Genomic DNA, 288358 nt, shown 5'->3' with positions numbered 1-288358 from the left:
CTTAATGGTAAACAAGTTTGAGAAAGACTGCCCTAGAGAGCCGCTGACAATGTAAGTTGACAATACTGACCTCGAGGTACCGTTGATCTGATTTAGTCTATGGCACCATGAGCTTATATACAATCTAATCCACAGTGTTTACCTATAGGCACAAGTGGGATGTGGACATTCAGGGGAAAAGCATTTGTGGAGGCCCTGGATTTGGTCTGGAACTATTGCAACACTTCCTTTGTACTGTTTTCCTATCTTTCAGTTAGCCCCTCCAGAGCTAGATTTTATCCCACTGGGGGAAAGCCTACAGGCTATCTCTGGGTTGCCTGTATATTTCCCCACTGGGATAACATCAACTCTGTGTGGCTGTTTGGAGTGGAGAAAATAGATAGCTCTGGATGTGTGTGTGTGTGTGGGTGTGTGTTTGTGTGCTTCTGAGTGTATGTCCAAGTAGTCTAAAATGACCAGATTTGGGGGGAGGGAAGGCGGGATGTGCCGCCATCACTGTGGCTCCCCCCTGCCCCCTCCATCCTCTGCTCTCCATTGCCTCCCGACACCTCCTCCTGTGCTGGAGACGAGGCGTTGCGGAGCAGGAACTCGCGGTGCTGGGGCTCTTTGGAGGCAGTGGGTGGTTTTGCCAGCACTTGGGTTTGCAGTCCACTGGAGGGGCGGGCGGCTGAGGAAGCTGCCAAAAGGGCTGCCGGGCTATGGGCAGGCTGGGACACGGACCTAAGATGGCAGCAGTGCTGGTGGGGGGGAGGAGGTGGCAGAGGCGCTGGGGTGGGTAGTGGCTCCTGTGGCTCGAGCTGTGGAGGTGGTGGGCAGCTGTGCCAGAGCTCAGGCTTGCAGGCAGGGTATAGCGAGTGGGGCAGGGAGCAATGGACTGCGGATGACCTGGCTTGGGCCAGGCCGTCATGGGACGCTGTGGGACATTCTACCAATGTTGCGGGACATGGGACCTTGGGAGAAGACCCGGGACCGTCCTGCTGTTTTCAGGACGTATGGTCACATTAGAATAGTCTTACATGCCCGTGATTGTTGGTCTTGCTGCAATTTGCATAGGATAGCAGCCCAATCAGGATCCATTACCCTGCTGTGTAGTTGTTCTCATGGATTCCAAAATGAACTTGGTCTCCGTTCCTGGTGGGCAGAATCAGGTTATAGCACTGTGGTGAGAAGGGGAAAAAAACACCCAAAGAGTTAGCCCAGATGGGATAGACAAGCAAAAAAAAAAAAAAAGAGTAGTTTAAGATGTACTTTCATGTAACACTTTGACAATTAACCCACATTTTCTTGTTTGATCAAAGCCATGCAAATGAGTTGCCTTCTGAAATCTGAGACATAGTCATTTGCCCTGTGGGTGATTTTCTGCAGGGATAAAAGCATCAAAGGAGAGGAAGAAACCAAGTCTTTGCAAAAGGGTTGGTCTCATGTTGGAATCAAAGTTAATCCCGAGGAACAACATTTGTAAAATCACACTGTCAGGTTACTTGTACACTTCAACCCATGGAATACCAAGATGGCAAAGTGGGGAAGACTGAAAAAATGATTTGTGGCAGAAACAAGCATGTTTGCTGTTTGTCAAAATTCTGGAGCCTCCGAATGAGGAAATTATGTTCCAATCTGAAAACTAAGTAGGGTTGCCAGTCCCTCTGGGAGAGGTGATGGTGGGTCTCCTGTTGCCAGTCCCCCCCCCTGCCACCAATCAGCTGACTGGCAGAGTGACTTACTAGGGGAGAGAGGAAGGCTCAGGCAACATAGCTCACAATATGCCAACATCACTTCCAGTGCACAGAGGAAGTGATGTAATCACACTAGTGAAACTCTGTGGGCAAAAACTCTATGGGAGAAGCCATTTTTACTATAGAATTTTTGCCCAAATTCCAGAGTGTCACTATGACACTGCAGCACAATGATGTTACTTCCTGTGCACTCGGGAAATGACCTTGCCACATCATCTGGGCCTTGCTCTCCTTTCTGGTAAGTCCTTCCCAATCTAACTGGTTGAAATTTAAGCCAACTGAAACAACAATAAGAAACACAAGTCAATTAAGGTTGCCAGTTTAGGGGTTGGAAATATGTAGAAATCTGAGAGGGCAACCTGGCAGGGTGAGCTTTAGCGAGGAAAGGGACTTCAGTAGGGTATAATTCTATTCAGTCCACTTTGTAGAGCAGCCATTTCCCTAGGAGAACTGAGATAACTGTATGGCAGGGGAAGTGGGATTTATTTTATGGACAACAGTACCAAGAGAAAGGTTAAACTCTTCTTCCTCATCAGTTCCTGCCTACTTATGGTTCTGCCTACCAGAAATACGGCCTGGGCCTTGCTCTTTCTCCTGGTAACCCTATTGCTACAGAACTTTTTGAATGGCTCAGTCTGCCCCTCCTTGGTTCTGACAAGACTCATCCTTTGACATTCATGCTCAAAAAGTATCCAAGATCTGCTGAGATCAGACTAACCTGGGCTATCCAGGGCAAGGCAGCAGTTGTGCTAAGAGGTCCTCCTGAATTAGAGCGATGAATATATTTAGTCGGTTCCTTCCACATCTCAAGAATTCTGTCTGTAAACGTCTCTGATTGATCACTTCTCCCAGCCACCGTTCTGTCTGCTTTTGTCTTTCTCAGGCCACCTTCCTGTTTTCGCTCATAAGATACACCCCACTCAAGTACAATAACGTCTATGAGTACCCTACGTGGGGCATCGCTGTGGGATGGCTGATGGCGCTTTCCTCTATGATCTGCATCCCTCTTTACATTGTGTACATCTTGCTGAAGACCAAGGGACCGCTAAAGCAGGTAAAACAAAAGAAAACAACCAAGAAGCGGAGAATCCGCAGGTCACTGCATAAGTGTCCATTGGTTCACTGAAGGTTAAATTGGTGGGTTTGGTCGTTTCTGGGCTACGGGAGCATCGATGCAGGGCCCAGGCTCGGTGTGTCTTGAGCTACTGCTGTGCAATATCTTTGGTGTCTTATTTCCTAGCCCTGAGTTGGAATAATTCCAGTGAGTGAGCTGTGACAGTCTGCTGCAACCAGGATAACAGGCAGTCTTCTGGCACCCTGCGGACTAATTTCTTGTGGCATCAGCTTTGATGCAGAAGCTGGTCAATTAATCCTTTATCAAGGAAGAAAGTGACACGGATTTCTATGACATTTTATTTGGTTTAAAATATTTCTAGGCCACCTTCCCACCCAAGGAGGCTCCCCCCGTTTTGAGATACATGGAACACTGCTTGGAGGGAGGAAAAATCTGGCAGATCTTTGGCCTAGTTGCAGGAGCTTTGAATGTTTGCCCTTTAAAACAGATGGCTTGGCTCTTTGACACAAAAGCATCAGGAGAAACCTGCTGAATCAGACCAGCCGGCCATCGAGCCCAGCGTTCTGCTTCACACAGGAGCCTACCGGTTCCCTGGGGGCCAAGAAACAGGGATTAGAGGGGAAGATTTGCTTCTGATACTGCCTCTTAGCGCTAGCATTCAGAAATATGGTGCGCTAAAGGGCAGAGATTCACTTTGGTCACTGGGGCTAATAGTCACGGTTGGACCTCTGCTCCTAGCTAATCCCTGTTAGAAGAAGAAGAAGAGTTGGTTCTTATATGCCCCTTTTCTCTACCCAAAGGAGTCTCAAAGCAGCTTATGTTCGTCTTCCCTTTCCTCTCCCCACACAACACTAACCCCACCGCCTAACTAAGCACTCTATAACTAGCCCAAAAAACAAGAATAAAATACTCAACTAGCTGGAGAGGCTTGACAGCCCTGTCATTCCCTGAGAGGCAGGAAGAAGACTGAGGAAGTGAGTTTTTCGTCCTGCCTCCCTGTATGAGTGGCGGGAAGACACCCACTGAGACGTCCTCCTGGATCTCAAGGGAGAACAGTGTGGAAGCAGTCCTGCATCCTGAGAGCCATTTTGGTTTAGTAGTTAGGAGTGCGGACTTCTAATCTGGCATGCCAGGTTCGATTCCACACTCCCCTACATGCAACCAGCTGGGTGAACTTGGGCTCGCCACGGCACTGATAAAGCTGACCGAGCAGTAATCTCAGGGCTCTCTCAGCCTCACCTACCCCACAGGGTGTCTGTTGTGGGGAGAGGAATGGGAAGGCGACTGTAAGCCGCTTTGAGCCTCCTTCGGGTTGGGAAAAGCGGCATATAAGAACCAACTCTTCTTCTTCTTCTTAGCTGCATATGATCCTTTTTTTCAAAAATTAAGGCTTGGTGTCATGATGCCTTCCATCACAACACCCCTGTCTTTTAGACACACATCTCCTGGGATGTGTAGATCTTGGTGAAGTAATGTACATGGCAGTGAGAAAGTTGAGCGATCCCACAATAGCTCTGCAGAGGATGAGGGTTGCAGAGGGTGCCCTTCCTGGCATTTGGCCTTCTGGGAAGGGGATGCTGTGCCCACCAGGCTCTTGTTGACTGGCTACAGATTGTAACATAATGAGAAGTGACAGGGTAGATGTCGGCACTGATTTACTGTCCACCTCAGGTGCATAACAAGCGGCGAGGCAAAGCTCCAGCCAAAGGGAGAAGAAAAGGAACAAGAGCTGTAAGCAAAAAGAGAGGCAAAGGGCATACCCTATGCCAAAATGATATAGCAGGAAGTGAGAGGAAAATATCTTTTCATTGGCAACTTCCAGGGTGGCCTGTTCACAGCTACACTGTGTATAGAGGCATGTGATGCACACCCCCAGAATTTTGGGTGTGACGCACACTTCAGGTGAATGGGAAGCTACAGATTGGTCTACAATCTACAAGTACAAGTTTAAACTACAAGTACAACGATATAGGCTAGATATCAGGAAAAAATTTTCCACAGAGTAGTTCAGCAGTGGAATAGGCTGCCTAAGGAGGTGGTGAGCTCCCCCTCACTGGCAGTCTTCAAGCAAAGGTTGGATGCAAACTTTTCTTGGATGCTTTAGGATGCTTTGGGCTGATCCTGCGTTGAGCAGGGGGTTGGACTAGATGGCCTGTATGGCCCCTTCCAACTCTATGATTCTATGATTCTATGTTTGTGGTTCGCTTGAGAGGGGATGAATTGCTTGTGCTGTTCTTGCTTCTGTGGCATTCTTTCGAGAGAGGAGAGGAAAAGGTCATTTCGGGATTGATTGTCATGGTTCCGGTAAGACCTTTGTTAGGGATGCCCCCTGTGGGAACTGGGGATCCTCTAGAATGACCGGTCATCTCCAGGACACAACCATTTTCCCCTCTGGGGAAAATGGTTGCTTTGGAGGGTGGACTCCATGTCCTTATACAACACTAAGATCCATCCCTGCCCCAAATCTCACCCACTCCCAGCTCCACTCCCAAAGTCTACAGGTATTTCCCAACCCAGAGTGAGCATCCCTAACCTTCCATCACTTTGAGCTGACCAAATGGAAGAGCTGTTTCCATGTCACAAGGTACTTCTTATTCTAAAATCAGTAGGGTATCCGAAGCTCTACATTCACCAGGTTTGAATTTACTAGTTTTGAGTCTTTATTTGGTTAGTTAGTTAAATTATTCATTCTAATGACATGCATTATTTATAGAAATCCATCTATCTAGGACATGAGTTGTCAGTATTGTGCAGAGCTTTACAGCATTCAAGATCACTGCCTGGATGAGTCTACAATCTTTAAAAAAAAATAATTTTCTCTCTGGGATTTGTTCAATGTGTTGTACTTCCTCTGAAGATCTCCAGCTTTGTGTGTTGGAGGGTGTGAGAGATGGTTTTTATTGATGCAGTCTAGAAACAGTAGATCCTGCTTTTTTGTTCAAGGATGCATTACTAATATCACACATTCATCTGACTAAAGAATAACACCTAAAACGTAATAACATTGAAATGATGATGACAATAAGAGCAAGATTCAGGTCCCGTAGGACCTTAAAGATCAACAAGATTTCTAGGATGTAAGCTGGAAATACGACAGAGGGAACTTTGATTCTTAAAAGCTTGGCACTGGTGAAAAGTTGTAGCCAGCTTTGGGTGATGACGTAGAGCAGCGGTCCGCAACCGGGCCCCACGCATGCGTGGCAGCCGCTGCGCAAACGCACATGCACAGACCCGCCACACATGCACATTTGCACCCGTCGGGGCCACAAATGCACATGCTCAGCAGTTTTGCGCATGCATGCATGCGCGAAACTGCTGCATGTGGTCGTTTGCAGCCCCACCGGGCACAAATGCGCATGCACGGACCTGCCACGCATGCGCGTTTGCACCGCCAGCATGCCAGTGGCCCCGCTTCCCTCTCCCCCCCCCTTCAGAAAGAAGCTTGCCGGGCCGCAAGCTAATCAGCCACTTTGGCGGCCGATTTGCTCGCAGCCTGGCAAGTTTCTCACTGTGGGGGGGGGCGGGGAGAGGGAGCCGCGGCCCCGTGGTTGGGGACCACTGCCGTAGAGTTTTCAAGGCAAGAAAGGAACAGAGGTGATTTGCCATTATCTGTTTCTGGTTAACAAAGACTTCCTTGGTGGTCTCCGATACAAATATTAACCAAGGCTGGCCCTGGTTAGCTTCTGAGATCTGATGAGATCGACCTAGCCTGGAGCATCCAGGTCAGGTCCCCCTTTTTGGTCTTTGAGATGCTGCTGGACTCAATCTTGCTCTTCTACTACAGACCAACTATTACTATGCTAGAAATCCAACAGCTGGCATCCCTACAGTGCAGTGCCAAAGGCCGGCGTATGTTTTAAACCAGGAGTAGTCAACCTGTGGTCCTCCAGATGTCCATGGACTACAATTCCCATGAGCCCCTGCCAGCAAATACTGGCAGGGTCTCATGGAAATTGTAGTCCATGGACATCTGGAGGACCACAGGTTGTCTACCCCTGGTTTAAACTATTTAATAGAGGCGTTGAATTTTCCATTTGGATTATCATTATATTTACATGCAAGTGAGAGGGCAACCACTGAGGAAAATTACCCTTTGGAAACGGGATATATCTAGGAACCGTTTTGGTTGGATTCTACACGACAGTAAAGGAACAAAGAATGAAGAGACTTTTTACTTTACTTTATTCTGTATAACTTTTGAAAATATTGTTAGTAGCCTAGGGATAGGCTCTTTCTCTCATTCTGGGGTTCTGGCTTCCCTGACACTCATCCATGCAGTTTCACTGGGTGATTTTGGGCCAGTTATACTTTCTTCTCCTGTTTCTGCCTCTGACTCAGGTTCAGCTACTTCACAGGGTCGTTGTGAGAATAAAATGGGAGGGAACCGTGCTTGTCGCCTTGTGCTCCTTGGAGAAAGGGATAAAAATAGAAGACAGAGAAACATAAAAGATAAAAATCTATAACCGAGCAGTATTTAAAATGATGAATGGCCCTTTTTCCACAGTGCTGAGGCTTGCACTGTAGAGATGGCATTATCAATTAAATTTATGAGTAATTCTCTTCCTTGCAGCCTTCCAATCGATAAAACGAAGTTTAAGACAATAAGTTTAATTAAACAACAAAGGTAATAAAATTATAAGTTACAAAGAGAAGAACTTAACCATGTAACGGTTTGTTCCCGTTTATTGCTTTAGCCGAAGGCTCTGACATCGCAGAATCTACTTACGAGAATGGCATAAATATCCCGAAACAAAACAGTTATGATGCAAATTTCAATGATAAGGAATCCAGTTTAGCCCAGAGCAACCTTGCCTCATAGTTAAAGCCATTAAGAGAAAATGCCAACGTAAAAATGAATGCCGAACAGCCTGTGAACTAAAAGGCACAGCTTGCAAAGAGGCGGACTGATTTCCACCAGAAGAAATCCAATCCTTTAGGGACCCAGGAAGGGTCAGCCCCCATACGGGTAGCCCATCAACTCAAATGTAATTGCTGGTGTCTCATAACAAGAAAAATAAAAGAATGTGTTTTCTTCCATCTCCCAAGTCTCTTGGAAAAAATAAAACAAAACTACTGGCAGTCCTTAAAACCAAAAGCAGACCACAGTCTTATTCCCATGACAAGCGAGGTGCGAAACCAAAATACTAGTTGCGTTCCCACCCATGGGATGAAACGCTTTCAGTGGGCTTTAGCAGTCAGATGCCACTGGATTTTCCTGTGTGAACGCTGCCTTTCACAGGGCAATAGTTTAGGAGGTCAAGAGGGATTCAATGGGAAGAATGTTTCTTGTGCTGTGTATGAGAGCTTTCCTAGGCAGATCTACTCAGGTGTAAATGCCATTTGATTCAGTGGGGCTTACTCTTGGGAAAATTATTTTTTTTTTAGAGTTAACATTTATGGATGAGCCTCTTGTGGCGCAGAGTGGTAAGGCAGCCGTCTGAAAGCTTTGCCCATGAGGCTGGGAGGTCAATCCCAGCAGCTGGCTCAGGGTTGACTCAGCCTTCCATCCTTCCGAGGTCGGTAAGATGAGTACCCAGCTTGCTGGGGGGTAAACGGTAATGACTGGGGAAGGCACTGGCAAACCACCCCGTATTGAGTCTGCCATGAAAACGCTAGAGGGCGTCACCCCAAGGGTCAGACATGACTCGGTGCTTGCACAGGGGATACCTTTAGCTTTACCTTTACCTAACATTTATGGTGTTTCATCAGGCAGTTCAAATCCTGATCGGAAGTGTCCTATAACCAGGGAGACCCAGCTCTCACTCCGCCGTAAAAGTTATTGTGTGACCTTGGGCCAATGACACTCAGTCAGCCTAACGTATTCTATGGTTGCCAACTCGAGATTGGGAAATCCGTGTAGACTTGAGGGTGGAGCTGGGAGGGGGCAGGATTTGGGGCACGGTGGGACCTCAATGGCCTATGATGCTATGGGTCCCAACTATTTTCTCCAGGGGAATGAATAATTTTAGTCTGGAGATGAGCTGTAAAACTGGGGGACCCCCAGGTCCCTCCTGGAGGCTGGCATCCTTAGGTGGAGCCTGTGAAGGCTCCATGAGCAGCCTATAACTCTTAAGCAGCCATTTTCTCCAGGGAAGTCTCTCTCTGAAGTCTGGAGATGTGCTGTCCGTCTGAGGGATGCTCAGGCTCAGCCTCGAGGCTGGCGCCCCTGCCTGACTCACAGAGTTGTTATGAAGGCACAAAATCTACCCTGAGGCCCTTGGAGAACTGACAGGATAAAAAAAAGAGAGACAAGGATGGTCTGAATTTAGATTGAAAGGTTAAATATCAGGAGGAACCAGTTGGGAAAATTATATTATTAAATTATAGCCTGTCTTTCTCACAGAGACTTCAGGCTGACTACAAAACATGGGAAACAATTCCATCAGACAGCAAAGACCTGTCCATATCCTTCACTACAACAAGAGCCGGCTTTGGTGTAGTGGTTAGGGGTGTGGACTTCTAATCTGGTGAGCCGGTTTGATTCCGCACTCCCCCAGTTGGGTGACCTTGCCACGGCACTGATAATGCTGTTCTGACTGAGCAGTACTATCAGGGCTCTCTCAGCCTCATCTACCTCACAGGGTGTCTGTTGTGGGGAGAGGAAAGGGAAGGTGAATGTAAGCCGATCTGAGACTCCTTTGGGTAGAGAAAAAGTGGCATATAAGACCCAACTCTTCTTCTTCTTCCTCTTCCTCCTCCTCCTCCTTATGATGGCTGCAATGGGAATTCATGGCCGACCCGGCTGATGGGGCCTGTGATCCATTTGAAAATCTTAACCTATTGAGGGTCACGAGGTATAAAGTGAAGAAAGTTCAGTGTTAGGATGTCCTGGCATTTGAGAAACCGTGACAGAAGGAAAATAAACAGACTCTCTTCATCGGCCAATGTGCTGTATTTGTTAAGAGCAGTGGACTCTCATCTGGAGAACTGGGTTTAATTCTCCACTCCTCCACATGCAGCCAACTGGGTAACCTTGGGCCACTCACAGTTCTCTTAGAGCTGTTGTCACAGAACAGTTCTGTCAGAGCTCTCTCAGCCCTTCCTACCTCACAGGGTGTCTGTTGTGGGGAGAGGAGGGGAAAGGTGTTTGTATGCCACTTTGGAACTCTTTCGGGTCATGAAAAGTGGGGTATAACAAACGCAACTCTTCTTCTCCATAGCTGGGCCACTCTGCTGAAGGATTTGTCTGTCAAATGCCACATAAACTATGCACCGTTTTAGAATCCTTGGAAGAGACTTCTGCATTAACCTTGCTCAGCCTCAATTTGCATACATCTTATCAAAATTTACACTCCACAGTAGGAGAGTGGACACATACTTAGTAATATCACATTTAACAGTAGCTGGAATTTCAGGTTCTGGATTTTTTTTTTGGCAATAATTGCTTTGTAAATGGTCCACGAGTGAATTGCTCCTGAAATTGTTTGATGGAAAACCTTGAATAAAGAACAGATTAAGACACATTATGTCCTCGCAGCAGGCAGCCCAGAAGGGCAGCGAGCTACAGAATAAGTCAGAAGGAATAGCTAAAAATGATTTGCCCTGCTCACCTTGTGTGAATGGCAAGATATTGGGGGGGAGGCAGCAGCTAACCAGCTGCCTGCCTGAATTCCACAAGAGTTCAGTAACCAAGAATGCTAAGAATGCCAGAAGGCACAGAATTACATGCCCCAGTTCATTTCCTTGGGGGAGGAGCCATAGCTCAATAGTAGAGCATCCTCTGCGCATGCAGAAGGTCCCAGGTTCAATCCCTGGCGTCTCCAGTTAAAGATCTGCCGGTAGGTGACATGAAAGAACTCTGCCTAAGACTCTGGAGTGCTGCTGCCAGTCTGAGTAGACAATACTGACGTTAAAGGACCAAAAGCCTGGTTCCGTACAAAGCAGCTTCCAGTGTGAACCAAATCTATGGCAGGGTTCATAGAATCATAGAGTTGGAAGGGACCTCCTGGGTCATCTAGTCCAACCCCCAGCACTATGTAGGACACTCACAATCTCCCTGTTTCCATTGCACTCTTGTGTGGGTACAGAACCTCATGCCAAGGGTGACCTCTGGGTTTGCCCCTCAGCTAACTTTCTTAAAGCAGGTCGCTGTCCTTATTGTTTCATTTTATTCTCGTGGAAATGCACCTGAAAATGGGTAGAGAAGTCTGGAACGGTGTAGGTGGTTAATCTGAAATTTCCACTGACGGAACTAAAAAAAAGGAAGGCAGATAAATCAAAAACTTGTTGTGTTCATTGGTAAGGATAGACACCCAGTTCTGGAAGGGCGGTATCTTGCCCAAGATAAGAGGTGTATGGGGGGGGGGGGAGAAGACATGAGCCTGTCTGGTGGCCTGGAAAACTGTTTCTAAGCTTGCAAGAGAAAATAACATCCTAATCTCAAATTCTCCAGATGTCGTATTCCATGCCTGGTGGCAGATTCTCTGGATGATGGGCCAACTGGCCCACTTGTACCTCCTAAGAGCATATAGCAGCCTTTCTCAACTTTTTTCCTGTTGAGAAAGCCCTGAAACCTTCTTCGGACTCCGTGAAACCCCAGAAGCAATGAAATTGCGTTGATTACAGTGGGGAAACATAGCTGTGGACATGCCCACCCTGGGCCCCTCCCCTTCCCACCCCCTCCAGGCCCATTATTGGCCAATTGGGGAGGGGTGGGTGGAGTCGTCAGGACCACACATGGTCATATCACCCGATAAATGTTTAACAAATCTTTAAAAATCTATCCAAAATTAATTAACTCGCACCCGTTCAGGAAACCCTTCCAGGGCCATCAAGAAACCCCAGGATTTCACAAAACCCTGGTTGACAAAGCCTGGCTTAAGGGCTGACACATACTGAAATGAGAGACACGGTCCATGTGGAACCCTCACCGCAATCTTTTTGGTAGCTCTTAAGGTGCCACCAGACTTTTGGTTGCCCTTCCCAGTCATGCATTCTAGCCTCTCTCCATCCCTCTCTAGATATCGCTGGGCTTTTAAGGCGCCCTGCAAGAGCTCGGCTTCAAGTGAGCCTCGAGGCAGGAGATGCCTGACGCAGACCGGCCGGATAGATCCCAATCGGGAGCCAGTTCCCTGCTGCTCCTTCCTCATGCCTGTCCCGGTCGGCACGTATTAGGAAGTGGAATGAATTGGTTCTTGCAGTGCCTTTGCCCGCAGCGCATGACGTTAGATTGCTATTGGGTATTGGTTTTGTTGAACGTTTTAATTAATCGAGCCCCTCTCTGGTTTCGTATGCTTTGCAGCGGTTACGCCAGCTGACTGCTCCAGCAGAGGACCTGCCCCAACCAAAGAAGCACTTGACTGGCTTGTCGGGACAGCGGGAACATTCCAAGCCAGAATACACGAGTCCGGCCAAGGAAGTCCTCATCACTACAGAGAAGGAAACCAACTTCTAGAGCTCCTAGGGACTGACGCTCTTTACGTTCTGGAGGGGCTGATGCTTATTCTTGGTGGCTTGCCTTTGCACGTGGTATGAAGCCCTCTTCAAGCCTTCCCTCCCTGGGACAGATTCGCCTCCGATGCAAGCATAGCTGACCTGGGGTGGATTCTTCCCTTCTACCTTGACCTAGCAGCTGATTATACAGGCTGGACCAGGCCAACAATGTTTTTCATACCCAACGAAGTGTTGGAAAGCTATTGAATTGGGCCAAGTCTCATTGCTAGATCACAGGCGTTGCCTGTAGTAAGGGCCGGGTTGAGTCCCTCGAGTCTCCAGTTAGAAAGATTTCAACCGAGAGGTTAGGAAAAGACACCTTTGTGTATTTTGGAAGGCAGCTTTCAGCCACTGTGGACAAGACTGGCCTCCAAGAACCCATAGTGTGACTCAGACAAAGCTTCATTCATGAGGTCAAAATGTTCAGGGAGGAAGCATAGGTCAGTGGGTCTTTGGCCTCTCCAGCGTCACGAATAAGTCTCTAGTGACCAAAGCCAGCCAAGGTTGACAGCCGTAAGTGAAGGGAGCCAACGGTACTTCTAAGACAGCTTCATCTGGACTCAACATTTCAAGTAGGGTCTGGAGCACATGTTTTGCATACAGAAAGCAACAGGTTCAAACCCTGGGTTGAAAAAGAGGACCTCTCGTGGCAGGGCTGGGAAAGACTCCAGAACAGCACTCTCCAATGCGGTGACCTTGGGTGTCATGGCACCTGCCAGTTTTCCTGGGGTTTGGTGTTTGTTTGGCTCTTGGGAGCCAGTTTGGTGTAGTGGTTAGGAGTGCGGACTTCTAATCTGGCATGCCGGGTTCGATTCTGCACTCCCCCACATGCAACCAGCTGGGTGACCTTGGGCTCGCCACAGCACTGATAAAGCTGTTCTGACCGAGCAGTGATATCAGGGCTCTCTCAGCCTCACCCACCTCACAGGGTGTCTGTTGTGGGGAGAGGAATGGGAAGGCGAATGTAAGCCGCTTTGAGCCTCCTTCGGGTAGGGAAAAGCGGCATATAAGAACCAACTCTTCTTCTTCTTCTTCTTCTTGGGGAGCTTTGAGTCCATTTCTGCCAGCTGGCTTACTGGTAATGCACTGTACTTACTGCAAGGTTGGAATCTCTATCTCTCTTTCTCTCTCTCTCTTTCTCTCTCTCTCTCTCTCTCTCTCTCTCTCACACACACACACACACACACGCACGCACGCACACACACACACACACACACACACACACACAGACACTTTGGCCATAAGCATGGCGTTCTTAGCTCTCTGAAGACCCACCAAAGAGCATCTGTTTCCCACACCATAGAGCCAGTCTGGCTTTCTTGTACTGCATAGAAGCAGGTGGTGATTCAAAATAGCCCAGGAAACACCTCCTCTGCCTCTACAGGAGTGCCTGTTGAGAAGGCCTGTTCTGCCTTAAGGAGATACTTGGTTTGGAACCTGCTAACATCTTGATGGGTTCTCCTGTGCTGCCATCACTGCATTATCACCAGGTGCCGGAGGCAGGAACAATCCTTTTGTGATGACGCCTCAGTTCAGGGAGAAGTGGGAGCATCTGCTTGGCAGTCACAGGTTTAGTGGATTGTAAAAAGAGAACCTCAACTATCTATATGCAATAATTTCAGAGGAACTCGTAGATCATTGCAATGTTACAGTGCTACAGCACAATAGCCGTTCCAGATGTTTTCAAAAAACCCTCCAATGGCAGGCAGGACAAAATGGTGGCAGCGAAAAGGTAGAACCTCTAAGAATGCACACCTTCTCAGCCGGACAGACCAGTCCACCTGGACTGCGTTCTCTCCAGAGAGATTGTAGCATAGCAGGTTTGAGAAAGATTAGAGGAAATTCTGGGAGGTAGACTTTCATGTGAGCGCTTATAGAAAAGAGCACTCCACTATGGAAGCAAAAACACAGCTAAATGCTTGGTTGGAAATGACCACAGTGAGCTTTCCAATCTCAAATTCGCAGTACCGTGTTCGAGGCAATGATTGTAAGGTTGCCAGGTTCCTCCTCGCCACCAGCAGGGCATGAGGATGGAGGTAGGGTGGCCAGACCCAGGCTGGGAAACTCCTGACGATTTGTGACTCAAGCCTGGGGACGACAGGGACCTCAGCAGGATGCAACAACATAGAGTCCATCTTCCAACTCATCCCTTTTCTCCAGGGGAACTGATCTCTGTAGTCTGGAGATAATCTGGGGAATCCCCAGGTCCCACCTGGAAGTTGGCATCTCTAAATAATGCTGTTGCTTGAATAATGAAAGCCCATTTGTTCCTTCTGCTGTTCTTCTTCACCAACCCCTCTTATGTCTCACAAACCTTGTACTTTTGTGCGATTCTAGAGGACTGTGATATCACAGAAGACATGCAAAACTTTTTTAGAAGTTCAGGGACTTATTTAACTCCACCCACAACATTTCTACCCACAAGAATTTCTGATAGGAGACGCGAAAAAGTTACGGAGAAGAGCTTAACAAAGTGACCCAAGGGTCTTTCTCAGTGCTTAGTACCACGAATGTTCAACCCTTAGTTTTAACCATGTACGGAAAAGATATTTGAGGGCCTCCAACTGAATATTCTGTCCAGGAACCTGGTTTTCTGTTCAAGCCAATAAATAGTGCAAGTGTTTTTTAACTGGCCAGATGTAATTGTTCTCTTTAGTAGCACTTTGCTGAACATTGTTGGTGTATGAGTGTCCTCAACAATTTTCTCCTCTACAGCCAGTTGTTTTTGAAGACTTTAACATTGCAGTCTACATTTTCTCATTAACTGAGCACTGGTATAATTCTACTGAGCTCATTTAACCTTTAAAAAATCTCGATGAGTTCTGTATTGAGGGCAGAAGAGAGGGAAGCGTGGGTGAGTTGGCCAGTCAAAATAGCTCTGGAAATGGCTCTCCCCCCTGACTTTCACTGCGAGGAGCCAATATCTGAAGGCTGGTAATGTTGCTGTGGTTGCCCTGCAACCCCCACCATGGCCTGTGAGATCTCAGAGGGCACCCAGTTCTTAAACGTACAGGGGCTGCTTCTCTTACTTGGGGTGGGTGAATACCCCCAATCTGTTTTATTTAGATTTCAGATTTTACTGCAAACCTGGGTCTTTCCTCATCTTTGCAGACCGATCTGTGTTCAGAACTCCTGAGACTGGAGCCAAATATCCACAGATTGGGGCCATGTTGAGAATTCAATATATTGATGAAATAAGAGAAAGTATAATGCCTCACATTTTGGACCTCACAATTAGAGAACATTCAGCTGCAGACAGTGTAATTAGCCTTCAGGCAGAATTCCATTTTACTGTCTTCCTGTTCCCTTTATGCAAATGCCCTCCAGAATAGTTCCATTTCCACATAATCAATGAAAAGACAGAAATTTGGGAGCCTTTCTTACCTTATTAGGCAGGCCATTCCAGCAGGTGGGACCACAACAAAGAAAGTTTGGTTATAGGCCACTGTTGTTTTACCTATTTATGAGGTGGCCTCAATCCTCATCACCTTCAGAAGGTTTTGTTGAGGTGAGAGGAGCTCCCCTAGAGAGAGACATTCCCAAAGATACATGCTTCCTAGGCCTCAGAGGATTTTGTAGGCAATAATCAGGACCCAGAATTTAACTCTGGAATTCATCAGAAGCCAGTGGAGCAACCGCAGTATACATACCACCTGCCTATGCCACGGGGTTCTGAAACAGCTGGAGTTTCCAAGTTGTCTTCAATCCTTGCTTTAGGATGCTTAGGGCTGATCCTGCGTTGAGCAGGGGGTTGGACTAGATGGCCTGTATGGCCCCTTCCAACTCTATGATTCTATGAATGGCAGGGTTGGGTAGAGCACATTACAATAGTTTAGCCTCAGGGTCCACATGGATCTACATGGCCAAATTAGCTAGCCAAGGTAGGAAGCTGTCCTCTGGGCAAGTAAAGGTGGAAGAAAACTTATTTTTTGGCAACCAAAATAGAATTTTAAAAATAACACTGAAACCAAGAACTTGTACAAAACAGTTCTGTGTTATGCCTTCCCACTGTCCTGTGCAAGAGTGCATAGGCAAAATACACCAAAAACGTGGAAGGTCAGAGGTCAAGAACCAGCTAGTTCGTTGATATCAAGGGAGATGATTGCATTTGATCAGCACTTGTCGGTATTAAGTAAGTGCAAAGGAGGACTGTCGCTATGGCAGGGGTAGTCAAACGGCGGCCCTCCAGATGTCCATGGACTACAATTCCCATGAGACCCTGCTAGCATTCTCTGGCAGGGGCTCATGAGAATTGTAGTCCATGGACATCTGGAGGGCCGCCGTTTGACTACCTCTGCACTATGGTCTGGTATTTTCAGGCAATACTCCCAACTGCAGCTCTTATGAGCACTGAATAAATTCCCTCCACCCCAATGAAACCTTTGCCTTACATATGAACATACAGACCTACCTGGGATAAGCCGACTCTTGATCTACCTTTCTCAATATTCTAGCCCAGCTGGCAGTAGCAGTTCCAAAATCTCAAAGACAGCCATCTGACGGAGAGGCCTGTTCTGTGAAGGTTCAAGGGGGTGGCAGGTTACAGTGGATGAGCGATAGGGTTGTGAGTGTCCTGCATAGTGCAGGGGGTTGGACTAGGAGGTCCCTTCCAACTCTATGATTCTATGATCTTTCTAGTGGATATTCTTTCAAAGGGGAATCAGGAAATCAGACCTGGATCCTTCTGTGTGCAAAACCTGTACTCTGCAGGGGTAGTCAACCTGTGGTCCTCCAGATGTTCATGGACTACAATTCCCATGAGCCCCTGCCAGCAAACATCTGGGGCACCACAGGTTGACTACCCCTGCTCTACTGGTTGCTGGCTGCTCTGCTGCATCTTATTATTTGACAGCAAGGTAAGATTGTCCTCCCCTCTCCCCCCCCCAAAAAATATCAAGGCAAAAAGGTAACGGTTCTCTTTTTCTTTCCTTGAGCGTTCCCCCAGCCATCGAGTTCTTCGCAAAACATTTCTAACTCTTCCCAAAAAACACCCGGACCCTGGAGTGTTGGAAGTGGTATAAATTATGCATAAGAAGCAAATGCAGCCAGATTTGCATAATCTATTCTAATTGCAGGATATACGTGCTTCTTTAACACAGAACTTGGAAGCAGGGCTTTTTTTTTTAAGTTTCTTTTCATATGTATAGATTTGCTGCAGATAAGGGTTTGTTTTTTTTTAATGCAAGATGCAACCGCTATGGGGGCTCCAGAATCGGAACTGAGCACCCAACCCTTCTCATTTCATGGGGCCTGGAGGAAAAGGAGGTGATAAATTGGAACCGAGATGAGTTTGTCAGGAAAAGAATGTGTCAAAGTCACTTAAAATCTTCTTTTTTTTTTAAACTTTGAGAAGATACTAGCGCAGAGAAGAAATGTCGCAGGCTGACAGTCTTTCAGCTTGAATGTACCGTGTTTGATGCAGCCCCTTGTGACGGCCTTGAGTTGTCGGGAAAACGAACAGAAATGTGACTTGAACGGACCTGCCCTAAAATTAAATGCTCAAACTGTATTAGCATACATTGGAAAGGAGGACCGAAGATGAAGCCTCACCAGATAGCAGCTTAGCAATTACGATGTGAAGACCTGGATATGGCTGGTGACGCAGAAAGAGCAGGAGGGAATGAAAAGCGCATCTGGCCAGAAAACCAAATGCTGCGGACAGTTGTCTGCATTTCCTTCCTCTGCTTAGCCTCACTCCTACTTGTGGCCAAGGGAGAAGACCTCTCTGGATTGACACTGCAGCCTTGCAGCTTGAGTCGGTTCTTCTTTACTCAGAAAGGAGTCCCATCAAGCTCAATGGGGCTTGCTGTCCAGTATCGATTTATGAATGCCGCTGTACCAACCCCCAGGGTCATCTAGTCCAACCCCCATGCACAATGCAGGAACTCACAACAACCTGCCCACCCACAGGGACCCCAATTCCATCCCCACCCAAAATCTCCAGAATCCAGCCTGGCCTGGATTGTTATTGGGTTGTTGCTCATAAAATAGTGGAGCCATTTTTTAAAAAGCAGTCAGGTTTACTGAGCACCCCTTAATTTCCTGCCAATAACAAACACAGCTTTGAGGGCCACTATCAGTGCTGGTGACACATATTTGGGGAGAAAGAAAAACTGCTGGGATGTGAATCCTGTGTTGAGCAGGGGGTTGGACTAGATGGCCTGTATGGCCCCTTCCATCTCTATGATTCTATGATTCTATGATTCTATGATTCTATGATTCTATGATTCTATGATTCTATGATTCTATGATTCTATGATTCTAATCACCAGCTACGGCAGGGACAGTGGCCTTTGCACAGAAGGCTGGCAAAAACATTGCATTTGATCCTGCAGACGTTTCATCCCAGGCTCGAAGAGCGATCCGTGCTATTCTGTAAGGCAGCTAAAAAGTTTCCAAAGGCCCCCAGGAGAAAAGTTAATGGCAGGCTCCATAGCCTGAATTGCTGTAAGATGTATCAGGCTTTGGTAAGGTGACCATAGCCCTTCAGCTCTGCTCTTCAAACTGCTGGAGTTGTAGCCATTAGTCAGGGATAATCTTTATAAGTCTTGCAACAAGTATCTTCTGCCATTGCTTGCTGGGAAACTTGATCTTGGAATGTAAGAGTGAGCAAACAAGCAAGAGAGGGTAGGGTCAGATCAGAAGGGCAACCCTAACACTTGGTCATTATACTGATAGGCAAGGATCGGGCCAGGTGATCCATCCTGATAATGAGAGGACCATTCCTGGAAAGGTCAGCGGAAGCTGGATGTGGAAAAGACACAGATTACCTGTCTGGTTACAACAGGGCTGTGATTTATGCACACTCAGATAAAAGAAATTCACTCTGGATTCAGTGGGACCGACCTATCAGACACGGGTAAGCTCCAAGTGTGGCGGAAGAACTCACCCTAGTGTTGAGTGCCACCTGTCAGATTCTTCTCCCAGAAGTAGAAACCTTCCCAGAGTGCTGGGATGCCATCAGCTGACGGAAGAGCCACATCAAATGCTGTTTGACAACATTTTCATGTACAGAAGATGTTCCTTCTAGTGGCCAGCTTTTAAAATCAGTCTTGCTCCTGTGCTTTCCAGAGCTTTTCACTATGCAGAAATTAAGCAGTCCCTTCAGGTAGTAAAAAGTAGGGTACAAAACCAAGCTCTTCTTCTTCTTCTTCTTCTTCTTCTTCTTCTTCTTCTTCTTCATCGTGACAAACTCTTTTCCAAGTGGCCACAACTTGACAAATTGCAGTGACCACGTGCTCTAAGAACGTTGCCCTAGAGCTGGGGAGAGTTTGATGACAAGTGTCAAAATCCCTTTATTGGCAAACAAAGAAACAAACTCCCTGCTAAATTTCAGATAATGCACAGGGAAAGGGGGGGGGGAGGAACTGGTAACATTGGCCTCCGACCCTTGCAACTATATTGAATGTATTTTTCATAGATGCATATATATTTCATAAGGTTTTATACTGAAAATCTACTCAATAAATAGGTTTCTTTCAGGAAACGGGGAGAAGCGCTGAGTTTTGGTTTTGTTTTCCTCTAGGAGAGAAAAAGGTCAGAACGCGACAGCTCTGGCCAGGAGAGAGGCGATCAATTAGGAGTTGATGGGGCTTAATGGCCGGAGTAGAAGCCATGAACTTGGCTAGCCCTGACTTAATTTTAAATAGCTTGAGAAAACAAAGGAGTAATAAATTGCAGAAGGCCGGGTGAATCCCACAGTTGATTGGTCGCCTCATCAGAAAACATCCACTTTCAGTCGATTTGATGAGTTCACTTGAAATGATCACTGGAGAAGAGGACCTTGAGATCACCTTTGTACCCTACGGCTAAGGATGCCAGCCTCCAGGTGAGGCCTGGAAAATCCTCTGGAATTGCCTCCAGAGATCAGTTCCCCTGGAGAAAATGGCTGCTCTGCAGGGTGGGCTCTGTGACATCCTACCCCAGTGAGATCCCTGCCCCCCTCATGTTCCACCCCCAAATCTTCAGGAGTTTCCCAACCTGTATCTGACGACCCTCCAAAGCAGCTGTTTTCTCCCAGGGCATGGATCACTGGAGATCAAGAGTGATTCCTCCTTGGAGGATTGCAATGCTGCTGTTGAAAGATCCCTTTTCTGCACTGAGGTGCAACCAGAGCAGAAATGAGGACGGCCGCATTCCGCTGAGGTTGCCAGCAGGCCTAGAGAAAAATAGGCTATCCCTCTGACAGATATTTAAAATGTGGAAGGGGGCAGTTACATGGAGCTAAATAATAGCCCATAAAAGCACTATTATAGGGACAAGACATTTCCCTCACCCACCTACCTCCTTACAAGCAGTTGGAAATCCTCATCACTTGTCTGCTATTTCATCCATCTCCTTTTCCTCTGGGGAAAAATGTAAATTTCCTTTCCCTCTGATTCAAAGGAAAGACTGCAGGTGGGTGATGTGAGGGAGGAGAGCCCACCTGGATGCTCTGCCCATCATCACTTTCGGCTGAGGACCTCCGTACCAGCTGTTGAAAGGGCTTTCTTTCATTTACCCAGGTGGGGTTGGTAGGGAATGCGAAGGGACAGGGCGATGTCCAAATGCTCCTTGTGTCTGTACCTTTCCTCACATGACGAAGAAAAGGGGGGAATGGAGGATGGGGTAGGGGGACCTGGGGATCCCTCAGATTACAGCTCATCTCCAGGCGACAAAGATCAGTTTCCCTGGAGAAAATGGCTGCTTTGGAGGGGGGACTCCATCACATTATACTTCATTTTGGTCCTTCCCCACTCTGAATCCTGCCCACTCCCAGCTCAACCCCCCGTCCCAAATCTCCAAGTATTTCCCAACCCAGAGCTAGCCACCCTAGTTTGGTTCAAAGAGGTATGTGTCCTTTGGCAGCTATATTTCTGGATTTGGCAGCTATAGAGCCTCCTTCTGCAGAGCCAGTGTGGTGGGCTTCTCCTGGCAAGTCCTTTGGCACATATAGCATGAATTGACGCCTTGCCCAAATGAAGGACCCAAGGCACGTCTTCCCTTGACATTCTGTTTCAGGGAATCGTGTCCTTTGAGTAGCATAGTTGTCCTTTAGAGAGGTGACGGAGAGACTCTATTCCTCACTAGCAAAATGCTTGTCACAATAGAAAGCAAATGCAGATTTGGAGGCAGAGCAATGAAAATCTATGGCCCTTTGTCATTTATAATTGGAATAGCAGGTTTCCCCATATCCCTGAGGCACTGGGTGGGAGGTCATGGAGTGGGTGGGGGTGGGTTTTTAGTTCGCCACCGGGTTATTGTGAGTTTTAATATTGCGTTTTTATCTTTTTATGTGGCGTTTTTACTGTTGTGACCCACTACAAGATGGTTTTTCCAATAGTGATGGGTAAGAAACCTAAATAATAATATACAAATAAATAAAGAGAGGCATCACCTCAAAATCACTGTATATTGCAGGGGTAAGCAAACTGCGGCCCTCCAGATGTCCATGGACTACAATTCCCAGGAGCCCCTGCCAGCGAATGCTGGCAGGGGCTTCTGGGAATTGTAGTCCATGGATATCTGGAGGGCCGCAGTTTGACTACCCCTGGTATATTGCATTGGCCAGGCCCCACCTGGAGTGCTGTGTGCAGTTCTGAAGGCCTCACTTGAAAAAGGATGTGGACAAAATTGACAGGGTTCAGAAGAGAGTGATGAGAATGATCCGGGGCCTGGGGACCAAGCCCTTTGAGGAGAGGCTGAGGGACCTGGGACTGTTTAGCCTGGAGAAGAGGCAGTGGAGAGGGGACATGATGGCTCTCTTGAAGTACCTGAAAGGTTGTCACTTGGAGGAGGGCAGGGAAAGGTTCCTGTTGGCAGCAGAGGAGAGGACTGGCAGTAATGGCTTTAAACTACATGAAGAAGGGTACCGGGGGGGAAATGTTCACAGTCAGAGTAGTTTTGCAGAGGAACAGGCTATCTAGGGAGGTGGTGTGCTCCCCATCACAGGTGGTCTTTAAGCAGCATCTGGACAGGTAATTATCCTGGATGCTTTGGGCTGATGCTGTGTTGAGCAGGGGATGGGACCAGATGGCCTGTATGGCCCCTTGCAGCTCTAGGATTCTATGATACTTCTGTGTTTGTAGAATCCTTGCTACAGCATGGACCTCCCCCCCCCCCAAGAGGGGAGGCAGGGGGAGTAAACTATACGGCACCCCTTCTGTGGGATCCTTGCCTCTGACGCGTGCCAGCAGATTTTCATCCTCTTGCAAGACCGCCACCAAAAGCAGCCTTGCCTTTCCCCACAGCAATGCGTGGCAGCCATTCTCTGACACAGGAGAACATTTAAAAAGCATAACTCCTAAAACTGATAAGGGGGAAGCGGAATCTGCCTTACGGCTGGCTGCAGCCAGCGAGAACCCAGCCTTTCCCTCTGTCCCTTTTCATCGGCGCAGGGGCAGCCTGGGTTCTGCGCATTGGACACGCCGCCGTGTGATTGAATGTTCCGACGTGGCTTTTAGATACGGTTGTCAGGTTCCTGTGACTGGCTCTGTCGCGACAATTGATAGTGATGCACCCCGGACTTGCAGGTGAGAGCTGGGGAATTAATGAGTGTGGATGTTTCCTGAATGGGCAATTCACCTGCAAGATTAAGTCTGCACAGGGGGGGGGCTGTTCCACGCGTAAAAGAGGCCCTTTAGCAATTAGAGTGCATGGGAGATAGAAGCCGCCTTATAGAATCATAGAATCATGGAGTTGGAAGGGGCCATACAGGCCATCTAGTCCAACCCCCTGCTCAATGAAGGATCAGCCCTAAGCATCCTAAAGCATCCAAGAGAAGTGTGTATCCAACCTTTGCTTGAAGACTGCCAGGGAGGGGGAGCTCACCACCTCCTTAGGCAGCCTATTCCACTGCTGAACTACTCTGACTGTGACATTTTTTTCCTGATATCTAGCCTATATCGTTGTGCTTGTAGTTTAAAGCCATTACTGCGCGTCTTCTCCTCTGCAGCCAACAGGAACAGCATCCTGCCCTCCTCCAAGTGACAACCTTTCAGATACTTAAAGAGGGCTATCATGTCCCCTCTCAACCTCCTTTTCTCCAGGCTGAACATTCCCAAGTCCCTCAACCTATCTTCATAGGGCCTTCTGACATTTCAAGTGGGGAGGGAAGAATAAACAAGAAAAAGGGTGCATTAAGGATTGTCAGGCATTAGGATTATCAGGATATAGGATTTCTGGGTTGGGAAATATCTAGAGACTTTTGTGAGTGGTGCCAGGAGTGGGCGGGATTTGGGATGGGGAGGGACCTCATTGCAGTATAATGCTATGGAGACCACCCTCCAAAATGGCGATTTTATACAGGGGAACTGTTCTTTTTAGTCTGGAGTTGATCTGTAATTCCAGGGGGTTCCCAGGTCCCACTTGGAGGTTGGCATCCCTACCAGGATATCATGGTGAAGGAACATGTGGAGGCAGGGTTGGCCATCAGCAGTGGCATGACATCACTTCTGTGGAAACCCGGAAGTGACATCAGTCCTCTCTAGGAACTACTGGCAACTCTATTGTTTTAGCTTCGAGATTCTGGTGACATCTAGAGGGGTGTAATGTCGTGTTCGGGTTTTTCCTAGAAGTACTGTCCCATTGTCTCTGAAAGCATTTAATTTTTTCTTCTGTGACCAGCTGCTCGAGTCCTGGCAGCCAGCAACCGCAGGAGATCTCCTACCACAAACAGGTATATGGCAAACCTAGATGGAGTGCAGGTGGTGGTAGCAAGCTCTTCACATGATGGTCTTGGGAAGATAGGTCACCAGACTGTTCATACACCAAAGTACACTTGTATAGCTCTCTTTGTGCAACCAGGAACCCTTTTTATCAGTTTCTTATTGTACAGAGATTGCTGATTCTGTGAATTTAGGCAGATTGAAGTGGGTGGGCAGAAGGGATTGTGTTGGTGCTTGGCTCTTGTGGCCCTTTCTTGCATGCCCAGGGAAATGCCGATCACCACTTTGGGGTCAGAGGGCAAATTCCTCCAGGCCAAACTGGCCAGGGATTCTGGGTTGGGGGAGGGGCATCATCTAGACATGGGATTGGAGTCCCTGTGGGTAGACAGGTAGTTGTGAATTTCCTACATTCTGCTGGGGGCTGGACTAGATGACCCTGGATGTCCCTTCCAACTCTAAGTTTTATGTGTGTACATATGTAGGCTCAATATGTACATTCAAATTAAGGTGTGTAAAGAAGGCTAGTGAACCTTCTGGGGTAACTGATCTGTTGTCCTAAATGGATACCTCTTTGCCCCCTGCATATGCTCTTGGTTTGCATATCTGTGAATAAAGCAAAGATTAAAGACACCAAGTTCCCAGTCCTCTCTAATCGGCTACTGGAATCCAAACCTGGGGCTGCTGTTCTTTGAACTTTTCACCACTCGGGAAAGTGTGGAGCACACTGATCTTTCTTGTAAGTGACATATGTAGGATTGGAGAATGGAAGACATCTCTGCCCTCGATATAGCCTGCTTTACGTACAGAGTCAGCTTTGTGTTGCACTTAAGAGAGGCAGCTTCTAACCTGGCAAGCCGGGCTTGATTCCCCACTGCTCTGCATGCAGCCAGCTGGGTGACCTTGGGCTCATCACAGTCCTGATAGTGCTGTTCTGGCAGAGCAGTTCTCTCAGAGCTCTCTCAGCCCCACCTCCCTCACAGGGTGTCTGTTGTGGGGAAAGGAAGGAAAGGCAATTGTAAGCTGCTTTGAGATTCCTTTGGGTAGTAAAAAGCAGGGTATAAAATGCACTGGAAGGCCCCCCCCCCCGCTCCCCGGTTTTCCTTCTGCAGTGAATTTTGCTCTGGTTTTATGCTCCATTTGGCACTGTGCCATTTGTCAAGAAAGCAGGAACTCACCCTGGGGAACCGGGAGCAGCGTGACTGAATCTTAAAAGCACTTCGCGAAACTAAATAACAAAAGCCCCTTGCTTGGATTCAGGACAAGGATGCCGTTTTGAGTCCCCTGTCCATGACCCTTTCTTGCCAAGAAGGAGGCTTATTTTTAGCGCTGTCTGATTCAGTTCATCAAACTTGGGGGTGGAGAGTCATGTAGAAAGGAAAGGAATTCCCACCGAGAAATGCAGGCAGACTTTCTGGCAACTCTCTTGATGGAATCTCCACTCGTGTTTCTGCATTTTAAGGAACTCCGAAGCAAATGCCAGAGTCTGTGATGGTGCTGAGCAATAAGAAGGCAGAAGGCAGGTTTAGGGAGGGCTGCCATGTTGTTTTAGGTCACCCTGTGAGTCTCCATTCCACTGGGGCCTTCAAAGCATATGAAATGCTCTCAAGCAGGCATGGGCCGACCGAAAGCAGCTCAAATGAGGCCTGATTTCACTCTTCGGGACACGTGGAACTCTGCTGGCCTTTTCTGTCATCTGGGCCTAGTCTGCATACAAAAGATAATGCTCTTTCAATGTGCTTTCGCGGCTGGATTTTCCTGTGCGGAAGAGGAAAATCTACTTCTAAAGTGTATTGAAAGTGCAATATCTATTGTGTGAAGACTAGGCCCTGGTCACTGTCAAATCACCTGCAATGCCACCTTTTGGCCATGGTGCTGGAGCACAACAGAACCCTGAAGCCTCCAGAGGTTTCTTCCTGAAGTCCTTCTCCTGCTTAATAACTCCAGATCTCTGTTCCCTCCTGGGGGTGGCGGGAGCTTTGCCATCCCATTTTTTCCTTGCTAGACCTATTCTCATTTCTAAAAAGGTGGCTGAAAACAATTGAGCTATCTTCCTCAGTCCTGCCTGTTCTCTGTCCAGGGAGAGAGAGAGAGAGAACTTCTTAAAATGCAAAGTGAAATTGGGCTGCATTCAAACTTTGAAGGAACAAAAGGGCAGCTCTTCACAAGAATTATGGTGCTTTGGTCCATGTGAAACGGTTTAAGTTCACCATAATTCCATAGTCCAGCGCTGCGTGCTTGCCATTAAAAAGAGGATCCTTCATAAAGTCCAGGGCCTCAAGTTCTCCTCGACGTGTCGTGTTCCTCGTCCTCTTTTTTTCTCTCTCCAGAAATACCTCTGCGTTGTGCTTTTGCTCCGTCACCACGGCAATCCATCACTCTTGGTTCAGGGGCCGCTGTACAAGGCTTTGAACAACCCTTTTGACTTCCTTTGGCGCCTCTCGCTTCCTTGCATTGTAGCACTCCTCTTGGAAAGCGGTCATTGAGCGGCTAAGAGGCACTGTATCATTTGGAGCGAACACCGGCATTTGCCAGAGAGGGGGATCTGTCTTTTGAGAGCGAGGGAACTATTTTCCTGCCGTCATCCGGCGGAGAGTGGTCATTATTTGTGGAGCCATCTGTGCATGTCTGCAGTTCAAACCGTTATTTAGGTAAAGATGGCACCTCATGAGCATTCAGTGTTGAAGGGTTTTTTTTGGGGGGGGGGGGGTGTTTGCCATTCATGCAGAGTTGCAGGGTTGCCTGGCATGCTGTGATGCACATCCTGACACCATGTGTTTGTGTGTGCACACTCGTGCAGTCTGTCCCCCCCCCCCATATCCAGCTGCTGGCTGAAGTGCGAGCCCTCACAGAGCTCCCAAAATCCTTGCAAGAAGGGAGGCACTCTTCCATCAGGCATTGGGTTGAGGCCATGGACCACCATCACCATCAAGCTGGGGCCCCCATCCGGAACACCCCCCTCCATTTCATGGCTGGTTTATAGCTGTAAGCCTCTTTTATTTCCAGGCAGAGAGGGATAACTGGAGGGAAGAAGAAGAAGAAGAAGAAGAAGAAGAAGAAGAAGAAGAAGAAGAAGAAGAAGAAGAAGAAGAAGAAGAAGAAGAAGAAGAAGAAGAAGAAGAAGAAGAAGAAGAAGAAGAAGAAGAAGAAGAAGAAGAAGAAGAAGAAGAAGAAGAAGAAGAAGAAGAAGAATTAGTCGTAGTCGTAGTTGTAGTAGTTGGTTCTTATATGCCACTTTTTTCTACCTGAAGGAGTCTCAAAGCAGCTTCCATTCACCTTCCCTTTCCTCTCCCCACAACAGACACCCTGTGAGGTGGGTGAGGCTGAGAGAGCCCTGATATTACTGAGGAAGAAGAAGAATTGGTTCTTATATGCTGCTTTTCTCTACTTGAAGGAGTCTCAAAGAAGCTTCCTTTTCTACTCCCCACAACATACACCCTATGAGGTAGGTGAGGCTGACAGAGCTCTAATATTACTGCTCTGTGAGAACAGGCCTAACATGACTGTGACTAGCTCAAGGTCATCCAACTGGCTGCATGTAGAGGAACATGGCATCAAACCCAGCTCGCCAGATTAGAAATCAGCACTCCTAACCACTACCCCAAGCTGGCTCTCTGATCTGGATAGGTTTTAAATGTATTTTAAATGTTTAATTTGTACTGGTTTTTAACCCATTCTTGTGAGCCACTCTGAGACTGCTTAGAAAGGGGTAGCCTAATGTAACCGAAAAATGTATACATTAGGGCCTACTCTGCACACAATAGATAATGCACTTTCAATGCACTTTAGAAGTAGATTTTCCTGTTCTGCACAGGAAAATCCAGCTGCCAAAGCACATTGAAAGTGCATTATCCTATGTGTGCAGACTAGGCCTAGGAGAAAGGCAGTTTATCCTGGTCTTTATTTTCAGGGCACTGCCAACAACCCCAAATGGCCTAGCTACCTGTGTTCTCAAGTGGTATAGCCCAGAATTGTATCGTTTTACTTGGCCTCCTGGGAGGACTTAGGTCTAAGGGGGTTCTGACTAATTTCTTTTCAAAAAACAACAACAAAAAAAGTGCGTTCACCTGCTGTTTGCCTCTCAGCAAGCTTCTTGGTTATAATCTACTGAGGGGGAAAAGATGGATTTCTAGCAAATCAAAACGCTGCCCCCGCCCCCAACTCCTTCCCTCACCTGGATTCTGAAAGCTTGGGGTTCTAGGAGGGCAGATCCATACACTTCCCCCCCCCCCACTGTGCAGATTGTGTAGAAGTACCATCCAAGTTAAGTGCTCTACTTCACGTTCCTGCTATTTTCTAACTAGGCACATGAATCGAAAGGAGAAACGCTTCTCTTTCGTAGATTAATTTTTTATGCTTTTTCTTTTGTAAACACCTTGGGTTCATACAACTTTTCTTCAACATCTTGAGTGCTCCAGGGCTTTTCTGCTACGTACAGAGATTTTATTGTGTTCTGCCTGTTAGATCAAAGAGGAGAGGTGATTGGCTGGATACTGCCTTTTGATTCTGTATCCAACCCATTTTTTTAAAAAGTTTGATCTAATTTTATCTTCGTTTCTATGCTTAGCACTTCCTTTCAATCCTAGATAGAGAATATCTTTTCCCATCTTCCAAATTATATACAAAGTTACATTTTGTACTTCAGTATTAAGAATAGAAGCTTATACAGGTTTGGCTTGGTGCAGTGGTTGTTTTTGCCTCAGATGGACAATAATGCATGATAGCTCCTTTCCACATTCACGTGTTTCTCAGCTCAATTATCTTCGAAAACAGAGCACAGAATGTGTCCTTCTCTCTGAACAGAGGGCAGAATGCATAATAGGTGCAATGCTATGGAAGGGAGCATGTTACAGTACACAGTGCCATCCTGCACACCGGTAATATGCTCTGCTCTGTTGCGCTGCATATATTGAGATACTATAAATGCATCAAAACATTACCATATATATGTATCATTCACAGCAAGGAACACGTTCAACTCCCGCTAACCCAAAGTCAACCAGTAAGCAAGCAGGCTGTTGAAATAGCGGGTGGCCAGGCTGGCTGGAAGGAAGAAGACATATGAACACCTCTTCACAGCTGCATGCATAAATGGTCTGACGCGGAGTCAGTTCTTGCAGAGAAGGGTTGCTTCGGTGGAACCTCCAGGAAGATTCCAGTGTCTTCAAATACATGCTTCAGATGAACCACTGGGGCTTCTCGCTCCTAGTTTTTGGAGGGTTCTTTTTTGTGGCTCTGTGTTTCATGTCCACAGGGGTTGAAGAAGAGCTGTTTTTTATATCCCACTTTCCTCTACCTTATGGAGTCTTGATGGCAGACCCATCAAGCTGTGCGGTTTAAATGGCCAGCAGCCATTTAAACCCCTCCGTTTCTGTTGGAATCTTTCACTTCTCAGGTTTCTCCCTTTTTAAATGTGTTTATGCCCTTGGAAAGAAAGAGATGCTGTTTTCTGTCATGTTCTTGAAAAAGAAAAAGAAGAGCTGGTTTTTTTTTATATACCCTGCTTTTCACTACCTGAAGGAGTCACCTTTGGGATAAAGGTGACATATAAATAAAGTAAATAAATAAAGCACTCAGAAGTCACATTGCCAGTATGATTTAAGAAGGAACTACATGTAGCTTTCTCTCATTCGCCAGTATTCATTTATTCTGAAGTCACGACTGCATTTGAAGAAGAAGAGTTGTTTTTTATACCCTGTTTTTCGCCACCCGAAGGAGTCTCACAGCGGCTTACAATCCCCTTTCCCTTCCTCTCCCCACAACAGGCACCCTGTGAGATAGGTGGGACTGAGAGCGCTCTGACAGAACTGCTCTGCGAGAACCGCTCTGCATGAATCGTGACTAGCCCTAGGTCGCCCAGCTGGCTACACGTGGAGGAGCGGGGAATCCAACCCCATTCTCCAGCCCATACTTCTTAACCGCTGCACCATTCATGTATCTACTTCACTGCGTTTATTGCCTGCCTTCCTCCATAACGGGGATCCAAGATAGCCTACAGCCTCACACTTTAGTTCTCGTTCCCTTCTCTGCATTCTGATCTCACCGGGAGAATTGCTACGTTCGTTCCGGAATTGGAAAAGCGCCCTAATTCTGGAACACTCTTAAAAGTTGGGCTCCACCCAGCTCTGCTTTGAATTCAGCTGTGTTGCCCGCAAAGGCAATTTGCACCTGTTCCAGAAAACCTTGGCCCCTACGGTGTGATCTCTCCCCGACTGTGCTGTTTTCATGCTCCCAGAAGGATACCTGCACTTGAAAGCATTTGGGAGAGAACAAACGTCCTTGTGTTTCCCATTTCTTAATTACCCTCGCCTGATGTACATGTTGTGACGGAATCCTGTGGAATAAATATATCACGGTTGGCACGGGGAGCGTGCAAAGCTGTGGTTTGCTGCTATAAATAGAGGGGTTCTGCAACCTTGATAAAAAGCCTCTCTCCACCCACCCCCCTTTTCGGAAGAAAGGGGTGGGGGTGGGAGGGAGTGGTTCTGCTGTTACCTGGGGCAGAGGTGTCGGCAGCATCTTGGGGTCAGGCAAGCAGTAATCCTACCGGCGGGGTGACGTCCAGCGCACAAAATGACAGCAAAGCAATTTCCAATTGACAGCAATAACTCCCCTGAGGGTGGATGAAATCATATTACCAGCAACAAGAGCTCATTTCTTGCCAAGGGGTCACATGAGCAAACAGCAAAAGGATCTGCACACAACATTTCTGTGTGTGTGTGTGTGTGTGTGTTTAACCACCACCCCCATCACACAGTTTCCTGCTCTGCCCCAGATGATCTGGGGCCAAGGGACCAAGCCCTATGAAGATAGGTTGAGGGACTTGGGAATGTTCAGCCTGGAGAAAAGGAAGTTGAGAGGGGACATGATAGCCCTCTTTAAGTATTTGAAAGGTTGTCACTTGGAGGAGGGCAAGATGCTGTTTCTGTTGGCTGCAGAGGAGAGGACACGCATTAATGGGTTTAAACTACAAGTACAACAATACAGGCTAGATATCAGGGACAAAATTTTCACAGTCAGAGTAGTTCAGCAGTGGAATAGGCTGCCTAAGGAGGTGGTGAGCTCCCCCTCACTGGCAGTCTTCAAGCCAAGGTTGGATACACACTTTTCTTGGATGCTTTAGGATGCTTAGGGCTGATCCTGCGTAGAGCAGGGGGTTGGACTAGATGGCCTGTATGGCCCCTTCCAATTCTATGATTCTATGATTTCACTGCTCTGTCATGCATTTCGGGCACCCTGGCCACCAGATTCAAGCACCTGCTCCGATTGTCTTAAAAAAAAAATCCATTGATTCCACTCGAACAATAGCTTTGCCTTTCTCTTTCCAACTTAATGGAAATGCCATCAAGTTGCAACCTGTTTATAGAGACCTTGTGGGGTTTCCAAGGCAAGAGGCATTTCCCCCCAGCCTGCCTCTGTGTAACGACTTTGGGATTCCTTGATTGTCTCCCACCCAAGTACCGAACAGGGACACCCCTGAGTAGGTTTTAATTTCTTCCAGGGCAGACTGGCCAGGGATTCTTGGGGGTGGGGGGGGGTGGGAGGGGGTCATCATCTGGGCATGGAATTGGGGTCATTGTGAGTGGGCAGGTGGTTATGGATTTCCTGCATTGTGCAGGGGTTAGACTAGATGACCCTGGGGATCCCTTCAACTCTATGATTCTAGGATGCTATGAGATCAGGCTAGCTGGGGCCAGCCAGGCCCAACATCTCCACCATTCTAACCAAGCGTGTTTGCTAAGACAACACACTACCCATTATAATTTTGTATACCTTGAAATGCCTCCAACCACTACACCATTCTAATTTGTGGCTTATCAGTGGGTTGCGTTTCTGTATTCCTTGCTGATATAGTATAGCACTATTAGCTTCTCATTCTTACACAGCCCAGTTCAATTCTGCCAGCATGGTGCCGTGGTTAAGAGCGAAAGCTTTTAATCTACTAAGCCAGGTTTGATTCTCCGCTCCTCAACATGAAGCCAGCTGGGTGACCTTGGGCCAGTCATAGTCCTGATAGAGCTGCTTTCACAGAACTGTGATGTCAGGGTTCTTCCAGCCCCACCTCCCTCACAGGGTGTCTGTTGTGGGGATAGGAAGGGAAGGTGATTGTAAACCTCATTGAGACTCCTTTGGGTAGAGAAAAGCAGGCTATAAAAAACAACTCTTCTTCTTCTTCTTCTTCTTCTTCTTCTCTTCCTCCTCCTCCTCCTCCCTCCTTTTACCATGCCAGAGCTCTAGCAAACAAGCCACTGTTTAATTAAACAGTTAAATTAGTTGTCAATCAGTCTTAAATACCTGCAGTGTTTGAGTTCATCCCGTAAACAGGCTTGAAACAAAATTTGAAGTGGGGGAGCTAAAACAAACGAGTCTTGCAGCACCTCAAAGACAAAGAAGGTCTGATTCCACTATGAATCTTTGAGCAGCTTGAACCCATTTCTTCAGATGCTGCCTGGGGCTCCTCTTGATGCAGTCATTTTATATTATATTAAGAAGCTTTTCAGTGTATTGCAAGAAGTGTCTGCTAGTCCTTGAAAGCTCATGCTCTGAATAAATACTTCGTAGTCTGTCAGTTGCTGCAAGATTCCAATTTATTTTTGGTGCAATGGGCAAATTCTCTTGCATTATCATCTGTGACTGACGGACATATCCTATGGAGCAGGGGTAGTCAACCTGTGGGCCTCCAGATGTCCATGGATTACAATTCTCATGAGCCCCTGACAGTGTTTGCTGGCAGGGGCTCATGGGAATTGTAGTCCATGAACATCTGGAGGACCAGAAGTTGACTACCCCTGCTATGGAGTATCCTTTCTGTAGCAAACTCTCCTTTCCTTTCTTTGTTTTTAAGTGTCAAGCCACAAGTGACTTGAGATGGAATGCCTGATGTAGGGGAACAGCAGGGCTAGTCTTTTGTTTTTTTAGTACAGAGAGGTTCATGGAGGACAGCTCTACCATGTCCATCTGCTGATCTGTTTCCCCACTCTCACCAATAGGACACCAAGAATGTTGGGCCCTGGCTGATCAAGGGGATGAGCTAGTTGGTAGTTTTTTCGCCTGCCACCTTATTAGTTTTAGTAATGTAATTAAGGGTATTTTGAGGGTTTTATTGTGCTTTTATTTTTTACTGTGTAAACTGCCGTGAGCCCAGTTGGGAACAGCGGTATACAAATTCAAATAATAAATAAATAAAATAAATACCAGTAGTGAATCATGGGAACTTCTGTATATAGAAGAAGAAGAAGAAGAAGAAGAAGAAGAAGAAGAAGAAGAAGAAGAAGAAGAAGAAGAAGAAGAAGAAGAAGAAGAAGAAGAAGAAGAAGAAGAAGAAGAGTTGATTCTTCTATGCTGCTTTTCTGTACCCGAATGAGTCTCAAAGTGGCTTACATCCACCTTCCCTTTCCTCTCCCCACAACAGACACCCTGTGAGGTGGGTGAGGCTGAGAGAGGCAGCAGTCCTCTGGATAGTCAAGCTACGAGGCAAAAGCAATGAATAGCCTTATAGTCTATTGTCTATGCCCTGCTGATTGGCCCTCTAAGTCCATTGACTGGCTGCTGTGTGAAACAAGACATTCAATTAGATCAGGCTTTCACAACCAGGGTTTCGTGAAACCCTGGGGTTTCTTGATGGGCCTGGAAAGGTTTCCTGACTGGGTGGGAGCTTAATTAACTCCCGTCCATTCAGGAAACTCTTCCAAGGCCATCAAGAAACATCGTCACACATAATCCTGGTTTCTTACATTTGTTAAACAGTTATCGGGTGATATGACCCTATATGGTCATGTTGACCCGCCCTCTCCTCCAAAAATGGCCAGTGATGGGCCTGGATGGGATGGGATGGGAAGAGGAGGGGCCCCTGGTGGGCACGTCCACAGCTCTGCTTCCCAACTGTATCCTGCATGATTGCACCACTTCTGGAGATTCTCAAAGCCTGAAAGATGTCTCAGGGGTTTCTCAAAGGCAAAAAAGCTGGAAATGGCTGGTTTAGATGGACTAGTCTGATCCAGCAGGGTCTGGTTAAGATGGCTCATTGATGCTCCCTTTCCATTTACCTTCCATTTACCTTCCTCCCTAAATGGTCATTTGTTCAAGGAGAAAGCATATGTTAACAATTTGGCAATTCAGATACATGTGGGAAGGTCCTTATGTTTCAGAAAATACATTGTGTGAGTGTGTGTGAAGTACAGTCAAGTTGCAGCCACCATATGATGACTCCAGCAAGGCATTTTCAAGGTAAGTGAGAATCGGGGGTGGTTAGCCATTGCTTTCCACTGCAAAGTTTGGAGCCAGCTTGGTGTAGTGGTTAGGAGTGCGGACTTCTAATCTGGCAAGCCGGGTTCGATTCTGCACTCCCCCACATAGAATCATAGAATCATGGAGTTGGAAGGGGCCATACAGGCCATCTAGTCCAACCCCCTGCTCAACGCAGGATCAGCCCAAAGCATCCTAAAGCATCCAAGAGCCAGCTGGGTGACCTTAGGCTTGTCACAGCACTGATAAAACTGTTCTGACCAAGCAGTGATATCAGGGCTCTCTCAGCCTCACCCACCTCACAGGATGTCTGTTGTGGGGAGAGGAAATGGAAGGTGAATGTAAGCCACTTTGAGACTCCTTCTGGTAGAGAAAAGCGGCATATAAGAACCAGCTCTTCTTCTTCTTCTTCTTCTTCAGTAATAACAGGGCTCTCTCAGCCTCACCCACCTCTCAGGGTGTCTGTTGTGGAGAGAGGAAAGGGAAGGCGACTGTAAGCTGCTTTGACCCTCCTTTGGGTACAGAAAAGCAGCATATAAGAACCAACTCTTCTTCTTGATGGTCTCCTCTCCCTGTTTAGCTTCTGAGATCTGATAAGATTGGTCTACCATGCAGCCTTCCATCGCAGAAGGTATATTAGTTGTTGCTTGAGAAGACAATAACTGCCTTGCTGGATCAGACCAAGCTCTATATCAGGGGTGGCCAAACTGCGGTTCTCCAGATGTCCGTGGACTACAATTCCCATGAGCAAGGAATGTTCTGGCAGGGGCTCATGGGAATTTTAGTCCATGGACATTTGGAGAGCTACAGTTTGGCCACTCCTGGTCTATATCCTAATCCAGCATTCTAACAGCAGGATGGAAAGCCTTTCAGATGTGGCTACTCTCCAACCACTTTAGAAGGTCTTGCACACATAACACCTGCCCCACTGAAGCTTTTCCTGTGGCTTCCCATTAGCGGCCACAACATGAGAAATGTCATGGTTGCCCCAAGAACCAGCAGACCGGAGCCCCGTCATTTGCAATGCAATTAAGTTTTATCTCTCATTGTTTTGCTCGGCTGGTTTCTCCTGCATCAGATGAACCATTTGTCTGATCCAGCAGGGCTCCCCTTGAGATTGTTTTTTCATGCTCTCAGGGGAAATGAGGAGAGGGAGAGAAAGAAAGAAAATCCCATCTCACCAGCAAATACCTGTGTAGCATCAAGACAAATGCTTCTGATGTTAGATCCAGCCTGACGGGACACAGTTGTGCAAACATTTGGGTATACTAGAATGCTTCCCCAGGCTGGTGTTGAGGAAGTTTTAAAAAATTAAGGAGAGGATGGCACACGCAGGCCTGGTCTTAATTTTTGTGGTATCTAATACAATGTGTGGTTTCGGTTCTTTTTTGTTGTCCTGGATCAAAGTGGCTGCCTGTAGAGGAGAACAAGTCTGGGAAGAGAATAGGCTTATGGGATTTCAGCCACAACTCAAAATTACCCAATTGACTTAACACCTTGGGCATCACCTTAACTTGTTGATGCAAGGACTACTAGGTGCCTCCTCTACTCTCAGCCTTTAAGGGATCTGTGGCTCTTACCCTGAGTCAGAGTACTGCTGGCCTTTTTATTTCCAGGTTTTTAACAAGGGCCTTGCTCCTAGAATGCTATAAATGCAACTAGTCCCCACAGTGGAGATCAAAGTCAGGTGCATTTATAAAACTGAGTGGAATGAGCTCCAAAAGCCCAGTGCAGATAAGACCCGAGAAAGATCCATATCCATCAGCCTTACTCATTTGGTTACTGTATTCCACACATAGCTATGTGGAATCGCACCAAAGGGACGATTGTAAAAGAGTCCTGAAGCATTGAGGTAAAGGTAAAGGTATCCCCTGTGCAAGCACCGAGTCATGTCTGACCCTTGGGGTGACGCATTGAGGTAGCCATAGGGATATCCCTCTGCTGCAAACAGCAGCCATGAGGTCTGCCTTGCAGGTTTGCTTTGCATGGTCTCCTAGAGTCATTGGGTTCGCTCCAGCTCTGGTGCCAGGTCTTCCGTCTTCCATAATCCACCAAAGTTTCCATAAAGCTTGGCACCCCACCCAGACCTTCTAGCCTGCAGCAACACCTCTGTCTTCCCCACGTGCTGATGCCCTTGAATCGTTTCCTCTTCAGGCCGGTCCCACATGCAGAGTGCTGATTTGATCAGACATGAACTCAAAGCTCATTAATGGGTTGTCAATATTTGTAACGATGAACTTAGTGAGAAGGATCACATGCGGAGGGTTCATGCCAGGAGGGAAGGGGGGCTCAAATCTCTCCTCTTTCCACTGGGAGAGTTCAGTATGCAACTCCCCTGCCCGGCACTACCTCCGGCTTCCTGGCACATTACAAGCAATTTTATGGGGTTCATGGATAGGAGGTAGGTGTCTCTTTATGTTTCTAAGCATGGGGTGCTTGGAAAATTCTTAGCATAGATCAGGGGTGCCCAAACTGTGGCTCTCCAGATGTCCATGGACTACAATTTCCATGAGTCCCTGCCAGAAGCAGTATTGTAGTCCATGGACATCTGGAGTGCCACAGTTTGGCACCCTGGCAGAGGTAAATAATATAATAAGGACACATCTGTCTGCTAGGATTGTCCAGTTCGTCCTGGCCATCAGCATGGGGTGGAGGTGTGGGGTAGGGATGCTAGTTCCAGGCTGAAGCTCCTGGAAATCTGGGGGCGGAGCCTGAAGATACCACAGAGCCCACCCCCTAAAGCAGCTATTTTCTCCAAGGAAAACAATCTCTGGAATCCAGAAACAAAATCATAGAATCATAGAATCACAGAGTTGGAAGGGGCCATGCAGGCCATCTAGTCCAACCCCCTGCTCCATGCAGGATCAGCCTAAAGCATCCAGGAGAAGTTTTCTGTTCAACCACTGCTTGAAGACTGCCAGTGAGGGGGGAACTCACCACCTCCTGAGGCAGCCAATTCCACTGCTGAACTACTCTGGCTACTCTGGAGGATATCCACTTGGACGGTGCTTCCGTGCAGGTCTGTTTCCCTTGGCTGAGGCATCTCCACCATGCCGAGAAACCTTGCAGTGCTGATCTCTTATACGTTTTGATTTTGTTCTCAGCCATTTTCAAAAAGGGCAGCACCAATCCCCCTGCCCGGTGGTTGATATATGGATGGGCTTATGGCCAAATTACCATGGCATCCACAAAGACTCTGGGAAATCCTGCTGTATGTTTATCAGCTAAATGAGAATTGCGAATGCAATGGTAGAAACCTCTTTTTTTTTTTTTCTTTTGACCCGAAGAAGCTGGTTTCTCTGGGGTGTGGAAACCTTTCCCAATAAACAAACACAAGAGCTGCCAGCCCCGTTATATGTAGCCCAATAGGGTGGTTTGTGAAATTGCTGCTCCCTTAGCCTTTTTTTTTTTTTTTTTTTTAAAGAAAATATGTTTGCATCACAGTCTTTCTGGTAAGAGTTCGGGGTGGAGTGCATGCACCTCATCCCATTTTCTAAATATCTCTGCAAGGTAAGAGAGACTTAGCGAAAACTCCAGGTGAGCTTCATAGAAGGGTGGAGGTTTGACGTTAGGTCTCTGTGGGCCATATAGAATCATAGAGTTGGAAGGGGCCACACAGGCCATCTGCCCCAACCCCCTTCTCAGTGCAGGATTGGCCTAAAGCCTCCAGGATAAGTCTCTGTCCAGCCACTACTTGAGGACCGCCAGTGCCCATCAATCCCTTCTGACAGGCCGGCTCTCTCTATGCTTCTCCTGTGGGGTCCAAACATAGTCCTGGCCTTTTCTGCTTGGGGTTTCCTCAAACACTGGCAGGGGCTCATGGGAATTGTAGTCCATGGACATCTAGAGGACCACAGGTTGACTACCCCTGCCTTAAGGGGCCAATTCATATCAGGACCATGACGTGGAGAGGAGGGACTACACATGTCACAGCCGCTAGAGGGCATTACTTCCCAGGGGGGCTGCACATGCAGTATTCAGCACATGTGCAGCCCCCTCTTCATGCATTGTCTAGTTTGTCCCTCGTTGTTGTTTCTGGGTGCAGATAGGGACACTGAGATATTCAAGTGGCCCAGAAGTAACCAGAGCTAAATGCCCCATCGGTGCCCGCTGGCCACCAGCAATGGATAGGGAATAGGGTTGCCCAATACGGGTTGGGAAACTCCTGGAGATTTGGGGAAGGAGCCTGGGGAGGACAGGGAGCTCAGTGGGGTGCAATGCCACGGAGTCCACCCTCTAAAGCAGCCATTTTCTCCAGGGGAACTTATCTCTGAAGACTAGAGATAAGCAGCAACTCTGGGGAATCCCTGGAAGGCTATCACCTGTAGCCCCAACAGAGCAAACTGAGTTTGCATCCAAGTTCCTGCATTAAGAGGATGATGGGATTATGCTGTTTTGGCTAGCACCGTTGACATCGCCTGTCTCCTGACAGCATACATTTTAAGATCAAGCTTTCCATGATAATTATGCCTTATTTCCCCAAAAGTACCCCTCCAGGAGTCCCTGGTTGCTAGCAGTAATGGATACTATAATGTTTAGTGCGCATAACAGAAGCATGTATTTTATGCAAGCCTGCACAGATGTATGGCATTAATCTGCATGGCATAGCATAGGTTCATGATTCATGGTTATGTGTAGGTAGCACTGGAATCCATCAACAAGCAATTTCACGCAAAGAAGGGGGAGACAGAGGCCGGTGTGTCGTTTTGCTTCATGTTCAAATCTGTCCCCGAACCTTCTCCTTCTACTTTGCTATTCGGCATCAGCTATGTGGTCATTTGGCTAAGATCCAGTGCAGCTGTCTAGTTACGAATACTTTAATAGAAGCTAAAGTTCCTTTCTTACGGAAAAGAAGCCTTATTTTATTTCCCCCAATCTGTGGGAAACCAGGGGTTTTCTTTTAGAGCTTATTTTAAAAGTTTGAAATCTGGCTCAGCTGGCAGACGTCTCTCTCTGTCTCGCTGGTCAGGTTCCTAATGCTTACGTAAGTTGGCATCGTGCAGCCTGATCATCATTACCCTGTTCTTGCTTCCCCAAAAGCTGATCTGATTTCTGTTAGGGAAACTAAGCTGTAGTTGTCAAATCAAACTTTATTGCACTAGGCCATAGGGCATTACAAGATAGGGAGACAGAAGCTGTAATTAAGCTTCATAATAGTTTATGTGCCTTTTCCTCCCACATCTCTCCGTCCATCTCCCCTCCTGCATAACTAGACCTGGTTCCTCACTCCCAGAGGAAGAAAACTTGGCCCTCCAGCTGAATGGGGTAGGGAAGGGATCTGGAGATTATAAGTGTTTCTAGTAAGGAATCACCATCCATCTATTGTTGTAAGGGGTGTTTTATGGGGGGTTTATTGTTTTGTATTGTTCTTATTCTGTTGTGAACTGCTGCCAGACCATTGGAAGAACAGCAGTATAAAAATCAATCAAATTAAATATATTAGAAATATCTGTATACAAAACTATCATTCTCATTATTCCCAGTCTCAAAAACCACTCCTTCCCCTTCCCATGTTCAGGGGATACCTTGTTGTTTGCGTCTCTCTAAGTGGTTTGTTTGCAAGAGCTCTAGACTTTGAGCTTCACTGGTTGTCTTGATCTCGGGCCTAATATTGGTTTTGGCTGGGAGGGACAGCGGAAAGTTACCGTTTGTTTCTCTTCTGAAAACGGCTCTTATCAAGGGACTGGCTTTAGGTCTGTCGTGTTGGTTTTAGGCTTTCCTTAGTCTAACACAGCCCTAGCACCAAGCGTGTAGGAATTTTATTGGTTTGCCAACTTCTTCCATTGACTGCCCAGTTTCCTGGCAGAGTCTTAAGGCACAATGCAGTGTTAGAAATACAATATAATAGACTGGGGGTGATCCTTATAATGAGCAATGCAATAAAACCATATGACACAATGAAATAAAATAAAATAAAAACAACAGAACATCCCATTACAAATTCATCTAATGGCTGGTTTTTACGTAGGGTTGCTAGGTCTGGTTTGGGAAATACCCGGGGATTTTGGGGGTGGGGCCTGTGGAGGGTGTGGTTTGGGAAGGGGTGGGTCTTCAATGGAGTCCACCTCCCAAAGCAGCCATTTTCTCCAGGTGAACTGTTATCTGTCACCTGGAAATCAGGTGTAATAGTGAGAGATTTTCAGCTACCTCCTGGAGGTTGTCAATCCTACTGTTATGTGGCGTGGAGACCCCCCCCCCCGGTTCAACTTTTATACACTATAATATATAAATCACTCTTTTTATGCTCAGAAATTTTGCGTGCGTACAAAGAGTATACATAATCATCTCCCCTTAGCTCTCTAGACGATCGAAGAGGTCTATTTTAGTTGCGTCTTTCAGTAGGCCGTGACACTTGCCAGAACAGACCTTTTCCTGATGCTTAAAATTGCCTGACACTTTAATTAACTTCTATTACCAGATATTCTGCCTGTCCTCCTTGATTTGACAGCAGCATCCAAACTGCCACGGGAAGCCTGGCTTTTAAATAACTAATTCTTCCAGCACAGAAATGGTGGGAACTAAAAAAAAGAAAAAAAAAAAAGGGGGGGGAGAGGCCTATTTCAAGCCCAATAGCATTAGAGGCAAAATTTTAACAAACCTTTGAAGAAAGAGTGGATATAAGATGGCAGCATAATTAGCTATGCTTGAGGATGAAATAAATGAGGAGAACAAAGGGGCAGCGGAAGCCATTTTATTCCATTTCAGGTTTGACTCTTAAGCAAAGGTGGTAATTAGATGCCAGGGCTTTTTGGGGGGAGGAATGGGATAAAAACAATATCCCTTGTTAATCAAGGTTGCAAAAGATAATGGCTTTGAGAAATGTTCCCATTTATTCATTTTTTGTTTTGCTTGCAAGAAAAATCACAGTGTGCCTATTTTCTGTCTCCACATTAATCAGACAGCGGTAGGGGCTGGTTCTTGTAGGGGAGGATTTCTTTGTATTGCAACAGGGAAGAAACAGCGATGTGAAAACAAACACTTCTTTCGCCATCAGGTTTGGTGTCTGGCCTGAGTCACTTAGAACATCCACTTCAAGATGTGCCTGTCCCCAGGAGCTGAAAGTCCACTTTTGTACCTATCAATAACTGGTGATCGATATATTTTTAGGGGAAGATATAAAAGCTGGAAATTATGGAATGGCTGGGATGGACCTTTTGGGATTTTAAAAAATATAAATACCATTGCCGGAGGAAAGAATGGGAGAAGTGAGAGCAGGGCCCATTCTGCACACACAGGATAATGCACTTTCAGTGTGCTTTGGCAGCTGGATTTTCCTGTGCGGAGCAGGAAAATTTACTAAATTTACTAAAGTGCATTGAAAGTGCATTATCTAATGCAGGGGTAGTCAAACTGCGGCCCTCCAGATGTCCATGGACTACAATTCCCAGGAGCCCCTGCCAGCGAATGCTGGCAGGGGCTCCTGGGAATTGTAGTCCATGGACATCTGGAGGGCCGCAGTTTGACTACCCCTGATCTAATGTGTGCCGAATAGGCCCTGGATTCTATGTGGTGTTCTTAGACCACTCGTGGTTTCAGCTTTATCCATTTACCACAAGGGGTCACTAGCACCGGTCAGCCTTACTAGTTCAGAATAAAACCTGCTGGACTTGGGTGTAATGTGCATGGGACTTTTTACCCAGTCCCAGATCAAATTAATCCCTCCCGTCTACACTGAATTCGATTTCCATTTTGATTTTTGGCACTTTAAATTTTCCCTCTACAACATGCATTATTGATCCAGAGTGACCCTACCTTTCCCCCGCGATATCCAGAAGTGGATATAACCCTCAATATTTGAAAACCCAGCATCAGGAAGTGTGCAGATTTTTGCTTTTTTCGAATTAACTCCCTTCTCCATGTCTCCTAGTAAAGCACTCTTCCCTGATTGGCCAGAGCATCAGTTCAAAGATTTCTTGGTTCTCAGTTGCAAGGCTTGTCTTATAGCGACTGCGCTCAGAAGCCCTTCCTTTTTTGAGGTTCCCCAATCATGTGTAGAACACTTTCGGTTTCAATTGGGGGGAGGGGGGGTAGAGGAAGACCTGAGTACAAATCGATCTGAATTCAGCAGGATCCACAATGGAAAAAACAAAGGAAATGCATAATCAGCCCTGGAGAGGCCCTATGGTCTTTAGCTTGGTTCAGACACAGTAGCCAAGCCAGCCTTCATACTGGACCTGGGGATGCTCCAGAATTACAGCTCCTCTCCAGATTACAGAGATAAAACCCTCTGGAGAAAATGGCTACTTTGAAGGGTGAACTCTATGGCATTCTATCCCATAGAGCAGGGGTAGTCAACCTGTGGTCCTCCAGATGTTCATGGACTACAATTCCCATGAGCCCCTGCCAGAAAACACTGGCAGGGGCTCATGGGAATTGTAGTCCACTGACATCTGGAGGACCACAGGTTTGCTACCCCTGCCATAGAGGACCCTATCTTTTCCAGGCTGCATCCTGAAATCTTCAGGGCTTTCCCAACCTGGATCTGCCAATCCAGCCCCCCCCCCAACACATACACACACGGCCAGTGGCCGTGGCATAATGCCTGGCATAATGCAAATGCATTCTTTATTTCAACTAGTTTGTGAAGCCAGGATTTCACTCCTAACTGACCACTTACAGGCTGGTTTTCCTCAAGAAAATGTTTGTTTCATTGCATTGCCTCCGGTCAGGGGTCACAATAGTGGAAGGTACATGTCAGCTGGAGGGGGGGGGGCTACTCTTAAGCCAGGATGTCTACATTTGCCCATCAGGGAAAACTATAGTTAAGACCAGGGTTGTTAACACACTGAGGGTTTTCTTTGCTTCAGCTACCAAACTACAGCAGAATGGTTTTTTTTAATCAAGTGGTCTGGATGGGAAGGTGCATATTATCCAAGGTGCCACCTGTATCAATGCCACTTTCTTTTCCACAGTCTCTCACAGCCAGCATTTCCCCTTCCTTGCCAGCAAAGACTGCACTAGCTATGTTACTGCATTGTAATATTAAAAGAATAAATAGAAACAATGCACTTTTTCATCTAAATTGCAAGGTTTTCCTCTTTTTTTAAAAAAAATGTAAGTCTCTATCCCTTTTTGTTGCAGAAATACATATTTCTCCTTTTATCTCTGCAATGAAAAGGGCTGGGAAATTGTTTTTTTTTTAATGGAAGGTGGGAATTCAGAGCAGTATGTACATTGTTACAATAGTGTGTTATAGCGTTTCACTGTTTATAACAGTCCAGTCATAACTTTTAAAATACTTGAACAAAGCCCTCTGGGGAGGGAGGGAGGAATGGTTGCCATGGCAGGTTAAGGCAAGAAAAGTCTATACTGCCTTGTGAGTTCCCCTTTGCCACTCTGAATGTCTGTCCATTCACAGCAGCCAATAAGAGCCACATGGAGAACCATTTCCGTGTTGAAACAGCAATAGTTTGCAACTGGATTTTCCTCTGTGAAACCAGAAAATCCAATTGCAAATGACTGCTGTAGGGCATTGAGAGCACGTTATCCAACAGTGTGTGAAAACAGCTGTGAGATAATAGCAACTTCAAATTATTGTCTCGGACCTTGATTTGACAAACCCTGATTAAGCACACGAACCGCAATTACTTTAGTTAAAACATGATTTAGTGTGATGTCTGAACCGAGTATAAATCCCCCCTCCCCACGCACCCTTCCTGTAGGAATAATTAATGACTGATTTCTCTTGCCAGTATAGATCCAAATGGGTCGCCGTGTTGGTCTGAAGTAGCACAATAGAATCAGAGTCCAGTAGCACCTTTAAGACCAATAAAGATTTATTCAGGGCGGTAGCTTTTGAGTGCAAGCACATCGAGTGTTTGACGAAGAGTGCTTGCACTCGAAAGCTCATGCCCTGAATAAATCATTGTTGGTCTTAAAGGTGCTACTGGACTCTGATTCTATCCTGCCAATATGTTCATCCCAAGCAAACGTAGAACAGGTGCTGTGGAGAGGCCATTTATAACATGCCCCACATGGAAAAATCCACCTCACATGAAATGAGCTCTGCTACAATGAGGTTTCCCAGGGGAACTCTTCAGGGGCACTGGATTTCTTCCCTCAGGAATCAAAATGCCTCAAGGCAAATGCCTGGAGGTTACGTCTGGCAAAATATATTCAGAATCAGGATGTCAGCCGAGCTCTTCCGCCAAGTAAACAAGCAGTATGGCGCTTCTCGGTCCTCTTCTGGGGAGGGTACTCTGTGAGGTACGGAGATGTGGCTGCCACCCCTGTGTAGAAGGCACCTATGGGGTGCTTAGCCCCTGTTCGCCAAGGAAGTGGAACGGGAGTTCTCTGATGTGTCACTGCAGCTGAAAATAGAAGGGAAGCGTGCAACGATGCGGCAGCGACAAGGAGAGAAAGCAAGACACTTGTGACAGGGAAAGCAGCCGAGATGACAGTCCAGAGAAAGCAGCCCGCCAGACCTCCGCTCGAGAGGAGGGTCCTGCTGTGACTCATCGCCCTCGGTCGCAGCCTCACACACTTTCCGAGCTCAGCCGCCTGCCACAACCGAGTCTTTAGTATAATATTATCGTTCCCGGAGCATCGAGAGCCTCCAAATGTGCCATGCTGGGGGCGACAGGGAGCTCTTAATAAGGACACTAGCTCTCTTGTAATGGAGCCTCTCTAATGGATTTTGGATTTAGGCCCCAAGCGGGTATGTCCTGCCTGGCAGAATAGAATGTCCCCTGGGTTCAGTGGCTCGCCTTGCCTCAGTGAGAGCCACTTAAGGTGGATGTGACCCAGTTAGGGGATGAAAGCCTTGGGCGCGGCTTGAATAGACGCCAGCTGAGGGAAGCTGATTTGAAAGGAAAGCTATCAAGACAAGAAACCCAGAGACAGGGAGACCAGGAAGAGCTGCGTGTGTGTGTGTGTGTGGGGGGGGAGTAGCATGAGATACGGAGATTTTAGAGAGAATGTGGCCCACGGGCGAGGCAAGGACAGCCGTTTGAGAAAGGGGAAACCAACAGGGACGTTCTCTTGTTCTGGGTTAAATGATGCGGAACAAATGCATTGTTTGGTTCACCGTAAAAGGACACAAAGCCCTTAGACGTGCGTCTGTTTATTTAAGTAATTTTTATATTTAATAGTAAAACATGGCTGGCCTCTTTACGAATGATGAAAACAACTAAGCTGGTCCATCCATGGACTAGTAATATTACCTGCTGGTGGGGGAAAACCTAGAATCATAAAATCATAGAGTTGGAAGGGACCTCATGGGACCACATGGATCATCTAGTCCAACCCCCTGCACTGTGCAGGACACTCACATCCCTATCGCTCATCCACTGTAACCGGCCACCCCCTTGAGCCTTCACAGAATCAGCCTTTCCGTCAGATGGCTATCTAGCCTCTGTTAAAAAATTTCCAAAGAAATGGAGAACCCACCACCTCCCGAGGAAGCCTGTTCCACTGAGAAACCGCTCTAAGTCTCAGGAACTTCTTCCGGATGTTTAGACAGAATTTCTTTTGAACTAATTTCATCCCATTGGTTCTGGTCCATCCCTCTGCCAAAGTTTTCTTATGTGCAAGAAAGGACTGCTTCTGATATGAGATGAAAGAGAGAACTCTCCCCCCCACCACCACATGTACCTCAGAGCTAGGGCAATCAGCATTACTTTTCCATACGTGGATTTGGCAGGTTCCTACTTTGGGAAAAATTCTTCTTGTACAGCAAAATCCAACACCCCCTACAAAAAACACACAACTGCTGTGCGCAAACATTTAATGCCCAAAACTTGTCATGAGGGATGGCTATTCAAAATGGGCTTTCAGCTTGCAGAGGCGAGAACCATGAAACAAATGTTTCGAGTCTAGCCGAACAGCAGCATTATCAAGAATGTGAAATACCCCTTAGTCAGAACACCCCGGGCTGGGGGGAGGGGGGGGGAGGACTAGGAAGAACCATCATGGAAAATATTTCCAGCCTTTGGGCAGAGTTTTAATTGCAACAACAACAAAATTAACTCCCAGATAGATAGCGCTGCAGTCTGCCTACTTGGAGAGCCAGGGCTTCTGTTCATGCAATTAGATGGTTGCTTCCGTCCTGACCAGCTTCATGATGGCCAAGTTGCTTCAGGCTTTTATTTCATGCTTAGGATGGTGGCCGCCTGTTTCTGGGACAATTTCTCTGCTTTGGGGGTGGGCGAGGGGAAACCAGCTTGGATCACTTCGATCTTGCTAGGATTAGGCTATGCCCAGAGAGTCTGTAAGCCTTCTGAAGGGCGACTAGATGCTCAACGTCGTTTTATCTGGAACTATGGCTTGCTGTTCTCCAATATGACATGTTGTGTAATGAAGGCCACGGGCGTAAATAGCTTTAAAGGGGGATTAGACAGATTCATAGAGGAAAGTAATGGCTACTAAAGGGAACCTCCACCTTCAGAGACACAAATCATCTGAATCCCAGATCCAGGAGACAACATCAGGGGAAGTTCTCAGCCTCTGTGCTCTGTTGTTGGCCCGCCAGAGGAACGGGTTGGCCAGCATGGTGTACTGGTTAAGAGTGGCAGCTTTTAACCAGGTTTGATTTACCACTCCTCCACATGCAGCCAGCTGGATGACCTTAGGCTCATCATAGCCCTGATATTGTTGTTCGGACCGTCCTGTCAGAGTTCTCTCAGCCCCACCTACATCACAGGGTGTCTGTTGTGGACAGAGGAAGGGAAGGCAATTGTAAGCCGCTTTGACACTCCTTCGGGCAGTGAAAGCGGGGTATAAAAAAACAGCTCTTCTTCACAGTGCGAGATAGGATGCTGGACCAGTTGGACTACCGGTCTGATCCTGCAGGGCTCTTTTTATGTGCTTCATGATGTGCCCCTGATGATAGCATAGTCCTGCAGAACAGTTTGTACTTAGGCCTTAGGCATAGCAATGAGAAAAGTAGGAGCTAAGGAAAAAGAGGATCTACATATATTTTTTTTGTATTATTTTCCTAAATAGTTCAGGTAAGGGCCCCATTGTTCTTGAAAGGCCTCTTCTGTTCTTCTGTTAACTATTAGTGTCAGTTTAGCCATCTTGGCAAAGTCAGCTAGTTTATTCAGCCAATCTGCTATCGAGGGTAGTTCTTGCGTTTTCCATTTCTTGGCCAATTCTAGTCTTGCTGCCGTCGTCGCATAGAAGAAAAAGCTTTGTGTATGGGTTGGGAGGCACTGCGGAGGAACACTTAATAACATAGCTTCAGCTTTCATAGGAAATCTAAGACCCCACATTTTCTGCATAATAATATGTATTTTTGCCCAAAACTTATAAACTTTTTCACATCACCACATATGAAAAAAAGAGCCTACTATATCATCACATTTCCAACATTTGTTATTACATCATACATGGATCTACATATTTTGATCAGATCTCCCATGGAACTGTCTACGTTAAGAAAAGTATAGTCTTTTCCTTTACACAGCATGGAACCATGCAGCGGTTGGGGGTGGCTGGGGGGGGGTAGTAATATTGTGCATTTCTTCTGTACTGTTCCTCGCTAGACATCGGCCCTTTCTGCACTCACAGCTTCCTTTCAATTATTGCTGAATTCAAGTCGGCATTCTTTCAATTCGAATCCTGTGCCCACACTCGGCAGCTTTATTTAAAAGCTGATTTTCTCTTGGGAATCGCTCCCCAATGAGAAAAAGTGGATGTCTCAGCACTGCTGTTTTGTGTTTGTGTGCTGTGTAGTTGGTCTCTCCTCATTGGTCAGCTTCATGCCGGATGTAACCTTTTAAATTACAAAGAGCGATATCGAAATTGTAAAGAGCGATCATTCCAGCAGCATTGGCTGATGGTCGGCCATCTTGTTTAAGGTTTAGTGCTTCTCTCACCTCCAGTGCTGCTGGACATTTAGAGTTTCCTTTTTTAAGATCCAAGCTCAGGTGGAGTCTATCAAACTAGCCCAGCATTGTTAATGTGCCCCCACCAAATTGCTCATGCTTTTAATTATTTTCTCATGTCTTCTTTTGCTAGCTAGCTCAAACGTATTCATTATTATTCATTCATTCACCTAGAGAACTGTGTGCAGTTCTGGAGGCCTCATTTCAAAAACAACGTGGACAAAATTGAGAGGGTGCAGAGGAGAGCGATGAGGACAATCTGGGGCCAGGGCACCAAGCCCTCTGAGGAAAGGTGGAGGGACTTGAGACTGTTCTGCCTGGAGAAGAGGAGGTGGAGAGGGGACATGATGGCTCTCTTGAAGGACTGAAAAGGCTGCCACTTAGAAGAGGTCAGGGAGTGGTTCCAGCTGGCAGCAGAAGATGGGACCCGCAGTGATAACTTTAAACTATGTGTAGAACAGCACCAGCTAGGTATCAGGAAAAAATGTTCACAGTCAGAGTAGTTCAGCAGTGGAATCTACCGCCTAAGGAGATGGTGAGCTCCCCCTCACTGAAAGGAGCGATGGACTGAAAAATGTGAGAAGGGGAACCCAAAGTGGGTGGCCCTGGTAACGGAACCGATGACATTCCCTTTTTGTCATGTATGATGTCATTCATTGCTATGAAGTTAGATCTTCATCAAGGGAAAGAAAAAGAAACCGTGTAATCCATTTCTTTGTGTGTGCTTAATGCATTAAAGAAAAACAATGGATGCACATGTTCTAGAAATCTGTCTCACGTTTATGTAAGAAATGGGACGTTGAGTATAATCTCACTCTTAGCTTAGGCCTCTTTAAGCCTAGCTCTTTGCACAAGCGGCCGGCCCGCTGCAGGTGGCCCTGGAACCCAAGAATAGCCCCTGAAAGGGCCGGGGCCAAAATAAGGTTGAGAATGGCTGGTGTAGATCTGTAGACAGGAACAGTCCCTGGCAATTGTGGATCTTCCTCTCTTAGCAGGGCTGGCAGCCCCGTGCTTGACCATTCATCAGAATGTCTTCTTTTAACCGCAATAAATGGAAATCTCATTTCAGCCAAGGAAGAAACTGAGTGGGAGATTTACTGAGCCATTACCTCAGGCATAGATTTAAATGAAATTTACTGGCTTGCTGAACGGTTCCAGGGCTGCAGGCCTAGAGTTCCCGCTGTATATCATATGTGCCAGTTTCTTGCAGGAGATGCTTTAATCGGGATTTCCCTTGTGTTGCGTGATCCCTGGTTTCTTCTAATTTGGTGCTTGTCGAGTCTTGTTAGAGTGAGCCTCTGTTAAGTACAAGCGAGCCAAAAGGACCTAGACGTGATGATGTTTCCCAGGGGTGGCCAAACTGTGGCTCTCCAGATGTCCATGGACTACAATTCCCATGAGCCCCTGCCCTCACATACTAGCAGGAGCTCATGGGAATTGTAGTCCATGGACACCTGGAGAGCTACAGTTTGATGTTTTCACCAGTTGATGTAGCCTACCTTTGGTTCCAACCATGAGAAATCATGAGAGACATTATCCCATCTCTTTGACAACCAAATTAGCCCTCATTGATGGACCCTTCTGGACTCTATGCCATTCCTTGTCTGCAATTAATTGAAAAACGGCTTTTAATATTTGGCTTAAAGTTTCTACATTCTTCACGTTTAAATTTTATTTCTTCTTCTCCTTGGTGAATAGGACAGGCCGTCCATTCTCCCTCATTCCTGACAACCAAGTTTAAAATATTTGACAGCTGTCAACATGTATCTCCCTCAGAAGACAGACAATACCTCTGTCAGATTGTACATGACTGTACATAACAGAGGCTGGCTCTCACATCTCTCCCCAATCCAGCCTCAAACATGGTTGCTACTGTGGGGGATGGGTACTAATGCTGGCCACCCACACAAGTGAAAAATGTGTCTCCCCTGTATCCTAGTCTAGTTGTGCGAACACTGACAATGACATGGAGGTGAAGGCTGGATAATGTTAATAGCACAGAGTTCCTGACAGGGAAGAATTATACCACCAGACTGTCCAACCAAGTGTTTTTACTTATTATTTGATTTATAGACCACCCCTCTCCACAAGTGGGCTCGAGGTGGTTTGCAACACCACTTAAAACATTCATACATATCAATTTTAAAACATTCTAAAAATTAAAGCTAACAACCCCACCCCATCCTGGCCTGCTGGATTGGCTATAGGCTCCAGAACATATGCCCTGCCAAAGACATTGTATTTTATATATAAACTAGGGGCCAAGCCCGTTGCATTCAGGAATACATGTGCTAGATTAGGGGGTGGAGTGGAAGAACTCTGCAGATGGCTTCCCCCTGGAAAGGCTGCAGGCAGCTGTTAGGGTGGCGTGTCCATGGCTGAGGCCAGGTGATTTGGTTGTCTAGGGGCGAGACAGCTTCCTGGAGACCCCGAAGGCCCAGGGGCTGGAGGCCCCCAGGAAGGGAGCTCACCGGCAGGGGCAGCTCTCACATGGCAGGGATCTGCAGCCTCCGAGCCTCTGAGCAAAATGGAAGAAGGAGGGAGTGATCAGGAGTGGAGGACGGAAGGTGAATGGCTGGCCACTGGATAGACAGTTGAGCCAATTGGAGGAAGAGGCACTCAGGGGCTGGACAGCCACCCTGAGTGTGTGTTAAGGACTGAATGGCACTTAAGCCAAGAGACCATGCTTCTCCTCCAAGCCCTTACCAGAAATTTATAGTGGTACAGATTTATTTTCTAAAGAAAATGGATGGAAAATGACATTTCCATGCAGACTTGTGTTTTCCTTCTCACATAAAAATAGATGGATGTGTGTTTTATGTGTGTGTAGTTTATAGAGAAACAGCTTAGGAGGAAAAGGTTATAACCACCCTTACTCAGGACCTCTCACCTATTCAAATGAACAGCCCCATGAAATGACCTTCAAGACAGCCGCCTTGTATCTGAGAAGATAAGGAGAGGAATAAGCATTTTAGATAAATAACACCCTCACCTTCTGATCCTGTCTTCCCTCCAAGAAGCTCAGGGCACACATTTTATCCTAACAAGTTGGGAGGGTAGGTTACAAGAAGAGAATGGCAGGCTCAAGGTCACCCGGTGAGTTTCATGACTGAAAGGGATTCAAACCTGGCTCTTCCAGAGCCTAGTGCAGCAATCTAACCAGTACCCCACATTGGCTTTCTAGTCTGGCCACAGACCTCCTGTCACCCAGCTTGGCCCATAGTCCCTCATATGAAGAGCTTACATTCACCTACCTTTCTTCTCCCAACAACAGGCACCCTTTTTGGTAAGTAAAACAGAGAGAGTTCTGAAAGAAGCCCAAAGTCACTCACCAGGCTTCATGGGAAGGACTGGGGAATCAAACCCAGTTCTCCAGATTAGAGACTCTTAACCTCTACATCAAGCTGGCTCTCACACCAAGCTGATCTTCAACAACAACCCGATTAAAATAAAGGTGAACTCTCTGTTTGATGCTGGATCTGGCTTGAGCAATCTAGTTGTCCTGTTTGCTGGTGCACCACTTCTGTTTCTCCTTTCACTTTTCAGGTACTAGCAAGGAAGTCGATCAGCTTCATCTAGCCTGGTCTTCTGGTGGTGCCATTTTCTCCTTCTCCATGAGGTCACCGTAGACAAGCAAAATGGAAACAAAGGACAGTACAACAATGGAGCTGAATGTGCCTACCAAGGTGAAGGAACTGGCCCTCAGTGAGACAGAACCCAATTCTCCAGAAGGCGAAGGTGTCAAAAAGAAGGTGAAGGAGCTTCCTGACAGAGGCACATGGAAAGGCAAATTTGACTTCCTGCTCTCTTGCGTGGGTTATGCCATTGGCCTGGGGAACGTCTGGCGCTTCCCATATCTCTGTGGCAAGAACGGAGGAGGTGAGATTGGTGGGCTTACTTTTCCTTCACACAGGAGTTGGTCTCTGGTTTTAGGATGTCTGTCCTTTTGGTAATCTCTTGTAGGGATGTGCACCAGAAAAACAAAGAGGTATTTTTTGTATCCAGATTTCATAGAAGGCATAATTACTAGTATTCCCAATTATTCTAGTCTCCAATACCAGAATACAGTATTTGAATACTCTCCCCCCCCACCTTCCTGGGATTCTGAAATTATTCATGTCCATTTTTCTTTATGGGAAATATTTCCAGGGGGCTGGAGAGATAGTTTTCCTGGAAAATAACACCAAGATGGCATTGGCATTGGTACTGACTGCCCACTAAAGAATTCTCAGGTCTCAAGTGAATTGAACAGAGAGGTCCAGTTCTATGGACTCTGAGCAAGTTACCCCCAGCCACCCTCCTTTATTTCCTATAGGGGAAGGGGGATTCCATGCTTTCTTCAAAGAATAGTCCCAAACACAAAAGGACAAGCAATCACTGGCCAAAAGCCTTCCAATGGAAACATAACCAACAAGCCCTACAGAACCAAGGCCAAACCATAGAATCCCAGCAGAACCAGGGCAACATGACAGTACAAGCCCAACAGAACCAATGTCCAACCAGAGAATCTCAGCAGGAGCAACCCAAGAAGCTCTCACTAACATGTGAGTCTATTTGCATGTGAGAGTTGCCTCCATCCCCCTACCTCCTGTTGCCTGGGAAACCTACAAAACCTAGCCTATGGTTGAGGCCAGGAAATTAACAGTGAAAAAACACTGGCCATCCTAGTTACAACCCCCCCAGCCCCCCCCCCCCCCAATACAACCCACCAAACAAAACAAGGTTAAGAAGGTAGTTTATGAATATAAGTTAATATAATTTAATTTAAATGTTAAAAAACTGCAATGTAAAATTAAATTTATGTTGTTACCCACCCTGAGCCAACTGGGAAGGGTGGACTATAAAAAATAAAGCTAGTATTATAGTTATGAAACAAAACCCCAACAACTCCTACAACAAACACACACATACACTAAGTTTGATGCTTTAAAATGCCAGCTCCTGATATCCCCAGAAATTCCTGAATATTTTTGAGAACATTCGGGAATATTCGAGGTTGGGGTATGGGTATTGATTGAATTCTCTAATGCAGAGGTAGTCAACCTGTGGTCCTCCAGATGTTCACGGACTACATTTCCCATGAGCCCCTGCCAGCATTTGCTGGCAGGGGCTCATGGGAATTGTAGTCCGTGAACATCTGGAGGACCACAGTTTGACTACCCCTGCTCTAAAGTGCATTCAGATCTGGAAAAGTACATCAAAAATACTACCAAGGTATTTGGGGGATATATTTTTCTGACCAGGCAGCTCTGAGTATACATCCTTAGTTTGTTGACCACAGTGCTTAGTATACCTGTGGAGTGTTTTTAGCTGTTCGGTTTTTAAAAGAACATTATTAACCCTGATTAGTCACATTTGTCAATAGCTATGCTATTCCCCAGGCAACATACACATTTTCAAAATAAGCAAATGCAGCAAAATGTTTATAAACCAATAATCTGAAACCGTAAGGCCTTTAGAACAATAAAACATCAAAGCCAATTAAGAGCAACACAGAGGCTCAGATCTGTCCGTGGTCATTATGCTTTTAGGAAGAAATCGGTTTTCAGCATCTTAGGAAATGATGCCAAAAATGTCTACAGTACAATAACATAGACGTATTTTATGGGGCTGTCGAAAGGATAATGCCTATGAAGCAATTTGGATACTTTGAAGAGTGAACGCTTAAGATTCCTTTTGTCTTCTGCCTGATTTTCGCAGGCAGGGTATTGCAGAAGGCAAATCCCACCACAGAGAATACCCTACTGGGTGCCCTCATGCATCTCATTGCAGTAAATAGGGAGTCAGGCTATGTGACCAGACCTTAAAGCAAGGGTAGTCAAACGGTGGCCCTCCAGATGTCCAAGGACTACAATACCCATGAGCCCCTGCCAGCATTCACTGGCAGGGGCTCATGGGTATTGTAGTTCATGGACACCTGGAAGGCTGCAGTTTGACTACCCCTGCCTTAAAGGATGGGAAGGAACACACCACGGTGTTCCTATCTGATTTTCCTGCCCCAGCTAAAATGGCATTCAGTGTAGCCTGATCTCATCATATCTTGGAAGCAAGGTAGGACCAGCCCTGGTCACTATTTGAATGGGAGACCGGTGGGAATCATTTCATCTGATTTAGATGCAGCTGCCCAGGAGTGGACTGTGCACCCTGCCTAAATCCACGGTGAATTACTATTTGGGTGTATTCCCAAGCATTGATGAAGCCTCCTGCGCATATGTAGCCATTGTTCCTGTGACTTTCTGAACCACTTGCCTGTAAACCTCCCAGATAACACCTGCAGCTTCTAATAAGATAGATTCAAATGTGTAGCCGTGTTGGTCTGAAGTAACACAATAAAATCAGAGTCCAGTAGCACCTTTAAGACCAACAAAGATGTATTCAGGGCATGAGCTTTCGTCGAGGTCCGAGGAAGAGTGCTTGCACTCGAAAGCTCATGCCCTGAATAAATCTTTGTTGGTCTTAAAGGTGCTACTTGGACTCTGATTTTATTGACCTACAGCCTCTGTTGCTCTTTCTTAAAAATCAACTCAGTCGCTTGTGTAGGTTTTATTTTGGTGACAATCAAAACGATGGCGGGCTCTGCCACTTTTCAAGACGTTGTTCCCCCTTTTAAGGAGACTCTAAGATAAGATGACTCTGTAGAAACAGAGAGACTTCTAAGTTTTTAAGTCTGGGAGCCTTTTTGACATTCTGTTCGATAAGTAAGCAGGCGTCAGTGCTTTGATTAATAATCATGATTGCCGTTACCATTTGCGCTACCCGTTGCTGATTTAATTTTTTACATCGGTGCATTCCTAGGCCACTTCACACAAGAGTCTTTGTTAGTTTGAATACTGTCAGTCCCCTGTCAGTGCTCAAAGCGTAGGGAGCACAGAAATGACTGGGAGGAATTCCAGGGTCATAAAGACAAGCCTCTTCCATCGAGGTAGGAATTATAAAGTAAACAAAAAAATAATTGTGCCAGACATTCCGCCAAGTTCATCTAAAAGCCCCGGAACAGGATCCCTTCTGACCTTCTCAGGGCTGCTTGGCAATTTGGTCATTCTTTCTCTCTCACAGCCCTGGCAGAACTGCCATAGGGTATCGACCTGAATTCCCGACTGCTCTCATTTGTAGCAGAGCTCCTTTAATGCTGTGATCGCAGGTAGAAATGTAGCAGCTACAGTTTTCTCCGTCATATAGGGAAGTGTAAGGGGAAATGCCTCTTGGAATCATAGAGCAATAGAGTTGGAAGGAACCTTATGGGTCTGTTAGATGCCTGCCTGGTCATGTCTCTAATGATGGGCTATCTCAGACATGGATGATAGCACAGAACACGGATCTTGGTAGGAGAATGGCCTTGAGGAAAAAAGTCCAGACCTATAATCTGGAGAGCCCATTTTGATTCCCCATTCCTCCTCCAAATGCAGCCAGCTGGGTGACTTTGGAGCAGTCACAGTTCTGTTGCTGTTCTCCCAGAGCAGTTCTATTCAGAGCTCTCTTAGCCCCACCCACCTCACTGGGGTGTGGGGAAAAGAAGGGAAGGTGATTGCTAGCCAATTCGAGATTCCTTTGGGTCGTTAAAAGGAAGGCATAAAAACCAACTCTTCTTTTTCTTTGTTTATTTAAAATATTTCTATTCTTGCCTACCTTTCAGTTCATAAAATTAATTTTCAAGGCAAGTTTCCATAAAAATGATAAAATGCAACAAGATTTTAATAAACAGTACATTACCATACACTGACTCCAATACAAGAGCAAAGCAAAATGCAAATGAGTCCTTCGGTCAAAAACTCAGGTGAATAAAGTGGATTCTGGCACATAAGTAACAGTAAAAGAGACACCAGTTGACAATCTCTGGGAAGAACATTCCACAACCAGAGTGCCACCACAGAAAAGGTCTTGTCCCTTAGCCATTCCCCTAATTTCCAAAAGCTGAGGCTCTGAGAGAAGGCCGGGGCTGTGGCCCAGTGACAGAGTCTTTGTTTTGCACACAGAAGGCCCCAAATTCAATCCCTGGCATCTCCAGTTAAAGTATCAGAGAGAACACAATGTGAAAGACGTCCACCTGAAAATGCTGCCAGAGAGTAGATAATATTGTCCTGGGCCCATTCCACACATATTGGATAATGCACTTTCAATGTGCTTTTGCAGCTGGATTCTGTGCAGAACAGGAAAATCCACTTCTGAAGTGCTTGAATGTGCAGTAGACTGACAGTCTGATTCAATGTAACGCACAAGTTGCGTAAAGATGAGGCAGTTCATAATGGAGCAGATGTCCCTTGAGTTCCTTAATGACTTACATGTGATGTGAGGACAAGGATACCGATTTCATAGATGCATCCTCCTAATTCATTCTTTCCCTGGCCATGTGAAGGGGAAACTGCTCTACTTCCTCAGCAGGGTAACAGGCCAACGGTTCCCTCCAATCCAGAAGAATAAGAAGAAGAAGAGGAGGAGGAGGAGGAGGAGGAGGAGTTGGTTCTTATACGCCACTTTTCTCCACCAGAAGGAGGCTCAAAGCGGCTTACAGTTGCCTTCCCTTTCCTCTCCCCACAACAGACACCCTGTGAGGTGGGTGAGACTGAGAGAGCCCTGATATTACTGCTCGGTCAGAACAGTTTTATCAGTGCTGTGGCGAGCCCAGAGCCCCCCAGCTGGCTGCATGTGGGGGAGCGGGGAATCAAACCCGGCTCGCCAGATTAGAAGTCTGCACTCCTAACCACTACACCAAACTGGCTCTCCAAAGCTGGGCAACTCCCACCCACCCCATAAGCTGCACACGAGAGGAAAGAACCGCCCCTGCTCTCTTGCTTCACTGCTGCCTTGGCGCTCCATGAAACAGCTGTAAAAGAGACCCAAGCTCTGCATCTGAGGAGACAGGCTCCAGGCGGCACATTTGTCTTGCAGAAAGATTTCATTACATTTGCAGCTCTATGAAACGCTCCCTCGAAATGAATGGACTCCGCCAATAATTACCCAGTGAGCATTCCTATTAATACTAGTGACTAGAGACAGAAAAAAAAAACTGATCCAAGATTTTAAAAAATTAACCCGTCCGATGCTTGTCCCGGAGGATAAGTACGGAACCCAATCACTGGAATTTGTTTGTTTTTAAAAGAAAAACCCAGTCACTAGAATAACTGCCTGGTCACCTCTGGCCACTCAAGTTTTAATCAAATGAAAGAAGCTACCGGAGATGAAGGAGAACAAGGATCCCGATGCAGCTGGACACCGCAGCCGACTGAGATTTAGATGACATTGGGCTGCAAGTTGGTTGCAGCGATCATACCCTTCCCTTGGTCATCTGTCCTGCCTTGTTCATGAAGCTTATCCTAGAATCCTTGAGTTGGAAGGGGCCATCCAGGCCATCTAGAATCATAGAATCATAGAATCATAGAGTTGGAAGGGTCCATACAGGCCATCTAGAATCATAGAATCATAGAGTTGGAAGGGGCCATACAGGCCATCTAGTCCAACCCCCTACTCAACGCAGGATCAGCTTGATTCCAAACATCTTAGTTTGATCTCCCATTCACCATGAAGTTTGAAGAATGCGGTTTCCAGCCAGCTCTGGGTTGGGAATTTGGGAAGTACCTGGCGACTTTGGGGGAGGGGATGGGAGTGGGCAGGATTGGGGGTGGGGAGGGACCATAATACTATGGAGTCCACCTTTCCAAGCTGCCATTGACAGTTTTGGAAGTTGGTCAAGCAGTGAATGCCGAGGCAGAGGGCTGAGCTTTGACCTCCATCCATCCTTCCTTCCTCCCATACAGGTGCCTTCTTGATTCCCTATTTTCTTACACTGGTGTTTGCTGGGATCCCCCTTTTCTTGCTGGAGACTGCGCTGGGACAGTACACCAATGTGGGTGGACTCGGGGTCTGGAAACTTGCACCTATGTTTAAAGGTAATGCAAATGTGCTAAAGACACACCAGTGAGTGGGTGGATGGGTGGGTGGGCCAATAGCCAGCAGCTGTTTGTGTCCTTGTATTAGGATTACCGGTTCCAGGTTGAGACAAACCTGGAGATTTCGGGGGGTGGAGCCTGAAGTGGGTGGGGTTTTGGGAGGGGAGGGACTTCAACGGGTATGACCCCACAGGGTCCATCTTCCAAAGTGGCCATTTTCTCCAGTTGAACTGATCTCTGTAGCCTGGAGGTTGGTGGTAATCTATTATTTTTAGGGAGGAAAAAAATCACTAGCTCTTACAACTAAGAGTATTAAACCTCCTCCGCGGAATACTAGCTTGCCAAATTCTCAGTTCGGTTCCTCATTTCTCTAAACCTGTAGCATTGATAATAGGGAGCGCCGTGTCAAGTTCAAATGAGGAGAACAGCCGTGGAAGCTCTGAGAAGGATTTGTGCTAGAATCCGCCAGGTCCCTCCCTCCAGAAAGCTGACCTTCCGCACAGCTTGTGGTTGGGTTTTCATTCCGCAAGATTTCACAAGGGACCCGCACATGGGTCCCTGCTCCCTGGAACTCTTTGGACAGCTGGACCTTGACTTGGCTTAACAATGAAGGCTGAAGCGGACCTTTCCTGACCAACGCAATATCAGCCTTCTAGGTCTTTTCGTTGTGGTGCTGCCAACAAGTCTGGAGAAAAATGACCCGTCCCCTTAAAAAAGGCTTAATGTGGGGAAAAGGGGGGCAGAACAACCACCACCACCCTTTAAGCCCCCGTTAAAAGGACAGGACTGTTCTCTCTCCTGGTGTTTTCATTCAGCACAAGCGCATGAGATTTGGCCTGATATTTTCTGAACCTCTGGTGTTTCTTGTCTCTTAGGAGTGGGCCTGGCTGCCGTGGTTCTCGCCTTCTGGCTGAATATCTATTACATTGTTATTATTGCCTGGGCCCTGTATTATCTTTTCTACTCTTTTACAGCGGTGAGTGAAAGAAAATCACATATCAGTGCATGGAAGTTCTAATACTGGTGCTGGTGCCAGAGATAACAGAGAGTGGTGTAGCTGTTAGACCAGGGGTAGTCAACCTGTGTCCCTCCAGATGTCCATGGACTCCAATTCCCAGGAGCCCCTGCCAGCGAATGCTGGCAGGGGCTCCTGGGAATTGGAGTCCATGGACATCTGGAGGGCCGCAGTTTGACTACCCCTTTGTTAGACCATCATACCGGGATCTGGGAGACTCGGCTTCGAATCCTCCCACTCTGCTATGGAAACCCAAAGGCCTGATCCAGCAGGAACCTTTTTTGCATTTCTATATGCTTCCCCTATGGCTTAATTTGACCAAAGGTGCAACAAGGTGGAGTTGCAGAACATGTGCCTTGGAATGCAGTTTTATTATTACTGATTTATTCCTGGGCCATATTTATATTTGTGATAGCCCAAGGGACTTGCGAAACCCAAAACTACTATGATCAAGCAGTCAGTAAAGCAGCCAATAGCAGCAGCGTATAAGAAGCCACTCCGAGGCAGGCATGGCCTGCTATGCTGGGTCAAAAGACCCTTGAGGGATCAAGGGAGGGAAGAAGTTTAGCTGTCCTGGAATGGGGGTGGAGGATGAAGAAGAGGAGGAGGTGGTGGTAAAGGCTGTCACCCCCAAAAATTATTGCCAGAACCCAGCATTTCACCCAGTCTTTTCATTGAACCAGCCTGGCACACTTCTTTCTTCCAATAACCTAATGCACATGAGATTCTGGGGACATGTGCAACTAAGTATTATTTATCTGTTCCACATGACATACTTCTGGTAAGGGCTTGGAGGAGGAGCTGGTCTCATGGCTTAAGTGCCACTCAGCGCTTAACACCCAATCAAGACAGCTGTCCCACCCCTGAGTGCCTCCTCCTCCTCCAACCAGCTTGCCTGTCTGTCCAGCGGCCAGCCAATCACCTTCCATCCCCCACCCCTGGCCACCCCCTCCTCCTTCCACGTCCCTCGGAGGCTCAGAGGCTGCAGATTCCTGCCATGTGAGGGCTGCCCCTGCCAGTGAGTTCCATAACAGGTGCCTGCAGCCTTTCCAGGTCCTGGGGGGAGGGAGAACCTATCCGCAGAGTTCTTCTTCCCCACCCTCCAATCTACCACCCATTGTATTCCTGAATGCAACAGGCTTGGCTCCTAGTATGATAATAAATTGGATAAAAGAGGGGTGATGAACAATTTGGAATCATATAATCCTAAAGTTGGAAGGAACCATACAGGCCATCTAGTCCAGAAGCACTTATGCAGTGGAGAGTCCACGTGATGTTTCAATAATGAGGACTAGAAGCACGTAGCTTAAAAAAAAAAAACCCAACCAACCAGAATCTATACAGACTTGGGGTATCAGCAAGCTGGGGAAACTGCTGGCAAGGGTTAAATGCCTTTCTCCTTGGAGTGGGTTTTTCCAACCGGGGCTAGCCTACCCATGATACATTTCATCACAGCCAAGCCATTCTTATCAATATAAAGGCTCTTTGAATGTCCCTGCAATCAATAGGCATAAAGGCCTCTGTTTCTATTGTTCCCGTGGGAATCATTTCATCTGATTTAGATGCAGCTGCCCAGGAGTGGACTGTGCGCCCTGCCTAAGTCCACGGTGAATTATTGTTTGGGTGTATTCCCAAGCATTGGGGAAGCCTCCTGCGCATATGTAGCCATTGTTTCCGTGACTTTCTGAACCACTTCTCTGTAAACCTCCCAAACAACACCTGCAGCTTCTGTTGCTCTTCCTTAAAAATCAACTCAGTCGCTTGTATAGGTTTTATTTTGGTGACTCCGATTCTTGCGCAGAACTTCAGAGCGGGACTTTGCCCCTCTGTTGAGCTCAGGGAGGACAGGTGCCGAGAGATATACAATAAAGCAACTTCATCCTTGCGTTTCCCATGCCTCTGTCATTCTGCCCATTCTGTTCTAGAACCAGTTTGCTGACCCCGGCAGGAGAAAAGGGAAGGTGACAGAAATATATTTGGAGAAACTTTGCTTGGGAAAAGAGCACTATAAAACCATTTTTCCTGTCATGTGCAAGGTTTCTGTGGCATGAGTGATCCTAAGGGCTTTTCTGCATGCCATAATTTTAGCGTTATACTTACCCTCTGAAGACATTATATTCCGGGTGCTCTGCATAACATTGCAAACCTCCTGCGACCAGGGAGAAAAGAATTTCCATTTCTAGAGGGCAACCTTCCCACCTACCTCTCCTGCTGCAGTCCCAAAATGTTACAGAGAGGAGACCACAAAACTGTCTTTAATGTCTTTTTCACAGTCAGAGTAGTCCAGCAGTGGAATAGGCTGCCTAAGGAGGTGGTGAACTCCCCCTCACTGGCAGTCTTCAAGCAAAGGTTGGATACACACTTTTCTTGGATGCTTTAGGATGCTTAGGGCTGATCCTGCGTTGAGCAGGGGGTTGGACTAGATGGCCTGTATGGCCCCTTCCAACTCTATGATTCTATGATTCTATGTGTCTGAGCTCTCCTCTGGTGGGCAGTAAACATCTAAAAATCACCCCCTACATTTGTGGCTCTCTTCCCTTCCCTTCCCTCCATTCCTTCTCCAACATTTTAGATTTCCCCCCCCCCTTCCTTTCTCTTTCCAGTTCTTTCACTCCTCCTTTCCAATTTGGTCAGAAAAAGTCCCAGAGGGACCTGGGTTGAAGGGGACCTGAAGCAGGTTATGCAGGTGGGAGAGAGCTGGGAATAAACAAGTGAAACTTCCTCACCTGAAGCTGACCTTGACCCTCCATACCTTCCTTCCCCTTCTCTAGAACCTGCCCTGGCAGAACTGTGGAAATAAATGGAACACAGAGAAATGCTTCTCCAACTTCTCCTTGATGGACACCAGCAACCTGACCAGCGCTGTGACCGAGTTCTGGGAGTACGTCCCCCGCCTCAGTCAGGTTTCACCATCCTTGGGATCGTCTCAAGAGTGCAGGGGCTAATGTGTGTTGGGGGGAGGTGATAGGGTTGCCAATTCTGGGTTGAAGAATTCCCAGAGATTTGGGGAAAATGGAGATTTGGAGTGGGGAGGGGTCTCCATGAGATACCATGCCATTCAAGCCTTGCATTCTCGAGCTAACAGATTTTGCTCTCCTGCATCCCATGGTGTCGCACCAGACTATGGTCCTACAACCACCTATTTATCCAATATAGAATCATCTCATGATTGCAGAGCCTTTATGCTTGCCCCATTTCATATTCTTCCCTCAGCTCTTTCATTTGGGAGATACTCTGAAGTTATTGCTCTTGTAGGGCTGGCGTTCCGGAACAATTGGCTCGTGTATAACGTCGCTGTAATTTTTATTTGGGGCTGAGGAATGTCATTATTAGCCCTCTTCTGCATAACATTCAGGGTCTTTCAGAAGAGCAGGTAGCATTACACTTCTTGTAGGATAGATGTCCCTTTCTACCTTGCAGGTGGCTACCTATTTGCTAGGTGCAACAAGAATCCACGAACAGTTCACGAGTGCTTTTGGATAAGTTTATCTTCTTGTTTACATCACTTTCTTTTTATGTAGTCTTATTTTGCTGCATGTAATTTTTTCTTTTTAAATGTCTCTTTGCATCTGGTGAGACAAATGCTTAATAAAGGGGGTGGCTGGATGGACCTATAATGATGTACTGGCTGCTGTCAAAGTCATGTGGAGGCGGGATTTTTCTCCTTCTCTGGATGAGCAGCATGTTAGGGTGTCTTCCCTATGTGGAATCGGCCTGAGAGTGCTTTATCCAGTGGGTGCAGAATGAGCCCAAGTTGTAGATTGCTTATGACCCTCTAGAATTTTCAAGCCAATAAATGAACACAGATGGTTTGCCATGACCTGGCTGTGTGAACCAACCCTGGCCTTTCTGGGTGATTTCTCATATTAGTACTAACCAGGGCCAGCCCTTCTTAGCTTCTGATATCTGACATGATTCGGCTAGCCTGGGCCACCCATGGCTTTTTAAGTATTTAGCCTCAGTGGACCTCATTTGTTCTGATTTCCTTTTCTTTGTTCCCTGTTTCAGGAGAAATATGCATCAGATGTCTGGAGGTTTAGGAGAGCCGGGTAATATTCGTTGGCCCTTGGCAGGCACACTTGCGTTATCGTGGGTTCTGGTATATTTCTCCATCTGGAAGGGTGTTGAGTGGACTGGAAAGGTACTTTGTGTGAACTGCATTCTTCAGTAATACCTTTGAGTGCTTCAGTCATCCTGCAGTATTTGGCTTGAGTGCCTATAATTAGGGGGTTATACATTTCAAGGCAGCACTGTGATACACGGCATACAATTTTTGATATGTGTGTATTTTTCAGGTTTCACAATAGCAAAAATCATCCGATTTTCATTTGCCGGAAAAGTTTTCTTTCCTCAACCAAACTAAGACCGTTTACGCACTGGGAACTTCACTGCCCCAGCTCCCGTGCAGGAGTACAAATCGGGGGCAGATGAGATGCACCGGGTCAAATGCTCCCCCATGTGGGTGCAGGAAGAGGTGGGGCAACCTGCCACGGCTAACACTCCAGCCTGCAGCCCAGCATGAAACCTCCAGTGCGTAAACGGTCTAAGTGATTTAAACCAAACAATTTCTTATTGGGCTTTTTAAGGCTTCAACATAGAGGGGTTAAAAAAACCCAAAACGATTTAGGGATTCGTATAGGAGTTGTTTTAAAGCGCAGAATATTTGCAATTTGACATAAAGGCTGTTCTTGCTGTTGACTGACACCCTGCTCAGATTTCGAGTATCCTATTTGACAGTGAAATTTGAGCTTGTAATTGACTGTGTGCAATTCAAAAGCGAAATCGGCCATTGAAATTTGGGGGTTGCCTATTTCGATGGAGTTCCCTATTTTGATATTAACAATGAATACTATCGAAATATCATTGTAGGACTTACATTAATGTAGAATATGTTATATTCCATTGTAAAAATACTCTTAGACTGTAATCCTGTGCAGAATTACCTCAGTCTAAGCCCATTGACGACAATGGATTCAGACCAGGATAACTATGCGTAGGATTGCACTGTGAGCATTTGAGACTACATGACTGACTTCAGGTATCATTAAAAAATTACTCTCCTATCAGTGGTTACCTCCAATCCAAATGCTGCTACGGAACATAAAACAGTGTTTTCCAGTGGGGGTTATGTGTAACCCCAGAGGGTTATGTCAGTTGGTGGGGGGGGCATTAATTTTTAACACATATTTTTTAAAGGACCCAGGATGGTTTTCACCTTATTTAGGCAGGTCAACCTGCCCCCTTCTCAAAATGGCCCAGCTCATTTCAGTCCTGATGGTGGGTGGAGCTGGCCATGACTCTCCAGCTGGGTGAGTCCTCTTGAGGTTGGTTGTGGGGGAGGGGGTTGTTTTAATTCTGGGTGAGTTGGAGGGAGAGGGGGCCCTACATCCTCGGGGTTGGTTGGGAGTGTTGTCACTTCCGGTGACATGTCACTTTTGGGAGCGTAACAGGGAGGAATGGCCAGCTGACATCACTCCAAGGTTACCTCAAGGCCTGTGAAATTTTTCAGGGGTTGCATCATAGTCAAAAGGTTGACAAAGACTGACAGAGAGAATATTCACCATCAGAATTCCGTGAGGTACCCATTTGTTTCAGTTCTACATTTTAACTAATCACGCCTTTCTCTTTCTTGTGTAGGTGGTTTACTTCTCCGCCACTTATCCTTACCTCATGCTGTTCATCCTGTTCTTTCGCGGGGTCACTTTGCCAGGCGCCAAGGAAGGAATCCTCTTTTACATCACTCCTGATTTCAGCAAACTCTCTCAATCTGAGGTTTGTCTCCCCTTCTGGTTCTCTGCTAATTAAGGCTGCAGACAGCCTCTTGCTCTAGCAAGCTCTAGAGTTGGAGACAAAAATTATAAGTCAAGTAATTAAGCCAACATGTCCAAAAGACTGACATAACGCCTTGGTACAATGTTAAGGGCTGCTTTAAAAATTACATTTTATTTTTATGCTGGACCCACGACATTGCGTCGTACAGAATCAGACCACTGGTCCTCGAGGCCAGTATTGTCTACTCAGGCTGGCAGCAGCTTTCCAGCTCCTCCAACAGAGGTCTTCCATATCACCTGCTCTGTGATGTCTTAAAGGGGACATCTTTGCCTTGCTGTTGAGAGCATCCTTTATTTGTTTCGGTGTACAGTCACACTTGCCCCTATGCCTTCATGACCAAATAGGGTGGGGTCCACTCCTGCGTCACGCAGTTAAGTCTAGAAGAAGAAGAAGAAGAGTTGGTTCTTATATGCCACTTTTCCCTACCCGAAGGAGGCTCAAAGCGGCTTACAGTCGCCTTCCCATTCCTCTCTCCACAACAGACACCCTGTGGGGTGGGTGAGGCTGAGAGAGCCCTGATATCACTGCCCGGTCAGAACAGTTTTATCAGTGCCGTGGCGAGCCCAAGGTCACCCAGCTGGCTGCATTTGGGGGAGCGCAGAATCGAACCTGGCATGCCAGATTAGAAGTCCGCACTCCTAACCACTACACCAAACTGGCTCTCTACACCAAACTGGTCTACATTTGTTTCTTTCACAGGTCTGGATGGATGCAGCCACACAGATCTTCTTCTCCTACGGTCTAGGACTGGGGTCTCTGATTGCCTTGGGAAGCTATAATACTTTTCACAATAATGTCTACAGGTTAGTTGTGTCTACCTTATTGGTCTCCAGTAATGGTATGTAGGACTCATATACTTCAAAATAGTACTTCATACTCACAAACTGGAAGGAACTCAAGGACAAAAGGGCTGATATGAATATTTGAGGCACAACACCCCTTTTGAAAGAGCTGGTACGAATTTGCCCTTTCACCCACAATGAACATAGAGACATTATAATATGTAGACTGCCCGTCTGCCACCTCACGGCATCAGCTAGCTGTAAATCTGGGATAGCCTGGAATGAATTAAGGTTTTTACCAACTCATGCCATCTTGTTGAGTTGGGATCCTAAATCGCTTGGAATTCAAGATACAGAAAAAGAAGAGTTTTATACCCTGCTTTTGTCTACCAGAAGGAGTCTCAGAGCAGCTTAGAATTGCCTTCCCCAAAATAGATAACCTCTGAGATAGGTGGGGCTGAGAGAGCCCTGATGTGACTGCTCTGTTATAACTAAGGTGACCAGATTGTCCCATTTTTGGAGGGACATCTGGGGGCACCTGGCAAATTGTACTTATATTGCAAGTAAAAATATATATTAAAATACTATTTTTGCATTCTATGCATTCTATTAAACTTTTTGTTGCTCCATATAGACCAAATTTTTAATCAAGAACCCCCCCCCCCGGTCAATGGTGTCCCACTTTACCAATGTTAAAACAGCACTATCAGGGCTGTGACAAGCCCAAGCTCACCCAGCTGGCTGCATGTAGAGGAGTGCGGAATCAAACCCGGCCATCGGTCTTAACTACTACACCAAGAAGACAACCGTAGATTTCTAAAAAGATTTTTACGCTAAGGGTAAACATTAATTTTAAATGCTAGAGCCAAGAAGCAAATATTTTTAAAAAGACGCTAGAAGAAGAAGAAGAAGAGTTGGTTCTTATATGCCGCTTTTCCCTACCCGAAGGAGGCTCAAAGCGGCTTACAGTCGCCTTCCCTCTCCTCTCCCCACAACAGACACCCTGTTGGGTGGGTGAGGCTGAGAGAGCCCTGATATCACTGCTCGGTCAGAACAATTTTATCAGTGCCGTGGCGAGCCCAAGGTCACCCAGCTGGCTGCATGTGGGGGAGCGCAGAATCGAACCCGGCATGCCAGATTAGAAGTCCGCACTCCTAACTCCTAACCACTACACCAAACTGGCTAGATAGTCATCTGACAGAAGTGCTGATTTTATGAACTGAGGCAGTTTGTGAGTGGGTGGGCAGGAAGGGATGTGCCAGTGTTTGTCTCTTGTGGCCCTTCCTTGCATACCCAGGAACCGCTGATCACCACTGTGGGATGGTAGGTGAATTTCCTCCAGGCCAGGCTGGATTCTGGAGGTTTTTGGTAAGGGAGATCACTTGGCCATGAAATTGGGGTCACTGTGGGTAGGCAGGTAGTGGTGAGTTCCTGCATTGTGCAGGGGGTTAGAATAGATGATCCTGGAGGTCCCTTCCAACTCTATGATTCTATGTCTTAAGCATCCGCCATCCCTAAGAACGAGAACCAAAAGGAGAGGGACACACACAAAAGAGGCTCTCCTGGCCAATGAACCACAAACCATGAGGAGACTGCTTTATGAGATACTTTCCCCAGCAGTCAGAGCTTTGAAAACTGTCCTCATTTTTATGTGCTATTGGCAGCCATGTTGGGTTTGTTGCTTCCCTTTTCGGTCAGGCCTTCTTTCCTTTCTGTTGAACACTCCAAACCTCTTCACAGTTTTCTCTGCATAATCTTTTTTTTTTTTTTAATGAACAGCATCTTCCTCAGGGGGGTCACTGAGCATGTGATGTTCCTTTGGAAAGCCTTTTTGCTGCCTTCTGCTTTTTTCAGACGTGTGGCGGGTCCCCGGAGAGCTCTGAAGAGGCTTTAAACATTCACAAGGAAAACCTCTTAAACCCCTTCCTGCTCTTAATCCATTAACAAGTAACTTGGGCCTTCGTTGTGAACCTCAAGCTTCATTTAAGACTCTGCCGATGCAGTCCTATGCAGAGTTCTCTAAATCCGTTTGATCTAATGGGCCTAGAAAGGGGGTTAACTCTGTTCAGGATTGCTTTGTTAATCCAGCCACAGGGAAACCATTTCTGGTGACAACTGTCCTTCGTGAAAAAAATGAAAGGGGAAACGTACTTGGTCCAAAATATACTGATAACACAGCAAGGTTCAAGCGACATCATATAAAACAATATTGAATGGTCCAGGGGGTTGGACTAGATGACCCTGGAGAAACCTTCCAATCCTATGATTCTGTGAAATATTTATTACATGTTATACACACAGTAGAGCCTCTTGTGGCGCAGAGTGGTAAGGCAGCAGGCATGCAGTCTGAAAGCTCAGCCCATGAGGCTGGGAGTTCAATCTCAGCAGCCGGCTCAAGGTTGACTCAGCCTTCCATCCTTCCAAGGTCGGTAAAATGAGTACCCAGCTTGCTGGGGGGTAAACGGTAATGACTGGGAAAGGCAGTGGCAAACCAACCTGTATTGAGTCTGCCAAGAAAACGCTGGAGGGCATCACCCCAAGGGTCAGACATGTCTCGGTACTTGCACAGGGGATACCTTTACCTTTATACACACAGTGATGATGATGATGTTAGCCATTCAGTCATGTCCAACTCTTAGCAATCCTATGGCTTAGCTCTCTCCACGTTTTCTAATCTTGCTTCTTTTAGTTGCGTAATGCTCTGGGCAGTGTCCATTTTGACCGTGTCTAACTATCGTGTTCTTAGTCGGCCTGGTTTCCTTTTATTGTTGACCAGTCCTAGCATAATTGCTCTCTCCCTTGAGTTGGATCACATGATATGTGATTTTGCTTTTCCGGTGATATATGTGTTCTTTTTTTTGTACGAAAGTTAAAAACAAAGGGCCTAATTATCAGTCGAAGAGCCTCTTGTGGCGCAGAGTGGTAAGGCAGCCGCCTGAAAGCTTTGCTCATGAGGTTGGGAGTTCGATCCCAGCAGCCGGCTCAAGGTTGACTCAGCCTTCCATCCTTCCGAGGTCGGTAAAATGAGTACCCAGCTTGCTGCTGGGGGGTAAACGGTCATGACTGGGGAAGGCACTGGCAAACCACCCCGTATTGAGTCTGCCATGAAAACGCTAGAGGGCGTCACCCCAAGGGTCAGACATGACTCGGTGCTTGCACAGGGGATACCTTTACCTTTACCTTTAATTATCAGTCTGAATGAAAAGTCAAAACAAGCTTCACGTAAGCTGTCATAATTTCACATACAAAGCTGATGAATTCATCAAATGACCAGCATAAGACCAGATACCTCAAGGGCCTTCCTTCTTGCTGCTTGAAGACTGCCAATGAGGGAGAGCTCACCACCTCCTTAGGCAGCTGATTCCAATTCTGAACTATTTTTTCCTGACATATAGCCGGTACCGTACTCCAGGTAGTTTAAAGGCATTACTGCCAGTCCTATCCTCTGCTGCCAACAGGAACCTTTCCCTGTCCTCCTCCAAGTGACAACCTTTCAGGTACTTAAAGAGAGCTATTGTGTCCTCTCTCAACCTCCTCTTCTCCAGGCTGAACATTCCCAAATCCAGGGGTAGTCAAACTGCGGCCCTCCAGATGTCCATGGACTATCTGGAGGGCCACAGTTTAACTACCCCTGCCTCAGGCTTTCCCCAGGCCCCAGATCATTCTCATCCCTCTCAATCTTGTCCACATCTTTTCTGAAGCGAGGCCTTCAGAACTGCACACAGGTCTCCCAGTGCAGTCTGACCAATGAGGTATACAGCGGGTTATACCATGCCACCTTCCTACCCAGTTTTAGCTTCTCATACAGATGAAAAATGTAAATGGGTCTCTTGTGACTCCAGATGCATACCAGCTGCAATGATTCTTTGATCCTAGGCCAGTTAGGGCTTTGGAGTTCCTAAGCAAGAAACTGAGCAACAGGACGGACTTTGGTGCTCCTAAGCTAGAAATTAAGCAACAAACTATGTTAGCACTGTGGTCCTCTAAGTTTGCGAAGCATTTCCAAGGGCCGCCAGCATAATACAATAATGCAACATACAGAGAGCATGGTATAGCTGGTACAGGACTGGTTGCAATATTTACAGGCTGACATTTTTGACTGAACAAGAGCAACCCAATGAGGAGTTGGACTCCTTTTCTCCAAGGAAGAGCTAAAGCAAGCCTTTTTGTTTCGGAAAAAGTTGAGCATGACAGAGGCTCAGAAGATAGGAGATAGGAGATTTTAATGGACTTTCCTCTCTTTCTGAGTTCTGGTATAATGAGACGGAATCTTTGGTTTGTCGTAGATTCAGGACAAGCCCTAACTACACAATCGATAATAATTATTTTAGGAAATTTGCTGCCTCAACATGTGATGAGAGCCACAGCAAATCTGACACAAATGTTACTTTGTTGGACCAGGCCATGTATGCCATAAAATGTAATGCCAGGTACAGGAGATATACACTTTATGAAGGACATAGGCAAACCTAATTTACAGTATTTTATTCAAAATACAAACAAAAGCAATTGATTTTGAACAGTGAAAACAATTGATTAACCAGGAACCCACCAAAATCCCAATAAATGTATTTAATCAAATGCAAGAGTTTTTCCCCCCAAGGTATTCCGTAATCTTACATTTCCATACTAATTAGCTACTTTTGTATATGTAGGACTTTTAGGAGATGAGTCATTGTCCTTGCAAGCAAATAAGGTAGTTTCTCAGCACCCCTCCCCATTTGCCCTGCCTCAGCAGCCAAACATGGCTACGATCCATATCTCACTCTTTGTTTCCTTCCTTCCCCCTTCATATCTAAGGATCTTGAGAAGATAGAATCATAGAATCATAGAATCATAGAGTTGGAAGGGGCAATACAGGCCATCTAGTCCAGCCCCCTGCACTGGTCTTCCCTCTCCACCACCTCATCCCCACCCTTGCCAACAACCCTGTGAAGCTGACCAACTGGCCCTGGGTGACCCAGATGACCTCAGGAGGGGGGGTCTGAGCCTGGTTCTCCCAGAATCCCTAACCCCTAGTTCTCACCCCACCTGCATTTCTCACAGAAGCAGTCAGGGCCCCTTCTCCTGCTCACTGCTGCTCCGCTTGCCCTCTTTCACCACCCTCCCTCATAGTCACCATCTGCCAAAACGGTAGGCCAGTTGATGCAGAAGTTATCGGTGGGATGGGAAGTCTCTGTGTGTGGGAGTCTCTATGTGTAGGATGGGGAGAGGAATGGGAAGGCGACTGTAAGCCGCTTTGAGCCTCCTTTGGGTAGGGCATATAAGCGGCATATAAGAACCAACTCTTCTTCTCTTCTCTTCTTCCTTTTCTACTCTCTGCTTTTCTCTTCCAGGGACTCCATCATTGTTTGCGGCATCAATTCCACCACCAGCATCTTTGCAGGCTTCGTCATTTTTTCTATTGTGGGATTCATGGCTCACATCACCAAGAAGTCAATCTCAGAGGTGGCATCCTCAGGTAAGCAGATGCTGCCTATGAAACGCTGGGCTGTGGGGCAACTGCGGCCAAGGGTACCTGTGTTTTTTGGTTAAGCTAACATTCTGTGCCAAGAACAGGTGGATTCTGTGACTCGAACAAGTTCTACTCGAACGAGTGGCCACCAGGAGGACTTTGAGTCATAGGTGGGATGAGAGATGACTTCTGTGCCTCACAGATACCCAATTCTGACCACGACTACAGCACATGGATAGAAGTAACTTTGTCCTTCCCCCCCAGACCATTTGGACCTCTTGAAATGGCTCTTGGGAGGAGCTGCTTACTCTGGTAGGGAAACTTATGAGTAGCCCTCACTTCACACAAGCTCCCTCCTGGAGGACATACCAGCTCCCTGGGGCCATTTCAAGAAGTCAAAATGGTCCCGGGGGAAGGACAAGGCTGCTTCTATCCATGTGCTGTAGTCATGATCAGAATTGGACATCCATGAGGCACCAAACTCCTATCATGTTGCTGTTAAAGAATCCTCAGGGCAACCCCAAGGATTTTGCCTCAGCTCTTCTTTGCACAGTTTTTCTTACTTGGTATGAGGTCTGTATTTTGCTGTTCTGCTTAAGGGACTGCATTGCCTAGAGCTGGGCGGCTACCCTTTGCACTTTAGCCCTGCCCTCAAAGAAATGCAAGCCTTCTGACAGCGTCTTGGTCATTTCGGAGATCACAGTGGGGGCACTAACCTTGCAATGTCAGTCAAACCCACCAGAGTTTAGAAACCTTGTCAGGAAGCTCTCAAGAAGCTGATGCCTCTGGCCACTTCCACATTTGTGAGGCTACTGCACTCCTGCAGAATGTCAGTGTTGTTCCCAGTCACAAACTATAAGACATTTTCAAAACTAAAAATGGCCCCTGAGAGGTGGAATTTCTCCTTTTGGGAGGAATGTATAGGCAGCCATAGGTCAGTGGTCAAGCCCAGGCAGACGGTGCTTGGTTCAGTCCTCCTCCTCATTTCCAACTAAAAGGACAATGAAGAAGAAGAGTTGGGTTTTATACCCCGCTTTTCACTGCCCGAAGGAGTCTCAGAGTGGCTTACAATCACCTTCCCTTCCTCTCCCCACAACAGACACTTGTTTAGTCATTCCTGACTAAAAGGACAGCAAAGAGTTGGGATTTATACACCGCTTTTCACTGCCTGAACGAGTCTCAAAGTGGCTTACACCCACCTTCCCTTCCTCTCCTCACAAGAGGCACCAGTTGAGGCAGGTGAGGCTGAGAGAGTTCGGAGAGAACTGTGTCTAGCCCAAGGTCGCCCAGCAGGCTTTCCATGAAGGAATAGTAGAAAATCAAACACGATTCCCCCTATTAGAGCCGGCCATTCCCAACCACTACACCACTCTGGCTATTATCCGGATCATTTGACCTTGGAGCAGCTAGGGCAGGGGTAGTCAAACTGCGGTCCTCCAGATGTCCATGGGCTACAATTCCCAGGAGCCCCTGCCAGCGAATGCTGGCAGGGGGCTCCTGGGAATTGTAGTCCATGGACATCTGGAGGGCCGCAGTTTGACTACCCCTGAGCTAGGGACTGCGCTGTTCTGAATGCCAAGGAGATGCTCTACCACTAGCTGAAACAATTGGAAATGAGGCAAATAGTACAGGGAGGAGAATTATACCTCTCCAGCCCTTGCTGTGACCTGACCTGAATCCTCCCCTCAGCACTTCATTTAGCAATTAAAAACTCTGCTGGAGATCTGTTCATGGATCTTCCCGCACCCTGGACACCTCAGGGCAGGATACTTGAGTGGGCGGAGAATTGCAAGGCCTCCAGGTAACCCAGGCAACCAAAGTATTCCCTTATTAGGATCTCTAACGCCAGGACTCAGGCAGGCAATATCCGAGCATAAATAAATAAAACCCAATGGCAAATGCTTGCTTTCCGATCCGGAGGAGATAATAAACAGATAAAAGAAATCTTGTCTGACAACCCAAAGAGTCTTATGAAATTTAAAGCATTCACACAACGCGTGAAAGAGATTCTGTAGCATTGCATTAAGACACAATGCTAAGATGTCCTTATTCGTTCTTTATTGAAAATTCTTGTTGTTATGCCAATAAAACCCTATGGAGAAGATACTGAAAGCCTGCATTAGAGGGGGGGGGAAATTTTGTGTGTGTGTCTGTGTGTTGCTTCTCTTCATCTTCTCACAAAAGGGCACGTTTTCTTCAGGTCTCATTGTGCACGAAAGGACAGAGAAATACACTCCCCTTCCCCTAAGGTCCCTTTCCAGTTGCATATTTTCCATCACTTTCCTACTTTCCTCTTCAAGGCAGTAGCATTCAGGGGCAAATGTAAGTTCCTACAGTCAGCTATAAAGGTAGAATGGGTGTGTGTGGGGGGGGGGGCTGCAAGGGCTGATCACTTGGGGGACCACGCATCTGCTCCAGGCACATGGTTCCCTCTCGTAGGATAGCTGGGTGGGTTGTGAGAGGTGGGCCTGCCAACTTTGGATTGGGAAAATCCTAGGGGGTTTTGGGGTGGAGCTCAGAGAGGGCAGGACCTCAGTAGGGTATAATAATGGCACAGAGTGAATCTTCTAGAGGTGGGAAGGGGAGGGGCCCCAGGTGTGCATAGACACAGCTATGCTTTCCAACCATATTCTGCTCAATCACGCCATTTGTGGGGTTTCTGGGATGTTTCAGGGGGTTCTTGGTAGTAAAAAAAAAAAGAAGGCAAGAAAAGCTGCCCTAAGCACTGACGTTCTGGGTTTGATTTAGTTTGAAGGATTTATATGTTTCCCATTACCTTGTTATCTCATTAATATCAGAGTCCAGTCGCACCTTTAAGACCAACAAAGATTTATTCAAGGCATGAGCTTTCGAGTGCAAGCACTCGAAAGCTCACGCCTTGAATAAATCTTTGTTGATCTTAAAGGTGCGACTGGACTCTGATTTTATGGTGCTACTTCAGACCAACACGGCTACCCATTTGAATGTTGTTATCTCATATTAGACACTCACTTATCGTATTCCTGTGCCTTCAGTTCTTTTTTTCTCCCTCAGTCTCATAGCCAGTAACAGGCGTGTGCATTGTTTTGTTTCTCCCACTTAGCCGTAAGCTCTAGTTAAGGCTCCATACGGATATGATTCAAGGTCAGACACTCCAAGGCCATCGTCGTAATGAAATAGTTACAGCAGAAGTTCAGATACTTCCAGTTATCCTCCTGCATAGGATCGCTTCCATGGAACCAAGGACGCTTTTCTGGTTTGACCCCTCTCTTCCCACTCATCCATCCATCCACTCAACATTTTCTCAAGGGGAATCTGATCTCTGTAGTCTGGTAGAGATGAGTTGTTATTCCGGGAGGTTCCCAAGCCCTACCCGGAGATTGGAAACCTTAAAGGGGCGAGGGGAAATTTTGTCTGTGGGGAGTTTTTTAGCTGTGCTGGCATAAGGTATATACCAGCCTAAGAAGTAGTATCATAGAGTTGGAAGGGAACTCCAGGGTCATCTAGTCTAACCCTCTGCAGAATGCAGGAAATTCACAACTACCTGCCCACCTAATCCTATGCCCAAATGATGCGCCCCCCCCCCAAAAAAAACCCCTAGAATCCCTGGCCAGTCTGGCCTGGAGAAAATTTGTCTCCCAACCCCAAAGCGGTAATCAACTTTTCCTGGGCACGCAAGGAAGGGCCACAAGAGCCAAGCAAGGACCTCATTGGGGTGCAATGCCCTAGAGCAGGGGTAGTCAACCTGTGGTCCTCCAGATGTCCATGGACTACAATTCCCATGAGCCCCTGCCAGCTTCCCCAAGACCCCAGGTGAGGGGCGGGATAGAAGTTAAATAATTTTTAAAATATAAATATACTTATACTTCATATATGGCTTCAGTATACCTGAGAGACTGTCTCTCTGCCTATACCCCCAAAAGAACATTACGCTCCACCACTGCCAGCTGTCTGGTGATCCCTGGCCCCAAACAAGCACGTCGGTCCTAAACGAGGGCCAGAGCTTCTTCCATCCTGGCCCCCACCTGGTGGAACAAGCTCCCTGAAGAGATCAGGGCCCTGTCCGAACTCCCACAGTTCCGCAGGGCCTGCAAAAGGGAGCTCCTCCAGTAGGCATTTGCCCGAGACCGACCACAGGTCCCCCCGAAGACATCCCCTCCATGGCCTGAAGCAGCCTGACCTCTCTAGGGGGTTTAGCTTGTTATGTTGTTATTGTTGGGATCACTGAAGTTGTTTTGTTTAGAACCACTGTTGGATTGTTATTGTTGTATACTGACTATGTTGTATGTTGACTCGTTCCATATATCCCCCTATGATGTTGTATGTAAACCGCCCTGAGCCATATGGAAGGGCGGCACAGAAAACAAACAAACAAACCAACAAAGGGATAGACATGGGAGGGGGAAGTCCCCCGTACACAACCTTGGGTGGTCTTTCTCTGTATTATTTAATGCTTATATTTGGTAAAGGCTTCGTCTGAATTATCGCCCTTGCTGTTTCATTCCCTTTTTCATTACTCCTTGGTTGGTTGTAGGGGTTGTTCAGGTTATTAGCCACTGCAGTTTTAATTTTTTTTTTTTACAGTCTTTTTTGGAATTGCCTTCGAAACGAGACTCGTGGAAGGCAGGGTAGAGCTGTTAAATGGAGGCCGTTAAAACCGAGGCTGGGACTTCCCAAAGCAGCAGGACTAGCACGAGATCTCGGTTTCTGATTGCTTGTTGAAAGGCACAGGAGAAACTCTTTATTAAAACCCTGCCTGTCCCGAGCTCAGTGCCTCTGCTCACAAATGAGACCTAACCCGGTTATGTCTGCCAATCCAAAGCCAGCTGCCAAATAAAACTTCCATGTCTTTTGAATGACTGCAGGTCCAGGATTGGCCTTCCTTGCCTACCCGCAAGTTGTCAGCCAGCTGCCCATGTCGCCTCTCTGGTCTATTCTGTTCTTCTCCATGTTAGTGATGCTGGGACTGGACAGCCAGGTAAGAGGTTTGAAAAGTGACCAGAGGCAAGAACGAAAGACGTGTTTCCTTGTTTTTAATTATCCTCCGGATGAGAGTTCTGTCACAATAGATTGCACTGAGTCCTTTCTTCACTTATAATAATCCTTTCACACACACTTTGGACCAGTAGTCCTCTGGCATTCTTGGAGCTCATTCTGGACTTCAGCGGTTTCCTGAGAGCCAGTGTGCTGGAGAACTGGGTTTGATTCCCCACTGTTCCACGTGAATTCTGCTGGTTGTTGACTTTGGGTCAGTCACAGTTCTGTCAGAGCCTTCTCAACCTCACCTACCGCACAGGGTATCTGTTGTGGGCGAAGGAAGGGAAGGTGATTGTAAATCACTCTGATTCTCCTTCAGGTAGAGTAAAGCAGCATATAAGAACCAACTTCTTCTTGCTTTGGATAGTACTGTGGCGTAGTATAGTAGTGAGTGCATGGCAGAGTGGTTAAGAGAGGCAGACTCTGATCTGGAGAATTGAGTTTTTCCCCATTCCTCCTCCACATGAGGCCTGCTGGGTGAGATTGGGCCAGTCACAATTCGCTCTGAACTCTCTCCGCCTCACTTGCCACCCAAGTTGTGAGTGTTGTGGGGAAAGGAAGAGAAGGTGATTGTGAGCCATTCTGAGGGCATTTCCACACCCATTAAATGTAGTGAAATGCTGACCATATGTAGTTATTATATTCCGGCCCCTGCATATGATGTCACCAACATCCAGCGTCTGGACAGTAACTGGACGGCTACATCCTCCATTTTAAAGTGCTAGTTGGGGAGTCACAACCTATTCCCCAACCTATTTAGTGGAAGCTACAGGAGAGCAACCAGCAGGCAACCAGCAGAGGGAAGTTATGGAGGCTCAAACGTGCTAAAGGCACTTGCCTCGTCCTGCCCTCACACCCACCTCCCTCTCCCTTGTTCCCGGGGATGGGGATTTCTTTTTAAAGAGAACTAACATCCTGGAGCAACAAACAGGAGGACAAGCGTGCAGGCAATGCCAGAAATAATTTCCCCCCCCCCAAAGGTGTAAGACAAAGCATGCCTCTCTAACCCCCCCCCCAAAAAAAATCAGGAACAAGATTAATTTTTATAACTTACATGCATAGGTGTTTAAACGGAGAACTATGAATTTTAAAAAACATAGCGGGCATTGCGGGACCTTTAAAACATGGTGAAAGGGGATTGGCTGCCTGGATTGATTGACAGGCGGAAGAGAGTCACCTGTAAAGCGCGTTGCTCTCTGTAAAGCACGTTGATATCAGGGCTCTCTCAGCCTCACCCACCCCACAGGGTGCCTGTTGTGGGGAGAGGAATGGGAAGGCGACTGTAAGCCACTTTGAGCCTCCTTCGGGTAGGGAAAAGTGGCATATAAGAACCAACTCTTCTTCTTCTTCTTCTTCTGCCATTTCCAGCAGCACTTGTGGAGGGTGAGAATCGCAAAAAGGCAGCAGATGAAAGCAAGACAACAAAAAGGCGAGGAGGGGTTTGGAGGCGTGGTAATATTTAACGCTACGCCATTCAGCTAGTGTAACACTATTTTTTCTGATGTGCGGAAATTCCCTGAGACTCCCTAGGGTAGGGGAAATCAGGGCATAAAAGCCTACTCTCTTTCCTCTTCCCCCCCCCCCCCAGTATTATTCTGATCCCAAAGGCCTTTATTATGAAGCGTGGCCACTTTCTATCTTCTAACCCCTATTATGAAGAGCCACTGAGTGCTTGTAGAGCTGTCTCCTTCATATGCACATCAGCCATTCACTTCCATTTGACTGCATTCTTGCTCATTCACTAGACTGGGATACAAAGGGAAAGAATTGCTGAAGCTTCTCTCCGTTTTTTTGTTTGTTGGTTGGATTTTAAGTGGCTCTCAACCTTCGTAACATGCCGCGAATCCCTTTTGAAAAATAGAAATACTCTCAGGCTCTTTTTAAAAAAAAATTAAAACCATAAAACAAATGGGCCCAGGAGATGAGATGTGGGTGGATGGAGAAAAGAAGAGATTAAATTAAACCCAGAATGCCTAAAATGCTGAGCTCGGAAACTAAAACAAAACACTCAGAAATGAAATCCGAACAAAATCTTTCTGTATAGGGAAGAAAATGTTCTTAAGTCTGGAAGTACAGTGGCAAGAGCAGAACAGGCTGAGAGGAAGGGGGGGGGGAGGACTAGTAGTTGGTTTTTATACTCTGCTTTTCACTGCCTGAAGGAGTCTCAAAGCAGCCTTCCCTTCCTCTCCCGACAACAGGAACCCTGTGAGGCGGGTGAGGCTGAAAGACCTCTGACAGGACTAGTTTGTCAAAACAGCACTAGCAGGACTGTGACTAGCCCAAGGTCACCCAGCTGGCTGCATGTGGAGGAGCGGGGAATCAAACCCGGCTTGCCAGATTAGAAGCCACCACTCTTAACCACTGCACCATACTGTGGAGAATCCTAGAATTGGAAGGGACCTCAAGGGTCATCTAGTCCAACCCCCTAAAGATGGAAGGTGGAACATTTTGTTAGATCGATGGGTGTCTGCGCCATCAAGTTGCAACCAATTGATGGCAACCCCAGCAAAAAGATTTCAAGGCAAGCGAGAAGCAGAGGTGGTTTGCCATTGCCTTCTTCTGCAGCATCTCACTCGGTGGTCTCCCATCCACATCCTGGCCCTGCTTAGCTTCTGAGATCAGATGAAACTGGGTTATCCTGTAGCATTCCTCTTCCGAGCATCTGGTTAAAGGTAAAGGTAAAGGTATCCCCTGTGCAAGCACTGAGTCATGTCTGACCCTTGGGGTGACGCCCTCTAGCGTTTTCATGGCAGACTCAATACGGGGTGGTTTGCCATTCCCTTCCCCAGTCATTACCGTTTACCCCCCAGCAAGCTGGGTACTCATTTTACTGACCTCGGAAGGATGGAAGGCTGAGTCAACCCTGAGCCGGCTGCTGGGATTGTGTATCAAGTCCAAAAATACTGGTGCTGAAGGCCAGTGACACATCCCTTAGCCCAAATTTATTCGTATTTATTTTTTATTTGATTTATTTGATTTATTGCCTGCCACTCCCTGACGGCTGGTGACAGGTTACAAACATCTGAATAAAAACCCCAGATATAAAATCGCAGTCATTAATCAACTAAAAGGAGATAAACGGCAGAAAAACAATGTCCTCAATATTCTCAGTTACCCCCAAAATCTTGGGTGAAAGGGCTGACCTTGAGTGTTTCACAAGGATCCAAGGAGGTGAAGGAGGAGGGGTGGATCACAGAGCCCATGCACCTGGCATGTGTGATCTGGATGGGTGACTGCTATTCCCCCCAAAGAGCACTAAGATCCATTGATCAGCACTTGCTCAGGGAAAAACCCTGTACAATGGCATTTTACTGCACAGGTAGACCAGGGCCCATTCTGCACACACTAGATAATGTGCTTTCAATGCACTTTCGAAGTAGATTTTCCTGTTCTGCCCAGAAAAATCCAGCTGCCAAAGCACACTGAAAGTGCATTATCCAATGTGTGCAGAATAGGCCCAGCTTACCCAAATCAGTGAAAAAATCCCCTTCAATATCAACATGTCGCAACCAAGCCTTCAAAATGGAAAAGGTGCATTTTTTCCTTCCTGCGATGTTCATTTATGGCCGTGTCTTGGATCTTTATTATTGGATATTTATATTCAGAGGGAATGCAGTTGTGGTTGCATTTTACCTGGTTCTTAATTTAAAGAACTTTTTAAAAAATGGCACCAAGGCCAACTCAATGTCTCGATCATACATTATTACTTTTATGCCTCCTAAACAGCTTTCAAAAAGCAGTTTGTTTCCCTCTATTTACCCACACCGCTGTTACTCAAGGTGGCTGCAAGATAATTGTAAAGTGACGGCTCTATCAGACACTCCTGAAATTAATTACTTTCAGTGTTGCTTCTTAATAAACTTGCACACAGAAGTGCCCCAGAGGGACCGTGGTGTTCAAGCAAGCTTTGAAGAGCAACGTCTGAGAACTGTCTGTAGTCTCCTCATCATGCATCCAGCATTACATATGTCACAAAGTCTTACAAAGGAAGACTTTTTGAGCTAAGGATTTGGTGTTCTCCTGACAAATGGCTCACAAATAAAACGGTGGCTTGCAAAGTTGGGAGACAACAATTACAAGATGTCATGCAAAAAAAAAATGGTTAAATGAACAAATAGTTAAAATAACTGTAGCGTGGGCAGAATGACGATTTAACTCTCAGGGAAATTTCGTGGTAGTGTCAGGACGTTTGGATTAGACTGGTTCTAGGTCTACGCAGAAAATTAGAGTTGCAAAGTAACAGAGTGTTTTGAAAGTATGCAGTTGTTAGTTATCTTTGCGGATGAGGGACAGATACAAACTCATGGTGCTTTGAGTTTTAAAAGAGAGAATCTTTACCAGGAAAATTTATGCAGGAAAATATATCACATTAATCTTCTTCAGTCTCCTTACTGAAGAAGAGTACAAAAACCTAAAAAATAGTTACAAAGAACATTGCAAGCCTCTTGTGGCTAGGCTGCAGGCAGACTACATGCCTACACATCAGCAGAGAGCCTAATGTAGACTGCTCCTTGCTTCATAGCACACACTGATCTGCTCTCCCTGAAGACAGAGGAAGTGGGCAGGAGTCTAGCTTAAACAAAGAGATCTCCCACTGCAACCTCAGAGTGACCATTAGGTGCACTAGTAAGCACATAGGTGCAGCTCAGCTACTTAAACAGTTTCACAGCAGCCCTTCAAGGCTGTCTTCACCAATTACTTGCTGACTGCAATTCCAGCAGGTAAGCATGTCAATATAACTTCAGGGTGATGTCAGAACATTGCGTTAAAAGCAATATTCTTCTGGGTTGGGGGGCGTTTGGGGGTGAGGGGCATCTAGAAGTGGGAGACGCCCAGCACGGACCAGTAGACCTGGCAACCCTAGTCAAGGTGGAATTTTCCTTGAGGCCAGATAGACCCAAGGTTCCCAGTGGTTTTTTGCTTTCATCTGAGCACAGAGCAGGGGTCAATCTGGGGGCGTGGGTTGTCCAAAGGGTTAGACTAAGATGACCTTTGAGGCCCCTTTCAGCTCTATTCTGTGCTCTAGAGCATTTGCTTACAGGAGCTCATGGGAATTGTAGTCCATGAACATCTGGAGGACCGCAGGTTGACTACCCCTGCTCTAGAGGGTTCCTGAAAGCCAGGAGCAATTAGAGCCAAAAATTTAGCCACTCTGCCAGCACTGGACATCCCCCTGGCCCAGTCCGTTCAGCAGCCATGGAAATCGGTCAGCTCATTAAATCATAGAATCATAGAATCATAGAGTTGGAAGGGGCCATACAGGCCATCTAGTCCAACCCCCTGCTCAACACAGGATCAGCCCAAAGCATCCTAAAGCAGGATGCTTTAGGATGCCCCCCTCTTGCATTGCCACCAGCTTCTGGAAGCAAAGAGTGGGTAAATTTTTATACCCCACTTTTCATTGCCCAAAGGAGTCTCAAAGTGGCTCACAATCACTTTCCCTTCCTCTCTCCACAACAGATGCCCCATGAGGTTGGTGGGGCTGGGAGAGCTCTGACAGGACTGCTTTGTGAGAACAGCACTATCAGGGCTATGACAAGCCCAAGGTCACCCAGCTGGCTGCATATGGAGGTGCGGGGAATCAAACCCGGCTTTCCAGATTAGAAGCCACCGCTCTTAACCACCACACCAGGCTGGAGGGAAACTGGGGGGATGAAATTAAGCATTAATGAGTGAACGAATACATTTTACTCTTTGGTGTTGTGATGACAGATGTCTCTTAGGCAAACCAGAGGCAGGTCTATATTGGAAAATCAGTGGATGCTGAGAGCGAGATGGGGAGGCGTGGGCCAAAAAGGACAGCAGTGCAAATAGGGAAGTTGCTGATGATCTCTTTCCTCCTTCAGTTTTGCACTGTGGAAGGCCTCATCACAGCCCTGATGGATGAGTTTCCACATTTGCTCCGAGCAAGGAAGAAAATCTTCGTGGCTGTGGTCTGTTTTATCTCCTACCTCATTGGATTGTCCAACATCACCCAGGTAAACCCAACCTGTGCATTTCCTGTCTCCACCCGGTTGCTGCAGCAATATCCAAAGCCCATTATTGTTATTGGATACACACAGACCAAAAGCACGCACACACACAAACCCTATTCAAGAAGCTTACAGTCTGAAGCTGGTGAAGGAGAAAAAGCAGAGGGAGGGATGGGAAGGACAAGAATATAAAGGGATGTCTGTAGGCGACAGCAATTGTTTGCTTTGTAACTTGGTTATGGTTGGAAAGGAGAATTAAAGGTTTAAGCTAAAGGCCTGGAGGGAAAGATGGGCAAAAAGCTTTTTATTGGTATCTTGCTGTCCATTGCATCGCAGCATATATAATTGCAGTGCAGGGAGCCCAGAGATTCCCACGTTTCTAATTCCTTACAAGATCTGCTGCTTGCTATTAGCCTGGCCATGAATTTGGTCTTCACATCAGAAGTTGTTAAATGACCATAAATTCCTCTCTGTTTTCTGAATCCTGATGTCTCAAGCTATTAAAATTCAACATGCATCTTCGTCTAGTCTTCTGTTATCATGGACTGGAGACGCATGTCATGCAGTAGGATCCTGACTATGAAGAGCCTCAAGGGAGCAGGCCCATGTCTTGTTCACTTCACTGGGTGACTGTGACTCATTTCTCTCACAATGGCTTCCTTGTGTGCCTATGCACGGTCACGTAGGGCATGTGCAGGCATCTATTTTTGGCATGGAAAATGTGTTAGGAGGAGTCCACAGCCAATGATGGGTCCCTGTTATATGTGCATGTGGCAAACAAACAAACAAACAAACAAATCAACGTGTGCGCTCAGACGACTACATACAATGCTCCAAAATGAAGCATATCATTTAGGGAACATAAGAACAGGAAATGGATGGATTTCAACATTTGAACCACAACATTTGAACCCTGCCTTTCCTTGTGGTTCAAGGAGGCTTACAGTAATAGTTTTTTTAAAATTCCGGAATGAAGTATCAACCCCCAAATCTTTCCCAGTTTGGTGTAGTGGTTAGGAGTGCGGATTTCTAATCTGGGGAGCTGAGTTTGGATCTGCGCTCCCCCACATGCAGCCAGCTGGGTGACCTTGGGCTCGCCACGGCACTGATAAAGCTGTTCTGACCGAGCAGTAATATCGGGGCTCTCTCAGCCTCACCTCCCTCACAGGGTGTCTGTTGTGGGGAGAGGAAACAGAAGGTGACTGTAAGCCTCTTTGAGACTACTTCGGGTAGAGAAAAGCGGCATATAAGAACCAACTCTTCTTCTTCTTCCCTCCCTCCCTCCCTCCCTTAAAAGATGCCTGTCATTTCAACCACCTTAAAAACCCTTGCGAACAAGCAGGCCTATCAGGGCTTCTAGAAGATCTCCAAGGAGGGCTCCCTACCTCTTTAGAATAGGGTTGTCATAGAATCATAGAGTTGGAAGGTACCTCCAGAGTCATCTAGTCCAACCCACTGCACAGTGCAGGAACTCACAACTACCTGCCTACTCACAGTGACCCCAATTTCATGCCTAAATAATCCCCCCTTCCCAAATACATCTCCATGTTCCTCTTGGCCACCAGCAAGCAACAAGGGAAAAGTTGCCAGTTCTAGACTGGGAAACTCCAGGAGATGAGGTAGAGGGTGGAGCCTGGTGAGGACAGGGACCTCAGTAGGTTACAATTCCATAAAGTCTACCCACCAAAGCAGCCATTTTATCCAGGGGGACAGATCTCTGTAGACTGGAGTTGAGCTGCAATTCCAGAAGATCCCCCTCCCCCAGGTCCCACCTGGAGGCTGACATTCCTAACAGAAAATGTCTCCTGTAAAGGAACTTCTAAAGCTATTTTGGATGTGGCTGAAAGAAACTCAGACCACTGCAAATTAGAAAGAGGATGTATTTGAAGACCAAGAAATGCTTTTTTAGGCTGGAAGTGATAACCAAATGCAGCAAGCATCGCTTCCTCTCCCATGCGGTCCCCCCCCCCTTGGTGAAGCCCACGGAGGGTAGAAATACAGAAGTCTACCTGCAGCCCCTCTTGTACTTCTGTCACTTTTATGGGATTTTGTCCTTGACTACCGACCCCATCTGACCTCTTCAAAGTCCTTCTACCCAGGTCCCCTCCCCCTCCCCACCAGATTCCTTTTATGAATTCACATGGCAATCCGGCAGAAACCTTATCAGCAAGAGGTCTCTTTCAAGATTCTCCGCACCCTCCCCAAACTGCAGTTCCAAGGTCCTTTATGGGATGCTGGAGCAATTAAACCAGCATAAAATGGATATAATTTCATAGCGCAGATATGCCTGCTGTCAACCTGCTTATGAGACGATATTTCAGAGCTCTCCTCTGCTCCACGCCGAGCTCTCTTTTAATGGGATTTTCTGTCTTCATTTGCCTCGATGCTCGCTAACTGCATTAAGGCCTTGCATTCTGTCCCCTCAGGGTGGCATCTATGTTTTCAAGCTGTTCGATTATTACTCTGCCAGTGGCATGTGTCTCCTCTTCTTGGTCTTTTTTGAGACTATCTCCATTTCGTGGTGTTACGGTAAGGACAAGGTCCATTTCTGTAAACATTCTGGCTTGGTTGGATTGGATTCCCATGGGCACTGAGCAATAGTCCATCAGAGCTCTCACTAAAGTAGACCAGGACCCATAGGGGTCAAGACTTCTTCTGGATTTTTCCAGAACTAGGGTTGCCTGCTCTGGATTGGGAAATACCTGAAGATTTTAGGGGTGGGGCCTGGTGAGGGTGCGGTTTGAGGAAGGGGGAGGGACTTCCTGTTAGCCAGGTAAGTAAGTCATAAATATGCACACGCTGTATTTTAGGATTAGGATAAAAGGATTTATTAAGGAATGAGTGCAGAAGAGAGATAGAGATAGCCTGTCTGTATGGCTGCCTAACAGAGACAGAAAGTGAGAGAAGCTTCCGAGAAGAAGGAGGAAATTGCCCCTAAGAGTAGCAATCTAGAGACAGACAAGAAGCAACATTTAACACTATCCTAACTAAGGCCCGTTCTGCACAAGGATCAATGTGGCAAATTGCTTACAGAAAGAAAAAATGGAATTTAAAATAGTGGAATTCGGCATAACGCATACCTGCCTTCGTAGTGGAATCCAGTTGCGTTTCAATCGTTTCCCACAGGTTTCCGGTCTCGCCAAAAATCGCTAGAAAGGAAGCGATTTTTTCCACACTTTGCCCCGCCCCTGGCAGTCAATCAAACGAGCAGCCAATGGGCGGTTGTTACCATGCTCCGGAAAAGCCCCTTTCCCTTTAAGAACAGGTTTAAAAAAAAAAAGAAAAACACACATTGCAACAAATATTCCTAGATTCCTTACTTCCTCCTAACCTAGAAACCCATATAGCTGGCAGCTGGCGTGTGAGCTGCCGTTTCATCGTTGCTATGCTCCCCCGAGTGAAAAAAAATCCCCCCCCCCATGCACGGGCACGATTTTCGGCTGAAAATAAAGGGAACTTGCAAACCGGGCTGTGTTGTGCTTGGTGACTCGAGGGGAGCTTTAAAGCAACTCTGTGGAGGGACTGTAGCCGGAGAAGCCTCACTGGGTGAATGAAGGCTCACTAGCTCGTTGCTCTCCGCTTGCTCCGAGAAAAAAAATGGCGATCGCTTTGCCGGAAGTTCAGAGGAGAGAGCCAGGGAGAGGGACTTTGCTGAAACCGCAACAATGGTAACGCACAGAACTTTTTCAAACTATTGCAGATTGTCTGCAAGAGTGTAGTGCTTTCCAAAGGGTGAATCCACTTTTTTGGGATTTCCCTGGAAGCGCTACAACAAAGCACTTTTCGCGGGTCTGTTTCAGGAGTGTGACAGATTGTGTGCGACGTCGTGCATAACTGCAAATTAGTAGTGTTTGCAATTTGCCACACTCCTGCTACATTTAACTTGTGCGGAATGGGCCTAATAGTCTTGCTGCCCCCTTCAGGCTCTTGTTCTCTTGTTCTCTTTGTACACCAGACATTGCCTTTTCCAGCACTTCCAAAGTGGCCATTTTCCTCAGGTGAACTGATCTCTTTTGCTTATAATTATAGAATCATAGATTTGGAAGGGGCCACACATGCCATCTAGTCCAACCCCCTGCTCAGCACAGGATCAGCCCAAAGCATCCTAAAGCATCCAAGAAAAGTGTGTATCCAACCTTTGCTTGAAGACTGCCAGTGAAGGGGAGCTCACCACCTTCTTAGGCAGCCATCACCTGGAGATTCTTGTAGTACACACACACACACACACACACACACTCCTACCAGTTGGTTTGTTGATTGGCTTCATTCTCTAAAAGCATTTCTCTTTGATTTATCAATGACCTTTTTAGAATTATGGTTGGCCATCATACCGCTCTAAAATCTGTGTAATGGATCAACGTTCTAGATCCCAGCTTAAAATTTCCACATGGCATGAATGGTAAAAACCCCTTCCTTTTTTGGATATTAATTATATTTCTGAGGAATGCTTTTTGAGAATTAAGCCTTTCAAAAAAAAAAAAAAAAAACTACTGATAGGAATGTATATTTACAGTACAAGTCCTTCCAGCCTGTTCTCTGTGGTCTTTTTACAATGACTGAAAGGAATTCCACCACAGATCATGATTTTCAGATATGTGCCAAGAATCAGCACAAGATTTATCTATTATACAGGAAATGTCATTCACCACCTGGAGATTGGCTGTCATACACAACATTGAAAATGACTTTGACAGACCTCTCAGGAGCCCAACCTAGAACATACTAGTGAATCAGTAGTACAGTGGTTTTCTTCATCCCTCCTCTCCCTTCATATCCCAAGGCCTTACTAGGTATTTCTGGCCCATGCTGGGTCTGGGAAAGAAAGGACAGGTCTCAGTGTTTAATAGACACTTATCATTCCAGGTGTGAACAAATTTTATAACAACATTGAAGAGATGGTTGGTTATAAGCCCTGCCGTTGGTGGAAGATCTGCTGGGTCGTCTTCACTCCTCTCGTCTGCCTGGTAAGGAGTTAAGGATGAAGCACCTCTTAGATTTGCTTTGAATAGGCAAACGAAAGGTCTTGTGGTTTATTTCCAAGACTTGCTGCCCTGATTTTGTTAATCAAAGAAGAAAAACATGTGGCTCCACAACTATATATATCTGTTCCACATAATATATTTCTGGTAAGGGGTTGGAAGAGAAGCGTGTATCATGGCTTAAGTTCCACTCAGTGCTTAACACCCACTCAGGGTGGTTGTCCCACCCCTGAGTGCCTCCTCTTCCTCCAACCGGCTTGCCTGTCTGTCCAGCAGCCAACCAATTGCTTTCTGTCCCCCACCTCTGACCACCCCCTCCTCCTTCCACTTCTCTCTGAGGCTCGGAGGCTGCAGATCTCTGCTGCGTGAGAGCTGCCCCTGCCGGTGAGTTCCCTAACAGCTGCCTGCAGCCTTTCCAGGTCCTGGGGGAGAGGGAGGCTGTCTACCGAGTTCTTCCATCCCACCCCACCCACAGTCTAGCGCCCATTGTATTCCTGAATGCAACGGGCTTGGCCCCTAGTATGATGATAAAGTTGATTTCAACCACACAAAATGTATTTCATTTAATCTGGAAGAAACGATACAACCCTCTTTTGCTGTCTAAGAAACCATGTGCCCGTTTTGACTTTGTGTGGTCACATGTAATTTATGAATGGAAGACTTGCTAAGCTGCCTCATAAATGGGGTTCTAAGTCTCTTACCACTCTGTTCTACAGTGTTAAAAATGAAGATATTTTTCATCCAACTCTGCTTTATGTTGTGAAGAAGTACCATTTCTTCCAGATGAAATGAAAGTCTGAAACACATTTAGTGCAGTTGAAATCTACCTTATTAGATTGTATCTATGATGGTTGAGCCACGGGGCTTTCTTCTTTGATTACCGCATCTGGTGTGATTTCCTTCTGCATCGCTTTGATTGCCCAGATGCCATAGGCAAGCAGAGTATGGCAGTGACAGCCAATCACTTTTTAATCTTCTCAGTACTGTGTAGCTGGAGAGATACTGCCTTCAAATATGGGAGTTCCATCCAGGGCCACCAAAGGGGGGATATTAGGTTTTGAAAAGTTGGGGGGGCAAGATGTTCCTGATGATCCATGGAGTTGGGCAAAGTGTTGCAGGGGAGACAGTAACAGGTTGCCTGTTGTCATCAAGGATCTTGTTTATGCTCTTTCTGAATGGGCCATGGTGGGTATCTTTTGTCTTGAGTTCCATTGAAGTCAGTCTTCTTAGTGGTCCGAGTTTCACTTTGAGGTGAACGGAATGAGTTGTGATTGAAGGAAAGTAGGTATTTAGGGTGAGAAATGTGTGGGTGGGTGGGTTGAGGGCAGTGGAGAAGTCATGATGAGGGATTCTAGGAGAAAGGCTAGTCTCTCTGAATTAATCTGCTTTTGGCACATTCATATTCTGGGCTGCAGTTGTACCTTTTCCTCTTTCTCTTGCTCTCTCTCTCTAGGGGGTTTTCTTCTTCAGTGTGGCCCAAATGACACCTCTGAAGATGGGCAAATATGTCTATCCTGCATGGGGTCAAGGCATCGGCTGGCTCATGTCCCTATCCTCCATGGTCTTGATTCCGGGATATATGTTGTACTTTTTCTTTACTGCAAAGGGCACTCTCAAACAGGTAAGAGCATGTCAACAACTCCTTTTGGCCCCAGCACAGGTGTGAAAAACCATCACTTCACACAGATGGTTACTAAAATGCCAAGAGCGGTTATGCCAAGTCATAACCAACTCATGGCAGCGGATGGGGCATTCCAGGCAAGAGATGGTTGGCCATTGCCTTCTTCCAAATAGCAACCTCCGTCTTCCTTGGTGGTTCCCCATCGAAGTACTGACCAGAGCTGACCTGCTCAGCTCCCAAGATACGACTTCCCTGTGCTAAGCAGGGCTAATCAGACTGCTCATCAGCATTACCTTTCAGCTAATGGCATTTGGCTCTATTGGCATAGAATCTGGGGTTTTACAAGCAGCATGTATATATGCTGGAGCGTATTCTGTGGGCCCTGACCTGGACAGACTTGGCTACCTGAGGTCTCATCAGTACCTTGGAAGCTAAGCAGGTAAGCCCTAGTTAGAATCTGGATGGGGGACTCTAAGGAATATCAGGGTGTCCATGCAGGTGCATACAGCCTATGGCTTTCCACAAATCCATGCTGCTGCCTTTGCCTGTACCCACCCAGGTAGGCTGCCCCAAAGGCACAGAGGGGCCCTTTGACTTCTACCACAGCCTTTCTCAGCTCTTTTACCATTGAGGAACCCCTGAAACATTTTTCAGGTTTCGAGAAATCACAGAAGTGGCTCTATCATGCAAAATATGGTTAGGAAGCATAGCTGTGGACACGCCAACCTGGGGCCCCTCCCCTTCCCACCCCCTCCAGGCCCATCATTGGCCGTTTTGGGAGGAGTGGGTGGGTCAACATGACCATATATGGTCATATCATCCAGGAAACCCTTCCAGGGCCGTCAAGATACCCCAGGGTTTCTCAACCTGAGAAAGCCTGTTCTAACATAAAGTGCTGTTTCCTGTAGTGAAGGAATGGAGCTACTGTTTCTGTCTGCATGTGACCTTAGCTCCTGATCCTCTTCTTAGGGCTGCCAACCTCCAGGTGGTGGCTTTAGATCTCCAGGAATTACAACTGATCTCTAAACGACAGGGATGAATTCACCTGGAGAAGAATGGCTGCTTTGGAAGGTGCATTCTCTGGCATTAGAGTGCATTGAAGTTCTTCCCCTCCCCATATCCTGACCTCTCATGTGCTACTGTCCTAAATCTCCAAGCATTTTTCAACCAGGAGCTGCAGTCCTACCTATACTGGCCCTGCAAGTCCATAATAAGCAATCCCCATTCCGTAATCCATGGTTTGTAAAAAACTGGAACTCTGATTAAGACCACCCGTGACTCAGACATGTGTTTTGTGCAGAAGCTCCCTGAGAAGCAGCATTTTGTTCTCAGGAGTAAAAAAGAGATAAAAACCAAGGCACCTCCTATTTTCCAGCACACCTACAGGGTGCACCTATTTATAATTAAATGGAATGATTCATAATTAAATGGAATAATTCCCATGCTAATTTGACTTTAAGATCTCAGGTGACCTTTAAGTGTTTGGAGACAGTGCCTGGAATGCAAAGATTTAGTTGGTGTACTTATTTCTTGCTTTGAAGCCTGCAAAAGCCAGCATCTCCCTCCCACAGCTCCTTGCCCTCATGCAGACCCCGCCAATAATTGTGGCTAAAATCTAATTTCCAGTGTTTGTAGATACTCTTCAGAAATTCCAGAGACCGTCACATCACCTTCTGCCTCCTGCAGGGAAACAAATTAATTGGGACGGACGTGAAACACGTGAGGAGCAAAAACCTCTGTCGATTTCTGGCTGGATTGGGGCTTGGGAGGCAATATTTTGCATGCATGTTTCCCCAAAAAATCTCCAAGCTTTTGGATGTGGCTTGGAAAACAAAACCACTCAGAAAAAAAACTCTCATCAGATCTCAGAAGTTAAGCTGGGTTGTCCCTGGCTAGGATTTGGAAGGGAGATCACCCAAAAAGTCCAGGGTTGCTATGCAGAGACAGCTAATGGCAAACAGCCTCCAAACATCTCTTGCCTTGAAAAGTCCACTGTGAAATGAGGGCAAGAATAGATAGATAGAAGCAATCTGGAAGGGAATGAAAAAGGTAACTCGGAACCAACAGAGTGATTTTATTGACTACGGAAGAAAGGTGAAATGATAGAGTGAAAGGAAAATGTTTCCACTGAAATTCAGACAATAAATATATTCCCAGTATGAGCAGCAAAATCACCTGTTTAAAACCAGTCCAAATGAATACTTTGTAAGGGCGCAGAACTATCTATTAAACCTTTAAGTGTTCCAAGGTGGAGGAAAAGGTGGGCTTTAATGACAAAGGGAGAAAAGCAGAGGTCAATACTGCAGGGATCTTTAGTGAGGGGAGATTTGGAATTAGGAAGGGGATGTAAGACTGTCTTTGTGACAGCCAAAACCTGAGAGGGTAACCCTTGAGAGATGAGAAGTGCCAATAGCTCTATCGAATGGCTCAATTTTATTCTGGAAATGTGTTAAATATGGTTGCATTCATATTCTGTACATACATTGGGACAAAAAACAAACAAAACCCAACTTCAAGCATAGGCCAGTGGGGTCTAGACTTGCTGAGCTTGAGAGGGGAAACAATCTTGGCGTCGTAGTGGAGAGCTCGATGATAGTGACTGACAATCCTGTGTGCTGCAACGGTGAAAAAGCCAAACTCACTGTTGGAGATAATTAGGAAAGGAATTGAACACAAGCCAGGATTAGAATGCCTCTGTGAACAGTTCTGATCCCTGGATCTCCAAAGGAACACTGCAGAGTTGGGAAGAGGCCAGAGGCAGACAACCAAGATGAGTATGGGGTTGGAGCACCTTCCCTAGGAGGAACGACGGAAGAGTCTGGGACTTTTCAGTTTAGGAAAGGGATAACGAAGGGGGGACATGATGCCGGTTCATAAAATGATGCATGGAGTGGGAAAAGTTCACAAAAGAGAATTTTCTCCATATCCCGAAACACAAGAACTTGAAGGCATCCAATGAAGTTGATGGGCAGCAGATTCAGGATGGACAAGAGGAACTGCTACCTTACGCAGAAAGGGATTAAATGTAAAAAAAAACCAGCTTTAAAGGGGGGCTGTATAGATTGATAGAGCCTCTTGTGGCGCAGAGTGGCAAGGCAGCAGACATGCAGTCTGAAAGCTCTGCCCATGAGGCTGGGAGTTTGATTCCAGCAGCCGGCTCAAGGTTGACTCAGCCTTCCATCCTTCCGAGGTCGGTAAAATGAGTACCCAGCTTGCTGGGGGGTAAAACGGTAATGACTGGGGAAGGCACTGGCAAACCACACCGTATTGAATCTGCCATGAAAACGCTAGAGGGCGTCACCCCAAGGGTCAGACATGACCCATAGGGGGATACCTTTACCTTTACTTTATGTAGATTGATGGGGGATGTCCATTAGTGGCTACCAGTCATGGGGACTGAAGGGAAACTCCACATTCAAGGGCAGTCAGCATCTGAATCCACTGCCATCTATTTGTGCCCTAAAGTTAGTGAACGCGCTCTGTCTCCCTCTCAAAACAGTCCTGTCTCTCTTGCATAATGTGGTCCACATCAGAGCAAAGAGTTTTTAATTTCTGACTGCAGGGCTGAGGCTAGTTGTTGAGGTCAGCCTCCCTCTGCCGATGGGTTTGAATAAGATCTTATGTGAGGACAATAAATAAGTCTGTCTAGAAGAAAGATAGGGAGAGGGCCGGGGTTAATCAGGATTGTGGCCTTTCCAGCAGACTGCCTGGGTAATGAAATAAATCTGCTTGATCCTAACAAAGATAGGCTTGAATACAAATCCCCCAGAGAGGGAGCAGAATTTTGCGAGCTTGTTCCCTCAGTTCAAAATTCATGCTGTCAGAAAGAAGAAAACCAGTGAGCTGTGAGGCAAATGGGTAATTTACAAAACATTAATTTTGCGTTTAGGTTCAAGACAAAATAGAACAGAAAGACACCCCGTTGTCCTTCAAGAGTAGAAATGCCATTATTTCTAGGGCTTTTTTTTTTCACTCCTAGCTTACCTCTATCACTCTTCCCCTTGCTCTAGATCAGTGGTCCCCAACCCCCGGTCTGGGGACCAGTACCAGTCCGTTGATCAGTCGGTACTGGGCCGCGGCTCCTCCTTGTCCTCCTCCCTGGCTGCTGCCTCAGGGATTGCCCTGCCACTCTGCTGATGGCTCACCTTTGGTGCTCTCCGGTGGCCGCCATGGTTGGGGCTCCCCCTCGGCATGGCACTGCACAGCTGCTGCTGGCAGCGCCCCCCAGGGGCGGCAGGAAGTCAGGGCACTGGCAGGAAAGCAAGTGGAGCAGGGACTCAGGCGGCGGCTGCGACGTCCCTCGGCAAAAGACTACCCCCCTCCCCGGGCCTCATTAAAATTGTCAAGCATTGACCGGTCCCCGGTGATAAAAAGGTTGGGGACCACTGCTCTAGATTGTACCTGGGCTGGGTCTTAGTGTCATACTCTGTCCCTCTCTGGGCTGGCAACCAGTAGGAGTCTGGGAGGGGCAGGGACATCTAATTGGCATATGGGAATAGATATAAATCTATTTATATGATCATGTGGACCCGCCTCAACCCCCAAATGGCCAATGATGAGCCTGGAGGGGGTGGGAAGGGGAGGGGCCCTGGGTAGGCATGTCCACAGCTCTGCTTCTCGACCATATTCTGCACGATTGAGCCACTTCTGGGGTTCCTTAAAGCCTGAAGAATGTTTCAGGGGCTTCTCAAAGGCCAAAAAGTTGAGAAAGGTTGCACTAGAGACATGAGTGAGTTAACATTGGCTGGAATGGCTTCACTTGACCACCATTTTGTAGACATCTAACCCCATGTGTCTTGACCCTTTCTCTGAAAAGAAGTGGCCGGTTGCTTTTATTTGAAAGAAGCCCACAAACCACACCCCGTTTCTTGTCCCTGTGACTTTACAGCTGTGGCAGCAAACAGCAAGGAAAGGGTGAGTGAAGCTTTGGCATCATCTCACATACAAGGGTCCTGGATTAGTTGGTAACAGAGCTGAGGTTTAAAGGGAAATTAGAGTTTGATGCAGGGTAAAGTGGTTTTTACAGGCAGGGGAGATTATAGGCCATTTCATTACTATTATTTCATCCCTATTGAGTATAAATGGAAGGAGGGAAAATACACTGATGACAGAAAAGTTGGTGTTGCTGCTTACTGGGCTCCCTCATGAGAAGACTTTTTCATTGCTTCAGATTGAGAAGCCCTTTCTGAAGGAGCCATCTTGGACCCAGGCCAAATGGAATTCTTTACCAACACTAGGACTTCTCTCTGGCCTTCATTATTCTTCAGTATTCTGAGACTTAACACCCTGAACCTGATTTTTTGGTCATGACCTCCAGATTCATGGAAATCCCCCTGGTGGCTTGGCTAAAGGTCAACAGAGGAGTTCAATAGTGGAGTATGGTGGTTAGAGTGTTGGGTAGGCATTGGCTGACTTCAGGTTCGATTCCCTATTTTGTCATAGAAGCTTCCTGGGTGTCCTGGAAGTACTAACCCTCTCCATCCAATCAACCTCATTGGGAAGTTGCAAGAATGAGATGGAGAAGGGGAGAATAATATGCACCACCTTGAGCTCCTTGGAGGAACTGCAAGGTGAAAATAATATACAGTGGAACATTTAGCATAATATCAGGGCAGGGATTCTGGGCTTGTGACAGAGCATCTGCCTGGCATGCAGAAGTCCCCCGGTTCAATTCCCGGCATCTCCAATGAACAGGATCAGGCAGAAGGTGACGTGAAAGTCTTCTGCCTGAGACCCTGGCCTGGAAAGATGCTGCCAGTCTGACCAAACTGACCTTGATGGGCCAGTGGTCGGACTGTGTGTGTTTGTTGTTCGTGTCTTTCTGATGACCGTCGTGGCTTCTTCTTCCGCCAGCGTTTTCAGCTCATGATCCAGCCTACACAAGATATGAACGTCCAGCGAAATGGACTGCAAGCGAAGGCTTCACTCAATGGAAGCTTCTCGGAGGCTGCTGTCTAGGCAAAGGAAAGGCCGAAAACCCCTCAGTCTGGTCCGCTGCAGCCCCTGCCCTGTTCCGGGCTTCAGTGTGGGAGTTTGTTTTGTTTCTTTCACTTTTGTCATTAATTCCGAAAGGGACTGTTTCACTGTCAAGGGTTCTGTTCAGTTTTATGATGTCATTGCTGTTTCGTGTTTGTAATTCTGTTTATTATAATGGTTGCAGTGTAGGGTTGCCAGCCCCCTCAGTAGAGGTGGGGGTCCTCTGCTGCCAGGCCCTGTCCACTGCCACCGACCAGCTGGCCAGGAGAAAGAAGAAGGCCCAGGCCACGCCGACACATCGCATAGGAAGTGACGGCATCATGCCAGTGATATCCTGGTGATGCCCTGATATTTAGACAAAAACTCTATGGTAGAAGCCATGTTTACTATAGAGTTTTGGCACAAATCCCAGACCATCACAGCGATGTCTCGTCATGATGACATCACTTCCTGTGTGACACTGGTGACATGGCCTAGGCCTTCCCTCTTCCTCCTGGTAAGTTCCCCCATCTCCTGCTGGTTGCCTGGCAACCCTTTCAACTGAAGACAAACCACTTTGAGTCTGTAACTTCATGGCTTTCCATCCACAGTGAACAAAGCACAGGAGGAATCACAGTATTCCCCCAGGATATATACGCTCCCAAATTTCAGACAGGTAGACCGAAAGATGCTTGTGTTTTCACTTTAGAAGTGAATTGACAGACAAGGTTCTGATTCTGAACAATAGATTCAAATAGGTAGCCGTGTTGGTCTGAAGTAGCACAATAAAATCAGAGTCCAGTAGCACCTTTAAGACCAACACAGATTTAAATAATAATAAATCTTTGTTGGTCTTAAAGGTGCTACTGATTTTAAGGTTCTGAGCAGTAAGACAGAGGGAATTTTCCACAGCAGCCACTTAGCTTGAATAGCAGGGACATAAATCAAACAACGCTTAAAGCGCTGAAGAATAAGGAGTGGAAGAAGGAAGGAAGCAAGCTCCAAATAAAACCAGTAAAAGGTTCCAGAAGGGTCCAGGGAACGCAGCATGCACAGAACGGAAACTATATTCAAGAAGAAAGCATGGCACATAGACGGAATAATAGCTCGATGGTCACTGTAATTGGCCCAATAACCTGAAAGTGTTCTCAGTCTCAGCAACAGGAGAGCTCCAGGATTGTATTGGGTTGAAAGTCCCACCCCCACCCTTCAGGGTTGGAATGTTTCCCATGTGCATGTAATTTAAAATTCACAGTCAATCCAGGGAGCCCAGAGCCCCCCCCCCCCTCTCTCTCTCCCCTCTCCTACGGAACACTGCTCTGTGCCCTTATGGTTAAATTCAGGCTTGTAAGTCTCCATCTGTGCATTGCAAAACCACAGTTTTGGGGGAACACTGCAATGAATTTGCATCATTCTTGCTATGGGAGTTTTGCTCCTCCCTGACGCAGAGTGGCTCTTTCCTGTTTGGAAACAGAGCAGGCAAGGATAATAAGCTTGACCCTACACCTCCTACTGTTCTCACATCCATGGTCTGCAGAGCTTCCATTGGTTCTACAGTTAAACCTAATAGCTAATAGCAAGTCTGCAGGAACAGAAACAGCAGTGTGGGAGAGGCTAAATCTGCTTCTCCCTCCTTGCTTTGGTGCCAAAGAGAAAAGAGAAGGTGTGTATCGGGGAGAGGTAAGCAAAGGTTGTGTGGTGCAAAGACATTGTGTTGTTCCACAACAATCATAGAATCATAGAGTTGGAAGGGGCCATACAGGCCATCTAGTCCAACCCCCTGCTCAACGCAGGATCATGAGGACTTTGTAAGATGACGCCTAAAAGTGAAATGACAGAGGGACAGCAATCACAAAAGAAGTGGAACAAAATGAGGGAAACTATAAGACAATGTGCAGTCTTCCTCTTCTGGGATCCTGTGCCCGGCCTCTCAAAGGAAACTTCCTTGCTCCAGACCTTCAAACCCTTCTCTATCTAGGGCTGCCAACCCTAGAGCTCTCCTGGAATTTCCAGGCAACAGAGATCAGTTCCTCTGGTGGAATGGCAGCTTTGGAAGGTGGGTTGGATGGAATCATATCCCTGCTAAGCTCCCTTTCTAAATTCCACCTTCCCCGGGCTCTGCCTCCCAATCTCCAGGAGTTCCCAAGCAAGAGCTGGCAACCCTACCTTTATCCCTCCTACATTAAACCTCCATATTCAGAGGCATCAGTTGTGGTGGACGACAAGAAGCAGAGGTTCTGTAGCCTGGGTTGTTGGACCCTGGGCTTGTGAGAAAGGATGCCAGAGTAGATGGACCACCAGTCTAATCCAGCTTATGCTCCCATATGATCAATTCTTTCGTGCTTCTCCATGTTCCAGGTACGTCTCTCCAATCTCCTGGTGCATTGGTTGCTGAAGCCCACCAGGCCACTTCCTGTTTCTCAACTTCTTTTTTGGACTGCTCCTTAACAGTATACTTTTGACCAGGGGTAGTCCAACTGCGGCCCTCCAGAGGTCCATGGACTACAATTCCCAGGAGCCCCTGCCAGCATTCGCTGGCAGGGGCTCCTGGGAATTGTAGTCCATGGACCTCTGGAGGGCCGCAGTTGGACTACCCCTGCTTTTGACTATAGGTATAGATATGAGACTATCTCTCCCTGGCGTTAGGAGCCTTTTAAGACGCACTTTTTCCTGCACAGCATTTCTTCAGTTAACCTCCCGGTTTTCAATCAAATCCCTGCTGCTGCAGCTTTCTTGTTCCTTTCCCTGATCCCTGTTTCAGGACTGTAAGCCTACAGGCAGAATCGCTCGGCGTTCACTTGGCTTTGTACTGTGCTGAGATTCTTAGTCACTTTTTTTTTTTAAATATCGCTACCATCTAAAAAAAGCTGACATTGGTCTATAGATTCCCATTCCAGATGTTTAGTACCTGCAACATTGGCAGGGGATCCCCAATTGGTATGCATCGCTTCTGCCAAGCCAAGGCAGAGGAGAAACATTGATAAATGAAGGCAGGTGCGGCATTACCATTTATAACCTGGCACCCACTCGCCCACGTTCAAGTTGTAAAACTGCCTGTTCTAACAGGGTGAGGAAAAAATGGATCATGAAATGGTCAAGATCACAGATTGTCAAGGCAACATTTCCTTCTTGATGTAGCATAAGTACCAACTTGGGGCACATAAAGGGTTGAATACAGCATGGTGTAATAGTTAAGAGCCGAAGACTCTAATCTGGAGAACGGGGTTTGATTCCCCACTCCTCCTCCACATGAAGTGACCTTGGGCCAGTCACAGTTCTCTCAGAACTCTCTCAGTCTCACCTACCTCACAAGGGGCCTGTTGTGGGAAGGCGATTGTAAGCTGCTTTGTGACCCCTTCAGGTAAAGAAAAATGGGCCATTAAAACCTATTCGTCATCTTCCAGACTAAACTGGCAAATTCTGCCAATTCCCTCTTTCCACTGCAAACCACCTTCATGTCAGTCCTCAGGGTCTTCCAGGGCCAGCAATTCATAAGTTCGCTGCCATGGGAGGGAGGGAAAACAACCCAAAATCTCTTCCTAGTAAATTTTGTAACTGCATATATGTACTTTGAATTGTCTGTTAAAACATTTTAGACAGCATTTTTTTTTCTCCCACTCTTCTCCCATATTGTATTGTTCATTGGATGCATTAGAATGTCTTTCTCTCATTGTTCTCCAGTTATGTTATCCAGTTTATTGGATGTATTATGCTGATTTTATTCGTTTGTTCTCTAATTGTGTGAACATGTTTTATTGCAATGTTTATTGTATATGTCATACTGATCTTTGTTACATTAATATATCTAACTTCTCAGTGTGGCCCTATCTGTGGATGCTTAGATTTGGAGACTGCAGCCATAAATAGACAAAGCAGATATTTCCACAAACCTGACAAAAAAAGCCCCCCAGGGTTGCATAAAAATCTAATATCCCCGCCAAAAGAAAAAGCCCCCCAGGGTTGCATAAAAATCTAATATCCCCGCCAAAAGAAATTGAGGGTTAAACCCCCCCTCCCTCCCTCAGTAATAGAAGCAGTACCTGTACTGGTAAGAAACAAATGTCTTCTGCAGTAGCCCTGTGGCATTTGCTAGGCAGCCATAACAATATTGCTAGACTTCAAGCTTTGGTTTCTATAAGTAAAAGACAGAGGGAAGGGGTAGGAACTCTGCTAGAAATTTTTTTCCCCTTGAGGGAGGCCTCATTGGGATCAGGCCCAGCAGCAGCCACAAGTGAACATGGCTGCTTGATAGTATTTAGCAGCAGTGACCTCTCCAAAAGCCTATGTGGCATAATGGTTTCCAAGTAGAATCTGGAACACCCAGGTTCTAATCCCTACCTATTCTGTAATGGTGTTCACTAGGAGACCTTGAGTATTATGGAGAGCTGGATAGGCCCCTTCCAACTCTATGAATTTATGATTCTCAGTCCTAGGCCAAAAAGGTATTCATACTCATGACCAGCACCTTGAATTGAGTTTTTAAGCTAAATGGCAGCCAATAATGCCATGTTAAAATAAGTGAAGTGTATTCCCATTGGCTAGTCCCTGAATAATCAGGTCACTTCATTCAGAACCAGTAGTAGTTTCAGGACTTTCTTCTCTTTGACCCATTATGCACAGCAAGAATGCCCGTGCTGCCGGTGGCAGGGCAGCCTGGAAAATCCCTGATTATGCATGCCCCCACCTCCAGCGCAGGCATGGCCCGGCCCAGAGCAACGGAAGGCCCGCGTTATGCGAACGCGGGGACTTCCACAGCTTCCGGGATACCGCGGGAACCTGCAGGGGCTGGGGCAGGTCGGCGCTGTGTATAATTGACAGAGTGGGCCTTTTGGCCTGCCCAGCCCAGACCTATGGTGTCCCTGTAGGGACACTGCATGCCCCTGCCAGTTCTGCGGAGCCGGCAGGGGCGTCCCCCTGCCCCCGCCACACGCGATGTGTGCACTCTACACTGGGGCAGCCTCATACGCCCTGCCCCGTATATACATGGGGAATGGCGGGCCATCCTGCCCCACCGCAACGGCACAGCGGTAGCTGTAGTAGCTGCCGCCATACATAAAGGGTCTTTAAGAGCATCTCAACATGGAGTAAATCCAGCCATGAGGTTACAAAAACATGGATTTGCATGGCCAGGTGTGCTGAGTGTATGAAATGACATACCAATTGCAGCCAATAGAAAGCAATCTTGGCTATCAAGGCCAAATAGCAAGGCCGGACCCATGAGGTCTCCATGAACTGTTAACATGTTCTGCAAATGCTCTATGAATGCCAATTATATTCCATTCACCACCAGTGAATCCAGTCCTCCAAACCATCAGCCTTGCAGGCCAACATTTCCTCATCTGAATCTAGGTTCAGTGCATTCTGACTTAGCCATAAGTGAAGCTGCCTTCTACTGATTCTGACCATTGGTCCAGAGAGGTCAGGATTGTTTAATCAGACTGGCAGTGGCTCTCCAGGTCCTCAGGCAGGGGTCTTTCACATCTCCTCTTGCCTGGTCCCTCTAACTGGAGATGCCATTGAATGAACCTGGGACTTTCTGCATGCAAAGCAGAGGCTTGTCCATTGAATCACAGCCTTTCCCCTGACTATAGCTGGTTTGGGAGTGATGTGAGTCTGGTTTGTCGACTGATGTTTCCCCCCACCCCGTAGTTTTGCTGCCAATTTTTAATTATTTTAGGTAGGGGGTGTCTTTTACAATTTTAATTACTATGGGCCATCTCAAGCACAGAACTAAGCTGGGTATTAAATGTATGAAATAAAATATTCCTCCAAGAGTGGTGAAAAAGGCCCGAGATCTCAGCGTAGAGCCCATAGGCTCTTTAGACTGTTGCACCATCTTAGCATCTTTTCTCAGTTTGCAGAGAATTCTTGGAGGCATTTGGGTTCTTAGATGTAATACTGGAAAAGTGGACAGAAATAGATGGAACCAAACCTCTGAAATACCAATTTTTATCCATCCATCCATCCGAGAGCTGTCAGACTCTAGGTACTCCGAGGTGATGGAGTAGGAAAGTTGATATTTTTCATGTGGTCCAGTGGTAGGGACCTGGAGTACCTGAGTAATTCACACATGGAACTCACTGCCATTAGGAAGTGGGGGATGCTACAAGCATAGGCAGCTTCAAGAGGGGACTGGATAAACATATGGAGCAGAGGTCCTTCAGGAATAGATGGAACACTATGCCTGGGGTAGTGCCCTGTAGAAGGACCTCCTGATGACACCCCTATTGTCCAGGAATCTTGTAAAACTGATTTAAAACAGGCCTGGGTATATATGCACTAAAGGGATTTTCAAAACCTGGAGCAATCTGCAAGAGAAACCCTGTTTTCATGCTGGGAAGGAAAAAGTTCAAGACCTCTTGGCTTATATGAAAGCTCCTGTGAAAAGCAGTACGTGGATTGAGTCTGATGGATACATCTCTATCTAGAGCACCATATTCTCTTTAGTATGCCTTCCTTAATGGCCATTTGCTCTTATGGTAGATGATCACTTTCTCCAAAGCCTGGCTTTCCTTCCCCTCAGTGGAGCAGGAGGTGATTCAGAAGACTCCAACGAAGATCCCGCCTCTTGTTTCTTCAGAGAGCACCCATCATAGGGTGCACAATTTATCAGCATTGTGACTGATCCCACCCCATGAAGTAGCCATTTTATGGTGCTGACCATTCTCTTACCTCAAAATATGTACCCAGAAGAGCAACAAGATGGGGTGAAAGAGCAGACTGAGGCAAACCCCAATAACCATCTCAAGATGTGTTGAATGTGTTAAACAGCATCCCTAGATTTGTTCTTGATTTATCTAAGCTCTTTTAACTTCCCTCGGAATTCTCCTTAGGTTTTGTTTAAGGAAATATTTAACCCCCCACCCCACCCTACCCTACCCTCCACAAATGTTCTTGAAAACTTTGCATTCGTTGAGACATTTTTAGTGGCATGTGGAGGCAACGGGGTGGGGAAGGAAGACGCTCCGAAGGTGGCCGAGGCAAAGAAGACATATTCGCACAAGTGACATATTTCAATATAATCTCTAAAACTCTATTAATCGAACAGATAAAATACATCTCGTCTATTTTGTTACAAAATATTAGCCATTTGGAATCTTTGCTAGATGTGAGCACACGGCTGTTCCCCATAGGAAGCTTCTCTTGAGAATATGTACAGCAGGAAACAGGTACGGACGGATGGATGTACAGGTGCTCTCGAATAGCCTACACACACAGGTAAGTAACATCTTTTGTTTTCGGGTCGTGGAGAATGAAGAGAGACATTCAGTGGGATGTGCCAAGTGATAACCGAGTGCAAAGAAAAATGAAAACGGAGAGATCGTTAAAGCTTCTGACCCAGGCGCGGCTGGTTGGGAGTGGCGCGGACACGGTGGTGAATCAGCTGCTAGAGAATTACAGACATCACTTGAGAACAACGACCAACAGTCTTAGGTTCTGGCCTTGGTGGCGGGTTACAGTGGAAGGAACAGACTAGGATAGCCCCATACAGCAATGGAGTGCGACACAATTCACCTGCACCCACCCACCACCCCCTTTTTTGAATCTTCCTGGCAGGCAGCACTTCCAGAAATCTTGAGGGCCCTGTGTGCTTTAGGGATCCCTATCAACTTAAACCATGAATGGACTGAAAGCAGTAATACTGATATGTGAGGTCTCGTAGGGAAAAAGGTGGCATAACATTCACCTTCCCGAAGGAATTATTAAAACGGAATAAAAACAGATACTCTTGTGACTTTATGTTGGAGCAAGATCTGTCGGCAGCCTAAATCTGTTAGCAGCTTAAATAGCCTAGACTAGCCTGAACTGGTCAGAGCCTAGAACAGCCTTTCTCAAATTTTTAACCATTGAGAAGCCCCTGAGACATTCTTCAGGCTTTGAGAAACCCCAGACGTGGCCCAATCGTGCAGAATATGGTTGGGTAGCATAGCTGTGGACACACCCACCTGGGCCCCTCCCCTTCCCACTCCCTCCAGGCCCATCATTGGCCATTTGGGGGTGGAGATGAGTCCACATGACCATATATGGTCATATCACCTGTTAAATGTTTAACAATTTAACTCCTGCCTATTCAGGAAACCCTTTCAGGGCTATCAAGAAACCCCAAGGGTTCATGAAACCCTGGTTGAGAAAGCCTGACATAGAAGCATGGGTGAACATGGTCCATGCTTGGATGAGAGGCCACCAAGGAAGGCTGGGGCTGCTATGCTAAACCTCCTCTGCTCATCTCTTGCCTTGAAAACACAAGGTGGAACGCTTATTATTATTCAGGATCCCTTTGTAGCGCTTGTAACTACTCTTGTACATGTTTTCTTTCTACAAGAAAGAGATGGTGTAGGTGTTATGTATCTCTGTAGGTGTCTAGAGCCAAAACCTAAAAGCAATAGCCATAATGACATCAAAATGCCCCCCTTACTTCCCCCCCCCCCCATCTGAACCTGGGGAAATAAATTAAATCTGGACCATCTTGGCCCCTGGTTCTTCGGAGGTAGTTCTTCATCTTCGCCTTTTTATTATTACACAACATAATGATGCCACAGAACCTGTTAGACCTTTGTAATTTCAGACACTGCAATTCACAAGGGCAGTCTTTAAAATTGCAGAGCCAGCTGTGGGTTGCTTGTGTGTGACCAAACAGCTGCTGAAGTGTTACAGGCATTGCTTGAGTATTAACAAATTCTGTTTCTAGCAGAAGGAACAAGGTTAGGAAGGAACTTAATATGCAGAGTAACGTGAGGCCTTGTACCCGCTACCCATTTTAAAAGGCTGAATTCTGGCACTGTTTATCAGGCCATTCTAACTAATCCTTAATCGAGGGGTACAGGTTTTCTTAACACCCTAGCCTAAGGTGACCAGATTGTCCTACTATTGGAGGGACATCTGGGGGCACCTGGCAAATTGTACTTATGTTGAAATTTAAAAAATATATATTACAATACTATTTTTGCGTTCTATCCGTTCTATGAACATTTTTGTTGCTCCATATAGACCAAATTTTAATCAAGACCCCCCCCCCCGGTCAATGGTGTTTCACTTTACCAATGTTAAAATCTGGCCACCTTAGCCAGCCCAGACTAGCCTGAATTAAAGCAGGGTTGGCCGTGATTAGTGCTTGGATGGGAGACCACGAAGGAAGACAAGGATTGCTATGCAGAGAAAGAGAAAGGCAATAGCAAACCACCTCTGCTCATGGCTTGCCTTGAAAACCCCATGATGGGGTCACCCAAAACTGATTGCGACTTGATGGCTCAAGTGTACCTTTAGAGATTTTCCTAAGTGGAACTGAAAGTTAGGATATATCCATAAGCCACAATCTGGTGTGAAACTATGCACATTTAAGGACCAGCAAAATCAGATGGTGAGTCTGATTTGTGTGTTGTGTTAAAGCTCGAAGGTGTTAGGAGATGCTCTTTGGGGACTTAATTGGCTAGGTTGTGGAATCATATTCTAGCCTTGGTTGATAGCTTACATTGCATGGTGACCACAAGAGCCTGCTCTGGTGTCAAGACTGAAGTGTTCGAGTAAGAAGACGCGAGTTCCAGCCCCTACTCCACCATGAAACTCACTGGGGTGACTTTAGACCAGACTTTAATTTGTTTTACTGTTGAGATACCCCTGAAACATTCTTCAGGCTTCAAGAAACCCCAGAAGTGGTGGAGAATGGTGCAGAATGTGGTTGGGAAGCACAGCTGTGGACACACCCAATGAGGGCCCCTTCCCTGCTGGGTTTGATTCCTCGCTCCCCCAAATGCAGCCAGCTGGGTGACCTTGGGCTCACCATGGCACTGATAAAGCTGTTCTGACCAAGCAATAATCTCAGGGCTCTCTCAGCCTCACCCACTTCACAGGGTGTCTGTTGTGGGGAGAGGAATGGGAAGGTGACTGTAAGCCACTTTGAGCCTCCCTCGGGTAGAGAAAAGCCACATATAAGAACCAACTCTTCTTCTTCCCAGCCCCTCCAGAACTATCATTGGCCATTTGAGGGGGGGGGAGCACATCAACATGGCCGTATATGATCATATCACCCGATAAATATTTAACAAATTTTTAAAATATATTACAAAATTAATTAACTCATTTGGGAAATCCACCCAGAGCCATTGAGAAAGCGACCCTGCATTCTTTCTCAGCCTGGCTATCCTCACCAGATTGTTCTTAAGAGAAAATTGTACCTCCTGAGTACAGTGGAAGATAAAAATCAATTCCTCCCTCCCCTAGGAAACAGGAAATCAGTTTATTATCGTAGAAAGCTATTGCTTGTTTGTTTTGAATACGGAAGAAACGGAAGATTGCAGCAAAAGTGAGCAACTAAGTTAGCTGGCAGACACTCTTCAGTAAAGTCCCCGTGTGACTGGGAAGTCCCCTTTATTCTCCCCGCTGGAAACCACATCTGCTGTCTGTTTTTGTGAACTGTGTTGGACAATACCATCATGTATAACACAGCAAGGGGCATGTCAGGTCTTGCAAATGACCATGGTTCAGTCTATCAGCTAAAGGGGGGGATGAATGCAGTTGCTTAACTAGGGCAGCTTTGGTATGAATCTCTTGGGGTATCTACTTGAACAAGCACTCATGACCCTTTGCTAGGCCCTAAGGCAGGGGTAGTCAACCTGTGGTCCTCCAGATGTTCATGGACTACAATCCCCATGAGCCCCTGCCAGCATTTGCTGGCAGGGGCTCATGGGAATTGTAGTCCATGAACATCTGGAGGACCATAGGTTGACTACCTCTGCCCTAGTGGATCTCAATGAACATGATTTAGTTAAATAATTTTCTATTGGCTTCAAGAAACTCCCAGGGAAACCACATAGCTTGGACTCCCTAAGAGGTTAAACAGCAATGGGATTTGTTAAAAATGCTAAAAATAAAATACAAATCTAGACCTCACAGCATTTCTGTGTCTTAACTTTCCTTGCAAGTCCTATAACAAAGGACAATAACAATTTTTTTTTTTACAAGTAAAGTTCCTTGGAGGGGTCTATATTTACTAGTTGGAAATAATGTTTTGAGTTGACCTAGAGCTGCTTAAAATCAGCTGGTTAGAAATGCTCAGCTGAAATAACCCTGTTTGTATCATGGCAGGTATTCTGGTCTTTGTTTTCTATGCATTTATATATCCAGTTGGCCTTCTCCAGATATCAACCATAGCGGAATATCATTGGTTTCCGTGTAAATATATACCTTTAGCCCCAAAAATGTCATTTTAGGCAAGTTGGTAGGATTGAAGAGCAGTCAATACTCAGGTCAGGAACAATCCATTCCCAGGGTACAATCTTAGAATGTGTTCAAACAATAACAATCAGGGTTACAATATTCAGTCAATTAATTGGTTGAGTTGATTTAATTAATTTTTGATTAATTAAAGCGATACCCAATTACTCAACCAGCAGATTTAAAATTATTTTTAAAAAATACCGATCAAAACTGGATGAAGCAAGTGCCATCTTAGAAGAGACATTTCTTCCAGGGCATGCGTCAAAAAGAGGGACACCTCTTCTAAGGGCTGCTACACACGTGCATTGTCTGAACCAGGCGTGGCCAAACTGTGGCTCTCCAGATGTCCATAGACTACAATTCCCATGAGCCCCTGCCAGTGTGCTGCTAGCAGGAGCTCATGGAAATTGCAGTCCATGGACATCTGGAGAGCCAGAGTTTGGCGTCCTCTGGATTTTCTTTAAAATGTTCCTTTCTTTGATGTGTCAGTTTATGGCAATTTGACAATCAGTTGGTAAATAAAATTCATGGAACTGGTTGATGGAAGTTGCAGGGATACCTAGACGTATTTCTTTGATCAAAGAAAAGAGAATAGTTACATTTACTGATCACTGGAAACCCCTTATGGAGTTTTTGCATGAAAAGGGGAAAAAATGAACTAGTCATTTGTGGATTTGATTATTAAGGAGAAAAGAATATTAGATGCTAAAAAGAGGGCTTTGTAATTTAAGACTTAGTGATTTCATAATTTTTGTGTATTTGTTGTAGAAAAAGTCAGAAGCTTCTTTTTAAAAATCTTTTCCATTTTGACTTTTCTGTTCTGTATTTTTGTCCTTTCCCCCCATTTTTTTAACCTCTTCTTTACCTTTTTTGGGTTAAATCTTATCTTTTTCTTAAAGGGTTTTCTTAAATAAAATTATCTTTCAAAAAAGAAAACTGGTGGAGATCACTTTAGCCAAATGAAAGCCATAATAACATAATAGTGTCTCTGGAGGGGTGATGAGATTCATAGCATCACCACAAAACAGAAGCATGGAGAAATGTTCCCATTCTTAAGGTGTGAAATCCAGGCAGTCTTCTCAACATATTTTGCATTCTAGATTAAGCAGGAGCAGGAAGGGGGAAAGATCAAAATCTCCGGTGAAGTTACCATGACTGAATACTCTCACGTCCTCCTGAATGCATTATTAATGCAGCTGATCTCTCTTCTAACAGAACTTCATAAATACTTTATCAAAAAAACACACCCCAATTATTTCCTCAAATTAGTTAAGTGTAGAGGAGAGGTTGCCACTTTGTGTAAACTGAATTAGATTATACTCTACATGTATCCAAACACACAGTCTGTTCATGATTTGACTGTGTGGAAAAATACATTCCTTCTGGAACAGTAGAAGACACCAAAAAAGAACAGAACATTCTCAGCACTGGGTCATAAGAACATAAAGGGAAGTCATGTTGGGTCAGGCCAATGGCCTATCCAGTCCAACACAGTGGCCAAAACTGAGGTGGCATCAGGAGGCCCACTAGTGTGGCCAGAACTCCAGAAGCCCTCCCACTGTGGGCCCCCAAGCACCAAGAATGCAGAGCATCAAAGATCGTCCCTTACAGAATCCATGCTGATTTTTCAATAGCTTTTGTACGTCGACGTGCTTGCTACTTCTGTCCATAATATTGGATTCCACCAACTTTTTCACTATTGACATTAGACTGAGCAGCCTGCAGCTTCCTATATCTCCCTTGGAACCATTTTTTAAACATACAGGTTCCATTAGCTACCTTCCAGTCTTCAGGAATGGAGGCAGATTTTAGGCAAAGTCATATAATGAAATCTTATCTGGCAGCCCCACAATGACACCTGGTAGAGTGCATAGCACATAGACTTACAGACTCAGCCCTTTTCCTGTCCTTCTCCCCAAGCTTCTGCAATCCAGTCCCTGTATTTCGTACCTTAGCCTGTGGCTACCTTCTTCCTCCATCTACAAATATGGCCACTACAGAAGGTAACTATGAGTCTGCTAACCCACTGATCCTATTAGCCTAGCACGGTCTCCTTAAACCAGGGGTAGTCAAACTGTGGCCCTCCAGATGTCCATGGACTACAATTCCCAGGAGCCCCCTGCCAGCATTCGCTGGCAGGGGGCTCCTGGGAATTGTGGTCCATGGACATCTGGAGGGCCGCAGTTTGACTACTCCTGCCTTAAACGAATAGCAAGCAGTTCAGGCTCCCAGATACACGGTAGAGCATTTGCTTTGCATGCTGGTCCCAGATTTGATTTTTGTCATCTCTAAAAAAGCGTCAGAGCCCCACGGATGTGAAAGGCCTCTGCCCGAGGTCCCAGAGAGCTGTTGCCAGTCTAAAATTACTAGCCAATGGCTGGCAACCAGTGGGAAAAGGAACAGGGACTGGGGAAAATGGTGTTGGGCCAGTGCTGTGACATCATTTCCAGTATACCATTGATTTTTGCCCAATGTCATACCAGCAATGTGATGTCACCTCTGAGTTTTGTTTTCTTTTATTCCACCTGCCGGCTTTCAGTTGGCTGATGGGCACCAAATAGGGCGATCAGAAGAAGAGACCAAGTGGGGTAGAAAAACTACGTTGCAATGCTCTCTTCATGAAACAATTCATAGCCATGCCCCCTGTAGTTTTGCCAACTCTGCTTTGTTCTCTAATGCAGTCACTAATCTGCATAACTAAGGAGCTTCTCTGCATGACTAATAGATCATCTAGGCCAGGCAGGACAGAAATGAATCGGTGAAAAGCATCTTTCAGAAACAACGCTTAAAAGACGCTTAAAGCACCAAACAGGCAGTTCACCATGCAGAGCAAAATCAGTTTTGCAGAGTAAATAAACTCTTCTGTGCAGAGATCAGAAAAACAATGATGTATTTAGTGAGTTTTCATCAGCTTATCCATCATGCAGAAGAGGCCCTGGTCTCTCTATGCCAGCTGGAGTAGACCCACTCACCCAGCTTTGAGAGATCCCTCTGGAGCTCCTCACAGTCCTCCCTGTTTCTCACCGCCCTGAACACAGTGTCATCCTGATCTTGATAACCCAATGGTCTGACTCAGCGTAATACAGCTTCATATATTCCTATTGAACTTCTGTATTACTGTTGACAGTGCCCTTCTGCACACTTGAAAAGACTCAGAACATTAACTGTACCATAGCCCCGACTCAGAGCCAGCTGGGTCCAGCAGTTAAGAGTGGCAACCTCTAATCTGGAGACACGGGTTTGATTCTCCACTCCTCCATATGCACCCAGCTGGGTGACCTTGGGCCAGTTACAGTTCTCTCAGAGCCCTCTCAGACTCATCTACCTCACAGGGTGTCAGTTGTGGGGTGAGGAAGGGTAGGCAATTGTAAGCTGCTTTGAGGCTCCTTTGAGTAGTAAAAAGTGGGGCACAGCCCCCCAACCCCCCCCCCCTCCCATACCTCTTCTCCTCTTCTTCTTGGAGTATTTATCAGGCCTTGCTCATCTGACTAGTACAACTGAGGGTGAGGGGAGTAAAAAGCCAAAGTGAAGGCCCAAAGTTGATGCTATCAACTATCTGAGGTGAATTTGCACTCTGGCTAGCTCAGCACTGTCTCTTGAAGAATCTGTGCAGGAGCAGGCCTCTTGCTCATATTCCCAGGATGCTGCTTCAACACCCGCTGACTCGAGTTTTTTTCTTGCTCTCAGAGCAAAGCACCGATGTGTTTTCTCCTTCCTAAACAAATAAATGAGCTAAAACTGGTTCTGCCCTGTTTCCAAATCCTAAAGTTGATCTTCTTAAGCCGCGTAGGGAGACGGAATGAGCAAGAGCAAAGCCTTTAAGCTAATTAATACTGCTTCTCCCTCATGTGTGGGGAGATTTCTCCCCCCTCTAAAAATACAACCGCAGCCCACTTTAATACGATCTTTCAGCACGTCAGCAGGACCGATAACAGCAAGAAGCAGGGTTGGGGCTTTCATCTCCTCCCACCAGAAATCCCTACCCACCTCACCGTTTTTATTTTTTCTTCTTCTTCTTGGTGAGAATTTGTTTGTGAAGAGAAGCAAGCCTGAAATGAGGGGGACTCAACCTGCTGTTACTGGCTTGGGTTTCCATGACTGGAAGCCGTTTACTTCAGTATTAGACATCTTTTCTGGAGCACTTTGCTTCTGTTCTATTCTCAACTACCTGCCAACCCACAATGACCCCAATTTCATGCCCAGATGATGTCCCCCCCCCTCAAAAAACAAAACAAAACAGAATCCCTGGCCAGTCTGGCCTGGAAAAAAATTCATCTCCTTACCCCAAAAGTGGTGATGGGCATTTCCCTGGGCAAGAAGGGGCCACAAAAGCCAAGCAGTGACACAATCCCTTCTGCCCACCCATTCACAATCTGCCTAAGTTCACAGAATCTGCATTTCTATCCAGCCTCTGCTTAAAAACCTCCAAAGAAGGTGAACCCACCACCTCCCGAGGAAGCCTGTTCCACTGAGGAACTGCTCCAACTCTCAAGATCTTCTTCCGGATGTTTAGCTAAAGTTCTTTGGAGTTAATTTCATCCCACTGGTTTTCGTCCAACCCTCTGGGGCCATGCTTCTTAAACCATGTTTTATTTTATTATCTTAGAAATACTAAGGAGATTTTAAAAAATCCTAACTCCCCTGATTATGGGATTGGCTATTTTATTTCTGGTTTTAAATTAAATTAAAAAAAATTAAACTGAAAATATTTTAACTATTATTGCAAGGCCAGGACTACCGTTAATACCTGCTAATCTCTCTGCCCAAACCCTCACATCTGCACCATCTATATCTACATCGCCACCCACCTCTCTAGAAATAGGAGATGCCCCAGATCAGCCTTTCTCAACTGTTTTACTGTTGACAACCCCCTGGAACATTCTTCAGGCTTCAAGACCCCCCAGAAGAGGGACGATCATGCAGAATAGGACTGGGAAGCATAGCTGTGGACACGCCCACCTGAGGCCCCTCCCCTCCCCACCCCCTTGAGAACCATCAGTGGCCATTTTGGGAGGGGAGTCAACATGATCACATATGGTCCCATCACCTGATAAATGTTTAACAAATTTAAAAAATAAACAACTAATTAAGAACGGCGGCCTCTAATCTGAAGAGCTAGGTTTGATTCCCCACTCCTCCTCCACATGCAGCCAGCTGGGTGATCTTGGATTAGTCACAGTTGTGTTAGAGTTGATCTCACCGATCAGTTTCTCTCAGAGCTCCCTCAGCCCCACCTCCCTCACAGAGTGTCTGTTGTGGGGAGAGGAGGAGAAGGCAATTGTAAGCCGCTTTGAGACTCCTTCGGGTACTGAAAAACAGGGTATAAAACTCAACAACTGTTCTAACTCTTTTTCATTTTTCTCTGCACCTGTAAACATATTACTGAATCAGGTTGACAGAGAATTGGCCCTTGGATATTTGAATTCACTTTCCCATGGCGACTTTAGGACATTCGTTCTCTCTTGAACTAATTTATCTTGGGAGGTTGGACTCTATGACACTTTACCCCACTGAGGTCCCTGTTCTCCCCAGGCTCCACCCCCTAAATCTCTGGGAATTTCTCCACCTGGAACTGGCAACCTCCCTCATAGTATCATTCTGAGGATAAAAAGGGGAACGGAGAATGATGGAGACCAACGGGCACCTTGTAGAAAGGGCAGCATACAAACCTGATAAATCTGATAGTCACAGACACTAATCAGTAGAACCAGAACAAAATAAAAAGAGGAAGGACCATAAGAATGGAAAAGAGAACTCGGACTCAATTTGAAAATATGGACACTGTTGTCATAATGACCAAAGTAAGGAAGTAGACATCCTTACCTCTGATTATCTCCCTGGGACATAAAATCTTAGTCAGTTTTTTTTTTCGGGGGGGGGGGGGGCAGCTCCCTGTCATTCAAATAAGGTTTGCGTACCAGCAATACAGAATCCTGTGACAAGAAAGAACAAAGATTCGCTGAGGGATAAAAGAGAAAACAGCAAGAGACGGCCAGCTTTTGGAAACCCTTCTTTCCTAACCAAATGGTGATGATGTTAGCCGTTCAGCCGTGTCCGACCATTAGCGATTCTATAGGAAAGTTTTCACCATATGTTTCTGTCAATGACTGCCAATTAATCCTTTGTAAAGCTGTTGCTTTGTTTTGTGAGCCAGCTGCTGGGCCTGAGATTGGTCGAGTGGTGGAATATAAATCAACGGACTAAGAAAAAAATAACAGAAAGGGGCAAGCTGCCATGCCAGGAAGATTTCTGGATCTCATCACTCCCCTTACCCTGGCTTTACCAGAACCGTTTGGCGCTTCCCTAGGCGGGCCTCGTCTGTACACATTCGACCAGAAAGGTGTGTATTTACAAGTGATGTGATCCGCTGCTGCCCAGCAGACTTTTCTCAGTACGACACTTTAATGAAGCTGCAGAGGAGGTTGTAATGTCCAAGGTGAGGCCATCTTCTCATTCAGCCGCAGTACAGGTTAGAGAGGACCACTTTCTCTCTCTCTTTCGCGCTGTCTCTCTTTCGCTCTCTCTGTCGCTTTCTCTCTCCGACATTCTTTTCCAACCACTGCACAAGGGGTGCCCCCCCCCCCAAAGGCAATTAGGAGAAAGTGTGGCAAGTGGCACAATGTTTCAGCTCCAACTTTGCAAGCTGCGGTGGCAGCGGAGGCAGGGACAGCAAAGGTGGCAGCAGCTCCTCAGCCCCAGCAAGGTGGACCACCCAAAGTCCATTCCCCCAGAAAGGGAAGTCAAGTCTGTTTTGGTCAGAAACTTGTGATACTAGTGAGAAACACCAGGAAGCTGAAAATGTAAGGGGGGGAGGATGGCTGAATGGATGGATGGATGGGAAATGGGTAGAACTGAAGACACAAAGCCAAGACCGGAAAAGCTCAACAAAAACCATGGCTGCAAAAGACTGCCATGTTGTTTGGGTGCAAGCATATGGCTGGATGGCGGGGGAGGAAACATCTTCTTGAGCTCTCAGACAGTTCCTACAGATGGGCTCCTTGCAAACAGAATAATTTCAAGAGGAATGAGGAGGAATTAGGTATGTTCGTAGTATATAATACTGTAATAATTTTTTTTTGCTTTGTTTTTTGTTTCTCTCACTTTTTTTTTTTTTTACTAAAAAATAAATCACAAACTAGATTTTCTTTGAAGACAGAAAAGGGTCCCGGGGTTAAGTCTGTGCTGTTTTTTTTTTGTTGTTGTTGGTTTGGTTTTGGCCAGTGCTGGTGGAGCTGCTACACTAGACTGCGTGAGCCGCTGGAGTACCTGCGCCTCTCCAGCAAGGAGCTCGGGGGACAGGTTTGGTGCGGGTGGTTGTAGGGGGGCGGCGGCGGCGGAAGTGGGGGCTGATGGATGATTTTCACGGGGGTCCCTTGGAGCCCACTGCCTAAACCGCGCAAGGGGGTGGAGCTGCAGGAGTCAGAGGAGACGTAGCGCGTCAGAGTCTGGTTGAGGGCCGGCTCCATTCGAGCGAGGCACGGCTTGTCCAAGACTATGACTTTGACAATCTGCTGGCACTGTACAAGCGTCCCCGCCGAGGCAGAGTAAGAGGGCACCAATGCGGTCTCCAGCCTCTCCCGTGGCATGTTAGGATGCGTGCTGGGCTGCATTCCAGTCTCGAGCCCCGGGACGGAGTTGTGCTGGTACGTTTGAAGCCTGTTGTGAATTGACACCTAGTTTAGAAACAGCCAAAGAAGCATTAAATGTTACAAGACTTCTTCCCGTCTACCGCTGCTGGCCGCCCTTCAACCCGCCTCCTCCGTCCATCGCTCGCCCCCGATCAGCCGCAACCCTCCCTTAAGCACCGGTGGTCTGTCTCCTAAGCATTCTGGCCCCACAGGCTCTGCCCACGCGCCTGTCTCTTCCCACCATCCATCTCTTCCCCACCCCACCCACTGTTAACCTGAAAATGGCCTTCCAGACATAAAGATCTCCACATAGCAAAGGCGGTGATGCTGTTTCCACATACAGCACAATCTCAACTATCCGGATTAAGCAGACACAATCTGACAGTGGAACTCAGAGCAGGTGAGAGAGAAAGAGATCTCAGCCTCAGGAGATGGAGGGAGGTGACAGCTTGAGAGACCACCTCTCAAGCCAACAAGAATGTTGTTATGACTTGGGCTGCTCTTTTTTTTCCCCCTTCCTGTTACATTTCCTTGGCCCCCTCCCCTAGTAGTTTTTGTCTGCGATTGAAAACAACTGGAGAGAAGGACTCTCTTATATGCTCTGTTGTTCCTTTTCCAATGGAGCTCTGCTGTTATGGTTGGAGCTCCAAGGAGGTCTTGCATCGTCCGTAGACCAATGGGGCAGAAAGAGGGGAGGATAATTGAGGTTGCACATCTTTGCAAAGAGAAAACAAAACCAAAAGATGAGACTTGCTAACGCTCAGAGAAAGACTTGAGCTCTTCCCAGCTCCCGTCTTTTTGAGCAGGACGGTGCACATATGGTTCACTAATCTGTTTACGAAAGAAAAAAAAACTAGAAAAAGCAGATATCGGACATTGTTCAGCCAACTTGCAGCTCGTTCTGATCCACTGGATGGTTTGCAAGTGAAAGGAGATGATTTTACATATGCCAAAAGGAGGAAGAAAAAGGATCCATCCAACTTGTACAATGATTGAGAGGGAGGGGGAAAAAAAAGAAATTTGATGAAATGGCAGCAGATCAGGTAATCTCAGAGAACATGGAGGTGCTCGCTTCTGCTGAGGAGTAAGAGGAGGGAAAGGGGAGAGAGAAGATGTGTCTTCACAGAGAATGTTTTTGGGGTTTCCCAATCTCAGATTGAAAGCAGGAACTATGACAGCATGGAGGTCCCCCAAGGGCAATAGACACAGTCCTAGAGATGTTCCAGAAGGGCACATGTGATATCTGGGAATTGGGAGGAATAGGAATAGGAAGAAAAAGCCCTTTTCCATGGACTACAAACACGAGAGATGTCTGCTTGGTTTGGGAATTCCCCCAAGGAACAGAGAGAATGGCAAAGGGTCTTTATTTGCCTCCCTGGAACGCTACATCCCTGAAGTGAGAGAATTCCTTCACAAAGAAGAAATGCCTATGAGCCAAAAGGTGGGCGTGAGGCCGAAGAAATGTGTGTCCCTCTTCCCCATTAGCAGGAGTAGCAGGATTATGAATTAGCTCCCGTGAAGCACATCTTCATGAGCACACCTTCAGCTACGGATTTTTTTTCCCCAACAGGCCATGGAAAAGAAAGCTGTGGGGAGAATGGCCTTGGAGAGCAGAGGCCTCAACAGCAGTTACTGAGAAGAGCGTCTGAAAGGTAATGGAGCCAGGGGCCAGCCTAGAAATGGAGGCTCTTTAAGGAAATGGGTATTAGTGGAGAACTGCAACACTTGCCCCCTTGGGTAATAACAGCTGCAGGGAAATGGAGGCAGCGACGGATGGAAGTATTTGCTAGGTGAAGGAGCCTGGGGGAGGACAAAGCCAGGGCAAATGGAATATTCTGGAGATTTCTCGCACATGAGTTTACCTGAGGAGGTGGGGTGTCCAGAAGGACTCCTAGAAGACAGTCCTTGCTCCCAAGTTCCCTCAATCCCACCCTCCCCCAGTTGGCCAATGTTTGGCCTAAATTTCCGTGAAGCCTCACAAGGACTACGTTCTAGGCCCCAACTGAGGTGGTAGACCCTGAGACAGAAGAGCCTGTGAGGGAAAGATGGCAGCAGTTAGGTTTTAACCAGGGGCCGAGGCCTCTCAAGGGAGTTCATCTCAGCTGCGTCTCTGCTTTCTCCTGGAAGTGTGTTGGGTGAGGGATGAGGACGGAGCAGGTTAGTCTCCAGATTTCGGGCACTCGCTCCATGAAGGATGTGTTAACGGTTATAGAAAACGGCTTGGAAAAAAAAATGCTTTGAAGTTTAATCTGGATTTGAAAGTTGTATTACCCGTCCTAGCAGTAACTTTTTATTGTATCTCAGGAAATTGGAAAAATTGTCAGTCTGGCTGGGGAGGCATTGATTAAAACCTGAGAAAAGAAACAACAGAGAATGTAAGAAGAGCTGAAGTGAGGGAGAATTACTTACCTCAGCCACTCCGCATTCTACTTACCTCCACTGTGCTGTCCGGGATCTTCTCCCCCAAATCTTTTTTGGCTGAAAAACCAACCAGAGCCCTTCTTCAGTTATGGAGAAAAACACCTTATGGCAAGAATTTCTACCAAATAAGGTCACCCAACTCCCCAAATACACACATTATGAACTTTATCAAACAATAATTTATTTTATAAAATTTACTTATGAATTGCATTAAAATAATTGCATTAAAATAATTGCATTAAATTAATTAAGAGAGCTCAGCTGGGACAAGCTGGGTTTTTGTACCCCGCTTCTTACTACGCGGAGGAGTCTCAAAGCAGTTTACAATCACTTAACCTTCCTCTCCCCACAACAGACACCCTGTGAGGTAGGTGGGGCTGAGAAAGGTCAAGGAGAACTAAGAGAACACCTCTAAGAAAACCCTTGACTAGCCCAAGATCATCCAGCTGGCCACATGTGGAGGAGATGTGGAGAATCAAACCTGGTTCTCCAGATCAAAGTCTGCTGTTCTTAACCGCTACCCCAAACTGGGTTCCCATTCAGGACAAGTGAAGTAAAGAAATACACGAATCGATGAATCTTCCGGCTGAGAAGTGAAGACCCAGAGAAGATTCTAACCTGTTGGAGATCCTTGCTTGGATTGTGTCTCCATCTGAGCTCCATTGTTCCTTAAGGAAAGATTCTTTGCCCCGTGTTGTTTCTCCAGCTCCCCTGGAAGCAAGGGGGAAACCATCAAGAGGGAATTAAGAAAAGTGCAGCAGCAGAAAAGAAGAAAGTAGGATATGAAGGTCAGGCAAAACACATGGAAGAAACTGGATAAAGACAGAGAAACAGGGTAGAGAATGCGCACACATGTATACAATGCACATGTAAGAACACACATATACACAATTACTATTTACTGCAATATCTAGTAGTAACCTGACAGGCCTCTGTACAGATGGTAAATCAGGACTACCATAAAGAAGACAAGGGTTTCTATATACTGTGTGAGTTTGTGAAGTATGCCAAAAATATGCCTTTGTAAACCGGGGGGGGGGGGGGGGGCTTTTAAAATGACCTGATGAATGGCTGGCTGTTGAGATTCTGTGGAAGGGAGGGGGGAACATAAAGAAGGATGGGAGCTTACAAATTCGGAGGGGGAGGGGCTGAGAGGGATCCAGATTGTCTCCTGCAATTCTTTCCAGGACCCAGGTTTGCCAAACATAATCTGCAGCATTACTGGTTCAACAGCAACCAGGGGTGTGTTTATGATTTGGAAAATATCAAACATTTTGGCCTGGTGTGTACATTCTGTGCTAAGGAAATGCAAATCCTGCAGCCTGTATAAATTATGCACGAAACTATTTCCACTCATTTGGTTGTTTGGAATAAGAAGGTGAAGAAGAAAAGTTGGTTTTTATACCCCGTTTTTCACCACCCGAAGGAGTCTCAAAGCAGCTTACAATTGCCTTTCTCTCCTCTCCCCACAACAGGCAACCTGTGAGGGAGATGAGGCTGAGAGAGCTCTGACAGAACTGCTTTGTGAGAACATCTCTAACTGGACTGTGACTAGCCCAAGGTCACCCAGCTGGCTGCATGTGGAGGAGCAGGGAATCAAATCCAGCTTGCCAGGTTACAGGCTGCCACTCTTTAAGCAATTTATTCTATATCTAACAAATAAAGCAGCAGAATGAGAACAGGGGAGCTTGGAGGTTCCATGCAATCACAAAAGACAGACAGATGTTTTTCAAATTAAAGTTGAGTTCCTTTAGATTTTTTTCCTTTTCAGGCCGGGGTTCAATTTGGGCTGGGCCATACTGAGTGCTTTTAATGAATATTAAAAGAGCTTGACCGAGGTGGCTCTGCTGTGCTAGTTCTTTTAGATCTGTCGGCCGCGTTTGACGTGGTCGATCACGAGCTGCTAGCGAGCCGCCTTGCCGGTACGGGGATAAGGGGTACAGCGTTACGCTGGATACGCTCCTTCCTCCAAAACCGGACACAGAGGGTAGCCGTGGGAGAGGAAGTATCGGGCCCTTACCGGCTCCCTTGTGGGGTCCCACAGGGCTCGGTGCTTTCTCCTACATTATTTAACATCTTTATGCACCCTCTGGCTCAACTGGTACGGAGCTATGGGCTGGGTTGCCACCAGTATGCTGATGACACCCAGCTCTTTCTCCTCATGGATGGCCACCCGGACTCCCCCCCAGATCCATTTGCCAGATCCAAATTTTCCATTTGGAAGCCGTAGCTGGATGGCTCGAGCAGAGTCGCCTGAAACTCAACCCCTCCAAGACGGAGGTTCTGTGGTTGGGCCGTAGGGGGGCAGATCAGGAAGCGCGCTTACCCTTTCTGGCTGGGACGCAACTTAATATCGCATCTCAGGCCAGGAATTTAGGGGTGACCATCGATGCCTCACTAACACTCGAGGTTAAACAGGTAGCTAGCCGGGCATTTTTCCATCTTCGCCAGGCTCGGCTACTAGCGCCCTATCTGTCCTCCGAACACCTGGCCACAGTGATCCATGCGACGGTCACCTCTAGACTAGATTTCTGTAACTCGCTCTACACCGGCCTGCCTCTGGGCTTGATCCGGAAACTGCAACTCGTCCAAAATGCGGCTGCTAGAGTCCTCACAGCTACACCATGGAGGGCTCACATCCAGCCAGTTCTGAGGCAGCTGCATTGGTTACCGGTCGCCTTCTGGATCAGGTTCAAGGTTTTGGTTTTGACCTTCAAGGCCATCCGTGGTCTAGGCCCAGCATATATGAGGGACCGCCTTTTGCCCTATATCCCCCGCAGGGCTTTACGCTCTGCGGGGGCTAACCTACTGGTCGTTCCCGGCCCCAAGGAAGCCCGCCTGGCCTCGACTAGGGCCAGGGCCTTTTCGGTCCTGGCCCCAACCTGGTGGAATGAGCTCCCGGAAGAGCTGAGGGCCCTGCGGGAATTACCAGCATTCCGCAGGACCTGTAAGACGGAGCTCTTCCGCCAGGCTTATAACTGAGGCCGGGTGGTAAGAAGATCAGCCCCCCCCCTCACAAACTGGCGGTAGAGAGCGTCACCCCCCACCGTAGATGAGGATGTGGAGAGCAAATGAGTAGATTACGCCATCGCTGTTACAATTACTGTAAATCATTGGTTTTTATTGTCATTTTATGGTTTTAGGGGACGTGGTTATGTAAGCCGCCTCGAGCCTTCGGGGGGAGGCGGGGTATAAATATAAATATAATAATAATAATAATAATAACAACAACAACAACAACAACAACAACAACAATAATAATAAACATTGTCCTCTTCTGTCAAAAATACCCCCCATCTGGAGACATTTCAGGGAGGGCACAAACAGTGTCTACAGAGAGATAGCTGTGCTATTCCCTTCCAGGGTGAATGGATGCTACGGTGTCATTGCTAAACCAGAACAAGGGCAAGAGGTGTTGGCCCCACTCGGTTTTCTGATGACATCACACAGGCAAATGTGATTGGTTGCATGGTGCATCCAATAGACCAGGCTTTCTCAACCTGGGTTTTGTGAAACCCTGGGGTTTCTTGAGGCCACTGGAAGGGTTTCCTGAATGGGTGGGAGTTAATTAATTTGTTGCATTTTTAAAAAAAATTGTTAAACATTTATTGGGTGATATGACCATGTATGGTCATTTTGACCCGCCCCCCCATGGTCAATGGTGGGAAGGGGAGGGGCCCTGGGTGGGCGTGTCCACAGCTATGCTTCCTAACCATATTTTGCATAATCAAACCACTTCTGGAGTTTCTCGAAGCCTGCAGAAGGTTTCAGGGTTTTTTCAATGGTAACAAAGTCGAGAAAGGCTACTATAGACTATACTATCCCTAACTAGCAGGGATATATTTTTAAATGCTTTAATTAAAAACTTTAATTTCTCAATGAACACCTGCACATGTAAACATTCCCTGCAAATTTCAAAATAATTTAAAAATAATTGTATAACTCACTGCAAATTTCAAACTCATGTTTTATAGCTATTTATTCTCATATCAAGAAGTTCCCCCACGCCCCCGACCCACATCACAATCAAGGGTGCCATTTTGGGGTGTGAGTTCCAATCACATTCCTTTGGCGTATTTACTTGTTCTGCATATTGAGCATTTAATGTTGCATTCAATAAAATGGGTCTACTTGCATGACAAAGGTATAAAAAGACCTGACTTTAAAAAAAAATTGTGCCAGATTAGCCTGGGTTGATATGGCTATTTATGAAACATTAATTTTTTAAAAGTAGAAACAACAAAAGCTCTTAAATTGCTGATTGAAGGAGAGTTGCAATTTAATCCTGAATAGATCCCCGAAATGGAGCCTTTAATTTTGACTGACAATTCTCGTGCTCCCTCTGCCCTGCCAACCACAGACAGAAATAAATACCCAAGACACAGACATATGTACATACAGACAGAATGACTGCATGGAGTCTGGACCACGCCGGGAGCCTTACATTCAATGCGAATCTGTTCTAGCTCCATCACCTCTGCTATTGACTCTTTTAGGTCTTCCACAAATTTCTGCATTTCTTCTGCACCCAGAGCACAGAAATGGAGTACCTGTTTCTTCTCTGAGCCTGAAACTGGAGTCACCAAAGTGATACCATGGGGGTAATCTAAGGAAAAGAGGGGCAAGGAAATGAAAGGTGCATTTCATACGGACTGATGCAATTCCACTGATTACAGAACAATGAGTCACCAACTTTATAGCTAAACTTTATGCAAAATATTTCTATAAAGAGAACCTTAAGAAAAAAGAAGAAGAGTTGGTTTTTATACTCCACTGTTCACTGCCCGGAAGAGTCTGAATGTGGCTTACAATCGCCTTCCCTTCCTCTCTCCAGAGCAGATAACCTGTGAGGTAGGTGAAGCTGAAAGAGCTCTTATATTACAGCTCAGTCAGAACAGCACTATCAGGACTGTGATGGGGCCAAGGTCACCCAGCTGGCTGCATGAGGAGGAGCAGGGAATCAAACTCGGCTTGACAGATGAGAAGCCACTGCTCCTAAGACTGTTCACAGGCATTATTATTAAGAAGGTAAACTGGTCTTAAAGACTGCAACGGGGACACAGGGGTGTATGCTAGCAACTAAGCCTATTTATTTATTACACTTATATATCACTTTTCCTTGGAGGAGTTCTCCCCATAGCCTCCCATTCAAGAGCCTTCCTGGTCCATACGCACTTGTCTTCAGCAACAGACGTATGTCCTATACCTTCTAACCATTCTCTACCCAAGCAACAGATTCAGTAGCTCCCAAGGTTTCAAATCTATGGAGGAAAAAACCCACACCATAAACCCTGTCCTCTCTAGCAGCATCTGGCACCTTCCCAAGATGGAGGAAAACTTACATTCATTCTCAAAGAGGTGGAACTGCATTCCTAACAAGCCAACCGATTTGCAAAATGTGTAAGTGGAGGAGCTTTTCTTCTTGGGGCAAAGCTTAAGGATCTGTTCAGAGTGGAAGGAAAGAGAATTGCAGAATTTGAAGATCGCTCCAAAAGAGAACGGTAGACACAACATAAATCCCTCATAAGGCAATTGACGGAGGGAGACCCACTAATGCAACACCAGAGCGATTCATTGACTTGCATTAAGGAGTCTCTCTCTCTTTGGGCTGGATTGCCGGATTCATGATAATAACGGTGATGATTCATTCTGACAGTCTTCTGCTGGCACCAGAGGAAAGAACAGCTACGAGCAGAATGGGTTTAAGGATCCAGCTCTCTAAACCTCAGTCCTCGTGGCTCTTCCAAACTGGACCCAAGATTGTAGAGCTATGTGTTCCTAATTCTGAGCAAATCTCAAAGAGGCCCTGTTTCCCATCATGGAGGTCTGCACATCTGCACAAACAGATAGGTTTGCACATCTCAATGAAAATATCACACTCCCCTGGGAACAATGAAGTAGCAGAGCTTAAAATGCCATGAGTTTAAAAACCAGCCTAGGCAGACCCTAGAGAAAGAGGCTGTGGGCAGGGTTTTTATGTATACTGCAGGAAGCCCTGTCAAATCAGCCTTCGTTAATGTCACAGACATTTGCTCTTGGAAAGTTAACTGAGCTTCTCCCAAACGAGGAAGGAGAGATTCAGACAGCCCATGTAGATTCTGACTCTTGGAGTCACCACACTGTACCATCCGCCTAGCAGTTGCTCACACTTTGGCTAATGCAGCAAATTGGTGGTGGAAAGTGCCAGAACAGCTGACCTTTGGCAACCCCGTGGGGGTTTCAAGGCAGGAAATGAAAGAGATGGTTTGCCATTTCCTGCCTCTGCATAGCAACCCAAGGCAGAGTCTGCACTTACTTTGTTTATTCCATTGTCAATCCTGTTGAATTCAGATTGATTTGAACTCAGGTCTTCCTCTTCCCACCCACCCCTCCCCATTGAAACAGGAAAGTGTACTGTACTGGATTGGGGAAGTTCAGAGCGGGGGGGGGGGAGCCAAGTGCAGGAGGAGGCTGGTATCATTCTCCATGTAGTTTAAACCCATTACTGTGGGTCCTCTCCTCTGCTGCCAACAGGAGCCTTTCCCTGCCCTCCTCTAAGTGACAACCTTTCAAATACTTATAGAGAGCGATCATGTCCCCTCTCAACCTCCTCTTCTCCAAGATTTTAGAATGCTGCTCTAGCAGAATGAATGAATAAACAACATTTCATGGCCTGTTGTAGCATAGCAAGGGTATTACACCAAAAGTGGCATACATTTGATTGATGGATCTAAATCCTTATTATTAAACTTAGTCCTTGGATGTGTTGAGCAGGGGGTTGGACTAGATGGCCTGTATGGCCCCTTCCAACTCTATGATTCTATGATTCTATGCCTCTTTTGCGGTTTCTGGATAACATGGGTGACTCTGTTAGGAATTTTGAAGCAAGGGAGTCTTTGCATCATGCTAGACCTGATACAGTCCTTTTGGGATTATAGCAGCCCCAAATATGGGAGGGAGGATTTCATACTTGACCCCAAAACATTATGCTCATGAAGCGCCATCATGTCAAGGGGACGGAGTCTAGGCTAACTGAAGGTGCCAGCTTTCTATATGGGGAGGAGTTTCCCAAGAAGGAGAAACCAAATAGGTGATATCCTAACTGGCACATGACAGTGTAAAATCCCACCCCTCTGCTTTTCCTGAACGGCTTCCATGAACTGCGATTTCGAAAGCCAAAAGCGCACTCACCACCAGCAAGTCATTAAAGAGGAAGACCTCCCTCTGGTGAGCAGCTTGCTTCTGCACTTTGTTCACGTCCGTCACTTCATAAAGGCGGCTGCAACAAACCAAGCGGCGGTGGGGCACCGACAGGACCTAGAAGGCAGAGACTGAGTGGAAAAGGTCCCCATCCTGATCCACCATGCCCCAAGCCATTGTACACCTACAGCCTGTAGAAACTTGGAGCTCCTTCGCAAGGGATCACTTCTCCGCACAGCCCATTGGCCACCCTCCCAGACAATCATGGCAAGAAGGAGCTTGAGTGTTACCCTCATCTCATCACTTCTAACTGCAGGGGAAGGGATGGGGGGGGTCTTGAGGTTGCCTTGTAGCTGAGTTGCTCTTTGTAAGCCACCCATCCCAACCCTTTCAATCAGGCCTGGCAGCTGCCAAGTGTTGCCCCAGCTGCCAGCCATGCACATTGGCCATATGTCAGGACCAAATTGCATTGGAAACAGGCTTCATGTTTGTTGGCTCAACACAAAGGCTTTGCATCAGAAGTGTAATGGGGGTTTTGTGGCTCTCAGATGCACGCTTGTCATATTCTGTTCACAACTGTGGTGTGAGGACAGAAGGCGTTTTCGCCTTCTCCCCCCCACCCCCAACACCCCTGATTTTGCATAAATATGCAGTCTCTTAAGTAACACAAATTTGCAGTGGAGCCGAGGACGGTTCTGCCAGAGAGACAGAGAATACAAAAATGGCACAGGAGGAAACTGGAGCTGCTTCGTCCCATGTTCCGAGGTCACAAGCAGAACGAGCCAGCAAGTATCTGGGAGGCATAAACCTTCCATCAAATGTCCTACACAAACTCCTCGTCAAACACAAGGACCTTGAAGCATGTAGATTGGCCCTGTACATTCTCTTTCTGATTGCAATGCCACCTTGGCAGCAAAGTTAAGAGCTTGTACAGCCTCTCAGGGACCACCAGGCATGGTTGGTGGGCTCCACTCAACTTGGTGGGTCTCAGATTATGCAGGCCTACTTCATACGAGTAGTCGCTGTACACACAGGGTCATTTGCTGACAGCCAGCATCTCTGTCCCTGCAGCAAGCATACCACTGGCTGTCTTCTGCTAAATGTTCCAGCAGCAGACCCTACACTGCAGCTGATCCTGTTCCTCCACTAGTGGGGTCTCGTGGAGGCAAAATTACTTGGAGTATTTCGTTGGGTAGTGCTGTCTTGGCTATGAGTTGTTGTTGTTGTTGTTGTTGTTAGTTGCGAAGTCGTGTCCGACCCGTTGTTACCCCATGGACAATGATCCTCCAGGCCTTCCTGTCCTCTATCATTCCCCGGAGTCCATTTAAGTTCTCACTGACTGCTTCAGTGACTCCATCCAGCCACCTAATTCTCTGTCATCCCCATCTTCTTTTGTCCTCAATCGCTCCCAGCATTAGGCTCTTCTCCAGGGAGTCCTTCCTTCTCATGAGGTGACCAAAGTATTTGAGTTTCATCTTCAGGATCTGGCCTCCTAAGGAGCAGTCAGGGCTGATCTCCTCTAGGACTGACCGGTTTGTTCGCCTTGCAGTCCAAGGGACTCGCAAGAGTCTTCTCCAGCACCAGAGTTCAAAAGCCTCAATTCTTTGACACTCAACCTTCCTTATGGTCCAACTTTCACAGCCATACATTGGCTATGAGTACAATCACTAATTTACCTACTCTTGTGGGTGGTTGAGAGGCTGGAGGAAATGTGGGGTAGGAGACACTGTCAATGCTTCCATGTCAACTTTGGAAATGATGTCACCGATGCCATTGGATTTCGCTTAGTGAAATCCTACAGCATTGGAGATGTCACTTTCAGATTGCATCCGGATGCAACGCAGATTGCATACCACTCCCCCAGGTCGCTTACACGTTCCAGGAATGCACGGGCAACCTTAGCTCCCAGACGTACAGCGCAACAAGGTGCAATTTGTTCCTCCCATCTCCCACCTCATCAGCCGGTTCTCTGCTTGGCTGTGCTTTAGTCATGAACTGAGCCACTTCCTCACTATTAGACAGGAAGGGGTCAGTCCACTTCAGGGCTTCCCTTGTTTGTCGCACCCAACCACAAATCAGAGGACAGTCCAGGAATCTGCATGGTTGTCTTAACGTAATCTGGCCTCTGACAGAGAATCAGGGAAGGGCTTTCATTTGACGGGAGGGCGGGGCGGTGAGGTCAAGTTTCTAATGTTCATGGCTGCTAAGAAACGAATGGAGAATATTTGTCATGTCCAGGACAAGGCAACATAATCACTAAGCTAGGTAAATCAGGACAGGGGGGGGAAAGACAATTCACCCAAGACATAACTAACCTGAGGAACTCTGGGATGTGGCTTAAAAGGAGAATAGACAAAATCACTGAGGACTATTAGCCATGATGGAAGTGTGGGACCACCCACCACGTTGGAGACGGCCTACCTGTGAATGGGGCAGATACCCGCGACGTGTCAGGACTCACCGTTTTCATCCCCACAATGGATTTTTCCACTTTGGTAACATAGGTCACATGGTCCTCGTTGGATTTGAGCTCTCTCTGCTGGATCCTCTCATAAATGCCCACCACCAAGTCCCGGGGGATGTCAGCGCCATCGTCCACTCCTGCCAAGTATGAAGTAGAGCAGGTCAGACACAGGGAGCTACAAAGGCAGAGGAGTGTCTTTCCATGTACTACAAGAAGAGCCATAATTAGTCAATAATAAACAAGTTATTTCTGTTTGATTTGTAGTTAAAATGTTCTTCTCTACTCTCTCAATCCCCACCCACAGAAGCGGAGCAGGAAGAGACTACAAGCAGGGCTTTCTTCATGGTGGCTCCTTGTCACTGCAATGCCCTCCCCCTTGAAGTCTGTTAGGCATCCCTCTTACTGTCTTGTAGGTATCTGGCCAAGCCATTTCTCTTTGTCCAGGCTTTTAAATAAAGTGTGCTCCATTCCTTTACAGCTGCTCTTGTTAAGTCCTGGATCTAGGCTAAGAGCTTAACTTCTGTTTTAAGCTTGCCTCTAAGGGCCTCCACCAGGCATTTGCCTGAGATCGACCAAACCCAATAACATCCACTGGTCCCCCTCAGACATCCCCTCCATGCCCTGAACCAGTCTGATCTCTCTGGGGGCCTATCTAAGTTATTGTTCCCGTTATTTTGTTGTTAAGATTCAGAATCACTGTTGGATTATTGTTGATGTATTTAACTATGTTGTATGTTAGGTCGTTTCATGTATCCCCCCTCCCCCCCCTGACGTTATATGTAAACCACCCTGAGCTGTAAGGAAGAGCAGTATAAAAATATAATTAATAAATACACAAACAAACAGTTATTTTATCATTGTTTTATGTTGTCATAATGATATTTTTTTGCCTTTCTATTGCTGCTTTCATGCTTTTCTGAAGTTTGTTGTTACTTCAATTACTTTTAAAAGGATTTTATTAATAAATCATTTTTACTTTGCCCCCTTTCTGGAGAGACCGCCTACACATTTTCTACATAAAATAAACCAGTAAATTAAATAAAATTACTAACGCTGGCCACTAGAGGAGATCAACCCTGACTGCTCTTTAGAAGGCCAGATCCTGAAGATGAAACTCAAATACTTTGGCCACCTCATGAGAAGGAAGGACTCCCTGGAGAAGAGCCCAATGCTGGGAGCGATCGAGGGCAAAAGAAGAAGGGGACGACAGAGAATGAGGTGGATGGATGGAGTCACTGAAGCAGTAGGTGCAAACTTAAATGGACTCCGGGGAATGGTAGAGGACAGGAAGGCCTGGAGGATCATTGTCCATGGGGTCGCGATGGATCGGACACGACTTCGCACGTAACAACAACAACAACGCTGGTCAAAGAGGAGTTCTATGTTGAGGCACTATTAAAAATGTAGGGGCCTTTCTGACCACAGGTTTCTTCTTCATTACACTGTTGCCGCTGAGGGATTTTCAAATTTCGACATATTTATGTAATTAACAATACAGATGGGCGTAAGAGGTGGTGACTCCTGTTTTGCCTGGGTTTCCTTGACAGTAGCCACAGAGTCTAAGAAGCAGCTTCCCTGAGGAACTCACTTAGATTCACTGCTTCATCTGTTATTTAGAACAGTTATTTAGAACAGTTATTTAGAATCAGTTATTTGAGTCCAGTGGCAACTTTAAGATTCAGCCAACTTTCCCAGTTTCTTCCAGATACACCACTGCCTTGAAGGACTTGAAATTGCAGGGGGTGGGGGGGGATATACCTCGCCCTCACCTCTCAGGTTCCGAATAAAATCCTCCAGCATCATCTTCCTGTCAGGCTTGATGTTAGGGCTGTACATATCTGTGTTGAGAAGGATGATGGCAAAGGCCAGGATGAAAATGGTGTCCGGGTTATGGAACTGCTGGACCACGTCTGGGTTACACATGCAGTAGCGTTGACTGCAGGGAGGAAAAGGCACAAGTCATGGCATTAACACACATTATGTAAATCAAAGGCAACTACTATGCAAATCTCTCTCTCCGGGATGCTGAGGCCCTTTTGTCTGCTCCTCCAAATAAAAGAGTGTGTGTTTGTGGTCTATTCAAAAATTCCACAGGGCCTGCAAAATGGCCCTTGACATCCTGGAGGCAGCAGGAAGACATCAACATAAACCCCTTTGAAATATCGTCTTCATAGTCTTGGACTCCTTGGATCTTTTTACTTCTGCAGCATTGCAGGCGAGGAGCCTTTCCTGGGCTAGATAGGCTCCAGGATTTCCTCCTGGGGCCTGGCACTCCATAACATAAAGCATTTCCACAGTTTTGGTCCATATCTAGGGTTGTATTTGACTTGCAATCCCCAGCAGCTCAGTTATCTGCCACAAAGGACTATTTTGTCATCTCTTATCAACTATCAACCCACATCACGTGGTCCTATAAATATTGAGGTGCCCTTTCTTTCATCCGTCAGCTCAGTCGGCCTACCACAGCCTGGTTGCTGGCCCTTGAATCGACAGGGTCTCAGGTCTTCACTCAAGTCAACCAGGGTACAATTGTGAATTCACTGGTGGATGCCCTAATTTCATCCCCTTGGGCCAACAGCATGACAAATGTTAATTTTGCATCAAATTTGACCAAATAGGCTTCACCACTGAAGCCCAGGAAAATAAAGCCATAACAATTGGGCACCATGCCTCCCAAACCAGCTGTCTTCTACTACTGTTTCTACAATTCTGGATCCTTGCAACTTCAAGACAGGTGGAATATGACTCACTGCCTCCCATTTTGCTTCCTTTGTCAATTTTAAACTATTTCTTTTTGTTCAAAACACTGTTCACTTAGCTCTCTTTCCTTCCCTGGTTCAGGAACAGTCTGACCCCAAAATCACAGAAAACTAATTAGAAATCCTTCCATTCTTCCTGGAGGTCCACCCCAATTTCCCCACCTCACGCTTTAGCTCAGAAAGTGGAATGGTGGTGGTTTCTTTGGAGCTTACCCATGAAAGTCCCTGTCTTATTACAACCACAAAAGATCCTATTCTCTCAAGATAAATTTCATTTTCCCCAAAGGCTATTATTAAATTCCTGGGCCATGGATATTTCTTGTAGCACTGGGGCACATCTTGCTTGCTTTTCATCTACCCCATGAAATTTCATTGCTTTCTTGTACACCTAATATGTTTTTTGTCTCGGTCTTACCTGAAAGCCTCAATTAGGCGTTCCACCTTCTGGGCCTCTCCCTGCACTCGGATATGTGCCTGAAATTTCCTCAGAGCTTCATCAAGTTCCATGCCGGAGAAGTCCATCTCATCCACCACGCAGCTAAGAGAAATGAAAAACAAACCATTTCAATGTCACACCTGTGCACAACACTTTCTCAGCAGACATCTAATGCAAGGGACAAAGAAGCCCACCAAGACATCTAGGAGGGCAGTGAGGTTCTCATTCACAGCTGGTAAGAACCAACCAAGGTTGGGTTAGAATGAGGGCTGCCCACAGAGGGCCAGAGAGGTGGGGACATGGAAGAGGTGGTGGTCAGCCAACAGTGTGATGTCATTCCTGGGTAAACCCAGGAATATAGAGTTGTCAGATCCCCAGATCCAGGCAGGGGCCCCCCAGTTTTATGACACACCTTCTTTCCAGAGCTACCCAAATCCCTTCCAACCTGGAAGAACACTGCAAATTAAAGCAATGTACTGATATCACCTGGAAGTGACAGTGACAACGTCAGGAAGGACAAGAAGCTAATTCTACCATAGAGTTTTTGCCCAGAACTTAGAGCATTCCCTCAGATTTGCTGACATTCTGACGTCACTTTCAGGTAACATCAGCACATCATGATACTTTGTGATGCTCCTCCTCCATCTTGGAATGTGGACCCTCACCCTTCCCTCACCAGCATCTATGAGGGACCTGGAAAGGAAGACTTGACAAGACTACCGATGAAGGTTAAAGCAGAAATGCCAAAACAGGATTACGGGTGAACCCCAAGAAGACAAAAATAATGACTAATTATACAACTTGAAGGTTGACAATGAAGAAATTGAAATGGTTCAGAATTATCTATTCCATGGCTCCATCATCAACCAAAAGGGAAACAGCCCCCAAGAAATCAGGAGATTGAAACTCAAAAGGCAGCTATGAAGGAGCTAGGAAAGGCAACTTTCCTTATAGCATATAAAAGCACAATATGAGGGAAAGTGCAAAAGGATCCACTGCTATACAGAGTAAACAAAGGCAGAAATCATGCTTTAGAGTAGGACAAGATACATTCACGATCTCTCAGGGCGAGATATAAAAACTTTGCGACTGGTTCAATTATATCAGGGTTCTGAGATGTCAAAAGAAACTGAATCTTACGTTCATCTGAGTGCAGTTCTCTTTTACACAGCAGCGAATTAAGAAATTTAGCTCGGATCGAGAAATAAAATAGACAATGGAAAAAAAACGTGTGTAAGCACCATAAATAAATAAGAAGGTTCTAGACCAAATCAAGTCTGCCTTCTCTCTAGAAATTAAAATGACTAAACTGAGTTAATCGTACTTTGGTCACATTATGAGAAGGCAAGAGTGACTGGGAAAGACAATAACGCTAGGAAAAGTTGAAGGCGGCAGGAAAAGATGAAGATCCAACATGAAATGTTATTGACTCGATCAAGGAAGCCAGGGGCCTCATGAGCAAGACTGTTAATGATCGGAAATTCTGGAGGACTTTAATTCATAGGCTCGTCATGAGTTGGAGGCAACATGATGGTACACACACACAGGAATAGGTTAAAACTCAATTCTTCGACATGATTTTCCTTTTACATGATTACCATAAATAACCTCATTTGATTTGCCAGCGGCCATTAAAAAAATTTTTTTCTTCAGTGACCACTCTGAGCCGCAGCAGGAAATGTCAGCTGGTGGTGAGAATCCCCTGTCCCCACTTTGGGGGCTGGCAAGCTCAGTTGGACCTCATCCTGATTCTTCTTGCCCCATCTGAAATGGTAACTCATGAAACATCTTGTATGGATCACAACTGTTGGGAAATGATGGCTTCTGTTTTGAGAGTAAGATGCAAGGTTGCTGTCATGTCATTCCTTACAACATGCCATGGAACTAAGTGAAAAGTGAACCAAAATACCAGGAGCCATCGGGCTCTGCTCCTGTTTTCCTGTTTTCCCTGCCCGCTTTCCCCTCGTATGGCTCTCAGCGTGCACGCACACATCGTAGTCTGTTCCCAGAAAATAGAGCGTCCTTCATGATGCTATCTCTTATGCTGCATGTTATGGCTATGGTGAGTAGTTCTAGCCACCTTTCGGCCACTAGGTGTACAAATATAGACTTGGCTTTGTTCTGACTGTCCTTTGAAGATAAAAGCCCTCCTGCCGTGGGGATAGCAAATGGCAGGGAAATGATGCATTGGTGGGGGCAGGGGTGTGTCTGGGTGTGAAGACTGGTCAAGCCAGTCATTCTTAGCAATAGATTTTCTGTCATGAAGTTTCCAGTTTCCTCTTGGACAAAATAAGCAACTCGGTTTTATGAGAATGTCTCAGTTGTCATGTCTCATATAAAAGAGTAGCCTTGGTTCATGACAGCTGGTTTTTATTGGGGAAAAGGGAGAGCATCCAGTGAGTGGCTCTTGAGCCACTGCAATGATGTTTGCCACCATAGGCTCTGGCACATTACTCGCATTCCCTGCAATTGCATGACAATTGGAGCCCAGTTGACATTGGGATGATGGATGAGGGGAGGAAGGGCATGCGCTTGCTCTGATGTCTTTTGCTCAAATCAAAACCACCAGGTGGAGTAATCTGCCCATCTTTGGAGCTTCTTATGCCCACATTATTCCCTGTGCTGTTCCAAAGTCAGGCATGTTCCTCCCTCAACTCACAAAAATGACATTTTGTGTGTGGGGGGGGGAGAAGTCTCTCCTCCCCTCATACCATCATCTGAAGGACAGTGCAAGATGGACAGCTGCAAGTGCTTGGAGAGAAACTGCACTTCCCGGGCTGCACACGTACATTCTCTTTGACCAGCCAACACCTCCAGTCCAACATAAAAAAGCAGCCTCGGTTGTTTACCAGAGGTGAAAGCGGCATGACTATACACGCGGCAAGCTGCAGTCCCCATTTCATATCACCTTTGACAGAGGCTGAGTTTCATTCTGCTCTGGGGGAAGCTGCTGATACTGAACTGAGCTTGAAAAGGGAGGAAAATCAATGTAACTGATCCCCCAAGGCAATATTTTCCCCCCTTCATGGGGCAGATCAGAAGAAGTTTGCTGGAAGGGGAGGAGTGCCAAAGACTTCTCCCTCCCCTTTTGTGCCGATTGCTTTTATTTCGCTTACACTTTGTTCTCCCGGGGGTCATATCAAAGCTTCTCACCGCTAAATGCTTCACTTTGATAATGGGAGAATATTTCCTGGTTAATCAATAGCAGGCTCCGTGTGGAAACTGTAAGGTATTTTTTTGCGGGGGGGGGAGATGCATCTAGAGCATAATGCTTCTGTGCACTAAGGCAGGGGTAGTCAACCTGTGGTCCTCCAGATGTCCATGGACTACAATTCCCATGAGCCCCTGCCAGCAAACTCTACAACAGGGTAGTCAACCTGTGGTCCTCCAAATGTCCATGGACTACAATTCCCATGAGCCCCTGCCAGCAAACTCTACAACAGGGTAGTCAACCTGTGGTCCTCCAAATGTCCATGGACTACAATTCCCATGAGCCCCTGCCAGCATTTGCTGGCAGGGGCTCATGGGAATTGTAGTCCATGGACATTTGGAGGACCACAGGTTGACTACCCCTGCACTAAGGTGCAATCAAAGCTTGGAGCTTTGTCAACAGAACAGGAGATTCTAGATTCCATTTTTAAAATGTATTTATTTAGTTTGATTTCTATACCACTCCTCCCCACAAGTGGGCTCAGGGGGGTGGGGGTTATAATAAATAACAATATAGATAAAACCCATACCCCTCCCCAAGTCCTTTTAAATCCCCTCCACCAGGCTAGAAGAAGAAGAAGAGTTGGTTCTTATATGCCGCTTTTCCCTACCCGAAGGAGGCTCAAAGCGGCTTACAGTCGCCTTCCCATTCCTCTCCCCACAACAGACACCCTGTGGGGTGGGTGAGGCTGAGAGAGCCCTGATATCACTGCTCGGTCAGAACAGCTTTATCAGTGCTGTGGTGAGCCCAAGGTCACCCAGCTGGTTGCATGTGGGGGAGCGCAGAATCGAACCTGGCATGCCAGATTAGAAGTCTGCACTCCTAACCACTACACCAAACTGGCTAAACTAAAACGGAGTGGGGGGGATGGAGGAGGAGAGAGGCCTGTATCATTCTCCGACAGCCATGGCCTTAACCATAAGCCGGGTGGAAGAGTACCATTTTGCAGGCCCTGCAGAACTTTGACAGCTCCGTCAGGGCCCTGGTTTCAGCTGGCAACTCATTCCACCAGGTCAGAGCCGGGATCAAAAAGGCCCTGGCTCTGGCTCTTTGGCGCCAGGGATAACCAGCAAGTTGGTATTAGCAGAGCACAATATTCTCCAGGAAATGTATAGGAGGAGGCAGTCCCTCGGTTATGCAGGGCCAGGACTCCATAGGGCCTTAAAGGTCAAAACCAAGAGCTTGAACCTGATCCAGAATGGAATCAGTAGCCAGTGTAGCTGCTGATTGGCAGGCTGAATATGATCCCTCCACAGGGTTCCTACAAGGACCCGTGCGTCTCCGTTCTGCACCAGCTGTAATGTCCAGGTTATCTTCTCTGTCATGTAAAACATCTGACACCGTACTACTTCCTGCTTATCAGGACATGGCTTGGATATCATAAGACTGTCAGATAAATCGAACCACACAAAACCTTCTCAGGATTTCTTTTTCATTCGCCTGCAGGATTGCTGGCACTCCCATAAGGAGAGCCCATTTGCTGTGCCTCAGAAGTGTTGACATAACAGTTCTGCTTCTAACGCCTGGGCTGTGGATCAATGGCAAAACATCTGTTTTGTACCCAGAAAATCCCTGGTTGGCATCTGTGGTTAAAAAGAACTCAGGTAACAGCTGTCGGGGAAGACCTCTCGTGCCTGAGACCCAGGAGATCTGCAGCCACACAGAGCAGATAAACTCATGTCGGAAACAGGATGCAGCAGATTCCTGTACGTTTAGCTAATAGCAAGTCAAGTTTGAGGGGTGGAAACGGACAGGTGCCTTGGCTACCTCATCTGGCCAGCTGCAGGGCTGAAGAAGGAAAGGATACTGCTTCCCTGCCTCTTCGTATTTTAACCACATAGCAATGGCACCAGTCCTGCAGACGAATAATGGCCAACTCTTCCAGGGAACATGTTCTCCTATATAGCATACACTAGAACAGGATCTCTTTACAGTAGCTGCAATGTCTCAGAAAGAGTTCCCCTGGTAAACTCAATTCATTGCTTATAACAGAGTTTGAATCCAGTGGCATTTTTAAGGCCAACAAAATTTAATTCTGGGTATAAGCTTTTGTGCTCATGTAGACTTCTTTAGGTGCACTGAAATGAGACTACTTCAATCCTTGCATATAGGGGGTTACCTGGTAAGAAGGGCTAATTAGAGTCAAGATGCAGAAGTAACTGAGTGTTAAGAAAATCTGATTGGATTAAAGCAGTTGGTAAAACCTATGAATAGCAGCAAATTAGCACAGAGATAATAAAGGAGCTAACAAATAGATATGGGAACTAACTTTTGAGTTCAGTGGCATCTTTAAGACCATGAAAGCTTAATTCTGAGTATAAGCAAGAACTGGCTGATTTAGCATCTGTTGTGAGAACCCAATACCCTTGTTAAGTCCTGGAGATTCCATTGTCCTGAGTGTTAAAATAATTTAGAAATCTCACATTACAGTGTTTCTAAAATTCCTTTGCAATAAGACAGCTACTTTGAGGTCCCCCATTGAGTACCCTGGGAGATGCCACTGGGTCCAAATTTTGTTCTGTTCCTTCAGACCAGACTTTCTCAACCAGGATTTTTGAGAAATCTTGGGGTTTCTTAATGACGCTGGAAGGGTTTCCCAAATGGGTGGGAGTTAATTAATTCTATATCTATATCTATATCTATATCTATATCTATATCTATATCTATATCTATATCTATATCTATATCTATATCTATATCTATATCTATATCTATAAATTTGTTAAACATTTATTGAGTGTTATTACCATATCAGAGTTCAAAAGCTTTTGAACTCTGGTGCTGGAGAAGACTCTTGCGAGTCCCTTGGACTGCAAGGTGAACAAGCCGGTCAGTCCTAGAGGAGATCAGCCCTGACTGCTCCTTAGAAGGCCAGATCCTGAAGATGAAATACTTTGGCCACCACATGAGAAGGAAGGACTCCCTGGAGAAGAGCCTAATGCTGGGAGTGACTGAGGGCAAAAGAAGGGGACGACAGAGAATGAGGTGGCTGGATGGAGTCACTGAAGCAGTCGGTGCAAACTTAAATGGACTTCGAGGAATGGTAGAGGACAGGAAGGCCTGGAGGATCATTGTCCATGGGGTCGCGATGGGTTGGACACGACTTTGCAACTAACAACAAATGACCATATATGGTCATGTCAACCCACCCACCCACCCCTCCCAAAATGGCCAATGATGGGCCGGGAAGAGTGGGAAGGGGAGGGACCCCAGGTTGACATGTACACAGCTATGCTTCCCAACCATATTCTTCATGATCGAAGCCTGAAGAATGTTTTAGGGGGTTCTCGATGGTAAAAAAAAAACATTGAGAAAGGCTGCTTCAGGCCAACATGGCTATCCACCTGAATCTGTTCTTTGCTTATGAATATATGTTATATCATGGCAGCGAAGGACTTTTATTATGTGTTACAAGGTTTTAATGGCATGTTTTGTTTTATTTCAACAAACAGCCTTAATCTAAGCCTTTTTAAATGGAGAAGTGTTAAGCTAACATTGTAAATATTGGAGACAGATGGAAACATGTCAGTTCTGCCATGCTTTTAATGATTTGTGTCTCTATGTTTCCACTGCCAATTCTTGCTGTCAACTGGTGATCTGCACAGGGCTATTCCCTTTATTTTTAAATTGGTTTTAGGAATGGGTTCTCTTCTACCTTAGAGACAACTGCTGAAAGAGGGCTTGTCAAATTTGTGTGTGTTTTTTAAAGGTAAATCTGTTCGGATGTGTTGCTACTATTCCCTAGCTTGCACATGACCCATTCTATACACTCCCGAAGCTCTTGAACCTGTACTTGTCAAAATGACTGCTTGTCAGGTGTTGTTTTGACAGACATAGGTTCCAAAGAATCAGGCGTGTATAGAATAGATACTGTACAAATTAAAGACACCAAACTTAAAGGATATGTAGATGCTTTGGGCTGATCCTGCGTTGAGCAGGGGGTTGGACTAGATGGCCTGTATGGCCCCTTCCAACTCTATGATTCTATGAGCATTTGCGGGAGGTGGGCTGCACGTTTGGTGCCTAGTTTGCACAGGATCTATTGTATACACTCCTGGATGTGTGCCTATATAAATGACCAAGGTTCAGGAGGCATGTAGAATAGCTGCTGAGCAAGCTAATCAAAGTCACAGCAAAACTCCCCCGGATCCTCCTTTACATGCCCTCCAAGTTGTTGCTTAGAAGTTCTGTTAACATTTTGATTGAGCTGAGACAGTATGCCTGGTAATGTCTCCACTCACATGTTTGCATGAACCTCTGCAAACAGCTTGAAAGTTCGTGGAAAGCTCATGGCAGGTGACTTCGCTAAGCATGAAGTAGTAAAAAATTCATCACAAACTTTAGTTCATGAGCCAGTTTGTGCCCATCCCTAGTTGTGAATCTGAATCCAGCAAAGGTTCAGTTTGATTCAATTTTATGTTTATAATCTGCCCTTCCCTAGACTGCTCAGGGCAGGTAACAGCAGGTTTTCAAAACAGTCAATAGAAATGTACATTAAACAGCCATGTAAAACATTCATTGAATGCAACTTTAAATTTAAGTTTTAAAAAATGTGTGTGGTGGAGGTGTCATAGGGTGCATAAATTCTGGTCTAAGATTCATGTGGAACTAGAAAAGATGTTAAAACTTAAGTTTGCTATGAAACCTGAGTACTGGTTATTAATTTTTTTTCCAGATACTTTGCCTGTACATGTAAGAATTTTGTTTTTTTATGCCACGACGGCGGCCAGATTTCTGCTGACCAAGACTTGGAAGGAGAAGGTGATACCCACGACTGAACTTTGGTTGGAGAAACTCTCAAACCTTGCAAAGCTGGCAAGACTGACAGTGCTAGTCAACAGGCGACTGGAGAGTGGATTTCGGGAGCAATGGAAGATGTTTCTGGACTACCATGCCAAGAAAAGAGAGAATCAGAGGCAATAAGGGGGTGGAGAAAGGAAGTGGATAAGAGAATGAATCCATATTGTTTTTCTTTTATGTTGCATGTTTTCATTAATATCAAAATAAATTAAAAAAAATGTTTTAAAAGCCATTTCCTCTTAGATGAAAATTGTCCCCTCGTTAGGAAAAGAAAATGTCACCCAGAGCCCCTCTGCTTTGGTGGGGTCGTTTACCCCGCTGTTTCAACCCCTCCTGGTCCTTATGCTCACAGCCAGCACACTGGCCAGCGGCTACATCCCCAGCTGACCACAGACAACACAGAGAGGGATCCCGCCCGTGCCTCTCCCGCCATGAGACATCTAGATCAGGGCTTGTCATGGCAATGAAGACTCATGGCAAAAAGGGTTTGGGAAAGGCAGGAAGCAGCTGTGTCGTCGTGGGGCTGGGATCTGCTCAGCCAAGCGCAATGACCTATTTTCAGGCTTTTCAACTCAGGTGACAAGGCAGCAGGAGTTGGCTTGCAATGAAAAGCATCTGTAATGAACTCACAGCCCACGCGCAGGGAGGGAAGGGAGGAGAGGCAGCCAGGTGGAAACGCTTAAAACCACAAGACACCAAAGTAGCAATAAGGGACGGTCCCGCCCCCCCCCCCGGCCCACCACCACAGGATTTAGGGGTCAATTAAGAGCAGTGTGCTTCCCACGCTCACACTAAAGGTGTTGTTTCCACACTGTCCTTTTTGCACAAATCTATTTGGGGCTGGCTGGCTGAGAGTGGCGGTGAATAAATGGAATAATAAATAAAATAAATTTTAAAATGCTGTCCATATAAGTTAAGGAAGGATTTATTTATTTACTAGTTGTTGTTGTTGTTGTTGTTGTTGTTGTTAGGTGCGAAGTCATGTCCAACCTATTGTGACCCCATGGACAATGATCCTCCAGGCCTTCCTGTCCTCTACCATTTACTAGTATCATTTACTAGTATCAAAGCCCATTATAAAAATGGGCTTTGAAAGTGGGGGCAGGCAGGAGGGCATGAGAGGGTGACCACGGCTCCCTTTGGCCCGTAAAGCAGGCTAAAAGGAGTGGAAAGGCCCCCCCTACTGGCGGCGGCGCTGCTGCGAGAGGCTCTCTTTGGCTGGCCAAGTGCTCTCACCGTGGCAAGAGAGCTTCCCGGGCTAAAGGGAGTGGAAAGCTCCCCTGCTGGCGGCGACAGGGCTTTGCAGCCTGCAGGGAGGCTGCAAACTCCCCCCCCCTCCGCTGGCTCCCTCTCAGCAGGAGTGTACCTGTGGGTCGCAAAGCCCTGTCGCTGCCTCTCTCCTTGTGGACAACAATGGAGGCTGCAGCCACAAGGCATCTAGCAGGCAAGGAGGGAGGGTGGGAGCTGGAGGGGGAGGGCCAATCAGGGTGGACCTGGACAGACAGGGCCCTGGACAGTCTCCTCCCAGGAGGCTGATTTTCAAATATAAGGGAGCGAAATAGTGTTAAGGATTCTCAGCACAGCCGTCTCGTGGCATGTGGTGCTGTTGCTAGTTGGATGACCACACACCAAAAAGGGTATCTTCAACAGTCTGGTAGAAAATGAACAGAAGCCTGTGATGATAAGGAAAAATTGCCCTCCCCATCTGCCACTTCACGAATTTGCTCTTCTGCACAAGTTTCAAGGGGCCAAGAATCATGCCCATCTGGGCATCTAGTTCCTTTCTCATTTCCTTTTTCCTTTGTTAATCTTATGGACTATATGCTCTAAACCAGCCTATCTCAACCAACTTTTCATGAAACACTGGGGTTTCTTAATAGCCCTGGAAGGGTATCCTGAATATATATATAATTTGTTAAACATTTATTGGGTAATATGACCATATATGGTCATGTTGACTCATCCACCCCTCACAAAATGGCCAATGATGAGCCTGGAGGGGGTGGGAAGGGGAGGGGCCCTGGGTGGGCATGTACACAGCTATGCTTCCCAACCATATTCCGCACTGAAGGTTTCAGGGATTTCTCTGTGATAACAAAGCTGAAAAAGGCTGCTATGCTTGGCACATAGAAGGGAGCACTGCAGAGCCATTTTTACTGAGTCCAGTAGTCCCTTAAACACCAACGAGATTTCCAGGCCATAAGCTTTCAAGAGTTGAAGCTCTCTTTGTCTGACACTGCATTCAGCAAGGAAAAGTGTGTACGCCACGGAAGCCAGTGTGACCTTCAGTAAGACGCCTCAGAACATGGTTGGCATTCCCCATCTAACAAGCAACCTGCTCCCACTCACAAGAATGTCTCTTACGTTCAGCAGAATAACCCCTGCTTTGCAAGCAAATTGGAGATGACAGTCGCGTCTGACCTTCCCAGAACCTTTTGACCCCACAGGACAAACAACCCTCCCCCACACACACACACACTTACACACTCCTGCTGTCTTCTCCATTCATGACATCCAGTGCCATCCAGTCACTGACACAGGAAAGCCCATGAATGAACAGAGGGAGGGACATTCTTGAGAGCAAACGAAAGGGAAGGGAATCAAGGCACACAAGGACATGGAAATGTCATACTAAGAATCCGCACTGGAATAACCAAAGTAAGTGCAGAATCAGCCTAGGATGTGATTTGGAAGTTCTCATTAAGAAATCACCTAGTTAGCTTTAACTATGGTGTAGGGCCAAATTAAGGTCAATGGGCAGAGCAGGGCCACTCACTTCTGCAATGCAGAGGGGCAGGTGATACACACACCTGTGAGCAGGGATGGTATTTTAACAGGCACATGAAGCAGAGTCAGACCATCGGTCCATCTAAGTCGGACATATCTATTCCAACTGGCAGTGTCTCTCCAGAGTCTCACCTACAACTTGATCCTTTTAACTAGCAATGCCAGGGATTGAACCTGGGTCCTTCCGTGTGTAAAGCAGTAGCTCTACCATTAAGCTCCAGCGACAGCTCTGTGATGAAAAGATCAGCCTCATTTTTGCTACACCGGATCCTTACACTGATTATTGAGGATGGTACCGCATGGGGAAAACACCCCTTTGTCCTTTTCAGTTTACTAGTTCTCTCTCATGTCCCTGGTGTTCTCCAGGCGATCTTGCTGTGAGCTGTCCATTTGTTCTCCAAGTCATTTGAAACCTGTTTGCGACATTAAGAAAATCCAGTAATTTGGCACTAATGTTCTGTTCCCGAGCATGGGCTTTTGTAGGTTATTACCTACTTTATCAGATGCCTGTGGAACTGTTATCTGCAAAGACTTTCAAAGGGATGTTCGCGTATAAGGCTTATATGGGATTACAGAAACAAGATTACTCGCTCCTCTTAGAAAGTGAGAAAGAAGTAATTGATTGATTGACACAAAGGGTAAGAGCATTGTTTCTGAACCCTTGACGACAACCGTATATCACCCTTATTAGCACATGGGCCTTTGAAAGTTCTTTCATACACATTCCACTGCCTGAGTCCCTTGCTTTGCAGCTAATTGTTCTGTTGCCCTCTGATGAACAAGGTAATAATCAACAGAAGATCACACCCTGTAAATATTAAAAATAGTGAGTCTAAAAGGTAGAGGACTTTCTTAATATTATCTGTTCCACATAATATATTTCCGGTAAGGGCTTGGAGGAGGATTAAGTGCCAGTCAGCCCTTAACACGCACTCAGGGCAGCTGTCCCGCCCCTGAGTCTTCCTCCTCCAACTAACTTGCCTGCCTGTTCATCAGCCAGCAGCCAGCCAATCATCTCCCATCCCCTACCCCTGACCACCCCCTCCTCCTTCCACTTCCCTCTGAGGCTCAGAGGCTGCAGATCCCTGCCGTGTGAGAGCTGCCCTTGCCGGTGAGTTCCCTAATAGCTGCCTGCAGCCTTTCCAGGTCCTGGGGAGGCCATCCGCAGAGTTCTTCCATTCCACCCTCCTAATCTAGTGCCCATTGTATTCCTGAATGCAACGGGCTTGGCCCCTAGTTTTCTATCAAGATTAACGCGGTCACACTTGCGCAGCTGGCTAAAATTGTAACTTCAAAGCCAAGTTTTCACGGCCACAGAAGGATGGAGAGTTTCACAGCTTCTCTAAAAGGTGTTCTATTATTCATTCATTCTGGGTTTGATTAATTTAACAAGATTCCATTAGGAACAATGTTCACAGTACACATTTCTGACATGCAGAGAGAAAGAGTTTCAGGTGATAATCGTGGGAGGCTAATGCTGGATTGGCCCAGGAAAAATTAGTGTTCATTAAAAATGGAGAAAATAGTGCCCATGGCAGACTCGGAATCGTGGGCATGGGAAATGTGCAAGCATTGTTAAGCATGGCCATTCACAAATTGGGATTTTGGCCTGGAGACAACTGTGAAAGAGACACATTCCAGTGAGCAGCCATGTTGGTCTGGACTATGAGCCCAGTGGCACTTTTAAAACCAGCAAAGTTTAACCAGCTGGACTACTAGAGTTCAGCATCTCAACAGAGTGGAGGCTATTCACGCATAACCCACCAGTCCCGTCACTCTCTGAGTTATCTCAGATTATGTCATAACTAGAATTAGTTATAAGCCTCCCCGGGGGTTTGCACGGCTCCCAATTGGCCGCTTGGCCCTTGAGTGCCACTCGGAGGCTTCTGATTCGCCCCTCTGAGTTTTTATCCCGCCCTAACTCCTCCCCAGTAGCCCTTACGCCTTTATTTTATCCGCTCCGCAGGAACGGTTAAAGATTAGTATCAAAGCCTATTTTAAAAATGGGCTTTGAAAGGGGGGGCAGGCAGGAGGGCGTGAGAGGGAGGGCATGGGCTAAAGGGAGTGGAAAGCCCCCCCCCCGGCAGTAGTGACAGGGCTTTGAGGCCTGCAGGGAGGTTCCAAACTCCCCCCCCCCCCCCGCTCCCTCCCAGCAGGAGTATACCTGTACATTCTACTCTACCTTCTGCTTCCCTGGCCCAGATCTTGATAATCAGGAGAACTCTTCTGTTCACTGTATAGAACTGGGATTGGTGGGGGGGGGGGCTGCATGGGTTCATGTGATGTCAGCAATTTTGCTAGCATCACTTCCAAGGAAAACCCAGAAGTGACAAGGACAGTTCTATAAATTCCTGAAAATTCTATAGTAAAGCTAGAGCTGCCCTTTTTGTCATTTCTGGTTTTTACCCAAAAGTGACGTAGTGATGTCAGTGCCTCTTGGAGCAGGGACTAGAAACAGGACCTGCCCGCAGAAGGGCTTCCTGCTGTACTGGAGGCCTGGCAAATCTACTTCTGAAGTCAGCTTGATCTTCTCTATACTGTCATTCATTCATTCATTCATTCATTTTTTCGATTCCATTTGTGTGATTGTCCATCTTGGTATAGCCATCTCAGGGTGGTTTACAACAATTAACAAAGGAACCTTAAAAACAGTCAAGACTAAAAACCATTAAAAACTCATAAACACTGTAGCTGCCAGTTAATGCCGTTCAGACCGACTCTAATTCCCTTCTTGGCTCCAGGTGGGAATTTGGCAGGGGAGGGCCCTGTTCTGATGTGGTGTTACCATTCCCCTTTGACCCCTTCCCAAATAAGCAGCTCCCTAAGTCTAACAGCAACACTCAATAGCATTTCCTTCCACACACATCTTCCATCCTGCCCACAGAAACACATCTTGGGCTGAAGGCTTCTAGTAGTTCCTTTTGAATGTGGTGCTCAGCCTACATGTGTCTTGACAATCACTGGATCAATGGTAAAATAAACAGCTGAAGGAGGATCAATATTCAAGTCCACCTGTTGCAACAAATTAAGCCTGATGAGCAGCAAGAACCAGTGAGCCTTGAAATTAGAAGTCCTGCTTAGAACCTGCCTTGATAGTCACTCTGAATTCAGGGGTAATTTGCTCTGGTTTTTCCCAGTCAGTGGAAAGCAATGGCTAGAGGTTAGGGGGGGGGGTTATTTTTCAGGGCTAGAAAAGGAACATATAGAGGGGCGGTTTAATAGGCCAACAGGATCTGGGCCTAAGAGTGCTTGGGCCAACAGAGGTATGATGTGCTATTCCCTGTTTCAGTGGGATAGAATATCTTTCATTTTATTATCAGTGAAATAACACAGTTATCATTTTCCACACCTTATTGAACAATGGAAATGTAAGCTACTTGATTGTCTTGTCCTTCTGCCAATAAGCAGGGGATGGGGGAACTCATGGGCAAAGGGCAGAGGCCCAGCCAATGTAGCGGCATGTCTATGTCACTTACGACGTGACCCAGAAGTAAGGTGACCAGATCGTCCCACTTTTGGAGGGACCTCTGGGGGCACCTGGCAAATTGTACTTATGTTGAAATTAAAAATATATATATATTACAATACAATTCTTGCATTTTATGAAACTTTTTGTTGTTCCATATAGGCCAAATTTTAATCAAGAACACCCCCAGTCAATGGTGTCCCACTTTACCAAAGCTAAAATCTGGTCACCTTACCCAGAAGTGACATCATCACACAGCGACGTTGGGGCAACGCTTGCATTTGTGCAAAAGCTCTATCATACATTTGTCTTCTACCACAAAGGTTTTGCCCAAATATCAGAGAGTTGCCCCGACGTCACTGATGCCCCGACATCATTTCCGGGTCACATCAGAAGTGTCGCGGTTGCTGCAACATCAAGAGGGGCTCACATTTCCCCCTGGTAAGTCTGCCAGCACCACCCCGTCCAGCCTAGTGATCAGCAGCGGAGCTTGCCAAAAGGAGACCCCTGCCTTTACCAGGATGGGGGTCTGGCAGCTCCAGGTAGGCACAACCAAAGGATCAGCATTCTCAAGGCCCAGGTCTTCAAGAACTGTTAAGCTGTTTAATGAGCATCCTATATTGAAGTGTTCTCAGACTGTTCAGAAGCCACCTTACCCTGAGCCATACCATTGTTCTCTCCAGGTTAGTAGTGTCTTCTCTGACTGGCAGCAGCTCTCTTAGATGCAGAAGTCTTTCACATCACCTCCTATCTGATCCTTTTAACTGGAGATGCCGTTGATGGACATTTGGGCCTTCTTTATAGAAAGTGGATGCTCTGCTACTGAACCATGGAACCTCCTAAAAGAGAGCCTGTCGTGGCTCCTCTTTTCAGCTGTTTCAACAGAGTTTACAAGACAGGACCATGAAGGGGCTAACCAGGCGCAGAGAACGGTGGCGATGGGTCTTCATGGACTTGGCTGAAGGCAGGACTTGTGGACAAATTAGGGTTTTATGAAGTGAATCACAAAATTGGTATACTAAGGGTATACTAAAATTGGTATACTAAAATTAGTGTACTAAGTATACAAAATTGGTATACTATTTCAATAGTGATATAAAAGTTTATCTTCAGAAACTGAAAAAGATGAGACTAGTGTTATAGTACGGTGGACAGAGACTAGATTGAGATGAGACTCTTCCAGTTGGGCATGTACACAGCTATGATTCTATGATTCTATGCTTCCCAAGCATGTTCTGTGCAATCTTGCCACTACTGGGGTTTCTCAAAACCTGAAGAAAGTTCCAGGGGTTTCTCAATGGTCAAAAAGTTAAGAAAGGTTGGCTTAGAGATTTGGGGGCTAGAGCTTGGGGCGGGGTGGGTTTGGGAAGGGGCAGGACCTCAGCAGGGTATAATGCTGTAGAGCAGGGGTAGTCAACCTGTGGTCCTCCAGATGTCCATGGACTACAATTCCCATGAGCCCCTGCCAGCGTTTGCTGGCAGGGGCTCATGGGAATTGTAGTCCATGGACATCTGGAGGACCACAGATTGACTACCCTGTTGTAGAGTTCACTCTCAAAAGCAACCATTTTCTCCGGGGAAATCTCTGTCGTCTGGAGACCTATTGTAACAGCAACTCTGTGCATAACCCAGTAGCACTAATCTGGTATTGAGAATGACACCTAACCTCAACCGACCCCTTCAATTCTCTTGGGTGTTTGTTTTCTCTGCAAGGAGTAACCTCACCAGTCTTTCTTACGACATTGATTACTGTGAACTCTGCAAGCCCACCAAAGGTGACTTTTCCAGAAGAGCCTCTTGTGCCGCAGAGTCGTAAGGTAGCAGACCTGCAGTCTGAAGCTCTGCCCATGAGGCTGGGAGTTCAATCCCAGCAGCTGGCTCAAGGTTGGCCCAGCTTGCTGGGGGGTAAACGGTAATGACTGGGGAAGGCACTGGCAAACCACCCTGTATTGAGTCTGCCATGAAAACGCTAGAGGGCGTCACCCCAAGGGTCAGACATGACTCAGTGCTTGCACAGGGGATACCTTTACCTTTACCTTTTCCAGAAGCATCTAACTGATTGGGAGCACCACTCCCAAAGACTTTTACAGGAGGATAATTGGGGGTTCCTGAGAACCAGCTTTGTACATTTTTCCACCATGAGCTCACTATCCCCTTCTTTTACGGTTCCCCCACCACCACCACCACTCTGGCTGCTTATATAATAAACCAGAATCCAAACAAACCATGAAGTCAGATGTCCTTCCTCCTGGTGTTTCTCCTGCAGTCAGTCTCAGTGTTCCAGAGTTGTGAACAAGCCCATATCGATTTCTCTCCCAAAATGCTTGGGCAAGAGCAGTTGGGAGAGAGGACAATGGTTGCCAAAGCAGACACTGGACACAGTGAAATTTGTAACCATTGGCAATTAAAAGTGACCACTGGCAGAGAGAGGGAAGGAACGGATGCTTACTCTAGGACATCCCGATTGAATTGCTTCTTGCTGTTCCCCAGGAACTCCCCAATCATTTGGCGGCTGAGTCCCTTGCGCTGGAGCAGGAAGTGCGCCACTCCAATAGGTGTGTCTGGGATGAAGCCCCGAGAGATAAGGAACTGGATCCCCTTGTCTGGATTTCTGGAAAAGAAGGAGAGGCATTGGTGAGCTGTATGTTGACATCAGGGCATAGAACTCAACTGTATCCTGCATTGGTCAGACCCCCCCCCCCCCTGGAGTGCTGTGTACAGTTCTGAAGGCCTCACTTCCAAAAGGACGTGGCCAAAATTGAGAGGGTTCAGAGGAGAGTGATGAGAATGATCTGGGGCCAAGGGACCAAGCCCTATGAAGATAGGTTGAGAGATTTGGGAATGTTCAGCCTGGAAAAGAGGAGGTTGAGAGGGGACATGATGGCTCTCTTGAAGTATTTGAAAGGTTGTCACTTAGAGGAGAGCAAGGAGAGGTTCTTGTTGGCAGCACACAGTTGGAATCCCACAGTAATGGGGTTCAACTACGTGTGCGATGATATTGGCTAGATATCGGGGGGGTGGTGGAAATTTCGCAGTCAGAGTAGTTCAGCAGTGGAATCGACTGTCTAAGGAGGTGGGGAGCTCCCCCTCATTGGCAGTCTTCAAGCAGCGGCTGGACAGAGACTTATCCTGGATGCTTCAGGCTGGTCCTGCATTGAGCAGGGGGTTGGACTAGATGGCCCATATGCCCCTTCCAACTCTATGATACTATGATTCTATTTTGAGTGCCTTCCTTTTATGACCAGAAATAGAGTCGCTGGCTTTTTCCATACCAGTGTTCCAGGGAAGGCAGCACAGTGTCGCTTGATCTCATTAGGCCTCAGAACCTAAGCAGGGTCAGGATTCCGAAGGCAGACCACTAAGCAAGACTCTGCAGAGGAAGGAAATGGCAAATGGCATCTGTTCCTCACTTGCGTTGAGAGCACGTAGCTGGGGTTGACCATAAATCAGCAGCAAGTCAACAGCACTTCATGCATGCATTGCAGGATAGAATTGGGCGAGGCCACGAAGGAGGAATGATAGCATAGTGAAAAGATAGAATCACTTTGCTATGGACAGCCAAGTCTCTGCGGCCAAGCAGAGTTGGCCCTGCTTAATATTTGGATGGGAGACCACCAAGGAAGTCCAAGGTCACTGCACAGAGGCAAGCAATGGCAAACCACCTCAGAACGTTGCTTGCTTTAAAACACTACCGGGTTGCCATAACTTGAGGATACAGTTCTGAAAGCGGACCCTAGTCACAAAAGTCATGATTTTGCTGCTTTGCTAACATATATCTGTCCCTCTGAGGCAGCAAGTGCCTCATTGAAAAGACAAGGTGATTTAATTCTGATGGTGTCCTCCCCAAACGAGTCCCATCCACTGTACTTCAACCCATCAGAGAACTACAGTTCCCAAGATTCCTTGATGAGAAACATGCCATTTAATTGGGTTTTGTTTTGTTTGTGGAACTGAAATGGTAGCTCCACAAAGCTCTTTCAAAGAAAGGCATTTAAAATTGCCTTTGGTTTCAAATGTTTGCTTTGGTGAACGGTGGGGTGCTATTGAGTTATTGTTGTATCCTTGGTGTATTAATAGAATGGGAAAGTGCCATTTAATTCTTGTTTGCCATCCAGTGACAGATTACTCATGACAACCCCTGGTGGGATTATCAAGGCAAGAGCTGTTGAGAGGTAGTTTGCCATTGCCTCCCTCCACATCAAAATTCTGGATTCCTTAGAGGTCTTCCATCCAAATACCAGCCTCAGAACTGGTTTAAGGGTTTGTGGGCCCATAACATCAGAGCCAGTTTCAGGATTCCCAGAGACCCGAAATTAATTGGGCTGCACAAGTCACCGATGAGCACTCCTCCCAGGGATAGTTGTAACTCTGGAAGCAACTGACAACTTCACATTGCTAAAAACATTTCTCAAACCTTGGTAGGACATGCAAGCGCAATGCTCCAATATCTAAGGGACTTTCACATTCATGTGGTCCGCACACAAGCTTAATGAGTGATGTGCGTGCTGAGTCACAAAGAAGAGTTGGTTTTTACACCCCCGCTTTCCACTGCCTGAAGGAATCTCACAGCAGCTTACAATCGCCTTCTCTTCCTCTCCCCACAACAGGCACCCTGTGAAATAGGTAAGGCTGAGAGAGCTCTGAGAGAACCTGCTGTGAGAACAGCTTCTAACAGGACTGTAACTAACCCAAGGTCACCCAGCTGATTGCATATGGAGGAGCAGAGAATCAAACATAGCTTGCTGGTTTAGAAGCTGGCACGCATGTCACCCTTTTTTTGTTTTTGCAGTCCCCAAATTGCATAAATACAAAGCCACACACCTCCTAACAATCACAGTTTGAAGACTCTCTAACCGTCCAGCACTGCGGGGTCCAGAACTGCAGGTCCCATAGGACATGCTACATGTACTCCTAGGATAAACCACTTCTGACCAGCCCGAAGTTGACCCTGCTCATAGGTTGCCTAAAATCATCTGGCCATGGAATTGGGGCCACTGTGGGTAGAAGAAGAAGAGTTGGTTCTTACATGCCGCTTGTCTCTACCCGAAGGAGTCTCAAAGCAGCTTACAGTCGCCTTTCCTCTCCCCACAACAGAGGGAGGTGAGGCTGAGAGAGCCCTGATATTACTGAAGAAGAAGAAGAGTTTGTTCTCATATGCCGCTTTTCCCTACCCGAAGGAGGCTCAAAGCGGCTTACAGTCGCCTTCCCATTCCTCTCCCCACAACAGACACCCTGTGGGGTGGGTGAAGCTGAGAGAACCCTGATATCACTGCCCGGTCAGAACAGTTTTATCAGTGCTGTAGCAAGCCCAAGGTCACCCAGCTGGCTGCACGTGGGGGAGTGCAGAATCGAACCCAGCATGCCAAATTAGAAGTCTACTCAGTTTGGGTAGGCAATTTCCTATGAATTTCCTGAATTCTGCAGGGGGTTGGACTAGATGACCCCGGAGATCCCTTCCAACTCCATGATTCTAAAGAAGAATAGGGCCCTGATTTGTGGTCTGACATAAAAGGGACCCAGACCCTTGTCTGAAGCTGAGTTTCTGCACTACCTAAGCAAAAGTCACGGTGCAGACACCCACTGTCTGCAAATGGGGTCGGTGCTCTTAGCCAACGCTGCTCCAGAGCCACCCGCTTCCTTCTCGACCCTGTGCCGTCTCAGGATCCAGCCGGCAAAATATCCCCCATCCTTTTTTCTTCTGTGGAGCTCAGCAAGGCCGGCTGAGCGCTGTGGAATCCCTACAGCTCGCTGGCTTCCCCTTCCGCCCACAAAGCTGGCCGCCCACACAGACAACCGGGATGAGAGCAGCGCCGCATAATGAGGTGTTTTTCTCTCTCTCCACGCCAGGAATCCCACCCACTTGCCGCGGGACGTGTTGTCCTCTGAAGTGCCGAGTTGCAAAGGCAGCCCGTCAACTTGCCGAGGCTTGTCACAATCCAGAATATTACTCAATAATGGCTCGTGCGGGGAGAGAGATGATGGATGGGGCGAAGGAGCAGGCCCCAGAAGAGACCTCTTGGGCCGCGAAGGCCCCATCTTGTGCTGGGCGGCCGTTAGAACGCGGTAGGTAAGCCATCGCCGTTATTAGATCCTGTCAGGTAGGTTTATGTAACCAAGCAGCCTGGCATTTATTAGTGGGAGCAATAAGTATTGTTGTTCTGTGGGGACCGTTTCCTATAACGGAGGAGTCATAGACGCAATCACACAGTGAAAAGGAATCGCATTAAAGCCCGTTTGGCAACCAGGTCATTGTTTTTATTATCACTGAGAGCATTGCACATGAGGTAATTAATTCCACAGGGGGAAGCTGGAGGGGGGGGGAGCGAACTCAAGCTGTGATCGTGATTCAAAATGAGGTTGGGGGGGGGGGAGGCGGGATGGAATATGCTGTTAAGGCTTATCAGAAGGCAAAATTTCCTTGTTCCTGGAAAGACCCAAGGTCAAGTCAGGGGTATGCAGGGGTTAGCAGGGTGGCCTTCTCCTGGAAACTGAGGTATTATTCAGTCTGGACGAGGGGAGCCTGCTTTGTTGATTGACCCCAGTTCCACTTTCCTCCTGAAAAGAGAGAGAACATTTTCCCTTCCCCATTTTGCCCGCACCACAGCCCTGTAAAGCGGGGTTGGCCAAACTGTGACTCTCCAGATGCCCATGGACTACAATTCCCATGATTCCCAGCCAGATACAGTTTGGCCACCCCTGCTCTAACCACAACGCTACTCTGGCGTTCCAACTGCCTTCTTTCTTCGTCCTCAGGATCAGTCCTAGGCAACAGGTAAATGACAATGTCTACATTAGTAAGAGCACCAACGTATATCTTCGTTACGACAGCATAGTGTAGTAGTTAACAGCAGCATGGTATAGTGGTCAAGAGAGGTAGTCTGATTTAGAGAACTGATTTGATTACGGACTCCTCCTTCACATGAAACCCACTGGGTGACCTTGGGCCAGCTACAGTTCTCTCAGAACTCTCTCAGCCCCACTTGCCTCACAGGGGCTCAAACCTGCACTTTGCTTTTTATCCTCTACCAGCCCGAATAAACCCCTCCCCTCTGCACTGTTTTTGATTTCCATTTTGATTTGGGCACTTTACATTTTCCCTCTGCAACATCCATTATTGATCTGTGGTGACCCTACCTTTCCCCCATGACATCCAGGTGCAGATATAAGTTGCTATATTTGAAGTCCCGGCTTTCAAAGCCCCCAGTATAGGTGAAGATATTCTGCATTTTGTGGATTAACTTCCTGCCGTGCCTGCAACACTTACGTAGCAAAGCAGTCTTCCCTGATTGGCCAGGGCATCAGTTCAAAGACTTCCTGGTTCTCGATTTCAAGACTTCCCTCCCAAGACTTATTTTTGCCCTCATTTTGGGATCTCAAGAAACCCAGACTTCTCTCAGCAGAGATTTGCCTCTTGGATTTATTCCCCCTCCTCTGTGATCTCCAATTCTCTCCCCACCCCCCTCGTTCAAGAAAAGAAAGAAAGAGACTCCTGGAGCGCTTGGCTTCCCTACCTGCTTTGAGCTTCCCCAATTAAGTGCAGAACTCTGTTTCAATTTGGGGGAAGGATAAAGGAGGAAGGTAAAAGGTAAAGGTATCCCCTGTGCAAGCACCGAGTCATTCTGACCCTTGGGGTGACGCCCTCTAGCGTTTTCTTGGCAGACTCAATACGGGGTGGTTTGCCAGTGCCTTCCCCAGTCATTACCGTTTACCCCCCAGCAAGCTGGGTACTCATTTTACCGACCTCGGAAGGATGGAAGGCTGAGTCAACCTTGAGCCGGCTGCTGGGATTGAACTCCCAGCCTCATGGGCAGAGCTTTCAGACGGCTGCCTTACCACTCTGCGCCACAAGAGGCTCATTAAAGGAGGAAGACCCGGGTTCAAATCGATCTGAATTCAGCAGTATCGACAATGGAAAAAAACAACTTCAGAAGCGGCACTGGTCTGCATCTGACCCTTAAAAGCCTGCAAATAGATCCATGATATGATCATTCTGCAAGACCCCATTTCAGCTCGTGTTTCACTGATACACACGTGTACTTTTCTATATTCATCAATCCCACAAAAAAGCAACCTTGGTAAAATTGTATGAACAGGTACATCATGAGTCTTTGGGCAGGGTAGTTGATCAAGGCACAGGGATGCAATTGCATTTTAGTAAAATGCTGCAGAAAAGGAATTTGGGTGTAAACATATATAGGATTACCGAGGCAGACCTATGCGCTGACATGCATGCCTCGACAAAATATTGCAACAAACGTAGTCTTCCTGTGATCACGTGCGTGATTGCAGTGAAATTACTTGTTTGCTGTGTATTGGCAGTGTGCAACGGGCACATCAATAATACAAGGCACAGAATCTGCAAGTGAATGAACTGAACAGTAGTAACTGGTGAACATTTGCAGTCCCGGAATTCGTTTTGTTGTGATAATTGGGTTTTAATGGGATTTTATTGGATTTACTGTACGGATTTTCTTCTTTTGTAACCCTCCACAAGCTGATTTTCGAGAGCAGCGGGCTATAAATCCAATAAATAAATAAACAAATAAATTTTCAAAACTGATGAGTAGAATTCAGAGGATGAGGATTTCCAGTAGAGTTAAGGAAATGTAAGGGGATCAGCTCACATCTATTTCACTTCTCAAATAAACTGTCCTTTCTATGAGAAAATAAATTCTACTACACGTATCAAAGTTGTTTTCCATCGAAATTCCACCAGTGGTTTACTTAATGAAGAACCAGTACATTTGCTTGGCATTATTTCATTTGCATTCTAGTGACAACTCTAGGCATCCTTAAGGCACAATTATGCTTATGCCTCTTACTGTTAGAAATGTAATCAGCTAACTGACAGTAGCTTGTTGGTCTTTTAGCAGCCTTCATAGCAAACCAAACCAAACCCCAGAGTGAAGGGACTTTTACCGCCAGGATGTCCATTTTGAACACCCAAGCAAACGACAAAGCAAAGCGTTTCCTTTAGGTTCAGTCTAAATAAACACGAGCATCTCAGAGATGCTCTTGAAAGCAATATCCCTGCAATTTCCTTCCAGAACTTAAAATCCTGGGTTGAAAATCAACCTACATAGAGAATTCTGGAGGGCTTAACCAGGATTATGTATTTCCAAAATTGATAGTCAGCGCAATTCTGGTTTGCACAGACTACGAAAACAGGTATTTCCTGACAGATGCAAGCAGATGGCAAGGTCAGACTTTTGGAGACTTGAAATCAAAGCTAGGAATTTTAATTATCACTCCCTTATTAGCCCATATAATATGCAAACATTTGTTACAGTGACCCAACAAAGTTCAGTGGGAATGTTAGAGACTCACTTCCTAGGATTTAAGAACAAGAAGAAGAGTTGGTTCTTATATACCGCTTTTCTCTACCCAAAGGAGTCTCAAAGTGGCTTACAGTCGCCTTCCCTTTCCTCTCCCCATGACAAACACCCTATGAGGTGGGTGAGGCTGAGAGAGCCCTGATATTACTGCTCAATCAGAACAGCTTTCTCAGTGCTGTGGCAAGCCCAAGGTCACCCAGCTGGCTGCATGTGGGGGAGCACAGACACAAACTCAGCTTTTTATAAATTATGATTATGAATATGATTTTTTTTTATACCGTACGGCTCAGGGCGGTTCACATAAAACATTGCAGGGGTAACACAGAACAGTCTAACAAATAACACAGTCATAAATAACATATCAACAATCTAACAGTGGCTTCAAATAAACAATAAAGACCAGCCCCCCTCCCCCCCCCCAGAGAGGTCAGGCTGCTTCAGGTCATGGAGGGGGTGTCTGAAGTGGGAGTGTCTGAAGATGTTGTTGGGTCGGTTGGACCCAAGCAAATGCCTGGTGGAGGAGCTCCCTTTTTCAGGCCCTGCGGAACTGTGGGAGTTCAGGCTGGGCCGGACCAACGTGCTCCTTTGAGGCCAGGGATCACCAGCTGGTTGGTGGTGGCGGAGCGTACTGCTCTTTTGGGGGGGTAGGCAGATAGACGGTCTCTCAAGTCCGCACTCCTAACCACTAAACCAGGGGTAGTCACACTGCCACCCTCCAGATGTCCATGGACTACAATTCCCAGAAGCCCCTGCCAGCAAATGCTGGCAGGGGCTTCTGGGAATTGTAGTCCATGGACATCTGGAGGGCCGCAGTTTGACTACCCCTGCACTACACCAAGCTGGCTCTAAAAGAGTGGGAACTTTGTTTAGGATTGAACAGTTATGTATGTGTTCCGCTCTCTCTCCCAGTTAAAAAACGAGACTCAGAAGTGTCAATCAGCGATTGTAGCATGCTGAGGTCATGTTTTGGCAGGCCACGTCACCCAGCCTTCATTTGCTGTTGTCACCTCCTGTCCCGAATCTGAGGGATCGTACTGGGTTGGTACAGGGAGAAGAAACAAACTTCTCTCCTGCTGCTTTTGCATATTTCCCAAGTTCTGTGGCGTGTGCATGCTGGAGAACTTGGAAGGAGGACAGGGTCTCTCTTGCCTATCCAGAAGAGAGAGAGAAAGACGGCTCAGATCAAAATTCTCTGCGGTGTCTAAATGTGTTGCATAAGAAGAGGAGATTCTCACTTAACAGTAGGTGACCAGAAAGACATTTCACATGACTGCTGGTCACCTAGCAACGGCTTTCGCAGTCCTCTGACAATGCCCAGACTTTTAAAGAAAACTTTCTCATGCGCACATATGCATACGTTACACTTGTCTCTCACATACCTTCCATTATGTGTCTAATTAAAATAAAAATGGCAAATACGACAACCAGAATATGTGTAAGACAAGCAGAACAGAATCACATAGGAAAATCTTGCCATGTAGCGCTCAAAATCTCAGTCTTGCAACACTAAATAATCATACTCTGCATACCTTCCTTTTCCTTCATTCTTTGATAAAGAACCCAGGTTTGTTTGTTTGTTTTTTTATTTGCTTGTTTATTAGCAGATTTATATACCACTCCTCCCAGTAAAACTGTCTTGGGGCGGTTTACACACATAAATTCATAAGCAAACAATGCAGTCAATTTTTATGAAAATATTGAGTTCATTAAAATCTTTCAAAACCATTTAAAGCCACAGTTATCATTGTCGCATCAGCAATGGTAATAATGCACAGCCAACTAAATGTTAAAAGATTGGAGGAACCGGAGGAAAAGGAGGGCACAAGGGGAGGGGGTGGAAGACCCAAGATTTGGATACAACGTTGTTGATTGTCTAGCCAGCCTCAACCCCAGGCCCAGTGGAAGAGCTCCATCTTGCAGGCCCTGCAGAACTCAGAGAGTTCTGACAGGGCCCTGATTTCTCTAGGGAGATCATTCTACCTAGGCAGGAGCCATGGCCAAGAAGGCCCTAGCTCTGGTCGAAGCCAGGTGAATTTCCCTAGGGTCACGGATCCTTAGCTGGCTTGCTGTGCTCAGTTGAAGAGCGCTCTGGGGAACGTCAAGAAAAAACAGAATGCCTGGCTTATCCTGGTCTCAAACAAACCAAGGAGTAATTGTGACTTGGACGCAGCAGGAAAAGACGAAGACCCAAAATGAGATGGATCGGCTCAACCAAGGAATCCAAATTTTCAAGACCTGAGCAAGGCTGCTAACAAGAGGACGTTTTCTCTTCTCCCTTAGTGATACAAATTTAGCATCCCTCATGCCTTTTCACTAGAGCTATATGCCTGATGTAAAAAAAAAAAATTAAATATGGAAAATTGGAATGCCAGTGAAGATGGTAAATGAGGGGAGGAGGAAGGCATGTGTAGAGTGGGAAGACCAATCTCAATATGGGCAGTGGAGGACTGACAAAATGGGAGGGGGGACAAAACTCTGACAGAACTTTTATGCTTTTGAATTAACTTTGGCTTGTGGGTGAAGAAAGGGGAAAAATCAATGCAAAAGCACTCTTTAAAAATCCCTGAGAAACAGCAAATAGACTGCAAGCTAAACACTGAAGGGTGGACAATCAATGCAGAAGGAGGAGGAACTCAACACATGTTTGCTTGGAAAGTGGGGATCTAGGCCTTTGAAGGCTGCTTGTCCTTTTCGTGGCCGTCCACCAGTACCACTCTCCTTTTCTGACTTCTGAAAGTCTTAAATTAACATTGGCAAAAAGGACAAGCAGCCTTCAATGGCATAGATCCTAAGGAGAGCAAGGCATCATCAAGGTGTGATAGAGGGGCAAGGGATTGGTCTGAAGCCTCAAGGACAAAAAGGCAAAAGGCTTTCAGAAGTCAGAAAAGGGGAGTGATAGTGGTGGACAGCCACAAGAAGGACCATCAGCCTTCAAAGGCGTAGATCCTCGGGAAAATGAGGCAGCAATGTGGGGGGAATTATCAGTGTGTGTGTGAGTGTACATATGTCCAAAGGTTGAGTGGTACAACAAGCTGTTGGCCACTGGGCCACTGGGATGGAGTTCTGCCTCACCTCTGCAGCAAAGCACCTGAACACAACAGCATCAACATGGGATGAGGGGGGGGGTTCCTCCTGTACTATTGGGGGGATACATTAACAATGCAGTGCTAGGTCAATAGATTCACCGAGCTTGTATTTTAAAAACTGAGAACTTTAAATGCCTAGCAGCATTGAAGTGGAGAAAAGGCAGGAAAAGCACTAAACATTCAACAAGAGGGCTACCTTGTTAGCAAGAGGTCTCTTGCAGCAAGGAGTTCTTATCACATCTGTTTCTCCATCCACTGACCAGGTGAGTCCTGAAGATTACACCTGGGGCTGTCTAGTCTAGAGGTCCTCCTTCTCCTTACTGCTTGGAGAAGGGGGGAGGGCTTGACCTTCGCACTGCCTCTAGCTTGACCAATTAGCGTTCGTATGAAGGTGAGCAATTGGACTGACTTCCCCCTCCCTGCCTGGTCTCTGCTCAAAGAATAAAAACCTGTTAAAAGGCTCAGTTCAAACCTCCACAGAAAAAGCGTCTTTCTTCACAAGGACAAAAAGGGATGGCCCCCTGAACTCCTTCGAGGCAGGGGGGAAGCAAATAAAATAATATATTGCAATGCCTACCTTCTTTTCCGGTAAATAAAAAGAGAGGTAAGCCATCTGTTGCCGGCCATCGAATGAAAGGAACAATAATCCATTGAAAAGAAATGCACGATGAAGCTACACAAGGGCAAACGGCACATTCCCCCGGGGGCCTCTTGAGGTGGAGACAGTCATGCCAAGAGCCAACAGACAGAGAGACCCAAAGTTCCTTTTTAACAAATCCAAAATGGAATGTTTCTGACCTCTGCTGACTACCATTTCCAGGTGGCTGTGCCTGCACTTTCTTACACCTACAGCTATTTTTCACAAAGTCCTGGCCTCAGTTGAGAAACAGACTAAATTGCCTCTGTCAGGTGCAAAATTCTACCAAGACTATGAAAAGAAACACCGCAGCCAAGATGTTCAGGCCAGAGTACCAAATCTTTGTACGTGCAGCATGAAAACGGAGACAATTTTTCTTTTTTAAAAAACCTCCTTTTGTTTTTAGAGCCCACGGATGGTAACTAGGCTATCTAACCCAGGCTTCTTGGATCTGCTTAGCTCTGGAGGCGAATCATACCGACACGGATTCTCCCCCTCAAACACACAACATGTCTTAGAATCATAGAATCGTAGAGTTGGAAGGGGCCATACAGGCCATCTAGTCCAACCCCCTGCTCAACGCAGGATCAGCCCTAAGCATCCTAAAGCATCCAAGAAAAGTGTGTATCCAACCTTTGCTTGAAGACTGCCAGTGAGGGGGAGCTCACCACCTCCTTACGCAGCCTATTCCACTGCTGAACTACTCTGACTGTGAAAAATTTTCCCCTGATATCTAGCCTATATCGTTGTAGTTTAAACCCATTACTGCGTGTCCTCTCCTCTGCAGCCAATGGGAACAGCATCCTGCCCTCCTCCAAGTGACAACCTTTCAAATACTTAAAGAGGGCTATCATGTCTCCTCTCAACCTCCTTTTCTCCAGGCTGAACATTCCCAAGTCCCTCAACCTATCTTCATAGGGCTTGGTCCCTTGTGGATTTTCAGATCATAACAGAGCAGGGATCCCCAACATTTTTGAGTCTGCAGGAAACCTGGAATGGCATGGTGGGTGCAGCCACAGAAACTGCTGCCATAAAATGGCTGCCGCAAGAGACAGAGCCAGCCACAAAATGTCTGCCATAGCTTAACTTTAGTAAAACAATGCAAATCCCTGCACTGTGCTGGCAGCTGCTGCCACGGCAACATTCTTATAGAAAACCTGCACAGCCAATCAAATTTTCAATAGTTAAGGAGAAGCCTTGAGGAACCCTGTGATAGTTACTTAGAGTTTCCATAGTTGAGGGAACCCCTGAGCTTGAAAGTAATGTCAATAGAATGAGCTTAGCACAGCCTTTCTCAATTTTTTTACCATTGAGAAACATTCCTGAAACATCCTTCAGGCTTTGAGAAACCCCAGGAGTGGGTGCAATCCTGCAGAATACGGTTGGGAAGCGTAGCTGTGGACACGCCTACCCAGGGCCCCTCCCCTTCCCACCCCCTCCAGGCCCACCATTGGCTATTTTGGGGCGGGGGGAGGTCGACATGACCATATATGGTCATATCACCCAGTAAATGCTTAACAGATTTTAAAAATACATTAAAATCAACTAACTCCCACCCATTCAAGAAACCCTTCCAGGGCCATCAAGAAACTCCAGAGATTTATGAAATCCTGGTTGAGACAACCTGGCCTAGCATAATTATTTCTAGTAGCCTATTGCTGTCATGAACCATTTTCCCATAGTAGTAGCCACTTACATGTTAAAGAGGTTTAACCCAATGCGGTACAGACGTTTCCTCATAGTATCAGTGGAAAGAGTAGGAGATTTGCAGCTGGATGGGTTCTCACAGTGGTACCGTGGAAGGCTGAGGATCATGGCCTGCAGGGCTTCCTTTGAGGACAACTCGGAGGCAGACTTGGCTGAGGTGGAGGTGCTGCTACTGCTGAGCTGCTCCGAATTGTCTATGTTCTCGGCCTCTGAGCCCTTGCTCTGCCCTGTCTCATTGTTCGAGTCAAACTGGAGCTTCTGCATCACCATTTGCTCTGTCTCTGTCTCCCCTACCCCCAAACCATTGGTGTTGATGTTCACTTCAGCGACAGTATGACTGTTCTGGAGGACGGCAGATTCAGGCTGCCTTTCTGGGACAGCTGGAGGCTCTTTGCCCTTCTGCCCTTCTTCCTCTGGGATTTCTTCGATTTTGGCAGATTGAGAAATCCCAGCCTGGGTGTTGTTAGCGAGGCAGTTTGCCATGGACACCGAGGTAGATGAGGAGACGGAGATGTTCTTGTTATCGATCTGGACAGTGACATCACGGAAGGCCATCATCAGGGTGCTGCTACTCTTGGGCAGCGTATCCGGCAGCAACCCTTCCTCCTTTTGTTGGTCCTTCATTTCAGCTTCCAAGTCTTGATTTGGCTGCATTGCGCTAGTACTAAAAGTTTCTCTTATCTGGTAGGAGCTGCCATCTTGAAGGGAACACATCGTCTTCAAGCTCCATGTGCTGAGGGCGTCATCGATAGATTTGGCCAAAGACTGGACTTGCTCCGTGAAAGAGTCCTCCAGTTCCGTCAACGCCCCGCTGATTGTGGCAGGCAAAGATGGGGATCGAACCAAAGGGATGCCAACAAAGTTGTAGCCTTCGACCAGGGCTTTCTCAGCGGAAAAACTTTCAGAGTTCTGGACTCGGACTTTCCTCAGAGAAATTCGCCGAGGCATGCGGCTTTCCAGGAGCGAGTTCCGTATCTTCTCAAAGTTTTTGCTGAGCTGGTACTGCCGGAAGGCCGTCTGGATGGTGCAGGCGGCCCTCCGAGAGACCACATGGCCCCCGTACTTGTGCTCTAGCATTTCGACCTGAAACACACACAAGATTTTAAAAAATTGATTTCTAAAGAGTTTCCATGAACTCAATTTACAAACAGATTACTTCCTAACGATACTCTCAGAGACTCAATACTGCATTCATTCTGCCCTCCCCACCCCTCCCAAAACCCTGCACTGCGGTATTTTGGCAACTGTGCTTTAATGAAGGAAAATCCAACCTCTTTTCACAACCACGCTTTACTTTCTAACCAGGATACAACTCTATGAGTCCCAGAATGCTGACTGGGAGTTTGTGGACTCTGGAATTACTTTTGAATCCTGTCAGCTATTCCATCTTAAATATTAAATATGTTTTAAACTCAGCCAAGCAACCATGCAGTAGGGGAGGTGCACAATATAATTTTAAATACATTAGAAATGTTAAACTAATCAAGAATGTTAAGAACCCAGAGTTCTGCCCCAGCCAGCACATTGGTAACAAAAACAAGGTCTTCGCTTGCTTCCAAATAGATTTCCCTGACCTCCTTTGTTAAAATCTTTTTGAGAAGGCATTCATTTTTAAAGACCCTCCTCACATCAGTTCCATTTGTCCTTTGTCTGCCTCTCATGGCCACCATTTTCACCACTGCACCACTAGACAGCCTTGAGATGTCTTAAGAAAAAGGCTACTGTATTATAGCACAGTAATATCATAATGATCAATTGCCATGATTTGCTAGTTCCTCTGAATTCCTGGCTTTCTTTTCTTTTTGAAGTCTCCAGTTAACAGGACCAGGTAGTAAAGAATATGAAGGATATCTGCCTGAGGTCCTGGAGAGCTGAGGCCAAACCAAATAGACAACACTGTCTGGAACAGACCATTACAAGCCATCACCATATGTTCCCCTGCCTCAAAATCTCATCGAGAATCTTAAATGAATCCTTGCTGAAGTTCCTCTTTCTTATTACTGCCTTGTAAAAACTTAGCAAATGGACCGGCCGGGGTGTGTGTGTGCTTTGTGTCTCCTCCATAGATCATGTCAGCATTGACCCTAATGAATGATCACTAGATGACGGTGGGGGTGTTCATGCCGATGATGGATGATCCTGCTGAAGAAAGCTGGGCCGGATGAGCCCTAATGATCTCCACTGAGATTTGTGGCTGAGGCACTGAGATACAGGCAGTTTTCTTCTCTGGCTTGATAAAGGACTTTGTTATTTTAAGTTCTGCTGGAAGCTGGTGTTTGTCAAATTACAATGAAAAAGTGAGGGAGGGCCAGACAGAGAAGGTTAGCCTTGCATTAATGAGCACGTTATCATAAAGACATCAAATTGCTTGAGCCACTCTGAGAATGCGGGCCTCTCTCTGCACTCAATAACCATTTAAGACATCTTATAGCGGGACCCCGAGACTTCCTCAACTAATGCTTTAGAATGGATTTCTCCGTCATCCCCCCCCCCCCGTGATCATTCAGTTCCTCCATGAGGATATCTAACTATTGAGAATGTTTTTTTTCATCTGTAACCATTTTAGCTATATATATATAAAAGGGCTAAGCCCTCCTGGGTGGAGCGTGGGCAGAGCATGTCCGGACTCTGGGCCAATCAGGAAGCACAAGATTAGTTGTCCCTTATGGAATCAACATTAAAGCGCAATTCGTGTTGACCAATATATCAGAAAGTGGTCACAGGGAAGGGGTTGTTCTTTGCTTTGCGTGCAGAAGGTCTCAAATTCAATCCCCAGCATCTCCAGTTAAAAGGATTAAGGAGTAGATGATACAAAAAGCTTCCACCAGAAACCCTGGACAGTTATATAAATAAAATAATATAGAAATCATGAAACGTCCCTCCTGGTTTCCTATAGAAGACTTCAGGGCACTTTACTTATGGTCTAGTTACTACTAAACTGGATAAAAGCATACTTCCGAAATGATCCTGTGTCCGCAATATAAACTGAAACCAGCAACCGTGTAATTACCGGAGGTGAACAAGCAGTTTCCTAGGAGTGTGAAAAAGCAATTGTTCAATCTCTCGGATTAGAAGTCGTGAGATGTAATTACTAGCGTGAAATAAAAGGAAAATTGGTCTTCGATACACAGCAGCGCACAAAGAGGCAGGCAATATGACACCGTTAAAATAGGGTGAGTGGCCTCCTTATGTCGGAGAGATTTCCAATATCCTTTCTAATCAGGATATGCAATATTTGAGCAGAGAGACCCATGTCAACATTGCTTGCTGGCAGGGCACCGACAACTTACTCAGTGTTAGCCCTATTGAATGCAACCAGCGGCGCCTACAAGACAGACATCACCATAATACTTGTTTTGCATGCAGAAGGCCCTATGTTGAATCCTTAGCATTTCCAGAGCAAGAATCTTCTCGGGAAACCCATTTCTCTGCCAAAGAGCCTGAAGGCCGACTAGCCATCAGTAAGAACATAAGAAGAAGAAGAAGAAGAAGAAGAAGAAGAGTTGGTTCTTATATGCCGCTTTTCCCTACCCGGAGGAGGCTCAAAGCGGCTTACAGTCGCCTTTCCCTTTCCTCTCCCCACAACAGACACCCTGTGGGGTGGGGGAGGCTGAGAGAGCCCTGATATCACTGCTCGGTCAGAACAGTTTTATCAGTGCCGTGGCGAGCCCAAGGTCACCCAGCTGGTTGCATGTGGGGGAGTGCAGAATCGAACCCGGCATGCCAGATTAGAAGTCCGCACTCCTAACCACTACACCAAACTGGCTCTGCTGGATCAGAGCAATGGCTATCTAATCCAGCATCCTGTTTTACACAGTGTCCAACCAAGTTGTCCTCGAGAGCAAATATATGTGGAGACAGCTGAAGATCAGATTAGTCATGAAGATCAGACTAGAACCCATATCACTGGGCTTGTTATGAATGGTGGTTGTTTTTTTTTAAGTATGAGAGCATTCAGGCATTTAGGTTTGGAAGCTGCCATCTTTCTACTAATGAAAGAAAAAGGATGGTCCCCTTTTGACTCCTGAAAATACTGTGATGGAGATCCTGGGAGTAGGAATGCCAGCCTCCAGGTGGGACCTGAGGATGCCCCAGAATTGCAGCTTGTCTCCAGACTACAGAGATCATTTCCCCTGGAGAAAATGGATGCTTTGGGGGCTGGGCTCTCGGGTACTTTATCCGCGGTGGTCCCTCTATTTTCCAAGGTTCTGGGTTCAAACTCATAGCAATGAAGTCAGTTCTTCGGAGCCAAGTATGGACAGGAATCTTGAGTGTCTTCACACAAACCCTTCTGCTGATCTTTCTTCAGCACTTTGGGCGTCAGCCTGGGAATGACCTTCACTGAACACAATGAGATTTACTTTTGTGTTAGGGTTACCAACTCCTGGTTCAGAAATACCTGGAGATTTGAGGGTGGAACCCAGAAGAGTGGCGTTTCAAGAGAGGAGTGGCCTAGGTACATCTTTCAAAGCAGCCAGTTTCTCCAGAAGAAATGTTGCAAATAAACAAACAACAAATAAGTGATTGACGTAGTCCAGAGATCCAGTTGGAATTCTGGGAGAGCTGCAGTCCTCACCTGGAGGCTGGCAACCAGCTTAGGTTCACAATCTCAGTGCCAAGAAGAAAGTGTGGGAAAAGCTGGTACAAAATGAAGATCTGGATACAAAACGGCACTATGGAGCAGCACTGGAACATCAGAGGAGGAGCCTGAAATGACAAATCACACCCTGCTTCTCCGAAAGCATATTCAAACATGGTCGGCATAGTTGCAAGTGAGTTTCCTTTGAGCATTCCTTTTTTGAGGTCTGACCCGCCTGGTGAAACAGACCTGGGTTATTGCTTTATCTTTCTTTTCTATTGTTTACTGCAAGTTTAATTTGTCCGTCCAGATTCATTACAAATCAAGGTATTATACTACCCAGGATATATGATTGTTTGATTTCACACACATCTGGTATTTCCTTTAATTTCTCTCCAATATATTTCTAATTATACATAGCAGCTTTATTTTTACTTTCTCATGGAAAGGGGGGAAATCATGCAAACTTCTCCAGATAATTCTATTTTTTCCTGGGGAAGCCAAAGAGTAAAAATAATGAAATCATGGCAGTGTGGGAGGAAGGAAGGAACCATTCTCTCAGATCAGGCTACATCCTTGTCACCAAAAAGGCTTGAGGAGCTCACAGAGATTTCTCCTTGGATATTATGACACAGTCTACTAATTTACCATAATTAGCTTTTGCCCTATATCTCCACTGTTATGATGGTTGTTCATTAGTCTGAGGAAGAGTGCACGTACTTGAAAGCTCGCGTCTTGAATAAATCTTTGTTGGTCTTAAAAGTGCTATTGGACTCCATTTTTGTTCTCCTTGGACTCTGTCATGATCATCCTGCCCCCCTCACTCCTATTACCCATGTGCACTTTTATCCTAGCAGAACACAACTAAAGGTAAAAGGTAAAGGTATCCCCTGTGCAAGCACTGGGTCATGTCTGGCCCTTGGGGTGACGCCCTCTAGCGTTTTCTTGGCAGACTCAATACGGGGTGGTTTGCCCGTGCCTTCCCCAGTCATTACCGTTACCCCCCAGCAATCTGGGTACTCATTTTACCGACCTCGGAAGGATGGAAGGCTGAGTCAACCTTGAGCCGGCTGCCGGGATCGAACTCCCAGCCTCATGGGCAGAGCTTCAGACTGCATGTCTGCTGCCTTACCACTCTGCGCCACAACAGGCTCTTTAGGACACAACTACACATGTACAAACTGGGTAGGTGTAGGCTCCATCCTTGGCACCAGGAATGAACAAAATACCTGGTTTCTGACAGAGATTTCTCGGGGAAACAATAAGTTATTTGCAACCTGATACCACTTTCCACTGGGGGGAGGGGGGAAAGAAAGAGGCAACAGTGGGGGTAGGCGGGTACAGGGCAAGGTGAGGGGCCCCTCCCCACAAGCTATTAAATCAGGCATGAGCCTGAGAGGCATGACTGAACACAATTCTTGCCAGTGCTTTGCTCGATCCACTAGACTCAAGATTGGATATGACCTTTACAAACCACGCAAGAAAATCCTGTTTAGGCCAGATGCAACTTATTCTCCTGGGAAAGCAAAACATTTATCTGAGTGAGAGCACACAGAGCAATGATGGCCACAGAAGCAGCATGCAAGGAGACAAAGAGCCGGGAGGCAGGCCAGGAATGTGGAAGTGGTGGGGTAATCTAAGGGGGTAGGGCGTGGATAGAGGAGAGGTCATCTTGCCACTGAGGAAGTAAAGAATGAAAAAATATTAATTTTATTATGTGTATTCCATTATTTTGATTTTTAAAATTAAAATGGCATTCTGCAAAGAGAGAGCTAGCTTTTCCAGGTCCAGAACATAAAAGAAATCTTGTTCTTTGAAAAGTTCCATTGATGGGGATATTCCAATTACTGCACCTTGTCCCATGTCTGTACAGCGACAAGCCACATCCACTGAAAGTGAAATTCTAAGCTTAAAAGAAGTCGGCGTTAGGATTCCACAAAGGTGTCAGTCATCAGTGCAACAGCTGAACCCATCCCAGGCTTGGAGAAGCTGTCATTTCAACAATTGCTGTGTCGCCTGGTTAAAGTTGTTGCGAAACTGGTTAAAGTTTATTTTATCTCTATTTTATTTGTACACTTATACTCTGGCCATCCCTAGAGGTTCAGTTGGGGAAGACTGGAGACAGGTTCTCTGTTTGCTAGAATCATAGAACCATAGAGTTGGAAGGGGCCAGACAGACCATCTAGTCCAACCCCCTGCTCAATGCAGGATCAGCTTAAAGCATCCAGGATATCTGTAATATCCATGCTGAGTGTTTCCTTTCCCCTCTCTGTTGCAGGTATAAAACTTGGATGTGCTCAAAGGAGCAAGCCTTTGGTAATCGTCAGATGGTAAAACCAATGGGATTGTGGCCTTTTGGGTCGCAGCTTGTGCCTCTGGATGAGACAGCCACTGGATCCATGACTGACCCAGGGCACAGTTAGTGGTTTGGATTGGTTAGTTTACTTACAGAATCATAGAATCATAGAGTTGGAAGGGACCTCCTGGGTCATCTAGTCCAACCCCCTGCACTATGCAGGACCTCACAACCCTGTCGCTCACCCACTGTAACCTGCTACCTCCTTGAGCCTTCACAGAATCAGCCTCTCCGTCAGATGGCTATCCAGCCTCTGTTTAAAAAATCCCAAAATTGGAGAACCCACCACCTCCCGAGGAAGCCTGTTCCACTGAGAAACCGCTCTAACTGTCAGGAACTTCTTCCAGATGTTTAGACGGAATTTCTTTTGAATTAATTTCATCCCATTGGTTCTGGTCTTTTCTGTTTTCTTGTTGTTGTGAACTGCCTGGGGCCCCTTTGAAGCGAAAACTGGGCTTCAAATATTGACATAGATAAATAATAATTAAAAAAACACAAGAGGCTGTTAGACAGAGGAACCCTATTTGTATTCAGAATAAGTCTGCAAGCTCTTCTACAACACCATTTGTCTGATGTTCTGATGATTTAATTAAATGTCAGATGTCAATCACTGCCACACAGAGCCATGAACCTAAAGGATCTAAGGAAAATAAGCCCACTTCTGCGTTAACTTGCATTAGGGTAAGACCTCTATGAGAAAAGCTTCCTTATGCATACAAGACAAAGGCTAAAAATATATTGCACATAACTTTTGATAAAGATTCTGTCTGAAGTTTATTTGGATTCTTGGCAAATCAACTAACTGTCCACGTGAGCTGTAACTTAGCTCAGTTTCTCCACTTCCATTTTGGAAGAAGAGCTTATTTCTTTATTTATGTTTCAATTTATATCCCGCCAGTCCCAGCAAGCTGGCTTGCGGCAGGTCACAATAAGACCGTTTATGCACTGGGAACTTCACTGCCCCACCCCCTTATCAGGAGCACAGATAGGGAGTGGATGAGGTGGACCAGGCCAAATGCTCCCCCATGTGGGTGCAGGAAGAGGTGGAGCAACCTGCCACGACTAAATCTCCAGTCTAGAGCCCAGCATGAAACCTCCAGTGCATAAACGGTCTAAAAGCCCCAATAAAACATACAATATTATCCCATTAAAAATACCCTATGGCAGTGACAATTCCAAATCCCATAGCACTAGCTATTATCCAGTCTCAGAGAGACCCCGAGTCCCGAATCCCGTCACCCACAGCGATGGTCAGCTGGTAGGGTCTCTCCAGTTCTAGAGTCCTGGTTGACCCGAAGGCAGAGGGCAAGAATTGCAGCCACTATTCTGCCCAATCATGACATGAGAAATTGGCCCGCGCCCACCTCCCTTCATTCTAGCCTATCAGGAAAGTCAAAGCCATGATAGACAGAATCCATCTCTCCCCTTTGAGTTCTGCTGTTGCACAAAGGAACAGCATGAGAAAAATGCTGATCTGGGAAATATTTGCTTCCTCTCATGCTTCCTCAGTCCTTTTATTTTGTATTTGCCAGGAGCAAACACAAAGCAGCTGGTAGACAATGCGGCAATTACCGTCCTTGATTTGCATAATCAGCAAAAAAATGCATACTATGCAAATTGGTATACAGCAACCCTACGTTCCCCCCACCCACCCAGGACTTGTACCAAGGAAGCAAAATATCCATCTACTTTTTCGTCTGAGTGAGAGAATTTGTTTGGAATGGAGGTCCGTAGCTTGGATGGCATCCTCTTGAATGGCTTTGTGGGATTCGTGTTGTATCTCCACGCATTGTGAGCCAAAAATAACAAGTCACCAAGATCTGGCCCATAAGTTATTTTTGCTACGGAGACGACGAGTGTCCCCACGGTGAATTTCTCAAGCCCTGTCTACCCAGCAGTCACCGCATGACCTGGTGAAGAGCCATCACCAAGGACGTTTGCTCCGCCCCCGATTCACATCCTCGGCTGCCGTCGGCCAGGTGGGTCGATGAACATGGAAGCTAAGCTAGAGAGGCGATAGAGAAATGGCCCCGGCCCACCCCGACCCCCTCTCCCACAGCATGAGGAGAAGCCGGTGTACCTGTTTATTCTTTAAGTCAAGGGAGAGCTCATAATCGGAGGCAGCAGCATGAGAACATGTGGCTGCCTCTTTGTTGCGCTGCCCTCGCACGGGGGAACCCGTGTGATGGAGGCTGGCCTTCTGCCTCAAAGGGGAGCACCCCGCTGCCTGATCCACCTGCGCTTCCTGCAGCTCCGCATGCTGGGCTTTTAACTTCAAGGTGTCGGACCTGCCTTCCTGGGCACTGTGTCTGCCGGCCTCCTTCGCGTCCTCCGCGTCACACCCGGGTTTCTTGCTGGCTGAACCGCAGGGATCGTCACTGTGAACAAAATGCAACGTTTCTCTTTTTTATTTGGTTTTTTTTTGTTTGTTTAATTCGCTAGCCTGCAGCAGCTAATCAGCTTCACAGAAACATCCACAGAATATCAACTGTGGTGGGGCAGGAGCAGGGTTACTCTAGGGTGGGGATTAGCAATCTACACTGAAGGGCTATGGGGCTTGGAGGGGATCTGTCCGGGCAAAGGATATGGGTCTTTCCTTTCAGGCAGCGACCATAGTCCACTGCATGCAGCAAGAGCTGTTTCGTACAAAAAAGAATTAGGACTGCTCTACAAGCCAGATGCCGAGACCCAAAAGAACGTTCTGTTTTTCTGCTGCTGGCCTGGGTTTGCAAATACAAGGGGGTAGTCAAATATAATATATAGTGTTTGGTGTGGTGATGGGGGTCACAGGTTGTGCATGCCAGAATTAGTTCAGTGCTTGTACCCATCATCTATCCCCATACCATGAGACAGATATATGCCTGTTGGGGGGGGGGGGGGTTGTAAGTGTAACATAAAGACAAAGAAAAAGATATGTCACAGTCATTATAACATAAACCTCAGTGTGTGGAGTCATACAACTCCTGCCACAGCGCTGATAGAGATGTCCTGATCGAGCAGTAATATCAGGGCTCTCTCAGCCTCACCTCCCTCACAGGGTGTCTGTTGTGGAGAGAGGAATGGGAAGGCGAGTGTAATCCGCTTTGAGACTCCTTCGGGTAGAGAAAAACAGCATATAAAAACCATCTCCTCCTTCCTTCCTTCTTCCGTCTGCTGCACCCCTGGCTCTAGTACAATGCTGCAAACAAACGAGTTGGGGAAAGGCCAAATTGCCATCTTCTCATTTTCCTCACTTGTAAATTCCTGTTCCTTCCAGGGGAAGGGGAAGTATTCTATTCCATGCATGCTTTGCTCCCCCCTACTGGTCAATTCGATATCACATCTGTTTATGTCCAGCATATCTCCCTGCAGATCTGAACTGCACTTGCTTATGCCAGAGGTAATCCAGTGTCAACTCAAATGGACCACTAGAAGGAACAAAAGTTGTGTGGAACAGCACACCCTCCCTGAAGAAACAAGAATTGACAAGCAAGGAAAACAACAGTGCAGAAAAGCCTATTGTCATTTTTCATGGAACACATTCTAGAACAGTTTTTGTAGACATGCTAGAGTATTTAACTTGTTTTTGGTTATGAGGAGTGAGTATTTCATATCTTGGTATTGGTTCCTTTTAAAATGAAATGGGGGGGGGCGGGAATATTGCAACTTGACCATTTTGACACCAAATCCAAAGACTAGCGCCCTACTTTGCCCTGGAACACCAAGCCACAGTGATCCATGCGATGGTCACCTCTAGACTGGACTTCTGCAACTCGCTCTATGCAGGCCTGCCCTTCATCTTGACCCAGAAACTACAGATGGTCCAAAACATAGTGGCCAGGGTCCTCACAGCAACAGCATGGAGGTCCCACATCCGGCCCATCCTCCAACAACTACAGTGGCTACCAGTCAAATTCCAGATCAGGCTAAAGGTTCTAGTAATTACCTTCAAGGACATATGCGGTCAGGGCCCAGTGTACCTGAGGGATCACCTCTCTGTTTACTCCCCTCAAAGAGCTTTGCGCTCTGCCACCTCCAACTGGCTAGCGATCCTGGCCCAAAAGAGGTCCGCTTGGCATCAACCAGGGCCAGAGCCTTCTCTGTCCTGCCACTCACCTGGTGGAATGAACCCCTGGAGGAGATCAGGGCCCTGATGGAACTAAAACACTTCCACAGGGCCTGCATAAGCGAGCTCTTCTGCCAGGCATTTGATTGAGCCAACACCCACTGGGTCCCTGAACCTCCCTCTCAGGAATCCATGTACATGAACTGAACCATGGACCTGTTTGATCATGATTTTGGTATCTGTTATCTGTTAATGTTCTTGTTGTTACCACTGTTATGCTGTATTATTTTTATCTGATGTAGAAACAAAGTTCTATGTATTGTTTACATTGCATGTGAACCACCCTGAGCCTTAGCGGAAGGCGGTATATAAATATGATGATGATAGATAGATAGACAGACAGACAGACAGACAGACAGACAAATATAAAAATAAAACCAGTGTAGTTGAAACTGCTGCTAAAGCGACTATACATTTTTTAAAAAGGCAGGTTGCTAAGTCATGAAGAGTAGCTAGTCCCTCAGTAGCTCAATGCGTTTTAATTTTTCCCTTTTGTTTGTGCAGCAATATCCTGTTCACACTTACTCAGCAGGAAGGCCTGCTGTGCTCAATGAAATTTATTCCCAGGTAAATGTGCATGGTGCTAGTTCTAATAGTAGATGTTTTCTTTCCCAAGAGGCCTCTAAAACTGGCAGACTCCAGATGTACTTCTACATTAACTCCTTCCAGTACCAAAAATAATACAAAACAGAGTGCATGTATCTACCAGAGATATACAAAGGCCATGATCCATTCGTGACTTTTATCTATATGCAAGAAATGGAACATGCACAGGTCTGAGGTTCTTCTTTCATTTTCACCCATGCAACACACATTAAATTTCAAACTACAGCTTAAAAAGTGGTCTGTGGTTTGGCAGGCAGGCAATTCCAGCTGTGAAAATGAAAGAAAAAGAGAGAATCAGGTGTCAGTTTGTATTTTGATGACCTCTTCTGGGGAACACAAACAATGATCGGAGCCTAACGACTGGGAAAGTGTTCTGCTTGGCTCTTCCCAGCATCGCCATCTTCCCTGCTGGTTCTTACTCCCTTCTCCTTTACTTCTGATTTGCACAGCAAGGCAGACCCGGAATCACGCTTTGAATTTTGCCTGTCTTTTCAGTGAACCCGTGATGCTAATCTTTGTGACATTACAATAATTTCCATGGCAACACACCATGATGTCATGAAGACAAGAACACTAATATGCAGCAGGATTATGCAAGGGACCGCTTTCGTGAGGGGAAGTGAGCAGAAATAGAGCGCTCGCATCAGCTTCTCTTCCCATAATAGCAAGATGGCAAAGAAACAAGGCGAGGAACTTCATCCATACGCAAAAATAGGCAAGTAGCCATTGACAAGGGCAGGAAATTCTAAATCAGCATCCTTTGATAGACAGCCTGGTCACATTTCCTGAGCCTCCACGAGAGTCGCAAGAAGCAAACGGGGACCAAGATGGCCAAAGCATTCACTGCTGTGTTTAGGGTTGCTGGGCAACTGGACAGGGAGACCTGCCAGTGGCAGGAACTCTCGCAGGCAGTGTAATGATGTCACCAAGAAATGCACTGATGTCATTCCCAGAAGTGACAAGTCAGCCATAGCCAGGGGACACTCTGGTACCTCCCACCAACACGTCGATGTCACTTCCAGATGAATGGGGACTAGCGTCAGTGTGTAGGGATGCTGGTGATGTTCCCCCTTGTTTACCACCATTGCAGTTTTGGAGGGTAGATTATATGGTATTATCCCACTGCTGAGATCCTTCCCTCCCCAAACTAGGATTGCGAACCCCCGGGGGGGGCGATCTTCCAGAATTACAGTTGCTCTCCTGGCGACAGAGATCAGTTCCCCTAGAGAAAATGGCTGCTGTGGATGGTGAACCCTGTGGCGTTATGCCTAGGAGTATGAATAGTGGCAGCTGGAGATCTCCTGCTAAACTCCAGCTAAAAGAGATCAGTTGCCTGGGAGAAAATGGCTGCTTCGGATTGTGAAATCTGTGACATTATACTCTGCTGAGGCCACTCCCCTCACCAAACTTCAAAATCCATCCCCAAAATCTCCAAGGTACTCTCTGCACTCACATTCCCCCTTCCCCCCTCACGATCCTGCTGAGTTGATGTGAACCAGGATCCTACAACAAATCTGCACCATTACTTTTTTTCTGACTCGAAACAACTTTCACTCGGACGCTAACTTCTGCGCTTGAATAGTTCTAATTGTCGGTCTCTTCTCTCCTTCCTGCTTGATCATGTGGGGGAGGGGGTTAGTGCAGGCGGCAGCCTCAGAGAGAACAATGGATGACAAATGGAGGCGTGGCCAGGCTAGGAGGAAGGGGGAGGGGAGAAAATCCTCAGGGAGAACAATGGAGAACAATGGTGGCGCAACCGGGCTAGGGAGGAAAGTCCTAAAGGCAAATGTCTAAATGAGGAAGAATGGGCTTTCAACGCGTTTTTCTCCAATTAAGCGGATCATATCCACTCTCAGATATCCTGGAAAAGATGGCGTCACTCAATAAACCCGATTGACAACAGACTTGAAATCAAATCAGGGGAAGATTGTTCTTTTAAATTCGAGCTGATTGAGGATAAGAAGCACAGTGCAGATAGGACCCAGGTATATCCCAACCCAGAGCTGTCAACCCTAACTATGCCCCATTGAAGTCCCTCCACTATCCTGCCATCCACAGGCCCCACCCCTAAAAATATTTCCCAACATGGAGCTGGCAACCCTAATGGCATTGTACCCTGCTAAGTCCCCTCCCCAAACCCCATACTAACATGGCTCCCCACCACAAAAATACTCTCTAGATATATCCCAACCCAGGCCTGGCAACCCTACCCCAAACCCTGCCCTCCAGAGCTTCCTCCCCACCCATCTATAATAATTTCCCAACCCATATTGGCAACTCTTCCTTGTATAGAGGAGGAAATCTGGGGTGGAGAACAAGAACATTTGCACATCCTGGAGTCCCCTCTTCTCTACAGCAAAACAGTGAACACTAACTCTGCCTTCTTTTGCATCTGGTTGCTCTACTATCAAGGAATCCAGGAGTGATGTTACTATATTAGTGCTGTAGGTGTTTCCTTGATTTCTGTGTTTTTTACCATAGCGAATCAAGGCAACTAGGGTTGCCAGGTCTCCCCTTGCAACCTGTGGGGTATGGGGGGGACTTACCTGTAAAGGAACTGTCCAGACCTCATTGCTGGCATCTCACAATAAGTAACCTCATCACATCAGCTTTATCCAGGTGACATTTTGGTATTTCGACAAAAACACTAAGGCAAGCTTTCTCAACCAGGATTTCATGAACCAGGGTTTCTTGATGGCCCTGGGTTTCCCTGAATGAGTGGGAGTTAATTAATTTTAATATATTTTTAAAATTTTGTTAAACATTTATTGAGTAATATGACCATGTAAGGTCATGTCAACCTGCCCCCCCCTCCAAAAATGGCTATCAATGGCCCTTGGGGTGGGGAGGACACTGGGTGTACATGTTCACAGCTATGCTTACCAACCATATTCTGCATGGCCACACCATTTCCAGGGTTTCTTGAAACCTTAAGAATGTTTCAGTGGTTGAGAAAGGGTGCTCTAAGTTAAAGTTGGCTTGTACCATAGAGTTTTTTGCCCAAATACTGGAATGTTGTCTGGAGATCATCAGTGCGATGATGTCTTTTCCAGTGAGATGTCAGCAATGAGGGCTTGGCCCTTCTCTTTCTCCAAGTAAGTCCTGCTACCAGGCAGATGGTTGGCCACTGGGGGGCAGAGCTTGGAGGCAGGGGACCTCTGCCTCCATCGGGGAGGCTTGCCAACCATATGGGAATCCATATTGGATTGTGTGTATTGTCTGACTTGGTGATGTTACTTCGAGTTATACAGCTGGAAGTGGCATCACATGACAATGATCTGCCAGCTCTCTACCCCTGTAGTCCCAACCAGTCCCTAGCATTCAGATGACAACCATATCTCCTAATGGTGGTGGCCACTGCCGAAATTTTAGGCACCATTTTGGATTGGTACAACAACCTGGACACTGGGAGTTTGGGTTATTTATATATATATTTGCCTATGTCTTTGCATATGCAAATCTTAGCATTTGGGAAGGTTTAATCTCACTTCTTTTACGAATCAGATTTTTGGAATCAACCCTAGTCGTCTGGTATGGATCTTTAAAATCTGTATCAGTTCCAGCCCTTGGCTATCAGATATAAGGACTGAAAGCAGCAGGAGAAACAATCACAGATCTCTAACTCTTTGCCAAGTTTGGCCCTGTGCCCGCAAAAATGAACAGCACAGATGAAATGGTACAAGAAAAGACGAAGCTCATTTCAAGATCGGAGATGATGGCTGATTTTTAAAAAACGCACACCAAAGCAGGCAATTTGTATCCGCTAGCATATGTTACCGTTGCACTACACTGATCTCTTGTTGAAATATGATTTATAGTCTGTTTCTAGTGCTGCTATCCAAAAACACCCATCATAACATTCCAATCCTCTCAACACAGACCTATCACTCAAGAGCAGCTCTTTTTCAGCCTTTTGACCATGGAGGTACCCATGAAATACTTTTCAGGCTTCTAATCATCAGGAAGTGATGTCAACTGGCCACGCCTCACTGCTACACCCTCCCCCAGAAGTGGGAGGAGCCTTGGATGGCAAAGGTTTAAATGGCCAGGGCCCCTCCCCTTCCCACCCCCTCCAGGCCTATCATTGGCCACTTGGGGAGGGGGCAGGTCAACCATTTTTAAAGGCTCCATGCTGTGGTACCATTGAGGGGACTTTGTGTACCATATGGTACCTTGATACTGTGGTTGGAAACCCTGCTTCAGAGCCAAGCATCGTAATGCAGAGACATTTAACAGTGCTGCTCTGCTTGGCATGATAGGGACTTGAGAGCTCTAAGGCTCTTACGTTTCTGTATAATACACAGTGCAGAAGACTGATCTCATATCCTGTCAAGAAAGTCTGGTGTTCCTTCTTAGTATAAAAGCCATGTGTGGGATTTCTCCATGTCATGCCATTCCCACAGTTGCAGAGGAGAGTTCCCAGTCCCCTTAAAGGGGGCAGTAGATCCCTGCCCCTCTTCTTATTTTTAGCAGTGTGTTGTCACTTCCCAGGGGAATCCAGAAATGACATTGTGCCTCTAGGAATTGCTGGAACCAATGTGGTAAAACCGTAGAGTTGTTGATATGTCTAGAGAGGCCTCTCTAAGAATCACCAGAAACTCTGTGGTAAAACCATAGCGTTTTTAAAAATGTATTAAGTTTGTATACCAACCCCTCCACACGAACAGGCTCAGAGCAGTCCACAGCATAAAAACAAACATCAATAATACATCCATAAGACCTTCATAAAACCATAAACAATACTAATACTTAACCCACCCACCATCCATGTCCACCATCTCTATCCACCATCAGGTTGTTCATTAATTGGTGGGTCCCCTTGGAGGGGGGAAGGGAACATAGCATGGAAAGAAGGGGGGAGAAGAGGGATGGGAAACAGGGGAAAGAGAAAAGAGGAGTCCCAACTGGATCATAGGCCGTCATAGTCACAGCCATAGGCCTGGTGGAAGAGTACCATAGTACAGGCCATGTGGAACTTTGATAGCTCCATCAGAGCCTGGATCTCAACTGGTTTCTCATTCCACCAGGCCAGAACCAGGGCCAAAAAGGCCCTGGCTGAGACTGAGACCAGGTGGACCTGATGTTGTTTCCATGTTTTCCCAGGAAGTGATATCATGCCATTAGGTCCTCTATATTGTTCCCACCTCCCTGGCCTCCCACTGGTTGTCAGGACAGACTGGCAACCATAATGCAGAGGCTCTATCAGGAAAAAGAGATGGCGATCCTACAGCTGACTTAAATTGCCGTGGGCTTCCAGAAAGGAATCGCAGAATGGACCCACAAAGTTGCTTTAGACTGAACCAGACTGGTAGTCGGTATTATCAAATCCAGCCTTTCTCGCCTTTTTTTACGGTTGAGAAACCCCTGCAACATTCTTCAGGCTTCAAGAAACCAATGAAGAGGCATTATTGTGCAGAATAGGGTTGGGAAGCCCAGCTATGTACATGCCCACCTGGGGGCCCTCCCCTTCCCATCCCCTCCAGCCCATAATTGGCCCTTTTGGGGGGATGGGTCAACATGACCACATATGGTCATATCAACCAATAAATGTTTAACAAATTTAAAAATATATATTTAAGAATGAACTCTAATCCATTTGGGAAACCCTTCTAGTGCCATCAAGAAACCCCAGGGTTTCACAAAACCCTTGTTGGGAATGGCTGACCTTCTCTAACAGGCAGCGGCCTTTGATATCACTTCCTGTCTGATCCTTTAAGTGGGAGGTGCTGGCAAAGCTGCAGACACTATGCTACTAAACCACAGTCCTAGCAGAAATAACAGTAGCAGCTGCAGTGACCACTTAAGCTGCTGCCCATTTTACGTGAGAAATTGAAGTTTTAAATAAAATGTGGGGCTTCCGCCTCTCTGAGGACGTAGGTCAAGGCAGTCTCTCACCGCCAACCAACTCCAACCACGTGACCGTGCAGCAGGGTCCTTCTTCCTGTAGCCAGCCCCATAGTCCTACATGCTGACCATCATGATATGTATGCCTTTATTTAAAAAATACTTGTATTCCACTGGGTCTCCTTAGACTCTGAGAGGCAAGCAAAGCACCAACAAGCTGCAAGTTCATAAAAAGCACTGAAACAATCAAACTGCAAGACAAAACCATCTCAGCCAGATTTGCAGATTCCATTTATCCCTTACCAAAGGGTGTCTGACATGAAAACGCGAGAGGGTGTCACCCCAAGGGTCAGACATGACTTGGTGCTTGCACAGGGGATACCTTTACCTTTACCTAAAGGGCGTTGGTAAGTTCTTTGCTTTCCAGAATGCAGGGAAAAGGCTCCCTCCATTCAGGTAAGTCAATCCAAAGGACTGGTCCTGCCGTTGAAAAAGTTCAAGACCTGATTAATCACACAGACAGACCCAAGGGGAAAACGTGCAGCTGGCATGAGGGGCTATCCTGTGTGAGCCATTTTGATGACCAGGAAGCTCCTAAGCAGTGAGGGGTTTTGAAGGAATGGAAGGGCATCCCGAGCAAAGCCAGGAGATAGGGGGGCAGAGGGTTGCCAGATCCAGGATGGAAAACTCTCAAGCATTGGGGAATGAAGCCTGGAGAGGAGAGGGACTTCAGTAGGGTAGAAGGCCAGAGTCTACCCTCCAAATCAGGTTGTCAGGTATCTCAATAGCTACCAGAAGAGGATGGGAGGGTGAGCATTCCAGTACTGGCTGGGGACAAAATATGGTAGAAAAAGACAATGAGGAGGAGGAGCTGATATTTATGCCCTGCTTTTCACTGCTCGAAGAAGTCTCAAAGCAGCTTAAAATTGTCTTCCCTTCCTCTCCCCCCAACAGACACCCTGTGAGGTAGGTGGGGCTGAGAGAGCTCTGACAACTCTGCTCTAACAGCTCTAGCAGGGCTCTGAGGAGCCCAAAGACACCCAGCTGGCTGCATTAGTAGCCGCTGCTCTTAACCACTACACCAGGGGTAGTCAACCTGTGGTCTCCCAGATGTCCATGGACTACAATTCCCATGAGCCCCTGCCAGCATTTGCTGGCAGGGGCTCATGGAAATTGTAGTCCATGAACATCTGGAGGACTACAAGTTGACTACCCCTGCACTACACCACTTTGTATCAGAGTTTTGCTCATATCAGAGTTTTGCTCAAAAACCAAATATTGACCCCCAACATCACTGATGTGCCTGCACCACTTCCAGGGGTTATCAGCATGACCAATTGATGTCCTGCTTCTTCCTAGACATCTGGTAAATTCCCCGGGGTTTCTGACATTCCAAAAACAGGGAGGTGCTCTAAACCAGGGGATCCCCGTGTCCCTGCCTCCAAAGCATTGGTTTTCTCTAGGGAAACTGATCTCTGGAGTCTGGAGATGATGTTTAATTCCAGGGGATCCCCATGTTCCACCGCAGTATCATTCCCCTTTACTGGCTGCTGGCAGAAGATGAAGCAGACAGAAAAGGCAGGCTGCTATGGTTCACAGCTACACCTAGCTATCCAGGTGCCAGTCTTCGACTCTTATTGTGAAGCTTGCCCCTGCTACTGAATTCCTATATTGACACCTGGAATGGCATCCCCAGCAAAGCTTCCGTAGCATCATTCACCTGTACTGGTTGCTGAATGAAGGGACCTCAAGCAAGCTGATTGAAATGTGTGTGCAATTAGAAGGATAATGTATGAACTAGACCAGCGGCTCTGTAGGGGTAAGAAACCAAGGGAGGTTCTAGATTAGCCCTCCAGTGCTTCCTCCATGTGCCATGCTTCTCCCAGTACCCTGAGCCCAGTCACGCCAGTTGCAAACTGCACATGTCCCAGCAAGGGATTTTGTAAAGGGTCACAGTGCGGTCAATGAGAAACCAAGTAAGTGAAATGATGCCCAGAGGCATTTCTCAGTTTGTGTTATTTCCATGCTTTATTTAAGCTTTCTAGTCCCCGACCATTTCAAGCTGTCTCTGTGGTCAGAGAATAGTTGCAAAGTGTATTTTTAGAGCCGGAATAGTACAGACAGATTCTCTCTCCTTTATTCACAGTGTAGGGGGAAAAACACGTCAGACCTGGGTTTATTCAGATGTTTCTGAAAGCCACACACATACACACACACACACACACACACACAAATACTTTCTTGTCCTCAGGCAAGACACCAATTCAGGACATGTCAGCTTAATACATAAAGGGGATCCATGGATCAGTAGCTGAATGTATGTCCTCCATGCAGACAGCTTCTGTTTCTGTACTTGGCATCTGTGATGCTTTTTTTCTAACAAAACGGAATCTTTGAGTGAAATAGGAATGGCTGTGCAACCTCTAATGCAACATCAGAGGTTCAGTTATTTGACGTTGTGTTCCGGAAAAAGGCCAAGAGACTTTAATGGTCACATGAAAGGCAGAAATCCAGCAAGGCCTAGCTTTCCCTGATTCCTGCCTTCCCCATTTCTGAATGATTTCAGGGGCCTGTTGCCCAGAACTACATTGACCTGGTATCTTCGTAGCATCTTCAAACGGGAATTTTACATCTTAATATCAGGCATGACTGGTACTATGTTTCCCAGGGTGCACCTTGATGCTTTAGACATTGGTAAAACAGGATCTGAGGCAGTGATGCAGCCGTTGCCCATAGCCTACACCACTCTCAAACAAGCATCTTTATGGCCTACTTCCTTTTCTCTAATGGAACCTCAAAAGTCAATTATGACCTTTATCACCCAACATGTATACCAATCCTGCTATTGAAATGTATGTAGCCACTGAACATGGTTTTCCCCTACCTACTAGGGATACTTTGTATAGTGATAAGGGCCATCGTCACCTCCAACTTATCGTGACCTTATGAATTAATGACCTCCAAAACGTCCTATCATTTAGCAGCCTTTCTCAGGTTTTGCAAATTGAGGGCTCTCGTTACCTCAATTTAATCCATCCTCCTCATGCTGGGACTTCCTCTTTTCCCAGCTGCTTTCCTTAGCATTTTTGTATTTTCCAGAAACTTTTTTCATAATACCATCAAAGTACAATAGCCTCAGTTCAGGCATTTTAGCTTCTAGGCAGAGTTCAGGCTCGATGTGAACTAAGGATAACAGCCACTGATAAATCTGTCCTCCCTAAATTTGGCTAATTGCTTTCAAGAAGCCATCTAGCCCAGCGACCGCCGCCATTTGTTGCAAATTGGGTACAAATTAATTCCACACCATGCGAATGGCTTTTCAAAATGAACTAATATCGTCATATGGACAGCTTCCAGTAGCGTTACTAGGTAGACTGAAGAGAAGAAAACCTTTCTTAAGAAGCCTTCTGCATTCTTTCAATCCCGCTCTTCCCAGTCAAACGCAGACAGATAAGCTGCAGCAAACCATCCTTTCCAGTGTATTGCATCTCCACCTTCCCTGAGGACATCTGTGGCATATGGCGAATGAGTTGATCAAAAGTCAGTGCAAGGGAAATGGTTCAGGCAAGACAAGAAGCATATGAGTTGGTCCTTTACAGGGTTCAGGGATTTCTGATAGGCTGAGATGGTGAATCAGAAGCAGAGTCTGCACACAGAGTTCCTGCTAAAAAATTTCTAAGCCAGGATTTTTGACACCTGCAAGATGGAATATCTTTCTTATATCAGCAAGTCATGAAGTAAAGAAACTGGATAGGGGTACGTGTTTTTTTTTTCCTCTCATCCTACGGCAGTAGAATAAGGATCCCACAATGAAATTAATTGATGGTAGGCAATAGGACAGACAACGGGAAGTGCATCTTTCGCAGTGTAGATTCAACTTGTAGAAATTGTTGCCCCTAAACATTGTGATAGACTTTGCCTATAGACAGGCACTGGCTTATTTCATGGAGGAGAGACATCAACAGCCATTAACTGGATCCTCTAGGACAGTGGTCCCCAACCTGCGGGCCACGGCCCGGTGCCGGGCCGCGAAGGCCATGGCGCCGGGCCGCGGCTCCCTCTCCCCGCCCCCCCCCCCCCGCAGTAAAAAACTTCCCAGGCCGCAAGCTTGTGGCCCGGGAAGCTTCTTACTGCGGGAGGGCGGGGAGAGGGAATCAGGGCCGGGCCGCGCATCGCGCATGTGCGGCCCGTGCGGGCACGGCCCGCAGGAGTGACCCGATGCGCGGGCGTGGTTCGCGCAGGCGCGGCCCAATGCCCTGTCGGTCCCCAGCCTCAGAAAGGTTAGGGACCACTGCTCTAGGACAGTGGTCCCCAACCTTTTTATTGCTGGGGACCGGTCAATGCTTGACAATTTTAATGAGGCCCAAGGAGGGAGGTAGTCTTTTGCCGAGGGACGTCGCTGGCGCCGCCTGAGCCCCTGCTCCACTTGCTTTCCCGCCGGCGCCCCTGACTTCCCGCCGCCCGCTGGGGGGCGCTGCCAGCAGCAGCTGCACAGTGCCATGCCTAGGGGGAGTCCCAGCCATGGCGGCCGCTGGAGAGCACCAAAGGTGAGCCGGCACCACAGTGGCAGGGCACTCCCGAGGCAGCAGCCAGGGAGGAGGACGAGGAAGAGCCGCAGCCCGGTACTGACTTATTTACGAACTGGTACCGGTCTGTGTACTGGGGGTTGGGGACTGCTGCTCTAGGACAGTACAGTGACATTCTGCACCTGAGTGGCAGACAGTGAGGTCCAACTATGACCGCTGAGTCTGACTTCTGCTTGTTTCTGGTCTTCCTGGAAGCTCTGGCTAGCCACCAGAAGAAGAAGAGTTGGTTTTTAGACTCCAGGTTTCTCTGCCCTAAGGAGTCTCAAAGCAGCTTACGATTGCCTTCCCTTCCTCTCCCCGCAACAGACCCCCTATGAGGTAGGTGGGGCTGTGTGAGAGAACTGTGACCGGCCCAAGGTCACCCAGCTGCCTGCATGTGGAGGAGCGGGGAATCAAACCCAGTTCCCGAGGTTAGAAGCTGCCGCTCTTAACCACTTCACCATGCTGGCTCTCCATTGAAAGCAGCATGCTAGATCAGATGCTTTGAACAGACAGGGGTCAAACTGTTTATAACAGGGGTAGTCAAACTGCGGCCCTCCAGATGTCCATGGACTACAATTCCCAGGAGCCCCTGCCAGCATTCGCTGGCAGGGGCTCCCAGGAATTGGAGTCCATGGACATCTGGAGGGCCGCAGTTTGACTACCCCTGGTTTATAACTTACTAAAAAAACAACAACCCTGTTTCAGCCTCCAGCACTGGAGATAATCATTAGACACGTGTTGCTGAGCATGGTTTATACTGTTCTCTCTATTCAAAGAAGCTTCACATGTTCTTGATTCAGCCTCATCTCAGACTAGGGTTCCAGCCCTGGGTTGCGAAGTATCAGAGATTTGGACGGTGGAGGCTGGTGTGGGAAGGTTGGGCAGGGACCTCAGCAGGGTACAATACCATAGAGTCCAAACGAAGGGAGGAAAACCCAAATGCAGAACGCCTAGTGTCAACTCGCAGCATCCAATGAAAATCCAAAACGAGGCTACAACAAGGTATGCCTCAAATGCGGAAACAGTCTGACTGGCAGGTCTCGGGAAGAGGTCTTCCATATCTCCTGCTTCTTTTAACTGTAGGTGCTGGGGATTGATTCTGAACTACCCTAACCACGTGCAGAAGACTTTCGTCTTTCAATGGGGAGGCAGGGGGAAGAGGAAGATCTGAGTTCAAAGCGATCTGAATTCACCAGGATTGACAATGGAATAAACAAAGTAAGTGCAGACTCTGCCCAGGGCTTTCTTCATACAAAGCCAATGCTCCGCCGCTAAGCCATAGCCCCTCCCCACGCTACTTGAAAAACCAGACTGTTATTATGAATGATTACTAATAACTGGGTATAATGGATGGATGCCTGTAGATCCAGATACGTTGGGGATGGATTTTTCAAGTAACAAATTGATTCCCCCCCCCTCCCCGTATTTAAGAGAAAGAGCTCCATTAGGTAAAATATGGCCTGTACTGAGATGTTGCGACTATAATATTTATTTCAATGGGTTTATTCATCAACAGTGCTGTGGACTGGCAAAACAATGAATCAGCGAAAAGCAGTTAATCAGTTGTTAGGAATCCATAGCACCTGTTTAAGAATAATGCAAAAATGTATTCACAGACAAAACTGTTACGTCATTTGAAATAAATTTAACCAGCCAGCATCGACACTTTGTCAAAAGGAATGTTTACGACGTGTATGCAGCAGATGCGGAAAATTCAATGGTGCCTTTTAGCCAACAGAATCCCAGCTCTGCTATGACTCTCGGAATGTTAAAGGCCCTTCGGGATTAAATCAAATCCATCTCACCGGTCGTTCTGCACCCATCTACTGGCCTGCCCACTGCTTCTCCATTATTTATAGGTGTGTATAAAGCCACTTCCTCTGTGTATCCTCCACCCCATCACCTAGAGCAGGGGTAGTCAAACTGCGGCCCTCCAGATGTCCATGGACTACAATTCCCAGAAGCCCCTGCCAGCATTCGCTGGCAGGGGCTTCCGGGAGTTGTAGTCCATGGACATCTGGAGGGCTGCAGTTTGACTACCCCTGACCTAGAGGTTCCATTAGCTATTAGGATTGAATCTGTCCAATCTAGGGTTGTCAGACCCCCTGGTGGAAGCAAGGGGCCCACTGCCAGGCCCTTCCACCAAACAGCAGGCTGGCAGGTGGCAACTTACTCTGAAAAAGAGGGAGATCCACCCAATATCAAGTCCATGTCACTACCCACATGACCCGGAAGTGATGTCATCATGTCTGGGATGTCATCATATCGGGCAAAAACTCTATGGTAGGAGCCAAGTTTACAAGTCACTTCACGTCACATGGGCCTCTCTGCTGCTCTCGGGAAGTCTATGGTTAAACCACAGAGTTTTGGGTGAATGCTAAGAGTGCCCTCCAGCGTAATTACATCACGTCTTAAGGATGCCATCCTCCTGGTAACCCTATCTAGATGGCATCATCCAGGGAGTGGATGTTACTTATTTCTTGCTACTTAAACACCTTGCTGTTGTCTTCTTTGTGCATGAGCGTACAAGCTTCAAAATATCCAGTAGTTATGTTATCACCATTCATATTTCTTGCACGCAGAAGTGGCTTGTAAAGCTGACCTCTAATCCACAAACAGCATTCTGACCTGGCTTGAGTTGTACATCCAAGCTGAAGAAGAAATCCTCCTCCCTGTCCTTGTCCACACCCATGTACCTGGCTGCTGCAACTGTGAAAGGAAGGGAGAGTCTTTCTCTCTACTCCTTTCTGCATCATCTTTGGGATGCCTAAGGCAGGGGTAGTCATCCTGTGGTCCTCCAGATGTTCATGAACTACAATTCCCATGAGCCCCTGCCAGCATTGTACTCCATGAACATCTGGAGGACCACAGGTTGACTACCCCTGGCCTAAGGTAGTCCTTATTTCCCAGGGCAGCTCAGACACTGCTATAACAACATTCAAAGACATTGTGGGAATGAGAGATGCATGGAGAGATATTCACTTCCAATACAGCAGCAGCTAAGAATGAAACAGGAAGCTGGGCAGAGGTTTTCAGACTGCCCCCCCCCCCACAAACACACGTTCTATAATCTCATAAGAAAGGCTGGGTCAGGGAGGGGGAAGGGGTCTGAAGCTTGCAATTATGATTGAGAAAATCAATCTATTTGCTAATTGTTCAGCAAAATAGTTCTGTTTCCGGGCCTAATTCAAAATTAAGGCCAGACAGATTCTCCCACCACTACTGAGAAAATGCTCTAATTCCTTGATAATGAATTTTTAGTTCCCATTGCCTGCACCTTCCATGTTATTGCTAAAAACTCAACTTCCCACTAATTAATAATTAATCACCAATTCATAAGAGGACTCATTTTGTTATTCCAGGACTGTCTATTGAGTATAGCTCATTAAAAACAAACAAAAACAAAAAGAGCACAGCAGAGGCATTTTAAGCAGGACTGGCATTCTAAGAACTTCTAAAATCTAGAAGTTCAGCCACAGTCCCTTAGACACTCTCTTGGGGCATTCTGAGGCCACTGCACTTTTCTATGGAACTCTGAACTCAATGCACAAGGGATAGTGGGGAGCTACTTCCATTCTGTGGGCTCTTCTTGCTTTTGCTGTAACCCCTGCAAATGACTTCACTACAGGTGTCGGAGGTCAAGGATCCCCAAGCTTTTTTAGCCTGTGGGAACCTTCAGAATTCTAACACAATGGGAAGGTCACAGACACAAAATGGCCACCACAGAGAGCAGAGCCAGCCACAAAATGGCTGCCTTGACTTACTTTCAATCACACAATAAAGACCCTTATGCTGTGGTAGCAGCTGCTGCCAAAGCAATGTATTTTAAAGACTACCCAGCCAATCAAATCTCCAATAGCAATCAGAAGCCCCTCTGGGCAAATGACCTACCTGGCTCCAGGCACTTCCTAAAAATACTGGGTAAGCAGCAAGAAAGGTGTCAGGAGTCACCATGGTACCTACGGCAATCCTGGGGGTCCCTGATGTAGGTATTTATACAAAGTAAGCAAATGTATTTTATTTATTTGTTTGTTTTTCACATTTATATACTGCCCTCCCTGAAGGCTCATGTTTACACATACATTTGATTTATTTAAACAGGTCACAGAGTCCAGGGGATTATGCTACAAAATGCACTTTTTGAAGAAAAGGCACTTAATTAAAAAAAACAAAAACAAGAATTCACACAGAGATGGCCACTACCTTGTCTTGGCGTATTCAAATGCGATCCTGCTGTGACTTGGAAGTGCATGGCCGCTCCATGCACCACTGGAGTGTGAAAAACATCAAGAGGGCATTAAGGAAGAGGACGGAAAGAACCACGTCTTTGTCGCTGCAAGGTTTAATTACTTTCCCTTTAACCCCAGACTCCTCTTGCCTTTGCATGATGCGGTAAACGTGACCTTTTAGAGGAGGAAGAAACAGATGGCAGCCTGAATTAGTGTTAACCGTCCGCTGGGTGCCCAGGGAAAGGAAAACTTGGCTTCTCAGCAGCGGTCTTTCTGCCACTTCGATTCATATCTCTCAGCTCCCGGTCCCTGAGGCAGACTCGAATATCCCAGATTTGCTGACAAAAGCCTGGCGGCGCAACCAAGCATAAGAAAGAATTTCACTGTTGTGACGAGAGGAGGCTTGCGAGGCCCAAAACAGGGAAGGAAAACATGAATCCCATCCAACCCAAAGTACACTCACCAAAGACGTTTCATCACCACAAGCTCTCCTCACTGACCTTTTTTGCAATGGGGAAGGACACAATGCTTCATCTGGTCCTCTCTTCACAAGATTTGGAGAACTACATTGCTCCCATTTTATTGGTTAGGGAACTGAGGCTGAGAAAATGTGCCCTCCAGAGCATAGTTTGAGGGGACTATGAGTAGGTTTGCCAGCTCTGGGTCGAAAAATACCTGGCAATTTGGGGGGAAGGGATAGAGCGTGAGGTGTATTTGGTTTGGGGGTGGGAGGGACTTCAAAGGGAAAGACATTTCTGATTGGCATTTGTTCCAGGCGAGCGGTTCCCGTCACCCTGAGATCAGTTGTAAGAAGGTAGGCAACCCTCACTAAGATCTTAATGGGATTTACTTCAGAGTAGACATTTTAGAATTGCACTGCACATTACCTTAAGGTGTGTGCAGTTTATTAGAATTCCCAGCCGTTGTCCGGCAACCAGCAGGAGAGAGAAGAGGCGGTGATGGGGGAAATGACATCATGTGTACCTGGGAGAGCTGTCCTGTTGCCAGTGTGATGTTGATGTGACACTAACTCCACCAGCTCCACCAGCTCCACCAGCAATGCCACTTTTTAAAACGGGCTTTGATACTAGTTTAATACATAACATGTGGTCTATTTATCTAGCTTCAGAAATAAGACAAACACTTTTCTTTTACGACTTATGGGACCGGATATATAGGAAGGGACAGGGGCATGGTACGAGCTTGCTGTGAGACTTCTGTTCTTCCAGGTATATTTTGGGGACAACCCCCCCCCCAAAAAAAAAAACAGCTTCTTATTAGCCGAGATGAATGAACCGCCGAATCCAGTATTTTGTCTCCAAGGGTGAACACTCAACTATGTGGAAATCAGCAAAGGTGACAATAAATTATTCCTGTCAATTCAAACAGCATTCTGTAGATACATTAAAGATCTTAACAAAATAAAATAATGTGGGAAAGGGTGACGCCGGGTAAAACACGAAGCCATAACATTGTTCTTTCTGTGTCTCTCAGCCTGAGGCTCTTACAGCGAGCTGCCCACGAAACACAAACAAACGTCTGGTCGAGATGAATCTTCCAGAATCTGAAGTGCGATTCTTAACACAGCCTGACTCCATTTGAACCCTGCTTCCGCTCTGCGCCTTCTCTTTCCAGGCAGAAGAAACTCGGAGGGAGCTTAACTTCTGAGAAGGTATGACAAAACGTAATTCTGGCTGCTACTGGCAGTTATTTTCTCCGGCTCAAAATCTCCTTCGTTTGTGCACAAAGCTTTTGTGTCACCTGAGGGCAGGCAGGAGGGAAAGGGCTGCAGCTGGGCTTGAGATGAGTCTGCAAGGAACCAGACCTTGGAAGACGGAATCAAAAAATCGCATCCCGTAGCTAGCTGCGTTATTATTAATAGCTATATGATGATGATGATTAAAAATAAGAATGACTTTCCACACTCATTACTGTTGTTGTTGTTGTTGTTTTTGTTTTTAATCAGAGAATGATAATGACAAAGTTCATTACCATAGACTCTTGCTTCAGCAAATAATCAATGATACAGCAAAGGAATTTCGCCTTAACAAGTGTGCAGCATTAGCACAGAATAAAGGAAGGATTGCTGAACAAGAGGAAATCAGGGTGGCAAACAAAAACAGCATTAAAATGCTGAGCTCTGGAGAAAACGACAAATATCTTGGAATTTGGAAGCTGACATCAAACATATCCCTCTGAGAAAAATACAACCAAGGAGTATCATCAAAAGATTTAAAATTACAAACACAATTAAATGAAAGCAACACAGTAAAGGTAATTAACATGTGAGCAGTCCTAGTTCTCACTTCTGGCATTATCAATTGGAAACAAGCAGCATTAGAAGTGATGGATTGCAAAACTGACAAGATCAGGCATCACTCACTGCACCCTAGAATCGTCTTTGCTTAACAAGAAAATTCGGTGGAAGAGTTCTCCTGAAAATTAAGCAAGCAGCTGAAGATGACTACACCGAGAAAAGCAAAGAGAAGCTTCGAGGTGAAGCTGACAAAGCAGACTTACTTAAGGTTACAGAAACCAAAGAAGATTACAAAAACATGGCAATAAAAATTGACCACTGGATGGCAAAGCACTTGCATGAGCGATATTAGAAAGACGTAGAGAACAAAGTTGATAGTGAAAATACCTGGAAGTGGCTCCAAAATTGACACTTGAAGAAAGAAACAGAAGGACTCATTCTAGCTCTACAAGAGCACGCACTCAAGATGAATAGCATGAAAGCCAAGACTCAGAGCGCTAGTGATAACAGCAAATGTTGATTTTGCAAGACAAAGGATGCAACGGTTGATTACATAGCCAGTGGCTGCAGTAAAATTGCTAAAACTGACTCTAAGGAATGTGACAACAGAGTTGCAGTTAAATTGCACTGGAATCTTTGCAAAGATGTATAGTTTGCCATGAGCCAGAAATTCATGGGAGCACCAGACAAGATCAAGAACAAAGATTCTTTAGGACTTGTGGTTACAAATAGATAAACACCCTTAGCATAACAGTGCTGGCATCATGAGTATAGAAAAAATGAGAAAAGGGTTTAGATCACTGACACTGCAATCCCAGGAGACAAAGAATTAGAAGAGAAAGGCCAGGAGAAGATCACTAATAACCAAGACCTATAAACAGAGTTAAGGTGCCTCAGGGAGAAAAAGGTAACCATTGGAAAAAGGTAACCAATTGTGCCAATTGTCTCTGGAGTTCTTGGAGTAGTTTCATAAAAATGTGACAAATCTGGCCCAAGGGTCTGATACTTCCACCCTAGAGTGCAAAATGACTCCTTCATCTCAGCATCAGAGCTCATCTAAAGCCTAACATTCACAATGACTTTGGTGCTGGTGATGTCCCTGGGCCAAACATGACATTGCCCCAGAACACACCAAAACAGCTGCAACAAAAATAAGATAGTTACAGGCGAGCCAGAACAAAGAGTTGAATAAAATTTTATGCAGAAAATTTTATGTATCTTCCTCTTAGGGTTGACTCAGAGGACTGGCTGCATCCCTGGACCAACACAATAATGCCACTCCCTCAGAGTCATCTCCCAAGCCAGCTTGGTGCAATGGTTAAGAGCAGCAGCTTCTAATCTGGAAAGCCAGGTTTGTTTCCCTACTCCTCCACATGCAGCCAGCTGGATGACCTTGGGCCAGTGACAGAGCTGTTCTCACAGAGCAGACAGACAGATACATTTGCTTTAGGATGCTTAGGGCTAATCCTGCGTTGAGCAGGGGGTTGGACTAGATGGCCTGTATGGCCCCTTCCAACTCTATGATTCTATGATTCTACGATTCTATGATTCTATGATTTATTTCGGTCAATGGCCAGTACAAAATACAAAACATTAAAACACTATATAAAATTGATTAAATACTTCCTGTGTTCAATAGATCCATCCTAACCCATATACATATTTAGCCAGGCACTTATACATTTAATTGCTAATCTTGCATATCTTTAATCCGCTCGCCACAGCATTGATAAAACTGTTCCGACCAGGCAGTAATATCAGCGCGTTCTCTCAGCCTCACCTCAGGGTGTCTGTTGTGGGGAGAGGAATGGGAAGGTGACTGTAAGCTGCTTTGAGACTCCTTCGGGTAGGGAAAAGCGGCATATAAGAACCAACTCTTCTTCTTCTTCTTCTTCTTAATATCAGGGCTCTCTCAGCCTCACCTCCCTCACAGGGTGTCTGTTGTGGGGAGGGGAAAGGGAAGGCGACTGTAAGCCGCTTTGAGACTCCTTCAGGTAGGGAAAAGTGGCATATAAGAACCAACTCTTCTTCTTCTTCTTCTTCTTCTTCTTCTTCTTCTTCTTCTTCTTCTTCTTCTTCTTCCTCTTCTTCTTCTTCTTCTTTTTTTTGTCTCCAGTATGGTACTAAAGTCAATATCCATTAACTGTATGATCAATTAGAAGGTTGTGATCATTTTCTTTATCACCAACCTGTCACTGAGAAACCCAGGGTGCCTCTCTGCATATGATGGACTAACTGGGGGCTTTTTTGAGGTATCCCCTACAGCAACTTGTAAAATTTCAAAAACCAGGCCTTGACTAGATCCAAAGGGAGGCTAAAATGGCAGGATGACTGCTGAGAAAGAAAATTCTCTTCTTTGTACCCGTGGCCTCAATAAAGAAGAGAAATGAGGATACAACTGTGCAAAGAGCATGCCAGCAAAGCAGAAATTTCGCTGAAACTGAATTTTTTAAAGCCTTTTTAAAAAGATTGCATGTTAATTCAATGTCGGCTAATAAAGTGGGTTAGCTTGCTTCCCTGGGCCTGTCTTCCAGTGCTTTACAATGTGAGGGCCTTGCTGTGGTTTTCAGAATGTCCTACAAAATGGGCATGCAGCACATGACATTCCAAGAGACAAAGTGGTCCTTTACAGCAGTGGTCCCCAACCTTTTTATCACCGGGGACCACTCAACGCCGGGGACCACTCACCAGGGACCACTCAACGCCTTTTACTGAGGCCCGTGGGGGGGTAGTTTACTCCTCAACTCTCAACCACTGCCCTAACGCTCTCTGATCGCTATGGTAATGTTTAAGCATCCCTTCAAAATAAGATACAGACACGCCACAACAGTGAACATAAGGAACATTTTATTTTCATGGAAATTTTAACTCATGACAATGACAAATCAATGGGAACCCTGAGCTTGTTTCTCTGCAATGAGATAGTCCCATCTGGGAGTGATGGGAGACAAGGACACCCAAAGTGTGTTGTAAAGGGCCGGGGGGGGGGGGAGAAGGCGTCCTTCGGGGCCCACCTCCAATTAGTCGAAGAACCACATGTGGTAAGCGGCCCACAGGTTGGGGATTGCAGTCTTTACAGTCTCGCTTTCAGTCCGTGGCATCTAGGCAATACCCCTCACATCAAACAAGAGAAGCAGGGTCCCCTTCCTGGAGTTACAAGCTTAAGGGAGGGAAAAGATGCACAAGCGAAGAAAAGGAAAGGGCAGAGGCGGAATATCAATTTGAGAGATAGAACTGATTTGTAACTGGGGATCTTTCTCCTGTTCTGTGTCCCCTCCATCCAGGCAATAAACCCATTGTCCTTGGACCTCCCCCCAGCGGTAGTGGTCAGAGTCTCCCTGTCCTCATGGTGTCACTCTCCAAGCAGCTGAGAATTAGACCAGAGTTCTTTTTGGCAATGAGGGAGCAAGCAAATTCCTAGCCATGGCTCATTCCCTGGCAAGAGCTGAGATCAGATGGATCGTCTCCTTGCCCATGGGGTCTTCCTGAGTGGGAGGGGCAATGGCCCGTTAAGCCTTGGATCTCCATCCTACATAGCACCACAGCCAAGGTTTCCCCAAGAAATATGAAAAGGGACAGGAATGCTTTTTTGTTTTTTTTGGCAATTTGTGTCTCCTGCCAAACCTCCACTAGAACTCCCCCCCCCCCAGCCTATTCCTGTTTTACTGGCAAATCACCTGCAAGGATAGCTATCTGGTATGTGGAAGACACATGCTACAGAATTCTGCGCTCAAGTCCTTGGAATTCTGCGTCAAGAAAAGCTGGATTCTGTGGTTTGCATAGATGATGCAAATTCAGTGCCAACTCAATACGCACAAGGCATTTTGCTCCCACTTCTCGTACTGGAGGCAAAGCACATGTCAGCTGTACATCCAGTCTCTGCAGTTTAAACTTTCCACAGCCCCAGTGTCCACGAGCTTTTAAGTCACCCGCCCTGGTGTAAGCACTTGCAGCTTGCTAAAAAAAAGAGGGAGGGGAATGCTTGGAGTGCTGAAGTTTGCACTAATATTTAGCATTTATAGAGCCCTTCTGATGTGCAAGTTCTTCCTGTTCCTTTACAGCTCCACAAGGCAGTCCATAATCTTCACGTTGCAGATGCTAGTCACTTGCCGCTGAGCACTAAGTTATCTGAATCGGTGCTTTTCCAGATTCTCTTAGCCGCTTCATTGCACTGCTCTCACGAGGACCAAGTTCTGCACTTTCACAGTGTGATCAAGATGCAGAATGAATACTGAAGTGGTTCTAATCGATGCAATCTCTCTCTTTTTAAAAGTTAAAAACAGTGGGAGGGGGAACGAAAGAGCTGAAAAGGACCAAGGAAGTGACTTTCCAAGAGAGCTGTGTAATGCCATTTTCCACACCTTGAAGATGTTGTTTGCTTGGCAGGACTGGAAAATCTACTGAAGACCAACATAATAGCTGTATATTTCTGCTCACTGGGCCAAATGCCGTTTGTGGGGGGATATAAGTCATACCGAGAAGATGGTAGAGGGGGAAAGTATAATCTTCCTTTTCTCCCAGGACTATGGCTCTGATTTCATTCCTCCAAAATTGCTTTTGACTTAAGCACTTAATAAAGTTTATCCACTTAGATCTCCTGTATCACATCCAGCCTGACCATTAATATGTCCACATCTGGATATATGATACAGTCAAGTTCTAACCAATAAGCAACTCTTCTCAGCCCTCAGGTCCCTTTTGCACAACTTAAATGTAGCTGAAGTCTAGCCTTTTGTAAACCCTATTAATTTAACATTCCGCATGATGACATAAACAAAGCGCAAAACTCCAGCAACAGTTGGAATTTTATAGTGCTTAGGGGAAAATCCAGAAAAGTGGATTCCCCCTGAAAAAACCGCTACACTTCTGAGCACAAGCCGCAACACATCAGCGAAAGACATGTGCATTCTCAAAATAGCGGTAGAAAGAATGTCCCTCCCTAGCTCTCACCCCCGAGCTTCCGGAGATGCGATCGCCATTTTTTCCCCCTTAAACCGGCGAAAGCAACGAATAAGCGAGGCTTCTTCGGCTGAAGTCCCTCCACAGAAGTGCTTAACGGTAAAAAAAAAAAAAAGCTCCCTTCTGCAATTGTCTTTAAAGTTTTCGAGCACAAAACTGTCCCCTGTTCGACAATGCCTGTAATTTCGGCCAGAAATTGCACCCTTTGGGGGGGGGGGGGGAATTATTTTTTTTACTTGAAGAGCATGTAAACGATTAAGTGCCAGCTCCCATGCCAGCGAAAATGGTCTTTCTGAGACATTGAATGAACAAATATTCGTTGCTACTTGTGTTTTCGGGTTTTTAAAAAACAGCTTTTAAAGGAAAAGAGCTTTTCAGGAGCACAAACACAATAGTTCATTGGCTGTTCTGTTTGATTGATGGCCAGGGGCAGGAAGAAGCACGGAAAAATATTGCCTCCTTTGTTGCAATTCCGGCAAGACCGGAAATCTGTGGGGAATGAACAGACCGCTACTGGGACTTCAATATTCCACTAGAATTGAAGGTATGTGGAATGATGAAATTCCACTATTAAATATAGCGTTTCTGCATACTGCAAACATTTAGCAACATTGGTCATTGTGCGGAAAGGTCCTCAGTTCACTGGCCCCAGTCTTTTACAAACCTGATTCAACTGGGTACCAGCATTGGTCTGAAGCAGCAGAACAAATTTAGAGTCCAGTGGCACCTTTAAGACCAACCAAGTTTTATTCAAGGTATGGGCTTTCATGTGCACGCACACTTCCTCAGATACAGTCGTGGACACGAAATGTCATACCTTGAATAAAACTTGGTTGATCTTAAAGCTGCCACTGGACTCTAAATTGTATTTAAGATCTGGTAAGCTGAACATTTTCCTGGGAGCCCCCAGATCACATTTCAGCTGAAAAAGAAGCTCCATGACTTATTCATAGAATCATAGAGTTGGAAGGGGCCACACAAGCCATCCAGTCCAACCCCATGCTCAATGCAGGATCAGCCTAAAGCTTTTATTATTTATCCTTAACACTTTGCTTATCTTATATTTGAGAAACAGCCTCCTGGGCGGAGACAGTCCAGGACCTGTCCGATTTTTACTTCCTAGAGGCCAATCAGAAGGCACGCAGCTTGCTGTGTATGCCAGCAAAGTAGTGCAGATGGACATGGCTACCTTATTGTAATAATGGTAGCTGTAATAGTGGGAGACCTCTAGTCACCACCTGAAAGCTGGCAACCCTACCCATGAGTGAAAGTGACAGAGAGTGTTGGAGTTCAAAGCAATTCATTCAGGCCACAAATCACTGCAAATCATTTCCAAATTTAATCATCTCCTTCCTCCTTTACTCATGATGAAAGGGACAGAACATTGTCACCGAAACAAAGGTGAATTACAGTAATCTAATCCTACAGTAATCTAATCCTAAAAAGCAGAGACAAAAGTGCGTCTAGTCAAGGCTATGGTCTTCCCAGTTGCAATGTACGGCTGTGAAAGTTAGACCATAAGGAAGGCCGAGTGTCAAAGAATTGAGGCTTTCGAACTCTGGTGCTGGAGAAGAGTCTTGCGAGTCCCTTGGACTGCAAGGTGAACAAACCGGTCAGTCCTAGAAGAGATCAGCCCTGACTGCTCCTTAGAAGGCCAGATCCTGAAGATGAAACTCAAATACTTTGGCCACCTCATGGGAAGGAAGGACTCCCTGGAGAAGAGCCTAATGCTGGGAGCGATCGAGGGCAAAAGAAGAAGGGGATGACAGAGAATGAGGTGGCTGGATGGAGTCACTGAAGCAGTCGGTCCAAACTGAAATGGACTCCGGGGAATGGTAGAGGACAGGAAGGCCTGGAGGATCATTGTCCATGGGGTCTCAATGGGTCGGACACAACTTCGCAACTAACAACAATCCCACAGTCAGCCCTATTTCATGGATCTACAACTGGAAGAACAGACGTTTTTGCTGGAAAAGATATGGTTGAATCCACCCAAGATACAACCACCTCTTCAGGGACATTTCCTCGGTATGCCTGTTCTCCATACAAGCTGTCAGCTTCCTCCTTGGAGGATCAAAACGAACTGTTGACCAAATACTATTTCAACAGCTTAGCTCTGTATTACAGGCATTCAGCCATTCAAAAATTATATCAAGCATGGTGCCCTGTCCAAGACGCCAGCAAGAATGGATCTAGGGGTGAGACCCCAGAAAATCGATTATGTTATGTTTCTTTGCCACTAATTGGTGCTGAGGCTGCAAACGGGAGCCTGGATGTGGCAATGAGTAATCCGGCGAGCACTTTAGGAATGAGCACGCAGCTGTTTGATGCCTAAACTGTATTGAGTTGGAATTTAATTGCTCCATAATCACGGAGTAAACACTTGCCAGTTGCATTGATCATGTTTCAAGTCTGATCTAAGCAGCACTTTATGCACGAGAAAATTAAGCTTCAAAAGGAAGCTTAAACACATGCAAAACTTGTGGGCAAAGCGGTTCCCCTTTCCCCGATGATTAAACATCCACCTCTGCGGGATTTCCGCTGCTGCCACCCTTTCTGCCAGATGCAGCTCGGAGCCCCTTCCCTCCTTCCTGTAAAAGTGGAGTGTCCCATATCGAGGTTTGTTTGTACCTTTTTTGTTTGGCTTTGTTTGCCATCAAGCTGAAGTCAACTTAGGGTAACTTTGGAGGTAACTTTGGGTAACTTTCAAGGCAAGAGATGTTTGGAGGCTGTTTGCCATTGCCGGCCTCTGCATGGCAGCCCTGGACTTCCTTGGAGGTCTCTCATCCAAATACTAGCCTGGGCAGACTCTGCTTAGCTTCCAAGAACATCAGGCTAGCCTGAGCTATCCAGGTCATGGTATACAGACCTGAGCAGGAAAGGAAGAAAATTAGCATTCTACATCATCAAGGTAACCAACATGAATTGTAGCCAAAGACTGGAGCCTGTACATCAATGTAATACACATGAAGTGTAGCCTGTATATTATATGCATGTATGACTCTTATGCATAATTAAGGGTGATTATCTTATGACTCCTGGAAAACATATTAACCATGTAGTCCTCGGCAGAGTTACAGTCCCCTAAGTCCTCGAACCTCTCCCAGCTACACTGGTGTGGCCACTTCCTGGTAAAATATTTCAGTGGTACCTCCACAGCCAAAAGGTTGAAAAAGGTTTTCACAGACTATGGATGGGGTCTAGACTAAAATGTCTGTGAACAGAAGGCTCTTTTATAAATGGAATGGGACCCCTAACTTCTTCACTCCCATTGCAGGCCACTGCTTTCCCCAAGATTCTCTCTTGATCAGTTCCCCTGGAGAAAAGGTGGACTCCATTGCATTATACTCCATTGAGATTTCTCCCTGCCCATAATCCTTCTACTCCTGATTCCACTCCCAAAGTCTCCAGGTATTTCCCAACCAGAGCTGGGACCCTTGAAATCGATAGCTCCACCTGTCTGAATGGCCCACAGCCAACTCAAATGTTCTGCAAACAACGAAGATCTCACGTCCTTCAACCCCTCTTAGATGTCCTCTGCTTCTTTTATCATCTCCTCCCCCCCCCCCAGACACACACATTTTCAAAATGACCATCAAAATACTCCATTGCCTCAGTAATTCCTCAGTGTTTTTTGCCTTCACATATTTTGTAATGCCTTTCTCAATCACAGGACTGGAATCATTTTTGGTTGGGTTTTCCCCCCATGCTGGCATACCATTAATCTCTGCAGGGGACCCCAGGCAGCCCCCCCCCAGTGAACTCCAAAAAGCCCGCGGAATAAACACGCATGCTGTGATTGGAGACTTTTCACTCATTACTGTAATAGAAATGAACCTCTCTCATCTCGGTCCCATTAACTTTCACAAAAGCAAATGCGATATGCAATCCTGTCAGAGATGGGCTTCGGCAAGACCTGTTTTTAAAGGTCATTGTTCAGGAATGGTAGATTCCACAGCATGAGAGTTGGGGAAATAGGGGGGCAATTATTGGCCTATTCAAATCCCCAGAATGCTGGCCCTACCCATCTGCAGAAAAAGCCAGAGGGAACTATGGGAACCAGATCCTGAAATCATAGGGCTGGGTCAAATAGTAGTCTGCATTCAGCAGTCCAGGAGAAGAAAGAATCATAGAATCATAGAATCATAGAGTTGGAAGGGCCACACAGGCCATCTAGTCCAACCCCCTGCTCAACGCAGGATCAGCCCTAAGCATCCTAAAGCATCCAAGAAAAGTATGTATCCAACCTTTCCTTGAAGACTGCCAGTGAGGGGGAGCTCACCACCTCCTTAGGCAGCCTATTCCACTGCTGAACTACATGACTGTGAAATTTTTTTTCCTGATATCTAGCCTATATCGTTGTACTTGAAGTTTAAAAAGGGAGCACTTCACTGAACAACCTCCACTGAATCTTCCTAATAGTGAATGTGGATTTCTCACAATTATCAGGGACATACCTAGCTCTATGTCACCGAGGGCCACTTTGCACATTATACAGCAAAAGCCCCAAATATGCACTTAAGAGGAAGATTGCCAGCCTCCAGGTGCTAATAAGTAAGAAGAGGTCACAGAAGTGGACATATGCGAAACAACAAGGGGGAAAAAACAGTGATAAGTATAATAATCCAATGGTAGTTACCTGAGGTTTTTTTTAATATCAGTACAAGGACTGAGTTTACATTATCCAATATAAACCCATCAAATATAAGAGAACAGCACATTCTTTTAAGGCAATGTCACAATTTTTCTGCTATTCAAACTACTACATTGTAAAAAAGACAGCATAACAGTCGAACAAACATACCCAAGGCTTTTGCATGGTTAACAAGTGGCAAAATGGACAGCAAGCTAATATACTGCAAATAGACAGCATGGTAACCAGACAAACGTGTCCAAGTATTCTACATTGTTGACAAAATGGCACAGGGGTTAGGAGCTGGAGCGCTCTTGCTTTTACATCCGATCTTCAGGGGACAGTGATCAGTTCCCCTGGAGAAAATGGCTGCTTCTGAAATTGAGCCCCACTGAAGTCCCGCCAAATTCCACCCTTCTCCACCCCCTATCTTCAACCCCCCATAGAGTCAAGTTAGCATCCACCAGGCCCAGTGGGTGCACCTTATAAAGAGCTGCATACCAGCCAGCTATTATTATTATTATTATTATACAAATTAATGTATTCTATGCTGCACTTCCCTACAGCTCAGGGAGGCTTACAACATTAAAATACACAAAATGTAAACAGTATAAATAATATAAAAAAATAAAATTCAGTGAAATGGTGCCTGTTCCATCTAAAACATCTCCCATGTCCAGAAGCTGGGAGGCAGCAATGTAGGTGTCAACAGGTGGGCTTGGGCAGGGAGGCCTGCAGATGTTCCAGAAGCCCTTGGCCTCAGCCATAGGCCTGCTGGGACAGCTCTGTCTTGCAAACCCTGCAGGACACTTTAAGGTCCTGCAGGGCTCTGATCTCATTTGGCAGGGCGTTCCACCAGGCCGGGGTCAGAGCCAAGAAAGTCCTTGACCTGGCTGAGGCCAATTTTATATCTTTAGGGCAGTTGGTCCTTGAAGACTCAGGCACCCAGTGACAGCTAGCCCTTTGATAGACAGCCATCTGACAGTCAGTTGTAGTAAAGCTCCACTGTGGGAACAGGGAAGATGAATAACAAAGCAGAAATTATTCAGGAGGCACTATTGGTCCATTACAGGTTAGGCCACACCAGGTTCCTGGGTAGGGAGAGGCCAGTGAGCATACCCCATCTCAGCCCTGGCCAAGGCCTTCAAAGGAGGAGGCCAAGGAGGACAGACAAGTTCTGGCTGCCAGCTCAGAAGGAAATAGAGAGAGGGGAGAGGAGGTGGAGTACGGTGGTACCCGACCGCCATCCAACTCTGAGGCCTAAGGAATGCCTGCCAGCCAAATTAAGCCCTGGGCTGGAATTTGTACACCCTAAAACCTCCAGTTAGATCTTGTCAAGAAACCCTTTCACAACTTGAAACCCTAGACAACTGTTTCTGTCAAAGCAGCCAATGCTCAGCCACAAAGTTCAAAGGTCTGATAAACCACAGGTAGATTCACGTGTCCAAATTCCACAAACTGGTCTGAACGTCTCTGTTGAGGCATTCCCTTAGTAAGACAGTATTCCTCCAAAAGGAATAGTAGGTGATTATTTCAAGGGGTGTTTCAATTGAAAAGAGGCAGGTACATTACATTTGCATACAAATTACAAGTACTGTAATTATGTTAAAATATATATAGGGACCTTTTTAGAGAATCATCTTATATTGAGGGGCATCTTCCTTTTGGTTGAATGCAGCACATGGAAATCTCATAGAGGAGTGGATTTAGTGCCCCCTCCAGGATTCCCTAAACTTTCTATGGTTCAAGCAGGCTAATCCCACCTCTTCTCTTTTCAATGATATTCATCAGCTCTCAACATGCCATCCCTTCTGGAAGCCATTTAGTTCTCATTGGGTCATGCTGAGAGTTTTTATTTCCTCATTTGATTCATTGACAAAGTCATATTTCTTCCCCACACACCTGAGGACTCTCCCAAGCAGACAGAGCTCCTTTCCCTGTCTGCAGGTGGCCTGATTTTGCTGCTTTTCTCATCCATGGGGGGGGGGGAGATTACTATTTGAATAATGTGGTTATCCAAGGTATGGGCTGCTCAAAACAGCAGTCTTAGGGGTAGCAGGGGAGGGACGGCAACAGGGCATAGGACAGTGGTCTCCAACCTGCGGTCTGCGGCCCGATGCCGGGCCGCGGTTCCCTCTCCCCGCCCCCCCCCGCAGTAAAAAACTTCCCCGGGCCGCAAGCTTGCGGCCCGGGAAGCTTCTTACTGCGGGAGAGGGGGGAGAGGGAATCAGGGCCGCGCCGCACATCACGCATGTGGCCCGGCCGGTCCCCAGCTGGAAAAAGGTTGGGGACCACTGGCGTAGGAGACCTCCAAACCACTCTTTGCTCTGCCTCCTCTACTGAATGAAGAACAAGATGTTGAATTCTATTTATTTAGTCTATTTATATTCTTCTTGGCGCTCAAGGACGGTCAACATAACACAGTCATAATTATAAAATAATGGCCTGAAAGTTAAAATACATCTCAGACGAATAAACTGCACAGTTGAATGCAGATGCGGGAATTTAATTTTAATATGCCACCTGAAATTTAATAATGTCGTTTTAACTGCAAGCAGAAGACTGGCTTTGTGGGGGCCAAATATAACACATGGGGAGGGAAATTCTAGGAAGTCCAACTTCTGTGAATTCCTGCAGCTGGGGCCTCCATGGGTGACCTCAGAACAAATATATGGGTGTGATCCTTCAGGCAGCTTGGATTGAAAGCATTTGTGGTCTTAAAGGTCAAAATCAGCACTTTGAACTGGGCCCCAAAACACACTGGATGCCAAAATAAGAGTTATATGCTCCCTCTAGCACTACTAACACAAGGATCATAGTATTCTTTGAATTTTCCACACTTCAAAGTCAGATTGTAGAAAGCATCTCACAGTAGTCCAGGCTGAATGCTACCAATCCCAGCTTTTTCACTCAGTCTTAACTTGAGTTCCCGCTTTACTAAGTTTAACTTAAGTTTCCCGCTTTGCCTCTCTCCGAAATGATATTCAACTGGGGGGAACGAAGTAGAGAATATTGGTAAAGGGATAATTTTGTAGAATTGATACCTGGCTTGATAGTAGTACAAGTGAAAGGGACTTAAGAGTGGTGGCCAGTAAGCTGAATATGAGACAGCAAAGTGGTGACAGCTAAGAAGGCTAATGCTTTCTAGAGCAAGGGAAGCAATAATAACACTCTATTCTGCACAGTTTAGACCTCATTTGGAATATTGTGTCCAGTTCTGGGTGCTGCAGTTCATGAAGGATAGTGACAAGTTGGAACCTGTTCCAAGAAGGGCGGCTAGAATGGTTGAGGGGGTTGGGATCCAGGCCTTACAAGGAGAGGTTGAGAGAGTTGGGCATGTGTTCCTTGGGGAAGAGGGGGATGAGGGGCAATCTGATAGCTGTGTTTAACTACGTAAAAGGTAGACATGCTGAAGAGGGGGCCAACTTGTTTGCTGCAGCTTTAGAGACAAGGACTAGGAGCAATGGGTTCAAATTATGGGAAAGGAGGTTCCACTTCAATATTAGAAAGCCATTTCTGACGGTGGGGGCTGTTCATAGAAGCAATGTGCTGCCCCAGAAGGTGGTGGAGTTTCCTTCACTGGAATTTTTAGGAAGAGATTGAATGACCACTTGTCAGGAGTGTGTGATTCTTAAGTCCCCAAGAAGGTCGAGGGCTGGACTGGATGGCTCTCTGTGGCCTCTTCCAGCTCTGTGTTATTCTGATTCTGACTTTTGACCATGCAGGTCCCATGATTCTTAGCAAAGCTTTTTTGGGGGTCAAAGAAGAATCCCGTTCTTCCTTGCTCATCAGCAGGAAAGCGGGTTGCAGCCAGCGCATCGTGTCCCGCTCTCCCCTCATGAAGAGAACACATCTATGCTGCACACGTACCAAACATACATTTATACATTACGACGGTTTTTATGTTAGTTCAATTGTCATGGCAATCCAGAGAGCTGCAGCGTGATGATAGAATTTTCTGCTCTAAATCCCTAGCTTCCCAAAGAGAACTACGGTTCCCAGGATCCCCTGGGGAGAGGAAATAAGTACTAAACTCATTTCGGTCTGTGCCAGGGAGCTGTCCAGGGATTAGGAGATAGGGCACTTGACAATCATTTTGCTACAGAGAGCACCTGGTGTTACACAAGCACCTGTTTATCTTGCAGCTGCTTGGGCCTATTTCTCTCCCCTCCCTTTTCCCACGGATGCTGAGTGCAGCTAAAATTCTTGCTGCCTCTGCTAATCGCCATGTGTGGGGTAGGTCACCCAACAGGCCATTCTCCTGTGTGTGTGTGTGGGGGGGGGAAGAGTCAGCAATCCATCTGTGTGGCCGGCAGAGGCCTTCAAAGTCAGCCAGAGAGCCAATTCTCTGCTCCTAAATCCTGATTAGTCCCTCTCCTCTTTAATAGGCTTAGACCAGGGGTAGTCAAACTGCGGCCCTCCAGATGTCCATGCACTCCAATTCCCAGAAGCCCCTGCCAGCATTCGCTGGCAGGGGCTTCTGGGAATTGGAGTCCATGGACATCTGGAGGGCCGCAGTTTGAGTACCCCTGGCTTAGACTGAGGAGGCGAGGCCATGGTGGGGAGAGTTTAATTAAAGGATTGTGGCTCAGCCCCGCAGTTAGGGAAGTTTGTGTTAATGAGCGAGCTGCCGGGGCATTATTTAATCCGCCGCACCAAGAGGAGACGAGGCGTTAATGAAGAAAACTCTAATTAAAACTAGACAGCTGCCGGTTATTAGCGGCTTCGCCCCTGACAGACTCTTGTTTCTTTCTCTCCCCACTCTGCCCTCCCCCCCTCAAAAAAAAATGCTTGATCAGGAAAGGACAATGATGAGAGGGCAGAATCCAAAGGGCTGCCAACCTCCAGGTGGGAGCTGGAGATCTCCTGGAATTACAACAGACAGAGATCCGTTCCTTTGGTGGGTGGACTCAATGGCAGTGTCCCCTGCCAGATCCCCAAGCCCTGCTCAGCATCCAAATCTCTGGGAGTTTCCCAGTGTGAAGTTGGCAACCCTGAGATTCCACCATAGGTTACGATAGGTGCTAGGAGAATCACAAGCACCAATTCGTTTATGCGTCCTCGAAATATGGACAGGATCAAAGACAGATCAGAATCGCAGTGCTGAAACACACCCAAAGCTCTCAGCTTGGCAGGCACCCACGGATGACCCTGTTATGATGCCCACTGAGTGTTCTCTGATTCAGAGGCCTTGGGTGGGTGGGGGGCCTGAGGAGTCAGAAACATGGCCCAGAAGGAGAGCAAGGAAATCCAGAAGACCCCTACATAGTAGATGACTCTGGCCCAAGGTTTCCTGAGGCTGCTCACAAGATGGATCTTCTCCAACAGAACCTTCTTCTGTCCCCCCAGTTCTGGGGACAAATCAGCACTGACCCTGGACCCAACCCAATGCCCACCAGTACCTGCCCCCACCTAGCAGAAGAGTAGACATCAAGCTCACAGCGAGATAGCCCAGCAGATATGCAATTGCTTTAGGATGGTTTGGGCTGATCCTGCGTTGAGCAGGGGGTTGGTCTAGATGGCCTGTGTGGTCCCTTCCAACTCTATGGTTCTATGCCATGCTTGCAGCCTGTGCTCCACCTCTGGGCCCGACCATGGCTCTAGTGGGTGTAGAACGCTGGCCCCAGGTAAGCTGCAGCAAGACAAGGAGTTGCTTCCAGAGCAGATGGAGAGCCAGTGTGGTGTAGTGGGTAAAGAGCTGTAGCCTTTAATCTGGTTTGATTCCCCACTCCTCCACATGCAGCCAGCTGGGTGACCTTGGGCTAGTGACAGTTCTCTTAGAGCTGTTCTTGTAGAGCAGTTCTGTTAGAGCTCCCTCAGACCCACTTATCTCACAGGGTGTCTGTTGTAGGGGAAGGAAGCTGCTATGAGACTACTTGAGTAGTAAAAAGTGGGATACAAAAAAACAGTTCTTCTTCTTCCTTCTCAGCCTATTTGAGCCTTGGCCAAGGAGGGGAACTTGGTGGATCAACCAGTCTACCAGACAGGTCCTGCTCCCCCATCCTGATCAGCCCCAGTGCCAAGGGTCTGATACCATGCAAACAAACCCGAAGGCAGGGTGCAGGATGATAGACACACACCCCCTGATCTAGAATTCCCTTCTTTTATTAAAATCTCCATAGGACACTCTAGGAACCGTGATCACTCTATAGTCACTCTACATCCCCCTTTCTTCATATGTTGTCTAACACATGGGTAGTCACCTGTGGTCCTCCAGATGTCCATGGACTACAATTCCCATGAGCCCCTGCCAGCAAATGCTGGTCTAACAAACTACTCCCCAAATATGAGCTGTTTACACAAAAGACTTCCAACGTATTGTGTTTTATTGCATGGCTGATTTGTACATTGTATAGATCATATATATAGACCAGTCTTCCTGCCTGTGCTTGTACTTCTTTGTTTCATCCACAGAGACTCCAATTTCTTTATTATACTTTTTCTTTATACAATTATACAATTTCTTTAGTATACTAGCTTGTGGCTTTTCCCCCTTTGTGCTGGGAAGGGTCCATTTGGCTTTTCAACAAAATACAATCTCAGCATCCTTCCACATCCTTGGACCCGTCCAGATGCCTGAGACTTTTTAAACCAGACCACCTGATTTCCAGCTGCTAATTCAGGTACTGGCTTTGCCCCATGCCTGTCACTGACACTGTGTTGTTGTCACACTTTTAATTCTAAACACGCCTTCAAGAGGAGCCATTTCTTTGGTTAATTTTATTAGACCTACTGGAATATGGAGTCCTTGGTTTTCTTCCTGCCAGAAATTCAACTGGAGATACTGCTGCTGCATTACTCAGTATGCCAGAACTGTTTTGCATAGATCCTCTGATTTTTTTGAGAAGTCTAAAGTCCATACAGCTCTTTCTATATCTCCATTTCTCTGTGGAAAATGTGACCTACCAGCACAATGATTAAAACTATAATTGCAGACAAATTCTTAATTCTACCTGTTTTTAGAAATAGTATCCCAGGGGACTATGTATCTGACTTTAGTATCTGAATTACCTGGTCTCCTTTAGGACGCCCAGTTCTATGTATCAAAAATTAATAATAAATCTACTAAATGTGCTAGAACAGGTGGGGCTGTCAAAAGTCTTTTAGTTGTCTTATAAACATTCTGGTGGAGGGCTTCCTGTATTCCCATAATTATGCAGGTTAGGCAGACAGCACACATGTTCTGTTCTATAAGCCAGATTTTGTCTGAATTATGAACTGTGCCATCAAACCGGAGAATCTTTTTAATCCTCCGCGAAAGGCAAAGCAAGTAATGATATCAGTTTGTCTGAATCAGGCTGGATCCCTTGTTTGATAATTATGTGCCCCTACACGTTTCATCTGCTTATTTCTCATTCAGTCTAAAAGCCCTGCTAGAAGCATTCCAGAACTGCATGCCATCATTCACCGTGTTCCTTTCTGTCCTTGCCATGCACCAGGACATATATCTGCATGACAGGGGATGTCTGGCAACCCAGGCACAGTCTGAGAAAATTTTGTTGGAATTACCCAGATGCAGACACACTGGCGGAAATAGCACCTTCCAAAGTGAGAAATCAATGTGGTCAGGGTCCAGATTCTTAGCTAAGAGGAACATGTCCAAATACTGCAGTAGCATCCAACTTGTAGCTTCTGGAAACTGGACTAATGTCTGTTCACATGCAGGGAGCGATCGCAGAATCCTAGAGTTGGAAGGTCCCACAGAGGACATCTAGTCCAACCCCCTGCTCAATGCAGGATCGGCCTAAAGCAGTGTTCCCCAACCTGCAGTTCGCGGCCTGGTGCCGGGCCGTGAAGGCCAGGGCGCCGGGCCGCGGTTCCCTCTCCCACTTGCCCCGCTGGTCCCCCGCCAGAAAAAGGTTGGGGACCACTGGCCTAAAGCACCCATGAGAAGTATCTGTCCAGCAGCTGTTTGAAGACTGCCAGTGAGGGGGACCTCCTTAGGCCAGGGGTAGTCAACCTGTGGTCCTCCAGATGTTCATGCACTACAATTCCCATGAGCCCCTGCCGGCAGGGGCTCATGGGAATTGTAGTGCATGAACATCTGGAGGACCACAGGTTGACTACCCCTGCCTTAGGCAGTGGATTCCACTGCTGAACTTAAAATCTTCCCCCAAATCTGAGGGTATCGGGCTTGCTTGAGCTATCCAGGTTGGGTTTTAATACTTGGTGTTTGTATTCTAATATATTTCTGTGCCTCTCCTAAGAGTAATTTCCTTATGGCTGGCAACTCAAATAGGGTGTCTGTTTATTACATATATTCTTTGGAAGTGGCCATGGATGTACAAGATATTCTCTCTCTCCACCCATGTCATCCCGGCTGTTAGAATGTGCAAGAGATTCACTGCAGCATGTTAGAGCCCAGCATAAGCAGAGGGGAGAGCAAATGCTACTCCCAGGTGAATATCAGTGGACACTGCAGCCTGGAGCCACTACTCAGTGGACCCTGGAACTGTTCTCACAGAGCAGTCCTGTCAGAGCTCTCTCAGCACCACCAGCCTCACAGGGTGTCTGTTGTGGGGAGGGGAAGGCAATTGTGAGCTGCTTTGAGACTACTTCGGGTAGTGAAGTGCAAAAGAACAGCTCTTTTATACCCTGCTATTCACTATCCGAAGGAGTCTGAAAATGATTTACAATCGCCTTCCCTTCCTCTCCCCACAACAGACACCTTGTGATGTAGGTGGGGGTGGGGTGAGCTCGACAGAACTGGTCTTTGAGAGCAGCTCTAATAGGACTGTAACTAACCCAAAGTTACCCAGCTGGCTGAAATCGCTCCTAAGATGTGAACTCTCCAGGTCAGGGGTAGTCAAACGTCGGCCCTCCAGATGTCCATAGCCTACAATTCCCATGAGAATTGTAATCTATGAACATCTGGAGGGGCCGCAGTTTGACCCAGGGTCAGGGCCTTTTCGGTTCTGGCCCCAACCTGGTGGAATGAGCTCCCAGAGGAGCTGCCATCTTTCCGCAGGGCCTGTAAAACGGAGCTCTTTCGCCAGGTTGTTGGTTGAGGGTGGGTGGCAAGGGAAATCAGGGGCCCCGTATAGGATTGGAGGAGCAGTAGTGGATGCCAATAGCGCCCTCTTTCTCCCTCCCCTCCAGTGTGGTTTCTTCGGGGTGGTACTTATTGTTTTTGCCACCACATCTTTGTACTGTGTTTTATTGTGTATGGGGGTTTTATTGGGGTTTTTAACATTGTAACTCGCCTTGAGCCTTAGGGGAGAGGCGAGTAATAAATTGAATGAATGAATGAATGAATGAATGAATGAATGAATGAATGAATGAATGAATGAATGAATGAATGAATGATGAATGAATGAATGAATGAATGAAAGAAAAAGCCCTTCGGCTGTGGGAATTGCAATGGTGGGAAGGTGAAGTTTTCGTGGGGGCAAGCAGGGGTGTCTATATCTATCTTAAGACTGGTCAAGCCAGTCATTCTTAGCAATAGACTTTCTATCAAGAAGTTTGGTGGAGGAATGAAATTGGGGGTCACTGTGGGTGGGCAGGTAGTGTGAGTTCCTGCACTGTACAGGGGGGTTGGACTAAGTGACCCTTCCAACTCTATGATTCTATGTTTCCAGATGTACCTTCTTGGGCACAATAAACAGCCCAGAACTCTTTTCTATGAAGAATGTCTCAGTTGTCTTGTCTCCTACGAGAAAGTCGCCTTGGTTTGTGACAGTCTTACTGAGAAAATTATGCGTGTGCTTTGGCCCCTGATGAAGATGCCGTACAAAACTGTAAACATTATAATTTGAAATGCTAGAGCAGCTGAGAGCATATCCCAGCTAATGCTCCGTTATGCACATTTCTGCCTGGGAAAGAGGCGTGTTGGTGTCTTAACCTGTGTGCTCTCAGAGATATATGCAAATAACCATGGAACAATTTCGTAATGGCACAGTAAAGGACCATCATTTGCTAACTTCTGCAGAGTCTAGGGTCGATACATAGAATTTCAAAACAGAAGCTGATCCGAGTTCCTTTGGGAAATGCATTCCCGCATAGATGCGCTGCATTCACTGCAAATTCACATAAAAGGGAGCTCAGTTTTGCAAGTGCAGGTTCAGTTTTGGTAGGAATGATCTACACGTGTGTGTCAGAGGAATTAAGACAGCAACCAAGAGCTGTGTCTGACCATGGCGGAGGGTTGGAGCGTTGAGATTTTTAAAATACAGATCAATTTCATGTCCTTGCAGCTGGTAAAGCTGTGCTTCCCTGGGACCAAAGGGAATGAGTTACACACAGCTTTTCTCTGTCGGAGGATCAGCACGTAACTACCATCAAGGTGCTCAGAAGGGAATTATTGCACCTGCTTCTTGTAATATAATAATTCCCCTGATCCGTGCTCATAGTTTCTCGTTGCAAAACTCCCAGGGCAAGCGAATGTACTAAAGTTGAGATAGCTAGATAGTGGTTGCTGGTTCTGCTTCTATATATACAGCCTTGCCTCTCACTTCTTCCCAATTAATTCATCACCAAATCCTGGAGCTCTGTGCATTTTTTGAAATGGTTATGCCGCACAAAGCAAGTCTGTGCAAACCCAGCTATGTGCCAACGCAGTCAATAAGGCAACTGATATTGCAAATGCAATGTGAAGATCCTACAGCCAACATGAAACAGGGTTGTGTTGTTGTTGTTTTTTTCAAGTGCATGCATAAAGACAGAAGGCATTTTGGATTGGGAATCCTAACCCAGGGCAGGCGGTGAAGCTCAAGCATGTGTTGCAGGGGGAAAGAGGAGAAGACTGGAGAGGACTTTGGCTTTCTGGGGGCCTAGGAAAATTTGTCAATCGGTGCCACCCTGCTCCCTTTTCCATAACAAGATCCTGGAGCTCCTAGACCATTTATGCACTGGGAACTTCACTGCTCCACCCCCCTGTCAGGAGCAAAGATCGGGGGCGGATGAGGTGCACCAGGCCAAATGCTCCCCTGTGTGGGTGCAGGAAGAGGTGGGGCAACCTGCCACGACTAAAACTTCAGTCTCCAGCCCGGCATGAAAACCTCCAGGCGTAAACGGTCCTAGTGTTTCCATTTCATCCATCCACTACACCTCTGTGATTATCCAGAGGTAGAAGGAAGCCTCCAAGTGGATCAGTCTAGTCTTTGCTGGTCTTAGGGGATCCCCCAGAATTACAGCTCACCTCCAGAGATCAGTTCCCTGGAAAATATATACATATGCTTTGGAGACTGGACTCTGGCATTTTACCCCAGTATGGTCCCTGTCCTCTCAAGGTTCCATCCCCAAATTTCCGGGAGTTTCCCAACCTGGCCAGGGGACCCAGCAACTCTAGCAGACCTTGTTCCATGAACATCACTGAACGGCCCCTTGCTAAAGGCCTTCCCATGGCTCCCAAGTTCAGTCCAGTGGAAGGAAGGGCAGGAAAATCAGCCAGACAGGCCAAGAGGCCTCCTGTTTAAACCAGCCAGGAGGTAAGACCTGACCTTTGACCACTGGTTCTGGATCAGGCTTGCTGGGAACAAACCTGTTCACATTCCCTGCTGTGTCCTCCCCTCTCTTGGGTAGCTTCTCCACGGGGATGGTTCTCCGGTCTGTTCTCACTGCCGCTGCAAATGCAAAGGAATTTCGCAGCAATAACAGAGCTTCTGCACAGAGACGTTCCTTCTCTGTGCTTCCCCCTCGTGCCTGCCAGGTCCTATCACACCTACCTTTCCCCCCATCCCATCAAGGGGAGACCCCAGCAATATGGAAGAGAGGACAGGTGTTAAAAGAGATGCTGCTGGATGCAGGTGCGAGGTAGGGGAATCCACATATTCCCCACTACATTTCCCTCAAACCCACTTCAGTGATGGTTTTTCAGGAAACATCATACCAAAGCAGGTTTGGAGAATCCTGCAGAGGAGCCAAGGGGAAACCCCGAAATGGGATGGCTGCATAGAGAAACCACTGAAAGAAGGACTGCTGCGGGGGAGGGGCATGGAGGAAAAACCTTATTGAGGAAGCAGCCCTATTTTTGCCTTTCTAGGCCCTGCCCCCCACCCCTTCGAGTCAGTGGAAGATGGACCGTATTCAAGATCCCAAAGGCCTCCTGAGAGCAGCATTGTTTTAGTGCAGGGGTGACCTGACTGTGGTCATCCGGATGTCCATGGACTACAATTCCCATGATCCCCTGTCAGTGCTGGCAAGGGCTTATGGGAATTATAGTCCATCGACATCTGGAGAGCCAAAAGCTGGCCACTCCTGGGCCCATTTTGCACACATAGGATAATGCACTTCCAATGTGCTTTGGCAGCTGGGTTTTCCTGTGCAGAACAGGAAAATCTACTTCTAAAGTGCATTGAAAGTGCATTATCTAACGTGTGCAGAAGAGGCCCTGGTGTGGTGGTTAAGAGCAGTGGACTCTAATCTGGAGACCTTGGTTTGATTCCCAGTTCTCTACATGCAGCCAACTGGCTGACCTTGGGCTAGTCGCAGTTCTCTTACGACTGTTCTTGCAGTGCAGTTCTCTTAGAGCTCTCTCAGCCCCACCTACCTCATAGGGTGTCTGTTGTGGGGAGAGGAAGGGGAAAGTGTTTGTAAGTCACTTGGGGATTCCTTCGAGTAGTGAAAAGCAGGGTACAAAAACCCAGCTCTATTTCTCTTCTCCGGATCAACTCTCGTTTTGCACCCATCCCCTGATACAGTTTGGGCCTCTATGTCTTGCTTGACCTTTTGGCTTTTCTGACCAATGGGATCTTCTGTTGCTGCCACTCTCCCGGGACACTTGAGAAGGGACAGAACTGAGTACCTAAAGCATGCTGGGAAGGCCATCTTTCTCCAATCGGATGCCAGAGCAAAAGTGTTACTCCTGGCAGCAACCTAGGCTGATCTGGAGGGGAGAGGCTGTGAGCAAAGCGAAGCCCAACACTTGCATGTTTTGTGGGGAAGGGGAAGTGGGGGAAACAGGGGAGAGAAAATTTAAAAAGAAGAGCCGGCAGGACATCAGCGGACAAGCTCTCTCACCTTGGAGAAGAATCTGTCGAGGAAGGCTTCTGCTCCGCATCAGCCACTGGACAGCAGAACTGGTGTAAAACAGTCTCATTCCTATAACAGAAGACAAACAGCAGCAGGTGAGAGTTCGGGTCATTCACTCATGAGCTGAGCCACTGTGGAGGGCAGTATATGAATGAATGAATGAATGAATGAATGAATGAATGAATGAATGAATGAATGAATGAATGAATGAATGAAGGGAGGGAGGGAGGGAGGGAGGGAGGGAGGGAGGAGAGAATGGAGAAGGGAAGGAAGGGAGGGAGGGAGGGGAGGGAGGGAGGGAGGAGAGAATGGAGAAGGGAAGGGAGGGAGGGAGGGAGGGAGGGAGGAGAGAATGGAGAAGGGAAGGAAGGAAGGGAGGGAGGGAGGGAGGGAGGGAGGAGAGAATGGAGAAGGGAAGGAAGGGAGGGGAGGGAGGGAGGGAGGGAGGGAGGAGAGAATGGAGAAGGGAAGGAAGGGAGGGAGGGAGGGAGGGAGGAGAGAATGGAGAAGGGAAGGAAGGAAGGGAGGGAGGGAGGGAGGGAGGGAGGGAGGGAGGGAGGGAGGGAGGGAGGAGAGAATGGAGAAGGGAAGGAAGGGAGGGAGGGAGGGAGGGAGGGAGGGAGGAGAGAATGGAGAAGGGAAGGGAGGGAGGGAGGGAGGGAGGGAGGGAGGGAGGGAGGGAGGAGAGAATGGAGAAGGGAAGGAAGGGAGGGAGGGAGGGAGGGAGGGAGGGAGGAGAGAATGGAGAAGGGAAGGAAGGAAGGAAGGAAGGAAGGAAGGAAGGAAGGAAGGAAGGAAGGAAGGAAGGAAGGAAGGAAGGAAGGAAGGAAGGAAGGAAGGAAGGAAGGAAGGAAGGAAGGAAGGAAGGATTGTATCCTCTTGTCCACCTCCACTCCTGGCTGCCGATTCCAGGGATGATGAGACCAATGAGAACTTGGGATTATAAAAACACATAAGCTTGCCACTTTGTCATGGCGTGGAAAGCCAATTCATGTGAACAAATAGGACCTTCTTCGTAGGAAAGTACCAAAGACTGTAGTCTTTGAGAGCATCCAAGAAAAGTGTGTATGCAACCTTTGCTTGAAGACTGCCAGTGAGGGGGAGCTCACCACCTCCTTAGGCAGCCTATTCCACTGCTGAACTACTCTGACTGTGAAAAACCTTTTCCTAATATCTAGCCTATATCGTTGTACTTGAAGTTTAAACCCATTACTGCGTGTCCTCTCCTCTGCAGCCAACAGAAACAGCATCCTGCCCTCCTCCAAGCGACAACCTTTCAAATACTTAAAGAGGGCTATCATGTCCCCTCTCAACCTCCTTTTCTCCAGGCTGAACATTCCCAAGTCCCTCAACCTATCTTTATAGGACTTCTTAAAGAAGACGTCACATTTCACGTACAGAAATCCTTTCCTTACATGGAAATTCTCCATGGGCTCCAACTGCAATTCTTTTGCTCCATTACATTACATCAGAGGTAGTCAAACTGCGGCCCTCCAGATGTCCATGGACTACAATTCCCATGAGCCCCTGCCAATGCTGCTGGCAGGAGCACATGGGAATTGTAGTCCATGGACATCTGGAGGGCTGCAGTTTGACTACCCCTGCATTACATCATGTCCCGTAATATTACAACTCTCGACGTCTTTTGTATTATCACAAGATAATCTAATACCTACTAAGTATCCACTTTACAAAAAAAAACCCCACATTATCAATAATTAAAACAAAGAAAACAAATGATTTCTAAATTACATTACTCACCAGATTTACTGTTCAAAAACACAGTAAATTAAATCCAGGTTTTAATGAACTCGTCCTGCTTTCCTCACTGAGCTGAATAATATCGATAAGCATCAGTTACATAAAGCAGGGGCAGTCAAACTGCAGCCCTCCAGATGTCCATGGACTACAATTCCCATGAGCCCCTGCCAAAGAAGGGGCTCATGGGAATTGTAGTCCGTGGACATCTGGAGGGCTGCAGTTTGACTGCCCCTGATATAAAGCATAGCACAGATTCCAAAGTACTGTCCCATTAAAGGTGAGGGGCTTTTATTCTTCTAGCTGTTGGGAAGACATTTTAGCCAAAACTAACAAATCAGACGACGTCTCAAAGTCCATAGTTTGTTGCCCAAGCAACAGGCCATTGTGTCTGTTCATCTTGCATAGACTACCATCTCCTCTTCCTTTTAAGAGAGCCAGTTTGGTGTAGTGGTTAGGAGTGTGGACTTCTAATCTGGCATGCCAGGTTCGATTCTGCGCTCCCCCACATGCAACCAGCTGGGTGATCTTGGGCTCGCCATGACACTGATAAAACTGTTCTGATCGGGCAGTGATATCAGCGCTCTCTCAGCCTCACCCACCCCACAGGGTGTCTGTTGTAGGGAGAGGAAGGGAAGGTGACTGTAAGCCGCTTTGAACCTCCTTCGGGTAGGGAAAAGCGGCATATAAGAACCGACTCTTCTTATTATTATTAACTGCTTCTAACTAATGAGCCTTAGTAATCGAACAAATGCAAAAAACATGGTTTAACAGGATTACATCTCCAACAAAGGATATTAAGATAATAAATTCCTTTTCATTTCCAAGCTTTCAGGACAGCCGTATTAGCTCTCAGTCAGCTGTGGATGAGGCCATACCGATGTGCTCTATGCCCCTGTGCTGTGGGACTTCAAGGCACAAGAAGAATGCACCAGACCCCGCAATGATCAGTGTATTGATGTGCCTTTTGAAGTGTCATTTTGTAGAATTGAAAAGTTGGGGAAATAGTACAGAATGCTCTCCTCTCTCTGGTTTTAGCGGGGCTTTTCCCACTCTAATCCACCCTGAAGTCTGCTGAAAGGGAAAGGTCAAGCTAAAATTACCCCCCAAAAAGACAACAGATCAGAGCTCTACCACTTCTGACCTGTCTTCCTGCAAAGAATACGCCACTACTTGAGATTTCTAGTCATTGTGGTTAGCAATTCTTTCTGCCTAGCAGGGCTCTTGGGGTTAGAAGAACAGCTCTGTCGCAAGGAGAAAGTCAATAGGTACAAACTTTTCCCATCATGATTGTTCAGATCCAATTTGGCTTGCCGCAAGACGTGCTTCTGTTTTTGTTACGGAACACTGACTCAATCAAAGCCATTTTAAAAATGAGAATGTCGTCACAGAAGAACTTGACAATGAAAACCAGTCATCTCACAGGCTACTCCGTGGGTGCGAGGCAACCTAGGGGACATTTCCTTGCCATCAGGGCAAAATGGAGGATTTTTCTTCTGCACGCATTCCTTAGTCCTATTTGCCAGCATTTTAAAATTATGACATCTATTGATGTCAAGCAGGCTTTCTCAGCCAGGGTTTTGTGAAACCCCAGGGTTTCTTGACAGCTTTGGAAGGGTTTCCTGAATGGGTGGGAATTAATTTTGTATACATCTTTAAAATTTGTTAAACGTTTATCGGGTGATATTGACTATATATGGTGCTGTCGAAACCCCCCCCCCCTCCAATGGCCAATGATGGGCCTAGAGGGGTTGGGAAGGGGAGGGGCCCCAGGTGGACATGTACACAGCTCTGCTTCCCAACCATATTCTGCACGATCATGCCATTTCTGTGGTTTCTCGAAGCCTGAAGAATGTTTCAGGGGGTTTTCAAAAGTTGAGAAAGGCTGATATAGAAGATCGTAGATCAATATGGATAACAGGCCCTCTGCCCTCTGCATATTTTGAACAGAGAGTAAAAGAAGGAGATGATGATGATGATGAGGATGATGAAACTTCTATACCACCCCTTCCCATATGGGCTCAGGGCAGTTCACAACAATAAAACTCATAGAATCATAGAGTTGGAAGGGGCCATACAGGCCATCTAGTCCAACCCCCTGCTCAACGCAGGATCATCCCAAAGCATCCTAAAGCATCCAAGAAAAGTGTGTATCCAACCTGTGCTTGAAGACTGCCAGTGAGGGGGAGCTCACCACCTCCTTAGGCAGCCTATGGCACTGCTGAACTACTCTGTGAATTTTTCCCCCTCATATCTACGGTATTTGCTGGCGTATAAGACTACTTTTTCCCCCCTGAAAAACATGCCTCCAAGTGGGGGGGGGGGGTTGTCCTATACGCCGGGTGCACTTCAGTACTATAATGTAATGTGTTGTTGTTATGTGCGAAGTCGTGTCCGACCCATCGCGACCCCATGGACAATGATCCTCCAGGCCTTCCTGTCCTCTACCATTCCCCGGAGTCCATTTAAGTTTGCATAATGTAATGTAACAAACCCTATATTTTGAGTGTAAATGTTGGGGGGTCATCTTATACGCCCAGTCGTCTTATACGCCGGCAAATACGGTAGCATATATCGTTGTACTGGAAGTTTAAACCCATTACTGCGTGTCCTCTCCTCTGCAGCCAACGGAAACAGCATCCTGCCCTCCTCCAAGTGACAACCTTTCAAATACTTAAAGAGGGCTATCATGTCCCCTCTCAACCTCCTTTTCTCCAGGCTAAACATTCCCAAGTCCCTCAACCTATCTTCATAGGGCTTGGTCCCTTGGCCCCAGATCATCTTCGTCGCTCTCCTCTGTACCCTTTCAATTTTATCCACGTCCTTCTTCAAGTGAGGCCTCCAGAACTGCACACAGTACTCCAGGTGTGGTCTGACCAGTGCTGTATACAATGGGACTATGACATAAAATACTATAATAAAATACAATACTAAAACAGCTAACTCGCCCCCCCCCCCCGGAGAGTCACAGGTATCAAAGTATTACTGTGTAGAAATGTATTTATACAAACTTGACACGTCCATCTCCTCAATCCACTTATGCCGATGGGCTTAGAAAGGTGTACCTCTGCCTGGGATTGCACTACTAGGCTTCTTTCCAGCCGAGGAGTACAGCTAGGGCTGCAGTCCTACTTGCAAGGAAATTTCATGGCACGCAATAAATGAAAGTTGTGGAGAAAGCTTCATCTCCTAGATTTCTTTTCAAACTCTTAAAGGCACAGGTGCCCTGAGAGAAAGAAAAGTTGGCATCTCTATAGCAGTATTACCAACAATTCTCCAAGAAAGCATCTGTCCTAGCCAGGCTGCTTGTGGGCCACAGAAATGAAATGAGGCCAGCTGAGGACAGGCAGGGGCGGGGTTCCCAACTCCACATAGGGGCATTCCTGCAGATTTAGGAAGCAGAGCCTGGGGAGGGCAGGGTTTGAGGAAGAGAAGATCCTCATAAAAAGTAACCCTTTTCTCCAGCAAAAGTGTTCACTGTTGTCTTCCGATCACTTGTAATTCTGGGAGATCTCCAGGCCCCCTTGGAAGTTTCCCAAAATTCAAAGTGACGGCAAAAAACTAGGAAGTTTCACAGGATGTGTCAATAACATGATAAGCCAGGAATCACTATGCTAGAAAGCCCTGTATAGACAATCCACACACATTCAACGAGATTTTTTTCAATAAAATTATTATATTCAGAAAACTTTTAGAGGATTTATAGTCACAAACAAGGCACAATAAAATGGTTATAAATGGGGCCCTAAATGTCACACTGTAATTCACATGCAGATCTGGTCCACTTCATTTTGACAGACATTTGCTTCTTCAGTGGACTCAAGAAACCAAAAAGGAACAACGTTTGGATGGTGTCCAAAAGAAAGAACCTCACAACTAGCATGTCCTAGAAGAATTCTTCATATTATTCACATGGTTTTTACCCCAAAAGCTCATCTCTCCTCCTTGAGGCTTATGAATGACCAGGAGTAAAAGGAGAACTGAGAGGAGGGGAGACAGGAGGCATTTTAAGGTGGGAGTAAGAGTTCAGACTTTTCCCCTCCCAGGCACAGAAACATGAGAGAACCCACTCAAACTCGAGAGGGGGAGCAATGGAAGCGGCTGGCTCCCAAGCTGGTGGCCGACTCCATTAAGGCAGGAGGGGAAAGCTGCAGATCCCCTCCAGAGCTCCCATGATCCCCTGGGGCTCCACAGACCCTTGGTTGGGAATATCTCAGTAGTATCATTTTTTGCTATTCTGTATTATTTTTAAGAGTACCAATGAAGTAGTGTGAGATCCTAGAAATGAGCCCTGGAGTCATTTTCGGCGCTAGCCCTGACCTGGTGGAACGAGCTCCTGGACAAGCTGAGGGCCCTGCGGGAGATTTCTGCGTTCTGCATGGCCTGTAGGACAGAGCTCTTCCACCAGGTCTATGGCTGAGGCCAGCCCAGGAAGATCTGATACCCCCCTGGCAGAGAAGAAGGAATGTCTGAATTGGAATTCCCCACTAGCCGACCATTACTGTGATGGGGACAGTGCTTGGAGTCCCCCTGTGACCAGATTTTTAGCTAGCTTGATGGGATTTGAATTGTCACCACCATCGGGGTTGTTTTAATGGAGACAACTGTATGTTTTATTGGAGTTTTTAGTGTGATCTGCCACGAGCCTGATTGCTGAGAGCAGTGGGGGCTATAAATTGAAACAGAAATATAACACAAATAAATTTTACAATGTCAAGGGATACTTGGGTACACATCTTCAACTCTGTACAACTGCCCAGGGTCAGAAACGTTTGACCCAATTTACAACTTCATAAAAGGATCTGAGACAGATCCCTCTTTGCCTGTGCAAAGAGGGAAACATTTATGAGAAAAAAATTTTTTCACAGAGTAGTTCAGCAGTGGAATAGGCTGCCTAAGGAGGTGGTGAGCTCCCCCTCACTGGCAGTCTTCAAGCAAAGGTTGGATACACCCTTTTCTTGGATGCTTTAGGATGCTTTGGGCTGATCCTGCGTTGAGCAGGGGGTTGGACTAGATGGCCTGTGTGGCCCCTTCCAACTCTATGATTCTGTGATTCTGATTCTGTGCAGAACGGTCACCAAGGGCAGCAAAAATATGTCTCCAGACAGTCCAGCGCAAGTCTGTGCCAATGAATGAAACTCTGCATGCTGAGATAGTTCTAAATGGTAATTCTCTCCTTTTTATTGGGGATAAAAAGGAGCCACCTGTAAGCAATTTTGCAAGTTCTGCTTGGCCAGCTCATCTTTAAACTGTAATTTCCCTTCAGTAACCACCATCGACCATGGAACTGCATTGCGATCAGCTAGTTCAAGGGAAAATGGCTTTTGCGATTCCTCACCGTTCCCAAGAGCTAATCAGGTCTCCCCATATTATTGCTTCTTTAATTTGGATCCTTCTCAGTGCTCAGTAACCCGGGTAGCTGTGTTTTGCTTGCAAACGTGCTCAGCCCCTGCTCTTAGTGAGAAAGCAGCCCAATACCTCCAGCCCACCAAATGGTTCATACCATGATGCTGGAACCATGCTGTGCTTTTCCATGAAGTCTCTGATTCCTTTAGAGATCCAAATTATGAAATTGTCTTCGCGGCAGTGCAGTCTAATGGGAGCAGCTGGGAACATGAATGTTCTTCATGCAGGCCTTGGATTCTAGAATTATGGTGTCTGAGAATTGGAAGGAGCCAGACAGGACATCTAGTCCAACCCCCTGCTTAATGCAGGATCAGCCTAAAACTTCCAGTATAATTACCTGTCCAGCTGCTGCTTAAAGACCACCAGTGAGGGGGAGCTCACTACCTCCTTAGGTAGCTAATTCCACTACTAAATTACTCTGTGAAAAAAAAATTTCCCCTGATATCTAGCCAGTACCATTCTACATGTAGTTTAAAGCTATTACTGTGGGTCTTCTCCTCTGCTACCAACAGAAACCATTCCCAGCCCTCCTCCAAGTGACAACCTTTCAAAGATTTAAAGAGACCAAGCATGTCCCCTCTGTACCTCCTCTTCTTCGGACTGAATATTCCCAAGTCCCTCTACCTTTCCTTAAAGGGCTTGGCCGCCCGGCCCTGGATCTGGGGTTGTTCTCTCCTATGTTGTGTGGTCAGGAAAAGAATTTCTTATACATAAGGCCATACAACGGGGACCCATAGCATCTTTTCTCTCTCAGCTTTGGAAACAGTTGAAGCATTTTCTAAATATTAATCCCCCTAAAAGCCACACAAGACGCTACAATTCCTGACCCAAAGTGCTGCACAGATTTGCACCAACACAAGGCTACGATGAGATGATCACACACAAAAAAAGTCAGGAATAAAATTGGATAATGTGTTTAGATGATAATGTTCTACCTCTTCATATGGGATGGGCCATGCCCTCAGTTAGAACATTAAGAACCCTAGTGTTTGTGTGTGTTTTCCTCTCTTCCCTTATATTGAATTTTTCATCTGACAGTTTGAAGTCCAGCAATCTCTCTTTTTGATGCCAAGTTATTAATTGTGTCATCCCCTTCTCTCTATTTTATGGTAATAACTTCAGTGTTTTGTTACTAGAACAAACTGAAAAAGGCCAACTTTCCTGCATGAATAGAAGAAGAAGAAGAAGAAGAAGAAGAAGAAGAAGAAGAAGAAGAGGAAGAGGAAGAGGAAGAGGAAGAGGAAGAGGAAGAGGAAGAGGAAGAGGAAGAGGAAGAGGAAGAGGAAGTTGGTTTTTATTTACCACTTTTCTCTACCAGATGGCATCTCAAAGCAGCTTACAATCGCCTTCCCTTCTTCTCCCCAAAACAGACGTCCTGTGAGGCAGGTGGGGCTGAGAGTGCCCTGATATTACTGCTTGGTCAGAATGGCTTTATCAGTGCTGTGACATAGCCCTCTGCTCCCCTGGAAGCAGGTATACCGTATAGCAGTGGTCCCCAACCCCCGGTCCGGGGACCGGGACCGGTCCGTGGATCAGTTGGTACTGGGCCGTGGTTTTTCCTCGTTCTCCTTCCTGGGCGCTGCCTCGGGGGCTGCCCTGCCACTCTGCTGCCAGCTCACCTTTGGTGCTCTCCGGCGACTGCCATGGCTGGGGCTCCCCCTTGGCATGGCACTGCGCAGCTGCTGCTGGCAGCGCCCCCCAGTGGCCGGCGGGAAGTCAGGGACGCCGGTGGGAAAGCAAGTGGAGCATGGCTCAGGCGGCGACGATGTCCCTCAGCAAAAGACTACCCCCCCCCTCGGGCCTCAGTAAAATTATCAAGCATTGACCAGTCCCCGGTGATAAAAAGGTTGGGGACCACTGCCGTATGGGATGGACTGGGAGTTTTCTTTTCTTCTTTTCTCCGCCAGGTTGTTCTTAACATTATGTATTTTAATGGGGGGGTTAATGGGATTTTATTGTTGTGAGGTTTTTATGCTGTAAACCGCCACGAGCCGGCTTGCTGAGAGTGGTGGGTAAGAAATTAAAGTCGTCATCATCATCATCATCATCATCATCATCATCATCCATCTGAAGCAGCCCCTACATATCGGGGACTAACGGGGTTGCTTCCAAAGCCTTCCCGGGACTGTGGCTTGTTACTTCTTGTGGCTCCTTAAGGACACAGCGAGTCACGAACCTATCCCATATGGCAGCATTTGGAAGATCAGTTCAAAGGACATACAAAGTCAACTAATTACAAATCTGGAAAAGGTCATGTACGAGATCTCGCTGCATGCATATATTTGTCGGAGTTTTAGAAAATGGCACGCAGCGGTTACCTAGCAATAAGCTCCCCCGCTGGAGCCATGCGTCTCCTCTCTGCTCCCCAATGCGCTTTTACTGCATGGGGTCGCAAGTCGAATGCTGGTGAGAGCTGGCCCGGATGTTCTGCTCCCTTTGTCACAAAATGAGGGTCCCCCCCACCCACCCACATACGCATATCTTGCAGGTTGAGCTGCAAAGCTAATACAAGACACTACAGACAACAAAACATTCAGTCATGGGCAGAAAGTCCCAATTGTGTTTTAAGCAAAAAATTAGGGGCCATTCTAGAGCGGACGGTATACAGCAGCTTTGGACTAAGACGATTCACCCATCTAGCTCAAGTCCAGTTGATGGCCTCTCGGGGTAGGATGGATGGTAAGGGTGGTCACCAGTCTCTCCCAATCCCAAGCCTGCTTTGGTTTACTCATGACTTAGCCTTTGTGTCCACAGCGTGTCTGCCGGAGGTCCTATCAACAAACTTGCTGTGGGAGTTCTATGATTCCAGGGGGGACATTGATCAGATTTGGACTGCAAGGTGAGAGTAATGTGTGACTATGTAATGTGTGACTATCCACGCCTGGAGGTGCCAGGGCTTTCATCCAGGGCCTTCCGTGGGCAAAGCCTATATTCTACCACTGGCCACAGCACCTTATGAGAAACTCACAACTCCTTAGAGAACTTCTTTGAGCTTCCCCCAAGATGGCTGCACATGGTGCTCTCTAAATTCCTTCTGATTTTGCTGGTGGCATCTGGCACAAACTCTGCACTGACGCAAGATCATAGAACAGCACAAATTCCACCCCCTCCCCAACTGAAGCATCACTAATCATGGCACATGTGAAACTCTCTTTCCTTGACATGTTGCATAAGAAGAGAACCAACTCTGGAACCTGCCACCTATTTCAGCATCGGCTAAGTGCCATTTCGCTGCCTAGCACAAGGACAACGCACACGAGCGCCTCCTTGGTTAAGCAACAGCTAGATCCCATTCACTGTCATTAGCGCTAAATCGGTTTCTTGGGAGCAGTCCCAATAAAACAGCTGTGCTGAGAGCTGGTGTCCTAATGAATAATGAGAATGACCAAACATGTCTGGGATGAATCCCAGAACATCTATACTGAAGACCTAGGGAGATAAGTTTCAAAAACTTTCCTCCAAGGAACTTTTTCTACTTTGCCTGGCACGGAATTGTGGGGAAGGGGGAACATTCTAGAGTACACATTCAGTTCTCACAGGACAGAAACAGAATTGTAGAGATGGAAGGAACCACAGAGGCCATCTAGTCCAACCCAATCTAGTCACTAGCACTCTTCAAGCAAAGGTTGGATGCACATCTAGTCACTGGCAGTCTTCAAGCAAAGGTTGGATGCACACTTTTCTTGGATGCTTTAGGATGCTTTGGGCTGATCCTGCGTTGAGCAGGGGGTTGGACTAGATGGCCTCTATGACCCCTTCCAACTCCATGATTCTATGATTCTATAACCCCCTGCTCAATGCGGGATCATCCTAGAGCATCCATGATAAGTAGCTGTCCAGTTGCTGCTTAGAGACCACCAGGGAGTGGGAGCTCACCGCCTCCTTAGGCAGTCAATTCCACTGCTGAACTACTCTGATTGTGAAAAAAGCTCCCTGATATATAACCAGTACTGCTGCTACCTGTCTAGATTCTAAGGCAGGCCCCAAAGGCACAGCCTAGTAAGGTGGCAAAATGGCCGAAGCTGGCCTTGTCATTAACCCGCTAGGTGGCCTAAGCTCTCATCTGCTCTACCTTCCAGGATAAAGTGAAAAGATATTACTGAGTGAAAAGATATTATGCAAAGTGCTTTCAACATTCAAAAGATAATATATAAATGCAAAGTATTATTGTAGCTAAACTAATCCCCGGGGAATCAAAGACTGAACCATCGCTCAACGGCTACACAGGAGATCAAGAGTTGATGAAAATACGTGCAGCAGTTCGTCATATGCAGGCTCCATTCAGGCCTGTGTTCAAATCCCACCTCAGCCAAGGCCCTGATCGAGTTGTGGCCTCAGCTTCCCATTCATCAAATGGGAATTAATTGTGACCTACTTCACAAAGCTGTGAAAACAGAAAAACAAACTCAAAGAAGTGCCATATGTTGCTTTCATAAGCACGGCTTGGCAAATGTAGGACGATATCATGTAAATTCATGAAAATATAATATGCGTGCATCTTTTATTTATGTTCTACCCTTCCTTGGGGATGAAGCATCCAGGGGGTCTCCCACTAGTTCATTTGATCGGCTCCATATCCACATAACTCACACTATGTTCATAGGCAGGGAAGAATACTGCAGAAATAGGCATTATTTCCAGATTAGACACAATATACCATCGTCGTCATCATCATACCTAATTTAAAGTATTGGGTCCTTCCAACAACATGCTAGCCCTCTGATTGGCCCTCGGCGGCATGGCACTTCCCCACTGATTGGTCCTCAGTGGAAAAGCCCTCACCCCCCAAGAGCCAATCACCACCTCTTCCTCCCGGTTCTTGGGTATTAGAAACTATCCTGCTGTATTCTATATCCCTAGACCAGGGGTAGTCAAACTGCGGCCCTCCAGATGTCCATGGACTACAATTCCCATGAGCCCCCTGCCAGCATTCGCTGGCAGGGGGCTCTTGGGAATTGTAGTCCATGGACATCTGGAGGGCCGCAGTTTGACTACCCCTGGTCTAGACATTCCAGCCCACTGAATCAACTGCATTCGAGGCTGGGGAGATCTTTTAGTTGTACCGCCATCTTGTTCTATTGTTCTATTGTATATTACTGTTCGTTTGTATTTTATTTGTATGTAATTATGTTTTTATATATATATATATATATGCTGTAAACCACCGTGAGCCAGTTCGGTGGGAATGGCGGTGTAGAAATCAAAGTATCAATCAATCAATCAATCAATCTTGCAAGGAGCCAGTCAGATATAACTTTTGTTGGTGAGCTGTATTTTCCAGTTCAGTTGGTGGGATCTAATAAAGAGCTGATGCTTCACTCTGCGAGCAACACCACGCCTTATTGAACGCACTATTCAATAAGGACATTTTCCTCCAAGCAGTTGCCTTTCACGCCGTGCCAAAACCATTGCAATTTAAAAAAAAAAAACAAATTCTGAAGGTTCTCGAATTTCTCAGAGGTTAATAAAATGCTCCTGGGAACCATATCTTGGAATTGCATTCCATCAGGAGCTCCCTGCTGTATTTTACCTAGGAGGGGGAGTCTGAATCCCCGAGGCTCCATCATGAGCCTCCCCAAACGAACAAGAAGTTTACCGGAGTGCTGACTCTGCCACATCCTCTCGCAGCCGAAAGTGGCCCTTTCCTTTCCTTGCTCAAACAAGCAATCGCTTTAATTACAAAGGAAATCAGGAACCGCCAAATGCTCGTTTTTAATTATGCTGATGAAGGCCCTCCAAAGCCTCTCTGGTTCTTCAGCTGTTAATTACAGTTTGTCATACTGATACCTTCCCAAGGAGATTCTCTCTCTCTCTTTTTTTTTTTTAAAGATCTCATTCTTTGCCCATGTACTGGCAAACAATAAACACAAGCAACAAAACACGGCTTTGTCATGTTGTGTCCTTAACTCCCACCATAAAGCCACACGAGAATCCAGAGTGGTAGTTGCTTTTTAAGCTATCAGTCATGTCAGGATTTATTGCAAAGGCGAAGGTCTCTGAGGAAGATTAAACAACTTCATGTTTGAATAAGCGGGCCTTAGGAGGAGATGTGGAAAACTCGTTTCCCCCCGTCACGCGTGCATATTTGGTAAAGCCTTCTTAATTGGATCGCTTCATTACTTTTCTTCCTTGGTTCTTCCCAACTTATTGCTCGCTTTTCTGGCTGGATTTTTTACCTCGTGTTTTTTTTTTTTTTTTTGAAAGAAGAAATGGCAGCGGCAGTGTGGGGGAGGGGGAGGGGGAGGGGAAGAGGGGAGCGTGATTATCGAAAAATATTCTCAAAGATGATCGCAATCAAATCTCACCCTCAGGAACAGGAGCCGTGGAAGGCAAGAAGGCAAAGCAATAAAAAAAAAAAATCAGAGCGTTTTTCAGAAACAATCCGGAAACTCCATAAGCATGCAAATCCCTTGCCTGAAATTTGTAAAGGAACCATTTCAGCCATTCAACAGGGCCCTGATTTCTATCTTGCTTGTGCCGCAGGAGCCCTCTGAGGAACTGGAGGGACTCATTCCTCGTGCATAATAGACTGAAAGGAGACTCTGATTGGCAGCTGAATTTCAATCCACAGTCTTGATTGACAGGCTGGCAACAGTGCAGCATGTGACAAACTGTCCCCAGTTCCCCTTGTCCAGAGGTGAGGCCAGCCCCCTTATTCTGGACAAACCCAAGAGGGGAAAAAGTCATCCAGGGGTAGCACCCTTTCAAAAACAGATTCCTACTGTCAATGTTACCTCTGTTTGTGTAAGCTCTTGGATATACTGAAGATTACCCCAAAAAGTTTGTTTTAGGGTATTCCCTATAACTGATTTTCAGAGAATCATAGAGTTGGAAGGGACCTCCAGTGTCATCTAATCCAATCCCCTGCACAATGCAGGACACTCACATCTACCCACAGTGACCCCAATTTCATGCCCAAGTGATTCAGTTTCCCATTTCTACTTCTTATTGTAAAAGAAGGCAGAGTACTTTTCAAATCCTTTGGCCTGCTGAATTTTGCTAGTAGTTTGGATGACCAACTTTAGATTTCAAACGATGATATCTGATCAGGGGCACCAGTTATCCTGAGGCAGGCCTAGGGACAGAGCCATAGATTTCGGCAAGAAAAGCTACTATAAGAAGGAAGGAAGGAAGGAAGGATGGATGGATGGATGGATGGATGGATGGATGGATGGATGGATGGATGGATGGATGGACACACCTGTGGGCAAATACAGTGAATGACGACATTATATATTAAATAGCTAAATAAATTTGAATCATATTTCTGCAGGCCTCACTTCAAGAAGGACGCAGATAAAATTGAAAGGGTACAGAGGAGAGCGACAAAGATGATCTGGGGCCAAGGGACCAAGCCCTACGAAGATAGGTTGAGGGACTTGGGAATGTTCAGCCTGGAGAAAAGGAGGTTGAGAGGGGACATGATAGCCCTCTTTAAGTACTTTAAAGGGTGTCACTTGGAGGAGGAATTTGGAGAGGGGAGAGAGACCTGAGCATGGTGTAATAACATAGAGTTTACCCTCCAAAGCAGCTATTTTCTCCAAGGGAATTGATCTTGGTCATCTGGCAATCAACTGTAATAGCAGCAGATCTCCAGGTACCAGCTGAAAGATGGCAACACTAACTTTTTGTCCAGATATGTTGGCACTGGTGCTATGAACCACTGGCACATTGATAATAGATGGTTCTTTTTGTATCAGCATACACGTACCTCATAGTGTACCACTTAAGGAGATCCTGTCTCATACCTACTCACTGTTGTGATGCATTTCGCAGGGTCTGTAAGACGGAGCTCTTCTGCCAGGCATACAGTTGAGGCCGGGGCAGAGTTCCAGGGGTGGGTTTTTTCCAACTGGTTCCCAAATTCATCTCGGCCCCGGCTCTCATTACATTAGATTAGATTAACATCAGACTAATATTAGATTGAGCTCAGTGCCCCACCCTGAACAAGGAGGGATTATTAGAGATTATGGTCACCATTGCACAGCTGGTTAGTATGTGATTGTTATTTTAATGGGGATTTTATTGGGGTTTTATTGTTTTAGAATTGTCTGTGTGAACCGCCATGAGGCTATGGCGAGCGGCGGTATAAAAATCTAATAATAAATAAAATAAAAATAAATAAATAAAGACCTCAGTGATGTGATCATTTAAACCTGCACCTAGGCCCGGATTATTTCAGAGTGCAGGCTTAGTAGGGGCTCATTGGGACTTTAGGCTGGTCTTGTATTAATCAGGAGGTTGGACTAGGCGGCCTGTACGGCCCCTTCCATATTTATGGTTCTATGATTTAGCAGGTGACATTTATCTCCATGCCATGAATTCTTCTTCTGTCTTTTTCGTCACGTTAAGCTTCAGCTGGCCAACCTCTTCCCAGATCCTGTCCTAGCTAGGCCTGTGACAGGCTAGTTTTCTCCTCTCCTGCCCCAAACAACAGTATTCTAGGAATCAAAAGCAGGGTTCCCAGTACCAGGCCGGGAAATTCCTAGAGCTTTGGGGGTGAAGCCAGGGGAGGGTGGGGGTCTGAGGATGGGAGGGACGACAGTGAGGTACAAGTCCAGAGGGTCAGCCATTTTCTTAAGGGGAACAGATCTCTATATGCTGACAATCATTTGTAATCCTAGGAGATCTTCAGACCTCCCACCTGGAGGTTGGCAACCTTAGGCAATCAGCTACACTGGATGACTAATAAAAGGCATTACAACATCACATGGACACTTTAGGCTGATCCTGCATTGAGGAGGGGGGTTGTACTAGATAGGGGCTGGACTAGATGGCCTACATGGCCCCTTCCAACTCCTGGATTCCATGTTCTTTTTATTGCAAGCAAATAAGAAAAAAATATCAGCTCTAAAACTTACTGAGAATCTTGTCTGGGCCCTTCTCCTGCCTGAAAGGGCTGCCCTGTAGTCTCTGCTGTGATTGGAAAGTCGAAAAATCTTTCAGGCCCCGCACCTTAAAGGCCTTTGTAACTGAGCTTAAATAGGGGCCAGGCAGAGCTCAGGCAGCCAGATCAAAACAATAAGAATATTGACATCCTGAGGTTTTGAATGTAATAACTGTGGCTGAGGAGGTCAGGGAGGGGGGTGGCAACACAGAGGGCAGGAGAACAGAACCTCTTGCACACTGCAGGTAGGCAAGAAGAGGCATTTTGGTGCTCCCGGGGTTACATCTTCATTGCAGCAGAGTGCCTGTCTCCAGAGGGGAAAAGCTTAAGAAGCGGACGATCTTAGCAAGCCTCTGCAGCAAACAGACTATGACAGGTTTTCATTAGCATCTCTGTTTTGTCCGGCTGCAACCGAAATGGAGCTTGCTTAATCATGTTTAATGTGTCACAAAGACTACAGGCCCCCTTTCCCCAAGGGGGTGGAGCTTCCGCTTGGGATTTCTGTCTCCTCCATGGCTTCTGCTTTACTCTGGGGTATTGTAGGTTTGCCAGCCTCCAAGTGAACTCTCCTGGGATTACAACTGATCTGCAGGCGACAGAGATCAGTTCATTTGGAGAGAGATTTGCCAGATCTCAGATGAGGGCAGGCCTACCTGGAGAAAGAGGAAGGCTCAGGCCTCCTCACTGGCATCACACGGGAAGTATCGCCATAATGTCCAGGAGATGCTTTGGTGTTTGGGCAAAAGCTCTCTGATTAAACACTGCCACAAAGTTTTTGCCCAAATACCAGAGTGGATGTCACTGGTGGGATAACATCTGTGAAATGCTGACTGTAAGACCTGGTCCTCTTTCTTTAGGTAAGTCTCCCTACCAGCCAGCTGATAAGTAGACCCCCATCTCCACCAGTGAGCTAGCAACCCTACCTGGAAAAAATGCCCAAATGCCTTTGCCATTATACCCTATTAAAGTACCCTCCCTTCCCTAACCTTCTCAGGCTCCAACCCCCATATCTCCAGGTATTTTCCAACCCAGGTGTCTCTGGGAAGAATTCCAGGTTTGACAGCTATCATGAAGTCTTCATTTTTAGCATGCCTCTTTACCTGTCTATCCAGTACAATGGTACTGCTCACAAGATCACTGGATCGTGGGGATCTTAACTCCTGCTCCTTTTTCTTACAAAAAATAATTTTAATCCTTGAAGTGAGGTTTGGAGAGAGGGGGGAGACAGATAGCATCTATAAGACTTGCAAAACAAAGAAAGGAGAACATTGAACGTTTGAACGCAAATGTCCTTATATAAGTTTGAACGGAGATTTCCTGATATATTTCCTTGTACGAGATAAACATTTCTTATAAAACCATTTGACAAACGTTTGTACAAAATAACATACAGCAGAAGATTTGTCCGTTTACACTCAGATACGTCCAATTTATCAACTGAGTCTTTAAGTAAGTAGATTATAAAGGCAGATTGCTTCAGCACAGCAAAAAGAAAAGATTAATTGTCCATGGAGTTTTCCCCTTTGAATTAATTGGTTTGTTTCAAGGCCAAGAGTATATATTTCCATCTAAGGGGAAGGATGTTTATTTTAGGGAAGAAATAGTGCTATGGGACAGAATGGTTTAGAACAGATATGATATTAGATTAGTGTTTTGGGTGGCCATTCTCATTGGTTACCATTGGTACAGAACAATTTCCCTTTCTATTTGATGTGCACCCTCGGTTTTTATATCCATAGCCATTCTGGTTTGAATATTATTAGAGTACATATTGTGATATGCCTTCCTAGTTCTACATTGCTTTCTTGTTTTTAATTTCAAAGTAATTAGAAAAACCGAATAAAACAACTGTTGTTCCTCTAAGCACCAAGAGTTTGGCATGTGGACTAGGGGCTTTCAAAGGATACGGCGTCTGTGCAGAATATTTGAAAATATTCCATGCATTTTGACAGCTCATTGGCTGCAAAAATGACAGTTACATTGAAAGTGCCTTTTAGGAGAGATAACAACTGCAGGGCAAAGCCTAAATGGACTTAGTGTGGATTTGTGTGATTAATGAGTGTTTGAAATGTAGGCTGTAGGGGAAGTCTGCAAATGGTCAATGGTAAAACACATGCTTTGCATGAGGAAGGTCCCAGGTTCAATCTCTGCCATCTCCAGTTGAAAGGATCTCAGGTTGGAAGTGGTAAGGAAAGATCCTTTTCTGCCTAGAACCACAAAGTCATAGAGTTGGCAGGGGCCATCAGGCTATCTAGTCCAACCCCCTGCTAAATACATGATCAGCCTAAAAGCTTCCATAAGAAGTATCTGGACAGCTGCTTAAAGACTGCCAGTGAGGGGGAACTCAACACGACTTTAGGCAGCCAATTTCACTGCTGAACTATTCTGTGAATATTCCCCACCACCATCCCGATACATATCTGGTACCATTCTACACAAAGTTTAAACCTATTCCTGCAGGCCCTATCCTCTGCTGCCAACAGGAACCACTCCCTACCTCCTCCAAGTGACAACCTTCCAAAGACTTAAAGAGAGCCATCATGTCCCATCTCAACCTCCTCTTCTCCAGACTGAACAATCCAAAGTACCTCAGCCTTTCCTCATAGGGCTTGGTCCCCAGGCCCCAGATCATCTTCATCGCTCTCCTCAGCATCATTTCAATTGTGTCAATGTCATTTTTGAAGTGAGGCCTCCAGAACTGCACACAAAATCTTGTTCACACACACTGCTCCCCAAAAGTTTATTTGCCATCCAGTAGACATGCTCCCCATTTTTGCGACCCACATGTAGAACTCTGCCCTTATCCTTATTGAATTGAATCTTGTTCTCATTTGCACACTTTTTTAGCATGTTCAGATCTCGAAAGTTAAAACTTTCCCAGTTCAACTTTTAAATGGCCATTTCACATCATCTGAAAGCCAAACAAGGAGCAACATTGCTGCATCTCAACTGGGAGGCGATTCCAAAGGAATGGGCTGTCAATGAGAATTCCCTCCATCTCCCTGGTACCAAGTCTAGCCTCATGAAATTTTTGGAGAAACTGTATTGGGAGAACGGGTCCTCACAGCAAGAGGGGTGGTCTCTCGGGTATTTTGAAAAATATATATGAGCACATTGCTGCATTAAGTTGAGCGTTGGCTAATGTGAGCAGATAAGAAAACAAGAAATTGCATTAAACTGAGTCCGACCCCTGGCCTTTCAGTTGTCTGCTCCAACTAGCAGTGGCTCTCCAGGTTCTCATTCACAATATTTCACACAATTTACTACCCAATTCTTTTTCACTGGAGGAGCCTGAAATTGAACCTGGGGTCCTCTACCTACAAAACAGTCTCTAGACCTGAGCCATGGCCTCACTCCAAAGTAGTTCACTGAACGTCATCTGGCAGTGACTCTCTAGGACCTGAGAGACAAGTCTTATGAAGCTCTGCTGATGAGGTCCATTTTAATTCAAGATATAAGAACTGAGCACTGGATCTTCTGAATGCAAAGCACAGTATGCTGTACCACCAAGCTATGGCCTCTCCCAGGCGTGGAGTAAACTGTTAGCATCCATAGGCAGCTGCTGAACTCCCAGAACACCTACAAGTTCCACTCTGACACTTGGACTACTTCATAGTGTTCTCTCACTCACCTGCTTACCAAGGCAATAGACTGCACAGACACATAGATGAAGAAAGGGAGAGAACAGCCACAGGGGAGGCCACAGAGGACCATGTTTTTTAATAGAAGAAGAAGAAGAAGAAGAAGAAGAAGAAGAAGAAGAAGAAGAAGAAGAAGAAGAAGAAGAAGAAGAAGAAGAAGAAGAAGAAGAAGAAGAAGAAGAAGAAGAAGAAGAAGAAGAAGAAGAAGGTTTTTATACCCCGCTTTTCACTGCTTGAAGGAGTCTCAAAGCAGCCTACAACTGCCTTCTCTTCCTCTCCACACAACAGACACCCTGTGAGGTGGGGCTGAGAAAGCCCTGATATTACTGCTCTGTGAGAACAGCTCTATCAGGGCTGTGATGAGCCCAGAGTCATCTAGCTGCTTGTGTGTGGAGGAGTGGGCAATCACACCCAGCTCACCAGATTAGGAGCCGCCACTCTTAACCACTTTACCATAGAAGTTTTTATATTGTATTTTATCCTATTCTGTTTCGCTGTAACCACCCTGAGTTTCCAGAGAGAGGGTGGGAAAGAAATACAACAAGTATTATAATAATAATACCCTGGCAGCTCCTTCTCCTATGCAAAATGTCTTTCAATGTGCATATACAGAGTGCTTTTCCTTCTCTAAGTAACCGGGATGTAGGGAAGAGACCACAAGATGTACCTTCCATCCCAGTTTAAACTCCAGCACCTCACTGGTTATAAATTACCCTCTGCCTCTCACTAATATCTGCATAGGCAGCTTAGCAGAAGTGGCCTGGTACTCCTTGAATAATTCATAGAAGTAATTTTTTGCTTTATTATTAGCCCAGCTACACAGCTGGATGGAGCATCCAGTGACTATAACCATGGGCAATACGTAATGAATTCTGCAATATTTCGCCAATAAATTACTCGGGCTCTTTGTGTAGATTATTCATCCTGCTCTGCCTAATTGGGAAATGTCACAGCTTTTTTAGTAATTCATAGATGCACTATAAATTCATAAAGCAGGGGAGGGGGGAGGTCAGAGTGTCCTAAAAAAAAAAAAAGGCTTTTCATTTCAGGCACCCATGTGCATGAAGCACAACATGTGCACTAAGGGCAGCTCACAGGACTTTGGTGCCAATGCATGTTCACATCTGCATTAAGATGCAGGGGAGAAGAAATGGTCCATCTCCTTTTAGGCAGGAGGACAGATGGTCCATCCTCACAGCATCAACATAGAACTGGGCGTATTGATTTCTTTTACCTAAAATGTTCCTATCTGGCTTTATTTCCCTCCGTGGAGCTAGCAAAGAAAAAGAAGATGCAAACGCATAAAAAAATGGCATGGCAGTAAATCAGCAAGATTTAAAAAAAAAAAAAAAAAAACAGCACCCGAGCTTTTAAAGCAATTAATGCAGGACACAAAATCAAACCATGGTCATGCCTTCTAAGGCTGGCATGCAGGTTTTCCTAGCAGAAGGCAGCACGTTGAATCTAGTCTGGTTTCGACACTGATTGAATCCTGTTAAGCAGTGGTCCCCAACCCCCGGTCCGGGGACCGGTCCTGGTCCGTGGATCAGTTGGCACTGGGCCGTGGCTCCTCCTCGTCCTCCTCCCTGGCTGCTGGCTCAGGAGCTGCCCTGCCATTCTGCCGCCGGCTCACCTTTGGTGCTCTCTGGTGGCTGCCATAGTTGGGGCTCCCCCTCAGCATTGCACTGCACAGTTGCTGCTGGCAGCACCCCCCAGTGGGTGGCAGGAAGTCAGGAACGCTGGCAGGAAAGCAAGTTGAGTAGGGGCTCAGGTGGTGGTGATGTCCCTCACCAAAAGACTACCCCCCCCCGGGCCTCAATAAAATTGTCAAGCGTTGACCGGTCCCCGGTGATAAAAAGGTTGGGGACCACTGCTGTTAAGGAATGATTTGCATAGAGCAGCCAGTCTTGCAATACCAGCTGCTTTGAACACCCAGCCTCGTCTGGTTTGACCCTTAGACCTCAATTACAAGAAAAGCTGTTTTTTTTAATACTCCCCTTTTCACTACCTGAAGGAGCCCCAAAGTCCATTTATGCACTGGAGGTTTCATGCTGGGCTGCAGGCTGGAGTTTTAGTCGTGGCAGGTTGCATCACCTCTTCCTGAACCCATGCAGGGGAGCATTTGGCCCGGTGCGCCTCATCCACCCCTGCATGGGAGCTGGGGCAGTGAAATTCCCAGTGCACAAACGGTCAAAGCAGCTTACAAAAACTTTTCCCTTCCTCTTCCCATAACAGACACCCTGTGAGGTAGGCGGGGCTGAGAAAGCTCGGTCAGAACTACTCTGAGAGAACAGCCCTAAGAGAACTGTACCCAAGGCCACTCACCCAGCTGGCTGCATATGGAGGAGTGGGGAACCAAACCCAATTCTCCAGACCAGAGCCTGCCTCTCTTAACCATTACACAAGGCTGGCTCTCAAAAAGCCCTCGAGGGACTCGATGCTCTTTTTCATTAGCTCCTACCTGTTTTCTTTTTATTGCTCCTTCGCTCGCAAATACCTGGGAGTGTTTATATGTTTATACGGCATCCTGCTGTACTTTTATTGTTTCATTGTTTTGCTGTAAAACCGGTCCCAGAGCAGCTGCTGAAGTCATACGATGCAGCTATAGAGCTGAAAATAAAGTTTTTGGCAGAGACAGGAGAGGAAGCAACATCATCATCACCACCACTGCCCTACGATGATCCAAGAACTCCTTCAATCTCTACAGTAAATACCCCCAGGACTGGATTAATTCCTAGACTGTCTCAGGGGCTGCAGCATTGTTCCCTTCCCATTTTCCCTTTGCTGCTCACTGGATTGAGCACCAGTGTGTGTGTGGTGTGTGTGTGTGATTTGCCCATCACCTGCCAGCCCTACTAATTTGTATCAGGGACCATGGGAGGTGAGGAGACCCAAGGCAGGCAGGGTGTGATGAATATTGCATATGAACCATCTAGATATTAATGCTAAAATCAATTTGCACAGCTCAATAATGGTTGCCATTAGGTGTTTTAGGTATAACATACCGTTAGGCTGTTGACAACCATTTACAGAACACAAACGAAAGGGAAAACACATTAGCTTACATCTGTGTGCACAGAAATAAACTTGGCAAAGTAAGGGAACTAAGAAAAAAAAGGAGAATACATTGCCTCCCTGACAGTTCTTAGAAAAAGCAAAACAGCAGGGATTGAGAGCATTTCGCCACAGAGATCTCAGATTTTCAACACGCAACTTTAATCTTTAGAAAATAGGACAGGTAGGAAGCAGAATTGTCCACTGAGATTCATTTTGTGTTTTGTGCTCCACTCCCCTTACCATTAGAGCAAAGGTCAAGCTCGGCTTCTGATAAAGGCATTTCATCCACCCTTGGATTGATGTTGAGCTTTTGTCTTGTTTACGCATTTCGGTCTCCCTCCCTCCCTCCACTCTAGTCTGCAAACACCACAATTTGCCCAACCACAAGCTGAGACCACGTAATCTGTTGGTTGTCCCATGAAACTCAAGTAGGATATGCTTATAAGGGCCCAATTAGATGAGACAACATCCTTTTGGCCACCATTTTAAAATGAAGGCACAATCCTGATTCTCACTGTGCTTTATCATGTGCCAAAACGGCTGTCTATAGATCTTCCATAGCAGAACTTGTAAAGGCTTCGGGACAAGAGCACCACAATGCGGGCAGGAAAGGGGGTGAAATTGGGAGTGCCCATAGAGTTTTGGCCAAATGTTCAAGCAGCACTAGTGATGGTGTGACATCACTTCTGGTCAGGCCATCCCCAGCGAGGCCGCACCCAGATCAGTCTCCCGCCTGGTGCCGGCAATCCTAACCTTAGTACAGGTGGGCCGTTAGATCTTGTTCTGTTCCCAAAGGTGAGGACAAGCTGTATGGTCCCATTCAACGAAAGTTCTAGTCCCAAAGAGTATACATGATTTGTACAAAAGGGTAGCGGGCATTCCCCATTCAGAGCTTGTTCTCTCCATTGCAACCAAAGTTCTGCCTCCTTCCACATATGAGTTCCTTCCAAAGCTACACTCTGTTCCCAAGCACAACACCAAGTAGGGGTACCAAGTTCCAAGTGGGCCCTGGAGCTCTCCCTGAATTTCAACTGAGATCATTTCCCTGAAGGAAACTGTCTGAGCTTTAGAGTTGTCCTCCTTATACCTCTTGAAAAGCCTTCCAGAAGAAATCAAACAATTCCTACATGGGTTGTCACTTACCCAGTAATGGTGGGAGATCTCATACAGCCAATGGGTCATGGGAAGTGAGGCCATGAGGGCACTGGTGTCACATGTGTTGTGACTTCACATTAACTCTGTTCTGGTTCGGCCTCACTGGAAGTACTCTGTTGAGTTTTCGGCACTCCAGTTGAAGAGGAATGTGGACAAACTGGAACATGTCCAGAGGAGGGCAACAAAGATGGTGAGGGGTTTGAAGACCAAGACGTATGAAGAAAGGTTGGGGGAGCTTGGTCTGTTTAGCCTGGAGAGGAGACGACTGAGAGGGGAAGATAACCATCTTCAAGTATTTTAAAGGGTGTCATATAGAGGATGGAGCAGAGTTGTTCTCTCTTGCCCCAGAGGGACGGACCAGATCCAATGGGATGAAATTAATTCAAAAGAAATTCTGTCTAAACATCCGGAAGAAGTTCCTGACAGTTAGAGCAGTTTCTCAGTGGAACAGGCTTCCTCGGGAGGTGGTGGGTTCTCCAGTTTTGGGAATTTTTAAACAGAGGCTGGATAGCCAACTGATGGAGAGGCTGATTCTGTGAAGGTTCAAGGGGGTGGCAGGTGACAGTGGGTAAGCGATAGGGTTGTGAGTGTTCTGCATAGCGCAGGGGGTTGGACTAGGTGACCCAGGAGGTACCTTCCAACTCTATCAGTCTATGATTCTATGATTCTAGGAGCAAAAAGTTACTTCCACAATAACACTGCCTCCCGAATGCTCTCAGCTATGTTCCTCCCCTCCTGTCTTCTTGGCCTCCCGAATGCTATCAGCTTAGTTACTCCCCTCCTGTCTTCTTGGCCAGGCTACAAAGCAGAGCTGTTCCAGAGAGCTTTTAGGATAGTCCAGGCAGAGGGCCCCACGGGGTGGTACTTTCACAGGCAATACTGAGGATCAGGGCCAGTGTGCCAACTACACTTGGAAGAGGAGCGTCCCTTACCACAGTGGTCCCCAACCTTTTTTTGGCTGGGGACCGGCAGGGCGATGGCCACGCCCATGCAGTGCGCATGCGCAGCCCGCCCGCGCATGCGCACTGCACTTTCTGCATGGCCGGAATCGTGCATGCATGGCGATTTTGGCCACGCAGTGCGCATATGCGCATGCGTGGGCGGGCCGCACATGCGCAATGCGCGACACGGCCCTTATTCCCTCCCCCCCCTCCTGCAGTAAGAAGCTTCCCGGGCCGCAAGCTTGCGGCCTGGGAAGTTTTTTACTGCGGGGGGGGCAGGGAGAGGGAACCGCAGCCCGGCGCCCTGGCCTTCGCAGCCCGGCACCGGGCCGTGGACCGCAGGTTGGGGACCACTGCCTTACCACACAGTTGCGGTGGCTGAGTTCAGAATTCCGCAGACCGGCATCTCAACCAAACACTAAACATTCTTCTTTCAAAACAGTCCCTGTTGACAGCAACCATCAAAAATGAATCGCTAACTAAATCTTTCACAGCAGACCATGTTGCCAAATTCCTTTCAATTGTCCAGCTTCAGCAGCAGGCTTAGCAAAATCCTCCACGCACGTTCATTTGGGAAACATGAAATCCCCTACAAAAGATGTAAATGCTGTAAATCCCGAGGGCTCTCAAACCATGCTACACCGTACTTTGATAAGCAAAGGCAGCAGCGGGAGGGGGACACAAGCTGAACTCATATTCCCATTGCTAGGAGACAGCTTGGTATAGTGGTTAAGAGCAGTCTGGGGAACTGGGTTTGATTCTGGGGAATCTGGGGAACTGGGTTTGATTCCCCACTCCTCCTCCACATGCAGCCAGCGGGGTGACCTTTGGCTAGTCACAGCTCTCTCAGCCCCACCTACTTCACCGGGTGTCTGTTGTGGGGAGAAGAAGGGAGGGTGATTGTAAGACACTCTGAGACTCCTTTGACTAGTAAAAAGCAGAGTCCCCAAAAAAATCAGCTAAAATACAGCTCTTAAATTAAAATATAGCTAAGTATACAGTGCTAATTTACAAATATACTTTTATTGTACATTCAAAGGTGCTACAAGGTCATTTAAAAATCATGTTCTAAAGGTTCAAGGGTGCCATATGGAAGATGGAGCAGAATTGTTCTTTCTTGCCCCAGAGGGACAGACCAGAACAAATGGGATGAAATTAATTCAAAAGAAATTCCGTCTAAACATCTGGAAGAAGTTCCTGACAGAGCGGTTTCTCAGTGGAACATGCTTCCTCGGGAGGTGTTGGGTTCTCCATCTTTGGGAATTTTTAAACAGAGGCTGGATAGCCATCTGACGGAGAGGCTGATTCTGTGAAGGCTCAAGGGGGTGGTAGGTTACAGTGGATGAGCGATAGGGTTGTGAGTGTCCTGCATGGTGGAGGGGATTGGACTAGATGACCCATGACTAGATGACCCATGAGGACCCTTCCAACTCTATGATTCTATGATTCTCCAGATTAGAGTCTGCTGCTCTTAACCACCACACCAAAGTGTTACCAAGAGAAGAGGGCGCCTGAGCACTTTCTGATCTCCAAAACCTGGCAGTAGCCCTGCCTGTTAGCACTGAGCAAAGGACACAGGAACATAGGGAGAGCCCCGGTTGATCAGACCAGTGGTCCACCCAGTCCAGCAGCCTGTCCCACAGAGTAGCCAACCAGTTCCTCTGCAAGGCTAGCAGGAGGACATAGAGGCCAAAGCCTACCCCTGATGCTGCCCACATTGGGACTCAAGGATTCTCTGCCTCTGGAGTTTTCTTTTAGTCAACCCGACCAGTAGCCACCAATGGACCTATCCTCTACGAATCTGTCTAATCCCCTTTTAAACTGTCTATGGCTGAGGCCATTGCTAGCTCACGAGGTCTGCTAGACTCAATCTGTCTAATCCCCTTTTAAAGCTGTCTATGGCTGGGGCCATTGCTAGCTCACGAGATCAGGTAGACTCAATCTTCTCCAGCATCACTGTACTATCAAAATCCATGCTGGGACCACAGAACCATTCTGTCCATTAGCTGTCTTCCAAAAGCATGGAACCTTCAGGAAGGCAGCCAGGTAAGCAGAGAAAGCAATGAGCCCCCAGTTCTGCTATGATTTGCTCATCAATGGTTAAGAGGAAGAAAGCTCTATTTTAAAAAGTTTAAAGTTCCCCAGAAAGGGAGAGATGCTAAATGCAGGCGGGAACTCAGGCTTCATCAATGAATTGTTAATCCACTCTGGGGGCAGCTAATGGATTGGTTAAGAAGTTGATAGTTGGATGGCCTATTTAGTGGAGCAGAAGGGGAAAGGGGCATGCTGGCCAATTTAAAAGGCAGAGGATTTTTTTTAAGGATAACAATGTTTTGTTGTTGTTAAACCAAAGGCTGCTGCCTCACACTGCTGTATCTCTCCACTTCTTCCAGACTAGATCCTGCAGGCTTAGTGACTGCACGTTAATCAGATGCCCATGGCTTGATAGCATCAAGATCATTTGACTGCATTGAATTGGGGCTTTACTGTCAAAATGGCCACTCACCCCACTGACCTCTGCACCTTGGACTGGTCAATAACCCACTGCAAAGTAAGGAGTGAGGGGAAAAAGTCAAGGTGCAGTGCAAGGTGCAAACCCTGTTTGAGGAGCATATGCTAACAGTGACCTCATATACACACACACACACACACAAAGTTGGGAATCTCAAACAAATGAGTCTTCTATTCACGCACTGGTAAGGATTTGGATTTTATTAATCTCCCCAACTCAATCTCCCTGACCCAGCTGGAAGAAGGACCTGTTTTTTTTTAAACCCCACTTTTCACTATCAAAAGAGTCCCAAAGCAGCTTACAATTGCCTACCCTTCCTCTCTCCACAACAGACACCCCGTGAGGTAGGTGGGAACAGCTAGATCTAAGGAACAGCTAGATTGGAGCCAGTTTTCCACCTGGAGGCTGGCTACCCAACCAGTGGCAGGGATGCTAGCCTACAGCTGGGACTTAGAGATCCTAATTCTGGGGTTTCTCAAAGCCTGAAGAATATTTCAGAGGCTTCTCAATGATAAAAAAAAGTTGAGAAAAACTGAAATAGAGGTAGTAATTGAGAAACTCTGTAAATTCTTTGCCAACCAATGTTTTCATGTTTGATTATAACATACAATTGTTTTTGATTTACTCTGATAATTTGACTGAACTGAAGAACATACTGACTGAAAGGTTTTCAGTTCTTTAAGTAAATCTTGCTATTGATTAAATATTTTCATTGAAGGAAGAAACTGGGACAAGCTTATGAATTATTTGCTGTTTATTGTTATTAGCACCTACTGCCATCCAGCATTTCTCTTTGTTTCCCACTGGGAGACTGGCATCCCTGCACCTCCATGGAACCCAAAGCCAGGGCTTTTCTCCAGGGGGACTGATCTCTGTGGCCTGGAAATGGCCTGCAATTCCAGCAAATCCCCAGGTCCCAACCTCTCCCATCCTGCAACCTCTCTGCTACAGAGTTCCCCCCCCTCCCAAGCAAGCCCTTTCATTAGGAGCCTGGAGATGAGTTGTCATTGAAGAGCCCCCCCCCCCCTGCAAAACAGCCATTTTCCCCTGGGGACTGATCTCTATAGTTTGTGGATTACCTCCAATTCCAGGCGATTTCCAGGCCGCATTTGGAGGTTGGTGACCCCAGATCAGGAATGTCTCTTGAGGTTTGGAGGCAGGGCCTCAGGTGGGGCAGGAGCTTCTGCCATTTAGCCAGCCACCAGGAAGTCCACAGTGCAGATATGCATCCTTGCACCTGTTGTATTCCTGGATACAAAGGGCCTTGCCCTAGTACTACATTGAGTCCCAACAGATTCAGGATGGACCGAAGAAAATACTTCTTTAACAAGGGATCAAAATGTGGAATTTGCTGCCAGAGAAAGTCATGGTGGACACAGGCATAGATAGTTTTAAAAGGGGGAGTAGATAGATTCATGGAGGATAGGTCTATCAGTGACTACTGACCAGGGTGAATCAAGGGAACCTTCATATTCAGAGGTAGCAAACCTCTGAATGCCAGGAAGCAACATCAAGGGAAGGTCTTGGACCTCCAGAAGACCTGCTATGTGAGATGAGATGCTGGACTAGATAGACCACTGGCTTTATCTTCTTAAATGTCTCTAGACCTTGGCAGGAGCTGCCTTTGACCTAACTCTGGCTACAGGAAAGGGTGGGACCATCAATTCCCTTCACAGACCTTCAGCCAAACTCCAGCCTATGTCGGTCCAACATCTCTTCCAAATCTGCTTGTGCTGATACCCAGGACAGCTCCCTGCCACAGCTTCTGGTGGCATCTGCTCCCCACTCCACCCCAGCCTTAAGGGTCATTTCCTGCTCACTTCCTGCTCAATCGCTTCCTCTCCTGCCAGGCATAGGCCTTAGCCCCAGCTCGGTTCACAATCCCGATAAAATGAAATCCACTGTGTGCCCACCTTCCGTTCCTTCTGCCTGTGAGGTCAGGAGCAGCAAACACAATGAACAACCCTCCCCATCCCCCAAAGGAGAATGTTCCATTGAATTTGGAAGAAAATAAAACCACGTCACAGCTTACCCCAAGCAGCCAAGAAAATTACACCTTTCACCAAGCAATTGCTGCAAATAGACTGGAGATGGGAGGGGGGAAACAGAGAGATAGAAGGAACTGAAGAAAGCCAGCTGTAAGGAAGATTGTACCACTGCAGCCTCAGAGAGATTTTGGAGGGCCCGCATCTCACCACACCAAACAGCATGGAGAAACCAAATTCTGGCCCCACCAAACTGACCCCTCTCTATAGCTCTGCAGTTCTGCCTATAGCCACATTGCAACTGAAGGCCAGCTCTGAAGCCAGGAGCCTGCCCTTCAATGAGAGCAATGCAACAGAGCCAGGCACCTTCCTTAGTGCAGAAACAGAACTCCCAAGAGGGAGATCCATCCTAGGGGCCATTCCACCCAGCACCAAGCAATGGGACCTGGGCTCACCCTCAAATATTTAATCCCCCTTAGGGTAAGGGTAAGGGTAGGCAGTTTAAAATACATTTTAATAATTTTAAAACCTAATTATTTGATTAAAATGAATATTACATGGATTAAAATTAATTATATTATTTTAATTTATTTTTTTATGTACCTTCCCCAAGTCACCTGACAGGGGGCAGCCTATAAAATATGTCATTATTTTTATATCCTAACTGGGGTAATTCTGCTCACTTGCTCTTTTTTCACTCCCCTTGAAGCCCTGTGCAGATAGCTAAAATCTCAAAATAATCTACATTTGGAGGCGGGAACCAAGATCCCCTTGGTTCCCAAAAGGCATTGTTTGTGAATTTCCTGCATCCTGCAGGGGGTTGGACTAGATGGCCCTAAAGGTCCCTTCCAACTCTATGATTCTATGATTAGATTAGAAATTATGATTAGATTAGAAATCTATGATTAGATTAGAAATTTTTCACAGTCAGAGTAGTTCAGCAGTGGAATAGGCTGCCTAGGGAGGTGGTGAGCTCCCCCTCACTGACAGTCTTCAAACAAAGGTTGGATACACACTTTTCTTGGATGCTTTAGGATGCTTAGGGCTGATCCTGCATTGAGCAGGGGGTTGGACTAGATGGCCTGTATGGCCCCTTCCAACTCTATGATTCACACAGAGAGCCTTTGTGCATGTGGACTTTATACACAGAGACCCTGTGTGCATCATCTGGAACAGGGTCTGTGTGGGAGAGCTAGTGAATGCAAGGAGATCAGGGGCTAGTCCAGCAGGCACAACAATAGCCCTGGTAGAACAGGTTTGTGGTCCATCTATTCAAGCACAATTTCCTACAGTGGCTAGCCAGATTCTCCCAAGAAGACCTACAAGCAGGATACAGAGGCAAAGTCCTCTCGTGGTGGCTGGCCTCCCCAGCAGCTGGTATTCCGACTCGCCACCCGTGAACATGGAGGTTCGGCTAATCGCCACTGGCAACCTCCGTTTTTGTCTGATTGAGGATCCTCAATACCTCAATTTGGCCCCAGCTCATCAGGGCTTGGGAACTAAGCAGGGTCGGCGATAGCAAGAATTTGGACAGGAGGCCACCAAGGAAGGCTGCAATAGCTAATGTGGGGGAAGGCAATGGCAAACCTCTTTTGCTTGCCTTGAACACCCCATGGTTGGGGTCACCATGGGTCAACTTGTGACTAGATGGCACATTCTCTCTCATTCCAAGCAAGTGAAGAGAGCCATCAATGAGCCAGCAGTTAAGAGGGTTGGAAGATTGGCTGGGAGCCCTGTGTGTGAATCTCTGCTTGTACTAGGGAAGCTTGCTGGGTAACTTCTCTCAGCCTAAGCTACCCTCACAGGGTTACTGGGGGCATAAAATGGAGCAGAGGAGAATGAAGGAAGCCACTTTGGGCCCCTGCTGTGGAGAAAAGAAGGGTACCAATGAGTTGCACTATAAATCAGGGGTAGTCAACCTGTGGTCCTCCAGACGTCCATGGACTACAATTCCCATGAGCCCCTGCCAGCAAATGCTGGCAGGGGCTCATGGGGATTGGAGTCCATGGACATCTGGAGGACCACAGGTTGACTACCCCTGCTATAAATCGTAGGCTGTGTGAAGAGAGCTAACTTTTCTCCTGATTCCACCAGCCACCACCTTCACCGAGGGTCCCCATGTTCTAGTTTTATGGGAGAGGGAGGAGGAGATCCTCTCTTGACCCTCTCTTCATAATTTTATAAGCCTCCATAACGATTCTGTTCTTGCCCTCCCACAAACTAGGGGGGGGGGAGTTTCATGGTCCCCAGATTTTTAATCACTTGCAGAGGGCCAATGACTCAGCACTAATGCGGAGTTGTCAGCATCCCAACAAACAAGGAAGCGTTATTTCTGCCTTCGCGCTTTCCTCGTGAAGAAAAAAACACCTCCGTCCATGGTACCAAATAGGGACATGACTTCATTTTCCTTCCCACAGGGCAGAGGTGGTATCTATCTGGAGCACAGCTGCTTTCACACCGCCGAAAGTGTCAAAAAGACTGATTGTTTGGAGACACAGAGAAAATGATTTTCAAAATAAGATACTTTGGAGCTCTTTATAGGGGCCTTCTAAGGACAAGAAGTGGCCCACACCCAAGAACGGAGAGTGGAACGTGGGGGCCTCACTGCGGAATGGATGCACTGAGGAGAGAACAGGACCATTTACAACAAGAATAGTAATTTACAGCCTCTGCAGTTCTTCTCTAGCCATAAGAAATTTTAATCATTGCATATCCATAGATTTACATAAGCAGTTGGGTTCAGGGTAAAGCCACGGAAATCATGATTCTAAAATTCTGGATCGTAACTTATAGTTTATACATAAATTGGATCTCTCTCTTCTCTCTTACAGGTATGTGGGTGGGTGGGTGGATGACAGACAGAGAAGAGAGCTGGGTTTTTATACCCTTTTTACTACCTGGATGAGTCTCAAAATGAGTTACATTCACCTTCCCTTCCTCTCCCCACAACAGACACCCTGTGAAGTAGGAGAAGCTGGGAGAACTATGAGTAGCCAAAGGTAAGGTGACCAGATTGTCCCACTTTTGGAGGGACATCTGGGGCACCTGGCAAATTGTACTTATGTCGCAAGTAAAAATATATATATTACAATACTATTTTTGTTGCTCCATATAGACCAAATTTTTAATCATGAACCTTCCCGGTCAATGGTATCCCGCTTTACCAATGTTAAAATCTGGTCACCTTAGCCAAAGGTCATCCCATCTGGCTGCATGTGAAGGAGTGGGGAATAAAACCTGGCTCCCCAGATTAGAGTCCACCATCCTTAACCACTCCCTGGCACCTCGAAGCCTAAAAAATATTTTCCCAGCACCTCCCTAGTCCAAAGATTGAAAAAGGCTGGGCTGGGATGTCTGGCCAGGATCTGAGAGACCTTAGGCCAGTCACAAATGCTTAGTCTAACCCTCCTCACAGGGTGCGGCTAAGATAAAATTGTTGAGAAGAGAATAAAGTATATTGCCCCGAGTTCTTTGGGGGGGAAAGCAGGAAACCAATGGATGAACCAGATAAATCCTTGAGACCTTTTTATCATGGTGCTTCTGGCACCAGCGCTCCCTGCCTGTCCGGGCAGGTGGGCAATTGAGCAAGGATGGTGGCCAAAAAAACAACGTCAAAGAGGCTGTCAAGGGATTCTTCCGATTCTTCCTTGTGGCTTCAGCAGTAACCCAAAGATGCCTGCTGCAGATGGCGGCCCTGCACAAAGATTACTATAAATGGAAAAGGCAGTTTGAATTAAACGTGCATTAAGATGTATGCCCTACACATTAGCTCTGAGTAGCTGACATTTATTATGCTGCTCCTACTGTCTAATTGTGGCGGATGGGGAGAAAGACGAGGCAGGAGGCTAGCTGAAAGGGGAGGAATGCACACTCATGCAAACCAGATAGCTGCGGAACTGGAGAAGAGAAAGCAGGGAGGGGGGAATAGACCCAGGTGGGGCAGGGCTGGAGGAGCCATGCAACACAATCTGAAGCAGTCGCACGCTTCTGAGCCCACCCAGGTTAGTGGAGTCAGAAGGGTTTAACCTTGCTTCGGAATGCACAGTCAAACCGTTTTGTTCGACTCACGAGGACAGCAGACGAGGGCTCATTAAGCAAGGGTGCCTTGGTCTATATTTCCATGCACATTCGAAAAAAATTATTTATTTACCAGATTTTTACGCGGCCTGCTCCCATAAGGGCTTGGGGCAGTTTACAACATAGATTAAAATCCATTAAAAATCCATTAAACCATTATTGATTAAAATTAAACGTTCTTAGAAATGGCATCCACTCATTAATAATTCTGTCTAACTAACTACCTCAACCCACCCCCGTTTTGGTTTACGTGCCCGGTGTCTGTGGCAGAAAACATCTCTCGCTGGCACAGAAACAAGAGGGGATAAAGGAACTGGAAAGGAGAATGGAGGGACGCCCATTTTTATTCATTGCTTTGGCCTCGACTATAGGCCTGGTGGAAGACCGCCATCTTGCAGGCCCTGCAGAACTGTGATAGCTCCATCAGGGCTCTGATCTCGACTGGCAACTCACTGCATGCAAGAAAGGGCCACAAGAGCCAAGCACCGAAACGCCCTCCAGCGTTTTCATGGCAGACTCAATACGGGGTGGTTTGCCAGTGCCTTCCCCAGTCATTACCATTTACCCCCCAGCAAGCTGGGTACTCATTTTACCGACCTCGGAAGGATGGAAGGCTGAGTCAACACTTAGCCGGCTTCTGGGATTGAACTCCCAGCCTCATGGTCAGAGCTTTCAGGCTGAATGTCGCTGCCTTACCACTCTGCGCCACAAGAGGCTCTTATTTATGATACAGATTTCTATTGTTCAAATTTAACATTTTTAAAAAATGGACTTTCCAATAATGCGCGAATCATTCTGGATCAGATGAAACAAAACTAGCTCACAAAGATCTTGTCTAGCCCTTTCCTTGGCATGTAGAGAAATATTTTAAAAATGGGAATTTGCCATCTAAAGTGGCACATATACTTAGGCCAGTATTATTGTACAAAAGCCCTTCACGGCTACACCAACTCAAAAAAAAATAATTAAAAGCAACCGGGTACTTTGCTTGTGACCAACCAAAATGACAGAAAACAGTGAGCAAGCGTTCAACTTCTCGCAAACACTATGTCGGATTGGATGTTAAAAGCAACAGGACATGTCCCGGCAATTCAGGCTGTGTTGAAACCATCTTAATGTGTTTTTCTATTGTCCATTCGACGTCACGATTTGTGGGCGGCTCACCGGCCCACTTCTATCTAAACGACATGGATTGAATGATGAGCACAAGATCGTTTACTGACTAGCAAACAAAAACTCCCTAGTGATTGAATCGGTTGCCAGGTTTCTACGAGGTCTCCCAATTGCAGAGCAATCGAGGCTTTCGGATGCATTTTCCTTTTTTTTCCCTTTTTTTTTTTGTATGCCAATGTAGGTCTGATTCTGAAGAGGAAGGAGACACGGCCTGCATGGCCACAGAATGCCTGCAGGCTGCTTCTTGGATGTCAACTGGGCACAATGTGTGGCTAACTGGTCTCAAGCCAGCCTCTCTCCCTGGGATGTTTGGAAGACGAAACAAGAAAAAATGGCAGTCCATTGAAAATGCAAAAACCAACATGTTGATCAAATGCCCCAAGATACCAGAAGCACGTGTATCTCTTTTTAAGGCAGAGGGAGCAGAGGAAGAATGTGATAGACCTTATGTCCATACCGCCATTTTGTTTTCAGTTAGAGGCTACCTATGACCCTTTCGAGCCTCTTGTGGTGCAGAGTGGTAAGGCAGCTGTCTGAAAGCTTTGCCCATGAGGCTGGGAGTTCAATCCCAGCAGCCGGCTCAGGGTTGACTCAGCCTTCCATCCTTCCGAGGTCGGTAAAATGAGTACCCAGCTTGCTGGGGGGTAAACGGTAATGACTGGGGAAGGCACTGGCAAACCACCCCGTATTGAGTCTGCCATGAAAACGCTAGAGGGCGTCACCCCAAGGGTCAGACATGACCCGGTGCTTGCACAGGGGATACCTTTACCTTTTTATGACCCTTTCATTGGAGACACCAGGGACTGAGCCTGGCAGTGTAAGTACTCTGCCGCTGAATCATGGGCGTCCTTATTCACTGAGGGATTCTATTTGCCTTGTGATTAGACCAGCTCTCAGGGACCCATTGCCAGACTCAACGTCCATTTGAAAGGATGCGTTCTTCCTTAGCATGCTCCTTTCTCTTTAGGAACATTTAAGATATTGTGTTTTCAGTGTGATGCAGCACAGGTCTTGAGGAAGCCCCCAAAGCCGGTACAGGAAGGGCTAGGGAGGAACCTATGCAAATGAACACAATGACTAGCAATCGGGTTTCACAGCCAACTATGTTTCCCCCAGGAGGGGAACTGCATGTGTGCAGTGAAACAATTCAATTGAACTGTCTCCCAATAAATATCCTGGGAAAACCTGGGCGTTGCGCACCAAAATGAAACCCTTATGCATTTCATCAACGTGAGTCTAGGACATGGAGGGAATAACATCTATTTTTTTTCCAGACCATTTGCAATGCAGAACTGCAGCCAGCTCTGCCAGGTCTCTGGCTCCAAAAGCGGGGAAAGGCTTTGCTCCGAAATACTGTAGCAACGGGAGCAGAGGGCAGATGGAGGCCTAAACCGTTCTGCATCTGTTTCTATGCAGGAAACATCCAAGTCACTGACAAATGGGAGAAACTTGCTCTTAGCAAATGCACAAATGAACAAACAGGCAAGGAAACAGGATAAATCCTGGCTAATCCTCTTTGCCCTCAGTTTCTACTACAACAACAGCAAAAGACGGTTTGTGTGTACATATATATGCACGACAATTTGTAAATCAAGAAAAGAGCTATGAAACCAGTTTATTATCTAATTCTTGGGAAAACCAAAGGAAATATTCTTAATAATGATGTACACTGAACAGGATTCTGGTACAATAAAGCCTGTTTCATAACTTTCTTCAGCACATCAGCAAAATAACAGGACATAAGCTCTCAGCAGAACCTGGCTCACAGCGGCTTGTGGCTCACTTCTTAACCTATAACCAAGGTTGGATAATAATTACTATCTAGATCAGGGGTAGTCAAACTGCGGCCCTCCAGATGCCCATGGACCACAATTCCCAGAAGCCCCTGCCAGCGAATGCTGGCAGGGGCTCCTGGGAATTGTAGTCCATGGACATCTGGAGGGCCGCAGTTTGACTACCCCTGATCTAGAGTTTCAAAATAATGTTAACTTTTCCACTATCACTTGAATACATCACACTGCTTTATATTGGAACAAAGGGCCTTTTCCGTTACTTGTCGCATGATCCTTTTATTTGGGCAGGCCAGGGATTGAACCTGAGACTTTCCGCATGCAAAGTTGATGCTCTACTGCTAAGCTGCAGCTCTTCTTGTCAAGCCACCACAGAGACATCTCTAAGGTGATAGGATGTTTCAGGGAATGCGTTGTGAGGGACTTCAGGAACCAGTGCGGCATATAGGTAGAGTACAGACTATGACAGGAGAGGCCTGGGGTTCTTATCCCCCACTCTGTCACAGGGAGAACTTAGGCAAGTTCATCTTTCTACATCACTGCCTCATTTGGAGATCAGAATGGGGAGCCCCATGGATCCCCGTGGAGAATGGGGACCCCACGTGAAGTACAATTTTTTAAAAATTATGCCCCGTTTTCCCCCTCTTTGGGAATTCAAAGCCGCTTCCAAGCCTGTTCTCCCCTCCTCCACTTTATCCTTAGAATAATAACCAGATAAAGTGGGTTAGGCTGAGGATGTGAGAGCCATTTGGGGTCAGTTGTAATGTGGATTTTTAGCTCCAAAATCCCCACCAATCACCCAATCAGCCATCTCCTTGACACAGTTTCCTCTGGCAATGGCTTCTCCACTCTGAAGATCAAGATGGTTGCCAAGGCAATAGAAGTCGGCCCTGTTGGTGGACCTCTTGGTGGCACCTGGTTTGGGCCGCCGTGACAGAGTGTCCGACTGGATGGGCCCTTGGCCTGATCCAACATGGCTTCTCTTGTGGTCTTATGTTCTTAAGTCTTACAAAGTCATGGGGGAAGGGTCTTTTCCACAGCCCACTCCCTTAGGACATTCCTGGATCTGGATTTGAAGTTTCTGGATTTATTAGAAAACGACTTGCGTCCTGTGGGTGTTTACTGGACTTTGGTGGGTTGTTAGTTGCACTCTGTGCATAGCCTTGTCAGTATTACACTGTAAGCCGCTTCAAATGAAAGGAAGAACAAGAGACAAGTATGTTAAAAAATTCAGATATTTACCAGCCTGATGCTTGCAAGGAGCTGGTAAGCAACTCATGCCATCATGCTGTTTAGTCCATCCCCCGGTATTCAGAGAGGCACACTGCTTCTGGACATGGAGGTTCCATTTTGAAATCCTGCCTACTGGATGCTAATGGACCCATCGTTCATGAAGGAGCCTGGCCAGAGCGGAGCATGGGATGGCGGCAGAAAACATGGGGTGCGCTAACCGAGAGGGATGAACAAAGCAGCCTCAAGCAGCACAAAGGACCATCCAGTCCAGCCTCCCATCTTCTCAGGGACTTAAAAGTTACACACTCCTGACAGGTGCTCATCCACCATAAAAACTTCCAATGAAGAAGGCCCCATCACCCTCCGAGGCAGCATAGTCCCTCTGTGAACAGCCCTTACTCCCTTCTCATATTTAAGTGCTCCTGCAAGAATTGAGTCCAATAGCACCTTTAAGACCAAACAAAGATTTATTCAAGGCATGTGCATGCAAAATCTCACACCTTGAATAAATATTTGTTGGTCTTAAAGGTGCTATTGGACTAAATTTTTGTTGTGCTACTTCAGACCAACTATGGAATCCATTGCTGCTTGTCTTTAAACCCACAGTAAACCAGTTGGACCTCTCTCCATCATGTCTACCTTTCACGCAGTTAAACACAGCTACCAGATCACCCCTTGACCTCCTCTTCCCACTGAACCTCAGCGGGGTTCAGTGCCACAGGATCTATCCTTCCAAAGCTGCCATTTCCTCCACGGAAACTGATCTCTGCAGCCCGGAGATGAGTTCCAATTCTGGGAGATTTCCAGGCCCTACCTGGAGGCCGGCAGCCCTCCGTTCACAGGTCAAGGAAAGAAAAGTTTGCTTTCCAAAGTGATGCACCCTGAAGGAGTTTGACTTCACAGGCCGATACAGAGCTAGCTCTTGACAGGTACCTACCAGGAAGTGCACCTGATCTGATAAGGGGAGAGCAATCAATCAAGAGCCACCTTGGTGCCTGGGCTCCGAGTCATTCTTGCTTTAATTAACCCAGCCTTCCGAGGGAGAAAACTGAGTATCATCAGCCTTCTATTTAACATCCTCCGTGAGCAAAATCGCTAATGGACGCAGGCAGCAGCAGAATGATTACAGGATCTTTAGCACGAATTCATCAGCATAAATCATTCTGCATAAACTCGTTTGTCTGAAGTCTTTGCAACAGTGTTCTCTTCATTATCTCATTCCGTGAAGGTTCGCAGGCAGTTTTCGTAGCCCTTCCGGCATCTAATGGGGAGGGCAGAACGAAGAGGGACTCATTAAGCACACAAACAAAGAACAACCGGCTGGTCAAGCTTCATATTATATAACCAGGAAAAGCAATGGGGGGAAAAAATCCTCTTTGGAGGCTGGTGAATCCTTCTAGAGCCTCTCTTAGCAAATGAGGAACCAATGAACAGGCAGAGGCTGTCTGCAGTAAGCAAGCCGTGGGGCAGGCTGGGAAATTAAAGTGGCCTTGGAGCAAGCCATTGAGTCCCTGCCCTATTACGAGCCTGACTTTGAAGGCAACACAAATGAGGGCTGCGGGCTCACCTGCAGCAACCGGTGGAAGCCTGGAAGGGCAAGGAAATGGGCGGAGCCATGGGTGCAATGGCATTACATCACTTCCTGAGGAAGCCAAAAAGGACATCAATTGCCAGGAATTTTAGGGTTTTACCATAGAGTTCCCAGCAATTCCAAGCGCTGACTGATATCACTTCCAGGTTTCCATGATCTAAAAATTGGCCTGGCCTGGCCAAGAGTTAATAACTGCTTTATAATATAATATATATGTTTATCCTATAGAAGCTATATACAGTATATTCTATGCACTTATAAAAGCCAGAGTGGTGCAGTGAGTGCCAAGCTCCCCTTCCTCCTCCTCTTCTTCTTTAGCTGGCAATTGGTGGAACAGGTTATCAGCCGATATGCTGCTGTAGGTGCTCGTTAAACAGTGGTGGACTCTAATCTGGAGAACCGGTTTTGATTCCCTACTCCTCCCCATATAAAGTGCCAGCAAGTCATAGGTGACTGATGTCAACCCCGGAGTGTTTTCAAGGCAAGCAATGTTCAAGACGTCGTTTGCCATTGCCTTCCTCTGCATAGCAAACCTGGGCTTGCTTGGTGGTTCCTCTCCCAAGTACTAACCTTAGTTTCTTAGTTTCTAGACTAAGTTTCTTAGACTCTTAGTTTCTAAAATCCGACAAGATTGGGATTGGCTGGCCATCCAAGGAGACCTCAGTCCAATCACGTGCTTCTAGATGAACCTACCCCACAGAATTGCTGTGGAGATAAAACAGAGGAGAAGGAATTGTGTAAACCACCTCAGGTCCCTGATGGGGGAGGAAGGGGGACTATAAGTGAAATGAAGGAACAGATACAAGAGCGGAAAGCAGCTGCTGCTTCCGGACCCTCTCCAAGGCTGAGCACAAGAGGGTCAGACCTCCAGTCCTTGCTGCAACAGAGCTGGGAGAGAAGGTCCACAAGGTCACCTTGGGCCTCAGAGGAGCCGAGAATGATGATGTCACCGAGTGATGATGTCACAATCAAGGGCAGGTGCTTTGGAACTGCTGGCATTCTAAGACAGAGATGTTTTTCTAGCATATCTTTAACCAAAAGAATGACCTCTGCATACTGAAATTGTTGCAAGACAGCGGATTTCGGAATAAATTAACGCATAAGACAGCGTGTGGAGAAGAGCCTTCAGCAATGTCTAATACTAGAGGGGACCCTCAGGCAGCAATCTCTGGTGTGAGAGAACCAGGGTGTTACAAGCCAACAAACATGTTATTCCTCTTCTCTGCGAAATGTTGGAGGGCATTCTGCGTTCGCACTCAGCAATATTAGCACAGCAATCCTAGCAACAATGACCAGGATAGTGACATGACCGGCGTGCTCCAAAGAGCCCCGCTGTGGGATCCAATCAGTTCAAATGAATCAATGGGATCTGGCCAATGGTTCGAGGCCAAGGTCAGTCCCTTTGTCCTGTTTGTGTATATAAGTTAGGGTTTTCTGGGGGGGTTAAGTGCAGCATTGGTACTACTTGCATCATGTTCTGGCACCAATAAAGAGCTGCAACAATACCAGTGTCTGTGGTTCTTTGCCACCGCAGATCTAACACTTACGGCAATCCCCCTTGCTAAGTTTCCATCTGAGCTTGAAGCTAACGAGGCTCCTTGTGGCCATAACCGTCCCGCAATGAATGACCGTCTCCAAATTCCATTCAGGCAGCATACCCGTGGTCTCCCCAGCAGTGGGGCCATATTATTAGCTTGAAATTCCATTCACAGGTACTGTTAAGTTGCATTAACAGCAAACCACGAAGCTGAACCGATGGAGAACAGATTGTGCTGCGGAGAGGGATTCGGGAGAAAAACCCACGTCGCTCCCTGGATAAACAGAGCATTAAAACCGCCAGGTCAGTCCCTAGTAATCATCCCACACTCATCATTTTGATGGGCAGGATAAAATTGAGATGTCGCATTTCAAGATTCATACCAAGTTCTCGTTGATATCAGTTCATAAATACGAAGCTAAACAGCGCCTTCTACGGCATTTGGGGAGCTTTTTTTCCATAATTCACAGGGATGTCAGAAGAGGGGGAGATGAACGGCTCCAGGTAGCATCCGGTTCTGCATGAGCAAAGACCTGTCCTTGCTCCGGGTCTGTCAAATGCACGGGTTTCCCGCAACAAATCAAACCATCAAATCTGCAAGCATCTCAGCTAATGCGCCCCAATCCCGTATCTGTGATTGTATATAGGGCCATTACTCATTTCTGAAGTGCACAGCTTCCTCTCCTCTCGTGTTTCAATTACGGATCTAGGCACACTAGAAACATGGCATGTTCTCTGCAGCTGCTGCTGCTATTTTGGAGAAATGGCAAAGTTTCCTTCCTAACCTGTGCACAAACTGTCAGCTTTTGTGAGGCTTCTTCCAACAAAAACCTTGTGTGGTTTGTTGTACGGACGCACTTTGCCATCCTGCTTCATCCTGCCAGTTTGCAGCACTAGAAATACAACGGGAACATGCCCGCTTGCAGCCCTGCAACCAACAGGCTAAGACACAGGTGCACTTCCACAGTTCTTCTGGTGCATCAGCCTTCTGTACTCTGTACTGTGACCTTTCTGGCTCACTCCCAAATCATTCTGCCTTTTAAGATGGTGGGGTGGCCAACCACCAGGTGGAGCCTGGAATTCTCCCGTGATATTCAGACTACAAAGATCAGTTTCCTGGACAAACACTGGAGCTTCAGGGGTCAAACTCTATGGAAAGTCAACAGTATGGTTAAGAATGACAGCATCTAATCTGGCAAGCTAGGTATGATTCCCTGTTCTTCCTCCACATGCAGCCAGCTGGGTGACCTTGGTCCAGTCACAATTCACTTAAGGTTCTCTCAGCCCCACCCACCGCAAAGGGTGTCTGTTGTGGAGAGAGGAAGGGAAGGCAACCGGAAACTGCTTTGAGACACTAGAGGCTTGCTAGGTGATCTTGGGTTGCCACCAGTTCTCAGAGTTCTCTCAACCCCACCAACCTTACAGGATGTCTGTTGCAGAGAGAGGAAGGGAAGGCAATTGTAAGATGTTTTTGAATACTTGAGGCCTGCTAGGTGACCTTGAGCTGGTCACAGTACACTCAGAGCTCTCTCAGCCCCACCCACCTCACAGGGTGTCTGTTGCAGGGAGAGGATGGGAAGATGAGTATAAGCTGCTTTGAGACTCCATCAGGTAGTAAAATGTGGGGTACAAAACCCCAGTTCTTCTACACCACAGATGCTAGGTGAAATCCCTTCCTAAATTCTTCCCTCTACATGCACTGCCCCCAGATCTCCAGGAATCAGTTTTGGTTATCTGTAGGTTCAAATTTTAGCAAGGGGCAATTGGGGACAGAGACTTCTTGGCAACGGCACCCCGGCTACAGTACATTTGGCTAATGTCTTTTTTGACAGTTTTTGTTCAAGAACAATGATCTCCTGAGTTTTAAAAGACAGGATTCCCACCCCCATTTTTATACTGGATTGTGTGCATGTCTCGCTTCCAGGTTTTGAGAGTACTGCTTCTTGTTTTGTCTGGTGATCTTTTCTAAAAAATATATATGCTCAATTTTTCAAGAGACTGGGCTGATAAGAGCGGAAATGCTTTCATCAGTCAAATCAATAGTTCCATTCTTCTGATTCATCCATCTTTTTTCTCCCAAAATGTGTCTATCGTCCCACTTCCTTCAGCCCCTCTCCTGTCTGACCCGCCACACAACTTGACTACTGCGGCAACGACACGTTTGGAGAAGACAGATGCCTGTTCTTAATAGACTTTGGCACACTTTAGGAATCTGCCAAAACATTGGCAGGTCTCTGCAACATACCTTATGTTGTTGTGGCTTGAGCTAAAACAACTAATAAATTTGACCTGACTTGCAACATACCATAAGAGCCTCGAGGGAACGGGCTGAGATCACTTTAAGTCACTTCTATTCAAGGTCAATCTCGATGTTTCATGATGCCAGTAGAAACAAATGCAGAGTCAGCAAGTTGAAGGGACCCGATCATTCCTTCCACCTGTCAGTCATAACAGAAGCGTTGTGCAGGGGAGATGGGAAATGGTCGGCCAGAACCCTTAAAGCAGCCTGAAACACCACTTAGGGGATCGATAAAGGAACAAGGCCTTCAATCCTCATGTTTCAAGGCCTTATGTGAGTATTCCTGAGAAGAACTTCTGTTTCATGATGACACACCACCTCGACACAGTGAGAATGCAGCCACACTGAAATGAAGCACAGGGTTGCCACAGAAAAGGTTACCTGAATCTCAAGATGTCTCACTCCGCTGTAATTTCTATATTTATTGAGATTTACGTTTATTTCCCACCGCTTATGTCTATGGCTGGTTTGCAGCAGGTCTAAAATTTACTTCTTGTCTTGAAGCAAAGAATCTGCCACCTGCTGTAAAATGGAGCCTCCCCAGCCTGTAAAATGGAGTCCCTGCTTTACATAGGGTTGCCAGCTCTAGGTTGGGAAACACCTGAATATTTGGGGGGTGGGGTTTGGAGAAGATTGTGTCTGAGGAGATAAGGAACCTCAATGGGGTAGAATGGGGTGGCCAAACTGTGGCTCTCCAGGTGTCCATGAACTACAATTCCCATGAGCCCCTGCCAGCACCATGCTGGCAGGGGCTCATGGGAATTGTAGTCCATGGATACCTGGAGAGCTACAGTTTGGCCACCCTCCAAAGCAGCCATTTTTGGCAGGTGAACAGATCTGTCATCCAGAGAGCGGAAGATCTCCAAGTGTCCTGTGGAGTCTGGCAATCCTACCTTTGAACCTTGGCCTGCTACCCCAGAGCTCCAGGAGGGGGTACTGCCATCACAGCAGAGAGGGTGGGAAAGAAAGTCCAGCCCGAATCCAGGACCATCCCTCCCAGCCAGAGGTTTACATGCCTTTATCACTCTTCTGGTTAACAGCAAGGAGGGAAATTTCATTCACTTTGTGGGGACCAGATGATTTATTTCCTTGCATTGTGTGGAAGATCAGATTGGGTCCGGAGACCTCTGCATTGTGCATGTCCATGGAGTGGCTCCTGTTTTTGTGCATCAAAATCCCCTTGCCCCACTTCCCACTCTTGCGAGCTGCAAAGACAGGCGGCTGCAGTAGGATCCCAAAGGGCCTGCATGGAAGAGCAGAGAGCGCAAGAAACCCAGATCGGACCAATCAGCCACGCTCTGCTTCCTGCCTGCAAGGAGATACAGCAGGGTGTTCCATGTGGCAACGTGCAGCACTGCGCTGATCCAGCTGCCCCGTCGACTCTTATGCTCATTCTTGTGCACATGTCCTGCAGAGCAAATGCTACGGGGGGAAGGGCGCATGAAAGGTACAGATTCCCAAGCAAACGGAGCAAGTCGACCGAACAGCCATGCACAGAGATCCGTGGAGCCAGCGGTTGGAGCAGTCCCTGCTGGAGAGCAAGGAGAATAAGAAGAGCAGGGTTTTGTACCCTGATTTTTACTAGCCAAAGGAGTCTCATAGCAGGTTACCATCATCCCCTTCCCTTCCTCTCCCCACAACAGATGCCCTGTGAGGCAGGTTGGGCTGAGAGAGCTCTGAGAGAACTGGGACTGTCCCAAGGTCTCCCAGCAGGCTGCAAGTGCAGGAGTGGGGAATCAGTCCCTGTCCTTCACATTAGGAGCTGCCAGTCTTAACCACTACACCCATTGCTGGCAAGGTACTCTATTTCTTGCAGAGCTACAGGGGTTGCCTAGAATGGCTTCCCAGCACATGCCCCACCCACAGTTCCAGGCAGCAGAGGCAACTCCTCTTCCATGACACCATCAGGCAAAGGTGGCCTTCTGCCTCATTAGAAGAAGTAGACAGAGTTGGTTCTTCTATGCCACTTTTCTCTAACCAAAGGAGGCTCAAAGCGGCTTACAATCGCCTTCCCTTTCCTCTCCCCACAACAGACACCCTGTGAGGGAGGTGAGGCTAAGAGAGCCCTGATATTACTGCTTGGTCAGAACATCTTTCTCAATGCTGTGGCGAGCCCAAGGTCACCCAGCTGGCTGCATGTGGGGGAGTGCAGAATCAAGCCTGGCTCACCAGATTAGAAGTCCGCACTCCTAACCACTATACCAAGCTGGCTCTGGGAGATGGGACATCTGTACCCATCAAGGGTTAATCATGGCTTGCTTCTTAATCAGGGCCCATGAAGAATGAGGCTCTTAGCATTCGTGCAGTATTCCAGAGTAAGAGGGGCCAAAGGGAAGAAATGATCCTCTTCGGCTGGAAAGGAAACTGCTGGTCCTAAATCAGTTTTAACATGCATTTCCATCCTGCTGGGGTGACCTTGCCTTGCTAAGCGGAGAGAGGCCAGAATGCTAGGTGCAGATCGGATTGTGCGCTGCTCACTTAGGCGTGGCATATTCAGCCACAGCTTACCAGGATCCCACAGCCTTTCCCCATAGCTATGCCCTGCAAAGTAATAATTTATTCATATATACTTTGAGTTATATGCCGTCCCTGTCAGAGAATGAAACGGATGCACCCGAGCTCTGGCCAGTGTCCATTTTAATTGAATCAAACCATGGTGCTCTTTATCGGCCAGGGCTGGTTTCCTTTTACCACTGACCAGTCCTAGCATAACGGTTCTCTCCATTGAATTGGATGGCCAAAGTAAGTGAGCCAGATGTTCATGATTTTGCCTTCCAGTGACATCTCAGGCTTTGTGCGCTCTAGTATTTTCTTGTTTGTGACTTTTGCTGTCCATGGAATCCGCAGAAGATTTCTACAGCATTATACAGCTAAAAGAAGTGGAGACCGCTGAGCCATAGGATCAGCAAGAGTTGGACACTAACATCATTATCATCGTGCACCTGAGCATGGACAGAATGTTTATCTCCTGAGGAAAGCATTCGCCGCTTGTCCCCACATGGCGAAACATCATAGCTCCAAGAGAGAGCACAAGGACCTCTCTTTCTAGAATCACAGAATCATAGAGTTGGAAGGGACTGGGTCATCTAGTCCAACCCCCTGCACTATTCTGGACAATACGGACCAAAGACCCTAGCAGTTTAAAATAAGCACACAGGCTGTCCATCTTAAGGGTTAAAAAAAGAGGAGAAAATACTTAACCCCCAAAGAAACTGGAATCAAGAAATCGAAAAAGGTTAAAGAACTGTCAAGAGCAAGCTTGGTGCAGTGGTTAAGGAGTGGCAGCCTCTAATCCAGAGAACTGGGTTTGATTCTCCACTCCTCCATATCAGCCAGCTGTGTCACCTTGGACTAGTCACAGTACTCTTAGAGCTGTTTTTGCAAAGCAGATCTCTTAGAGCTCTCTCAGGCCCACCAGCCTCACAGGTGTGGGGAAAGTTTTGTAAGCTGCTTTGAGACTCCTTTAGGTAGTGAAAAACAGAGTATGAAAACTCAGCTCTTCTTCTTTTTCCCAAGGTGTGGCCTTGTTGAAAACACTATAAGGCCTCAATGACAGCTTCACTATAAAATCTATTCTAAAATCTCAAATACGGACCAAGTGGCTTCTCTTTGGAAATGATGGATCAAAGATCACAGCAGTTCAAAATAAATACACCGGGCTGGACCAGGATTTGCAACTGAGAGTTGGCACCCCTAATTGTTAGGCCCATTTTTAAAAGGTGGAAAGGAACATGCAGGGACTACACTTTCAATGCAGGACCATTTTCCCTTCCTTCCTTCCTTCCTTCCCACTCCACTTCCAATCTCTTTCCTTCCTCCCTCTAGGGAGCTTCCATGCCATCCCTCACCACAAGGTCAACTCAGGACAGTGCACAATAAAGACTTGGTACAATAATTATCATTAAAACCAAATTACAGGAATAGAAGCTCAGTTAAAAACTTTAAAATATGTATTTAAAACGCTAACCCCATAAGGGGCGAGAGAGGCCCAGATCACACGCTGTGGCTATTGTCTTCTGCCAGCCTCAACCACAGACTTGGCGGAAGAGCTCCATCTTGCAGGCCCTGCAGAACTCTATGAGTTCCGTCAGGGCCCTGATCTCCCAGGTAGCTCATTCCACCAGTGAGTCCTGGCTTTGGTTGACGCTGAGCATACTTCTCTGGGGCCGGAGGCCTCCAGCCAGTTGGCGCTGGCTGATCAAAGAGCTCTCTGAGGGATGCCCTTAATAGGGGCATCGCTCTGCTTAAGAGGGCCCTGACCATTTGTTGAAAAGGAAGTGACCTGCTCAAGGAAGGAGGGTCCAGGACACCCAGAGGGGGCAAAGCTCCACCAGTCTCCTCTGCCCGTGGCCTCCACACAAACCAAAAGCAAAGCACATCCACAACCTCCAGCAAACCAGAAGTTAAGCGGGCAGGAACAAAAACGGTGCCCAAAATTGTCCGAGACCCCCCCTCCCCTTCCCTCATAGATGCAGCCTTGATACAAGACTGGGGAATGGGGTGGGGGGAAGGGGTGAGTGGAATAACGCCATTGAAAGACACGCCAGAGATGAGACTTGAAAGATGGGATTAGCCGCCTGCTCCGAAGCATATTAATTCCCCGCCCTACAGGTATGGCTCTTTGCCATCGGTCATGAAGAGGGCCACACAAGGCTTTGTTTCCAGAATTCTCTTTCTACCCTGCCAAATAAATTCACTCCTGTTTCGTAAATATGAAGGCTCTGGGTTGCTGCCTTTTAAAGACTGTTATGTAACAAACGCAAAGGTTGATTCATAATCTTGCCTGCTTGGTGCAAACGCATGTTACAAATCCCAAGCGCCCCCCCCCCCTCTTTTTTTTTTAAATAAAAGAAAAACAGAAATTGGAAGCAGAGTGAGCCCGGGGGCAGCGGGGTGAGGGAGACCAGACGCAAAGCCCCGTCGTTTCTCTCCCTCTTTCCCGCTGAAGCTGTAACATCTGCTGTACGTTTCAGGACTGCTTCAGCAAACTACCTCCATCCTGCACCACACACCACATATCAGAGTGCCAGCTTGGCACTCATTTATCAAGAAGCATGCAGAGAGGGAGACTAAAGGGTGGGGGGGGGTCCCCTCTGCAATTTCCTACTCAAAGCTGCTCAAGCACGCAAACTGTGTCCTACCGTTTCCAGCCGAAAGCCAGTAGAGCAAAATCCACAGCCAAGACCAGCTTGCCCACCGCCCTCAGAAATCTAACCCGTTTTGTGTTAGGACATCAGAAGAGTCCTGCTGGGTCAGACCAGTGATCCATCTAGTTCAACATCCTGCCTCACCCAGTAGCCAACCAGTTCCTCTGAATGGCATACAACAGGGCAGAGAGCCCGAGACCTTCCTCTGATGTTGCCTCTTGGCTCTGGGCTTAGTGCCTCTCAATGTGTAATTTCCCCTCTGTCACCATGGTTAATAGCTGCTGATAGACTTATCCTCTGTGAATCTGTTTAAACCCCTTCTAAAGCTATTTATTCCTGTGGCCATCACTGCATCCTCTGGCAGCGGATTCTGCATTTTAATCACTCTCTGTGTAAAGAAGTATTTCGCTTCGTCCAGCCTGGAATGCCTCAGCATAACACAGAAGAGAGTTTCTCCCATGCGTGGTTCTGCCTTGGGCAGGAGGCCACCCATTTTCACCTACAGACATTTGTTCTAGCCGTGCCAGTCTACAGCAGAACTGCTGTTTATTGCTGTTACTAGGGACAAAGCCCGTTGCATTCAGGAATACGATGGATGCTAGATTGGGGGATGGAAGAACTCAGTGGATGGCCTCTTCCTCCCCACAGGACCTGGAAAGGCTGCAGGATGGAGACCCCTGGGAAGGGAACTCACCAGCAGGGGCAGCTCTCACGCAGCAGGGATCTGCAGCCTCCGAACCTCGGAGGGAAGTGGAAGGAGGAGGGGGTGGTCAGGGGTGGGGGGGGGGGTAGAAGACGATTGGCTGGCCGCTGGACAGACAGGCAAGCCAGTTGGAGGAGGAGGCACTCAGGGGTAGGACAGCCACCCTGAGTGGGTGGTTAAGGTCTTAGTGGCACTTAAGCTCTGAGACCAGCTCCTCCTCCTAGGCCTTACCAGAAATATTAAGTGGAACAGATTATTTATTAGATACCAGCTCAGGGCGGTGTACATGCACAGTTTATTTTATTTATATTTATTTATTTATCATACTTCTATACCGCCCTCCCCGGAGGCTCAGGGCGGTTTACATTATAACAGAAAACAATACATAAAATAATCAATACATAAAATATCAATAACAAGCTTTTAAAACAGCAATCACACGTTAAAGTTAAACAACAGCATGACAACAACCTAAAGCCTGTTACCAAATTAGCAGCCTCCATTAACAACATGTCTTGCCATCCAAAGGTTAGTCACTGCCTATTGGTCTTTCCCACTCTAGGTGTGTCTATGTGGGGATATTACGTTAGAAGGGCCCACAGATGTTATGGCTAGATTTGAGTCCAGTCAAACCTGAGAGACCAACTAGAGTGGGGGACAAGGGGGGTAGGTATATGCTTTCATGGGTCTAGGTGTCCTTCATCAGGAACTTCTTCAAAGTTAATTTCCTTGTTTCTCTCTTGGCTCTAACTGGACTTGAATCAAGCATTTGTTCCATTGTATTGGATGGAGCGATAGCCAAGGGGTGCCTGGAGATTTCTGTTTTCATTTCGTTTCTCGGGAGCAACACAGCCACCCCTCTGGAATCCCTTCCCCATGTCCTAAGATCGGCCAGTGACTTTGTGCAAATAACAAGAAAATCAAGAACTGCACCAATCACAAGTGTGGAAAAATGGCCAAGGGCAATGGTGCAGAAAGAAATAAAATTGTTGTACTACTCGAGGGGGGGGGGGTTTAACTACTAAAAAGAATTCCCAACGTGTTTTGCCCATAAAAAGCTTCTTCAGGGGAATCTACTTGTTTGTCTTCCAACAATTCAGCAAAAGAGGCTAAAAGGAATCTTTGGAAGACAAACAAGTTGGTACATTTAACTTACTGTGGACAGATTAACTTCAGCAAGGTTAATCTGGTATGCCTCCAAGACCAGGTAAGAGAGGAAGGAAGAGGGGTCTTATATAAGATGAATCAGAAGGCGAAAAGCACCCAAAGAGATCTAACTGGTGAGAGGGTGGGGCTGTCTGCCAAGTGTACCTGAGTAAGCAACTTCTCCTAACCCTTTCCTTCCCTAATTTCCAGCAAGAAAGGCCTCCATTGACTCTGCTGACTTCCTGTTGAGCGATCCCCGAGAAGTCATTTCAAAGCACCCTTGACCCACGCAATTTAAATAGCAGTTCCTATGCATCCGGCCTAGCCCTGTGTCCCAGTGTATATTACCAGTAAAGTTATTTACAACAAATTTACAACCTTAAAAGCAATTGCATTTACAGGCTATATACAGTGCAGTTTTATTATGCACTACATTTAACACGGACATTTTTCTTTCCTTTTCGCTTCCTCCCTAGCAATTTCCACTGTGTCCTTTTCATTATTTGAGAATATGTAATATATGTCTGGAGCCGATGTATTTTACAAATTTATGTATGCTAATGCATGCCTGACCGCTGAAGAAGACGGCACTTCTTTAACCTTTTATGGTTTCTTGATTCCAAAATTTTCGGGGATTGAGTATTTTCACTTCTTTTTCCCTTTGGATTTAAGGGTTTAGGGAGGACAAGGCCCTCAGTAGGGTATAATGCTGGCTTGCTCAACCAGGGTTTTGTGAAATCCTGAGGTTTCTTGATGGCCCTGGAAGGGTTTTCCAAATGGGTAAGAGTTAATTAATTTGTAATGTATTTTTTTTATTGTTAAACATTTATCGGGTGATATGACCATATATGTGACTATATATCTTGTGGCGCAGAGTGGTAAGGCAGCGGACATGCAGTCTGAAAGCTCTGCCCATGAGTTTGGGAGTTCAATCCCAGCAGCCGGCTCAAGGTTGACTCAGCCTTCCATCCTTCCAAGGTCAGTAAAATGAGTACCCAGCTTGCTGGGGGGTAAACGGTAATGACTGGGGAAGGCACTGGCAAACCACCCCGTATTGAGTCTGCCAAGAAAATGCTGGAGAGCGTCACCCCAAGGGTCAGACATGACTCTGTGCTTGCACAGGTGATACCTTTACCTTTATGACCATATATGGTCATGTCATCCTCCCCCCCCCTCCACAAGTGACCAATGATGGGCCTGGAGGGGTGGGAATGAGAGGGGCCCCAGGTGGGCGTGTCCACAGTTCTGCTTCCCAACCATACTCTGCATGATCGCACCACTTCTGGGGTCTTCCGAAGCCTGAAGAATGTTTCACAGGGGGTTCTCAATGGTAAAAAGTTGAGAAAGGCTGGCATCAAGCCACACAGCCCACCTTCCAATGTAGCCATGTTCACCAGGAGAAGTGCAATAAGGGCTTCCAGTAAAGAAACAAGTGATTTATGTAATCTGCAGATCAGTTCTGATTGCAGGAGATCTCCGGTCCTCAGCCTGGGGGCTCGCAACCTTAAGGGGGGAAGCTGGCCCACTGCTCTGAGAGCAGCCATTTTCTGCACAGATAACAGGACCACAATTTCTACTGGGGCATGAGGAGAGAGTCAGACGCTCCAGGCTCCAGGCTAACAGCCATTGGGCTGCATTTAAGCCAAAGATCCAACCCTGCGCTGACATTCCCAGGGTGGCCAGGCTGAGAAATTCCTGGAGATCTTGGGGGTGGGGTCTGGGAAGAGGGGGATTTTGGAGGAGGGACTTCAGCAAGGTAGGATGCTATATCGTTCACCTTCCACGCTGGCCATTTTGCTTTAGGGGAGCCATCATGGTGTACTGGTTACGAGCAGCGTCTTCAAATCTGGTGAGTTAATTCCCTGCTTCTCCAAATGCAGTGAGCTGGGTGACCTTGGGCTAGTCGCAGCCCTGTTGGAAGCTGTTCTCACAGAGCAGTCTCTCTCAGAGCTCTCTCAGCCCCACCTACCTCCCAAGGTGTGTGTTGAGAGGAGAGGAAAGGAAGGCAATTGTAAGACACTTGGAGACTCCTTTGGGCGGTAAAAAGCAGAGTATAAAAACCAACTCTTCTTCTTCTTCTCTTTGTTGTTGTTATGTGCGAAGTCGTGTCCGACCCATCGCAACCCCATGGACAATGATCCTCCAGGCCTTCCTGTCCTCTACCATTCCCCGGAGTCCATTTAAGTTTGCACCTACTGCTTCAGTGACTCCATCCAGCCACCTCATTCTCTGTCGTCCCCTTCTTCTTTTGCCCTCGATCGCTCCCAGCATTAGGCTCTTCTCCAGGGAGTCCTTCCTTCTCATGAGGTGGCCAAAATATTTGAGTTTCATCTTCAGGATCTGGCCTTCTAAAGAGCAGTCAGGGCTGATCTCCTCTAGGACTGACCGGTTTGTTCGCCTTGCAGTCCAAGGGACTCGCAAGAGTCTTCTCCAGCACCAGAGTTCAAAAGCCTCAATTCTTTGACGCTCGGCCTTCCTTATGGTCCAACGTTCGCAGCCATACATTGCAACTGGGAAGACCATAGCCTTGACTAAACGCACTTTTGTTGGCAGGGTGATGTCTCTGCTTTTTAGGATGCTGTCTAGATTTGCCATAGCTTTCCTCCCCAGGAGCAAGCGTCTTTTAATTTCTTTGCTGCAGTCCCCATCTGCAGTGATCTTGGAGCCCAGGAAAATAAAATCTGTCACTATCTCCATTTCTTCCCCATCTATGTGCCAGGAACTGAGAGGGCCGGATGCCATGATCTTTGTTTTCTTGATGTTGAGTTTCAAGCCAACTTTTGCACTCTCCTCCTTCACCCGCATCAACAGGCTCTTTAGTTCCTCTTCACTTTCTGCCATTAGAGTGGTATCATCTGCATATCTGAGGTTGTTGATATTTCTCCCTGCAATCTTGATCCCAATTTGTGACTCCTCTAATCCCGCATTTCTCATGATGTGCTCTGCATACAAGTTAAATAGGCAAGGCGACAGTATACAGCCTTGCCGAACTCCTTTCTCAATTTTGAACCAGTCAGTGATTCCATGTTCAGTTCTCACTGTTGCTTCTTGACCTGCATATAAATTTCTCAAGAGACAAATAAGATGCTCTGGTATTCCCATCTCTTTAAGAACTTGCCACAATTTGTTGTACTCCACACAATCAAAGGCTTTAGCATAGTCAATGAAGCAGAAGTAGACGTTCTTCTGGTACTCCCTAGCTTTCTCCATGATCCAGCGTATGTTGGCAATTTGATCTCTAGTTCCTCTGCCTCTTCGAAATCCTGCCTGTACTTCTGGAAGTTCTCGGTCCACATATTGCTGGAGCCTAGCTTGTAGGATTTTGAGCATAACTTTGCTAGCATGAGAAATTAGTGCAATGGTGCGGTAGTTTGAACATTCTTTGGCATTGCCCTTCTTTGGGATTGGAATGTAAACTGACCTTTTCCAATCCTGTGGCCATTGTTGAGTTTTCCAAATTTGCTGGCATATTGAGTGTAGCACTTTTACTGCATCGTCCTTTAAGATTTTGAATAGTTCAACTGGAATGCTGTCACTACCACTAGCTTTATTGTTGCTCAGACTTCCTAAGGCCCATTTGACTTCACATTCCAGGATGTCTGGCTCCAGGTCAGTAACTACCCCATTGTGGTCATCAGGGATGTTAAGCTCGCTCTTGTATAGTTCTTCTGTATAATTTTGCCACCTTTGTTTAATCTCTTCTGCTTCTGTGAGGTCCCTACCATTTTGGTCCCTTATCATACCCATCTTTGCATGAAACGTTCTCTTCATATCTCCAATTTTCTTGAAAAGATCTCTGGTCCTCCCGATTCTATTGTTTTCTTCTATTTGTTTGCACTGTTCATTTAAGAAGGAATTCTTATCTCTTCTAGCTTTTCTCTGGAATTCTGCATTCAATTGGGTGTATCTTTCTCTTTCTCCCTTGCCTTTCACTTCCCTTCTCTCCTTAGCTATTTGTAAAGCTTCCTCAGACAGCCATTTTGATTTCTTGCATTTCTTTTTCTTTGGGATGGTTTTAGTTGCTACCTCTTGTACAATGTTGCGAACCTCCGTCCATAGTTCTTCAGGCACTCTGTCTATCAGATCTAATTCCTTAAATCTATTTGTCACCTCCACTGTGTATTCGTCGGGGATATGATTTAGTTCATACCTGAGTGGCCTAGTGCTTTTCCCTACTTTCTTCAATTTAAGCCTAAATTTTGCAACAAGAAGCTCATGATCTGAACCACAATCAGCTCCTGGTCTTGTTTTTATTGACTGGATAGAACTTTTCCATCTTTGGCTGCAGAGCACATAGTCAATCTGATTTCTGTGTTGACCGTCTGGTGATGTCCATGTGTAGAGTCGTCTCTTGGGTTGCTGGAAAAGAGTGTTTGCTATGACCATTGTATTCTCTTGACAAAATTCTACCAGCCTGTGTCCTGCTTCATTTTGTACTCCAAGGCCAAACTTGCCTGTTATCCCGGTTATCTTTTGGCTTCCTACTTTAGCATTCCAATCCCCCATGATGATAAGCACATCATTTTTGGGCGTTGCTTCTAGAAGGTGTTGTAGGGCTTCATAGAACTGATCAACTTCATCCTCTTCAGCAGCAGTGGTTGGGGCGTAGACCTGGATCACTGTGATGTTGAAAGGTTTGCCTTGGATTCGAACTGAGATCATTCTGTCATTTTGGGGATTGTATCCCAAGACTGCTTTTCCTACTCTCTTATTGATTATGAAGGCTACTCCATTTCTTCTGTGAGATTCTTGTCCACAGTAGTATACCTGATGGTCATCTGAATTAAATTCACCCATTCCTGTCCATTTTAGTTCACTGATTCCTAAAATGTCGATGTTCAGTCTTCTCATTTCTTGTTTAACCACATCCAGCTTGCCTTGATTCATGGATCTGACGTTCCAGGTTCCTATGGAATAAAAATCTTTACAGCATCGGACTGTCTTTTCGCCACCAGTTACTTCCACAACTGAGCGTCCTTTCGGCTTTGGCCCAGCCGCTTCATTCATTCTGGTGCTACTCGTACTAGCCGTCTGCTCATCCCCAGTAGCATATTGGACACCTTCCGACCTGAGGGGCTCATCTTCCAGCGTCATATCGTTATGCCTATTGGGACTGTCCATAGAGTTTTCATGGCAAAGATACTGGAGTGGTTTGCCATTTCCTTCTCCAGTGGATCACCTTTTGTCAGAGCTCTCAGCTATGACCTGTCCGTCTTCGGTGGCCCTGCACGGTATAGCTCATAGCTTCACTGAACTACGCAAGCCCCCTTGCCACAACAAGGCAGCGATCCTTGAAGGGGGACTTCTTCTCTATCTCCTAGAGATAAAGTCATAACTACAAGTGATCTTGACCCACCAGGGTAGTCAAACTGCGGCCCTCCTGATGTCCTTGGACTACAATTCCCATGAGCCCCTGCCAGCATTCGCTGACAGGGGCTCATGGGAATTGTAGTCCATGGACATCGGGAGGGCCACAGTTTGACTACCCCTGGGCTAGAGGCTGCCAGCCCAGTTGTATGCTCATCCTTTGGTGACCATCCTTCAAAAGCTGTGCTAGGCACTACGTGATAGACTACGGCTTACATATACATTTTTCCAGTCTTTCTTCAGCCAGGCCTAAGTACAGATAACAGGATAATTTGATAACCAATCAAATCTTCCCCCCCCCCCCCCGACACACACACACAGAAACACTCCCATCTGTTGCATTGAGAGGAACATTTCTTTCTGCTTTCTCTAATGGGTTTTTCTCCTTGAGGGGAAAAATAAGGACGGTTTCTTATCTGAGATAAAAAGCAAGAAACAAACAATCAGTGAATGCAAGGAGGGGGAGGGAACACACCGAGAAGAAAAGAAAACCACCCCGAGAAAGAGAGAGAAGCGGAGAAAATAGAAGGCAAATCCGAGAGAAAAAAAAAATAATGAAGCTCCGAAGCAAAGTAAACAAGAGGCAGAAGGGGGAAAGAACAGATGGACCGGCAGGCAGAAGGTTGTTTTCTCTCTCCCTCTGTCTCATTCAACGAAAGGCACCCATTATCAGATTATCAGAAGCCTCTTGCAGCCCCGGAACAAGTAAGTTTGTCTGCCTGCGGGTGACCAAGATGCATTTGCTTTCTTAGATGCCAGACAGAAGCCCAGCAAAGGTGCCTAACTGGTATTCTCCTCTTGTCAAAGCTGGATGCCGAAACCCAAATACCTGTGGCCAGATCAGACCAGGAGCAAACACTCATTCCTAACACAGGATAGGGCTGGACCCTTATAATTGCTCTACTGAACTATGCATAAGCACCTTCTCGCTGCTGCAGAAACAAAACAATAGACATTACAAGATGGAGCTGGGGCAGAATGGGAGAAGACGGCACCAAAGGCAAGTGGGTTAAAGGTGATGCTGGATTCCAACTTTGTTCTGCTGTTTCAGACCCACACGGTGACCCACCTGAACTGGTCTGCAATTTACTTTGCTGGTTTGTTTATTTATCTTGCCCTTCCTCCAACAGATAGCCAGTGTGGCTGGAGTTCACCAGGGCCTGGAAGTTGAGCGAGGTCAGCACTAGGATGGGAGGCTACCCAGGAAGGTTGGAGTCGGTGTGCAGAGGAAGGCAAGGGCAACCCACCTCTGCTAACCTCTTGCATTGAACACCCAACTCAGGATGGTTGCGACTCTATGGCACATTCTCTCCCCTCCTCGCAAGGAGCTTGGCGGGAAAGCACATCAGATTCCCCATCTCAATTTTATTTCTTTATTTTAACAGAATCATAAAGTTGGAAGGAGGCATATGGGCTGCCTAGTCCCACCCTCTGTTCAATGCAAGATCAGCCTAAAGCATCCATAAGGATCTGTCCATCCACCGCTTGAAGACCACCAGTGAGAGGGAGCTCAACACCTCCTGAGGCAGCCGATTCCACTGCTGAATTACTCCGACTGTGAATTTTTTTCCTGCTATCTAGCTGATATTGTTCTACATATAGTTTAAAGCCATCACTGCGGGTCCTCTCCTCTGCAGCCAACAGGAATAGTTCCCTGCCCTCCTCCAAGTGACAACCTTTCTAATCTTTGACGAGAGAAATCATGTCCCCTCTCCACCTCCTCTTCTCCAGGCTGAACATTCCCAAGTCCCTCAGCCTTTCCTCATAGGGCTTGGTCCTCAGGCCCTGGATCATCCTCATCGTTCTCCTCTGCACCCTCTCAATTTTGTCGATGTCCTTTTATATGTTTATAATACCGCCTCTCCCTGGGATTCAAGGCAGTTTACAATAATAAGAAGCTTTTTCAGTTTAAAACAAAACTAAAATAGAGTCCAGCGACACCTTTAAGACCAAACAAGTTTTACTCAAGGTATAAGCTTTCGTTTGCATGATTGGTCCTAAAGGGTGTCTTATTGTTTCAGACCAACATGGCTACCCATCTGAAAATGAAAGGGTGAACCCTCTAATCCTTCCCCCCCCCCCACTTAGGAGATACTAGTCATTCTACCCCCTCCAAAGCTCCGGCCAACAGGCAGGGCTTCAAGCACCTTCAGAAGCTCCCCAATAGGGATGTCAGCCTCCAGGCGGAACCTGGGGATCCCCTGGAATTTCAGCATCTCCGGACTGCAGGGATCAGTTCCCCTGGAGAAAATGGCTGCTCTGGAGGGTGGACTCTGGCATTTTATCCCACTGAGGTCCTTGTCCTTCCCAGACTCCAACCCCAAATCTCCAGGAGTTTCCCCAACCTGGATCTGGCAGCCCTATCCCTATTCCCCACCGATGGCCAACCCTAATCTACAAGGAAAGGGCCTCTCACAACAACCCTGCCAGGTGGGATAATCAGAAAACCATCAGCAAACTTCGTGATGAATGTACAGAATACACATTTCAAACATATGCTTGTCATAGCCACTTTTAAGGTGCACTGTACATTGGGGGGGAGGGGGAGAATCACAGGTGTGCTCCTAAAATTACAATATGTGAACAGGCTATGGAAGCCTTATCCGGAGACCGCTGTACAGGCTCCCCAACCCCTACCTTATCTGAAGAAGTATATTTCAGCTACATTTATGGCTGCGAGATAACATTTTTATCCCCTGATAAAGAACAAAGTACAGCTTCATCAGTGAAGATTGGACATCGCTGCCAATAGCTGCTTACCATAACTATCATTCTTGCTAAATGTACTTCGGGCAGGACATAAACAGGAGATGTGTACAGCTCCTCATTTTACAAACGTGCCAACTAAGTAACTAACAGAATTCAATGTCCAGTAAGGCCTGATTCTTTCCCCTCGGACTTAGAATAATAGAACTGGAAAGCAAGTGAAGAAAGTCTGGGGCAATGTCTAAACTGGGCAGGTCAATGGGCAGCCCTTAAAGCAGGGGTAGTCAACCTGTGGTCCTCCAGATGTTCATGGACTACAATTCCCATGAGCCCCTGCCAGCAAACGCTGGCAGGGGCTCATGGGGATTGTAGTCCGTGAACATCTGGAGGACCACAGGTTGACTACCCCTGCCTTAAAGGAAAGATTCAAAGGGAGATAACAATGTGAGATTGCTGAACTTGAGTTCATTCACAAGTTCAAGACAGGATGTAGGATTCTTTGCTCACTTCAGAGGCTAATTTTCTGCCTCCCACCATTTCTCCTGTGCTGTAATCTAGCCGATTGTGTATTGGACCTTTTCATCCTGCGTTGCTTCTTTGCCACACCCTTCCTACTTCAAAGCCCGGATAGAAGGACTCTGAGAACTCCATTCCATCGGAAGAAGAGAGCTTTGACTCTCAAACGCTGCTCATGCCCCCCAAAATCTTGTTGGTCTCTAAAGTGCTTCTGGACTCCAGTTCAGTAATTCTGCTGCAGACTAGCACAGCTACCCTCCAAGAAAAAGAACAGAATTATGTAACAGGAAGCAAACAAATGCTCGTTGCATAATTCAGATCATTTTGCTGAAACAGCAAATCCAGGATGGTTGTCATTCATTGGGAGAAGCCATAGTGCAGGGGTGGTCAAACTGTGGCTCTCCAGATGTCCATGGACATCTGGAGAGCCACAGTTTGACCATCCCTGCCATAGCAAAGTCTGTACTTGCAATCAGCTCCCCCCCCCTTGTGAGCTCTCGATTATATTCTCTTGAGCAGCAGGTTTAGCTAAGCAGCTGCCAATCAAAGCAGGCACTTTTGGGTTACAGGAGGCCTCCCTGTTTTCACTCTGGGGCACATCTCTGTTCAGCTGCACTAGCTGTACTCACAGCCCCTGAGTCTTTTTAAAGTTTACGTCATCTTCACTTCTCCCCCCACAACATTAAGCAATCCCGGCATCGTGCACTTTCACACGTGCTGAGCAATGCACTTTCAATCTGCTGAAACAATGCACTTTAGCAGTCCTTTGCAAGTGGGCTGTTCCACTGCACACAGTAAAATACAGTGTCAAAGTATGTTGAAAGCAGACTGAAAGTGCTGCTTGCATGAAGGTGAAGATTGCCATGGCATTCTTATAGGACTGGCTGAGGCCATCCAGTCCACTGTACCTGCCCCCGTGTTCAGGGTCAGAGTTAATTCAGAGCACATCCTAACGCCACCCTGACAACTTTGCAATGCCTAGCCACAGCCACACCAAACCCCACTTACCCAAACATGGAAAGGAGACAACCAGGACTTCTGTCAAAGGCCCCGACAGTCACACCAACTTTGATCACACAAAAGCCATGACTCCATTTGCTTGCATTCCCAAAGTTGTTGAGGATGTTTCAAGATGCTTCTTTGGTCACAGTTGGCACCAAAATATACCCAGAAAGGAGAAGCTTGTCTCTTTCCCAGCCGGAAGGAAGGAAGGAAGGAAGGAATTCCCCCAGCAGTTCAGAGCAAAGCAGCAAAAACCTTTAGCCTCCATCTTGTTCCCTACTGAGGCTTAGGCCAGTAAGAGCCCAGCCCATTAAAAGGAGGAGGAAGCAGAGACAGGTGTGCCAGGACAGAGTTAATAAAGAGCCACCAATCAGGTGTAATGGGGGAAGAGGGCCAATAGGAGTCAAGGGAAGTTAAGGGGCAGGAAGGGGGAGTGTATGAAAAGGCCAGGAAGTAGGAAGAGTGGATGATTTTTGCTGCTAAGAAGGTCTGGCCAGGTGTGGAAGAAGAGTTGGTTCTTATATGCTGCTTTTCTCTACCCTTCCTCTCCCCACAACAGACACCCTGTGAGGGAGGTGAGGCTGAGAGAGCCCTGATATCAATATGATCAGAGTCCTGTGGCACAGGACCAACAAAGACCAACAAAGATTTATTCAGGGTGTGAGCTTTCGAGTGCAAGACTAAGAACTCCCTTCGTGACAGTGGGAATATATAGCAAAAATTAATTCTGTTACATTAGCAGACTGTGTCACACAACCAATGATAATCAACATGGTCATTGGCCAATAAGATTTCAGCATATCAAAAATTAATCTGCAATACTCTACCCGCCCAATCGTAATATAAAATGCAGTCTTCCAAATTACTGGGTGGCACTCCCTTTCCAAATGCAGCACTCTAGAAAAATGTAGCAACAGTTGGGAAAGTCTATGTTTTGCCTAGAAGGGCTGGGGACATTCTTGGCTCTGACACTCTTTCTAAGCCCAAGAGAAACTATATATACCGATTTAGTTCCCTACCTCCAGAAATAGATGCAACAAGCCAACACATTTGCTCAAGTTTATGCAATTTACACATTATGTATAGACTCTGGGACCATCTAGTTTCCCTAAGTACATAAACAAACTGGAACTCTCACAGAGTGTTTTCTTTCCACCAGAATTTTCCCTCCTGTTCACTCAAGTGGGTAGCCTGAGGCTACGTAAAACCACAGGCATATGCTGTTTTCTTGAGGATTTGATGGAGCTGGTCTACTTTTTAGAATTCCTGCTCTCTCTTTTGGTTTTTAAGTAAGCCACTAGACCAGGAGTGGCCAAACGGTGACTCTCCAGATGTCCATGGACTACAAGTACCATGAGCCCCTGCCATCATGAGTAAGCCTCCAGATCAGGAGTGTCCAAACGGTAGTTCCCCAGGTGTCCATGGTCTACAATTATCATGAGCCCCTGCCATCATGAGTAAACCTATAGACCAGGGATAGTCAAACTGTAGCCCTCCAGATGTCCATGGACTACAATTCCCATGAGCCCCTGCCAGCAAATGCTGGCAGGGGCTCATGGGAATTGTAGTCCATGGACATCTGGAGGGCCACAGTTTGACTACCCCTGCTCTAGACCAACGGTTCTCAACCGCTCTAAGTTGGCAACCCCAACTGCGGCGGTGGTGGGGGCTACAGTGGGGGTGGTGGGTACACCAGTTGAGATGGACCAGTTGCCTGAATCAGTACAAGGCTGCTTCATATCTCCTTCCAACTACAAAACAGTGTTCCGGAGACAGATTATAACTTAGCGTCATATCATTCAGGACAGGACTCTCCTGTGTCACTTAACCCATGGTTCCCAAATACCAGACTAGCAAACCCATAAAGTCCTATTAGCTTTCAACGCATGATGCCAATAGCACATACCAAGCCCTGAGGTTTTCCACACAGGGAAAGGCATCTTGGTGTACTGGTTAAGAGCAGCAGCCTCTAATCTGGAGAGTCGGGTTTGATTCCCTGCTCTTCCACATGCAGCCAGCCGGGTGGCTTTGGGTTAGTCACAGTCCTGTTAGAGCTGTTCTCTCTGAGCAGTCCTGTCAGACGTTCTCAGTCTCACCTGCCTCACAGGGTGTCTGTTGTGGGGAGAGGAAAGGGAAGGTGATTGTAAGCTGCTTTGAGACTCTTTTGGGTAGTGAAAAGTGGGGTGTAAAAACCAACTCTCCTTCTTCCTTTTCATTTCTAGGCATTGAGTCTGGTTGTACAGTTTCCAGTCTTGCACACCAAGCAGCCATCCCTTTGGCTAAGATTACTCGCAGTCCCTCCGCCAGGCCTTTTCCACCTGGCCAGCATTTCACAGAGGGGCCCTCCTCATCCCTTCTGCCTGGCATTGCTCACAGCATCCCTCTCACTGCCGGCCCCTATCCCTTTGCATGAGTCCCAGCCGGCAATACAGTTTCATGTGGCATAAATGCGATGACTGTGTCCCCGTCATCTGTTCTCGATGCCGTATTAGCTGAGACCACTGGGCAAGACAGCATGACCTTGTTTGCTCACATGGCCAGTTGATTGAGATAATTGGATAAACAGGACCACTCTTTTCATAGGGTTATCTTGACTTGGAACGAACACAATGAACGCGGACAACAAGGATTTCCAGATAATGGGACGCTATTGTCCTCAGACGTCTAAATAGGCAGTCTGAATCTGTCACCTAGTTCTGCAGACTCATATTTGCAATGGAAATTTTGAAAAACAATGCAGGCAACAGCTGATAAAACTCAGAAATCCAAGAGCTGCTTTGGCGAGGAGTTCAAATTGACTGCCTACTAAAGCCTCAAACTTGTTTTCAGTGAATCTAGATCAGAAATGTCCTTTGGGTGTTTACCGAAAATTCGCAGGCTATTTGATATAGTCTATCAGACTATGTCACAGTCTATATGATAGACTGTGATATAGTCTGATAGTCTATTTGATATATATCAGACTATTTGATAGGGGGTGGCAGGTTACAGTGGATGAGCGATAGGGTTGTGAGCAGGGGTAGTCAAGCATTTGCTGGCAGGAGGTCATGGGAATTGTAGTCCATGAACATCTGGAGGACCACAGGTTGACTACCACTGAACTAGATGACCCAGGAGGTCCTTTCCAACTCTATGAGTCTATGATTCTATGATATCTTCCTTTGATAGCTGATGGTATTTCTTATTTGCTAAATTACAGTTGGTATGTGACAGCTGGTGATGTTTTACGTGACAGAATTTAAAAACTGACCTGCAGTGGTATTTCACACCCAACTCTTAACATGCAATGGTATGTAGCATTCAACATGAAAATGAAATTGCATTTCTGTTGTTTGTGAAAACTAATCAGGACAGCCGCTCTAAAGCAGTGATACTTCAAGTTCTGGGGTGAGAAGTCACATCTATAATGCAAACTCAGTTTTTGAATTCAGAATTTCACACTCAAGAATGAAGCTAGAAATTTCAATTACTTTTGTGTAAATATTCTCTTTGGTTATGTAGTGCCTTTTATATGGAGGTAGTGTGGAATCTGAGTTTTCAATGGGTTCATCCCAGGGCACTGTTGTAATGTTTAAAAGTTCACCACCACATGAGCACAGCCAATAGCATCTCACCACCTAATTACTACATGGCGAGAATCAGTACCAACAATTAGATGGTATAGATTCCCATAGCCTTGCCCCTTTAAATGTCAAAGTTATACCATGGAAAGAATTCAAGAGAAAGCAACTAACATACAGTTAGTATCAATATATCTGATTCTCAACTGGGCTTTGCGGGTAGTTAAATCCAGATATAGGAGCCATGAAAACACAAACAGATCTTTCTGTGGACCTAAGAAAAGCCCAAAGCTTGCAGGAAAAAAAACCTGAAATATATTTTTAAAACTTGGAGGGTTAACCCCCCTCCCCCCATAATAGAAGCAGGGCCTTTAAGAAATTAATACCTTATTGAGAGAACTCAGGTTGCCAGGCAACCAGAACAATATTACCAGCTTTCAAAACATGGCTTTTGGCAGGAAAAGGCAGGGCAGAGGGCCCTTCCAGGCCTACTTTGGCTTCCTGGTTCACCTGTGCTACCCTCCTAGAAGGAAGAGACATCACAGCCAGGTGGCTTGACACCTGGGCCCAGTTACAACCTCCACACAACTTGGATAGGCTCTGCAATAACTACCACAAAACTCACTTGAGTGTCTTGCTACCACACAACTTTTGCAGACTTTTCTCAGGGAAAATCCTCCAGAGTAGAGGAAGGAAAATTGAAAGCCAGTGTGGAATGGTGGTTAGAGTGTCATACTAGGATCTATGAAACCCAGGTTTAAATCTCCACTCTACTGCAGAAGCTGATTGGGTGATCTTAAGCCAGACACATATTCTTTCAACCTAACCCACCTCGCAGGGTTGTTGTGAGAAAATAGAATAACAGTATACGCTGCCTTCAGTCCTCAGTGGGGAGAAAAATAGGATATAAATGAATTAAAAAATTAAGCTGAAGACTGGGAGGGGCAGATAAAAGAAAAGTTAGTTGATGAGCAGGAAGGGGGAAAGGAAGCAGAGAAAGGAGAGAAAGGATGAGGCTTGCAGGAGGGGATAAAAAGGAAATTGTGTACAGGGGGGGGGGGGGAATGAAGTGATACCAAGAAGTTCTTATGAGGTCCTCTCTTATAAGTTCCACAGGGCCCTTGTTAATCAAGGCGTTGCAATGCCCTTCATAGCTCCCTGTCCATGGTCCTGAAAGGCTTTGCAGTCAGGGTGCCACAACCAGAATCAGGAATCTAGCCAGCCAATCCAGGATGCAGACAAACATGCTAACTGAGGAAATTGAACTGCTACCATTCCTTACAGCAAATCTCCCTGGCTTGAGTTCTAAATACAAGGCCCCCAAGTGCCATCAGCGTCTCCAAGGACAAGGACAGAAGGAAACCTGTCCTGCATTTTTTTTACTGCCACCATGATCATCAATGAACCTGTGAAACCGCTAGGCCTTCTCAGAATCCAAGATCAAAATCTTGCAGGGCCATTGGGCAGACTGAGGTCATCAGCCCCCATCCATCCCAAGGTTAGTGATGGTAGAAAGGGAATCTTTCCCCCTTTTCTTTACTGCCGAGCTTGGATTGTTTTCGCATAGATCAATTGTTAGTGGTTTTTATGAGTTTTTACTGGGGTTCTAGGTATTGGGGTTTTTATGTATTGGGGTTTTATACTGTAAGCCACCGCAAGTCCTTGTGGGAAAGGCGGAATAGAAATATAAAGATGAATGAATGAATGAATGAATAACATTCATTATGTTTGTTCATTGCTGTGCAATAAAGAAATCTTTTATAACATGACTAATAATCCATAATGTTTACCCAAATATTCAGTGCCGGCTGAAAATAGGGGGTTGTACGTGTGTGTGTGTGTGTGTGTGTGAGTGTGCGTCTATGTGTTTGAGAGAGAAAGACTGTGATAGCTTTGTCTCCCAGAAATCCCGGTGCACAACGAAGTAATGCTTGAGAGTTTTATTTAAGAAGTGTGGAAGACAGCCCCTCTGCAAAGAATGCCTCTCTGAAATTTACATAATTGGGTGACCTGGGCTCATCACAGCCCTGATAGTGCTGTTTTGACCAAGCAGTCCTGTCAGAGCTCTCTCAGCCTCACTTGCTTCACAGGAGGTCTGTTGTGGGAAGAATAAGGGAAGGCAATTCACCTGCTTCCATGGAAGTTTGCTGAGTAACCCTGGGCCAGTCACTAACTCTCTGTCTATCCTACCCTCCAGACCTGTGCTTAGGGTAACATGGAAATAGGAAGGATAACATAAGACACTTGAGGTCCACGCTGGGCAGAAAGGCCACCACCCTTTGGAATGGCTCACCTGAGGGCTGTTCGGAAGGCCCCTGAGCTTCTACCACTTTGCAGAATGTACAAAACAGAAATGCTCTGGAGGCCTCTAATAAAAAAGGGTGAGAACTGAATTATAACGGAGTGCCTCCGGAGGCTGTTTCTATAGGAGACAGGAGAAAAGGTCAGGAGACCAGCAGCTCTTTAAAGGCTAACAAAATTTGTGGCAGGGATAATCTTCCATGAGTCTCTGCTCACGTCTTCAGAGACCGCTAAAATGTGAGTACACCTGTCCTCTATTCTGGAAAGTGGAGTAATTTCAGACGCTGAACAACATTAGCAGATGGATGACAATAACAGGCAAATGACAATAGCAGATGAACTACAATAGCAGGAAAATGGCAATAGCAGGTGAATGACAATAGCAGGTGAATGACAGTAGCAGGAGAATGGCAGTAGCAGGTGAATGACAATAGCAGGTGAATGACAGTAGCAGGAGAATGGCAATAGCAGGTGAATGACAATAGCAGGTGAATGACAGTAGCAGGAAAATGGCAATAGCAGGTGAATGACAGTAGCAGGAAAATGGCAATAGCAGGTGAATGACAGTAGCAGGCATGATTTGACTAGGTGTGATAGGCAGAGGAGGAGCAGGTGTGGAGGACTCAACACTGGTAATGAGACAGGAAACCTAGGTCTCAGTTCAGTCCCCTTTTTACTACAGTTCAATGTAATAAAAAGGGTAACCTTTGTAACCATTTTTTCCATATATGTCAAACTTTAGGTGGTTTTGTTGACTTTGACCATCTTTTCCCTTCACAGACGGCTTGATTGTCTTGGACAAGCTTTTGCTGTGGTGGTGGTAGTGATTTGTCTGTATTGCTTTCCAGTTCTTGCATCCTAGCCCCTCTGGTTGTTTTCTTATTACAGATTTCAGCCATTTGTCTATTATTTTTGTCATATCTCATAATCTGCCTCGGCTGTCAGTGAGAAAGGCAGGCTATGCGTGCTAGGAGGAAGAGGCAGAAGACGAGGAGGAAATAAAAGTAAAAAAAAAAGAATGAATAAAAATGAAATACATTTAAAACACAAGGCCTGCCTTTCAACATAGTTTCCGAGGCTATTAAACCATCGGAAGTTCATCAGAAGACACTCTAAGCAGACGGTACAGCATCAATAAAATCCTGATAAACAACAAAGCACATGGATCCCATAAAACCTGCTCAAAATGAAGAATCTTCACATCCCACATGAAAGCAGCCATGCCTCTGGAGCTGGTGGAATGCGTCCAACCATCCATTCTCCAAAGCAACGTCCACCAGCCAAAGCAACATTCCTTCAACTTAAGATGTTCTTCCTACAGTGGAAGAGTCCCTTAGGCAGAGAAAGACTCCTTAGGATAGAACAGCCTTTTTCAAACCTTTAACCATGAAGGATCCCCTGAAATTTCAGGCTTGTTCAGAACCAGACCGGAAGGCTGGCTAAGTTCATGAAGGCAGGATCTAAGGAAAAGGCTGGGGATCCCCTGGGTTTCCAATCTCATGGTTGGAAATCCTTGGGCTAGAGAAAGGCTTCAAACTTTGCTTGGAGGGATGATAAGATCCACTCCTTGCAACCGACCAAGACTGGGGACCACGATTGCCTCTTTCTCTCTCTCTCTCTCTCTCTCTCTCTCTCAAGCAGTGATCACCACCCCAAGAGATTTTCTGTGCTAAATTTTAAATGGGTGAGAAAGCTACATTTGGGATAATGCTGGCTCCAGGCCATAAGGGAGAGTAGGCCATTGTGTCTTTGTGAAGTGCAATCTAGTTGCAGTCAACTTAGGGCGACCCTGTAGGGAAGCCTTTCTCAACTTTTCTTCCATTGAGAAACCCCTGAAACATTCTTCAGGCTTCGAGAAATCTCAGAAGTGGTACGGTGGTGCAGAATATGGTTGGGAAGCAGAGCTGTGGACAAGCCCACCTGGGGCCCCTCCCCTTCCCAGGACAATACATGGTCATATCACCTGATAAATGTTTAACACATTTGAAAAAAATACATTAAAATGAATTAACTCCCAGCGATTTGGAAAACCCTTCCAGGGCCGTCAAGAAACTATTCTGTCGTGTGCTCATATATTATGAGAGGCACAAATGAGGCCTTCATCTCTTCTCCCCCCATCCAGGACCAACACAGCAACCCAGCCAAGCTCCTTTTACTAGCCACCTGCAAGAACTACAAGAGAAGCAGCAGGAACCTTCTGCAAAGGACTCAGTGTAGGACTGCCCAGTTAAATTCATTCTATCCTAAATGCATGCATGCCCTTGCAAAAGTTCACCTTGTCGCCTGATTTGTTTCTGTCATTAACATCCGGCTCAGCATGAGGGTCAGGCCTGTTGATGAGAATGCCTTATTTTTCTAGTTTCATAATACTTGTCCAGATTTCATTGGGAGACTGATTGCCACAAATTGGAAGAATGCGGGAAGAGTTTCGGGGGATAACTGGCTAAATCAGCTAAAGCAGTTTATTGGGGGGAGGAAATTAACTCACAATATTAAAGTAATTAAAGGGGGGGAAAGAAGGGAGATTACAATATAATTTGGCTTGATCTGATGAATTATCGGAAGAATGTTTTGGACTGTGAGATGTGCAGAATGTTGATGTATTAGGCCCCTGAGAGTAGAGATGAAGGACATGAGTTGTCATTGCAAGATTAGGGAAAAGTAATAATCAATGGAAATAGCTAATTGAAGTTTCAGGGCCGCGGTTTTGTGTATTGTTTGTTTTATGGTTCTCTGTATGTTGTCATATTTCTGTGTTTTAAAAAATTAAATTTAAAAAAGTGTGTGTGTGTGTGTTTGAGTGTGTGTGTGAGTGTGTGTGTGAGTGTGTGTGTGTGTGTGAAGCACTGTCAAGCCACAGCCATGGCCTCTCTCCGCATAACAATCTTGGACCTCCTTAGTGATCTCACATCCAAGTACTAACCAGGGATGACCCAGTTTAGTTTCTGAGATTGTTTGGGCCAATTGTGCAGTCTTAATCACAGCTATACTTTTTGACTCCAAAAATTATACATTTGGACTGACAGTTAGCCAGTCCCAGTTCTCCCAGAGCTCTCTCAGCCCCACCTGCCTCACAGGGTGTCTGCGGGGAGAGGAAGGGAAGGCGATTGTAAGCTTCTTTGAGACCCCATGAGGCCTGCTGGGTGACCCTGGCCCAGTCACAGTTCTCTTAGAACTCTCTAAGCCCCACTTGCCTCATAATGCATCTGTTGTGGGGAAAGGAAGGAAAGACAATTATAAGCCTCTTTGAGAACCATGAGGCCTGCTGGGCAACCTTTTGCCAGTCACAGTTCCCTCAGAACTCCCTCGGCTCCACCTGTCTCACAAAGTACCCGTTGTGTGGAGAAGAAGGGAGGGCAGTTGTAAACCTCTTTGAGACCCATGAGGCCTGCTAGGTAACCTAGCGTCATTCACCGTTCCCTCAGAACTCTCTCCGCCCCACCTACCTCACAAGGTGCCCATTGTGTGGAGAGGAAGGGAAGGCGATTGTAAACCTCTTTGAGACCCATGAGCCCTGCTGGGTAACCTTTCGCCAGATACAGTTCCCTCACAACTCGTTCAGCCTGACCTGCCTCACAAGGTGCATGTTGTGTGGAGAGGAAGGGCAGTCAACTGTAAGCTGTTTTCAGGTTCCTTGAGGAGTAGAGCAGGGCATCAACACCTACTCTTTTTCTTCTATAAAGTACTTTTGTTTATCCCAGTTTACTGTCCCGCAATGTCAGCATCACACCCCTTTTGTTCCAGATCCACAGCCAGGCTCACGAAGTCGCTTTTGCCCCAGCAGTCGGCATCCCTCCCCCTCGGCGATTCCTTGGGCCGCAAAAGGCAACCTTCAATTATGCAAACTAACAACGTCTCGTCCGTGTTAAACCAGCCGCCCCGCAACGTTTAACATCGGCTCTCCCAGGCCAGCCATGAGCCACGAGCCACGTTTTGTGTATTATTACACTCAACTTCTCTATTTCAATCGGGCCACCTGTCGACCCTCGGGGCTGCCGGGAAAACCTTCAAGGCGGCAGAGTTCGAACCCACCTCAGGAGTTTATTTCCTCCCTGTTCTAATTCCATCCTAAAAGGGTCTTGAGGGAAGGGGAGGGAAGGAGCGGTTGCTTAGCATTCTGAGATACAGCGCGGGGGCAGACACGATCCTCCGTGCAGTGGGGAATAACTCAGAGAAGTTGCCTCATCAAGGTGGTTATTCCCTCTGCTTGTTTTCTGCTAGATGCTAATTTGGCAACCATTAGCATGGAGGGGGAAGAGAGGAGGAAACCAAAGATTCCAGAAAAACTGACCTTATTTTTTTTTCCTCCTTTTCTGCCTTTGGGGGAAGCGGGGGCGGGTGGCGACCGACGCTTTGTGAGGTTCTTACACAATACCAATCGGGATGACAGAATTCCACCCTGCTTCTGTTTCCTCCCTCCTCCCCTCACTACAAAATTATTATGTGCATCTTTCTCCCCCATGCACACGCAGCCTTCTCATTTGGGAAGCCAGAGCTGCGTTTTGCCCTCTCCCCCTTCACAGGCAGCAGGGACAATGAACAATCCTCGGCGTGAGATGCTGACATTCGCTCTCTCTTGACGGAGGAAAAAAACTAGTCACCAGCACTAGGCTCACAGTGCAAAAGTCCTTTTGTTTGCCACTTAGGGAAAATACCTGAGAAGAGCATCATGATGAAGATGCCGCTATCTGCATTGAAAGTGCCATCATGTTGCTGACAATTTATAGGATTTTTCAACATTCAGCAATGGTTTGCCATGGCCTCCCTCTGCGTAGTGCCCCTGTTGTTGCTTCGTGGTCTCCCATCCAAATACTCAGCAGGACCAGCCCTGCTTAGCTTCTGAGATCTGACAAGATCAAGCTATCCTCCATACAGAAGAGTCGGGTTTTATATCCTGCTTTTCACTGCCCGAAGGAGTCTCAAAGCTGCCTACAATTGCCTTCCCGTCCTCCCCCCACAACAGACTCCCTGTGAGGTAGGTGAGGCTGAGAGAGCCCTAACAGGACTGCTCTGTGAGAACAGCACTAACAGGGCTGTGATTAACCCTCGGTTACCCAGCTGGCTGCATGTGGAGGAGTGGAGAATCAAACCCGGCTTGCCAAATCAGAAGCCATGGCAGGTCAACTGATCGCAATCTTCGACACAGTAACAAATATCAGGGGGAGGAGAGCCAAGTCTCTGCCCCAAGGAGCTTCCAATCTACACTTCTACAGTGGAGGGAGAGGTAATAGAGAGGAATAAGCCAGTGTATTGGGGAAGGAATTCATGCAAAGGCAGTCAAAGACAGGTAAACTTCTTTTCAGCTGAGATCATAGGAACAGCCCTGCTCCATCAGCCCAAAGGTCTATCTAGTCCACCATCCTGTTTCTCAGAATAGACAACCAGGTGTTGATGGGAAGAAGAAGAGACAGAGAGCTGTTTTTTGTACCCCCCCAAGGGGTATTTACTCCTCTCTCCACAACAATAAAACAAAACGCCTTGAATAAATCTTTGTTGGTCTTAACGGTGCCCCTGTTTTGTTGTGCTGCTTCAGACCAACACTTGAATCTCTCCACAACAGACACCCTGTGAGGTAGGTGAGCCTGAGAAGAGCCCTGAAAGAACTGGGACTGGCCCAAGGTCACCCAGCTGGCTGCATGTGGAGGAGCAGGGAATCAAACCCGGCTCTCCAGATTACAAGCCACCACTCTTCACCACTATTCCAAGCTGGCTTCCACCACAGTTTCACGTGGTCTTCTACTCACTGAATGCGGCACACGGAGGCTGGTGCAGCATTCATGAAGACGGCAGCTCAAACCTCTCTCTAAGCTCCAGGAAGCTCACAAAGGAGTGAAGGGAGAGGCTACCTTCAGCACAGCAGAGATACCTCCCCAGGGCACTCTGCAACACATAGATGCAAGGGGAGGGGAATCACAAATGTGGGATGTGACTGGCGGCACAACACACACAGCAGCCTACCCTCAGCTCTGCTACAAGGCAAATATTTAGATATCCTTTATGCTCACCGTTTGTCTTCTTGCCAATGGAACAAGGTCGAAAGGATCGATCACGTGTTACTTCCCTTTTCATTTTACAAGGAAATTCATCCCAAGGGGCTGTGGCTTGGTGGCAAAGCTTTTGCTTGACATGCAGAAGGTCCCAAGTTCAATCCCTGGCATCTCCGATTTAAAAGGACGAGGCAGGCTTAAGTAATGGGAAAAACCTCTGCCTGACACCCTGGAGAACTGCTGCCCGTTTGAGTAGGCAGTTCTGATTCAGCATAAGGAAGCTTCATGGGTTCATGCTGGGGGAAAGGGCCAGGCTTTCTCAACCACTGTTTCATGAAACCCTGGGGTTTCTTGATGACCCTGGAAGGGTTTCCTGAATAGCTGGGAGTTAATTTAATTGTAATGCATTTTTAAAAATTTGTTAAACATTTATTCTATGGCATGATCATAATATGGTCGTGTTGGCCCCCTCCCAAAATGGCCAATGATGGGCCTGGAGGGGGTGGGGAGGGGAGGGGCCCTGGGTGGGCATGTCCACAGCTCTGCTTCCCAATTATATTCTGCGTGATTGAGCCACTTCTGGGGTTTCTCAAAGCCTGAAGAATATTTCAGGAGTTTCTCACTGGTAAAAAAGTTGAGAAAGGCTGGTCTAGGCCTATCCAGTAAATTTTATATTTCCATTCTTCTTGCAGGGGGCCTTACTGAACTCACTCTTAAGGTAGCCTGATATTGCATTTGGGCTCAGTCAGGAAGGAAGTGAGTGTGTGAGTCTTTTTCTGAAGCACCTTGTATTACAAAAAGTAGGGTTCAATGAGGTTAAGAGCATGACGAAGTGGTTAAGATCAGTGGCCTCTAGCCAGAAGAGCCGAGTTCGATTCCCTACTTCTCCTCATTTACATGCAGCCAGCTGGGTGACATTGGGTCACAGTTCTCTCAGAGCTCTCTCAGCCCCACCTACTTCACAGGGTGTCTGTTGTAGGGAGTGGAGAGGAAAGTGATTGTATGCCACATTGAGACACATGAGGCCTGCTTACTTTGGGCCAGTCACAGTTCTCTCAGAACTCTCTCGGCCCCACTTACCTCACAGGGTGTCTGTTGTGGGGAGTGGAGGGGAAAGTGATTGTACGCCATGTTGAGACATATGAACCCTGCTGACCTTGGGCCAGTCACAGTTCTCTCAGAGCTCTCTTGATCCCACCTACCTCACAGGGTGTCTATTGTGGGGAATGGAAAGGAAAGTGATTGAATACCAAGTTGAGACACGTGAGGCCTCCTCACCTTGTGCCAATCACAGTTCTCTCAGAGCTCTCTCAGCTCCACCTACCTCACAGGGTGTCTGTTGTGGAGAGAGGAAGGGTAGGCAATTATCGGCCATTTTGGGACTGATTCAGATAGGGGAAAGCAGGGTAGAAAAACCAACTCTTCTTCATTTGTTTGTAACCTGTCCTGTTATGTTGCCATTGGCTGATCTTGAATCAGAATTAATGCAATAACTATTTGACCAAGCCAGCTGCACAGATACCCTGGGTCCAAGAGGGTGTGAATGCCTCTCTCTAGACAAACTTTCCCACCTATGGAGGTATCTAGCAGAGCTTCTGTTCTCTGTCCCAACCCTTCCTCACCAGCTAATATCTCCAGCCCTTGGTCACACGTTCCCTTTTTACATTGCATAGAAATGCATTCATGGCACATGGGGGGATTGGGGGCTTTACTTTTGCAGGTTCTCTTTCTGGCTGCAAGTCTATCTCGTCACAGCTCGGCCAGAGTCTGGGGAAGCTACCGGCATTGCTTGCCCCTCTGTACAAGGTGTCCTCATTTCGAGAAGAGCAGGAAGGCTTTTCCATCTGGGCAAGCGGATTCCACCCTGCTGAGCAGCTAACAACTTGGGCTTAAGGACGGACTTCGGCGCTGAACAAAGCGAGGGTGAGAGAGACCCAGAACTATGCCGGAGCAAGTTCACCAACAACGGCACCGTGATGTTGCTGCAAGGCTATCGCACTGCTGTCCCTGTAAAAACAGGCCAGCGCAAAAGGGAGAGGGCTCTGTTGCTATGCCATCCCCCCTGATGCGGAGAACCAGTGTGGCATAATGGTTAAAGTATCAGACTAGGATTAGAAAATCCAGGTTCAAATCCCCTCTTGGGTGACCTTGGACCCATCATGTGACTGTCAGGCCGATGGAGGCAGGCCATAGCAAACCACCTCCAAATGCCCCTTGCTTGGCAGCCAGTCAGTCCTAGGATCTCCTAGCTATGCTGCGCCGTGAGATAAATAATAAATAAATATATAAATCCCTGACGCAGTTAGGTGGAAGCAAATCCTATCAATGAGATTTACCATGACCTCCATGATTACGAGACAGACTAATCCAAACCCAAGCTGGTTTTAAGTGGGATGCAATCTAAGAACATACCTGAGCAGGTGAAAGGGAAAGGAACAGGAGCTGGGCAAGAGCTCTGGTGTGCAGCAGAGCTTTCCAGCGGATCGGGTCCAGAGCGGACGAAAGGCCCTTGCATTCACCTAGCCGGCCGAAGGCTTCATAGATTCCCCAGCGATTAGGTTCAGGGGCAGGGGGCAGAACGACACACCAGACACGAAGATCAGAAAGTCAATGCGGCGGCAGATTAGTTTAATCCCGAGCCGATAAAGTCCGAAGAGCACCTCCTTTACCGAGCCAACCTCTCTGCCCTGCACTTCACAGGCCTTCAAAGCTGGCTGGTTCCCAAATGAGATCATGATAAAGAGAGGCCTTCAAGTGGTCCTTGAGACGAGAGTGCCTACATATCAATGCATCAAGATGAGCCGTCTCAGATTTCGGCACTTTTGCTACCAAACGGACTGCGTTTGCCATTTGCGTGCGGCACGGCGGCATCCGCGGCTTCTGAGGAAATATCGCCTCAGCCTCCTGCAAAGCTTTACATCCCAGCCCCACGTTACTCTCTACCAGCTCCCACCCACGGCTCTTTAAGGCAGAACTGGCCCGTTTTCTGCCCCAAATTATCATTCCATCCAAGCCCGAGGAGGCTGTGGGTCAGATGAGCAATGTGTTTCTATATTAAACTGCTAAAGCGTTCGGGGTTTAGTATATAGCAGTGAAGCAAACAGCATTTCGACGACATGGAGATATCCTACCCACAGATCATTGCTTTGGAAAAAATAAGCCCCTCTTCCTCCCTTCTGCCACTCCCCTCCCCCCCAAAAAAAGATCCAAACTTGGATATTATTAGCCAATAAGCTGCAGGCAAATATTCCGCACAGTATATCAGATCTTTTCAAGTCAGAGTGCATAAATGATGAGAAAGCATGGTGGGCAATGCATTTGTGCACAGTTGGCTTTGGCCACGCTACAGAATGAAGAGAGGTGGCTATTTTAGTCCTGGTAAGCAGAGAGAGCTCCAGGGATTGCTCTCTCTCCCTCTGTGACAGCCGACCCCAGCAGACAGAACACTTCTCCGTTTAGGCATGCTCTTCCCCCCACCCCCTCGCTATTTGAAGAAAGAAGGAAAAGCTCATTCAGCTAGAGCAAAACACTGAAATAAAACCAACGCTCGCAAGAGCTAAATTCAGAGGAGGCCACCAAAGATACCCCAAAAAACATCCAACCCGTGGTCTCTAATATCAGTGTGCCGTGGCTAAGAACCATGAACTGTAATCTGGAGAACCCGGTTTGATCCCCACGGTTTGAAAGCAAGAGAAAGCTCCCCCAGCGAGGAGATATTCAGAGGCGTGCTTTGAAACCGACACCTCATTCTGCCCGATGACGTACGTGGGGACTTAGAACGAGATGAAAGGGAAATTCTTGCCAATAATACATTGGCAACACGGGGCACATTGCAGGAACACACTAGGATCACAGGATTTCATTATCTGCCAAAGAAAAGAATTGGTCCCCACAATTCTTCCGTGACATCCATAGCATTTGCATCTGCATCACGCCGTTCTGCTCTGCTCCACGGACTTTGAATTTGTCGCCATGCCTAGCAAAGACCCTACAGCTTCTCTGGAGAGAAGGGGGGCTAGATCCTTAGAGCACGGACTCCTTGGCATCGTATTTACTACGTTCAGTAAGGAACGTTGAGACTTTGGATAACGGGCTGCTAGGACCGACAGACCGGTCCTTGCCTGGCAAAGTATATATTTTTGGAAAATCTATGCATACAACTACTGCCATTTATTTTATACTCTCAGTTAAGGATAAGTGGCATGCTGGTTTCTTAGCCACAAATTTACGCAGCCTTCCCATTTTCACCCAAAGACTCAAGAAAGAAGACATCCTGGTTGGACAACAAGGAGGGAGAAAGCGTTTCTCTCCTCTCAGAAAACACTAGCAGGCCTTAGCTTTCTTTTAAGCAAGATTCCACAATGTAAACTCTGCTTCCGTATCCTTGGTACCCATAAGTATTTTTTCCCAACTTGTGCATCTCTCCTGTACTATCGCTCTTCGAGCTTCCATCACCCACGGAGGCATGCAAAGAAGGTAATGGAATCTCGGGTCTCCACAAACACCCGGGGAAAGGCCAGTGAGAGATCTCTAGTTAAGAGTGTTTACAAAGCAACTAACCATTTCAGGCTCCTTGGGAGGGGGGAGGGAACTCCCCCCCCCAATTCCCCATTTGCCACTTTACAAGATCCACGGCAGTAGATCTTGCCTGCACCTTCCGCAAGCCATACACCTCCCCAAGGAAAGCATGGCTGTGCTGGGCAGAAGTGTTGGAGAAGAAATGCTTTAAAATAATGAAGGGGTTCCCCACTTGGGAAGATGAGACGGTCTATGAACTCCATCACAAATGCAAAAGCCACAAAACGGCATTCGAGGCTCGGCGTAGTACGCATCCGTCACTCTTTCATACTGCACCTTTAACAGAGAGGGAAATCCTAGCTGTGTAACAGTCATAGCGGGGACTACATTTCAAACAGAGCCGCACAGACCCGAATTCAAGCCCCAAGCCGGCAGTCAGCCCTTCCCAACCCCTATGTGTCGTCCCCCACCCCACCCCGCCGACAGCCTCGAGCTGGACCCAGACGGGTTTTTTAGGGACCCTGCACACCCCGCAGGGCATGCCTTTTGAAAGGGAAGGCAGGTCCTGGAGCAGGCTGTGATTTTGGAAACCAAGCATGGCTACAGGATAGCCAGTGGGGGGGATGCCTGTGGGCTGAGCAGCCTTGGGGTCTCCCCTCCCTCCCACTCCCTGGCTTGAGCAGAAGGCGGCCCGGGGAGGGCATGTCTTGGGTGGGGTGGGCGGGGGTTCCTTCTCTCCCCCTCCCCAACCGCGGGCGCCCAGGGGACTTACTCCGGTCTCCGGCTCAAGACGCCTTTGCCGAGGGCCGGGGGGGTCTTGTGCTGGAGGAGGGCCAGGCAGCAGCCCTTGTCGCGGCCGTCCTTCTCGGCGGGGTGCTGGTGAGCAGCGGGCGGCGGGCGGCCAACGCTGGGGCCCGCCGGCGCCGGCTTGCTGGGCGGCTGTTGCGCCGGGAGCTGTTGGGGGTGCTGGAGCGGCTCGGCCTGGGGCTGGGGCTGGGGCTGGGGCGGCGGAGGCGGCGGCTGGGGCGGCTGGCTGGGCGGCGGGGCGGCGGCGGCGGGGGCCCTCTGCGGCGGCGGCGGCGGGGGCTGCTGAGGCGGCTGGGGCGGCTGGCTGGGCGTCGGGGGCGCGGCGTCCGGGAGCGCGTACTGGCGGCGGAGGCTGCGGTTCTCGTGGCTCAGCTCGTCCAGGCGCCGCTCCAGCTCGTCGATGCGCTGGCGCTGGGTGTGGATGAGGCTCTGCTGGTTCTGCACGATGGCCGTCAGCTCCTTCAGGTAGAGCACGGCGCGCACCGGGTTCTCCAGCAGGCTCTCCATGCCCCGCGGCCGGGCCCGGGCGCCCGCCTGGCCCTCGCCCTGGGAGACGCCGGACCGAGGAGGCGGCAGGCGGCAGGCGGCAGGCGGCAGGCGGCAGGCGGCAGGCGGCAGGCGGCAGGCGGCGAGGCTCCTTCGCGCGCCCTGCCCGGCTCCCTCCTCGCAGGGACTCTCGCGCGCAGGGCGGGCGGGCGGCGGGCGCCAGCCTCTCGGCCGCCGCGTCAGGCTCCGGAGGGGCGGGGAATCCAGAAGCACCGCCCCCTTCCAGGCAGAGCCCGCCCCCTCCGCCGCTCCCGAGGCCCCCGCCCTCGCCGGAGAGAGGGGGAGGTCCCGGGGAGGGGTCGCCTCGGCCTGCAGAAGGTCTCTCCAGAAGCGCCCAAGCGGAGCCCAGGAGGGCCTGGAAGCGCAGCCACATTCACCCGGGGGGCGGGTCCAAGCTGGCCCGAGTCCGAACTGCCTCCTTCAGGGGCGTCACAGCAGGCCAGGCTATAGAGGGGTCACTTCAGCCGGTGGAGGAATTTACTCCCTCTGGGCCTCGCCTGCCACGTAGAGCTCGGTCAAGAGCAGCAACTTCTAAGCTGGAGAACTGGACGCGACTCTCTGCCCCTCATGCAAGCCAGCTGGTCGAGGTTGGTCCAGTCACGGTTCTCTGAGAGCTGTTCTCACGGAGCAGTTCTGTCAGAGCCACATCTGCCTCACAGGGTGTCTCTTGTAGGGAAAGGTGTTTGAAAGTGGCTTTGAGGCTCCTTTGGGTAATGTAAAACCCAGCTCTACTTCTTGTCAGAGGGGAGAATGGCCCTATTGCTATTTCAAAAGGGGCTGCAAGTCGCAGCCAATTTATGGGGACCCCGGGGGGTGGGGGTTTAGAGCAGGAGGTGAACAGAACTGGGTTGTTGCCTCCTGCCTCTTCTTTGGAGGTCTCCCATCCAAGGGCTGGCTAAGGCCAGCCTGATGCCATTGAGCTAGCCAGGGCAAAAGGCCAGTCCTGCCGAATTAAATCCATGGACCAAGGGTCTGAGTCCAGTCAGAGGTAAGGGGAGGGTGTTGGAAGAGACCAGGGGGGCCCAGGAGAGAGTTGGAGAGTCCTGAGGAGGGAAGAAGTGAAGGGGAGGAAGAGGAAGTGGACAGAGCCAGGAATGTGCAGCGGAAAAGGGGAAATGGAAGAAACGAGTCCTAGAAGAAGAGAGAGTTTGGAGAGAAAAGGCCACATGGAGATGAGACCAGAAGGAGCTCTGGAGGAGAGGAAGGAGGCCAGGAAAAGATGCTGCAAAGAACAGAAGAGGGAGGGAGGGAGGGAAGAGGAGACAAAAGGGAGGAAGGAGAGGGGGAGGGAATGAACCTGGTCAGTGAGAGATGGGAGGAAGAGGTGGGAGGAAAGGAGAGAGGTGAAAGGAAAGCTCTGGAGCAACCAAGCAGCTCGGAAACTAACGTGGACGGGAAGAGAACTTCTAACCCGGTTGTCCCTCCACTGTCCCAGCCTCCCCCTCCTGCCTCTGATTTCCAGATAGTGGAGAACCTGACCCTTGGGTTCAACCTTCCCCGCTTTCTGCTGCAGAACCTGCGAGGAGGGATCTCTGCCTGAGATCCCTGCTTCCTCAGCTGGTGTCTCCCCTGCTTCTGCAAATGCCTGGGCACAGCCCGTCTTCCAGCTCTGCTTGAAAGAGAGAGAGAGACAGAGGCTGTTACATCACAGAAACTCCACAACCCTGGGATGTGCCAGCCTCTTTTATGTAAGGCCTGTTGCCTTCCTTTTCTTGAATGCAGGAACTCATTTTCGAGATTTCCCTCCTCCTTTTATCTCGCTGGCTGGCATTTGCAACAAAAGCGTGCAGAATAATTTTGTCTGGCTTTTGTCTGGCGGTGTTGATAATGTGCTGGCCTTCGCGTCCCCTTCCGAACACGCAGCACTAGGCAGGACAGAGCATTAATACCTGGGAAACAAAGTTATCAAGGGAAATGCGAGGATTCATAAAACCGGCTGCCCAATATCCGGCTTTCCATCACTCCTCTATCGCAGGCTTTCTCAACCAGGGTTTCATGAAACCTTGGCATTTCTCGATGGCCCTGGGTTTCCTGAATGGGGGAGTTCATTAATTGCTTATATATATAAGCACAGTACACACATAAGTACACATACACACACACACACACACATATATATATACACACACATGCATACATACACATATATATACATATATATATTTAATGTTGAATATTTATTGGGTGATATGACTATATATGGTCATGTGGACCTGCCGCCCACTCCCCAATTGGCCAATGATGAGCCTGGAGGGGGTGGGAAGGGGAGGAGCCCCAGGTGGGTATGTCCACAGCTCTGCTTCCCAAT

At 46.8% G+C, this 288358-nt stretch overlaps 3 protein-coding genes and 1 long non-coding RNA gene across 13 annotated transcripts in view; 2 read left to right on the top strand and 2 right to left on the bottom strand.

Moving 5' to 3' along the window:
• Nucleotides 1–19724, top strand: part of LOC143838539 (sodium- and chloride-dependent betaine transporter-like) — a 79429-nt gene extending 59705 nt beyond the window's left edge. The window contains exons 14-15 of the mRNA XM_077339976.1: nucleotides 2617–2787; nucleotides 12050–19724. Coding sequence (XP_077196091.1) covers nucleotides 2617–2787; nucleotides 12050–12202 — 324 coding nt within the window. The 3' untranslated portion in view covers nucleotides 12203–19724. The remainder of the gene's footprint in view (nucleotides 1–2616; nucleotides 2788–12049) is intronic.
• Nucleotides 19725–36415: 16691 nt separating this feature from the next.
• Nucleotides 36416–96940, top strand: LOC143838541 (sodium- and chloride-dependent GABA transporter 1-like). The gene is made up of 15 exons (XM_077339985.1): nucleotides 36416–36528; nucleotides 51500–51832; nucleotides 57706–57837; nucleotides 58713–58813; nucleotides 61624–61733; nucleotides 62861–62993; nucleotides 64490–64624; nucleotides 65384–65487; nucleotides 70803–70927; nucleotides 75766–75878; nucleotides 81784–81915; nucleotides 84336–84438; nucleotides 86773–86873; nucleotides 88342–88509; nucleotides 94363–96940. The coding sequence occupies exons 2-15, from the start codon at nucleotides 51592–51594 to the stop codon at nucleotides 94465–94467; spliced, it is 1803 nt and encodes a 600-aa protein (XP_077196100.1). The 5' UTR covers nucleotides 36416–36528; nucleotides 51500–51591; the 3' UTR covers nucleotides 94468–96940.
• A 14613-nt stretch (nucleotides 96941–111553) lies between these two features.
• Nucleotides 111554–286214, bottom strand: IQSEC3 (IQ motif and Sec7 domain ArfGEF 3). Of its 9 annotated transcripts, none has more exons than XM_077339974.1 (15): nucleotides 285470–285608; nucleotides 208691–208771; nucleotides 207213–207294; nucleotides 166610–166907; nucleotides 157584–158677; nucleotides 145279–145440; nucleotides 128545–128667; nucleotides 127140–127306; nucleotides 125368–125507; nucleotides 122898–123023; nucleotides 121070–121169; nucleotides 120172–120333; nucleotides 116346–116438; nucleotides 115741–115784; nucleotides 111554–113351 (listed from the first exon to the last, which is right to left on the bottom strand). In XM_077339974.1, the coding sequence occupies exons 2-15, from the start codon at nucleotides 208767–208769 to the stop codon at nucleotides 112914–112916; spliced, it is 3108 nt and encodes a 1035-aa protein (XP_077196089.1). In that variant the 5' UTR covers nucleotides 208770–208771; nucleotides 285470–285608; the 3' UTR covers nucleotides 111554–112913. The 9 variants fall into 9 exon arrangements, with proteins under 9 accessions (XP_077196089.1, XP_077196084.1, XP_077196082.1 ...); XM_077339973.1 differs by lacking the exon at nucleotides 207213–207294 and adding an exon at nucleotides 115578–115657 and having other exon boundaries at nucleotides 113198–113334; nucleotides 285470–286214; XM_077339972.1 differs by lacking the exon at nucleotides 207213–207294 and adding an exon at nucleotides 115578–115657 and having other exon boundaries at nucleotides 113224–113351; nucleotides 285470–286214.
• On the bottom strand, nucleotides 247313–248615 carry LOC143838542 (uncharacterized). 2 transcript variants are annotated; one of them, XR_013231413.1, is made up of 3 exons: nucleotides 248479–248615; nucleotides 247885–247959; nucleotides 247313–247578 (listed from the first exon to the last, which is right to left on the bottom strand). It is a non-coding gene; the product is annotated as an uncharacterized LOC143838542 (long non-coding RNA). The 2 variants fall into 2 exon arrangements; XR_013231412.1 differs by lacking the exon at nucleotides 247885–247959 and having other exon boundaries at nucleotides 248479–248602.
• Nucleotides 286215–288358: the final 2144 nt, after the last annotated feature.

This window comes from Paroedura picta, chromosome 5 (assembly GCF_049243985.1).
Source record: "Paroedura picta isolate Pp20150507F chromosome 5, Ppicta_v3.0, whole genome shotgun sequence".
NCBI lineage: Eukaryota > Metazoa > Chordata > Lepidosauria > Squamata > Gekkonidae > Paroedura > Paroedura picta.
Note: the sequence above shows the minus strand (reverse complement) of the source record. Positions and strands in the feature narration are given on the sequence as shown.

Bases quoted from the DNA above. Each gene is read 5' to 3' on its own strand.
- LOC143838541 (XM_077339985.1), top strand. From the start codon at position 51,592: ATGGAAACAAAGGACAGTACAACAATGGAGCTGAATGTGCCTACCAAG. The intron at 70,928-75,765 runs GTAAGCAGATGC...GAATGACTGCAG, and splicing joins CTCAGAGGTGGCATCCTCAG to GTCCAGGATTGGCCTTCCTT. The intron at 75,879-81,783 runs GTAAGAGGTTTG...TTCCTCCTTCAG, and splicing joins TGCTGGGACTGGACAGCCAG to TTTTGCACTGTGGAAGGCCT.
- IQSEC3 (XM_077339967.1), bottom strand. From the start codon at position 286,011: ATGGAGAGCCTGCTGGAGAACCCGGTGCGCGCCGTGCTCTACCTGAAG. The intron at 116,439-120,171 runs GTAAGGCTCCCG...CCTTGCTTCCAG, and splicing joins AGAACAGATTCGCATTGAAT to GGGAGCTGGAGAAACAACAC. The intron at 115,785-116,345 runs GTTAGAATCTTC...TTGGTTTTTCAG, and splicing joins CAAGCAAGGATCTCCAACAG to CCAAAAAAGATTTGGGGGAG.